The sequence below is a fragment of the Athene noctua genome, chromosome 21 (genome assembly GCF_965140245.1).
Source record: "Athene noctua chromosome 21, bAthNoc1.hap1.1, whole genome shotgun sequence".
In the NCBI taxonomy this organism is placed as follows: domain Eukaryota; kingdom Metazoa; phylum Chordata; class Aves; order Strigiformes; family Strigidae; genus Athene; species Athene noctua.
The window spans coordinates 5,086,129-5,366,721 of record NC_134057.1 but is presented as its reverse complement, the minus strand read 5'-3'; the positions used below and the strand labels follow the sequence as shown (position 1 = coordinate 5,366,721).

The 280,593-nt window shown below is 48.9% G+C and overlaps 7 protein-coding genes across 8 annotated transcripts; 4 read left to right on the top strand and 3 right to left on the bottom strand.

Annotated features, from left to right (window-relative positions):
- The first annotated feature begins 48,570 nt into the window (after window positions 1-48,570).
- Window positions 48,571-141,083, top strand: COL13A1 (collagen type XIII alpha 1 chain). Its single transcript, XM_074924327.1, has 43 exons — window positions 48,571-49,403; window positions 57,017-57,086; window positions 76,884-76,891; window positions 82,105-82,140; window positions 82,751-82,777; window positions 84,545-84,595; window positions 88,327-88,362; window positions 89,863-89,889; window positions 90,997-91,023; window positions 92,092-92,118; window positions 92,227-92,253; window positions 92,541-92,567; window positions 96,494-96,559; window positions 100,184-100,300; window positions 100,794-100,835; window positions 101,700-101,726; window positions 102,458-102,493; window positions 103,815-103,877; window positions 104,504-104,530; window positions 110,171-110,203; window positions 110,994-111,020; window positions 111,661-111,723; window positions 113,695-113,748; window positions 114,792-114,878; window positions 115,591-115,644; window positions 115,840-115,884; window positions 116,524-116,592; window positions 117,161-117,184; window positions 118,226-118,279; window positions 118,809-118,853; window positions 119,175-119,327; window positions 120,150-120,248; window positions 120,866-120,919; window positions 121,742-121,783; window positions 122,298-122,324; window positions 124,121-124,201; window positions 126,741-126,776; window positions 129,270-129,323; window positions 129,638-129,691; window positions 130,438-130,473; window positions 134,650-134,736; window positions 139,699-139,737; window positions 140,693-141,083. The coding sequence occupies exons 1-43, from the start codon at window positions 49,101-49,103 to the stop codon at window positions 140,693-140,695; spliced, it is 2,364 nt and encodes a 787-aa protein (XP_074780428.1). The 5' UTR covers window positions 48,571-49,100; the 3' UTR covers window positions 140,696-141,083.
- A 17,303-nt stretch (window positions 141,084-158,386) lies between these two features.
- On the top strand, window positions 158,387-185,802 carry MACROH2A2 (macroH2A.2 histone). The gene is made up of 9 exons (XM_074924250.1): window positions 158,387-158,474; window positions 164,641-164,873; window positions 172,806-172,912; window positions 174,316-174,513; window positions 176,457-176,567; window positions 178,310-178,409; window positions 179,320-179,409; window positions 181,444-181,618; window positions 185,128-185,802. Exons 2-9 carry the CDS (start codon window positions 164,702-164,704, stop codon window positions 185,291-185,293), a joined length of 1,119 nt encoding a protein of 372 aa, XP_074780351.1. The 5' UTR covers window positions 158,387-158,474; window positions 164,641-164,701; the 3' UTR covers window positions 185,294-185,802.
- A 442-nt stretch (window positions 185,803-186,244) lies between these two features.
- Window positions 186,245-192,649, bottom strand: AIFM2 (AIF family member 2). The gene is made up of 8 exons (XM_074924420.1): window positions 192,379-192,649; window positions 191,366-191,481; window positions 189,827-189,946; window positions 189,321-189,413; window positions 188,893-189,001; window positions 188,527-188,679; window positions 187,545-187,745; window positions 186,245-186,678 (listed from the first exon to the last, which is right to left on the bottom strand). The coding sequence occupies exons 1-8, from the start codon at window positions 192,551-192,553 to the stop codon at window positions 186,524-186,526; spliced, it is 1,122 nt and encodes a 373-aa protein (XP_074780521.1). The 5' UTR covers window positions 192,554-192,649; the 3' UTR covers window positions 186,245-186,523.
- A 9,268-nt stretch (window positions 192,650-201,917) lies between these two features.
- Window positions 201,918-211,320, bottom strand: CHST3 (carbohydrate sulfotransferase 3). Its single transcript, XM_074924262.1, has 3 exons — window positions 211,196-211,320; window positions 204,387-204,624; window positions 201,918-204,236 (listed from the first exon to the last, which is right to left on the bottom strand). Exons 2-3 carry the CDS (start codon window positions 204,521-204,523, stop codon window positions 203,006-203,008), a joined length of 1,368 nt encoding a protein of 455 aa, XP_074780363.1. The 5' UTR covers window positions 204,524-204,624; window positions 211,196-211,320; the 3' UTR covers window positions 201,918-203,005.
- A 15,209-nt stretch (window positions 211,321-226,529) lies between these two features.
- On the top strand, window positions 226,530-251,156 carry LOC141969072 (prosaposin). 2 transcript variants are annotated; one of them, XM_074924475.1, is made up of 15 exons: window positions 226,530-226,640; window positions 237,184-237,317; window positions 238,351-238,425; window positions 239,090-239,215; window positions 239,473-239,673; window positions 240,596-240,739; window positions 241,267-241,323; window positions 242,462-242,470; window positions 244,106-244,219; window positions 245,127-245,222; window positions 245,424-245,610; window positions 245,764-245,915; window positions 247,503-247,583; window positions 248,116-248,223; window positions 248,805-251,156. In XM_074924475.1, the coding sequence occupies exons 1-15, from the start codon at window positions 226,598-226,600 to the stop codon at window positions 248,838-248,840; spliced, it is 1,563 nt and encodes a 520-aa protein (XP_074780576.1). In that variant the 5' UTR covers window positions 226,530-226,597; the 3' UTR covers window positions 248,841-251,156. The 2 variants fall into 2 exon arrangements, with proteins under 2 accessions (XP_074780576.1, XP_074780575.1); XM_074924474.1 differs by lacking the exon at window positions 242,462-242,470 and having other exon boundaries at window positions 239,473-239,667.
- An 844-nt stretch (window positions 251,157-252,000) lies between these two features.
- LOC141969019 (prosaposin-like) lies at window positions 252,001-259,714 on the top strand. Its single transcript, XM_074924359.1, has 15 exons — window positions 252,001-252,061; window positions 256,009-256,133; window positions 256,432-256,509; window positions 256,612-256,737; window positions 256,944-257,138; window positions 257,459-257,602; window positions 257,769-257,825; window positions 258,068-258,076; window positions 258,192-258,299; window positions 258,512-258,598; window positions 258,704-258,887; window positions 258,970-259,139; window positions 259,223-259,303; window positions 259,481-259,588; window positions 259,679-259,714. The coding sequence occupies exons 1-15, from the start codon at window positions 252,001-252,003 to the stop codon at window positions 259,712-259,714; spliced, it is 1,569 nt and encodes a 522-aa protein (XP_074780460.1).
- A 1,640-nt stretch (window positions 259,715-261,354) lies between these two features.
- On the bottom strand, window positions 261,355-273,453 carry CDH23 (cadherin related 23). Its single transcript, XM_074924219.1, has 25 exons — window positions 273,359-273,453; window positions 273,125-273,238; window positions 272,436-272,894; window positions 271,441-271,557; window positions 270,671-270,895; window positions 270,418-270,587; window positions 270,002-270,139; window positions 269,727-269,846; window positions 269,105-269,282; window positions 268,103-268,314; window positions 267,373-267,567; window positions 266,944-267,054; window positions 266,630-266,759; window positions 266,189-266,452; window positions 265,918-266,079; window positions 265,567-265,823; window positions 265,188-265,285; window positions 264,968-265,088; window positions 264,709-264,788; window positions 264,338-264,378; window positions 263,959-264,019; window positions 263,392-263,521; window positions 263,187-263,309; window positions 262,894-263,007; window positions 261,355-261,929 (listed from the first exon to the last, which is right to left on the bottom strand). Exons 3-25 carry the CDS (start codon window positions 272,872-272,874, stop codon window positions 261,603-261,605), a joined length of 3,813 nt encoding a protein of 1,270 aa, XP_074780320.1. The 5' UTR covers window positions 272,875-272,894; window positions 273,125-273,238; window positions 273,359-273,453; the 3' UTR covers window positions 261,355-261,602.
- Between the last annotated feature and the right edge of the window lie 7,140 nt (window positions 273,454-280,593).

The following is a 280,593-nucleotide window of genomic DNA, read 5'->3' as shown; positions in this document are numbered from 1 at the left end:
TGAGCTGTTTGTGTGCGTTTGATCCTGTCTCGGTCAATGAACTGTCCCGGAGAGAGGAGCTGGAGGTGCCCAGTGCGCCCGGGACAAGGGAGCGAGGGCACCATGGTGCCAGTGCTGACAAGCAGGGCGAGCGGGTCTCACTTTCTACTTGAGCTTTATTGGAGATCTGCCCTTTCTGCTCCCTCCTGAGACCCACTCATTCATGCAGCGCCCCACTGCTTGGTCTATTCATTGCTTTGAGAAGCAATACCCACACTGCTGGAGAAGCACAGGCCATGGGGCAAGGTTGAGGACTAGGAAAAGGCAGTGTGTGCCTATCTCTGTGTGTACTGTTGTAGTCCTGAACGTGATCTATCTGCGTCGTAGATCAGATAGGCAGAATGAAAGACCTAATAGTATTCCTCCCCCTTCCCCCCTTTCTGGCTGAATTGTGTATTGTTTTCATACTCTAACAGTCTGCAAGTGCTCCAAGGCCTCTGTGTGTGGCCACAGGCAAAACACCGTGATTATTTAAGTGATAAAATCATTTAATATTTTCCCTGCTAGTCCAGCTCCACTCTGATATCTCCCTAGAGGAGATACCACCTTGCCCTACCTATCTGCATGCCCTGTGGGACTGAGGAGGAAAACACCACACTCAGTCTGCAAAAAGAGCATTTTTTGCAAAAAAAAAAATACCAAAGGGAGTTCAGGGTCTATATGGGCAAGAAGAGGGGCAAGAAGAGCCTGAGAGCCCTGTGAAGAGCAGGTATGACAAAAGTCTCCAAAGATGTCAATACAGCTGTGTTTTCAGAAAGTGGTCACTTTAGTGGATTTTACAGCATTGCAGATTCTTTTCTCTGGAGGTTTAGGATGCTTCTGGTCTTCCAGCCGTGGGGCTGTGGGGTGGAGGGGTGTGTGTGAGGGGGAGGGCGGGCGGATTTACTACCTCTGGAGAACTAGTGACTTCTTTAGGGGCTTGAATGCATTTTTTTTTTCTTTGCCTTCACATTATTAGGTTAATCATTGCTTGAACTGGTTGCTATGGTTTTGGCAAACCCATGGAAACTTGATAATGAAGACTGAAAGACTCCTTTTCCATTTATCTTTTCTCTATGTTTAGTGCATGATGGTCTCATTTCTCTTGACGGGGCTGTCCCAGAGCCAGTGCCCAGCCTTTATAACCACGGCTGCTGTAATGGCCTCCGGACTTTTTGATGTGGAAGAAACAGGTGGCCACTGGGACTGCGACTGTTTCAGAGGCGCAGGCTTGTGTTCTTGCAGGCAATGGGTTGAAAACAAACTTATCCCGGGCGCTGCCAGGTTTGGTCGCTGAAATGCCATGCAAAGTGGACTCAACTTTCATTTTGGCAGCCAGGGGAGACCCCCTTGCTACAAACTGATATTTTCATGCCCCCAACACTCAGTTTTAGGTTTCTTTCTGTTTACACAAGAAGATTTTTGAAGACGTGATATTATCCTCTATTACAGAAATAAGGAGGCTTTAGATCTGTCTCCTCCTGGACCTTCCTTCTCCTCCATAGCTGCATTTTACTGCTGAACTCTGGCTGTAGGGATATTCAGCAAACTCTGGCCATGCCTCTGAAATGGACTCTCCTGCAACTGCCTCACCAATTCTCTGCTCTGCTCAAGGTTAAAATGGGGGACTGAGGATAACAAACAGTTGAAAATGGAGCCTGTAAATTATTTGCATGTCTCAGAGAGGCCAGGCTCATTGCCAGGGCCAGGGAAGGGGAAACACCGGGGTACTTTCCTCAGCAACAGGCTCGCCCCCCTCCTCCTTGCTCCTGGCCGGCTCCCTCGTGTCTGAAGGCTGGCGAGAAAATGAAGGTGATTCCCATAATCCCAGGGCAATTCCTTTGACCTCAGGCCTCCGCTCTGTGCTCTAAATACAGCTTTAAGTGACTCGCCTCCTGCCCTCTCACATTGTCTGCCTCTGACATTGCAGTCAGGTTTTCTGGCGGAGGAGGCAGCCGGGGCTGCAAACCACTGCCTGCCTCCTCCATGCTGCTGGGAATCAGTGGGGGCTCCTGCAAGCAGACCAGACCCTCTCGCCTCTTCCAACGTGCCTTGAGGTGTGCTGGTGCTCCCCAGAGGTGCTCCTGCACCGGGCTGTGGCAGGATGCTTGGCTGCGACTGCACGCCTGTCCTCCCGCACCGCCCGCACGTTTCGGTGTAGCCGTGCTCGCCGGCAGAGAAAAGGCGAAGAATCGGGATTCTTTCACATGGTCAGCCCTCAAAAGTCTGCCTTTCGCCCCCTCCTCCCAGCTATAATGACAATCCAAAGAGTTCCTGATAGGGTTTTAAAAGATGCTTATTCATTCACTGTCCACCAAGCATGAAAATCCAGCTCATTTGTTCATTTGTTGCCATTCTTCGCCCAAACGACCCCACAGGGGCTGAAGCCTGTTGCCGAAAACTTGTCACTCACACTTTTAACTTCTTTTTGTTGTACTTCTCTTTATTTCATTCTTCTGGGTCCCCACCTCCGCCACCACCCCACCCTCTCCTCCGGTCACAAAGGCAAGTCTGGGAAGCTCTTTAAAGCTGCAGTGCCCCCTTTTAAAAATCAATACAAAAAAAGCAATAGCTGAAAGGAGATCCCAAGTTTGTGTAAGGAAGGGGGAAACTCCATCCCGTCTGTGCATCCCAGACAGGGATGGTGGGAGGGGGGGGACGGCGTCGGGTGCCAGTGCCCCCAAGCCGCCTTTGAGCCCCGCCTGGGGCTCATGTTGTGCCCTCCCCAAAAGAGTTAGGCCTTCTGCATCAAAGGAGATGTAACCTGAGGGTTTAAGGGGCTTTTAAGGAGAGGGCAAAAGCATCAAGCAAGCGTTGAGCTCCCCAAGGAGCAGCCGCTGGTGTGGCCTCTCTGTCCGCAGTGTCCTCTCCTCCGCTCAGAGGCTTTGCAGCACGACTGACGTGGCAGCGCCGCTTTCTAACGAGACCGACCCGGTTCACATCATCCCTTTGGAGCTGGGGGCTTCATAGTGCGGAAGAAAGGGATAAATCAATGTGTATCTGTATTTTGAATAGGGCTAGACGGCGCTGACTAACTGAGCAGGTCCTATCTGCTTGTGAATCCCAGTCCCTGGCTGGCAAGTTCTCAGTGTGGACTATTTAGTGATGCTCTCCCTCCCTGGAGGAGGAGTGTGGTAACATCCACGGCATCTTTCTTCATTTCTGGACACACTGTGTCCTTGGGTGTGTTTTATGGCAAAAGCTTGGTGTTGGCTTTTCTCAGGTCATCCTGCCTCCCTGGTTATTCTCTGGCCTGGGATGTCCCTAGAAAACCCATGCTGGGGCAAGCAGGAGGAGGGAGTTTTTCCACCAGGTGCTTGCTGGCCCCTCTGCAGCTCCGTGCACCCTCATAGTGGTCCTCACTGGGGCACGGGTGACGGCAGGGTGATGGGGATGAGGCATTTGGGACCACCTCAGCCACCTCACCATCATCACTGGGGCTCCTGCCCTGGTCAAAGCATGGGGCTTCCCTCCCTGAGGGGCACACACAGGTTTTGTGCCTAACGGTCCCCACAGACATTTCTGATCGTGTTTAACCCTTGCAGCCAGGAATTGTGCAGCTGCAGTCATGAAGAATCGCTGCCTTTTGTTTTCATTTCAGCCAGAGCTGTGAGGCTTTACTTCATTTTCCTAGAGCCTCAGATGTGATCTTTGCCTGGACTTTGTGCAGGTCTGCCTGGAGCGAGCCCTGGCATGAGGAATCACATCTCCACCTTCACCCTGAAGACTGTGGGTGAAATGTGGGCTCCTCGCCCAGGCTCAGCTTGTTATTTCAGATAGCAATTGCAGGGAAATTATCTTCCTACCCTGTGTACACAAATGGAACTTGTTTCCTCTGTTCCTCAGAGCACCACATCCCTGAGTCTTCAGTACCCAAATTTCAGTGGAAAATGCTGCCACCAATATACCCAGGTATAAAGGCACCTGCCTGCCCACAGTCCCCTCTCCAGGGCAGGGGCCATGGCAGGAGCTAAAGAGAAAAAGAACCCTGTCACCTCTCAGGTACCAATCCATCATCCCTAGACCCTGGGCACCAGTGGCCCAAGTCCTCCCACTCCCTCCCTGGGCAGGTTGTTTCAGCCACCGAGACCTCACGCTCGCGGGACAGGGAGAAGATTAATGGGGCAGGTGCTGGTGCCCGGAGCCGGCCCTTGCCCTGATAAGGTGGGAGCTGAGATAGCGCTGGGTCAATACTCAGCGGTGGCCACCTGGAGCTGCGGCTGGAGCCACCTGAGGGGCTCCAGGGAGGAGAGGACACAGGGGGTCCTTCCCCTGGCGCAGCCCAGCTGCGTCCCATGGGAGACCCTGCCGCAGCCCCCTGTGCTGTGCTGGCGGGGACCCCCTGCTTCTGGCCTGACCCCCAGCCTCCCCCCCCGGCCATCTGCTCCCCCTGCCCACTCCCGCCCATCAGCTTTCACCACGCAGCCCGGCTTCAGGGGCAAAGCCAAGGTTTCAGCCTCCCCCACCGTTAATAATTCCCAAGGGAGCACAGCGTTCCCATTTATCACCCTTCCTTTAAAACCCAGCTGTTATTTATGTGTGTGCCCCCCTTTGCCTTTCCCAGCACGCTGCCATGTCCTCGCTGCATCCCGCGGAGCTCCGGCGTCCCTCCCTGCATGTGGGCAGGAGGGGGTTTTGCACACGTGGGGGTCCCACCATCAGCCCCCCCTGCCCTGCTTTAGGCACCAGAGCTTGGAGATGAACAGTACCACTGGCTGCACGTGTTAAAACTGTGAAAGGGCACCTGTTGATGGAAAAAATGCAACCCAGGGTTAGCCTAAACCTTTTGTGGTTTGAAAAAGCTCCTCTAGTAATAAACCCTGATGTACTTCATCTTCAGCTGCTCCTGGAATTGGGTTTTGTTGAATACTTGGTGGTGGGTGGATGCCCTGGAAGGAATCTGACAAATGTTACTATTTTCTTTCAGGAGCAGCACGCTTCTGGCTGTATGTTATTTATCCCCTATGCCCTCAGACTCTGTAGCTGGGAGATGCCCCTTCCCTGCCCGGCTCACTTTGGACCACTTTAGCTTTGTCTCAGTGACCTGGGAGACCTATGGATGGGATCCTGACAGTGCAAATAGCAACTGTCTTTCTAACTACGTTTTTTGCGTGCACTTCAGCAGCGTTACCATCCTGCAGTTTGGCCTTTGCAGTATCACAAGACGGCTTTTTTGGAGGGTTTTCTTGTTTTCCCATGGTCTGTCCCTGCTCTGCCGCAGGATGCTGCGCCGTCCTGGCTGCCCCGCGCCGGGCTGCACGGCCGATTAGGGACCCCTTTTGTCACCTAATTGGATTTTTCTCCCCTTGTTAGCCCGCAATGAAAATGTCATGGGTGGCAGGGAGGTGCCCATTCATCTCGAATTAAATTCGATCGCCTCTTGGGCGAGTCGCGCCGCTATTCACCTCGCGGCAGGCAGCTGCCGCTTGCAGGGGGATGCAACTGGGGGTTCTGAGCCTGCAGCCGCTTTGGGGCCGGCTGTGATGCCGGGGACAGGGGAAAATACCCAGGCTTGGACAAACACGAGGGCTGGGGTCCGCGCAGCCCTCGGCTTCTCTCTCTGGGTGGTCCCCATACCTTGCTGGGGGATTTCTGGCCGCAGCCGGCGTGTGGGTCGTGCATGGCGGTGCGTTGCCAGGAGGTGGTGCTGGGATCCCGCGCCCTTGGCCTTGGCAGGACACGGGCCAGGATGCTGGGAGCAGGCACGCTCATTTTTCCAGGGAGCCGTTGGTTGTGGGGGGCTGTGAGGAGAGGGGGGGTGTGTGTGTGATGCTGGGTCATGGTTGGCAAGGCAGAAGCCCTCTGCAAGGTCCCGATGGAATACCAGGGAGCCACAGATCAGGCTGGAAAGGACCCTTTGCTGGCACCAGCACATCGGGGAAGTCACAGAAAAGGACAGAACACAACTTATGCCTAAAAAGCAATATTTTGGGAGGTTTTTGGTCCCTTGCTGCTCTGATGTGGCCCGCACCTGTCCGTCAATGCCCAAACTGCAGTGGCAGGGGCAGGGGGGATCCCTGGGCACACCATGCTGCAGCCAGCAGGGGTTAGAGAGGCGAGTTTTTGTGTGCTCTGGGCTGTGGCAGAGTGTTTCATAAATGGCAATTAAAGACCTGTCAGCCCTGTAAATGCAGCCACAGAGGGGCAGCTCAGCTATAAAATCAGGGTTCAGGTCAGGTCTTCTTGGCCACAAGGCACCGGGACCAAGAAAGTGATATAGAGGTGGTGGGAAAGGGGCTCTGCCATGGGGTGGGAATGAGCTGAGCCCTCAGGCCGGCCAGCGGTGAGCCCAGATACGTAGGTGCTACGTAGTTGCCAATATGTGTTGAAATAAGAAAGATCAGGGTTTTTTTGAATACACCATATGACTAGAGAAGGTGAACTTATTTTGCAGCAAACAATGGCGTTGATAACTTTTTCCGTTCTTCGCTTTCCTGCGAGTAAACATCTATTCTTACTTTTATAAAAGCATTCAGTGGCCAGGATTGTTTCTGTCCTGACTGGATGCCTCCCAGCCGGGAAAGAGCCTTCCTGTTGCCTGCCCAAATGCCTCCTCAGTGATCTGCTAAAGCCCAGGGCAGCTTTGCCTCTCCCTGACCGTGCTTGCACCCGAAAACCTCCCTAACCTAAACTTAGCAAAAAGCAGAAGAAAGAGCTCTGGGGCTCCCCAGGGAAAATTAATGATCTGTAAACAGACGGATATTCTGAAAATGTTTTTTTTCTTGCTCTCCTCCCCTCTCTGCTGTTGACATATATATTTGGAGAGATGCTTGGAAAAATGTGGCCCTGGGCATAGGGTCCCTGGGGGAGCTTTTGGAGTTTGCAGGGGTTCACCAGTGCTACAAGCAGGCAACAGGCAGGGAGGAGGTAGAGGAGGAGGGGATCCATGGGAGCATCGGGAAGGGAAGGCCATTAATTTCCTTACTCAAATGGCTTCTGCCAAGGCTGCCTGGAAACTGGGGTCCTCAAAATCCGCCCTATGGGAAAGCAAAGCCAAGTCACCCGGGTGAGCTCCCCGCTGCCTTGGCCCACAACCCGATTCCGTCAGTGGTTGAGCTGTGAAGCCGGGGCTCCTGCTCCAAGATATTTTTATTGCCTGGGAACCGGGTTGAGGAAAGGTGTGGCCTGGTCTTTTTTTTAGTTCCTTCCCCCCCGCGCCCCTTTATTTGTCTGCATCCAGGAAAACACAGGGGATGGCTTATGTTTTGGAGCAGCGCGATGGGCTCTGCTCTGCAGACGTCTCCATCCAATTCACATGGCCACAGAGACGCTGCTCGTCATCCTCTTTCCCCAAAAATGTTATTTTTTTCACATCCCCTGGTGGTGTTAAAAATGAATGCATCTGGTTGCCCTAGACCAGAAGGTGGGGGAACCCTGGGGAGGCCCGGGGGGGGCCATGCTTCCTGGCTCCCTGCAGGAAGGAGCTGCTGCTGGCAGCCTAAAAAAAGGCTGGTGCGTCACGGCCAGCGGTTTCTTGGCACACGCTGGGAAACCCCGAATATGCTACGGGACAATACATCAAGAGGGTGAAGGAAAACAATAATATCTCAGGAAGTAGCCTGGGATACTGGCAGGGGAGAAGCCTGATTTAGTCCGTTTCCTGGCCTGAAGGTCTGGCTGTCCTGGCTGTACCTGTCACTGGAGGGGCTGAGTCAGACCGTCCGCAGTTCCCTGAACACTTCTTAAGTTAGTTATTTGCTAGTTATTTATTATTTCAGCAAGTTGCTCAGTTTTTGAACTTGCACTATTCCCAAGCAGCCTGTCTTAGGCAGAAATGAGCTCTGCTACTGGTGAGGGGGGAAAACCTGGAGGAGGCATCTGAGGGGGGAAAAATATGTATTTCTTATAGCACAGGCCAAATTTGCCTCCCGTGGCCACTCGCTCTAGCTGGCTCTCTGGTGATGCTGTCACCTCTCCCTCCACCTCTCCTGGCTTTGGCACGGAGACTCCGGTGGCAGGGCAGTGTGTCTGGCCCCTCTGTTGCCGGCATCTCTCCTGCTCGCTGCTCATCCCCAGCTCTCACCTCTCGTTGTCACACCCAAACCCCTGGCCCTGGTAAGGCCATGGCGACAACCTGGCTTTTCTGTAGAAGCAGGGCTTTGCAAAAAGCAAATTAAAAATACAAGTGGGCGAGAGGGGAGGGGGTTACGCTGCCTTCCCCACTGCTCCCTCTGTACTTTTCACCCCGGTGAGGTCAACCCCATAAAACACAGATGGGGGATCCCTGTGGCTTCTTGATTACTGTTGGTGTAACCCCTCGCAGGAAAATCTCACCGGTAGAAAGGGAGTTTGGCAAGGTCTGAAGAGGGGTCAGAGAACAGCATCTATAGGGGTTTTTGCTATAGGGCACTTTGGAATAAAGCACTGTTTCCACCCTTGGATCCCTGCACTCCTCTGGGATACACCAGCACAGCCCTGCTCTGTAGGACACCTTGGAGGGGCATCTGCCAGGTAGGGCTTAGCCCAGCATTTTCATATTTCTAGAGGACAGATTGTTTTCCCAAATCTTTACATATTAAAAAAAAAGAGTTAAAAAATTAAGATTTAAAAAAAAAAAAATCTTGACGATGGAGCCCGGCTCTCCAGGGCCAAACCACATGGTCTCCACCAGAGCAACCTGGGATGGGTTCCCAACATGTTCATCTCTCCAGGCAGGGTTTTAAAGCCTTTATTGTTTGGAAGGAAGAAATAGGTAAGACAGGGGTACTTCAGCCAATAATGCACAGCAAGACACTTTTGATCTAGTATTTGTATTAAAATAGAAGTTAAAGAACCCTTCCTCAACACATTACTCTTTATATGGCTTTCTTGACTTTGTTAACTCCAGTCAGCATTCCTAAGTAGCTTTTTTTTTTCTGATTTTTCAGCAGAAAACTGTTTTCACCTGGACTAAATGGCTCTCTGCTCCTGCTCTGTGGGAGTCTGGGGGCTTGTAAAGGCTCCGGCAAGCCAGTGGGCTGGGTTTCAGGACTGAGCAGCCCATGGCAGGCTGCACAATCCTCTGCCAAGGGCTCCCCACTACACCTCCACTTTGAGTGTGCTCAGAGGGGTTTTGCCATGTCCCCAGAGGCCAAGAAACGCTTATCGTCCAGACAGAGACTTTTTTTGCCCTGCTGAGATGGGATGAAATGTCCTTTCCTGTGGGGGGGATGCACCCAGAGAGGCCCCATGCATTCCAGTAATTCCCCCCAATTACTTTAATTTCCCTCCCCACCCTTTTTCTGTAACTGTGCTGTTTGTGATGATAAAAGGTATTTTAACTCTCAAAGAAAAAAACAGACCCTGGAAATCAAAGTATCTTTTTAGAGCTTCTCGGAATCGGAGTGGCTGGGGGCTAATAAAATCCCAAGTTACGAAGTGCCACGGAGGCTGAAACCCTCCTGCTTGTCCTACAACGAGGGCGAAACAGGGACCCATTCATCGCGGGGCCATCTCCTACGGAAAAGCCGAGAGGGGAACCCAGTGATATATGTGGCTCTGGTGGAAAGGCAAGGAACAGGCTGGGCTTTGTCGGAGGTGCCGCAGCCCAGGCTGGGTGGAGAGGCAGCTTTGGTGATGCTGGGATGTGCCGGACCTGGCTGGGACCAGGTTTTGGATCTGCTGAACTGGTGGCAGCCGAGGGAAGAGCTGGCGGCCCCGCAGCGGTGCCAGGGCTTCCTGTGGCAGGAAGAGTGGCCCGAGCAGTCGCTTTCCCTGTGCTTCAGGACTCAGCTTGTACCCAAGATGAGCTTTATTTGCCTGACAGGGCAAATAAAGAGGCTTTTTACCCTGAGTCCCTGCCCTACAGTTACTGCAACAGGCTCAACCTGCCAGTGAATATTCTGCGGTGCAAAGATAAGTTTTGGTCTGTTTTGAGGATGGGCAGAGGAAAGCTGTAGGCATCAGTCCTGCACTGGATTTAATTGCCTGGTGGGCTGGATGCAGGATTAACCAGGGCACAGTGACATATAGTGCAATGAATACGCACAGTACAGGGGCAGACAGCACTGTGAGCCCCTTAAGGGCAAACTCCGGCCGGGACAGGACCCCTGGATAAGTTATTAGTTGCATCTGCTTGTGTTGAGCTCTGACGGCACTAATTGGCCTCACCATACCCAAGGGATGGCTCTATTTAAGCCTAGCCTGGGGTTGTTGTGGCTTCCCTGCCTCTGGCTTGGTGTAGTGGAGTGTGAGTATGGGGAGAGAACTGAGCAGTCCCTCACTCCTGCTCCATGGAGGCAGGTCAGCTGCTGTGCCGAAGGACTGTTCCATGAGGTCCCTCTGTCTCCTACAACTCACCTGCTTTGAAGGTTAAAGCCCCTTCCTAGGTCCTTGTCAGCCACCTGGCAGAGGAGCAGCTTTTTGGTGAGAAGAGGATGGGTGGGGAAAAACTATTGTGGGTCAGTGGAGGAGAGGGTTTCGTCCAGCAAGTGCATTTTTGGGAATGGCAGGCCATGCCTGATGTGAGGCCTGTGGTGTGGGGGAGCGGGCAGGTGGGATGTGTTGGCTGGATCTTCCTCTTCCTACTCCTGGCTGTGGCTGTGCAGGCAAGCCTCTGGGGTGAGGATGTGAGGTCTGGGCTTGAAGCAGGATGGCTTCACCTCTGCTGGCCCTGCTCAAGTAAGGATGTAGTGTGGGGAGGGGGGGAAATGCTCATTTCTCTTCCTCTCCCCAGCCCTGGTTTGAGCCTCTCCTCTCTGCTTGGCAGAGGGCCTGCCTGCCCCTTGCACCCAAAGGAGCACGTGTAGGTTGTGTGTCTGGCTGCGGCACCTTGTAGCCTGAAATGGATGAAGGTTCCTGGGGAGCATTCTGTGGGGCGAAGAGCTGGGTGCCCAGGCTGGGCAGCCCTTTTCCAACCTGATCTGCTGTGCGACTGCATTTTCACCATGGTCAGTGGAGATGGGAAAGCTCTCCTGGAGAGTGGGTAGGGACCCCAGGTGTTCCCCTTGGAGAAGCAGTATTGCCGATTCACCGTTTGGCTGGTGACATCCAGGTTTCCTTCTGTGTTTTCTGCCATCTGCATAAACACCCAGGAGAGGTTTCCAGCAGCTCATCCCTCTGTTCCCAGTGCGCTCCTGCGGGCCTTGCCTCATGGGCAAGGAGCTGTGCTTTGGAGGCAGGACGTAGAGGTAAACTAAGGTAACAACTTGTCAGTTGGGTTGAAATGGTGATCCTTAAGTTGCTAAATTACTGTGGCTTATGATATCCCACTTAATGCAGGAGATTTACAGTGCATCACTTTATATAACTGTCTTTCCAGAGACTTCCCCATCCACCCCTCCTCAGAGCCAGGCAGTGCATATATGGGAATGGATTTGCTTGGGAAAAATGTTTTGTTCTGTTGAGAGCCCCAGGGGCTATATTTTTTAAAAATTATTTTAGGACATGATATTTTTCCGATATTCTGTCTTTGGTTTTCTAGAAATTTGGCATCAGCCAAAGAACATTGCCTGGCCACGCTTTGCAAGGCTGAGCATGCCTCTCCTGGCACAGGGCTGCTTTCTACGGTGTAGATGATGCTGGACAAATCTGTCGAGCAGAAGGTGCCAGAGGAGGAATTAACCTTTAAAACACACACAATTCGCAGGCAAAATATTCCTCCCTAATGCAGCGCTTGGGATCTGGGTAAATGACAATAGCAGAGCAGCGGGGCTGTGTGGGATGCATGGCCGGCCTGTCCTGCCTGTAGCAATGGTCCAGCCAACGCAGGCAGGGCTGGGGAGCTGCTGGCAGCCACTGAGGAAATGCTGGGAGTTTTTAAAAACCATTATATTGGCCAGTGTGTCTCTGGTTTCCCGATGGGTCTGATGTGTTCCCCTATGGCTGAGCTGGATGTAAGGATTTCATGAACAAAAAGTTGGATTTATGTGGTGTGTTGTTCCCCCCCCTACTTATTGCATTAAAAAATAAATTATTTTGGTAGCTAGTGGGGAACCCTGCCTGGCTGAGCAGGAGTTGCTCTGCGATGTGCCCACCACCAGCAAAACCTATCTGGCAGAAAGGGTTGGGGGAAAAATTAAAGCTGTTAAAACACACATGTACAAAACACCACCTTGCAGATGAGCTCAGCTCCTGCCAGACAGGCAGTGCCCATCAGGAACTGCAACTCGAGTGGCATTTGGGTCTGGTGACAAGGGCGGGAATCCGGGAGCCGCTCTCGTGAGAGGCCGCGGGGCAGGTGCAGAGGAGAAGCACCATATGTTAAACAGCCCCGAGGAAGCTTTCAAGCCTCCGTTGTAAAAATCTCCCGTCTTTCTCCCTGTATTTAATGCATCTTTGTATGGACACTAATTCCTCAAGTATCCACGCCAGGGTTGACTTTTAGTATGTTTGTCCAGGCAGGCTGCCAGCGAGCAGTTCCTACAAGGCTCCCAAGCTCGGTCATTTGTTAACGCTGCAGTAAATCACAGTGGCTCTTTGGGCAACGTTTTTCTTGACAAAACGGCGGAGAGGGGAAAAAGAGAGAAGAGACCACAACAAAATGCAAAAGGCTTATTTAAGCCAGAGAAGAGTAACTAACCTGAATGAAGCAGATGGGGGACAATGAGGGAAGACTCCAGCTCTGTGCCCTCTGCTCCCCCCCATCTCCCCTATTCATCAGTGGGCAATAACTGAAAGGGGAAAAAGCATGAGGTTGGTACTTTTGGCTGAGGAATGTGATGAGGGAAGCCTAGCCAGCCAGGTCAGTCATGGAGAAACCTGTTGAGATGCAAAGGTCTCAGGGGGAAGTGACTGAGCTGGAGCTTTGGTAACGGAGGGATTATAACCCTAAAATCCCTTGTATCAAGCTCCTTTGGTTACTCTTATCTCCCTGCTGTATTTTGGGGGAGGATGTGTGACACAGCCCCTTTAGCAGCTGGGTTTTGGGTGGGACGATGGTTTCAGGTGGGAATAGCTCACTTAGTGTTATTGAATGGGGAGCTCTCACCCCAAAGCAGCCACCTCTGTGGCAGCATCTCCATCCCAGTGTGGGCTGCATCCCATTCTGGTGCTGCAGCCCCTCTCCCCACGCCTCCCCCCAGTCCCGCTGCAGTGTAAGTATTTATTTATCCCTGCCAGCCTTCTGTCTTCTCTCTTTTCCCCAGCTTATTTATGGCTATTGCCTTTCAGCTCCTGGCCACTGCAGCCTGAACTTGGCCATTATGCGCAGCTCGTTGTGGAGGCCATCAATCTGCGGGGCCAGCACGCAGCCTGATGGACTTCCCTCATCATCATCAATTTTCCCTGCTGTGCCGGTGCATCCCTTTGGATCTGGGGCAGCTGCACATGTGCCACTTGTGGCCTCCCCGCTCCCACTCTGGACACCCCCCTCATCCTCACAGAAGCCTTTTGTCCCGGGATGCCCACAGGCATCAGGTGGGTCTGCTTGGTGCAGATGTCCAGGTGAGGCTTTGGGTAGCTTCAAAGAGGTGATTGGAGTGCACTGCATGGAAAAAAATCATGCTATTTTCTCTAAATAAGCACTATGGAGTCCTGCTTAGCTAGCCTGACATTTAAGCAAATTCTCGATATAAATTTGTCAGGAAAGTTGCTCCTATTCTATATCTTGGGTGCAGGCAGAGGTGGGCTTTGCTGCCTTTGCAGATTGATGCCTTCGAAGTGGCTGCAAAGCTGAAGCTGCTGTATTTCTTGCCCTCGGAAGGACTCCCAGGGTGTTTTGCCCATCGCACCACGTGTGGGTGCTGTTGAAGCATCGTGCCCTGACGTGGGAGGTGGCAGCTCTTTAACAACAAACAGCAAAACTACCCCCTGCCCAGTTTCCGAGGGGTGTCGGGGAGGATTGCGTGGGTACCACTGGCTGCGGGGATGTGTTTTGGAGGAGAGGCGAGAGACACTGCTGAGCTCTCCCTGCCTGGCGCCAGCAACGCGATAGCTCTTGGACTGTGGCAGTTTCTGGGAGGTGCAAATCCCCCAGAGGAATGGCTCAGGCTGCTGGGAGTTGACACCCAGCTTGGCTGTGCCATGTGCCCCGCAGGGCTATGGAGCATTGGGGTGTCTAATGCCTTCCTGAATTGTCCCAGCCACCCATTCCTGCTTGTTAGGAGCTGGAAAGCAGATGGAAACTTGAAGGTTATTCTCAGAGTCTGGATGGTTTTGTTCTGATTAACCCAGAATAATTCAGACCTTGAAATAAGGCACTGTTCAATTAAAAAAAAAAAAAAAAAATCAGGAAAGCTGCTCCAGCCAGGCTGTGATTGGCACCCCACAGTTTGCTGGGTGCACTTGTCCAGGGCTGAGGGATGCTTTTCATGGCTGGACATTGATTCAAACTGGTGCAGGACCAAGGGCAGCTTTGCTCTGCGTGGGAGCAGTGTTCCTATGGGACGTGCTGCCGCCCCCTCTCTCTACTAGGGAGTGGAGGCTGCGGCTTTTGGGGGAGCCAGCGAGGTGTCTGGGGTCGTTTGCCAGATGGATCAAAGTTGCCGGAGCTAATGCAATGTGGGGCTGGCTGCTGATCAGACAGAAGCATTGCAGAAGCTTAATTTCATCAGGAGCGCTCGTCGAAGCCCCTGGTGTCCTGTGGATGCTGGGAGCAGCTCCTGGGATGCTGACCCCTGCCCGCAGCCAGTTTGAGTGCATTATCGTGGTTCTGCTGCTGCTTTGCAGTGGGTGACACTGGACTGTCACCCTCTGACCCGTGTGGGGAGGTGTGAAAGCCCAGGCTGAGTCTCGCTCAGCTGCTTCAAGTTGCTGCCTCATTTCAAAATCCTCGGGTGGCCACGGTGGCCTGGCTGAGGGGCTGAGCAGCCGGTGGCATGCCTCTCCTTCCCGCTGGTATTTTTAGGAGTGGCATTTAGACTTGGCAAAGGTACAAGCAGCCAGAAAATGTGTGGCATTTCCTCTTCCTGACAGGCAATCTGGGGAGGCTGGATGATGTCTGTGGTCCTGCTGTGCTGGCTGTCCAGAGGTGACTGGTATGAAAAGCAAGGGCACTGAATTAATGTCACTCCCCTATCCTGCTGCCCAAGGAGGCACTGGCGTTTGGTGAGGGTCAGTGCTTGTGGGTCTGGCCAAAATGGGGTGGCAGGGTGTTCCATGGTACCTGCCATGCCTCTTCCCCTGGAAGTGATGCTTAGTCCCAGTGTGGGGTATTGTACCAAATCACCAAAATGTCACTGTTTTGCACAAGGAGCTTTTCCAGGGGGCAACTTTAGCTGCTGGCTACTATGAAGAGTTTTTTTTGCTCTTGGTCTGGTATGAGCTGGGAACTCAGAGCTTGAGCCAGCTTCATGCCCCCCATTGTGCCCAACATCTGATGCCGTTGCAGCCTGGCCACCCGCGGGCTCCTCTGCCCAATGCATTTGCCATGAGCAGAAAAATGTGACCTGCTGCCTTGCCCTTACCCATCTCCCCTCCTCTTCTTCCTTTCTCCTCTCTCCCTTCACCTGGAAAAAAAATCCAGTGTTGGAGACCCATCTGGAGAAGTCTTTTAGGAGGGGAAGTCCATAAATTTCCCTCTGGCTCCTCGACCTTTGGTTTCCTGGGGGAGGTGTGCGGAGGGAGAGGAAGCGTTTTCCCCATGGCAGTGACACGGAGGATGAGGGTCTCCCCTTGCTGAGCCAGATGTTATATAGATCTGAAAATCTGGGCTGGTGGTGGGGAAAGGTGCCCAGAGCTTCGCCTTGAAGTCAAGGAGAAAGATGCTGGCAAGTGGGTTACAAAAGGTTTGCTCTGTCCTGCTGGGGACAGTACTGAGGGAAACAGAAACCCCCCAGCTTTGACCACGTACCCTGGCACGTGTGGTGGAGGTGAACCTGATCTCAGTATTTCCATTTGGTATGTTCTGAAGTGAATTGTTGTTCTTCAAAGCAATGTAAAAATCGGAAGTGATATTCTCTGGAGCCTGGTGGGGAGGAAACCTGTGGTCTTTTATCAGCCCAGGCTGTGCTGGCTGTCGCAGCAGCCTGTCCCACAGCACATGCGTTTGGGTTTCAGCGCAGACGCTCCCCGTGGCGTACCTGAGGCTGAACAATACCCGCTTTCTTCCCCAGGAGCAGAGTGGGGCTGCCCTGCCTTTCCGAAGGGGAGATTTATGAGGTGCTCGACTGCAGGGGACACTGACACCGATTGCCTATGCTCCTCCCCAGCTTGGGAAGAAAGAGAAGGAAAAGGGTTCACGTTCAGTAAAGGCTGAATAGCAATTGTCACAGTGGCACCTGGCTTTACCCCAGTCTGGGGTAATACAGTACGGTGCAGCACTGGGTAATGTCTCAACACATAAAAGATGGGTTTCAAAGCTAAACTCAGCTTTGATTTCTAGTAATGAAGTGTTAATGCTGGATCAGTTAACCCAAGCCTTCCTGTCTCCTTCCTGAGAAAACCAGGCACATCCTAAGGCAAGCTGCATCCATCAGCTCTGACTGAGATCTGCTGCTCTGCTCGCTGCTGCCCCAGGCCAGGAGGGCTCGAGGCACTGGGGTATTGTGTTGCTAATCCTAATATCACCTTCCACCTGTTTTAAGGAAAAGTGAGGAATACTTCCATCTGTGAACCTGAAGCCATTGCACGGCGCTCCCCTGATGCTCTATGTGGCTGGACACGGCTGAGAGGTGTCCCCAAACACAGCCTGAGTAGTGGCACCTCTGACCTGCTTGGTGAGGATACTTTGTTCTTGCTGCAGCTGGCTTGAGGCTATAATGCTACCAGTGTCTTCCTGCTGTCCCCTAATCATGCCTTGGGAAAGTCTGAGTCAGGTTCATCTCTGCTTAGATGGTGACACCCTGCCTGGGGTGAGGGCAATGAACCACCCACCCCAGGCCATGCTGCTTTTTCAGTTTGCTGGAGGATACTGTGGCTCTGCTCCAGGTTGTAAAGGGAGATTTCTTTGCTGATCCCCCAAGGAAAGGTGCCAACCAGCCTACTCCTAAGGAAGATGATGGGGACTTTTCAGAGGATCTCAAGTGGGCAGAGCCTGATCTGTGTCCAAAAGAGTTGCTTTTCTCTGAAGAACACATCCCCACCTTCCCATGGAGGACTTATAGATGCACCCCAGCAAATCCTCCCTGCAAGTGCAAGCTGAGAAACAAGGTAAGAGGCACAGTCCAAGCCCAACAAACACCACAAATGACCTTTCTGCAGTCCCGTAGTTACATATCCCGCTCTGGGCACCTTTGGGAGAGCAGCCCCTGTTAAGGCTGCACTCCTGGGGTGGCAGCTGAAGGGCAGTGGTGATTTATTTGCTGAAGTGGCCACAAAGGGCTCCCTGGGGCACATGGGGGTGTATCCAGCTGGCTGTGCCCCCTCTGAACGGCTGCATAGGCTGAAGAGAGGTGTCTTTATCAGAGGAATTGCCTGTGAGAGTTTAACAGTCTTTACTGTGCATTGGTGTGTGTCCTCCTCCAGGACTGATTTAATCCATGACTTTGGCACTCTGCTGCTGCACTGTCCTCCCGCATGTGTGTGTCCATGCTGGTGTATATAACAGCTCAAGGCTCAGGGGGACATTGCTGGCCACTGTTTTGTAGACAACTCTGCACCTGTTTCTCCCCAGTGGTTTAAAGCATAATAAAAGGATATAAATACTGCAGTGACGCTCACATGGGCCAGCTCACAGCTCACGGGTGGCGTGCAGCCCGCTGCGGGGCCATCAGCTGTGCCTTGGCGGGCGCCGCTGTTCAGGAAAGGCAATTTGAACCCCTCGGTCTTGCAGTATCAGGGAGAGATGGCTAAGTTGTTTTTTTTTTTTTTTTTTAGGGAAAAATAATCCACCTGTTTGACAGATGTGTTTATGAAAGCATGTATCGGTGCCAGAGAGAGGCTCTGAGGAATGCGTTATCTCTGTGTGCACCTATGGAAGTGGCAGGTTGTGTTTTGGGCAGCTGTGCAGTAGTCATGGGGTGCTGCAGATGAAAGGAGACCTAGGGAGTTGCAGTGATTTCCCCCTCAGCCTCCCGACAGTGATAGGATCCCAGTGGAGAGGAGCCATCCTGCACCATTTCCTTCTGTCAAAGGCTTTGATTTTGCAATCGGGAGGTGGAGAAAGCAGCCCTGGTGCCCACGTGCTGCCCATGCTGGTTAAGTTACCGGGAAGGAGTGTGCTCCTGCTCACGGGAAGCCTGTGCTGAAATCAAGTGTGGCCCCAGCCCTCATCCCCCTGGACCCCACCTGCTCTCTGCACCACAAGCCTGTAATCCTGTTTTCTGACATCACCCTCGGTCATCAGGGTGACAGATATGACATCAGGGGCAGTGGGGATTAGGCCATCCCGGGAGCAGCAGGTGCCGGTGGCCGCAGGTCCCCTCTGGCATGTGTCCTGGCAGCCCCTGCATGCTCTGGCCACTCTCCAGGGAAGGAGCCTCTTTCCAGGAGATGGCAGCAGCTTTTCGGAGCTGGGACCATGTTTCCAGTCTGTTTCTGAGGACCGGCAGCTGGGAGGCAGGAGGAATAATGGGGACAGAAGACCCGGCTGGGTGAAAGGGAGAGGGTGCTTGGGGAGCTGCAGCAGTGGCTGCTGTGACAGCAGGCACCTGGGCTGATGGCAAGCCTGTTGCCAGTGATGCTCCTGGGGGTGTAACATGTCCTTTCAAGGCTTCCCCATCTCACCGGAGACATCACTAAAGTTTGCAGTTTTTTTTTTTTTACAGCCTGAAGTGCTTTCTGCCTGAGCTGGACCTTTTTATGATATGACTTTGCTTCTGATTTTTGTGCACATAAAGAATTTGGACACTTTACGGGGCAGCAATTTTTTGTGCAGTGGAAAGTGCCACCTGAGAGCTCCTTCCTTACAGGCCCTTAAGGCACATAAGAACCTTCATAAAGGTGTAAGTAGGAGTGGAGGGATGAATACACTGATCTTGCCAAGCTGCCATGCGAATGTTAAAGGAGGAGGAGGGTTATAATTTCTTCTAGCTGTCAAAAAACATGTCGACAGGAGAGCTGAGAGACCCCAGGAATGCTGGGAGGGTGGAACTGGAGCTTTGCTCACAAACTATCCCAGAGGTGGGAGAGGGAGCCAGTTGTGGGACATCCTGCTTTGGAGAGCTCCACAAACCCAGGATTTGGGCAAATTGGGCTGGTGAGAAGAGCAGAAAGGTAAAACTGCTGCACGAACAAACTTACCCCAAATTCCAGGGAAAACATTAAAAAGAGAATAGCATAAATAGCGTAAGGATTGCATTTTACAGTGATTTCTTTTTAGCTTCTGGTGCCGCCAAGGAATCTGTTTGCTGCAAGCAGAAGGTAATACTTGCTTTCTTCATTCCTATGACCCCTTCTGGGCCAAAGGAGCAATGTTTTAAGAAACAGTGTGGCACTCAAAGCTTCACCAGTGCTTTGAATTAATTTGAAGTAATTGAGTGAATGCCCCATCCAACCCCCCCAGGCGCACACAAAGCCTCTGAGGCTGCCCCAGAACCTTCCTGTACAAGGCAAAGGGATTTCAGGAAAGCAAATGGAAAATGCTTTAGAAATTGGTCACAGTGGCTGGAGTTTGCTGTCACTGGACTCCTCCTGGCAGGAGGAATTTTCTTGTCCCTGGGATGGATGTAGCCTCAGCTAAATAAGGAGCTCTCATACATGGACAACAACTCAGCTGTGTTTCAGGGTGGAGGGCGGTCTGAGATGGCTTATAACAGCACTGTGGTCTTCACAGGCTCTTGTGGAGGTGAGTTTTACTCAGTCTTGAAGCCTCTACAGCCTGATTTTAAGCTCACTTGCCATGTATATAATGCAGCCAAGCCATCCCTGCCCATGAAAATTGTGTCCCTTCTGCAAAAAGGTTGGTGCCTACAAGTAGTCGCTGGGACATAGCCTACAAAACCCAGTTGTGGGACTTTGCTGAATGCTAGGGTGTCCACAGGCTATTGCTCTCCCCAAACCTCCTGTGAGGTGCCCACTCTTCCTGTGTCCATCCCTGCCACTGCAGTGGGGTTGTGCACCTCTGGCACCCCATTGCCCTCCCTTTACCTGGGCTGGAGAGCTTGGCTTTGCCTTGTTCCTGCCTGCTCCCTGCTTTGACTGTTTTGCTTTTGCTTTTCTGTCACAAGCAGGTGCCAACAGCCCCTTTGCTTCCCATGGCTGCTCTCCTCTTCCTCCTCTGTCACCACCGGTTGAATGTGCAATAAGACCCAGGGAGGGAGGGCTCCCCCAGCCCCAGCTGACACTTTCTGGCCTTGTGGCTTTTTAAGCAGCTCCAGAGACAGCTGAAGGCTCCCTGGGCTGCAGAGACATGCACTGCTCATAAAAAAACCCCTGTCAGTCCTGCTGCCTGGGTGCCTGTCTGCTGTCCTGTCTCTGGACTGGGGGAAAGTGGGGATTAACAGAAGGCTGGTTCCCAGCAGGGTGCCCAGAGCATCCCTGCTGGATGCACCATGGTCCTTCCCTGGGACAGATCCCCATGTGAAGTTAGGTTCCTGTACCACTGTGGGCCTGCTCTGTGGGGAGATGGTCTTACCAGCACTGCTCAGGGGCCAAAATCCTCTTGCAGCTGCTGGACCATCCTTTCTGGCCTTGTTTTACAGCTTTTGTCACACCCCAGAGGTGGTCCAGGAGGAGGTGTGGTCCTGAGCCCCCCTCCCCTCAGACACATGCTTAGGTGGAGGGTCAAGAGCTCCTTAGATTTGCTTTTGTATCAGAGATCTAGGTTTACACCAGGACAAGGAGGGCTTGTGGTGCTACCCGTGGTGGCTTTTGGAAAGACCCAGGGGGAGAGGAGTTCTTCCATTCTTTCTGCTCTACATCTGTGTGGGGAGATGGTTTAATGGGAAACTTTCTCTAGACTGTCTTACAGTCAGTGAATGTTGTTTGCTTTTTGGAAGTCCCTGCAGATGTGAACAGAATAAGCCTCAAAAGCTGACTGAGAGGGACACAAAGGGAGGTAGGTGCTACGTGTATTCATGGGTCACTCACTGCTGTTCTGGTGCTCTTGATGTCTTACAAGCTCAAAGGCTTTGGGATCGTGGCTTTTGTGTGTGCACATGCAATTGTTTAATTGCTCTCTGCCTCTGTTTTCCCTTTTGTAAAATGAGGATAATAATATGGAAATTCTTTTAAAAGGCTTTGAGATTTAAGCCTATATAAGCAGGGACTGCTACTGTTCGTTGTGGTGAATCTGATTCAATGCCCTGCATTAGGTACCCACTTGTGCAGCAGGAGGTGAAGGTAATGGTTTGGATCTTGGGACCATCAGCAAATCCTTATGCCTTTGATAAGATGACTAAAGCCCTGCCTTTTAACCAAACAGTGCAATCTGTGTGCCTTACAATGTTTCTTTTTAAAAAACAGTTAAGCAAGTGGGAAGAGAGCAGCCTCCCAAGTGGTGGCAGGGGTGCAGTGGGGCTGCCAGGAGACAGTTTGCAAAGCGAGGGGAGATAAGACGCCAAGTGACAGCCGCTAGTGAGCGGCTTCCAGAGGGCAGGGTATAAATAGACAACAAAGAGATTTGGTGTCAGAGTAATGCTCGCACCTTCCTGCTGCCCAGCCTGGCAGGCGCGAGCGGAGAAATGCAGCTGGGGAGCTGCTCCGAGCTGGTGAATTCTGCCCCAGGAGTTAAGCGTGTATTGATAACATAATGACAAGATAAGGAATTTATCAGCCTGTTATGGACCTCTGTCCATCCACTTGCTCTGTGGTGCTGACTGCCCATAGCAGCTGGCACTTGGATGGACCTAATATCTGCTAACTCCCCAGCCAGAACCTGGAGCCGCTGGCTCCTGCTTTGATTGTCCAGACTTCTACACAAGGCTGTTGCTGTCCTAAAAAGGTGCCCTGCTTGTCCAGGTTCTATCCCTGGTAATTTAGGGTGTCATCTGCCATGTGCTGCCCCAGGTCTGGTCTTATCCAGCCCCAGCTGCTCTTCCTGCAGGGTGCCTGGGCTCTCCCTGGGGGGCTGCCTCATCCTCCCACCCACTGGTCATGCTGGGCACACTCGCCTGGGCTTTTCCTGCCCTGTGTTCCCCCTCCCCGGCTGGGCTGTGATTTCCCCCTGAGGTGCCGTTGTCCCTAGATGCTCCATTTCTACCCCATTTCCCACCTCTTCTTAGAGTGGGAACAAAACCCTCAGCCTAAAAGTGGTATGGACACGATGGGTTGTTTTGCAAAAAAGTTGTTTTGCCACAGCAGCACCAACACTACAGGAGTACTGTTTCTTAAAATACTAAGGGTGGTGCATCAGTAGGCAGTAAGTCTTCTCCAAGCTGGCTGACTATTTTCAAAACCACTGTAATTTTCATAGCATTCCCCGTGGCAGCACTTTGCTGCTGCCTTTCAGGCAGCTTTGTGCCTTTTGGGGTCTGGGTTTACTTCATAGTTTGCTGCTGGGGTTGGCAGGTTTCAGCTCCCATGATGTGCACGTCCTGCCCGGAGTAGCTTGCATGGATGCTGCAAAGCACCACCACAGAGACTTCAAGGACTTGGCGAAAATGGTGTGAAAAGAACAGATTTAGGCTTGGGAAGGAAAATGAGTGGAAAAGACCCATCTCAAAACCCTGTGTAATGAAAAATCAGCCCAGCCTGCAAGAATAAGAAAATCTGGGTTTGTATATACCAGTGTAAATCCACGCTGGCTTTCTCCGTGGCACAGTATGGGGAGATGGGGGCATGTGTGGGGCTGCTGGGGCTTATGGTGAGCTCAGCCGTGAGGATGCTGCGGGCTGCAGTGCTAGGGAGGGACAGACGGGCCGACAGCGGTATTCGGGCCCAGGAGCACAAAGCAGGGCTGCTCCCCTGTCTGTCGGTCATGTGAAATTCCTGGGATACGGAGGGTCTTTTGTGTGGGGATCAGCTGTCAGCTGGCTGCCTATTTTTAGGGTGTCAGATCCCCTGCTATTCGAGGGGAAGGCTGATGGTGAGAGAGGTGTGTGGGGACACTTGTGCATGCCTCTGGGCAGACCTCACCTGCACTCCTGCACCTCAGGTAGTGTTTTCTACTGTCATTTAGACTGCTCCATGTCTGGATGTAAGTGCACAATGGAGTAGAGACTCAGTATTTATGCATGGTTGTCAGCTGGTGGGTTTGGCCAGCTTCTTGAAGAAATGAAGTGGGATATGATAGCAGTGCTTCTGTGCATGGGCCTCTGATGTGTCCTCCTCGCTGGGCAGCTTCAGCCTGAGCTAAGGGCAGGGAGGGAGAAATCCCCAGAAGTTTTACATTTACTCAGGGTTTGGGAAAATACGTGGCCTCACAAAAAGGTTAAAAACAAAAAGACATCTTTCTGTATTCTGCTTGAGGGGAAGGCTGTGTGTCAGCACAGCTTGTATCAGACACTGGAGAGTCCAAGCCAGATGTCTGAGGACGTAGTAAATGGGGTTTCATAAATTCCACTGCTCCACAGCTGTGTACGACGACACATTATCTTCCTGTGCCAGTGGCTCTGTTCTGCGTAGATGGACTTGTTCTTTTATGACCAGGTGTATGGAAGTGCATCCATGTGTACAAATACAGCTTTTTGGGGTTTGTTCATTTGTTTCCAGGTGTGACCTGAAAGCCTTGCTTAAATGTAGCCAGAGACAAGTAATTCATTGAGCAAAACTAGACTTTGAATAATTTTTCTTTTTTAGCTAACGTATAACATAAAGATGTGTTTTCCACTGACTCAGCTCATGGATTCATCATCCACACTGGTGATTCTGAGGGAGAGGAAAAGAGCTCATAGCTGTTCTTTTTAATAAGAGAGCCTTGCAAATGTCCTGACTGAGAAACCGTCTCTGCCAGAAGCATGCACACTTTCTTTACATGTGCTAAACTGCTTGAGGTGCAGCTGAATTTCTTTAAACAAAAGGCATTTGTTTAAAAACATTTTGACAAAAGTGTTTCGAATGGATTTTTTTTTTTTTCCATAGGAAGCAAACACTTATGGAAGTGTCTTTACCTGAAGGTGGGGTTTTCAGTTACATGAAATTTAAATGTACATGTTCACTTCTTCTCTAGTTTTCTTACAAAAATGTTTGGTTTTATGTTTTTTCATTAAAAAAAAAATCCTTCTTTTCTTTTTTGTCCTCTTTCCAGTATAGATTAAACAGAGAAAACAAATACAAAGAAAAACCCTGCCACAATTCACCTGCCTCTCAAACTTGTTGCTGAACATTTTGAAGGCCCTTTCCTGTGGAAGCCTGCTTTCTTCTTCACCCAGCCCTGACTAGAAATTAGTATTCCTGAAAAGGATTTCCTAGCAAGGGAGACAATTGCCATGTGTCCTAAAGCTTCTCAAAAAATACACAACCAAAGGTCTGGGCTGATCAGGGTGTAAATGTACAGCAATGTGCTATAGTGCTGTGGTTTGGAGAGCTGCTTGGTGCGACTCAGAGTAAAGGCAAGGAAGACTGCAATTGCTTTCATTTGCTAATTCCATCCATTGCCTATCAAGGCTGGAAAAATAACAAAGTAAGAAATCCTTTGCTTTCGGGGTGCAGTAATTTCTGCAGCAAGCAAGCCCTTGGTTTGTACCTGTCTTAATGGACTGCTTATCAAAGGAGTGAGGAACGCCTGGGATGCTGGGGTGATGTCTTGATTGCCAAAGCCCTGTGGGATACAGCCCCCGGCTCTGGGTGCAGTGCCTGCTGTCAGCGCTCTGCAGTGTTACGTCACATCATGGAAATCCTCCGGATTTGTGGAATGATGGAGGGGTTTTGCTCTCTGAAAACTGCGCTGTGAGACTTTTGTGCTTATACGTGTACCTGCTCCTGGCTGGTGAGAGCGGCACTGATGGTGCATTGTCCCAGAGGCTCCTGAGCACCAGTGGAGCGGCCTCGACCTCCTGTTGCTTTTATTTTCTTGCTGGTTTCTGCCCCAAGACTGGAATAACCATGTGTATGGACAAGTCTGGAAAGAGAAAGCAGACTCTGCACCTAAAACCTCTCCTGCATTGAGCCAAGAGCTCCTGGCACACATGTTCTCAGGGCAACTTCTGCAAGAAACGGGACCACCTGGGTGCCCCTTCCAAGCACATGCAGGTTAGCAGTAAAGTGCAGAGTGCTTCAGCAGCCTGACCTATGGGGATGTGATGGTCCTCGATTGCAGACCCTCTCTGAATAATGCCAGCAATTGAAAACAATAACAGGGGGAAACTAGAACTTCAGGATGGCAACTGCTCCTCTTTAAAAAAAGAAAACACCCAAAAACCCAACAAAAAAAAGCCCCAAAACCCCAGCCTTGATCTGGGCAAAGGAACAGTGAGGGCTTGCCAGCACCAGTGGCTTGCAGCAGAGTTTTAGTGTTCACAGAGCAGTGGCCAGACTGTTACGTTTTTGACTCTAAATGAGGTTAATGGAAGTTACATGTACTCAAATCCCCGTGCGCTACTTTGAAAATGCAGGAGCTAACAGTGGTTATTTATTGATTTCATTTTGTCCCTCTGGCTTGTGTGGGAGGTTGAAAGTAAGAGAGCAGCCGCCTGTGTTCGTATGTGTATGAGAGGGAGAGGGAGAAAGTGTGTATGTGGATACAGAGAGTGTGAGGTTGGCATGTTAGGAAGTTTGCAATCCCCAAATTTGGGGATTTTTCCAAGCACCAGTTCAGACAGTCCACAGGGGGTCCTGCCTCTACGTGCCCCTCCGTCCTCAACCATGCCGCCGTCCTGGGCAGCTTGCTCTGCTTCGCCTGCAAGCTGCCCAGGGTTGCAAAAATTGGCAGGGCAAGGAGGAGCAGAGAGCCACTGGGTAAGTTCACTCCACAGGGACACTGGGTCAAAAACCCAGGGAAAAAGTAAACTTGAGTCAACATAAAAGGTTGATTTAAAAACAACAAAAAAAATTTTTCCCCCCTCTTTCTAGTTTTTCAGAATTGCAGCCCATAAAACTTGGCAGTTCCTCAGGATGGAGGAGGGTGACTTCTGGTTTACATGCAGCAGTCAGTACCCAAGCATGCCCGAAACATCTGTCATCGGTGGAAATGAGCATCGCTCTGGCAAGACTCTTCTTTCTTTGCAGTAAAGAACAAGCAAATTTGCTTATTTGTGGTTAATGCTTGTTCCAGATGGCCAGAAATAATACATGACACACAGCCCCACTGTTGCCCAAACTATTGAAGCGCTGTGGAACATGTTTGCAGCACAAAGACAAGCTGGGGAGATTGTTTAACTTACTGGTCTCCAGTTTGGAGCGATTCCTTCAGCCACAATATAAATGCAGCCTCCCAGCAAGACTAAACTTTCTCATAGAAGAAAGCAAAATTTGCAGAGAAGAGCTGTGCTCCTCCACTCTTGCCAGCATTTACCATCAAAGGGGATACAGACTGTCCACTTGCCACCACAGACCATGTTTTGCCTCTTGTGTTGATGCTGTGAAGAGGTGGCTTGTATTCACTTTGTACGTTATACCTATATGCCACATATATATGGGAATTTTTGCATGGGGTAGATGCTTTTGGTAAAGTTTGGCCACCTGTGCTGCTGCTAAAACTCATGGGAATGAGGAGGACTTCCCATCTCGGCGCCTCAATGTTGGTTTGATTTACCACTCCCCTTGTTAATTCAAGGTGGTTTTTGTTTTTTGCCGTGAAGACAAAGTACTAACCTGTCAAAAATCTTTCTCTGTGAATTTTATAGAACTGGAGTAGAGGTCTCCAGAGAATAAAGTCTGCCTTCCTGGTCTTCAGTTTGCCTGGCAGACCTGTTATGACGTGAAAGACCTTTTCCCGTGTTGTGAACCACCTTTCTGGAAGCGGTGATGTGGTGTGAATAGTCTCAGCCAGCATGTGGGGATCAGGGGGGATCTAGATGTGCACCCGTAACGCCCACCTCGCTATGGAAACGGGACAGTGGCTTTTCTGGACCGTGTGTCCGAGTCTTCTCTCTTCTGACTTGGAAAAAGAGAGGTGGGATGTTTAGAAAGGGGCTGGGAGGAGAGAGAAAGGGACAAAGATAAATATCATCAGTGTGTTATGCCTGAGAGTGACAGACACATATGATAAACCCCTGACACCCAAGCATCTGTAAAATACAATTATTCTCTCAAGTGTCCTTAAATGAAGAAGCATTTTCCTAGTCAAGCCCTATCCTTCATGCCCTGACAGCTTCCAGAAACCTGTTTCCCACATCGCCTCACGTGCAGCACCCTTGCAGGCAAAGGGTTACTTGCTTAGATGCAGCTCTGCCTAATTAAGACTAACATCATCTTTCCCTGCAGTGAGACTTGTTCTTTGAGAATTTATCACTTGGGAGCATGACCCTGAAATAACTGCCTGGGCTGGACTTGGGACCCTGCGCATTAACCCTTTGCTCCAGCCTGGCCTCTGGGACCTGCTTCCTTTTGCTCCCAGCTGAGCCCTGTGCTGTGATCCAGGAGACTGCTAGCAGTGAGCTGCAGCCAGGATGTCTCAGATGTGCTTTCAGGTTGGAGTAAAAATGAGGCGAAGCCTCCATGTGTCTTATGGTTTTGACCCCAAACAATACACTGAAGGCATAAATTAGGAGTTGGCTCAGGCTCACTTGAAGCTCAGCCCAGGTTTGCTTGAAATGAAGCCTAATTTCTCCTGAAAGCAAAGCTGAGTAGGAGAGGAGTGCTGGGTCAGGGAGGGGGTGCTCGGCAGGTCACAGCAGCCCAAAAAGCTGCAGCTTATCAGCTCATGGCAATGATCAGCCCACAAAAGCAGGACTGCCCTATACAGAGCTGGGCACATGATGGGCAAAGATGCCTTTGTCAGGTTGGAGTGAACTGGGGATCGGTAGCAGCGAGGATCCTGGCTGCCCGTGGATCTGAACGCAGGCACCTAAACGTATTCCCTGGGAAAATCTTTATTTCCCCTATTGTTGCCTTTCCATACAGGTGCTGTGTGTCCTGGCCAGTGCCTGCACCAGCTTCTTTATTTTTTGTGCTTCTCAAGGTAATTCTCATCCTCAGCAGTGCTGTAGCAGGAGAGAGGCAGGGGGCCATGTGGACCCTCATTTCCCAGAAACTGAGAAGAAAAATAATGGAAGAAAACTTAGAGAGGGGCTTGCTACTCTCATAGTTAGCAGCTGGGCCCTAAAATGGGTTGTAATTTGGAGGGTCAGTCTGTATTTTCATAACAACAGCAAGCAGCCAAGCTGGGGAAAAGCTTGCAAGCTGAAAAATCAAGCAGAGCTGGTAAGTTGTCTTCTGTTGGCAGACTCATTTCCCAGGCTCCTATCAGGCTGGGGCTTTCAAGTGGAGGTAGAAGGAAATGCATGGGTGGGAGGGCACCCATAGGAACGGGGGAGCTTGGCTCATGCTGCTTCAGTGCAGGGAATGGGCAGCCAGTGCGGTGTGAAGGGTGCTAGTGGGATTGGGGGCTGCTGGGCGCCCAGGGCAGAGGGGCCCAACAGTGTCTTTTGGCAGCTCTCACCCCAGTAAAGCCCCTTCGAATTCTAGGCGAGCCGTTTCCACGGCCCGCTTTCTGCAGTAATTTTGGTTTTATTGCCTTGGGGAGAGGGTTCCTGCAAACAAGTGAAATGCAAGCAGGGGTGATAAAAGGTGCAAATTGAACTGGCCTCATGCAGTCCCAGGGAAGCAGCAGTGGATGAAGAGACTTCCCACTCTTTTACAGCTCTTTCCTCTTTGTAGTAAATTGGGCTTGAGGTGTTACTGCAAGGAAAACAATATTTTTTTGATGGCTCCATTACAGTTGTGACCATCCCCTGCAGAGCGCCCTATGGACTGGTGTTTTCTGTTCATTACACCTCCCTCCGCTAAGACCTGGTTTCCTGCTGGCAGTCTCATATTCTCCATCTTTGTTTTCTTTTATTTCCCTAAAAAAATAGGAAGGTAATTATTTTTTTCTTGCACCCTTGCTTATCTCCCAAATGGCACCTTCCTTACCAATGAAGAGGTGTAAAGGTGGAGTGGGCAGTAAGGTGCACTCCTGCTTTCACCACTTAGATGTGGCCTTTCCCCTTTTTTCTAGAGGAAAATTTTTGGAAAAGAGGGAGAGAAGGAAGGAGAGAATCCTCTACCCATCCCTGCCCAGGAGACCCAGGGTCGGATGCTGCACCACATCTCTGGCAGGATGGGATCTCTCCCCACTTGTCTTTGGCTTCTCTTCAGCTTGGGGTCCTAGCAGATGCTTTGCAGCCTTACCACAAATGTTTGGGAAGAGGAGCCAAAGTTAGGCTCTTCTGGCAGCATTTCCACAACAAATCCCTGGCTCCCAGGGAAGATGTATGTTATTAACCCAAGCTGAGTCCATGGGGGGTCCCCTGGTTGGTGCCATGGGCTGCTGCTGGGTGCTCACCTCCAGCTGGTGGTGAAACTGGGGAGAAGACAATGGCAGTGGCTCTGCCTCATCCTTGTCAGCTCTGGTTGTCCACGAAGAGCTGAAATCCTGGCTGTTCTGACAATCAGACAGAGTAGCAGGAGTTCCTCTCCCTTCAGGGCTGTCCGCTTTCCATTTAGTGGTCTTAAGGTCTGACTGTCTGTCCCCACTCGCTGTTTGTCTGACCTTCCCCAATTTGGCAGTTCTCTTTGATACTCCTCTTTGAAGGTCTGTTCTTCACCCTGATGGAGGGCTCCTGGTTTTGGAGGCAAGAATGTCCTTCCCAAGCCATGTCCAGGCTGCGAGGTCAACATTGAGACAACAGAGATGTGACTCAGCTCTTTCAGTACGTTTCCACATTCCCAAATGCTGTAGGAAATAAACAGTCAGTGGTTAATATCAATCGTAAGACATATAGAAGAAAATATTGTCCTAACAACATTAAATCTATGGTTTAAGTTGGTCAATGGCAGGAAATTTGGAATTAAGGACAGACGCTTGTCTCGCACTTCTCCATTTGCCTTGGGAAATAAAAATAATTCAGGCACAAGTCAATGAAATGGCACTGGAAATGCCATATTACTGCATTTCCTGGCTTTTATGGTGGGGAATGAAGAAGCAAGAATAAATGAGGTCTTTTGTGTCCTTCAGTTCAAAGTGATGGCAACAAAATCCATCCAGGTCTCTGGAGTCAACAGAGACTGAGACCAGTTTTACTCAGTTTTATCATTGTGTTGCGTAGCCAAGACACTGGAGAGGCTCTTCCTTTGGGGGCAATTATTTTTGTTCTTTTAGTTGAGCAGTTTATTGGGGTTTTTTGGTTCAGCTCCAATGGGACTACTTGGATGCCAGAGAACAGGTTCAGTCCAAAAACACCTCACATTTACTGAGGTACAGAGACTTTTGAAGGTTAGAAATATTTCCAAGTCAAAAATCAAAGCAAAGCTGTTGGAAGTCCATCACCTGCGGACACCGTCTGGGCGGAAGGTCTGAAACTCTTGCATTATGCCAATAGGTAAGTCGTGTGTTCCTACAATGTCACCTCCCGATGCTCTTGATGGCAAGAAGTGTTTGTTCAATGATCAGTTTCATGGATGTCCGTGGGACTGTTGCAGAACATGAACTGTGGGATAAGGGCTAAGAAAATCAACTGAATAACTGAAAGATTTTGCAGGCTTTAACTGTCAGGAGACAGTTAGTTATTTCTGGAAGAAGGTGCTGATCCAGAGTTGTTAAACAGTCCCATTGACAAAAAGATAACTTCTGTAGACTGGAAATGCCTTATATGTCTTCAGTTCAACAGCTAACCTGGGAGATTTCTATGAGCAGCCCAGTTCAGGGCATGTTTAAATTGGTTTCCAAAACCCAAAAGAGGGAAAAATCAGGTTTGAAAAGGATGGGTCCTTGGTGTTTTCTCCCTACGTGTCTCAGCATGGAGGAGCGGTAGTTAAAGACTGAACAGAGATAGACACAAATACCAGAAAGGCCTTCGGGCTGGAAATGTGGTGGGCCTGTTACATCGTTTGCTCTTTATCCTCTTTTTTGAAGAACAATCTGTGGACATTTGGAGATTATGCTGTTAGCTGAACAAACAAAAGAGATTAATGTTGGGCTGGTTTGTTCTTCCACCCTCCACCCGTCTTGGAATTCATTACTGCCCTGCCACTAACTGAAATAACATGGGGACCAGCCGCGCACAGCACTGCTTCCTCTGTCCTAATTTCCCCACAGCGGTGGATTTGTCCATGGAGACCACCATGTGCACACATACATGCACACAGGGGCAGAGGAAAGAAGGAGCCAGATTTCCCAAAACCAGGTTTTCTTCGAAGACATCTTGGTCACACCAGGATCCCAAAACACAGGGCTAGCATCCATCATAATTCCTTTTTACCAGAATCAAGAAGGGCCAAGGGATGTTAATTTTAGGTTTGCCTGTATGTATGCTTGCCTGTATGTATTTAAATGTCTGCACACGCACACATTCAAATGCACATATGTCTGTGGGAAAGGTCTGAGCCTGATCTTGTCTGAATTAGGGGCACAATGCCAGTTGAGTTATCTGAGTCTGCTACAGTCCTAAAAATGACCTTTCTGTGACCTGCTGTCCTTCCTGCCAGGGTCAATTAGAGGAGCTGGAGGAACCTTGAGGCTTCTCTGTTCTGCCACCACACATTGGAGGTACCAGCCTGAACAGGAGTAGATGATGGAAGAGTTGCTGTGCAACTCCAAATGCTGGGAAGGATGAAAGCAAACCTCTCTCCACCAAGAAGCAGCTGATTTCCTGCAAGTGCTACAGAGGATCCAGCCCATCTTAAACATCCCTCTGGATGTCCTATATGTGTTAAACCCACAACTGAATTTCAGTAGTATCTGCAGGCAGGGAGCACTCTGCCTTTGTGTGGGGTGGCAGATAGGATGTGACATTGGAACCTGTGGGTCTCCGGTGACATAAGTCCAGGCGGTGCATGGAGACACCTGTCTTCCTCTATGGAGACCAAGCAAGCTCCTACATGAACTGCACCACTCAGCAGTCCACCAGAACCCCAGGAAGATCCTCAATATGTGGATAATACACATTTTTTTTCATGTGTAACACCAACTTTCCTCTGCGCTGACCCTACCTGCAGCTGAACAGCATTGTGGTCAAGAAGGTGATGAGGTCCTGGAGACCAAAGCCAGCACCCAGCTCCCATGCTGGCATGCCGTGGGTGCATGTTACATCCCACTCCAGCGCTGGGGGCTGAGGTACGCTTCCTGCGCAGCTCACCAGTCGAGAAGATTTTAGTATGGGACTTGCAGGGGTCTGGGAATTTGGCTGCCCCTGGGCCATGGTGTCTGAAGCTTTGGTCCAAACAATTGGTGTGCATGCACTCTGTGGCCCCTTGGAAAATGCTGCTGGTGGAGCCAAATTCCTTCCTCCAACTTGCATGCAAACAAGCCACTAATTTCACCAGCAGTTGAATGTGCATATCTGAGGGCAAAATTTGGCCAGAAGCCTTTGGGCAGAAGTTTTAGCAGAACCACCCAGAAAAAAAAAAAAAAAAGGTGTGGGGGGGAATTGCAAGTGTCATTTTTTCAGAGAAAGAAGAGGGGGAGGGGAAAAATAGAAAATCAAAGCATTGAAAAGATTTCCACTAACAAAACTCTTCTGAGTTCTTTAAACAGCACAATGGCTATTGATGGATAAAAAATAAAACAGGACAGCATATCCTCTTGAATTTATTCTGGTCCCAGTGGACAGCCCCTGGCATTTTTTTTGGAAGAAACTCTTGAGTAAACATGTTGTCCAACGTGGAAAGACACATAGCATGTCATAAAAATAATTTGTAATACGTTCTGGGAGACACACCAATGCTGTCAGGGCTGGGGAGCTGCTTAGCTTCACTTTGATTTACAGATAAATACAGTGTGTCTGGGGCTCCCAGTTGCTGACTGCGTGGGCAAGCTCCCGATTACGTGCTGTGTTCTAACTCCAGGGGATTAATTGGGACCACCTGGAAGCATGGTAGCAAGAGCGACCTTCCTGATTGCACATGGTTGTAAGAGCTAAGGAGGAGATCTTGTGTAAAAAGGTGGGGCTCAGCTTCTCCCATCACGGGACTGGGGACCTAGAGTAACATGAAAGATAAGGGGGATGTTGCAAAATTAGGGTTTTCTGGATATTCCCACACAAGGTGCAGCTGTGAGTATTGAGCGTGGCTGTATCTGCCTGGTTTTGGACTGTGATGCATGCTTTAGCATTTTTGGTGTTTGTTTTTTTTTTTTCAGGCTATCAAGGTGAATAATCAGAGCAGGGGCCCAGTTGAGACATGCTGATATTTTCTATGATGGGATGAAACCTGTGTGAGGACATTTGTCCTTTGGGGCCATGCTGCAGCAAAATAAAAGTGGGCGTGGGGTAGCCTGGAAGGAGAAGGGATGGGGTTGTATGGAAATACCGTAGCAGCACGGTGATTACATTTTGGGCAATGCAGCAGTTCACACTGGTCCTGGAGATTTTATTACTCTGTTGGCTTCTGTGCACTGGTAACTCCTGCAGAATGTTTAGCTGGGTCTCTGATAGCTATTAATTACTGGGTTTTCCCTCTGAAAATGGCAGGCACCTTTCACAGTGCTGTTGTACTTCAATATCGGAGCTGGGACACGGCAGGCGTGTGTTTCAAGTGTAAATAAATGTTAGTTTTTGGTACAAGCTGGATTTGGGAGAAAAACTGGGGTTGTAGAAAGGAACAGGGCAGCCTGGAGGATATGCCATGGAAAATAGCTTTGTGCTGTTGGTTATTTTTTAATACGTCCCAGCAAGGATATGAAAAAAGTACAAGTGGATCTGCTGGAAGGGTTATAATATTGAAGAGAAAACCTCATGTCCTGCAGATGGAAAGAGAGGAAAAGAAGCTCAGTGTGTGTAGAACGGGGGTGAGGTGAAATTAGCTTGTAAGAGCTGCTTATAGGCAATATTTCACCACATTGTCTTACATTGTTCATGTGGCACAGGCCAGCACTGCCTGGGAACGTGATGGCATGAGCCCTTGCTCGTGAAGAGGAGCTGTTGAGATTTTGGCCAGGGCTCAGTTTCTGAACCAAGCTTCAAGCACTTGCAGCAGGTTTGGATCCGGATCTCCACCTTGCTGTGGTCTCTGATTCTTCCAGCTCTGATCTTCAGCCTGTGATTCCTGTCTCCTGTTCCCAGTTTTGGCTGGGGAGGTTAATCCCTGGCCCTGCAGCTTGCATGTGAGTGCACAGCAGTGGGGAACATGCAGTGCCTCTGTGCTTCCCTGGGCAGGAGTGTTGTTCTGAGGCCAGCACGGTGTTTGCTAAGGCTCGTTGTTTAGCTTCTACACTGCTATCTGCTGTGCTAATTCTAGGAGGGATTCTCCTTGTTTGATTTCATGCAAGAAAACACCCAAGTAAAGATAAGGACCTTCCTCAGCATCCAGAAGTGAACGGAGATCCCTGGGAGAGATGAGAGCTCACTGCAAGAAAGGGTGTATAAAGCCAAGACAGCATCACCTCCACCCCTTGCTGCTAGTGATGCCGTGGGCTCTACAGACCTAATGCAGGAGGCTGTTGACTGGGAGGAGGCATTTCAGGTGACACTTGAGGTTTCCAGGGCTTGGAAAGTGGTGTGTGAAAGTGCCCCATCACCCCCAAGACACCAAACCATCTTTACAATTGTGTCCTTTTGGCCATTGGTAGTGAAGGTAATTTTCACCCAGCTTGGCCATGCCTTGGGCAAAGACTGGTTTCTTTCTTTCGGCTCAAGCCAGCTGCCCACCAGCTTTGTTGCTGTTCCCAAATTGCTGAACTGAACAGGAGAGCAGTGAACTGGTGCTTAGCTATCCCCACTGTACTGCCCTGGCTTTAACAGCCCTTGATGGCTATAAACGACAGGGGACCAGGAGGATGCTGGTTTACAAAATGCAAGGAATAACTGAAGTGCTTCTACATGAAACTGCCATGGCCACAGCCATGGGGGCTGAAGGTCTGGGATTTGGGTTTGTTTTTTGTTGTTTTGGTTTGTTTTTTTTTTCCCCTGGCATTTTCATTTCTTGCAATTGGGCATCTTGGAGAGATTTGTCTGTGGGTTGCTATTCCAGACAGGTTTCTGCAAAGTTGCTCGACCTTTTATGAAGCTCCTCTGACCTCAGCCATGGGCACCCTCCTTGGCATGGTAGGCTGCACCTTAGCGCAGGAGCAGCCATGTGCAGGGCATGCTGGATGTGCAGACTTTGCAAGCAAGACCTGAGGTAACGGGGTGGGTGCTCACTGCCTGCCTTCACCATGGATGTCCTTAGCGTCATCCATGTGAAAAACAGCAATGACACCTTTCCTCCCCCTTTCCTCCTTTTATTTTTTCTTCCAAAAGGCTCAAAGACTATGTGCCTTCCGTGGGTCTCCTCTCTACCAGCTTACCTCCCTCCCTGCCCTCAATTGAAGACAGATGCCAGGAAATATTTCTGCTGTTTGGTTGAAGTGAAAACATATGGAGGCGGGGGGAAAGAAAGCGCAGCATTTACAACTTAATTACTGTCATCCCTGGCAACTTGGGTTGAGGTGGGGAGAGCGGTGTGTCAAGCATGCAGGCGCATGTGCTCATGGGGTCGCAAGCCCCTCGGAGATGGTGACTTTGGCCGGAGGCGAAACACCGCGGCCCTCGGGTGGTCCCTGTGAGGAAATGGTGGCTTCTCTTCGAGCGTGGGCACCGGTTTATCCCAGGTCTTCAGACCAAGGAGGTTGGGCAGGTCCCCTCTGTGTAGGTATGGGTGCCGCAGCAGGGCGGAGGGGTCTCCGTGAGGAGAGGTGGGAGCTGCCCCAGGCACTGCTGGTTCCAGACAGTTCCAGGGGATTCTAGTGACAGTGCACAGCCCCTCAGCCCTGCTGGTGTGATGCCTTGGGAGAAAATGCTGGAAAAAGGATAGGAATGAGGGGAAAAAGGTGAGGAACAGCCCTGTGAGCACTGGGGTGGGGAGTGTGTCAGGAGGAGGGGAATGCTGCAGGTGTCGGGGCAGTGACTTCCCTTCTGCCTGTGGAGATGCCATGGTGGGGCAGGTATCTGGGGTACACACTGGGGAAAGGGTTTTAATTTTGCCTTTGGTTCTCATTATCCAAATCTATTATAATTGGCAATGAACTAAATTAATTTTCCCCAAGTGGAGTCTTTTCTGCCCTTGAGTGGTGAGGGATCTACCACCCTTGTCTTCACCCATGAGTTTCTTCTTCCTATTTTCTCCATGTCCTGCTGAGGAGAGGAGTGAGAGCAGCTGGTGGGTGAGAGGCAGCTGGCCACTGTTGACACGCCATAGCGGGCTCTTGGGTCACATCATTTATATGAGGAAGAGGAGGAAACAAGCACAGAATGTGGGTTTCATCTGTGTGCTGTGGGTATAAGTGACAGACTTTGAGGTGTAGGCTCAAGCCCTGTGGATACTAGTTCAGGTTTCTGCATCCACACAAGGTTTTTAGTTTATTTTCTTCATTGAAAGTGAGTTACAGGAGGTGTTTGGGTGTGTTTTCAGTTTCAGAGCACTAGATACTTTGGTGACGAATGAACAGGTTTGGCGCTGAAGCTCTCATCTTTCTTTAATCATTTGGAAACACCACAGTGTGTTAATTTGCTGGGGCAAGAATGTGTTTTGACTAAAGGAGGAAGAAAAGTCACTTTGACACTTGCAACTGATAACGTATTTTGCGAGACAACCTGTTTTGATTATTTTTGACTATAGGACATTTGACAGACGTGCAAAATTAACTGAAGATAATGTAATTTTATTGCTATTGTGATGTGAATTGAGATGCAGCTATGCCAAGAAAGGTACCCCTCTGTCTGGTTTATTGTAGGATCACGTATAGTTTATGACTATGCAGATTATCTGGTTTAGGGCTAGAAGAGGGTACTGAAGACTACTTCTCTGGAACATTCATTGTGGTTTTGTCCCAGTGAGGCTTGGAGCATGAGGCAGCTTGTTAGGCTGCTTTGCTGTTAGCACAGCCCTAGCTTCTTACCAGCAACAGCATTTAACTGCTTCCTGTCTGCTCTTCCAAACACAGCTCCCCACAACCACCCTTGCATGGCTCTTTGGAAGGGCAGCCCCAAGAAATCAGCCAGATAAAGGTATTTATGGAATAAATTTCCTGAGGGAAGGAGGCTTTGATCCACAATGGTTGCTTCTTGGCATGGTAGGGCAGGAGTGGAAAAAGGTATCGGGCTGCTGCTGCAAACCTGGTCCTGTCTTCATGGAGGCAGAGCAAGGAGAGTGACCCAGTACCCTGTTGTGTGGCAGGCAACAGTGTGGCATTAACAGATAGATGAACGTGCGTGCTGCTGAGATCATACCATTCATACAAATTGCAGCCAATCAGTATAAATAGCAGGGGTACAAGGGGTATGAGCTCCAAGACAGGGCAGGATTTTTCAGTGCCTGTTGCCAGCAATGGTCTGCGAGGAACCTCGCTGCTGCTGAGCGATGCTGAGCCACGTCTGACTTAGACATAGCAGTGTGGCCAGCCAACATTTTTTGTCGAAAGACATAACTGTCTTATTTCGTTTTTCATTATTTCTTTCTGCATTTGGGCATTTTTTTTATCAAAAACATCACTGTTTTCTTTCCTTTTTCCAAAGGCACCAAACAAACAAATCTTTAAAGTGAAACAAGCCTGATTTTTCTTTTCCCTCAAGAAACTTGTTTTCCATCTTTTCTGAGACCAGTTCTTGCTAGTCCCTGCTGCTGGGCCTCCCGATTCTGTGCAAGGGGTGCATCAAACAGGGGCAGGGGGGAGTTATTTACAACCTGAGAGTGTTTGGGAGCAGTTTTGAGTTCACTGTGCTGCAGTTTTCCCCCTTTCCAAAATGCCAGTTTCTAGGGAGGAGGGAGGACTGCATGAGTTTGACTTGGATCCTGCTGTGTAACTCCCTGGTCCTCGAGACTTTTTTTTATCCAGTGGAGCAATAAGCATCAGCCCTGGAGCTCTCTTGCACACCTGCAGTTATTCCTCATAGCTTAACATGTCGGTCCTTATGCATACGTTATTTTTTCACGTTTGCTTTAGCACACGTCATTTGATTTACTCTGCAAAGGAGTCCAAGGACTTGGCCACAGCAGCACAGGAGTCAAAGGCAGAGCCTGCTGGGATGGTAACATCCCTTGTGAGGACGGCCAGGGAAACACTGCATGCCTGCAAATATCCCAAACAAACAGAGGGCAGTTTCAGAGAGATGTGGGCAGGAGAGTGAAAACAAAACAAACTACTCCTTTAAAATAATATACGGGCCTGGTCTTTGCTACTGTGGACTCTATGCAATTGTTTGGGCCCAAGCTGAAGTGGCTGTAAAGTGCAACCACTCAGATTTGATGGTGGTTTACACTTCTTTGCTAAATGTGTGTCCCTACAAGAGGTGCAGGAAAGTGGAGACTCAGGAGATGTGAGGGTACTGCTAGGTTATGTAGTAGAGACCTGGCAGCAGATCTGCCCGTCTGTGCTGTGTGCTGCTCAACACCTCCACTCTCCCACACAAGAACTGTGCCTGGCTGAGCCCCTCCATCCAGGCCAGCCACTGTGGTCCTGTTCTCGTGTAATGCAGTGCTCATTGCAAGGCCCATCAGGGCTGCGTCTACCCAGATGCTCTCAGCTGCACTGTTGGCTTTTAGGGGTGGGCTTCTCATTAAGTCTTTTAGGAGTGATCTTGCCCATCTGCAGCACAATTGACAATCTTCTGACCTTTCTTGCAAGCTCTGGCTGTTCACAGGCCATGGCCCCGAGGAAGCTTGTTTTTAACCTTTTCCCCAAAAAGCTCATTTTGGTCACATGAATGTTGCTAGGCAGATGAAACCCCCCAAAACATGAAGAAAATTAGGAAGGACGCAGAGGCATTGCAATGGAATGGTTCTTCTATCAGCATCAGACAAAGCATTAAGAATGAGGGAGGCTCACTCAGTGCTGTCCCTAAGGGCTTCTTGGGTCTCCCTCAGCATTGCTCATTGCCTTTCCCTGGATGATACACAGCACATGCCTCTTGGAGGTGTGGGATGAACATAAGCAGGCTTCTCAATGATGCCTGCGTGACAGGAGCCTTTCCAGACCAGGAGGAAGATGTGTTCATGGGCAGCATGGGATTCGGGACTTGCAAGGTAGGGGTTTGATAACTCCATCTTGAAACACTTTGTGGATGTTTATTAATTTTTTTTTTTTTCTGTGAACGATAATCCTGGTCAGCAGTTTATCTTGAAGAAATTTATAGAGTAGCCATGTTTCACTGAGGAGGAAAGGGATGAAGTCAAAGAATGAAAGGCCACCAAGCAGAAGAGTGGCAGAGGTGGGAAAAAGACCAAGTTGTCTATCCATCAGGCCATACAGCCCTAAAACTACATGACTTGCAACAGAAAGGCTAAAAGTGCAAAAAAGTGTCATGGGGACTGTGAGGAAACCACAAACCCCCTATCTGAGGCCATCTTATATGCAGGCTTACACCTGCCCCCGGTGCAGATGATGGGCACCTTCCAACCCTGTTTCTCTGTGGAGGAATACAAGCAAGAGGCCAGGCCCAGGCATTGCACTTGCCTGAGAGAGATGTAATTCATGCATTTCAGCCTCGACTGCTGTTTCCAGCAGGTCTCCAAGTTGAACACGTGGAACAGGACAGCTCAGAGACCTGCTCCCAGACATCTTTGGGGGCTGCCTCAAGGCAGTTGCCACCTCACCTTGCTAGCCCCCAACAAAGTAAATGACAGCTCCGGCTTGTTGCTGTCAATGGCAGCATTTTAACACCCTGTGGCTGTGAGCAATGTTAGTGTCCCATGGAGAACCTGTCACTGGCCAGGCCCTGGCTGTAACCTAAACCATGGTCAAACGGATCCTTGATTCTGCTCTGGCAGGAGACGAGAGGATCTTGTGCCATCCAAGTGTTTTCATGCAGGGCACTTGCTTGCTTAAAATTATTTTTGATTTGGGGTAGTGTTAAAGAGGTTGAGCAAACATAGCAGAGAGTCACCCTTAGAAAAGGCAACCTGAAAGGACTTTCCCAGAGAGACAAATCCCCAATCTGGCAGTTATAAAGCTGCTACAGCTGTCAGGATAGGCTTCTAGGAAAAACAACAGGACAGCGAGGCAGGGGTGACAGCTGAACTGGTACAGGTGATGGAAGGCGATGCTGCCTCACCGGGGACTGCAGTGACCATCAACCTCTCTTAGGCTGTATAAAAGCAAATTGTATGCCAGCGCATGCTTTGGACAAAGCTGATTTGGGAGCCGAGCACACCGGGATATCTGCTGGTGAGTGCAACTGGATTTTCCATCTGGAAGGCATGACTGTCTGGCCCAGAAGCCAATTTAAAGTACAAATTAGATCTGGCTGTTTGTCAAAGTCTCCTCCCTGAAAGGCAATAAGGACAGGGTAGTTATATAATATAAACCATTCTTGGTAATTTAGTGGTCTTGAAACAACAAACAAGCCAAGGGGGGAAAAAATGGTTTGCAGAAGAATTCAAAGCCAAAGGATTTGGGCTGAGGAATTCAGTCCATATGATCCGGCAGAGATGTGTGCTGCTATTCCTGTACGTCTTGAAAGGAAACTGCCACCAGATCCTCTGCTATTTTCTGTTCACAGGGCCCTACTGATAGGCGTGATATTTCAGCCTCCGCGCTAACCCCCGTGCTCCAAATATGCAGGGCCAGTTGTGTGCACGGCCACTGTTCCCCGCTGCCGAGCAGAGGCGCCGGTGGGAGGCAGGTCTCCTCTCACCGACACGCAGCAGAGCCCTCGAGAAAGGCAAACCTCTGCGGATGGCACAGGTTATGGTGGCTTTGCCCTGCTCCATCACAACATCCACTGACACGGGGACGGATGGGCATTTGCAAGGTGGGTGGTGGGCGGTGGTGCCTGCGAAGAGGGGCTCTTGTGCTCTCTCCCTGCCCACCTCTCACAAAGCAGAGAAGTGTTTTTTATTCACTGCATTGGTAGCAGCGTATGGCCAAAGAAAAAATAAGTTATTTTGAGCCTGAAGGACATGAACCACCATTACAGTCTAATGTCCTTAAAGGGAAATTGTAAGGGTGTGTTTACTACTTCTTAATATTGATCTAGTAAGTATATATACTTTACTCCCTGCTGTTTGTAATCAGCAACAGGCCTCTCAAATTTGAAGCAGGTACCAGTGTTCCAGTGTAGCTTCCAATTATTTTTATTCTCATGCATACAAAGTGGATAGCATTTATTAAGGAGAAAGAGGGGGAATGTTATAATGCATCAAGAGGCGGTTTCACATGCCTGTGGTAAAAATGGGGGGCCTGGATTCTCCACACAGATACTGAGTTTTGTGGCTGGAGGATCCAGCCCTCCCCTCTCCTCATCGTGATCTGTCACAACAGATTCCCTTTTTGTGAACTATCATAAATCTGGAGTGACTACACTGACGTCAAGCTGGTGTGAGACATAAGCGGCAAAGCCTGGGGAATCTAAAAAGAGCTATTTTCCATTGACTTTAATGAGTCTCAAGCGAGAGGAATTGGGCCCTTTCTCTTAAAACAAGTTGCTTTCTTGGCCTTCTACTTTGGACATGCCCCCTGGGTGCCCAGCTTGATGAGGATGCAGTGCCTCGATGGAATACTGCAGCCCTGGGTGTGCCCTGCGCATCTCATGTGAACTGGCCTTGCCAGGGGTGCCTCTGGGGTGGAAAAGCATCTTTCCATAGTCCCCTTGTGGTGCTGCTAAAAGGAGACAAGTCCCCAGTGGCAGCTAAAAACCCAACAAGCTGGATGAGACTTCATAGATGGCTGAGGATTTACTGATCGATCTGTCTTTAACAAGGCAGGTGAACCACCCTGCCAGGAGGATTTATGTCAGGTGCTGTGAAAGCAACAGTGGTGGGAAGGAAAACCCCGATGCAGGGAGCCATGCTGCTCTCCATCCAACCCCATTAATCTGCTCCCAGGGACGGGGGCTCACATCTCACATCCTTCCTGCTTTGCTGTGCTCTGCGTCCCGCTGGAGTGCAGGGATGAGCTGTGGGGAGCTGTGGCGTGGGAGGCAGAGGGCACGAGCGAGGGCTCTGCCCCGTGCAGGGGAAGCAGTGGCGTCGCAGAAGGACATTAGCAGTGCTCCTTGTCTCCGGGCTCTCCTCTGCGAGCAATTTCCAGGGAAATTGAACCCGACTCCGCTCCATTAGCCGCTAACCTCCCGGTCGCTGGGCCTGTCTTTTGCATTATGACGGAGTGGAGCCGCTTTGTGCGCTGCTGTCAGGGTCTGAACAAGCTTTGATAAAAGACCAAGTGCTGAAGCGAAAGGAAGTATTTACCAAAAGTTGTTTTCAATTTCCTGAGCTTGCTGTATCCATTCCCCTTCACTTCTGGACTCTGAAACAATCAGTCTTCTGGGGGAGCCTCTCTTCATTATTTTTTCCTCCTCCAGTGCAGTTGACACTTAGTCTGGGTTTCCCAGTCCTCCCAGCTCTGATTCACTAACTTCAAAGTCTGTAGAAGGCTGCTGAGAGTTCCCTGGCTGCTTGCGCAGGAACACCCTCCTGCCCCGGCGGCGTTTGGTTTCCCAGACAGTGTGACACAGCTCTGCCTGCCTCTGGGTAGACAGGTTTGGCCCCAGGATTTTGGGGTTTCCAGCTCACCTTATCGTGTGTTCACCCCACGTGTTTTTTGACGGGTTGCCTCAGGTTGCTGGCAGCCTGGGCACAAGCCTGATCTACACCTGCCAAAGGTGAAGAGAAAGGGTTTTCTTAGTGATGTGTATCTGTGTGTAAATAGGTAACGGAGGATGAACGGGAACTCTGTGCCTGGCAGAGGTGAGGGGGAGGCAGGGGGAGGGTGGGCTTTGGGGTGCATGGAATAGCCCAGCTGGGCAGCGAGGCTGAAGGCATTCAGCAGTAGCTTCTCACTAAACTATTTAATGGTAAATCCAAATGCAAATCAGTGCTCTGGCTTATCAGTCCCATGCGTGCCAATGCACCATGGCGAGCACCTCGGTGCATGAGTAACTAACTGAGCATGCAGTGCCTGAGCTTGGCCTTAATAAAGGGAGGTTTTCTGCTCAGCAAGGGGCCAAGGGGAGTTGCAGTGGGGAGCTGAGAAGCTTTTCCTCGCAGCCCCAGCCTTGTGCTGGAGAACATTGTGTTCCAGGAATAGCTCCCCTTGGAGCTGGCTCTCCTGGTTTCATGACTGAAAATCGCACCCTTTTTTTTTTTCCCACCTGTATGAGCAGATTTTAAGCATGCAGTCTGAGTGCCTCTTCGCTGCGACTAACTCTTTGCACTGCTCTAGCTGTGCTGAGAACTTTGTAGTGATGGTCTGCACCAGGGATTTCCCAGGGTCACTAAAATGACCAGTGTTTCCAAAGCAGCTTCCCTGGAATAGTCATATCTCAATTGTGAGCAAAACTCATCTCCCGCGGGCTGTTGTGTGAATTTTTAGGCTAGCAAGATATGGGGGAATAGTGCTTCAGGGGTGGAGCCTTTTTCTGTCTTATTTGTAGCAATATTGTTCTTAATTACATGTTCTTTCCCATCCAGGCTCTGCAAGAACAAAGATAACAGCAAAAATGAGGCTAGCCGAGATGACCATCTCCACAGACTCCAATGGCACTGAGCAACAACCCATTACAAATCAGCTCCAGACCAGGAGGAAGAAAACCCAACCAAACCACTGATGAAAAGAAGTGTAAAATTTCTCCCCACCCCAAACTTGGCTGTGAAATGATTCTGTTGGGGGGAAAAAAGTTCTTTCCTCCATGAAGAAGGGTGCTGAGCCTGTTTTGCTCAGAGCCATTTGCCTCATCTTCTGACCAAAACGTGAGAGGTTAGTTGAAAACGCAGGGTGCCTGGCACTCTCCTCCTGCAAAGCCTTTTCTCTGTGGGAGGTGAGGGAGAAGGGGTGGTTGGCCTTTAGGGAAGGTTGGCCCCAAACCGTGCAAACCCGCGTTTACTTCATCCTCCCTTGAAGGCTCTGACCCAACCTCTCCAGGAGCCGCTGGTGGCCGGCATCCCGCTCCTTCCCCTGGTGCAGCCCAGCATTGCTGAGTTGTCCCACAGCTCTGGGGACAGGTTCCCACCACTGTGGCTGCATGAAGCTGGTTTGGCTTTGATGGGAGGGAGGCAACAATGAGTTCGGATACTTTAGAGTTACAAAAATATAAAGCCCCAACCATATACTACTAGCTTCACTTCTTCCTTTCTGCCCTTGCTGTTGTGAAGGCTAGGGTTTTATATTGTGCAGTGAGTCCTTTTGTTTTGTAGGAGACCAAGTGATTGAAAACAGCCATGATATTACTGTGCACGGACAGTACATTTTTTCCATGTATTTTCATAACCCTTTTCCCAAAGGATCAAATGTGTCTTTATTCTATAACTCCACAATGGGTTAGAGCAGCTCCTCAGGCGGGAATTGTTCTGCTCCATAGGCTACTTACTACTTCCTATAAACAACTGCTGAATTAGGTAGGTAATACTCAATATTCCTGACCTGACCAGCAAAGTATTTGTAGCTGCATATTAGAGGACAGATGGGGCTGGAGATGTTGGAGGTGAACTTGGGGTTAAAGATGACAAAACACTGGTTGTGTTGGCTTTTTTTTTTAAATAAAAAGCAAGTGTATGTGTTTGGGTGCAACTGCATTTCCCTCAGAAGAAACCCAGGGAAGCCTTGATCTCAGACTTCTGTTGTAACTTAGGCATTTCTCGTACTGAAGCCAAAGTGTATCTAGTTGAGAATGGAGCTTCATCAATAATGTCATGGATTATATTTTTAAGTATGTGTGTACCTGCTTGCTTTTTGTGCATAGTAACACTATGTAATTCTATAAATTTTGTCTAAGCTTGAGCCATGGCATCGAGACTCCAAGTCAGAGCAGGACCCCTTAGTCCTTCACAGTCTTTGGGATGGAAGGTTTCCACTCTGCTTGCCCTTTGAGGAGAGGCTGCTTGGGCCAGATTGGGACACTGGTGGTGTCCCATGGGGACCCTAGACCTTGCCCACTCTGTGGGTCCCTGTGGCAGATGCTATCAAGCTGCCAGGGAGGCGACATTACCCTGCTATGAGCCCGGCAGTCTCTGAGACACAGAGCAAAAGAGGACTAGGTAGGTCCATGACCAGGAAAGGAAAAAAAAATCCAAAAATCTCTCCCCCCAAATATCCCATTTTTGTGAGAGCGCTCTGATCGTTCTTCACGAGCTCTGAAGCAAACATGAGTTTTTCTGTTCCCGCATTGCTGTTTCTCTCAGACAACCCCCCTGAGATGTCCTGCTCTTGCTGCCTTGCCCAGGAGGGACATGGCTGCACGGGCCTTGGCCCCTCGCAATGCTCCATCTGAGCAGCGTTTTGGAAAGGGATGGTCTGCAGACCCATGCACTTCCACTTGCATGAGTCCTTTTTTTTCCCCCCTCTTGTGTTTTTCCCCTCCTCCCTCCTCTCCTTTGCGCTCAGAAAACATCTGTTTCCAGATGTTGTTCTTGAGTCTAATAAATGCAGCGAAAGGCCTTGAGTTAATATATTTACAATAGCTGGAGATGTCGGCTGCTAGTTAATGGCTCGTTCGAGCACAACAAGACCCCCACATTTCCTGAGAGGAAAAAAAAAAAAAAAGAAGAACAGAAAGAAAAAGAGAAGTGGGGTGGGGTTTTTCTCCCTAGTGAATGGCCTGAAAAGGGGAAGTTCTCAGGCAGTTTTGGAGATTACTGGTGGGATCGAGTGCACAGCCATCTCCATGCAGTTGACTTCAACTTCCAGTTAGTGACAGGAAGGGCACTTTTTAAGCAAAGCCTTTAATAAAAAAAAAAAAAAAAGAGAAGGAAAGTAAGGAAGTCCTGCTGCTGTTGCCTACCCTTTTCTCAGCCAAATGAAGACCTGCTGTAGATACCTTGCTAGTTTGAACCATGCACATAGAAGCGAGGACCTCATCCGTGCCCAGCTCCTCCATTTCTGGGTTGTGGCGTGGAGTGGTTCATGCCCACAGTACCTACCTGGGGTCAAAGAAGGTTTATGGTCTCTTGCAATGAGACCACATTGTTCCCTGCGAGGAATCCCCACATATCGCTCCCCTTTGTGAGTGCTGTGTATCTGTTTCAGAGCAGCACTGGGCAACCTCTCTGTAAAACACTTTGCCCATGTACAAATGCCCTGAGAAGGACAAAGTGCCAGTACCAGCTACAGACTGACAAACCTGGAGGCTTGAATACCTGTAGGTAACCAGCTTGTCAGTTGACCCAGTGCCACGTGGTAGATGTGAAACACTTTCCTTCATTGCACAGAGGGGTTCAGCTGCTCTGGGAGGTATATATTGCTTTGTATTTGCTCCAAATTTCATTGCATGTTTGTGTTGAGGTCCATAACCACCTAGGAGGGCCTGTTAGAAGTGGTAGAAGTGTATGGTTACTGTCCTTGTAAGGAATTGCATCACCCTCCCTGGGGAGAGAGGGATATAGCCTCAAGCTTGGCTTATCGAGGGCAGTCTAGCTTGCTCAAAGAGCCACCAGTCAGTGCAATTGCTCCCTTTGATTGCAACTAAGCATCTGCTTCTACCTGACCAGTCTCAAGAGTCATGAACTTGCAGGAGGACTGGTTTCAGGTCAGCACCCACCTCCCCTGAGGCTGCTGAGAGAGCTGAAGGTTGGGTTGTGCTCAACTCAAGGAGCAATGAGATGAATCAACATGCCAGGGCCCATTTCTGGAGGCAGCTTGTTTGACAAGCAGTGCTGCAGGCTCGACATGCGCAGCTGGCTCAGGTTCATAGCTAAATTAGTCCATTTTTATTGGCACAGGATGACAGGGCTCCTTAATGCCTCATGGATAGAAAAATTACCCTCCTGCACATCTGCAGCTAAGGCTTCTGCATGAAACGCGGCTGAGCGTGGCTCCCCAGCCTGCAGCAGCTATGACATACCCCCCAAATGAACAGATCAGCTGGAGAGGGGCTGGCGGGGAGGCAGGAAAAGGCACTTACAGAGTCATTCAGGCGATGCTCGTGTCTGGACAGCAGGATCTCTATCACAAATCAGAGCGAAAGAGCAGAGAGCTCTCCCCAGCCAGTGTGGGGAAATGAAATGTAGACACCCAACAGATTTCCGTTTTCAGCTTAGAGGGCGCGTTTTTTGCGATTTTAGTGCTTGGGCTGGTATAAAGGGGAGAGAGAGAGTGAGACAGCCTTCAGTGAAACTATACGTAACACAGGCAGGTAGCTGCAGTCATCAGTAGTTCAACACCCATCTTTAGAGCTCTGTAGGATGCCCTGCATCCCAGTTGCCAGCTGTTATTTCTCCATGTAGATCTCTGCTTTCCAAACATTGTATCATCAGCCTCTAAGCATCTCCCCCTCATTTCTCTACTGTCTGCTTGTTTGTTGTGATAGCAGATGGCATCTTAGGTAACTCCATGGACCACGGTTTCTCTCTGGCAGAGCCACAGCCTCAAAGACTCCTTTTCCTTTTTCAGAGAAATAGGCTGCAAACATAGGCATAGCTGGAAGAGACTGAGCAAGGGGTAGGAGAGTGGAGCGGTTGCGCCTCCCAAACAAATAGACACCCTGCGTGTGCTGGGTCTGTGGGTTACACAGCACTGCCCTGTTTGTATGAGAAACTGTTGAAAGGCTGCAGCCATCAGAGGGGTGTTCTCCGTGCGTGGCGGAGCAGCAACGCGAATTTGAGCAGAGAGATGACAAGAAACCTGCTAAAAGAAATAAAGAAAGGATTTCCTGCCTCGCAGACGCTAAAACCCCATTTCGGGAAGTGAGTGGCTGTGAAAGGCATGAGGCCATTCAAAGAATTGGGGCTGTGTGCTACTGGGCCCTCCAAGGGTTTGTCTGATGGAGAAGAAACAGCTCGTGCTCACTTTAACCTGCTCCCAGAAGGTCTGTTTCTTCCAGCCCCCTGAAACAGAGACTGGGCGAGAGATGAATATGAGTTTTCTCTGCCAGTAATTTCCAGCACAGACTGCACGCAAAATCTTCATTTAAAACGTGTAAATGACAGCGAAAGAGCCACAAGGGAGCCAGATTTTAAGAGACCAATTTGCTGCCCGGTTTTTAGTGACTGTGCACCACAACGGGCCCCGTGCTGCTTCGCTGCTGTGAACGCTCAAGAAGGGGATTGAAGGATGGACAGACGGACAGTCAGGGGCTCAGCAGATCCTGCCTGTCACCTTGGAGGATAAAATATGTCATGCCTGGAAAAACTGGGAGAGGTGAGCCTCCCTTGCTCCTGAAGAACAGAGAGGCTTTGTTTCCCAGACGCGTGGCTCAGCGCGGCCCTACGGCACGTATTGGGGAGACTGTTCCCTGCCAAGGGGGTTTTCTGTTCAGCGCCCCATGTCCGGCAGGACGTGGAGGAGGTGACGGGAAGCTCTGCTTCACTAGAGGGCCTCAGCAGATTAATTCCTCTGAACGCCCTTGGTGCGCCCCAGGCTCAGCAGGTTGTACGTCCAAATCAAGCCCAAAATGTTCTCCCCTTGCGCTGCAACTTGCCCGCCTGGGGTGTTGCTTCCTGCTGCCCTTTGCTTGCTTTTTGCAGAGCCCTTATCAGCCAGCTCTTGTTTCCAGACCTTTCCCTCCGGTTCTTACCCTGCCTGGCTGCTCTCCTCAGAATAGTGGGGTCAAAATACCCCATCACTGGTGCCTCGGGACTGCCCTGGGGTCTGCGTGGGGGTCTCGATAGCCCATTTGCACCATCCTGTAAAATGCCCTTCGGCTGCGGGGAGGAAAGACAGAGGCAGGCTGGTGTGAGCCCAGCCTCTGCTTTACAATCTCTTTCCTGCCACTATAAATAACCTCGGTGAGAGTCACTTCAAAGGGAAGAGCTGGCGGTGGAGAGGTGGTTTGGGGACCAAGCGGGACAGGGGCGTCCCACTGCCCAATCCCACCCCGGCGCTTTGCATAAATAAATAAATCATGCAGCACAGGGAGAGGTGGGGAGAGAGGGCGAGCAGAGGAGGTTACTCTGGGAAGCCGCGCAGCTCGCTCATCCCAGCCCCGAGTTCGGAGGGAGTGTGTCATGTTACAGGGGAGCCACGATCAGCCAGAGCACAGCGTTGCCGGAGCAGCTGAGAATTACCTCTCTCTGATGGGGACTTTCATGTGCGAGCTCCTGGCCGGTCTGCGAAGGAACTGAAACTGGCAGCTTAGAAGGAAACAAACAAACAAACAAAAAAATCTACCAGCGAACCGAAAGACTGAAACACAGGAGGAAAAAAAAAAATCCTGATCAGTTTTTTTTTTCCCCCCTCCCACTGTTTGCTGCAGTTGGATCCTTTTTTTTCTGCACGCCTCTTATGTGTGTGTGGTTTGTTTTTATTTTTTAAAGATCCCCCCCCCTCCATCCACTTTTGTCATTATTGCTGTTATTTGTTATTTGCTGGCACTGGGATCCCCTTGGACGCTCTTTTTTCTATGCCTTCTGGATTGTGCTTCTCAGAGTAGGAGTGAGGCTTTATTTATTCTATTTATTTATTTATTGTTTCTCAGGACAGGGAGGGAATGTTGGAGGAGAAGAGTTGGAAAGGCGTCGGCGAAGCAGCTTTTGACAGGGGGTGCGTGGCTCCCCCCAGGACCAGCGACGGGGAGAGATGCTGCCGCCTCCCTCTCCTGCTGGGCTCGGGGCTGCCCGGCGTCTCCCTGCTCTCTCTGGTGCTGAGCCTCCTGCTGTACTTTCGGACCTCCGATCTGCAGTCCCGGGTGTCCCACTTGGAAGCAGACAGGCCCACACAGCTCCCTGCCTGGCTCTCAGCAGACCAAATGGAGACAGCTATTTTGGGAAGAGTTGACCAACTGCTTGATGAGGTCGGTGTCCTTTCATTTAGCATGTATAGTTTGCAGTGCTATAGATTTGAGGCATGTGCATGCTCACATAGTCCCATTATCTGTTTTTTTCCTCCCTTAAAAATGTATTTCTGCACAAGGGATGCTGCTAGGTTGGATTTCCCATGCCTTCAGGGCCCTCCCACCTCTCAAACCTGCCTGGCGTTTCTTCCCGCTGCCCCAGCCCACACTGTGCCTGAGCTCCGGCACTTTGCAAAGGGGGAAACCTCATCCCCGGTCCAGGCAGGGAGGGAAGAACCTGCAGCCCTCTCCGTTTGGTGACTGGTGACATTGCCTGCCAGAAGGGTTAGAGCTAGAGGTTAAACCTGGGAATTCACTGTGGGTTTGAGCCCTGAGAGAGGGACAGGCAAGGTGTGCCACAGCTGGCATGGCTACAGGAGGAGGTAACTGCAAACACACCAATGTCGTGATGGACTGGCTTTGCCGCTGTGCCAGCCCTGACCCCTTCCATGGCTCCTGGCTCAGGAAAATGAGACATACTGTCACTGCCAGGAGAGTTTCTGGTATTGCCAGAGCATCAGTACAGAGCATTTGTCTGCTGTGCCCACTTGAGCCTCATCCAAACTCCATTGGAGCCAGTGTACTCTTCCTCTGAGGATGAGGGAAAGCTGCTGCTGAAGAAGCCTGAGCTTCAACAGGTCAATAAAGTGGGCCCAAAAGTGCAGATTTTTGTTGCTGACACCTTTTATTTTGCTGTGCTGATGCTGCTGGGGGCTGCCTGGGCTTCTCTGCCCTGGGCAGGATGAGCATCCTACAGTATTCCTTGCCTCGTCGGGGCTTTGAAGTGGTTTTGACACGTGTCAGGGAGCAGATGGTGGCTCACGTCTCTGAACTCTCCCGGCAGGTCCACACTGACCTGTTCCCACAGCTCTAGGGGACGCCTGGGGCTGCTATTCAGGGCTGGGGCTGTTTTTACCCACCTCTCATTTTCTCTGTTTACTCCAGCCTTGGCTTGAGACAGGCTGGAGAGATCCTTGGGGCTGGCCCAAAAGCTGGTTTTGTGTTTGAAAAAATCTTAAGTGCTGCTTTTACTAAATGAGGTGAGGAGTGGGATGATCAGAGTGGTGGCTACTGGGACCTGCCTTGGGGCAATGCTGCCTGGCACCTGAGGACACCCCCACCCCAACTTTCTAGGAGCTGTGAAGATCTGTGGTGAGGAGTTTAAACCTACAGCTGACAGGCTTGGCTACTGTTCATGGGTCTCGTGGGAGTGGTCCCTGGATCAGCTGAGGTTTGCAGCCAAAAGCTGTGAACTTCGAGTTAGCAAACGCCGTAGGAGCTCGGGGATGAGGTTTTGAGTGGCCTCTTTGGATGAGGAATAAGGGGGAGACAGGGTCCATGGGGCAGTACCCCATAGAAAAAAAGCTTTTGGGGGAGGCAGAAGTGTTGCAAGTGGCTGGACCTGTGCCCTGCAGTTGCACCCTTGCACAGGGACTCCTTCCCTGCCACTGAGCAGAGGATCATGTGTAACGGTCCCCTTGACGCTGCTGGCACGAGTCTCCTGGGAAGTCACAGTTTATCTCTACCAAGTGATTTGAGACGTACCACAGGATGCCTCCTGGGACTGGTGCCCGGGGCCGGATGGCCCCCTGTGTCCTGCTGGCTCCGCTGGCTGCAGCACCTTTCCTCCTTTTAATAACCCAGCTTAGAGAGGAAATGGGGCTCTCGTGGTGGCCACATGCCCGGCAGCACCCCTGTTTTCTGAGCAGCCCCTAATGAGCCCCTTTGGGGTGGGCCCAGCCCCCCTCACAGCCAGTGCGGGGAGCAGCCATGGGACAGGAACCACTGCTTGGGGGGCCAGCACTTGCTCCCAGGTACCATCGGCGTTACCAGTTCCCTGCTGGGCCACAGCTTCAAAAATAGCTTGGAGAAAAGTGCCAGAGCCTGTGGAGGAGCAGAGATGCCTGGTCCAGGTCTCCTGTCCCTTTACACCTGGGAAGGTCTGCTGCCTGCGGGGGGAGAAGGGCTGTGCCTCCTGGGGAGCAGACCCTCTCCAACTCCGCTCCACACTGTAGCTAAGCTCCTCAAACAGCTACTTCAGACCTTCACAACTCAGCCAAAGGTACCGGTGTGGGCCAAGCAGCTCGAGGTGCAGGGTGGGGGTCTGCTGGTGGACAGATGGTGGGGTGGCATATGGGGCTTTTGCTTAAGAAAGAAAAACAAATCCCACTGGTCCTCATTTTCATTAGGTCTGAAGTGGGGCTAAGTTGGATGGGTGTCCCAGACTGTCTGTTGAGGGGCAAGAAGGATGGAGAAAAACAGGAAAGGTAAAGGGAAGCTGGGAAAGGATGGGAGAAGAAGAATGAAGAAAATGAGAGACTGGTCTGAGTATGAGCGTGAGGAGAACGTGACTGGGGGTAGAGGGGCTGTGGCCGGGATTGCTGTGATGGACATGACAGCGGGATATTCATTCCCCCCTGCTCAGACGCTCACTGCCTCTCACTGCCACATCCTCACGGTTTCCTGGTGTTTCAACCTTAATGGGTTTCACAGCTGCCAGCTCAGTGTTATCCATCACAGAATAAAATAGCAAAGCTTTAAAGAAACCCTGGCTTTGAAAAGAGCTGGTCTGAGCCAGGCAGGGAGGTGGGAGGTGCGGGGAGCCACGGGCATGGCAGCACATTTCTAGCTCTGGTGGCTGTGAAGATCCGTTGGAGGGATGTGAAGAAGTGAAGTCTGCAAGGGCTGATGGAGGAGCTCTGAGGTTATGCTCAAACCTGTAGTGCTCTGTGCTCCGACCTGGACTGTGCCACGTTTGTGCCTAGGCGTGCCCTCGAGGTTCCCAAGGGTCTGTGAGCAGCTGTGGGGACACTGTACGGATTGCACTGAAAAGGGCAAAATGCCAAGTCCTCTTAGGTGCCCTTCTTCCAGACAAGCAAAGGTAAAGCAAACTGGCAGGGAGAGGAGCTGGGTTGGTTTGTTTCAAATGTTAATTTAAAGCCAGATGGTGGGGATGTTTTCCTGGTGTTGGAGCCCAGTTTGGGAGCACCTGCAGCTGGCTGTGGCAGTGTTTCTGTTTTGGTTCAGGATGAGCAAAGAGAGGGCCACAGATGCTTTCCCAGAAGCAGCCTGTCCAGTGCTGCTTCACTTGTTATTGTGTAAACTTCTGCCTGGTGTCAGTGAATAGCAGAGGGGAATTTTTTGCGAGGCACAAATTGACTAAGTTTTCCCACAAAAACATCTGTGTGGAATGGGCCAGAAGCAGGTAGTTCAGGAAGAACTTTAGCTCCATGTAGGAATTCCTCTGCATTTAGGGGATATCATAAAATCGTATGAAGAGCACAAATAGACTCACTACTGGCATGTGCAGTAGAGACAAAGCTCTCCAAAGAAGAAAACAAGGTCCTTTCCCATGCTGGGTAACATTTGGTACCGTTTCATTTGCCAAAAGCTCATCAGGATGGAGAGCAGGATGGATTCAATGCTGCTGCTAGGAAAAAACCAGCATTTGTGTGCTTGTGGAAGTAGAAGTGTGTGTGTAACACAACAGCAGTTATCCTGGGGGATAGCCTGGGGGAAGATCAGCTGCCTCTCTGCGCTGTGATGAGTGCGTTCAGCCTCTCAGGGGCTTGTGCTGAAGGTATTTGTTGTGTCTTTAGTGATGCCGAAGGGATTCAGGGGCTGTGCCATGGATGGGGAAGGAGCATTGATCCTCACTGCTTTCCCAATAGGGTCATTTCCCTGGGACTCTTTCCTTACTTATGCAAGCAAAGAAGGGACACCTGAAAACTCCCTTTCCCTCCTGACCTAAAGCATTTTTTCCCTCCTTTGCTTCAGTGTCTCAAAGCACACTGCTCAGTTCTGCTTCCCAGGATCAGCAAGATTGCTCTAGGCATCCCCTGCCTTGATCTTTAGCTTAGTGTTTTCCACCCCAAAATAATGAGATTTTTTTTTTTCTTCCAGTTTCTCTGGTAGCTAAGCCCTATTTCCTTTCAACTGTTTGCAATCCTTGAATCTAGATGGTGTTATTTCCAAGCTTTTCGCTCCAGCTGGGAGGGCTCACTGCTTGCTTTGCTCTATGCCACACAGTCCTGCAATTCCAGGAGATGGACCTTTAAGAAAAAGCAGCGAAATTGAAGATAAAACAATAAGAGTTAACAAAACCACCCGCCCTTGAAATCCTCCTGATGGTTGTAATAGATTATCTATTTGAAACATGTTTCTTTTAGCTGTTGGAGATAGTGGTGGGAAATGATTTCACCTCCCTGCGTGACTGCAAACAACTACTTCTGTTAAAGAGCTATTAATCTGCCCCCTTTGAAGAAGTGCCCTCTCTTTCACCTAATCTCAAGTGCCCATCCAAAACAGACAGGCACTTGCAAGGTTTAGGAGGCCACAGCCATGGTCTTTCAATGTCAGAAGAGATCTTGCTTTCACTGCTCTGGCCACCCAAGCCAGCCCTGTCCTGTCATGCTAGTGGCGAGTGAAAACCCACAGGAAAAGCCCGTGCTGTCTCTATTGCCCACTCCAGCACGCCTTTCAGCCCGACCCTCCTGGCCTTGCCTTCTTGCAGTCAGAGGCTTTTTCCCTTTCCTCTGCACTCAGCCATGTGCAATAGCTCCCTAAATACACAGAGGTGCACAGTCCCCTCAGTCACTCAGTCCCCTCAGTCACTCAGTCACTCACCTGTGGCCCCAGTGCTGGCAAAAGGTTTTTCGGCCACTTTCATATGTACAGCGGAAGGCACAGCTGTTACGTCACCCGAAAACACGACAAGCGAGAGCATCAGGCTATGCTGACAAGCCAATCCTCTCTATGCGAAGGGCTTTCAGCACTTCTGCCAGGGCAAGAGGTAGCGTGTTGCGGCTCTGATGTTTCATGCTCTTGTCTCCCAGGTGCAAAAGCAAACCCAGAAAGGAGATCGCAAACACTAGATTCCCAGAGACCATGTTATTTTATTTTTGCTTACAGAATTCAACCTTGCCCTAAAATGGAGTGGTTTTCCATTGCCTGGGAATGAAAGTTTTCTCTTGGATAGGCCAGTTTTAGAGGGAAAGCTCTTTCTTTTTGCTGTCCTGAGCAAAGCTGGCTTCTTGTGTTGGACCAGGTGGTATTTTGCACGGTGGTAATGAGAGAACCAGAAAAGGCCAGGACTTCATTTCATTTCACCATCTCAACCCAAAGTTGAACTGAGGTCTCCAGAAGCCAAGGATTTTTTTCTCTTGCAGTCAATGTTTGTTTAATAGATTGTGCAGGAAACAGAACTACAGCGCTCTGAAATTCCTGGTAGGTTTTGCCTCCCACTGAAGGGGGGGAATCACACAGCATCACTGCCCTTTGCACTCCTTAGGGATGCGCAGAGCTCCTGGGCTCCAGGGAGGCACCGCAATGGCCAGCGATGGAGAAAATGCCAGCGAGTGCCCGATGGCTGCATGGTACCCGTACTTGGGGCTGTCCTCCCAGCCCTGCCCAGCAGCACCCGCGCCTCCCTCCCGAGGGGCCTCCGTCCTTGAGAAGGCTATTTCAGTTGTCCCAGGTGTTTCCAGTTCTCTGACCCTGCAGATAAAGTTGTGGAGAAATGCTATTGCTCCTGTTCCTCGCCCAGTCATGCTCAAATCCTGCTGGGTCATCACTTCCTTGATAAGTCCAGTTATGCTGCTCCTCTCCTTGTGAGCTGGCAGAACAACCCAGCCAAGGCTTCTTACAGCAAGCCCTAATTCTGCCTTCCCTCCCCACACCGTTGCCTCTTGGCCCCTGGGGTGCCTCTGCACTTGGTGGGACAGGGATCTGTTGCAGATTTCCTTGCAGATTTCTGCCCTAGAAAGGGCGCCGCTGCAGCCAGGGTGTTTGGACCCTTGCTGGTTAGGAAATGACTTTCTACTCCTGCCTGTGTGAACCATCACCCCTCCCTCCCCTGTGCTAAGCCCAACTCCCAAAGATGGGAACCCCACCCAAATGCAGCACTCTTGTGTTCAGACATTTTGTTTGGCACATGTGTAGATGGAAACAGGAACGCGTATGTCTACATACCAGTCTGAGTATCCAAATAAAGGCTCCGCTGTCCCATTTGTGCCCATGTTTGACCATTAGCACAAAGTGTTCAATGCCAGGCAGAGCTGCAGAGCAGAGCCGTGCCATCTGGGGGTGGCAGCTAGATGGGAACGTGCCCAAATGGAAAGATTCACATATCTATGCTTTTAAACTGAGAAGATAAAATGCTGTATGGGAACTGGCAATTCTCCTCATGTGAAACCCTCTCCTCACCCTGATATCAGATCAGCTCACTACCAAAACATTTCAGTCTACCATGCAAAAAAAACCCCTCTGAAAATATTCAATTTCTAGTCAGTCACAACAACTCTCACTGATTTTGACTTGCAGTAAGGAAGGTGGTCCTTTCAAAGTGAAAAATGGAAGTGTTCCAGCCAGTTCTGCCTTCCCTCATCCCAGGAAGAAATACGTTGCTTTATTATTTTCCTCTCTAAAAGAAATTCTCTCCAAACTGATGCCTTCTTGCAGAAAGGTGCTCACTTGTGAAAACTGAGTAATTTCTATATGATCCTGGGCACGGGCTTCTGTTGAGCCCAACATGAGGCTGTTTCTTTTGAAATGTTGGCCCCGGTTGTGAAGTAGGTCAGACAATAAGAAGAAGGTGCAACTGGGATGAACAGTTGGGCTTGAGGATTAGAAGGGAAGAAGGAGTGATGCCTTAGCACATGCACCCCGGCAGCTCAGTCTTCTCAAATAATCTCAAATCATTAACCAAGCACGGTTCACAGGCATTAATGAATAACTTATTTGGATTGATTTGCATTTTCTTCACTAAATCACAGTTATTTAAGTCTATGAGGGGTGGTGTAGATGCTGTCCCTAAAGTGCGTTTTGCTCAGGACATGGGTCAATTTTAATGACATTTCCAGTGTGGGAAGATGGGGTGGACTCTATTTCCCCTTTAAGAGATACAGAGATGGTGCCAGAGAGCAGGAGGCTGACACGCCAGCACCATTAGAAATCCAAACTCATTGGAAATGACCATTTGGACATAATTCCACCTTCAGGAAGCTCTTGATAGGTTTTGTCTTGTTCTGCGGTTAGAGAAAAATTAAGCTTCACAGCCTCTGAAGGTTTCAGGAAATGCTGTTGCTGTTTTCAGGCCACCTTCAGCTGCAGTTTTTCAGTGGGACCCTTCTGTCTGTCCTGGTGTCTTCATGATCATAAGGAGTCTGCCACAGAGGGGAAGAATACCTGCTTCAAATCTCCATTTTTCATCCACTGAGAGGGTCTTCTGAGAAACATGACTTTCTCATGAGGACTCAGTCACCTCTTTATTTGCCACTGCTGGCTCTTGATTTTGTAATGTCTGTCAGGAGGACCACATTTGGAGGCCATTACGAAACTCACTCAGCCTGCTTCCAATCAAACCCCACATTTCTAGTTAAAGACTATGAACTTTAATGTCTTTCTTCGTTCCCAAACTGTTTTGCTCAGTTTCTCCCATCTCTTCTCAAAATGTTCTGCTCTGTCTCTCCCATCTCTACTTGAGCAGCATCCCACAGTCCCACTTTTCTAAGAACTTGAGGCTTTGGTTTCAACGGTATTAATGAATCAATTTGGTCTTTTTCCTCCCTTCACAGAAATTAAAGTTCCACTTGCCGAGACACCGCGAAGTTCGAGAGACACACCAGCGATGCAACTGCCCGGCAGGTAGGAATCTGGGATGGCTAGCACTTTGGAAGGGCCCTTTTTGCCTACATCTTGTTGAAAGATTTTTTTAATATTGTGTGGTATATGAATACAAAGTTATGCGTACTTGTGTAATGGTGTGCAGAAAATCAATATGGAGACGTGTGTAACAAGTCAGGCACATGTGTAAATATTAGCTCTGCATGTGACAGAAACAGCAGAAACAGTGATAATCACCCAGGCAGTCATCTAGGTAGTCAATAAAGAGAGAAAGATACAGCTAGAGGGCAAATGTTCCCATTCATTTTAGACATCAATTTTGAAGTGGGCAGAATGGCTCTTGGGAGGTGCATCTTCCTTGACTTATTTGAGAAGGTTTGAGACATGCAGGCTAGACCCAACACCAAAGCTGAACAGCTAAATTTTGGTGAGCCAAAGTGCCTCTGGGGTGAGAAGATTTGAATTCCTTGGTGTTATACAACTATCCGAGGCATCTTGCAGAATACCAGCCTTCTGTTAGAAGCAGCCATTTATCAGGGGGTTGAATGAAGTGGTCACTCAAGGTCCCGCTCATATAACATACAGAAATATTATGGGATTGCTTAATTGCATTATGTTTTTAATCATGCTAATATCAAAAGGCTCTTTGAGACACATCTTCTGAAGTGGTTTCAATACAATAAGTGACAAATTGCTATGGAAAAAACATTTGTGAATGGCATTTCATTCCATTGCTATGAATCATTCAGCCTTCCTCATTGTCTTTTGATGCATTTGGCTGTGTAGAAAAAAATAGAGAAGTGCCAGCCACCACTCACACCCAGAGTCAAAGGTTTGGAAGAGTTTGAATCTGTGTATCCAAACTGAGTAACTGAAACACGTCTTGAAAAGAAAGAGGCAGAGAAAGTTATGTTTGGATGAGCATCTGAAAGTGGCATTTCCATTTTCTGTGGTTCTTCCTTTGGTTCTCTTTGGTGCCCAATGTGTGGGGTGTTTGACAGTGTCTGGTGGTACACATATCAAGGTGTGTTTAAGTATGGTCAACAGTGGGATAATGGTAAATGAAGGGGGCTGTCTATAGACCAATGTGTTTAGACCTGTTTACGGACGTAGGAGGTATAGTCTCTTGTCAGACTAAAATGGATTTGTAAAGAAGCGTCTTGTAAAAGAGGTAAAGCTATACAGGTTTATGAAAATGAACTATATGGAAAAGAACTAAAGTCCAGGATCCAGACTTGCAGAATGTTGGAAAATGCCTGATTTGACTAGTCCAGATCAGGACTGTTGGACTTTCTTTTTAGTCCCAGAAAGAAACATCAGGACCTATTTTGGTTTAATTTTAAAAGACAGTCTGAATGAAATGTCTTGTAAGTATCTCTTCTCCAATGATCAGATCACAACTGAGTTCAAGTGCGTTTAAATTTCAACCCTTTCCCTACAATGGGAACAAATCATAGCACTACTCCATTTTCAAGTTCCTGCCTAGTCTTGACATATAAATGCCATAAAACCACAGGAATGAATATCCTCCTGTTTTTTTCTGAGCCAGCTTGGAGAAGGAAACTTAGAACTTGAATGCAGAGCAGAGAAAAAAGAGATTCATTGATTTTTGAGGCCATCTGAATGTGACCCCCGACACCATGTATATGATAGATGAATTGCCCAAGTATTTCAGCATCAAGATCATAATACGTGGTTACAGATACCCACATCCCCAGTGAAGCCTCGGCAGCAGTCAGTGCTGGATTTCTCATAATGCTTAGGTACCTGCTCATTCCTAATCTCATAATATTTCTGAAGGACTGCTTTAATTCAGGAGAACAGTAATAAAAAATGTGTCATAAAAGTCCAGGCTTCCTTTTCTACCTGTCAAACTTGCTTGTCATTATCAAATATCCTACAGATACAGAAACTATTTGTAAAAATTTCCCTCACCCTGCCAGCTAATCTGTTGAGGGAAATGACGCTATGGTCCAAAGCTGATGTTGTGGCAGGTGAAGTCTTTGGGCAGAAATGAAGGGACCTTCAGCTAGCCATTGTCTCATCTCAGACCCTTTGCTCCAGGGTGTTTCCCTTTGGTGTCCAGACTGATGGAATGCTGGCCACCTGAAAGCACTGTCATGCTGTTTCAACATGGTCTCTTTTCCTTATCCCTAATGCTTTTTTTTTCCCTTGTGTTTAAAATGCCCTAAGGACCAGACAATGTGACCCTTGTGGGAGACCAAGGTATTCAGAAGCACTGAGAAGCATCAAGATGTTGCAAGACTTGGCGCATGCCCATTGCTTCTCAGTGGCCCGCTCCACTGCCTATAAACACATCATGTTTCTCACCAAAAATAAATGTTCATCAGAAATGGCATTTGAGTTAAACCCTAACTGTTAGCGTGTCAAAAAAGGGGAAAAAACCAAGCTAATTTGCTGACCTGTTCAGTATGGATGTGGAGGTCCTGGGCAGGGTCACCCATCGCCGTAGAAGAGCTTCAGGACAACAGGGGATTGTGAATGTAAATGGTTTGGAAAAGCTGGGAATAGGGGAACAAGAAGACTGTGAAGTGTGTGACTGTGCTGTGGCTATCTGAGCATGTGTGATAAGGACCATAGGAATGACATGGTCAGGAAAACAAGGCAGCTGTATTTATAACAAACAATCAGGAAATAAAAGTTTCCTTCAGCTGGGAAGCTGCTCATTCAGATTACTTGGACTAGGGCTGGGTGAGACTACCTGTGAGTGAGATGTTGTTCTTTGGCATTGTGTTTTTTGAGCTCAGAGGTCGCAACGGGCTTCTCCAGCAGTGTCTCAGTGGGGAGGACACAACCCCCAAGGTTAGCACAGCCTTCCTGGGTAATTAGACTCAGTTCCCTTTGTCTGGCTGATAACCTGTGTGATTCCTTCTGTTCCCACCATCTGCCAGACTGATTTGGGGGGCAGCTTCATACAGGTTGGGAAAAGGTCCTGAAGCCTCAATGGCAGCAATGACTGTACCCAGCTATTCACCACCCCCAGACCCTGCGCCATGCTGGGAGCCAGTGTGGACAGGGAGCTCAGCACATGTTTTGATCCGAGGTCATTGTGTGCTAGGATGAGACTTGGAGATCTCTTCTGGGACAGAGCAGATGCTGGTGAGACCACGGGTCTGATCTCTAGGACTGACCCTCCCTTCGTGACTTTTGATCAGATGAGGGGGATGTTTCTTTCCCATATGGGATGTGGATGTGGCTGAGAGCTTGGGAGAGCTACCTGAGGCTGGAGGATCCTTTCATGGCCAACCGACCTCCCTTGGTTTCTGCTATGTAGTAACAAAACGCTGCAAGGGAAAAGCATATTGTTTCAGGTTGACAGGGAAAACCCTAAGTTTTCCTGGTCTAATCCAGACCCAACTGAGGTCCAGACCCTGTCTGCCTGGACAGTCTCAAACAACCAGGGATTACCATCAAAACCCCTTCCCACAGCCTTCCTGGTGGAGGTGGGCGTGTGTGTATTTTATATACACAAGCTCTTTATTAGACCTTTCCCATCTTCCTCTCTTCTGCTCCTATTTTCACAGTCCCCACGTGGCTGCTTTTCACTCTGCTGGCTCTCTGCTCCAGTCTTCAATATCCCTTAAAAAAAAAAAAAAAAAGGATGCTGGCTCCTTTCCCTCTGCCCCTGCAATGCTTGTTTTGGTCTGGTTTCTCCTTAGGTAGGTTGGGAGCCCGCAGCACTGGAGGCGGTCAGCGAGTGAGCAGGGAATTGGCTCAGAGGGATGTGGAATGGCTTTTCCATCCCTGCCTGTGGCAGCACTCGGGGGCAGAGGAGGGAGCTGGGCTGCGGGAGGAGGCAGCTCTGGCTCGGTGGGCTGCTGGGGCCTGGGACTGGTGGTCAGAGGGAGATTGCACAGCCCTTCCACAAACCAGTGTGACTTTTTCTCTTACAGGAGCTTTGAGGCTGGTGTGGGGCAACTGCAAGGATTTTGGCATTGGCCAGGAGCTGGGGTCCTCTTGGCAGTGTCTTTGAGGCGTTGCAAGGGAATGTCCCATGGACATTTCTTCTCATGCAAAACCTCACCCACGTTCCCTGTCTGCAGTAGCCTGGGATGCAGGGAAAGCTGCTTGGCCGCTCTTTTCAGCTCCGACAGACCTTACAGAAATACCAATAGAAGCTGCCACAACTCAAAAATGTTGCTGCCATTTCCCTTCTTGCAGGGTGGCCCACGAGAGCAAAGGTGCAGCGGTAGCCCCAGTTGCACCCCGGGACTGTGGGCCACATGGTGTGCACATTTGGTCCAGGCATCCTGCTTGCACCCTTGGGTGCCCCCGTCCCGTGGCGGCTGGACCCCTCGGCACAGTGGCAGCTGCTGGAGGAGGGCAGCAAGAAACGGCGCGGGGCTGCAGCGGGGCTTTGGCTCCCACCCAGGATGTGTCACCCAGAGGTAGCAGGTCCAGCTGGCAGGAGGCAGCAGGATTTCCCACCTCCTGACCCCTGCCTGGCCCCACGGGCAGTCAGCAGAGGGAGGAAATATCAGTAAGGGCAGGACCTTGCTGGTGGAAGAGGAGGCGGTGGGGATGGCTGCAGCGGGGACAGGCGCCTGGGCAGCCCAGGCTGAGCCCCAGGCAGGATGTTGCATCCAAATGGATGCATCCATTTCTCCCTTGGGATACTTACCTCCTCCCCAGATGCCTCTGGGCAGGCAAGCCAAAAGAGGGTCAGTGCCCAAGTCATACCTGCTCACCCCTACCCCACACCCCAGCTAGGGTGTTCTGCCTCTTGCCAGGTTGTTTTCACAGCTTTCATGTTTTCTTGCTGTCATTTTTAATGCGATCCTTTTTCAGCTTGCTGGGACTTCTTGGACAGATCTGAGTGCTCCTGTGAGTTTAAAAACCTGAACACACTGGTGAGCCCTAGAGGTGGAGAAGGTGTTTGGGATCCCTGGCACGGGGCTGTGGAAGGGTCACCCTGGCTATTTAAATGCTGGCAGCCACGAGCCATGTCGGTGGCCCTGGCTCAGAGCCACGAGGAATGCGAGGTGGGAGTGTGCAATGAAACACCCATACCATGGCCCTGCTGTCAGGAGATGTGCACTGAACTAGTCGAAATGCTACGGTTTTGTGTTTGACCCCTTTTCAGGACGGTAAGTCAGCATGGTTTTATATGCTGACTATGCAAAAGGTGCTTTCTGCTTTAAAAGTTTCTAAATAAATGCAGCTTTTTGACACTAACCAAAGGATCAGAAAAAAGGACATTTGTCTCTGTCTCAAGCAGCCACTCCTTGCCAAAAGCTCTGAGCTTTCTAAAGTACTTTTTTTCCCTTGAATGCACTGGCAAAGCCCTTGTGGCCGGGCTGGCCGGAGAGCCGAGCTCCGGAGGGAGCAGTGCCTGGGCTGCCACGGACAGGCATCCGGCACCACCGCAGCCAGAGCAGCACGTTGCCGTGTCAGAAAATGTGATTTGCTGGCACAGCATCTCCACGGCACGGCACATCTGGAAGGAAAATTGCAGCATAATCATTGCTTAAATACTTCTCCTCCTTCTTTCCCCCATTATAAGAGATCTCCCTGGGAATTCTGTTATTCCCTGAAATTTAAATATGTTGTCCCCATCCACATTTTTTGAGCCCTCCAGAGTATACACACACTTCAGCCTCGAAGGTTGCTCATGCGCCCTGGCCTACTGGCTGTATTTTGGGCTGGGGTTTGTTTGGTTTAGACATACTGTTGTTTCATTTGTTTTGAAGATGCAAACCACACAATGAATTCCACGGATTCTGTGAGCAGTTATGAATAGATGGGGATGAACAGGAAAAAACAAACAAACAGTTTGTTTGGTCGCATAACTCTCTCTCTCTGAACACGTAGGCAGCTGTGCTCTTACACAACTGCCAGTAGCGGCTCGAGGGGTCACCCCCACCTTGGCTTTTGTCACCTGGAGGTTGCCACATCCATGGCTGAGGGATGGTAAGAGGGAGCAAGGATGCTCCTTATATGTCTAAGCATCAACTCATCCGGCTTAGTCTGCATTTGGGATTTAAACTGACTTTAATAAGGAGTATTTAATTGATTTTAATGAACCGGCTGTTGTTTCCACAGTGCAGACTAGGAGGGCTCACGTAAGCCATTGACACAGCTGTGAGCGCTGCCCAGGCTGAAAAATGGCTGGAGGGCTAGCACATCCTTATGGTGCTACCATGCTGATTGCGTCAGGAAGGCAAAAACCTCTGCCTTTCCCTCTTTATCCAAAATATGGTTAGAAACAGTCAATGCATTAAAAAGGGGAGGTGCTGAGGCACAACAATGGGCACAAGTGCTCTGCAGGAGGGTGGCCTGTTTATTTACACCCATCTGGTTGTTTGTATAACAACTTCTTGCCATGTTCGGGTCTGTCTCCTTCTCTCTTTATCCTTTTATGTGCTTTCTTATTTAAAAATTTTTATTTTAAGCTTTTTTATTTTAAACTGGTTGGAAGGTGGAGGGAAATTCCTCCGAATACATAGAATTACTGTGGGTCTTTTTCTCTGGAGGCTGAGTTCTCCCCAAAGGTGCAAACAGGTGAACATTTGTGTCCAGGTGTGCATGAGTCCTGGTGGCACAAGCATTATCTCTAATGATGCTTGTATATTATATCTCAAATGTTATATCCCAGCCCTGGATAAGCCATGGCTGTTCAGTATGACCATCCTCCACCCAAAACCAGGCATAAACTAACCTGTTCCCCAGACAAAGGGGTGTAGAGAAAGACATTGAGGATTAAATGAGTGGGAAAGAGATTTTGGAGGGAGGAATGGATGCGCAGCACTGCACAGGAGCAGATACCCACCGTGGCAGGTTCCAGCCTGAAGCACAGATTGACACAGGAGTAGAGAGTTGTGGCTGTGCTGATTTGTATCAGGTAACGGTCCCACTGTGACCTTTATCATCCCTGCTGGGCTGCATCCCGATAACAGGCCCAGTGGTGAATGGCACCCTGCACGTAGACTGGGGCCTGACAGGTTGCCTGTGGGGCGCCTGGGACACACGTCGAGGGCTGCAGCAGGGAACTTCTGCATATTTGACGGTTTTGCGTACAGATGTTTGGTAGAAGTGTTTACACCATTGCGTGCCTCTGCTTACAATGTATATGGTACATATGGGCATAAATCAGCGCCTTGACAAAGCAAGGCAAAAACATCCCAGCTGGCTGGGGAAACCCAAAGAGCACATTGCACTGCTACTGTACGGCGACGGCTTTGATTCAATGTGAGTGCGCTACCGGGGTGGAGGATTTTTCCCAGGCCTGGGCTGCGTGCACATGGCCGGGCTGGTTTGCGTCAGCTGCTGACGCACGTCCGGGCCCCGCGACGTGGGTCTCGCGTGTGCTGCCCATCCTGGCAGCTTTGCGGCGGCCGGAGGAATGAGGCCGAGTTGTACCGGCCGCCAGGCTCGATGGCGGGGCACGGTGCCTGGCAGCATCCAAGCCCCTTGCGCAAAGCGTGGGCACCCGCCAGCCGCCGAAGAGCACCAAAAATACCCAGGGTGGGCCAAGGGAGATGTTGCAGGCGCCAAGTGGCTCGCTCCAAAGCTGTTTGCAAGGGGACTTTGCTCCGGTGCTAATGTTAGCTGCCGCTGTGCTCTTGAAGGCAATGCGGAGGTAAAAAGCAGGCTGCTGGCCCAGCTGGTGGCAGGGATGGCTCCGTTTGTGTCCCTGTGGTGCGACAGAGAGGGGGGTTTTGCAGCGAGGCTGCAGAGGCCCAGGAGGACCCTTCTCTGGGGCGTCAGGTTTCGTTGTGGTGATACCCGATTCCCTCTTGGCTCTTCCGGGCATCCGCCCGCGCCTTTGCCCCGGCTGGTGGGTACCAAGGGCGAGGCTGATCCGTCGGTGCCCGAAGGGTGTCCCAGGGTGCGGATCAACAGGAAGAGCAGAGGGGTGGCTTTCCTCCCCCCGGATCGCCTTTCAGCCCCTGTGCCAGGCTGGGGCTGCAGGTACGGCTGATGGGACAGGGAGAGAGGCAGTGGTTTAAAAAGGAGAGGTTGCATCATGCGGGGCTGGGCAGCTTCGGGAGGCAGAAACCTCATCTGTTAAACACATACCACCCGCCCCCCCCCCCCCCCCCCCCGCCGGGGAACATTCAATCCTCTCTTTGATGGACGTCCAAGAAAATACTTCTTCCACATCCTAAACTTGTTAGCACCAGTTAATCATCTTAACCTTCTTCCCCTCCGAACACACACTCCAATGCGTTTCCCATTGCTGGCAGCCGTTAAAGATGCAGCAACACTTTTTGCGCCGGCCTTTGCAGGCAAGCATACAGCCATTAATTACTAAACATCCCGGCTGTCTCCCAGGTGGGAGAGAAGAAACCCACGTCTCATGCTGAAGCCACTTCGAAGTGTGACTGTCCAGTGAGTTGCTTTGAGGGTGGCTGCCCTTAGCACAGCTCTCTCCTTCCAGGAGCTGGACCAGGTCTCTGCCCCTCTTTGCACTGCCTCTTTGACATTCAGAAGCATTGTGAAATGTAAGCCCTGGAAAATATTTGCCCGCATTGGAGCAATGCTCCGACGCATCCCAGATTAATGCTGCAAAACACCAGCAGCCTGACAATTGGAGGGTTGGAGAGATGTGCTTATGTGCGGGGTCTGTGCCATGCAGCCAGTAAGGGGAGGGCGCTGTGGCATGGCACCTGTTAACTAGGCATCTCCCTTTCATTTATTCTGGCTGTTTCTTCCCCTTCCTATCTGGAAACCACCTTGCTGCCCATCGCATGCCTTTGCTGTGCTTCCCCCCAGGTAAGGTTGTGTTTCAGGAAAGGGAAAGGCGACTCCTTGAGGCATCCTCTGCAATGCCCATGGCTCCAGTGGGGCAGTGATGAGCCCTTTGATGCTCTCTGGCTCTTACACATATGGGTTTGGGAGGCAGCCTGCTCGCACAGCCTCCCTGAACCAATTCACGCCCTCGCTCCCCAAACCAGGTCTGGGTGATTCCTGCTCTGCTCGCCCATCCCGTTCCAAGCTGGCTGCTGAGACTTGGTGTCTGTTTCTTCCTCATGCGATGTCTTGGGCGAGCAGCATCACAGCCGGACTGTGCAAGCAGGAGGTAATTAAATCAGCATATTCCCCAGGGGGGGCGGCTGATTAACAGCACATTTTCCCCACGCTGGGGGGCTGAGACACACACGGACAGTATCAATCCATCGCTTGCCTCACTCCTCTCCCTTAGGATGTCTGTTTTTTTCTTTTTGCTTTTCTTTCTTTCCTTTCTTTCAAAGAGGAGATGAAGATTATATCAGCTGAACTGGAATCTGAACTGACAGGAGCTTTGTGCGAGGGACTTGTTTATTATGATTTGGTATTGCTCCGGGCAGCGTGTGCGCTACGCTGGGGACCACCCAGCAGTCCCATCCACGCCAGGCTCCCCTTGCTGTGTGGCTCAACCAGCAGCAGGTAGAGGACCTCAGGTCCGTGGGCCATGCTTTGCCTTTCGGAAGTGGTCTTCCCGAGGCCAAACTCAGTACTGGGATATGGTGGTGGGTGGACATGGCCAGATCCCAATGGCTGCTCTTTGCTTGTCCTCCTGCTCTATCATCAGCCGCTGCCGTCCAAGGGAGGAGATGTTGCTGGAGGCAACAGCAGCTGCTAGGAGTTGTGTATTGGCCTCATCCCTAACGGAGCTGAAGCACACAATGGGCTGGGATTTTTTTTTTCCCTTTTTTATTTAGTTTTTAAATATTAGCTCCTTATTAGATGGATTTTGGCAGTAAGGAGGGAGTATTTATGTCTCCCAAAACAGCAGCCATCGCCTACAGATTAACTCCCCTTAAACCTACTGTATACGAGTGCAATGCACATGAAAGAGGGGTTGAAACCCCAAAAGCACTACACATAGCTTATAGGTCTGTGGCACAGCCCTGGCCACAGAAAGGGAGCCACATCTCAGCCATCTTCTCACCAGGGAGCAATGTACCTGGCATTGACCTGTCCACACCCAGGGAGAAGCTGTGGTAGTGTGCAATGTGATTTAACGTGGGCTTAAAAAAAGAAGGAAAGGACAGAGGGGGAAAGTGTGGTTTTTTTGAAAGATACAGTGTTGTGTTTCTTAGTATACCTCTAATTAATATATGTGGTGATTTCTTGCTTATGGATGACCTGTGTGCTTGTAGCAAATGTTTTTGCTTCTGGGGAAACAGGAGATGTGGGTTATTGGGTGTGATTGTGAATATTTCTGTCCCTGAATTTCAAAGCCATCCCGGATAGAACCCTATGCTCTGCTATTGCATTAACCTGACTCTTAATGGGCAGGAGTCCTGGAGTTTCTTGGGACAGTGATGGGGAGTGGCTCTCAGGTCCTTTAGGAAGTAAAGCTGCAAACATGTGACTTCTGGATTGGGGGCTGGTGCAGGGCATGCACTGTCCCTGGCCCCATGTGGTTTGGCACACATTCAGCTATTGCCGCCTACTTCACATGGGTTTTTCCACGTGCCTTTCCCATGCAGCAGACTGCTGCAGTACTCAGCCCTCATTCCTCCTCTTTGCTCTTTTTTTTTTTTTTTTTTTTTTTCCTAGAACAGTGAGGGCTTGCTGTTTTGGTAGGACCTGGGTCTCTTTAGCAGTGGCTGAGCAGCCCCAACAATTTGTTGCCAGGCATGAATCCCTGCAGCTCATACACCCCATGTACTTTGGAGAAGATTCTCTCTAAATATAATGTCCTTTTCTCCTCATGCCCTCAGGGCCTTTCCTTTTGGCTGGGAGGAAGAGCTTCAGAGAAACTAGTTCCTAAACTTGGTTTTCCTCCAAGTTATTTTTTTCTCTGCTCTGGAGGGAGGGGAAAATACCTCTTTTCCATCTTAATTGCACTCTCTTTTTTTCTGGAGGTTATCATGGGATATCTCACTACCTTAAAAAATAATGACCTGTATGCTTAAATAATAAAGGTGGAGGTCCTGGCAGAGTTTAGCTAACTTGTTCATTGAGTCAGATTTGCCACAGTGAATAGATGAGAGGATACAGGTGCTTTCCAGACCATGCTCAACAGGGAGGCAGCAGTTGGTTGGGGTTATTTTTTGCCTTTCCAATCCGATGGCTCTCTCTCTAGTGTGTGTTGTGCAGAGCATCTGGTTTGGGCACTGGAGGCGACAGGGAAGGGATCTGCATGCTCAGTTCACTCTAGGTAAGGAAAGCCATGAATCCTTTTATCCCTGCTAGCCAACACGGGTTGTCTCCATATGTGCATGCTGCCCCAGCCTGGCTCCTACCAGACACAGCCCTGTGTGGGGGTAGCCAAGCAAAGCAAACCTCTCAGAGTTTGAGATGTGCTAAGAAAGCATCAGCTAGATTTAGATGAATACTCTCCTCTTCCTGTGCAATAAAACATGCTGAGCAAACCCACTTGGGCTCAGAAACCCCATCACAATTTCCTTTTAAAAGGACCAGCATTAGCCCTGCTCTCCTCCACATGCTCTGTTCGGAAACAAGGCAAGAGCATCAGGAAAGAGCCTGAAGGAAGAATTTATGGTGTCTCTAATTAGCCAGTTTGTTCCATCCTTGAAGAAGAGGATAACGAGCGACAGGGATGCATTGCTGGCCTCTGGAGGAAGGGCGCTTTGGCTAGGCTTATGTCCAACTGCTGATAGGGTAATTAGTGGTAACTGGGAGCTATCAATCATCTCGGGTGGAAAAATGTCTTAGTTAAAGGAAAGACCCTCCCAAACATTTTCATAACTCAAAAGGGTGTGAGACAGGGTCTGGAAGACAGTACTGGCAGTCTGTGAGGTATTTGAGGAAGGAGTCTATTAAAAGATAAATTAAACACAATGGTCTTTTGTTCCTCCTCGGGTAGGTGACAGAATTTGCTGTTATAAAAGTTGCAAAGTATTTTGGAAGGAGGAAGAAAAGAGTTAGCAGATGGAAATGCAGGAAGAATAACAAGAATTAGGGGGGAAAATTAACAGTGCAATAGATATTAAAATCAGCTGCTAATTGCAAATATGATACAGGAAGAAAATTAATCTATGCAGTTTGACAATTGAGTAAAATGTATCATTTGCATTTTAAGTGCATGATCAGAGAATTTATTTAAATAATTATTAGCTATAGTAAGTTCCAAATTTCTGCTTCTCCCAGACAACCACATTATGAGAGGGATTGTAATTTTCAAGAGGAAGTAAAAGTGCCATGGATTTTGTTTTCTGCTTTTCTCAGCCATGATTTACTTTGGCTAGTTTTTCCCTGTGGATCCTTCCTAATTCTACAGCTCTCTGAGGAATAGGACTTGTTCAGGGCCTGAGCGAGTGCTGAAGAAGCGGTCAGTGCCTTGATGGAGGAATGTCATGAATTCTCCTGAATAACCAGCTGCAGTTTTCAAACTGGTTTGGATCTCCAGAGCTTTCAGACATGGCCTTCTGTATTCTTGGCATGGAATATGATGTAGGGTCAGAGCTGTAGAGAGACTATCACACATATACTCTGCCAAGAGTAGGGTTTTGTTGGAGTGGTAGCTTGTTGCCTTGGCATGTGTGTCTTCAGACTGAGAGTTGCAAGGTGCTTGTGGGAATGTCCAGGAGTTTGAGGTGGAGCTGAAGAATTAGTAGGGTAGTGCCACTGGAGAGCAAGAGCTGGGGAAGAAGTTGAGGAGACTCTGCAGGCATGAGCTGCAATGGTCCCAGTGCAAAGGAGTTATAAGAAGGGATCAACTAAAGAAAATCATAAACACCTCAGAAAGCTGAAATTCAAGACAGAAGAGTAAAGCTGGAAGGATTTAAAACGAATGGGGATGCAACATGAAAATCTAAAAGTCTAGGGTGATGTGGGACTATCAAGGACACCAAGAAAATGCTGAAGAATTTCATTGTGAGGAGACCTTCCTCCTCACTGGAGCATGAAAGTCGGTCACACCAGACAGCAAGGACTTCTCAGAGAAGTGCTGCGAGAAATTCTCTGAGCCCTTGAGGTCTCATGGAGGACAAGAGACATTTCAGAAGATAAGGGCAAGGCAGAGGTGGTGACAGCGAGGAACTCAGTTTCCCTCTGTGATTAAGATCCTGTGGATAAGGTAAATAGACACCATGTCTTCTGCCTTCACCAAGTTGTCTGCCATTGACTCATGCGGCGAGCTGGAGAACAGGTTGCTATTTGAGTACTACACTTCAAGAGACAAACGGGCTGCTGAGGGGAAGCAATGAGAACGACCAGAGGTCCAAAAAACATGGCTTCTTCAGAGAGACTGGAAAATTAGGTTTTGTTTAGTCTAAAGTCAAGAGAAGACTGTGGGGAACAGGACAGCAGACTTCAAACACATTAAAGGTAACCGCAAAAATTAGAGAAATAAAAAAAGCTGTTCTTTGAGTTTTCTGTGCATCAGAGGTCATTTACTGACTTAAACAACAACACTGGAAATTTTGGGTAGTCTCTAAGATAATAAATATGGCCTTATGAGTCAGGGCATGGGTATTGCCTGGACCAGATGACTAAGGAAGAGTGTGGTGTCTTCATCCCCAAAGGCCAGCAACAGGTTAGAGAAATATTTGCCCAAATGGGCTAGGTAGAGACTTTTTTTCCTTTGGTTGCTTTGAAGATGTTCCCTCCTTGATTTTGTGTCCCTCTCATTTCCTAGGAATCCTTTAATCTCTGTTTGGTTTGCTCAGGGGAGGCAGAAGGGGAAGAGAAAGGGGATAGTCAAGAGCAGCGGTTTTCAGCTGGCAGTTTGCACGAGCCCGGGGGCACGCTGGCTCTTTGGCAGAAGGTGGTGGAGCAGAGTGAGCCTGCCACCATCCGCTTTCAATTTACCATCCAGGGGTCCACACCGCTACTGGAGAACCCCGAGGGGCCCTCCAGATCCGAAGCGTGAAAACCCACTGGGCAAGCAGACCCTGAGGGCCCTTCCCAGCCCTGTTTTCTCTGCTTCCTGTGGTGCTAAGTGCTTCAGCATGACAAGGACAAATGTGATTGTTTGCTGCTTGGAAAGATCTTGCTGACCCATGGATGCCTGCCCGAAACGAGCATTGTTCTGTCCTATGCTGACCATCCCACCATCTCTCCCCCAGCAGTGCTGGAGGTGCTGTGTTTGTCCCGGGTGCAGCCAGCACCATATGGGCCATCTGCTCTTGGCCCTTTCCTGCCCTTTGTTTTCACAAGGGGGTCTCCTGAATGTTTGTCAGAATATTCGTTTGTTTATTGCCGAGCCCTCACCTTTGAGCACTTTAATCTGCCTAACAGGCTCGCTGCGGTTATGCCAACAGCCCAGATTTTCCTCATCAGGTTCTTCTGGCTCTGGAGGCCAATTGGCTCCTGTTGTCCTTATAGACCTTTCCTGAAACAAGAGGATGCTTGAAGATGCAGTTGGAGTCTGTGGCTTAACTCCACTATTAGACCCTCTCCTTTATTTTTGAGACTATTGCTTAATCATGTTAATTTTTCTATGAGGCTCTGCCTTGTTGTTTGCTTTGGGCATGGCTTCCCATGGATTTCTCCTCTTGGTGCTGTGCTTGAGGCCTTCTCCTTGGCAGGGGCTGGTGGCGGTGGTGGTGCTCTGGGATGCTCAGAGTGCCTGAGCAGTGACTTTTATCCTCAACAGCTGCTGATATTAACTGCCGAGTCTCGGTGATGTCATGGGTTTGATTTCGGAGGCGAGCTTGAGTGACTGGCATAACCTGGTGCCTTAGCTTAGCGTTGGTCACATTTTTTGGCAGTAAAATCCTGATCGCCTTTTCGCCGTCCAACATTTTTGCGATCCTTTGAAGAACCTCTTGCTGCTCTGCAAGGGTGTAGTGGAGAGGAGGATGTTTTGGGGACAGAGGACCCTGGCCTTTGCAAGGGGCTCGTGCTCTCTGGAGGGAGTTACGCATTCAGTTTGTCTGCGATTTCTGACAATACCTGAAGCAAAATTTCTGGAGGGTGTGCTTTGGGTAATCACTGTTTAAAATTTTGCTTATTATTTTGAAGATTTCTTTTGTCTTTAATTTCGCCTACAACTTCTAATATTGAATTATGTCAATGCATGTGGCATTTGTGCCTTTTCATCTGCAGCTCTCGGAGTTAATGCTCCCTCCGCCTCCCCTCATATTATTTGTCCCCTGATGGAGGTAGGGAAGGTGTCTCTAAAAGACTGAGTACACTGGATCTGTTGTGTGAAAACTATAGCACAGCCATCCTTAAAAAAGGCCAAACCCACCATCTGGGCTCTGTGCACCCAACTGGGGTCTGTCTGCTCCAAAACGGGGTCATGCTGTGCTGAACACCAGTGGAGCCACGAACAAGGGGATCCCTGACACCCTGGGTAAGGTCGTGCTCGGGCTGCTGACATTTTAATCAGCATTTCATAACTAATTGCCTGGCCACAGCTATCTTGTTTTCAATTAACATCGTCCTGAATGTCAGGAAGTAACTGTATCTCTCTAACTCACTAAGGCTGCCTTCTGGGTCTGTGAAATGGCTGGATTTCTTCACAGGGATGGATTACATGTTTACATCTCCCCTTCTGCTGGAGTGTGTGGTGAGGATGACCCAAGGAAGCAACAATAACGTCTTTATGTTCCCTCTCTGTCCTCCTTGTTTTGTGTATGCTATAGAGCAGAAAAAAAAATCCCTCATATGTGAGCATTTGGAGAAGGCTGGAAGACACCCACATTGCGGACACTGGACTGCCTGAATGCAAGAAGATTGAGGAAAAAAAAATTAAGCAACAGCATTTGAGAGCCTTTTAAGAACAGACACTTTTCCAGACGTCAGGAAATGCCCTTAAATGGATGAGATTGTTTCAATGATCCTATCAGTCGAGAGAGCACTGCTGCCTCTGAAGCTGGAGGATATCTCTGCTATCAGCAGGGGCTCTCACACCACACTGACCCACTCTAATTCTGTCCAGCTTTTAAGATCTGATATTCTGGGACACGGGAGTTTCCAGATTAGGATAAATATGACTCACTTACAAAACTAAGCATCCCCTCTTCTGAGCCCAAAGAGGCTACAGTGTGGAGGGTGGCTTTTTATCTCTTTGTGTGTATGAGGGAAAAGGGGTCACTGCGGTTCTGCTTTTGATAATCACTGGTTGAACGGGCCATGGGGAAGGACAAGTGAGCAGAGGGCTCTGTGGCATGGTCCTGCTGTTCACCACAGGTGTGCCCTCTCTTTATATGCAATAGGGTGGACTCATCCTGTCTGCGGACCATGGCTGCTCATTTACTCACTTGGGCTGCAGGAAAGGCAGAGCTTCTTTAAGGAAAGTTTCTATCTGCATAAAAGGCAGAGCAGCTGAGAAGGGACAGTACAGATGGTGCTAATTTCCAGAGGCCATATGTTTGAAAGGACCCTGGGTACCCCTACAAGAATTCTTTGTTTTCTCAATATTCATTTTCAAAGGTGCTCTGGAGGTCTCCTCTTTGCAGGAGGCTGTTGCTTCCTCCCACTCGTCCACTCCTGACACGTTTGCTCCGTCCCCTCCTCCATCGCCCACTGCTTGACAAGCCCTGCAGCTGGATAAACAGTGATCGCAGTCGCTTACAGCCCTCCAGTGCCTTTCAGCAAGACACCAGCACAGAGAGATGCTTCCTGAGATGCTTGTCATGGGCAGATGGTCGTGCTGCAGCCTGTGTGTCTGCGTCAGTGTCGCTCTGGTCCTGGCAAGATCAGGTTCAAAACACACAGGATCTGGAGGTGCTAATTACAAATGTGGGCTCCCTATTCTGTGTAAGGCTAAGGAATTTGGTGATCTGGGAGCTCTGGGTCTGTTTGCTGTCTGAGCTTAGCTATGAAATGGGCTTAGAAATGTTCACAGTAGCTTTGATCCCTGCTCTGCTGCGTTGTTGTCCCTTCTCCGCTGGCTGATTATGGGAAGGGGGACTAGCTCATGTCCTAAGCAGCACTCATCCCAACAGAGCCTGCTGTAAACATGGGAGAGGAGGAACCCCCATAGCTGTGATTTGCACTTGTGGCTGTCAAGGTTGTTGGCTCTTGGTTGGTTGTGGAGCTCTTTGGAGCTCACCACCATCAGGACTTGGTCCACCTGGAGGCAGTCAGGCCTCCTTCTACACCACTGCCCCCATCTGTTTGGGACTGTAGGAGCTGGGGAGCTTGGGGGACAACACGCAGTGGTGTTGTGGTGACTGTGTTGCAGTTCACATTAGTTTCATAAAGGGTCCTGTGCAGCCCGGTCAACTTGTAGGTTTTCTCCCTTGGCTCACGGGATCACAGCATCCCTGACCAGGCCAGGGCAGCTCTGGAAGACCCCTGGCCAGGGGCAAGCCTGGTGCACTGCACGCAGCACAGCCGGTGCTGCCCAGGAGGGGCTGGCTCAGCCTGGCCACCAGTGGTTAGAGTGGTTGAGAGCAGAGGCATGAGGATCCCCTCCCTCCTTTGCCCGCTCTTTCCTCTAATGTGCGTTAAATTACATCTTGTTATATTAAAGACTGAGCCTCTTTAGAAGCTCTGCTCGGCCTTCTCATTAATCACCGTGACAGAACATGACAAATCCACTTTGCTGAAGCATTATTTCACTTTGTAGAATCCCCGGTGCTTTGCAACAGCTTATCCAGCAGCACCTCCTTCCTCCCTGCTGTCCTAGGGACATCTTCCCTCCTTCTCCTCCAGCCCATGCAAGACAATTTTTTTTTAGGAGTGACTACATCCGAGGGCTTTGCTTTCTCCTGGGTCACACGAACAGTCCTGGCATTTGAAGCCCAGTCCCTGGATGGTCTCTACCAATTGACTTATTGCAGCCAAGACCGTGTCCCTGCAGCTCACTGATGTGTGTTTACACAAGACTGTGCAGCCCCTCCTTTACATAACCATTAATTTTATAGAGGGCATATAACAAAGATGGGCCTCCAATATGTCTCCTGCCTTTGATCTGTGTGGGGTGCGTCGCCTGATGGGCCCAGAGCTGCCAGCATCGCTGATTTACTCTGTTCTGCGGACGTAGCTTCTGGAGCAAACAAAAGCTTATGTTTTCTCTCAGCGGTATTACAGTACCGTTATAGGCTGTGCTGATGTCTGGTCGTGTTCAATCTGGAAGGGCAGGAACGGCTAAAGGTTTGCTTGCCTTTAAATTTTTCTTTCGACATTAGCTAAACAGTTTGGTTCATGCAATCCATGAGTGCCCCAAACCCGCGCAGACGGGTAGGCGGGTTATTAAGGGTCTACAGAGTTGCTAATGGAAATAAAGTCCGTGTATTGGCAAGCTATAAGCATTGACCTTGTGACAGGGTGCTCACTCTGAAACAAAATCTCTCCAAAACAGTTCTCTCACAGAACTTTATTGTCATCCAAGCCAGACTCAGAAAACTCCTTTTCTTTTTTTTCTTTTTTTTTTTTCCTGGTTTGGCATGAATTAGGATTCCTGGCTCTCAGTACGACCTTGCCTTTGACAATCAACTTTCTGATCAGAAACCCTTTTGTTGTTTAGACTTGGCATACCAATAGGATAGTGACCTCAGCACCAACACCAGTGATGGGCAATTGCCAGACCAACCAAATCCAGGTCCCCCCTGAGCTCCTGCCCTAAATTTGGGTGGAGTTTTTTGAGTTGTTGAGCCTCCTGGAGGTGAATGTTGACCTTAGCTCTCTCTGTCAGTCACCATGAAGGTGCTAAACTTTTTTTTTATTTTAATCAAAAGGTACCCTTTAGAGGTAACGTGTTTTGATCAACCATGATGAAAGCTGTGCAATAGTCTAAGAGCAGCATTTGACAGTGCAATTTTAGGTCACCAAAACTTGATGGCCAAACTTTGCCGAAGTCCCCGGTATGAAAGAGTCACACTAAGTGAGAGGTTTCTAATGTGGAAAGTGTTTGTTCATCCAAAGTCTCCAGTTTCTTCTACGGACTTTCAGCCAGGGGCATTTTCAGGATGACGACGTATTCTGCAGGTGCTCACCCTGACATCCGCCTCCCGTGCAAAGAAGTGGTTGCTGCCTGTTATCTGTCAGCTCGCCTGTTATACTGCTTAGTTTTACTTCTTGGCACTTTACGTAAAGAAAAAAAAAAAAAAAAAAGAAAAACATAGTGTCTATAAAGTATGGAAAATGTAGAAACCCCTGACAGTTGTATGGTGTGTCTTGCTTCTCCCACAGAGAGGAAACCACAAAATAGTGAGTCCAGGGGTTTCTTTCCACACACACAATATCTGTCAGGATTTTGAGGAATTTTCTGGGAACTGATGAAAGAAATGTGTTCTTTAAGGCCTGATATATACTGTACAACTGTTCTGTACAAGGGATATGCAGTGCTCCACACTGGCAGGTTCCAAAAAGCTTTCAAAACTAAAAGAAACCCAAAGGATTTGAGGGAATTTCTTCCAAGAGGGCAGATTGGATCCTATGGGAACAGAGCCAGAAGCAAAGGGGAAGATGTGCTTGTACTAAAGGGAAAAGGTACCTGATGTGTTTAATAGCTGTAGTTTCCTTGTTAACCTTTTCATGCCTCTGCAAGATCGCTGGTGCTGGTGGAAAATGCTTTGGCATTTTAGCAGCGAAGGGGCTATTGCCTCCCCAGATTCAATTTTCTCAACCCCAAGGTGTGGGCAGGATGCGAGAGGGAGTCACACAAGTGATGAGTTGCCCGTGCTCAGTGATGTCATGCTCATGGAGGGGACCCCTGTGTGCCAAAGGACTAAAGATGAGTGTCACAGTGTCAAGAGCCTGACTTACATGGCCTTCCCAACACAGGCCTTTCAGAGCCTGCCCTGCACTCATGATGACTGTAAGCAGTGCTGTTAATTGTGGGGATACCTTAATTAATGAGCAGTGAGTTGTTGAAAGTGCATCAGCAAACGGGAGCAGCATCAGGATCAACCCTAAAAGATGGTACAATGTGTTTTTCTAGTCTTTCATTTTAGTATTTATTGAATTAAAACGTTTTTTTAAAATTTTTCTTCTCTCTTTCAGGTCCACCTGTAAGTACCAAATCTCTATGGTTTTAGAAGCTGTTGACAGAGTTTGCAGGGCATGAACTAGCAGTCTCCTGCCTGTGGTGTCTGCTGCGGTAGCCACCTTTGCAGTCCTGGCATCCTGGGATCTCCCAAACAGCAAGTACTGCGGGTGCTCAGGACCCGTATTGGGGTGGGATTGCCTTTGGCTGCATAGCAGCTTCCAAGGGTGAGATGGGGGGAGCGTGGGGATGGAGACATGGCAAAGGCGAGGGGTGCAGATACCTGTGTGTTACCAGTCGGCCCCACATACCCTGGAGGAATTGGCTGTGTGCACTTCACATGCGTTGGATGCCAGACTTGTTTGCGAAAAAGGGAAAGATAGATCATAAACACATGGCGGGAGCTGAGCTGTAGGGACTTGTTCCCTGCTACTCACCCAGGCTTGCTGAACGTGGGTCTTCACATATAGCTGCACAACTATCAATTTCAGAGGAAAAATTGTGTTGACAGCTTCCTTTTCAAATGTTAGCTAATGCAAAACCTCAGCACAGACGATTTAGGCTTCAGAAAAATAGCTAGGTTATTGCAGAAGTTTTCTTACAGCTATTAAGAGACTCACAGTGAACCAGAAGCAGCAATGCAAGGAATGAGGCCGTGTATCGACATCTCTCAGGATTATAAAGAAACGCTATATTGTCTCTAACACGGTCCTTCCAGAGGAAATGGTTTATACTCGTGTACAATAGGGTAACTATACTGGGTTTCTGTAAAGGAACATGAGAAGTTAAACATACGGTAGTCATCTTTTGTCTGTTCACACAAAAATGTCTTAAACAGTTTGCAGATGACGTTCTGAGGAGAAGTAGTTGCTGCACAACCTATTTTCCCCTTTCATCAAGTTGAAATGCTATAGACTGAACTCCCACAGATATACGAGCACAGCCCAGTTTAATGACAACAATCTTCCAAAAAGTTGCACCTTCCAGGCCAAAAGGTCTGAAAGCGTTTTACAGCTGGAAGCCCTGATCCACGCAAACTTTCAGTGATAGCTTATCCCAGGGGCTTTCAGGACTGGCCGCTGAAGTATTTCAGTGTTAGCTTTGGGTTATTGGGAGGAAAGCACTGCTCTGGAGGGGGCTGCAAGCGGAGTCCATCCAGGGCTGTCGCTGCCACCTCACCCTGAGCCAGAATATGTCAACACTAAAGGGATGGGGTGGGCACAAAATTGGTAGTAGTGTTGGTATTGCTATTACTGCCCTGAAATATTAGAGAGAAATGAATAGGTCAACGCAGACATCTCCTGGAGAGCCTTTGCAGTGTGAGGAAGACACACACTCCAGGCTTTCTCTGCAGCAATAAGAGTTAGAAACTTAATACCGTAATGAAAGATTGAAGCCTGGCAGAAACACACGGGACCACCAGAGAAGTGCTGACAATATATGCTACCGTATCCCGGCTTATTGCGACCCCTGAACCTGTCTCTGCACGTAGACTTTCAGGACATTGAGGAATGCTACAGCCAATGGAAATAACAAGAGGAAGTCGGGCAGACCGAGCATCGTTAGCCAAAGTGGAATTTGTCCTGGGCTAACAGCACCCTCATCTCATTCAGGACCTCTGGGGTTTCTGATTGCCTGGTGTGTGAGACTGGCTCAGGCACCGTGAGCAAAAGTTCACCGCTGAAGGGTCAAGGAGAATCCTCCATGTCACCATAGGAAATATTTCCCCCCGCGATATTTCTTGTGATTAAAAAACGCATGGAAACTCAACTTTATGAGCCACAGATCTGGGCTTCTGCCTGGCTGGTTGCCATACACATCATTCTAGATAGAGACCCCAAAGCACTGACAACTCCACATCTCTCTCCCAGATTTTTTTCCCGGCTTACAAAACACAATGTGCTGGGCAGCAGGATTTAGCCCCCGGTGCTGGTGTCGGCTTGAGTGTGGGGATGGGCAGAAATACTTATTAGAAATGCACCGAGCCCTGTTTGTACTCTAGGGCAACGAGGAGAAAAGCCAGGGGAAAGGATGAGCAACACTCCAGCAGCAAAAGGAGCCTTCATGCTCTCCTCTTGCCCAACAGATGTTCCCACCATTATTCTTGAACTCAGTGAAGGCTTTGGTGAAGGCAAGGGCAACCCGCAGTCATGTAAGGAATTTGGTGAGATTGGGACTAAACGGGGCAAAGGAAGGAAGGAAATGATGAAATCGTGCAATAGTCCTGAGATTCCCGGACTCTTTTGCCGTCTGGACCACATCCGAAGGAAAAGATCCTCTCATGGACGTTTTCTCTCCCATTTCTGAACATGCAACATTTCTGTGGCAACTGCAGCAATTCCATACATGAAAAAATAATATTTAGCAGATGGAAACTAAGGAAGAAAGTCAGAGCCCTGTAATTAGCTCGTTCTCCATGGACTTGCAGATACCTTCACAGCCCGTGTGGAGAGCTGTGGGTAGAGTCATGCCAAAAGGAGAGTAAACTTCACAAACAGATTAGGAAACCAAAGAAATCAGAGCTGATGGTCAAGGAGCTGTGGAGAGTCTCTTAACCATTCTGTTTCCTAAACCTTTACATGTGATTTCGTCTCTTTATCGAGCCCTCCCTTCAGAGTTTGAAGCTAACTTTGGCCGTTTCTGTGTATTTTATTTCAGGGCCTTACAGGAAGACCAGGGCTCCCGGTAAATATTTCATTCTTTTTTTCATTCCCTCATGCCCTCTGCCTGGCAGTACTTTGATCAGCAGGCCTCCAGGGTTTGTAAACTGGGAGAAGGTAGTGATCCCACATAGCAAACCTGATGTGGAATAGCATATTACAGACAGGACAATGGCTCATAACAGAACAGGGACCACAGGAGCTTTGTAGGGCCAAACTTCTGGATAACATAATCCCTATGAACCCTCCTGCATGTGGGAAACACACTACTTTTGAAGATAATTTTGTGAGCTTGAGTGTCTGGTTGAAGAGGTGCAGCATGCAGTATTCGTGCTGATGGGCCTTGCTAAGTTAAGCAGGATTTAAAAGGCCTCAGTCACTCTGGGATGAATTCAAGTCAATAATAACAGTAGCTGCATCTGAGATAGATAGTCATGAATGAGGGAGGAGTGTGGTTTTGGGGTTTCAGCTGCGTGCTTTCCTGGCGATGGCTCCCTGCTCCCCAGGCTGCTGCTCACCTGGAGACTGCAACAGTCGTAGCAGGCAGTTTCCTAATGAACAAAATGCAAACTGTGGTGCTGGCTCTCCTCCCGACTCAGGACAGAGGCTGCTTGTTGCCTTCCATGCTGCTCTAGCACCGAGGTGGGAGCTGCAGGCGGTTTTGCATGACCTTGTAACCAACCAATATGGTATCATCCACCCGTGAGTGCTCTTTCCTGGCTGCCTGTCACAGACAACCTTTCCTTATAAACATCTGGCATTTATTTGCTGTCGTACTGGGAGCTCCCCCTTCACTATTATTGCTTGGAGGTCTGTAATACTGCGCAGTCACATACCAGACACGGTGCCGTCATGTACCGCTCCAACACCAGGTACTTGCTGGAGACCTGACACAGCTCAGGCTCTTCCTGCTTGGGCACCAGCCACGACAGAGCCAGGAGAAACAAAATCAGCTTTTACCTCAAACCATGAGGGAGATCAGCTTGAGCTCAGCTCTGGAGGAAAACAGCATTTAGGGGACTAAAAGCACAGGAAAACTCAGCATTACGTTCTCCACCAGCCACAGAGTAATCCCAGGGCAAGATGCTGACACCAGGAATTTTGCTCGCAGCTGGCACACAGAGATAGGCAAATATTGGCAGGACTGAGCACCCACCTAAAACCCTAGAAGAAAGCAGTTTTGCGTAATACATCATCTACAAAATTTAAAATCAAGCAGCCGTTTAGCGTTTCATTCATCTGCAAGGGATGCTTTTGCAAAGTGTATATTGCTTTTCAATTTATCAAAACACGGGCTGCATGGAAAGGAATGTCCCCAACACTGAACGGCCCCCCAGCTCTGCAGAGGGAAGCAGCTGAACTTTCACCAGGTAACGATTTGATCCCAGGCTGTAATGTCTGAGTTTGGGATGTGTGGCCAAAGGAGCCTCTGCATACACCCGGCAAAACAGAGTTAAGTGCATTCCACTTCCAGAGATTTCAGACTACGTTCACAGACGTTGGGACTGAAGATGGTGGAAGGTACAAAGAGGTGGCACCAATGGGGCTGGTGTCTCCATCTGCAGAAACCAGAAGACCAGGTTCACGGCCAGGGACACACTGTTTTACATAAGGAAACCCCAAACATTGCTGGAAATAGAACTGAGAGATTATTATCATGTCATTTCTGCAAAATATAGAGGAAAAGTTATGTGACTGCTGAAGATGTAATCATCCAGTTCCTTTGCCAATCAGCTGCTGTCTTCCAAATCTGCACAGTTTTGGTGACCAGGAATGCAAAGGAAATTGATTTCTTTTTTTAATTTTTAATTGCATAGTTAAATTTAACTGTAAGAGGCAGAAAACTGTCTTGTAGGTAAGCGGCTGAAGAAAATTGCCACCCGTCTTGTGTTCATGTATTTACAAGGCTCTGTTCAGTGTTGTCTGGCCCAAAGTCATTCCCCAAACCACTGTTAGGATCGTTCACACCCTGCCAATGCACTGGAAAGTATCTCAAAGGGGTAGAGGACACTGAACACAGCTGCTCATATGTCTTCTTCCAGACGTGCTTTTTCCTGTGTCAGCTTGTTTTCCCACATTTTTCTTTTGCTTTTGGACAGGACCATATTTTCAAGTCTAAGAGAATCCTGTTTTAAAGTGATAACTCTATAAATAAATAGCTAACACACAGATGACTTTGGTAAAGAAAGAGAAAAATGTGACAGTTGGCTACTGCAGGAAGTCAGTTCCCAGGACCCGGATTTTATGAAGTGTTAGAAATTGGGATTATACTTTGTTAGGCTGAAAATTCTTGCCCTTCTTTTGCTGCCTAAATCGTCATATGTAATTTCTGTTGCGAGATGTGCTGGTTTGTTGGGTGCACAAGTGAACTGGTGTCTTACCCATGTTATTAAAGACGGGTTCAGGAAAGCGCAAACACACTTTCCTTTCTCTCTAACTTGACCTCTCCCTCTCTCAAAATCCCTGGAGACTTGCACTGCAGCATGAAGCCACGTCTGTGGCATAGCTCATTTGTGCTGTTTTATAACCTTACCCTTGGCCAGTTTCCAATTGCCTCTGATTTTGCCTTAATTGCCAGGGAGACAAAGGTGCGATGGGGATCCCTGGGCGGCCGGTAAGTTGAAACCTCTTGCATGTGCCTTGTCCTTTCCATCCTCTTCCAACCCCTAAGATTTTGGGGGGGCTTTCAGGATGATCCTTGGCAGGTGTCAGTGTGAGCAAAGCCGCTCTCCCTGAGCCCCACACCTGAGGGGCTCTCCTTGTCGCAGCAGGGTGGCCAGCCCTGCAAACTGTGTATGTGTTTCCATCCCCTCTGCCGTATTGCTCAGGCCTTCCTCTGGTTCAGCGTTCCCCCACACTGGGTGCCTCCTGCTGCCACCTCACGCGCCAGGTGGGCTTGCTAACCTTGGGCTTGCTAACAGCACCCCTGCCTGCCACGGGCAGCTGCCCTGTCCAGATAACCCTGCCCTGAACAAAGTGGGCCATCCCCTGCCTGGCTGAGCGCTGAATTTTGGAGCTGCTCTTTGCTCAGGCATCCCAGGGTGAGGATGGGGAAGAGGTCTGGGGCAGGAGTTGAGGCCACCCTACTCATCCCAGCCCCATAGCAAGGGTTTTGGGGTGGGGGAGCGTGCCCTTGCCGCTGACGCCTGTGTTGTTTGTGTCTTTCTCTCTCTCTCTCCCTTGCACCCTCTTGCATGTGGCTGCGACGGGTGCCACTGACCCAGGGACTAAAAGGGCAACCCGGAGAGAAGGTGAGTCAGCTCCTCCCAGCCCATAGCATCCCCAACTGTCCTCATCTAGGGCCAGCCCAAGCCCCCTGGTCACAGGCATGGCTGCTGCACCCAACTTTGGGCTTTCATGCCCCTGGGCTGCCCCCTCTGTCCCAGCAGTGTGAGTTTATCTCCCATGTTCCTTCCAGGCCACTCAGCCTCCAAAGATGCTGCATTTCTTATTTATGACAATTTGCTCACAGCCTAAGAGCCAGTGGGCCCACACAGCTGCCCTTGAGGCTTCCTGGGTTTTAACCATTGAGTTTCTTCTCCACTGGCAGCTCTGCTTGCCCTAATCAAACTGCAGCTCCCCTCCACCTCCCAGGTTAGCCCAATCCCTGGTACAAGCCATAGTGAGGAAGAAAATGGTGCGGCACACTCCTATTTCTGACATTGAGGGACGTCTTCTTCCTAAGGAAAACTGATGGTGTGGTTCAAGTCTATGGGATGCCATCTCACAAACTCTTTGCCATGCAGCAAATCGATGTTTTGTACCTGCAAAGATGTGGTAGTTTGCAAAGCATCCTCCTGCTGGCCCCCATGTTTTGAAGTGTTTGACACGACAGTGTAGTTCAGTGTTAGTGTATTTTCCCCAGAGCTGTGAGTACCTTCCACCTGTGAGAACAGTGAAATGGAGGTGTTTGGGGGGTGTGAATAGCTGAGCAACAACATGTAGAAACTAGGAAAGGGATGAATATTCACCTGATAGGGGGATCATCCGTGCTCTGCCATACAATGCCCATTTGCTCCTCTTCACAGGAGACAGAGAGAAAAACACAGCAAGGAAGGGTAAGGTAGTACAGAGATTCTCCTTCCTTGCTTTTGAGATACTGCTTGCTCATTGAAGCCAACCAACATTATCTAACAGACCAAGATTTCACCGCCTGAAGCCATCCTGCTTTTTCTCTGCGTGTCCTTGCACTTCTCTCTGGCCAAAGCTTTCAACACGAAGGGACAGCAGATAGATACAAACAAACAAGGGAAAACTCTTAATTGCCCATGCTTCCCCAAAGCCTGCATGAGAGTCCTTGGTCCTTGGCAGGCTCCAGCTTTGTTTTGCAGAGAGCTCTGCTTGCTCATGGGCTGCTTGGTTTATGGGATACTCCATCCCAAAGCTCCCCAGCCCTGGGCACTTCTGGAGCTGCCTCTCAGGAATATGCCATGTTTTCCAAAGACAGGGACGTGTCCTGCCCATCGCACGTCGTGGGTGGCTAGGATCTGGAGAGGCAGCTGTTTTCTTTTCCAGAAAGGACTTTACTGTTTTCATCCACATCCCAACTGAGTTTGAGAAGCACACAAGCAAGGCATTTCTGGAGGCAGCCAGTGAGCTGCCTGCAGCTCCCATTTCCCTGCAGCCCAGCACATCACTTTTTTTTTTGTTGTTTTTTTTTTTCCTTCAGGACACAGTCCTCCTGGACTCTCAGGAAAGAAACAGCAAAGTTTTCAGGCCATCTTTCACGCTTGTAATGGGGCAGAACCTCTGTTTTGCCAGAAAGTGTTTTATGTGTTTGTAGTGTTCCTTGCTGTGCAGCTTCCATTTTCTGTCACGTCTGAGTGGCTCCAAACAACATCTTTTCTCCCAAAGTGTGGGGCAAGAGCTGGGAGTGGCCAGAATGGCAGCTGCCCCATAAGCCCTGAAGGTCTCACACCTTGAACACCCTCATTTAACCCTGGTCTTGATGGGTATATAATTGTCCTTGTATTTTTCTCTCCTCCTCACCCCTTTTCCTCTCCCTTGTCTCTCTGCAGGGTGCTCCAGGAGAAGCGGGCATGTCTATCATTGGGCCTCGCGGTCCACCCGTAAGTGGCTTTTCTCTCTATTTTTTGACTGATGCAGGATGTGGGCAAGTCACAGGGAAAGACTTAGGAGGGGCAGTTAAGAAACACCACCAGCCGGAGAGAGCAAAAACCCTCTATAATGTGGTTCCCATGCTGAGCCAGGCTTGGTTTTATACTGCTATTATATACTATATATAATGAAATTACAGCTCAGACTCCAGAACAAATGAGGAAGCCTTCCCTGACAAAGAAACCATATTCATGTATTTAAAAGGAAGAAGCATATTTCCTTCTTGCAACAGGGCTGCTACCACTTTGGGAGAAAATACGCCCTTTGCCTGGCTGATCTCAGCCTTTGGCTTCATTAGCAGAGGGCAAACCCCCTGATTTTGCAGAAGAGTGGGATCAGAGCTAAGCTGGTGTCTAGGGAACTCACAAAAATGGGTAGTTCAGAGTTGTTCAGATGTCTTTGTTAAGAACACATAATCTTTGACAGCACAGTTACTGCTATCTGGAAAGTGTAGGCAGGACTTTCCACACTCTTCCAGCAAAAGTGTCCCTGCAAGATGCAACAAGTCAGGCAGACAAAGCTTTTTGCAAGGATAGGGTCATAAAAAAAGACCGACATGAAGGGTTGGAGCATTTATGTGCCCTAAACGATGGATGTTTCTTGCACTGTGGTTCAGCCATCAAGCCTCCGTTTTTGTGTGGATGCAGCCAGTTCTCTCCATCCCTGCACAGCCTTCACTGGAGATTTCCATGAAAAAAGACCCAGAGATTCAGTTCCCTCCCTCCCAGTGGGCTCTTCCGATTTTGATTAACCTGTGAAGAGCACCGTCCTTGACCTGCAGAGAGGATGGGCCGCCGGCAACTTTTGTTTCACAGCAAAGGTCAAGTGAGAGAGACCCAGGCAGTGTGAACACTTGGCTACATCTGGCTTTCCAATTAACTTTCCAAAAGCCCCCTGATAAGTGTTTCTAATAAGAAACACCTTTGCTGGTTCCCAGGCCCACCTGCCCGGCACGCTGGAGTTTGAGAAGTGACAGAATCAAAGCCCAGGGCACAGATGGGTCTCCCTAAGTGTTTTGTACCCAGTAGATGGTCCATGGCCACGTGGCCAGGTGAGGAGGAAGGGCTGGCAGATGTCTCCATGCCCAGCTCTGAGCGAGACCACCCTATTCCACAAACAGCAGATTTTGGAGGGTAAATGCCTTGTTGCTTTTGCTGTTTCTCACAAGCTGTAGCTCTCAGCATTCTGGATGGTGTGATTAAAGTAATTAGAGAGAAAAACTGGCAGTCCCTGTCACTGTAGGTTCTGCAGAGGCAGGCACCACTGTTTTCTTGAAGGGCACATGCCTGGTCTGCAGGACAATTTTTAATGTCTGCTTTGATTCTGCTGTTTTGCCTCATTGCTTTTGCTGCTGTTTGAGAAAGTGCGGAACATGTTGCACATCTAAAGCAGCAGAAAATTTAGATGGCAAATCGTATTTAAAATGGGCTTTTGCCTACACCAGTCAAAGCCCTGAGGTGCCAAGACTGGCACAGCTCCACAATTCCACCCCCAAAGTCTACTGTGAAGATGATCCAGTTTCCCGGGGAGCTGGTGATAGGTCAAAAGGATGGCTGAGCACTGAAGACAAACACGGAAACCCTGGCCAAGGGGCCACTCGGAAAGACGTGGGATGACAAATAGTTTCCAGATTTTTGTTTCGAGGTTAAAGTTTTCGCTCGAGCTCTGAGCTGCTTAACTTCTGGCCAGAGAGGGACAGTGCACCGATAGTGGCAGAAACAGACGGTCTCCATGATTTGGCAGCTCCCGGGATTACATACGTCATACAATCAACATTTTAAAAAGAAGACAAGGAAAAACAGCCACCCAACAAAAACAGTCTCTTGGAATAGCTTGCTGCTGAACTGTTGTTTTGGCCTGATACCGTGCAAATCACTCTGCTGTCCTCCAAGGAGAAAGGCAGCAGTCTGTAGTCTACAGAGGAAGCCAAATTGCACCATTTCCAGGTTTTCTCCCTAATTCTTTTTTTAGCACTTCTTGTCTGGGGAGGTGTCCAACAGGGAACCAAAATTAATGAATTGTGGCTAGGCTCTTCTTGATTCTTGCCTTTTCAGAAACCAGCAGTGGACAGATCCTTTAATTTATAGCCTATCTTCCCTCCTGGTCACTAGCCAACAGGACCAGGTGGTTTTATATGTATCTTGCAAAGCGAAGCTGACCAAGTTCAACTTTGCAGAACTGAAAAAACAGTGCAAATGTGATTAGGTCCTGTTAGCATTGTGTATAAAAACATAACTGTTCGGTGCAACATGAGGCATTTTGTGGTAGGGGCATCCCTCAGACTCTGGAAAGAAGTTATTTGGCCCCATCCTCTGAAGCGGTAAACCTTCACTGAGTCTCTCTGCAGACAGAGGGAGGCTGGAGGGGATGTAACCTGAAGGTGAGGGTTTTCCCTGCCAGTGTGACTGTGAGCTCTCTCCCAAGGGATTATCACTGTTTCACTGTGGCAAACCTCAGCCTTGCAGCCTGTCCCCTCCTTCCCCTCCCCTTCCCATGGCTCCACACAGGATCGCTCTGGTTAAGGCAGAGGTGCATTTCTTTCCAGAAGCAAACCCTTGTTTAAACCCAGCTCTTTCCTAGGAAACCTTTGTGGGACTCAAACAGTCCAGTCATAGTATCGCAAATTGCCTAAGAAAGCGTTTTATTCCCCAAAATGAAGCACAAAAGACCTGGGCTTTTTGGCATTGCAGCACAGCTTTCGGCAAAGGCAAGATGCTGTAGCGGTCACTCAATGAGCGTGGTGCAGGATTTAGCTCATCCTGCTGTTTCCATCTACATAGCTATGCTTCCAGATCTGCTGAAGTCTGGTCCATACTGCTTCCTGACTTGGCTCACACATTTTTTGGGAAATTGAGATTAAAAATCCTTAAGTAAAGTGATATCTTTATTGGATACCCACAAATCTAGGGTAACTGTGACCTAAGATGTCACAGGACCCAGAAACTGATGAACTATGAAAACTTGTCATTATTTTCTTTTTTTTAAGTGGGTGATGAAGAAGCTGACAAACACATCCCAAGCCAGTGTTTGCTGTACCTGATCCCAAACTGGTAGCCAACACTGGCTAGCCAGAAAGAGGCAGGGGAAAGGACTTGGTGCTCATGTTCCTCTCATCATGCTAACTCCTTTTTCTCTTAGCTCTCAGAGGAAAAAAACAGAAAAGAAAAAAAAAATCCTCTCTTCTCCAGAATTATTTGTGAGGAAAATGAATGTGCTGGGACATGAGATTAGGGGAGAAGGAGAAGAGGGATGGCTGTATTTAGACACCAGTGACCTGCAAGGTTTGTCTTGCACAGAGCAGCACCCTGCATTAAACACCTCTAGTTTATGGCAGCAAGAATTGCCATAAAATGAGCTCAGCCTCTGGAATATGCTCCAAAAGCCCAGTGTATGGGCTAGGGACACCCATTTAATTAATGCAGAAACTTCAAGGAAACTGCTTGCAATCCAAACTGGACCTGCTCCAGCATTTTCTTGGCCCTGTACAAATTGGAGTGGGGATGAGAGATTTCCCCTCCTTCCCAAGATGCTTTCCCCTTGGAGGGGAGTTGGGTCTTGGATAACTCTTCAGAGAGTTGCAGGATAAATGGGCAGAGGCTGAAGGAAAGTCTCTGTAGAGAGGACTTAGGGTCCATCAAAATCCAGTTTCTCTAAACTGTTGTCTCCGTTTCATTCTTCCCAGGGACAGCCTGGAACAAGAGGTTTTCCTGGATTCCCGGTAAGTGTAACTGCTAATTTATGAGGTACGGATGTGTGATGTTACTAGGAAGCCTCATTAGTGCTTGCTGTATCTCATCATTTCTGTCTGAAACCCAGGACCTGATCTGATATCACTGGAAAAAGTAATTTTTTCTTAATTTGTTCTCCTTTTTTTTTTTTTTTAATTTTAAATGATACTTAGGGGAAAAAAAAAACAAAACAACCCAAACCAACAACCAACCCACGCAGCTCCGAAAGGAAATTAATTTAAAAAAAAAACCCAAGTGTTAAAATAACAGAGTTGAAGCCAGATCTGTTCGGTAAAAGAAAACCATCATAAGAAATACCCCCAAACAAAGAAAATAACCCCTAGGCAGGTGAAATTCCAATCTTAATTGAGCCTTTAGGTGATATTGCCATAGCAGCAAGCGCCTATGATCCAAACAGGGCCCTGCGTGATGCAGGTCACCTGGGGACTGCGCTAGGCTGAAGACCCTGGTTATGCCAAAAGGAGACAACAAAAAGCATGCGGGGAGATTCTTCTCCAACACTGTCACAGATGGGCAAGAGAATGGAAAACAAGCCCAGGAGAGGACAAAGCAAATTTCATTTCAGTCCTACGGTTGCTGGCAGCACTCTCTGAAGCATTGAGGCTGCTGGAGAACTGAAACAGTTGCTATTTATTCTTATGAATTTATCCTGGATGACTAGGAAGCGAGCCTAAGGCAAACACAAACACCCCCCGCGTCCCTGCTCCCGCCAGGCATCTCAGCTGCTGCTGCAGGACACGCGATGTGCCAGAGCAGGTCTGTGGGGGAGACTCTCACGCCTGGAAAATGAGAGGAATTGGCAGCCTCCGAGCTGTCTGACCGGGCTCTGTGGCTCTGCCCTTTGTGAAAAGGGAGGCTGTGAGCTGCCCCTGGGCTGAGGAGAAGCAGATCTCTCCAGGCCTTTGTGGTCTTTGGCTTTCGGAGGAGCAGAAAACAAATCAGCCGAGCTCATGAGAAAGTGCCGGGTGGGACAGCGCTCTGCAGAGCCTGTTTCTCATCAAATAGTACCTTCAACATGCTGCCGAGCTTGCATGTCACCTCTTCCCTGGGACACTTTTATTATTCTATCATTTGCAAAAATTCCTCTTCCCCCAGAGGTGGGTGCCTTTTTAAATCAAAGTCTCGAGAAAACCACTGATTTTCAACTACAGAACGGTGCAAAATTTGAAATGCTGAGGCGTTTTTTTGCAAATTGCCCAGTAATCCTTCCTTCCTTCCCTTCTTGTGTCCAGCGTTGCTGTTGAAATGGGCTGACGGTGAGCAGGTCCCTGCAGAAGCAATCAGGAAGGTGGGCTGGTACCCAGTGGGCCAGGGACCTGCCCGGGCTCCACGGGAGGGCAGAGGGAGTCACCTCACCTCTGCGTCCTTTGCCCAGTCTGTGTAATCTTGTGATACACAGTGCTTGCTGGGGCAGACGGACAGACACCCCAGTGAAAGAATTTCTCATCGTTTCTCCTTTCTTATTTCAGGGCCCTATTGGCTTGGACGGCAAACCGGTAAGCAAAGAGCTTCTCTCAAGGCTTTCTGTCCTGCCCCCTGCTAGGTCTCGCTGTCCTGCCAGCCTGCATGTTATAGAGTGTGTTTTGAAGAGGATTATTTTGCAATGTCATGCACATGCATGGATTAAAAGAAAATTAGAAGGTTGGCAGGCAGGAGGATACCACAGATGCCTTGGGGGAGATGTAGGAGTCAAAAATTTAGGGAAGGCAGAGTGTGGCTGCTTCCTTTCTAGGCAAATCTATAAAATAGCACTTCACAAGTGCAACAGCCTGGCTGCTGCAGGGAAAGTCTTAGCAGGCACTCTCACCCTGAATCAGACAGACAGAGCAGGTCCCCTAGGCACCAGCCCTCTGCCTTAGACAGCTGACGGCTTCATCTGAGGTTGACCCTACAGCTTCTTTCTCTTCTCTACTGTGCTGCAAAGAGTTGCGGTTAAAGAGGAAAGGACCCTAAAAACCTCCATGCTGTCCTTAGAGCTTCATTGTGGTCAGCTGTGTAGTAGAGAGAGAGACCTGAGTTCTTCCCATCCTTCAGAGAGCTAGACACAAATGTAGCTACTTCCCTACGAACCCAACTGACACGGAACCCATAGCTCCAGGCAGCCACTGAGCCAAGTTCCCCACCACGCTTCCTCTAGCTGTGCTGTAATGGAGAAGGAGCTGGTAGCACATACCTCTGGCACCTGATTTCCTACAGCAGGACCCTGTTTTTCAGGAACATCGCCCTCAAGAGAAACCCAGCAGGGTCTCTCCTGTACTGCTCTGGGGAGGGACACATGAGCCCCAGCAAGGTGCAGCTGCACTCAGCTGAAGATGCTCTGCCAGCCTGAGGGGGGCTTAACCATATCCCAGCCATGCTCTGCAGAGCCTTTGCACCCCCTACTCATCCTCCAGAGCTTTGTTCTCAGTATTTTGGGTATCAGGTGTGTGATACATGTGCCCTGTTAGGTGTGTGAGCAAAGCTCCACATGCACAGTGTTGCATCTCCCTTGACAAGGTGTAGTAACTGCGGGTGCCTCCTGAAGCAGGGAGTAAATGGGTTAAGTCAACATCATCTAGAGATTGCAGTGACCGAAGCTGATGAATGTTTTCTTTCTTTTGCAGGGTCATCCTGGACAGAAGGGGGAGATGGTAAAAAAAATAAATGTTTGTCTGTGGGTGACGCGTTGATTTGAAATGACGTTGCCTCTCATCTGGAAATGAGCTTATAGGCAGGGTAGATGTTAGTTCAGCTAATGCACTAGCTGCGTCCCTAATTCTGTAACTTCATAATAGCAGTGCTGCAATGCACGACTGTAATTTTTACATTATGGCTATCAAATTCATCGTGTCACAACAGCAACTCTCTAGTTACTCATGGGATATGTTTTCCTTGCAGTTAGCAATTATGTTCTTTATATATATGCTGGGAGCTTACATTTTTCATGGTTGGCCTCATAGCAGAAGTAAAAGTCGATGGAAAGATTTCTGAAAACCCATCTGGCAGCTTTCAATTTATCTAACAACAACAACAAAAGCGTATTTTTTGTATTAAATGTTTCTCCCAGCCTCTTGAAAGTCTGTTTCATATGTGCATCACGCTTGAAAATGATAAACTTAGGCTGCACTTGATGGAAGCGCAAATGCGGTCTTGTTCCTCTTGACATCTCCGAATCCCCCCAGACATGAATATACCAAGCTAGCAGCTCTGTAGTCACCTTTGCTCACTGCAACACTGAATATTTTCTTCTGCTAATTCTGGTTTTTGAGTCTGAGTGTCAGTATAACCCTCTGGCAAGCACATGTTGAAGATCCCCCCTCCCTGCTCCTCGGCAGAGGGGTGAGCTGACATCCCCCTGTTGCACAATCCTAGCTCAGGCAGTTGCAGCCCAGGCTTCAGTCCTGGCTGCTTCTGGTTCGATCCCAGTGCCTCGACTGAGGAGACGCGCTGTCAACTGAGGTCCTGGGAACAATAAGGGTGTGTTTTCCTGATGATTTTTCCTCTCTCCTTTTAATAATTCCCCCCCGCGGTGCAGCCAGAACATGTGTGCATTTTCACTCCTCCAGAGTAACAAAGGGAACCCAGATCTCTCCTGGGAATTTTCTCCACAATTGTTTTTAAAAGCTGAGTTTCCACCTACTCCATAAGCTGAGAGTTTTTGTCTTCTTGTCACTGTAAATGGGAATCCGTCTCGCATTCACGACTGTGTTTCTTTAAAGGGTGCTGCAGGTCCCAGGGGACAACCCGTAAGTATCCCATCTCTTGCAATCCCACCTCTCCCCAATCCCTTTTCCCCTTGCATGCACTGAACTCCTTCATTTACTGAGGGCTTTTATATCACTTTTCTTTTGTAGGGACCCCCAGGACAAAAAGGAGAAAAGGTAATTTTAATGGGAGACGTGTTGAAAATTAAATCTAAAATGTGAGTGGGGAAGGGACTCGGTGGACTCAGTGCTGCTTGGTCTGACTTGGAGTGGCTGAGAAATCCAGCAAGAACAGAGGGCTCTGGGGATAGGGGACGGGAGGCAGGGTGTGCAGATTGGCATAACTGCACTGAATTCAATATAGTCACAATGATTTACACCTTCTGGATCTGACCCCGTGTGTCTATTTTGATCCTCTCTATCCGTAGTTTAAACTCTTTCCTTTTAATCCCTTTCTTTCACAGGGTCAGTGTGCAGAGTACCCGCACAGGGTAAGTGATTAGTGTTATTATCGGCTGTGCCGTGCCTTCCTGCATGTTAATCCTCCTTCGTTTGAATGGCTTTTTGTTGGAAATATAGATCATTTCATTAACAAGATGCGTCATTGGGGCCCTGAGGGCAGCACTTGGCTGATTGATGTGTTTCACAGAAAAGCAGCAGATAACGTTTTCCAGGAGGGATGTTGGTTCTCCGGTCTATTCCTGCCCACGGGGGTTGACCCTCAGATAAATGCTGTCACTGCTGCTTCCTGGAGACCCTCCCAGGCTCCTTGCTGGGATGGGGAAGGTCCGTGTCCTCACCCCAAAACCCTAGGGTTTCTGGAGGAGCAGAGGTCATCCTCTCACACCTTGTGCTGCTGCACCAGGTCTGACCTGCTTCCACAGCCTCCGCTGCAGTTGTGTGGCCGGGAGTTTGTGGGATTTGTGGGGAAACTCTATCATCCTTCCTCCCTTTTTCTTCTGCCTCAACAAGGGGAATTGTTGTGCTCCCTACCTGAAAGTAACCCTGACCAGCCCTGGCCACAGTGCTCTGGCTGGTCCCTGGTGAGCTGGCCCCTATGCTGGTCCCTCAGCCTGGTGGGCTTTCTGCCTGCAAAGAAGCAACAGAGAGGGAGGGTTGATGCCAGCAGCCATTTAATGAAAGCCAGGATGTTGCCCCACTTGCCTCTTCATCCTGGCCTGGCTGTCATGTACCACAGCCAAGAGCGGAGAAAGTACATCATGGGGTTTGAGGGGATTACAGTGGTAAAATTTAACCAGCTCTAAAAACAAACAGAGCGCTGAAAATCCAGTGGAAATGCATTGGAACGACATCATATGAAGTGGCTGGAATTTGTAATCTGGGTGTACAGGGAGACAGGCTTAAGGGCTTTCTGTTTATTTTTGACGGCCTCTGGACAATTAGCTGGGCTCTGGTCCCTGGCCCTGAGGAGCAGGGCCCTGGATGCTCTGAGCAGCAGAGGCAGGGGAGAGAGCTTGCCTGGCAGCAAGGGAGAAGGGGGCCGTAGGTATGTGCCAGTCCTGGTACAATAATAGCTGGTCAGCTGTGTTTATTTAGGCTAGTCGGCTCACTAGATTGTTATGTTAAAAAGAAGCTAACAACAATGTTCACCCCAGCGGTGTCCTGGGTTCCTGTTACAGCCCTTGGCTCCGACTGTCCTCAGTGCTCAAGGTGAAAAGCAGCGGCAGGACCCGCAGCAGCACTGGGAAATGGAGATGCAGATTGTGCATCACTGGGAGTAGCCTGGGCTCAGACCTGGAGGCAGAGGCACACTGGTTTGGTGGGCTGGGATTGTAGGCACCCCCAGGTGACACGCTGGAAAGGGTGGGGACAAAGCCTCACATCCCAGCAAAGCCTAGTGACATTCCTTGGCTCTTGTGGAGGTGCTTCTGGTCTCATGAGGCAGCAAGCTCAACATTTTAAAAAGTCCATCAGTCGTGCGAAGGCAGAGGCATACTCACGGGAAGGGTGACTGTCCTCAGATCAGCTTGAGGGTGGGCTGTCCTGAAGGATCTGGACACAGGCTGCAATTTCAGGAAGCTGAAGGCACAAATCAGCCAACAAAGGTGCAGTTCTCTCTCTTCCTCCCAAAACAAAACCAAGGATGAGCCTTGTAAAAATGCTACACATTTGACTGAATTGCAATTTGCTCTTGATTTACTGTTGACAGGGTCCTTTGTCAGATATTCTAGGTGACAAAATGAAAACCAACGTCCTGAAAAAACAGAGATGCTGTTTCAGTTTTGTTTTGTCTTTGTTTTCTTAGGAAGGAAATGTAAGGTTAGGATGTATGCCTTGGCTCTCCTTGTAGTTTCCTATTTTTTTCTGTATGACTCCGTGTGGCCTGCACTGCTGAGAGGGATAAGCCCAGGCGAGGGGCTACCCATTTGCTGTGAGCTGGCCGCTCAAGCTACTCCAAAGTGCCGCCCTGGGGAAGGGTTCTCAGCTCAGGGAAAGGGGGAACCAGCCATGCTCCGTCTGCTCTCAGAAATGTTGTGTGTCTAACTGACCCTATTTGTGTCATGTGTCTTCACTGTCCCCTAGGAATACCTAAGTACCACCCTTGCAGCCCTGCGCTCTAACCAGATCCTTACACTGAAGGTTTGTGGGTAATGATCTGACAGGATTCAGTTCTGATGCAAAGGCACGAGGATGCAGATCCAATATTGCATGCTGCCTTCTGAAAAAAAACTTGCTGTGGGACACAGAGGGGGCAGGGCAGGAGCTGAGTGGAAGAGGCTTCAGGTTTCTTCTGTGAACTCTCCCTCCCTTGTCTTGTCTTGCCTCTGTTTTCAGGAGTGTTTTTCTTGATTTTCCTCCTTATCCTTTCCAGCATCCTCACTCTGATCCCCTGTAAGCTGTATAAGATTCCAGACACGCTTTGGCACTTGAGGACCCAAGCAAAGCCAGCTCAGTTGGGTCTGGATCACTCGTGCAGACATGCTAGGCACACCTAGCGTGGGGGTGTGGGATTTACAGCATCCCATTGAGGAGATCAGCCCAGTCCCAAACGCTCTTTTGAGCTATGGGGCCAGTCTCCTGCACTGTCTTTTAGAAAGAGGAGGATTTCCTTCAGATAAAACCAGCCTGGCTGATTTTCCAGCAGCACTGCTTTTGTTGAGATAGCTTGTGGCTCTCTGGATCTGTACATTCGAACACGACTGCCTGATCACAGGGTGGTGATGCTGCAATATTGGGTTGCTGCTTCCCTTTGGAACAGGACTGGATCCTTGCTTTCACTGCAAACACGAAGAACAATGTTTAAAGGGATTAAAGTGCCCTGCTTGGATGTGTATGGTTACTATGGTGGGAGACCTGTGGGCACACCTCTCAGATCCGAGCGCACAGCTCACATGGGGAAATGTTGCACACAGGGGCACATTTTTGTGCCTGAGCACAGTAAGCCTCTTTCTCTTCTCCCTGTGTAAATCAAGAGCAGCTTCAACGGAAAACTGATAGGAACAGGAAAGTGGATCAGGCCAGAGGAGCATTCCTGGGCCTGGAGCCGGCATGGTGGGTGCCAGGGTGACAGCAGCAAGTGGAAACTGGATACAGCAGAAGGATGAACAAATGCTCCTGAGCTTTAGTGCATTTGATTTCTGTGTGTCCGGGTCAGCTTTGTGCCCTAAGGCAGCATTCCTGGCTATAAGCAGTCAGAGGGTGATGTTACTGTTAAACAGGGAAAAGCAAAGTACAGGCTCCCGAGGCAATACACTGCCCAGGGCTCAGGCACCGAGGCCTGGTCTTCTTCCTCGACCATGATGGTTGTGTCAGCCCAGCTAAATGAAACATGCCAGGACCTGTTCGCTGGCTCTGATGCCCGCTGCTGACTCCAGCTAGCCTCTCCCCACTCACTCCCTTTCACATCCCCAGGAAGGACGAGGCCTGGAGATACACTGTGTTTCTTGTCAGGGAAGATGGATAGAACTAGGAAACTGCACTTGGAAAACTTGGAGAAAATGGTCATTTTGATAGTTGCCTCAAATCTGACGATGAGAAATTAAGAGAAACAGTCCTGTCACGGGAGAGCTTAGCAGAGCCAGTGGGGAGGATGTCTTGCAGTAAATCCTGCCTGAGGAGATTGGCAGAGCTGAGTCAGAAAACCCCTGGGTAAGTTTTATTTCTAAGCAGAGAAAGCGGTAAAAGCTCTGTGCAGTGGGAGCACCGGGTTGGCGAGTGGCCACCCTGCACCCGCCAGGGCTGGCCCGTGGCAAGTCCCCCTGTGAGCAACCACGGCGCAGAGGAGCTCAGAGGTCTGCCGGCAGGTACCTGTGCTGCGCGGCGCTCACGGCGGGGTTTATTTTCACGGCAATCTCTCTGTTCCCCTCTTCTCTGTTCTCTCCCCTGGCTGCTCTCTGACTCTCGGTGCCCTAATGGCCTCCTTTGCCCCACGACCTTCTGGTTTGATCTTCTTCAGCTGTTGCCTCTCCTCAATTCAGTGCGGCTGGCTCCACCTCCGGTCATAAAGAGACGCACTTTCCAGGTAGACTTCTCCTCCTTGTTGCCTGTTTCTAAGTTTACCCTGATGCTTGCAATTAATCAGCTTGCTACCTGTCTTTCTTCCCCTACAGAGGGGTTTCCAAGAGGTTCAGGCAGAGCTGAGGGGACTTTCTTTGAAGCGAAGGAAATCTTTGATGTGATAATGTAGCTAAAGAGAAATGCAGCGAAGCCAGTTTTTTAAACTAAAAGAAATGGGCCATGAAACAGTTCTCAGGACTGTCAACAAGAAGTCTCCCACCTTAAGGAATCAGTTCCTGCATATTCAATCTCCAGAAGAGGTTAGAAACCTCTTGCTGAAATGCAGCTAATGTCTGTGAAATTTATCTGAGATGAATGAATAGGCAAATGCTTCTTCTAAGGGCTAGTCTGGCCTGAGACACTTGGGAAAATGTGTTTAAATAAGCTCTTATAATGGTTTCATTAAATCGCATTAAATCTTTGTGTAAACACATTTATTTTGGCTTCCAGGGCTATAATTCATGTTTAGTTTAGTTTATTTTGGGAATTAATTCATAAAATGAATTCTGGACGTATGAATAGTGAATAAGAGTGTCCATAGTCAGAGTTCATGTGGCTTTTAATGTGCCCACTTTAAGGTCCCTCATTCCATCAGTTGGGATTAACTTTCGCGTGTGGACAAACCGCTGTAATTACCCCGGTGAAGTGTGCTGGGGACTCTCTATTAGTGGCTGGGTTTTGTCACCTCGCTGCCTGTCTAGACAGTCAGATGCTAGCAGGGAACTGCAGTCTGCAATACAGGCCTTTACCACGAGGTGCCTGGTCCTTGACCAGCGCTGGCAAAATCCTGACCTTATTGCTTGAGCCTGTGGTCTCCATTCAGTTTCTATCGATTCAGTGTTCACACCACACAAAACCCCACGGCTTGCACTGGTTGCCCTTCAAAGTGACAGTCTGGAGAGCCAGGCCAAGGACTGACCTCTTGGGAAGGCTTTGAAAGCTGAAATTCGTATCCAGAATGAAGTGGGAAACTTGAATAGCTGCCCTGCGTCCTGTCGTCAGCCAGGGCTGCAAATTCCCTCTGTCCCCAGAGGCTAACTTCACCGGAGAATTTTGCCATGATTGGTTTTGCTGTTGCTGTGTTCATTCTCTAAGTACAGCAAAGTGTAATCCACTCCTACAGATCTGCCAGCACCAGGCAATTCCAGGAGCCCAGCACATGAATACTAAGAAAAAATGTGAGGCTGCAAAATAAATGTTAGCACCGGCGCCTGAAAGAGGAAAATGCTGCTGCTGCTCTAAGCACATCAGCAAGAGCGCTTTGCCCAATGCTTAGCAGAGACACGGGCTGCACTGAGACCTGTGTTAGGAGACTGAATAAGCATTGCATTGCTGGGGCACAATCAGGGTGGCTAACTAGTGTTTAAAAGAACTGAAAAATAGCTCCAGTCCACAGCTAAAAATATAGAATGACATCTGATGAAAATGACACCTGACCTCCAACTTACTGTATCCACTTACCGTCCAGTTATATCTGTGGGGGTCTTGTGCTGAATGCATTAATGAGACTATAATGATGTGGTAATAATGTTTAGCACGTTTGGAGATCTGCATGGATGGGCACTCACTTAGACAGAGCACGCTCTGTCCAAGGCAGCAACGCAAAGGTGATGTCAATGGGAGTTTGGGTGAGCCCCTTCCAGCCCCTCCCCATGCTGGGGCAGGGCTCCTGCTCTCCCCATCTCCCCAGCCCCTGCCAGGCTGCCAGCAGCAGTTCCCAGCACCACGCTGCATTTTAGTGCCCTAGATCTGGAGCATGGCCTGGGCTGACAGAGAGCACCTGAGGTGGGAATAGAGGAGGACGAGCCAAAGTGAGACAGGCAAAGTCCTCTTTGCCTTCCCATGGCGCACTCATGAGTGGGGGTGCTATAAGATGCAATGGGAAGGAAGTCTCTGAAGCTGGGCTGAGAGGTCAGGGCAAGAGGAAGTCTAGAAATACACTCCAGTGTTCTCCAAACCTCATATCTTCATTGGATCCAAATTCTTTCCCGAATTTAAAAGCCATGAGACCATTTACAGGATGGTTGAATAGCACTGAGTATGGAGAATAGGGAAGCTCAGGAAGGATCGTGTGTTCCCTTGCACGGGCCACAAGGTGAGCCAGGATCCACTTACAAAATTGGGAAAAGAGAGGACACCTTTCCTGCCTGGCCCAGCAGACTTCCCAGCATGGGCTGAGGGTCAGGCGACGAGGCGGCGGTTCTTTTAAGGAGAAGGGCTGTTGCTCTACACATCACTGAGCTTCCCATGAGCCTGGCCCGCGTGCTGGAAATTTTCTTTTAAATAGAGCTCATGGCAGAAGGGATGAAATTTGCCACTTATTACTTTCATTTATCATTCTAAATAAAGCAAACATCCCTGTATCTGCATGTTTTACTAAAGGCAGCCAGGATAAACAGCACTCTTGGTAGGAGCACATGCAGGGGACAGATTTAATGCATTCTCCTGCACATGCAAGTGCATGAGAGCAGACTTAGTTTTTACCCAGCAGCAGCGTATAAGGCTGTAGAGAGGATAAATGCAGCAGAGACCCAACTGCACACCCATTGATTTATAATTGAGAAACAACCATGTTTGATTTCTGGCTTCCTGTGGATTGACTAAGGAGAGTTTTTCAAACTTAAATTGAGTCACTACCAGTAGGATGTCGTGATATTTTATCTAGGGAGGAGGAATGGGAGGGGAGCCCATGAGACTAACAGCTTAGCGTGGGTGCCACGGTGCCTTAGGAGTTCGCTGGATTCATCAATTATAGATCAGCAGTCTGGTATTCGAATGTGGCGCTTCCAACCCACTGTCTCCTCAGCGCCGCTTGGTCCCAAGTCCAGGTCCTTTGGGCCAGATGACATTTCTGAGGCATGAGCCACAGCCACCAAATGGCTACTGAGGGGCCTGGGGAGGAACCGGCTGAAACGGCTTCATTTCAGAGAGCTTAAAATGGCAGGTGGCTCTGCACGCACTAGCTGCTTAAATCTTACAAAAACAGGCTCTGCCTGGTGTACATAGGCCTGTTTTGGGCGGGCTCCAGAAATGCCATGATGATCGTGTTATTTTCTCTTGGTTTTGCGGAGTTTCTACTTTTGGTCCTTGGCAAAACAGAGGGAGTGTTGCCCAACAATTATAGCACAGGCGAAAAACAGGCTGAGGTAAGACACTGTGGCTCTGCCTGGAAGCGCCAGTGTGGTCATAGGAGGCTTTGCTTCACATGTGACTGTCAAGTGTTTTGGAAAGCGTCCTGAGAAGCTCAGGAGATGTTGGTCCTTTACATACAAACTGTACTTGACTGACTCAATGAAGAAAAAGATCTCTTTAGACTGCTCAGTTATCTGTAGATCCCTTTCAAAGAGGGCTTTGACAAGGTGGCCTCAGACGTCTTTGCAAACCGTAGGGTGCTGGCTCCTGCTGCCTGGGCAGCCCAGCCATCCTCAGCAGGGCTCTCCCTCCCTCTTGGAAACCTCTCCTGGCACTAACCTGGGACTTGCTTCTACCTCTTCTGCTTCAGCCAGGCTAACCTGCCTTGGGCCCTTGGGGCGGTGGTGTGAAGGGTTTGCTCTGCCTGCCGATAACCCCTTGTTTTAACAAACCTCAGGGTGAACAAGGACAAGCGGGAATCCAAGGTCCCCCAGGGCCCCCTGGCCCACCAGGGCCCACTGGACCAGCTGGACCCGAAGGAACCCCAGGACATCCTGGGCCAATTGGGCCACCTGTAAGTCCAATTACAAAAAAAGCTTTCTGCTTCCTCTTTCCCTAGGGCACAGACAGTTTCCTCGGGCCTTTGTTGCCTCTTCTGAAGCCAAGATAGCCATGGGCAGGAGATTTGCAGGGGATGTGGATGTGTGGGGAAGTTCCCAGGAAGGGGGGGGTATGGGAGGGAAGGCAGAGGTGTTCACCCTAGCTGCTGCTATCTGGACACGCATGTGTGAGTGGGTGACATCAGGCCCGTTTCCTCCTCCTCAGCTTCTGCAGACGGCCACGGGGAGGAAGTAGCACACAGGGTGTAATTGTCCTGCTCACAGCAGAAACCTGACTGATAAGAATCCCTGTGACCTCTTTGAAGTCCTGCCCCCGTCCTGTGCTCAGGCTGGCAGCAAGCAGCCAAAGAGGGCAAAACCAGAAGCATCATTTACAATAATACCATTGCTAAATGGCAGGGGACAGGGCAGGAAATCCTGTTAATGTGCCTCTCTCCTTTGCAACAGGGCAGAGCGGGAGAACCTGGGAAGCCTGGCCGAGATGGAAAGGTGGGTACCAGAAACCAGCTCCATTCCTGGGAGCTACGGATAGAAACATAGCACGCTGGCCCTGCAGCGACTGCAGCGTGAAAGGAGGTTCCACCTCCAAGTGTTTTCAAGGCCTGCTAGCAGGACAAGCAAATCTTGTCCTCTGAGGCAAAAGCACCTCTCCACACATAATAGAGGGGTCGGGTGTCCTGCCAGTATCCTTACACTCTTTGAGCTCTGAGGAGCCAAGGGTGCGGTGACTAAACATTTGAACTGCCATAAGCAGGCAACATCAGGTGTGGTGTAGGCATCAGAGCATATCTCGAGTAGTTAGCTCCTTCCATCTGCTCACATCAGGAAGGCAGCTCCTGCCTGGATATTTTGTTTATTTATATTTACATACACACATATCTGGTATGCTTCATGGTTCATATCAGGTAAATTGTTTGGTTATTTCTCCTTTAAAAACACAAGTGGTTTGTTTGTTAATATATTCTCTCTGTTTAGCTTGTTAGAGGAAATGCCTGGTTTACTCCAGAGCTTCACAAATCATCTTGGAACAAGTTTCCCAAGCAAAGACAGAGAAACAGAAAAGATTCTGGAGCACAATGCATAAGGCAAAGCAGCTTTTTGGTCTTCAGATTCAGTGAGACCAGGCCTGGGGGGATGGAGCACTGTGGGCAGGAAATTATTTGGGTGTCTGTGTTAAGATAGTATTAATTTACATGAAGAGTAGATTGGGGATGTTTGAGCTCACCAGTGCAAAACATCTCTGTAAAGGGGGATTTCAAACCAAAGCAGTCAGCATCTCCCATCACACTGCGGTCCATGTAATGTTGTCTACATTTGCTGACTGCAGTGTCTGTTTTGATTTTGTCTCTACAGGGCTTACCTGGACCTCCTGGACCAAAGGTGAGACATCTCGCCTCACTTAGGGGTAGCAAGGTGGTAACGGAGGGGAATGCTCTTGGCAAGAAGAGATGTGTACGTTTTGATGGGTGGAGGAGAGGGAAAGGAGATTACATCTCATAGCTGAGAAAAATTTCTAACCCAGCTCAGTATAGCCTTTGGGGCCCAGCCCATGTGCTGACTCATGGGTTTTATCCACGTCTGAGTTGCATCTTGACTGAGCAAGGCACGCCTCATCAGCCCCTCTTGCAAAATTCTTTGCCACACACAGCTTTATTGGCTTCATCCATTCTCAAAGCATTTACCAGCACTTCAGGAACTGATTTTGCAATGCTATTGTTAACTCCGCCACATTTTCCCATTTATTCACTTGCCAAAGTGCGAGGAGTGGGGGGGATGTGGGGGTGTGGTTGTTGTTGTTTTTCAGCTGCAACCACCCACCCCCATTTGATTTTATTTGAGATATGCAGCCAGGGTGAGGAGCTAGGGACCGCAGAGCTGGGGCACAGAGCTGGCATGAGTTATCCATTGCGCCTTTCCTGCTAGGGCTCAGTCTAGTGCAGGGAACAGTGACCCACAGGTCTGAAGGGTCAGGAGCTCAGCGGAGTCACTCTGAGAAAAAGGTGAATTTTCCTCATGGAATGCCCTTCCATCCCAGCATCACCCCAGGAAAAAGCACAGGAATTTGTCCTCAGGCCAAGCCTCACTTTCTTTTGTCTTTCTGCCTTTTGCAGGGAGACCCTGGGATTCAGGGGTACCCTGGCAGAAAGGTAAGGAGGGGATCTCCAGTATTGTTAAACGAATTAAGTTGCACTGATGCCTTGTGGGATGACCGCTGCAAGTCTGTGGACTCCTCTGGAGTCTTCTGCTGAGCTCTGCTCCTGCCAGACACGGGGCTGTGACAGGCCTGCAGAACCCCTGCCATCAGCCACATGAGGAGAGACTGGACCCAGAGATATCTTTAACTCTCCTGTAGCTGTGGTACAGTCGTCTCCCTGTCTGTGTGCCTCTCTACGCCCACTTCCAGGCTGAAATCTACCTCTTGTGCATCCAGACCTGAACAGGAGGCTGGAAAGGGCCAAATTCCTGGCTATGTATTTCTCTCTGGAATACAGCAGGACAGAATCGATCCTGCTCCAGGTTAAAAGGCAGAAGCTGGCAATGCCTGAATGTCTTCAGCAGCAGCTAAGTAACAGCAGGGTTGTGAAGCCTAGAGGGTGTAATGAAGAGAGAGAGAGAGAGAGAGACAGAGCAAAGACCCAAAGGAAGATCAAAGGGAAGAGAGGGAATGAAGAGATACTGCTAAAGAGATGTCAGCTGCAGAAGAGGACGGCGAATGTTCCTAGCAGGCAGTGTCCTGTGTCCTGTGTTATCTCCACATTACTTTATGGGTGCTCTGTGAGCAAAACGGCAAGACCTGAGAGCTTTTTAATTAGTTCTGTATAAACCGAGAAGTTTTTGTTATGTCAGGAAGTGGAAATTATAGTCCCCGCGGACCACAGCCCACTCCTGCAGACAGACACAATTTATTGCCGCTTCTTCCAGTGAACCATCGGTTTTTCCATTAAGAGCCCATCCTGTTCTGAGTGCACTGGGCAGGCGGCTCTCAGCACGCAGGAGTGGTGAGGGGGTCCCTGCAATGACCTCACACTGAGGGCCTCTCCTACGAGCTCCTCTTACATGAAACAACTTGCCTGGCTAATTTACTTACCAAGCGAAGAGCCTCCACTGATCTTGGAGGAATGAGCCCGAGGTTGTGACCTTTCTCTGGCAAAGGTGGAAGGGATGGATGAAAGTAGGGGAGAAAATCCTCCCTGGTGTGTGGGTCAGGGGAAAAGGGAAAAGAGGGCAAAGAGTTGAACAAAGATGTGAGCTCTGATATGACATAGGATTGTGGGACCACTCCCTTCAGTTCATATGTTTTGCACTCTGATTATCTTTCTGGACACAGAATGGTGCTCCTCTCCCAGAGATACTCTGTGTGGGACATCCCTCTCACATCTCCAATGACTTTTCAGGCAGCCACAGGCTCCTTTTCTTGCTGCTTACTGTGTTTGCTTCTTCCTCCTTTTTCTTTCTTCTCTTCCCCAGGGTGAGGTGGGCGAGTCAGGCCTGCCCGGTGCGCATGGCCTCCCTGGAGCTACTGGCCCTAAGGTAACCCTTAAACTCAGAGTCAGTGGGGCCGTCTCCCAAGGGCAGATAAGTGGCACACAAGCCCAGAGACACACTAAAGGACTACAGAAGGTCAGGGACTGGAGGCAGTTCTCTAGAGCTTGATATAAACCATGTAAACAGAAAAATTTGCTCCTCTGTAAAGGGCCTGGGTGATTTTTGGCCGGAGCGATTCCCTGCTGTCCTGAACTGGGGCCAGGTTCAGCCCTGCATGTTAAAGAGTAAAATTTACCTGGCTTTTAGAGGCTTTTGCATTAAGGCTGGGAGAATGAGGATACTCTGGTCCAGGAAACGATTGGATGGTTCATCTACACCCAAAACATGTAGGAAAGCGTTAGTACAGTGACCTCCAGCACCTACTCCAGCGACGTAAACTGCCTTGCATTCCCAGGAAGGGGTGGGCTGCAGCCAGTGTTCAGGCTGCTGCCATGTTATGATCAGGAGCCATTTTTCTCTGGAGGCCTGAGGCTGCATTTAGCACATGCTCCCTCTTTCAGCTACTTTCTCTTTGGCCCTTATTGTTAGCACTACACTGCTTGCTCAATTTCTCTTTTATGTTCACTGCACCTCTCTGTTTCCTCTCTCTCTCTTTCTCCTTTGCTGGGCAGGGTGAAAAAGGGGATGCTGGCATAAAGGTAGGCATGAGAAATACGGGTTTCTAACACGGTAGATCATCTGGGAGATACCGCTCCTTGGGCTGATGGGTTGTAGGAGGAAGTTGGGTCTGAGGCAGCTCTGTGGGGTGTTTAATGGAGCACACATCTGTGCTCTGATTAACCACAGGCAGACACTCCAAGCTCAGGCAATAAAAGCAGCCTTTATCCATTTGGTGGAATTCGATTCTTACCAAAGGCATGTCTCTGACTATGAAGCTTGCTAATGATTTGTTACATCTCTCCATTTGATGGGCTAGGTTGGGGTTTCCTCATAAAATCTGGTTAGCTGACGCATCAAATCCTCTCAAACTCTGCAACTCAGGCTGAGGTTTGGCACCAGGCTTTTTTGTCTGTTTCTGGACACTTTTTACAGGCTCATATGGTCTATGCCCAGATGTTATCTATTTGACTGAAATTTACTGTACCCATATATTTAAAGTATATTTCTCAATGTAGACTATGCTTAAAACATTACAACATTGGCAAGTGTTCCTGACAGAGCACACTGTCATGCCATACATCTTAAACATCATGAGAAAAGACTGGTCCTGTAATATTTTGAAAGGCATTAGCAGTGACACATACATTTCAAGTATTTAGTATGTGGTATGCATCTCATTTATCGTGCAACATATACACTTTCTATATTTTTTCCATCTGGGTGGATTACTATTTGAAAGGATGAAAGGCCCCTTCAGAACTTAATGTGGATGTGTTGCATCAAGTTTAAAGAAATGTTCTTTGGGAATGCAGGCTCTGGGTTCATAGTTGAATAGAAGAGCAGCGACTGTCTTCCTACAAGAAAACTCCTCAGAAATACTGCGGTGCATGTAAAGTCCAAAGGTTCCCCCATGTCCATCTTCACATCAGTGTAATTCTGTCAAGCACAAAGGCGTTGCTTCTGGTTTGTGCCAGTGTAAATGAAAACAGAATTGCACCCAGAACTAATGTGTTTTGGGGCCTAGGAGTTTGTTTGCTGCTGTTCCAACAGCCAGGTGCAATCTCATTAAGCTGAACTGGAGGTCTGAAGTTAGAACATGGCCTGGGAGGGAGAAAAGCCTGGAAGGAGAAGTTGTGTTCCACTCCTGCTTATACTCCCATGTTTCCCTGCTAGCAGACACCTGCTCTGCTCGCACCCATGTACAAAGACCACTCAGCCCTTCACTGGGGCTCTGGCAAAGACTTGGGCTCCAAGTCTTCCAGTGATGCCTCAGGGTCATCCACAGGCGAGAGCCTTCCCTGTTCTGTGTTCAAGAGCAGTGACTCAAGGCGACCCTGGAGACACGCTCTCGCTACTTGGGCCCTTATTCATCCCACTTCATAAAGAGTGGAGATGAAACCTGCCGCGCTTTTTGTGGTACTAAATTGCAGCTCCAAAGGGGCACCTCCCCAGTCCCAAAGCGGCCTCTTCTTTCACACACAGACTTTCATTTGTTATTGTCAGGATCACTTTTCTCTCAACTCCCTTTCTTCTTTGCTCAGAGGAATTGAAAGGAAAGTGCAGAGGTACCCTTAAATCAGCAGCCAGACATCACCCAGTAGCAGCTCCTGAACATCCAACAGCACATGCATTTATTGTCTTTGGAAACTGCTTCTTGCTGTTGTCCTCCCACCTAGGAGGATTCTTTGGAAGGCTTTTAATGCTTCCACCTTTGGATGCAGTTACCTGGGCTAGATTTTACCTCCTCTTTGTTTTGGGGAGTCCCAGACAAACACTAGGGTACACAGTTTAACTGTAGTGACCAATTTTACATAGCATATCACCGCTTTTGCTGGCAGAGAAGAACACCTCAGGCCTGAAGAGGCTTGCTGGTTTCTCACCCACCCCTTGTTCACGTAATAACCTCTCCCCACCCAGTGACAGATGCTGCACAACATAGATTCTTTCTTAGCTATTTTCTTCTGTGGCCACCATATGTACTTTGATCATATTGAGACCTCTATCTGTGTCCTGTGAAGGTCATTAGACAACCAGTGAATGTGATCACCTGGGTCATTTGAATAAGCATTTGACTCACTGCCCCCCTGCTTAGCCATCACGTTCAGCTTTAATGACATTTTCTTTATTTATTTTTGAAAAGTCCTTAGGATGAGGCTTTTTCTCAGGCTCTGAGGAAAGAGCAATAAAAAAAATGCCCACAGCCTTGCTCAATAAGCCCCTCATAATCTGTCTTTCACAGCAAGGAGCAGAAAAGGAAGGGTCTCTGTTTTAATTGGCAGCCCATAGCCAGTACCACTAATGAGCTGATCAGCGTGGGGTGTGCTCTGTCATTGATTGGCACCCAGTGGGTGTAAAGCTGCTCACACCAGCTGTAGAGTGTGAGAGTCTCCTCTGTGTTAGAGAGGAGAGGCGTAGCATAACTTTTCCAAAGAGACTGAAGAGGTACTTCCTAAATGAGCATGAAGCTCAGGAGAGCTGGGAGGTGCTGCTGACTGCCTTCCTGGAGCCCGCTGGGGATTTGTGCTGGGCATTTGGCCTTTCATATCTGCCTTTGGTGATGATTCCTAGCTTCTGGCTTGGCTATACCACTCCAGTGCTGGTTTTGGTGGGTGGCTGCTGCCTGGCTATGGCACCCTGTACAGCCCAAAGGGCATCGGAGGACCACAAAGGGATGGGCCCAGTGGGTACTCACTGTGTTCCAATGGCTTTCAGATGCATAAGGGTTTAAAGATGTTCTGGAGAGTTGCTTTTCCTGCTTATTCTCTGGCTCTGGGGCTTCTTCCTGCTCTTTAATGGTGCAGTGTCATGTTTGTTGCTCCTGCTCTCTAATTAGCTCTAGTGCCTGTGTGATCCTGCCGGTGCTAGTGGGGGCTGGCAAGGGGGGTGAGGCTATCATCAGAAAATGCAGGGTGGGGTGGTTGCTCTGTAACTTGCCCCCTGCAAGGAGCTACCTGCCTCCCTCTCACTGGGATGTCTTTGCTTTTGCAGCGCTAAGTTATTAAACAGCTCTTCAGGCAGGCAGCTTTTTCCAGGAAAGTCTCTGGGATGGAGAATTACTTTCACATGGGGCAGCCTCTGAAAGCAGTGTGGGTGCCTCCCAGCAGAAAGCGTTGGTCTCCTCTGCTTGGTCTCACTTAAAAAAAACCCCAAAACCAAACCAAACAAACCAGGAGCGTGGTTGGGAGGGAAGGAGAGAGCGTGGTCCCCGCTTCTCCAGTACAAAGCATTCGTAATTTTTTTTTAATTCTTACAGCTGAAAATACCATAGTTAAGTATGCTGCATAGGGTGGGAGGGGCCCACACTGCCTAGATCATGTATGTTATGGTATTAGTATTTTACAAAATGTTTTACAAAACTCTTCATGCAATGCCACAGTTACAGAAAGTGCTTTTTAAAAAACATGTACATATATCCCTGCTGAACAGTCCTTCCAAGCAAGGACTAAACATCCAGAACAAAATAACAGAAGTATGCAGATTGTCTGAAGATGTTTTATTTTCCAGTTACCACCAGGCAAAATTCAGGCTGACAATACAAGGCAACCCTCAGATTCTCTGTCTCTCCAGCTATGTTTGTTCATCCTACAGTCACTGCAGACTGAGTGACTCCCTATGTCCTGCAGAATGCCACAGTGTGGGATGTGGTAGCAGGGTACAGAGACTGTCTTTGCTCCCAGTGTTGTCACTGTGGCTAGTGCTGCTGTGCACAGCAGGCTGGACAGGTACCACTGATGGGACTTGGCCCTGGCTAGGGCAGGCAGCTTGGTGAGAGCCAGGCTGGGAAATGGGCTGTGCCCCCTCTCACCCAGCGGGCTTCCTCACAGAGCCCTGGGAGGACTCATCTTGTGTCTCTTGCTCTCTTTCTCTGTGTTTCTTGCTCTGCTTCCAGGGGGAGAGAGGCATGCCAGGGCTGCCAGGAAGACATGGCACTAAGGTACCTTGTAAACAGCGGAGTGACGCTTTGTCTGCCTGATCTCACCCATACCACTCGACTGTCCCTGATGCGCAAGCATCACCTGGATTTGTGTGTGTGTCTGTTAGTCAGTGACTATCCTCAGGCTGAATTCTTTCTGCTTCTAAATTGCAAAATATAGGGCTTAATTTATGAAGGAAATGGTGGGAGAAGCAAATGGCATGCCCAGTCCGATGCTGTCTTGCAACATCAGGATCTTAATGCTTTATGCTAGTGAGAGCAGCCAATTGCTGATGTTTCTAGGGAATTGGTGTTTTGTAAATTGGGGGTCCCAAGTGATCACTGTGATGCGTGTTAGCCCACTGCCATCGGTGGGGTTATACAAGTGTGAACCCAGACTACTGCAGCGATGAAATCAGGGTCAGTGTGTGAGCAAGCCTGCATGTGTGTGCATTGCAGTTTTAGGATGAATCCTAGAAAATAACACCATCTGCATTCACTGCCATTTAAAGGCCAAAGAGTGAGGAACAGGCATCTCGACTGCACTGTGAAAGACTAACGCGAGCCACTTGCTGCATGTAATCCCTTTCATGACTCTAGCCTGTATTCACTAAAACCTGCTGACCCTGAGACGATCTGGAATGCTTTTTTTCCCCGTTTATTGCATAGAATCCCTGATCTCCATCTTCTGTCCTTGTGTTTTTTAGCTTTGTCCCTGATTTCTGTTTCAGAAAGCTGAGAGGTATGATCCTGCTGCTCTCTGGCTCCCCACTCCTCCTTGTTTGAACTTTTCCAAGCTCTTTTCACTTTGAACTTGGCTCCCAGTCCTCCTCTCTGCCTCATGTGCTACATCCCAACCCCTCTCATTTCCCACCTTCTAACACTACTTCACCTCCTCCCCTCTCCTCAGACCCTCCTCCCCTCTCCTCAGACCTTTGTTATCCCTCATATTTGCTTTTGTAACTGGACTTTTTCACCAGGACCTAACTAATACTAACACAGGGCATATAGAGATTTCAGAGCAAAGGGTTGATAGGGAAGACCTGCTTTTTGCATCAGTGCTGTCGAGGGAAATGTGACTGTCCCTGTGGGAGCAGCTGCCTCCTGGGGTTTCGAAGCACCTGTCTCGGATTGCAGGGCAGGCTGGACTCCGTGGTCTCGTGGTGGCTTGCTCTGCACTGCAGAATGACGCCTGAATCGCAGTGCTTGGAAGTCTTTTTTTTTTTTTTTCCCCTAAGGTGGCTGGCTTCAGAGCTCTCCTGAAAACATTTTCTTGCAGGGTTTGTCTTCTGTGATAAAAAAAACCAATGAGGGGAAATAGCAAGACCAAGGCTCTGGGGTACGAGCTGGCCTTTTTCAGGAGGCTTGAGCTGATGTACCTGGGATCAAGCTCTGAACTGGGTGTTTGATCCTCAGTTTGTCTTTACATTCCTCAGTTATTTGATGGTGTTCTGCTTGCTGGCCTTTGCTTCACCTGCAGGACTAAAACTGGGGGGGTGGAAATCTGGTTGTCTTGACCGGGTTGTGCTCATGATGTCTGCCTTTGGAGGAGCTTTCTGGAAAGCGGAGCCACTGCCGTAGGTGAACAACCTGCACAGGGAAGGAGGATGCGTGCTTTGTGGTGTTACAGCATCACTTCTGAGTTCTGGAAAGGAAAAGATGTGGATTTTGCCTTTTTAGTTCTACATGGGTGATACTATTTTGTTTTTAGAAGTTTGTGTCCGATTCATTTCAAAGATGTTCCTGTCTTTCCTCTTTCTGCCAGGGCGCTCCTGGGATGGCCACCGCAGGGGTGAAGGTCAGTTTTACACTACACTGCAGTGGCTTAAGCAGGGCACGCTTAAGAGCAAGGGCTGGAGTTAGGAGAGCGCAAGGCACAGGAAAATGGTCGAACAGCTCCCACTAAAGGGGAATATCAGAACTGCCGTTGCTTCTGGCAGTTGCTCCAGCAGCACCCCTGCTCCTCCGCACTCTCTGGGCAGAGAGGTCGGTGAACTCGTGATACTCCACAGCAGTGTCGGGATGGCAACAGAGCAAAGGGCCAGATGCAGATTTAGGGGGCTAGAAGTTACTCTGGGGATCCAAGATGCGCAATGAGACAATGACCTGTTGTCCTGATACCCTCCAACTGCTGGGGAAAAAACCAGAAATAAAGAACCTATCTCCAGGGCTGGTGGGGAGAGTTTTGCTCCTTGATGCCACATTGATCCCGTATCAACACAGCCTCCTCCCAGTCCCAGCTGCAGCCTCAGCCTTGCTCTGCTCCTGTGCAAATTTCTTAATGCCAGCGGATGAGTCTTGTTTTATTACACTCTCTTGTATCTGATAAACCTTCTCTTGAAGTGCTGCAAGGTGGCTACTCAGTTTTATAAAAGCCACTTGTCTGAGGCTTGCTGGTTTCTTACAGCAGCCTAGGAAATAAAATAAGCTCCGGGCACAAATACGCATTTAAATCATCCTCATGCCCTTATTTACAAGCCCAAGGCCTCCATAGATGAATGTTCTTTCCTCCACTCTGATAGCTCTAGGAGGATTTGTACTCTCTCCTCCTGGTTTTTCACTTTATTTTCTTGTCTCTTCCCCACCAGGGCGAGCCCGGGACTCCAGGAGAAAAGGTACTCTCAGGAGGCTTTATTCTGGAGCCTGCACTTCTGGTGTGTTTGTTTATTTCTTTTCATCTCCTGGAGCAGCTGAGTGAACTGAAGAATGGCTTTGTAATTCCCAGTGCCCAAATCCAGACCTTAATGGCACCTGCCAGTGTACAAAATGGTAGTAGCATACAGTGATGCCAAGTGAGAGGGAGCACACTACAGATTCCCTCCCTCCTGCTCACGCCTTTGTTGATGGGAATACCCTGCAGCCACCTTCCCCCTTTCCTCCCTACTCCACAAAACATGCACAGCACACTTTGCTTAGCAAGTATGTTCCCTCTCCCCCTTCCCTTGTCCCTTCTGCTTCCCAGTACTTCAGTGTCTACCAGAAGCCTTCCCCTGTTACTGCAGTAACTGCAGGGTTGTTCTTCTGTCATGAACCGCGTGCACTGCCCTGCAGTCTTCCTTGACTCAGTGTAGCGTGACCTGGTCTGAGTTCCTGTGGTGGGCACGGTACAAAAATACCCCATCACTCTCCATCCCTAAGCAGCCGGCTTGGTTTCTGAGCAGCTGGCTCCTCTTGTTTGAGGCTCACTGGGTTATGTTACAGCATGCGACAGCCATATAACAGACACGTTCTCTGTCTCTTTTCTTCCCCACAAAGGGAGATCCTGGAGTCCCAGGGAGGATGGGGCCCCCAGGTTTGCCAGGGAAGAGGGGGCAGCGGGTAGGACATTGTGTGTTTGGGCTTGGTGTCCTAGCAGTGCTGTGCTGTGTTCCCTGCGAGCGGGAGCTGGCGGGAGCCTGCTTTGTTGTGGCATTGTCGTGCTTGCAGGGGATTATGTGTCCTTTTCTGGCTCTTGCCCCCTTGGTGAAGTGTGTTTGCGTGTTCCTGCTTGCAGGAGGTGGGGGGGCTGGTGGCAGGCAGGGCAGCATGAGATGCCTGGGATGCAGTTTTGTTCTGGGAACAGTTAAGGACAGTCCTGCATCTTTTGACTCCAGAAATAACACCCTAAACAGAGATTCAGTAATCTGACCTTCCTCCTCAAGAAATCTGCTTCTTTACATCATTGTTCAGGCAGCACAGGATGTTTTCAGTAGCTCTTATAGGCATGGGTATTGAAAACTAGTCCTTAGATGAAAAGGCAGAATCAGGGATTCACAGAGGCCTGGGACAGGATTAGAGATTATATCCTTACAAAAACCCCAAAGGCCAAACCTTTTCTTTGGGTACAAGGTCCTGCAAATGTTTTCTTTCTTTCCAGGGAGGGAAGCATTAATTTACAGCAGCAATGTGCATGATCTGGCAGGGGAGAAGAGCCTTACAGGTGGCTGGAGGCCAAATTACCTTGGAGAAAGGGGTCACTGCACTCTAGAATTGCCAAAAGGAAAAAAAAAAAAGAATATTGCTGCTAGTCAATTATTTTCCACGGAGCCAACAGTGCATGTCTGTTCCTGGAGCGTTGGTGCAACCCCCCTGCATGTCAGATGTGTGTCCTTGAGCTCTGACGAGACTGGCGTGCAGCACCAGCCTCTGCAGGCAACAGCATGGCACCGAGAGGAACTCTGCTAGCCTTGCTGATCTGGTGTGCTGCTGTTGTGGAGAGAGCTAGGCACCAGCTGGGGAAAAGAGGCTTTGAATTGTTATTTGTAATCTGTCCAAGTTGTTAAGTCTTGGAGCTGTGAGTACTGCAGGTTAAGAACACACGTTTTTCTGATGATGCATTTGAAACATCTCTTCATGGTAATCTCTGAAAACACTCTCTGTCCTGGCAAAATGCAGACTCCTGAATAGAACACTGCAGCTGGATGGAATGGGCTAAATAGAAGTTAACCTCAACATAAAGACCACTAATTGAGCTCCGATATTCAAAAGATGGCCCAGATGTTATGGTGAACTAAGCAAAGTCACTTCTCCAAGTGAATTCTGGATGCCCTGCATTGCTCACTGTGCTGGGGCATCCTCCGTAGCCCATGCTGCCTCACACAGCTCAGCCCGCAGGCCTTGCTCTCCAGGCATTGTTGTACACCATCGTCTTTGCCATTTTTGCCACTCCTGTTTTCACTGCTTTTCAAGGCCAGTATGTGTCACAGAGCTTGGCTGCTAACTGACACTGCTTTTTTTTTAAGAGCATGGTGAGACTGGGATTTGGAGTTAGGGAACAGGAGCAGGAAATGCCTCTTGGGGGGAGGTGTGGGAATGTTGGTTGTGAGATCTTTGCCAAAGCAAAGTAATTCACAGTGTAATGGGGAGGTGTGAAAACTGGGATGGACTCAAGCAGTGGACAGTTTCTGTGAAAAGAGCCAAACTCTGCCAGAGCACGAAAAAAGTCCTGCACTCCAAATAATATTCTCCCTGGGCAACAACTTCTCTGGGTATATGGAATGGGGAGAGCCTGTGCTGAAGGACTGACAGGAAAAAGGGTTTAGCAGACCAGAGTGATGAGGAAGATGCACGGGGAGGGGGGGGGTGGGGGGTGGGGATTCTGGAGGGAAATGGCAATGATGTGCAGAGGAAGTCAAAAGGACAGGAGACAGTGTTCATTGGCCTGAGCAGGTACTGCTGGAGGATGACTAAAATCAAATCCCCTGGGGAAGAGAAGGAGGGTTTGAAATCAGGAGCAGCTCATCCTTTGGCTGCTCGTCTAGGATGGAAAGCCTGCAGCGTCAGCTTTAACCATGTCTGTTTTGCCCACAGGGTGAGAAGGGACGAGCTGGTGACCCTGGGCTTCCTGGACTCCCTGGCACGAAGGTGTTTATATTCTTTATTTTGGAGGGGGGGAGGGATCTCATCCCCTTTCCTTCCTCTCTCCTCCCACAGCTCATGCCTTCTTAGGTTGCTGTCACAGCAGAGTTCTGCAGAGCTCAGCTGGGTGTCAGCCCCAGCCAGGCGTCACACAAAGGATGGATTTTTGTGAGGAACTGCACGCCTTCACGCAGTGAGGGGGAGGCTGTGGTCCTGGGAACGTGGCAACGGAATCCTGTTCTGGTAGTTTCCCTTTGAAAGCATGACCTCAGAAGTAACGTGGCATTTCAGCCTTCCTCCTGCTCCAAGATCCATGTGTGAGGAGCAGATGGGTGTTTTGGGAGCTGCACTGCCGTGCTCCGAGTTGGAAGAGTAGCCTTGTGCTCGGAGAGACTGAGGGCAGGTCAGCTAAAGCTAAACTCTGAAACTGTGACTTTTTCCCTGCGCTCTGAGATGTGGATAGAAATCAGACCTCTCAAGTCAGGCTTTCACAGGGTGCTTTTGCTTTGGAAAAGGGGCCAGTGCACTGAATGACAGTGGCCATTTCAGGAAAGGATGAGGGTGTAACGGCAACTTGGTGCAAGCAAAGCTTTCCTTGTATCTGCTCTGTGCAAAGGATGTGGTCTGCAGGGCTGACTATCTGGCTGATGACTCTCTAGAGGGAGACATACCAAAAAAGCCATCATCAGGTGGTTTTATCAGCTCAATTTCAAGGGTAGAAGAAAATGGTTGTGTTCAAACTGGAGCCTGGGTAATGAGGCAGCTTTATATGTCCCTGGTGAATGGCCGAGCAGCAGCACTGCAGCCAGAGGGATGATGATAGCTGTGACTGCTGGCAGGGCTCGAGGTGGAGCCTGCACGCGGAGCTACGTTGGCCTGGTCCCTGAGCTGCTGGTGGCTCTGGAGCAGTGAGGTTTTTGGGCTAGCGAGAGGCCAGGTGATGCACCTTGTCTTGAGCCCTGTCTCTCTCAGTCAACAGTGTGGCAAGTGGAATTACAGAGATGGAGAGACTGAACTGTGACACATGGCTTGTTCTTCCTTGTAAACAGGGAGAGAAGGGAAATGCTGAGAATGCTCTGGCAGGAGGTAAAGGAGAACCTGGCCCTCCAGGTCTGCCCGGACCCCCTGGACCAAAGGTCAGTGGTTTTTCCTCCAGTGCATTGTGTGCTGTGAGGGATTGTGCCCAGCACAAGGTGTGTAGGAAGGTGCAAAGGTAGCATTCATCTGTGCCCACCTCTGAATACCTGCCCAAGGGATATCAGGTTCTGCAGGGTGTTTTAATTTTGTTGTTTTAAATGCTGAAGGTGAGAGAATTTGTAAACTGTGCTTCTGGGAGGAAAATACCCTCCTTGTGTTCAAAAAACTCCCCTCTAAACTCTGTGAGAAACCAGTCACTCAGAATCAATGACAGCCTCTAGACCCTGTGGTACCCAAGGCAGGGTGGGGATGGGGAGACAGGATGGAAGCCCTCCAAGTCTCCTCTCCCCTTCCTCTTCTACCTCCTCAAGGAGCAGCAGCAGTAAAATCCTGCTCCTTGGCAAAGGACACCATGAACACTTAAATTTGAAGTCCTGTCTCAGATGTACTGGGAACAGCCCTCCTGTGCACTTCCTTTGGATCTGAATTGGGTGCTTGCCTTCATGCTGAATACTCCCTCTGCACTGGGTGGAAGAGAAGGGTACCTGGTGTGAAGTCACACCAGGAGATTAGGGTTACCTGACGAGATGCAGGCACGGCAGGGGTACTTGGCTGGTGCAGTTCTTCCTCCTGGAAATGCAAAGCCGTCGGTGGAGTCATGCCTCCTCCACACAATACAAACTCATCCCTTTCCCTTTCTTCTTCACTCAGGGAGAAGCTGGTGACGTTGGCCGGCCTGGTGCTGCAGGGTCACGGGGGGAAAAGGTACAGAGTGCTTCTGCACAGCCCTGCTCCAGGTTCAGTAGCTGCAAATTTGTTCCTCCGTGTACAAAACTTAGCTAAAAGGAGCATTTTAAAACTGAGATGTCTGGTCCCAGATGGTTTCAGAGAATAACAATTCCTGGAGTCTGAGCAAGCGAAGGGATGGGCTTTGCTAACAGCATGTTCTTCTTGTTACAGGGGGAACCTGGTTCGCCAGGAGACCAGGGACCCACGGGCCCAAGGGTAGGTGTCCCTCCACTAACACTTGAAGAGTTTTAGCCCTTCAGAGGAGTCTAAGGATAGTGAGACCAGACTGACAGTCTAGATTGGGCCTCTGCTTTCTTGACAGATGTTCTCACTGTCACTAAAAGCCCTTATAGCTGGGCAATGGCTAAGTTTGAGACAGGCCATTTCTCTGCGCCATACCCTCATCAAAAGACACCCCCACCTTAGGGGAAAAAAGTCTTCCAAGCCACCTCAGGGTAAATGCTCACTCATTTGTGGGAGAGGTGGGTTTCTAGATCCCATTCTGAACTCAGGCCCTTGACATATTAGCAAAGGGCAGCAGGAGAGTGTTTGGTGTGTGCCTGAGTCTGACAAACAGTCAGACAGTCCAGTACCTGGGTTCTGGCCTCAGCTTCACCGCTTACCAGACCTGCCAGCTTTGATGCTCATGGCATGGTGATCTGGGCTTGTCTGACTACACTTCTGTAGTGTTTCCTCTATAAAATGTGCTTTCAAGAGCTTTGTTCGACAAATGAAAAACTGCAGGTGCATGAAACCGACCCCTCCAAGAGCCCTTTTCCAGGGTGACCCACAGCTCTGAGTACCCCATGGGAAGGGCAATCCCCAAGCCCTGGCTAAAGAGCTGGTATTTTGCAGGGCCCCAAAGGAGAGCCTGGGAAGGATGAAATGATGGACTACGATGGTAACATCAGTGAAGCTCTCCAGGTGAGCGACTGCCTTCCTGTCCCATGAGGTGACTGCTGGGTGCTTTACTGTTTCCCAGGGGACGCAGAAAACTGGGAACAATGTACATTTGCTTCCTCAGCAGTAGCAGCAAAAGGAAGTACTTGTATGTTCCATACGCCCCTCCAGCCCACAGCTCACTGCATACAGTGTTTTGGTAAATACTTGTGCGCCTTGTTTAGTTGATATATTAACACTGGTGGATGTAGAGGTCATGCGAATCCCCTCAGGAGTGGCCCATGACTTGGGGTAGATGGTGAATAAACAGACTGCAAAGCTTCCTCAGAAGTGTGCACTGATGGTCTGCGGTGAGCGAACAGCTGTGCCCAGCTCCGGGTTAGCTTGACTTCTACTTGAAAAAAGGGGAAATTGTAGAATAACAGCTACATGAGACAAAACTCATTTGTTTTTTCACATTTGTTCATTTTGTAGGCTCTTTGGTCATTTGGGTCAGTGTTACATTAGCGGAGAACAAAAGACCTCCACGAAAAAGCTTAGTTTTCCAATGGCTGTTTTCCTTTTCTGATTTTTTTTTTTAACTTTTTTCTAGGAAATACGAACTTTGGCCCTGATGGTGAGTTCCTAGCTTTTCTATGCGGTTTTAAGCAAGTAGCTGTAAGTCCATCCTAAGCAGATGGCCTGACAATTTAAGTGCAGCTAAAACATTTGGCCTTTGCTGTTGGGAGCTAAAGTTGTGGCAGCTGACAGCTGAAGGAAGAGCTCATCTTGCCTTATGATCTTGGGACATGAATTCTAATCAGGCCCTTTATCTCTCTGCTTTAAGAGGTAGTACATGTTACTCAGAACAGGGAGTGCTCCAGAGGGACAGGGAAGAACAAGGGGGGTTGACCAAAGCAGATAAAAAGGAGGCCTTGAGTGCCTTGCATGAAAGCTTATACTGGCAGTCTGCAGTGGATGCTTTCTGGGGGGAGGACATATTTTCACCTTTGATAACTTGACAGAACAGTCCTGTACAAAATTTATCATTTAAACCAGCAGTGACTACAAGCCCTTTGAAGACAAAGAGAGGCAAAGTAATTATTTTGAGCCAAAATAAGGGAGAAAGTGTCCCTGTATTTTGCTTCTCAGGACAAGAAACCTGGTTAGGACAAAAGACGGATTTTTAAAATGCAGTATGACAGGGCAGCACGGGTGTAAGTAGCCAAACTGCTCCCTAGGTCTCCTTAAAGTGGTAACTGCCAAGACTGATCAGGAAACCTGCTCAAAATACTAGAGCCATTTAGCTCTGCTTAATCTGTGCTTGGGCTCTAAGTTGTACAGTGGTTCCTATGATCTCTATTCTAAAAATATACTTTTGTAGATAGGAACGGAGAACATTGTTAAGTTCATCTCAGTTTCAAGAGCAGATGGCTGTGGTGATTTTTGTTTTCTACCATGAAAATGTAAAGAAATACATACATATCTCCAACTCCCTTTGGACTGGTCTGCTGCTCACTCGGGACTCTCCATTGCTTGGGTTCCCAAGCAAATACAGTTTTAGTCCCTGGGAAAATTCCCCTACGATTTCCCCTTAAATTCAGAAGATATGTTTGATTTCAAAACACAAAAATAAAAGCCCTGTTGATAATCTGAAAATGAGTTTTTCTTTATTTAGGGCCCCCCAGGACTTCCGGGTGTGGCTGGACCTCCAGGGCCACCAGGACAGAAGGTATTCGCTCAGTTCAGCACTTGCAGAGCTAAGGGAAACACAGGAGCCATCCAGGCAGAATTCTCCCCCCCAACCCTCCCCAGTGCTCCTTTTGTCCCTGTCCAGCACTATCAGACTGTCCTGCTGGCCTCTACCACTCCTCCTCATACACAATATTCTGAAAATCTCTTTTCTCACAATGATAATGCCTTATCTGAACGATGAAAGATCCTTTCTACTTGCCCTCCCCTTCAGGAAGCAGCTTGTGGGAACTGATCTCTGTGCGGGGATTGTGTTGGTTGGGGACTATGTTATAGCACCGGGGCTGTGGACTATCAGTCAGGATAAACAAGGCTGGTGAAGTTCTTAGGCAGTCACACAATGTATTGTTTCAACAGAGGTTTCCATGCTTTTTTTCTTCTGTGACTATTAGTTACCAGAGTCCCTGCAGCCTATTTCTGTAATGCCCACACTTCATCATTGCAGTGCCACTCAGAAGGAGTCAAAACAACTGCTTTCAAACTGCCAAAGTCACAATTCTGTGTTTCAGGGTGAAATTGGCTTGCCAGGTCCTCCAGGCCATGATGGAGAAAAGGTAAGACATGGTACCTCTGTGGATGGCTCTTTCCTTTGGTGGTCTTAGTATGTTCCATCTCTGTCACTGACATTGCACAGTTGCTTTTCCCACAGGGGAAGAAAGTACTTTGCTTCACAAAAATGAGCATTAACGGCTTATCAAAGTCCTAACTTATAAGGAGTGGCTGAGGTGGCATGGCAAACCTACTTTGTCCTGCCCGTGACTCCTCAAAGGTGTGAGAGGATGAGCAGTGAAAGAGGCTTTGGGCCAGGGAGTTGCTCTGCAAGAGTAACCTTACTCTTACCTGTAAATGTTTCACTTTGTGTGGATTTCTTTCAGGGACCACGTGGCAAGCCTGGAGAAATGGGCCCCCCTGGCCCTCATGGACTACCAGGAAAGGATGGACCACCTGGAATAAAGGGAGAGCCAGGCCATATCGGGGTCACAGGACAGAAGGGAGATAAAGGAGAGCCAGGACAAGCTGGCTCACCGGTGAGTAAATGGAAGCCTCTTGGAGCACTGCTGGGTATCCAGGTTATGGAGCAAGGCCCTGGGACTTCTTGGATACCTCAGAGCCCCTGCGAGGTGGGTGCTAGAGGAACCTGGCTGCTGCTGTATGCAGTGTGCCAATACAGAAGCGAGATCTTGGCCCCCTGGCAGATGTGTTGTCCATCTTGCTGGCGTGGCTGTCCCCAGCCACCTGCCCTGCTCTCTGGGCACCGTGTCACTTCCTCAGCTTGCTGCTCAGTGTTTTGCTTAAACTGAAACACCGCTGTAAGCAAGCAGGCCTGACTGACCAGCACACATGCCCTCCTAGGAGGGCAACTGCATGGGGTAACCCCCTACATCCCTGCCACTAACTGGAACAGAGTGCCCACTCTCCCAGCTTCAGTCTGTCTCAATTTCTGTATCCCCAGCAGTAGCCGAGAGGGTTTTATGCAATGAGTTTCTGCCTCTCTACAAGATTACTAGGATAAAGCTCTTGCTGTCACAACAGCTGGCTATTGGGGAGTGCTTTCTAGCATGGACTCCAGCAAACTGCATAACCGTGAGCAGAACTTGGAGGCAGGAAAGCAGTACCATATCCCACTCTGGGGACTGGCACATCCACAATGACAGGAGGATGTTCAGGCGTGTGCCTGTCTGGTTTCAATACTAGCAAAGTTCTGCATTTCCCTGAGCACCTAATGGTTGTCTGGAGTTTTCAGTGTGTTTTGGGAATGACCAGAGTCAGCCTCAGCTCTTACAATGATGTCTCATATGTCTGCGTGACATAGCCTTGCAAAAAATCCACAAATATTTCTTGATCCGTAGGGTCTTGATGGCCCCACTGGAGAGAAGGGCGAACGAGGTGACCAAGGGATGCCAGGACCGTCAGGATTGCCAGGTCCCATTGGACTTCCAGGATTGACAGTAAGAGTGAAAAAGATAGGCTGCTCTTTCCTGCTTGGCAAAGAGAAAACAGCATAGAGCAACACACAAAGGGTTCCTTTCTCAAAGTGCTGAGTGTCTTGGGAGCCCCAGTTAGGTGTTGAGGTGTCATTGAATGTCCATCAGGTCTCCAGCAGCAGGCAGGGGCCACCTGGGCATCTGCTCCTCTTGCTGTTGGGTGGTTCTGGCTCTGGCAGCTGCCTGCAGAGCCTGCGTGGCTAAGTCAGCTGGGATGCTTAGTTTGCTGGCAGCATGACACCGTTGTCAACCTGCTTGCCATGCTCCCTCCCTTAGAGGCTGTAGTGCAGCAGAGAGCCATCAGGCTGCTGTTGGGGAAAGGCAAAGCAAAGTCCTGTGGCACTCCCCTCGCACAGCCATGAGATAGCGCTCCTGGGGGCCTCCCTTTGTGTAGGGTGTCTCCTCTGGAAGCAGAGGTGCAGGAGAGCCACAGGCGAGCTCTTTGTGAAGTACATGGTACGTTCCCACTCCTCCATTGGGGAACTGCTGCTTGCCGGAATGTGGGTGGTTAACAGATAGTTTCTGATGGAGAGAGACTTCAGAGTGCAGCTGTTGGTGACAGGGTCTGTTGTTGTGTGCAGGGAGAGAAGGGTGAGCCTGGGGAGCGTGGAGACAAAGGAAGTCTGGGAGAATCGGTAGGTCACCTTTCTCATGTTCCTTCTGCAATCTCAGCGGTAGGGGAGGGAAGATTTGGCAGCAGTCCTTGCTGAAAACCTGCACATCCCACCCTCTTATGACAACACCCTTCACTGAGGACAGCAGACTTCATCTTGCGAGGCTGAACTGCCAGCCACCTCTGGTTCCCGATGCCCTACTTCTCCCTTACACAAGAAGAGTCTAGCTCACGACAAGCACTCAATAATGAATGCCTAGGGAAGAATTAGAAGGTCAGGGAAAGCATAACAAATATTTTCCTTGGCATTTGTGGTGAAGGGATTTCCTGAACAATACTTGCATGTATCTATATATATTTTTTTTTTCAGTAGATTCTGGGTTCTTGAATTTGTCCATTCTCTCCTCAAAGCTCACCTCTAGCTTCTGTAGTTCCCTGCAGGAGGGAGTCCCACAGGCTATCAACACACTCCTCTCTCTGTGTGGAGCCAGCCACCTTCTTTCCCGTCTTTTGAAACAGCTGCTAGCTGTTGACCTTGTGCCTCCTTACAGGAACAGTGGTAGAGTAGTGGAATTGGACCCTTGTCTGGAAAAACCTCACTGCTTTCCCTCCTCCTGAATATCTGCATCTGCTGCATAACCCTCCCCAGAGTCCTGCTGCTGCTTCTCAGTCACTCTGTCCTGGATTGCTGCTGCTTCCTAATGCAGTCCTTAGGGGAAGTCCAGTTTTCCAAGCCTGGTAGAGCTCTGCTGCACCCTGTGCCCTGCCTCCCCTCTGAGCAGTTCCCCTTCACCTGCTGAGGACAGCAGATTAGGACACTGACTTCTCTTGCATTGCTTTCTAGATATCTGGCCCCCCTGGACCCCAAGGCCCGCCAGGACCTCCAGTAAGTATTCAGCGATTCACCTGAGGAGCAAGGCACTGGGAATGAGGATAGAGCGGGAAGTGGCTGAGGAGGGTTCTGGGCAGAGAAAACAGCCAGAAACACTTCAGCATTGAAACAGGAACATGCTTAGTATCACCTCCAAAACCACCCCCCAGGGTAGGTCAGAGCTATGATGGGCTGGGTAGGTAAAGAGAGAAGGTTATGTTAGTCTGAGATGAAAGGGAAGACAGCAGCAAGATGGGATGGATGGGATTAAAGGGATCAGCTGCAGAAATGGTCTTAATAGCAAGCCTGGCCCACTGCCAGGTTGTTCTTGGCGAGAGCCTCCTCATTACGAGATGAAAACAGTACATGAAGTGCCCTTTACACAAATAAAGAGGCCTTCGGGCTAAGCATTTGTGCCCTCAGTGTGACAGAAAGTGAAAGCTCTATACTGCATGCTGAACTGTGATACCTGGATTTTAAAGCACATCCTTAAACATTACTCATACCTTGTCTCTCAACCCAAACACAGGGTCTTCAGGGCCTCCCAGGACCGAAGGTAAGGCTGCAAAACATTGCATCCTGAAATCTTGCTGGAGTTGTCCCAGGTGCAAGAATTCTCTCCAGTAACAACTTCCTAGCTTTCAAATGTTACTTCCATCTTGGTAAGAGGACAAATCCTTCTGGATATTTCCTTGAAGGAAATGGATTAGCAGCTCTCACTTTAGGACCCAGAAAACTGATCATTCTCTCCGGTTTTCATGCAAAGAAGTGGGAAGTCACTGGCCCTTGGAAATCTTCCCATGAGAACTTAGTTGAAATCTGTCTGAAGGGTGAAGGTCTGTACAGCAGGATGGGCAGCCTGTCATACAATCCTAAGTAACTGAGCTCTAGCTTAAAATTAGCCAGGTTCTATACCCTGTAAATTCTGCTGTAACGCCACTCAGGAACTTCACTGTTCTTGGTGATAAGAAGCTTTCTAATCTCCATCTAAATGGAGACTGGTTTGCCTGCCATAAAACAGTACGTAGATGAAAAAATATTTGAGTGGAAATGTTCAAGGAGAGCTGCGTTTTTCCTCTGGCATTCTTGGCAAAGATTGGAAAATGTGGAAAGTGTCTTAATTCTTCTGGTTATGCTTAGAATTTGGCTGCCAGCACTATCTGGGTGCTAAAGGGGATGGTGTGTTTATCGTGATTCATCTTTTCTCCAGGTGTTGATTACAGATACAGTTATCTGCCTTGCTTGTCTGTAACTCACTAGGCACTGCTATCAAGTGTCTGGGAAATTTCCATAAAATGCAGTTTCTTTAGGGTATGTGCCAAACAAATGCAGGTGAGAGTCTGGCACAGCACAGACTGGATTCTGGGCAGAGGGAGTACCACACCACTTTCTCCTTGAACAGAGGATCTGTGTAGGCTTAATTACCAGGTGCAATGGGATGTCCTGTGTGTGGAAGGTTTTGTTCCATCTTTGCAAACTGTAATAAGTCTTTTTGTAGTGGGGAGGAAGAGCATTTTATATCCTTTGCAGTCATGTCAGAAATGAGTAGCTCCTCCAGGTATGCGCCTAAGCCAAATAGTGCTGTATGGCAGTGATGCGTGGCTGTATGGAAACTGGAGTGCTGTAGAGTGAGCCAGCAGTGTGGTGTCTTATAATTCCAAAAGAGTACAGCAAGCAGGCTTACTGTTTCTGTCCAAACTCTGTTCTCCTGACACTTTTGTTTCAAAATGCAACCAAGATAATGTTTTAAAATGCCTTATGATCAGGAGTGGGGAGGAAAAAAGCTGTGGGTCACATTTTGGATCTAGGAAAAATGAATATTTTGTTTAATATTGCTTTGTAGTTAATAATACAGAAATTAAAAAATACAGTTGGAAAAGGAATGATGAAATTATTTTCCCCCAAATTTTGAAACTGATGCTTTTGCATTTACAAAAGTCTTTCCAAAAAATATTTCAGTGTGATTTTTCTTCAAAGCTTATAGACACCTGCCGTTCGCTTCCAGTGAATCCACATCTTAAAATGTAAGACCACCCTACCAGATAACTTCTGGTTATTCACATTTACCTGACACTCCCTGCAATAGCGGGGAGAGCAACACAGAAGTGAGCTCAGCTTTGACCGTCTTTACACACCGAGCCTGAGTTTCCTCTTGCTGCCACTGACTCACAGCAGGTGCTCACACAGGGTCATTTGACTGATACTGGTTTTCTTCAGACAGGGCTGAGAAGCAGGCTAAAGCATTTCTGCCTCTTGTGTTCTCCCTGCTGCTTCGGCGCTCTCTGCAGGGAGGCATGTTCGTTAGTAAGTGCTGTTACAGTGGGTTTATTTTCTGTTCCATCCTTCCTTTAGGGGGAAGCAGGGATTGATGGAATGAAAGGAGAGAAGGGTGCCCAGGGTGAAAAAGGAGACAGAGGGCCACTGGGATTACCCGTAAGTATCCAGGAAGCAAGCAGCACTTTATGAGCCAAACTCATATCAGCTGTAAAAAGATCCCTCAATAGGAGACACACGCAGGGATTTGATATGGAAAGTCAAAGAATGAGATGATCTATAAATAACTGTGCCTTTGCTTTTTAAACTTAAAGCCTCAATTTCTGTACAGGACCTTCCTCTTTTAGATCTGTTAAATAGATCAGTGATCACTTTCATTCTTCCCGTTTCTGGCGGGACTGGGAAAAACAAACAGTAGCTTTCCTGTGGGTTCTTTGCACTTCAGGGCAGTGGGGCAAGACCAGAAACAGAAGCCAAAAAGACATGGAAAAGGAAACACCTTCCCAGCCGTTTGTCACCTGGGCCAAGCTTTGTACAAAAGCTCGGTGGTTCTGAGTGCATCCGGCTTCTTCACCAGCCAGAACTTTCCTGTCACTTCTGCCATGGAATCAATGTTTCTCCTGGCACGGTAGAGGCGTGCTGTGGTCCCTGCTGTACAGGAACTCAGTCACATTAGACTAGTGTTAGGTCACATTAGACTAGTGTTAGTGCGCTGCTTAACTTAGCAAGGAGGAATTGTGGCAGAATTATAAAGAAGGTACAGGAGCTTTAGATATGAACTTGAAGACTTTGTGAAGCTCTTGGCTCACATTTGCTAAAAGCCTCTTCACCCATGGTCTGAGCTGACAGCTGATAACTAGTTAGTGGTAACTTAGTCCCACCCTGTTGCTCTGCCAGCCCCCAAATTCTCTCTCCATAAAAAGCAGTGGTGGCAGAGCACACCCTCTTCCTTTGCTGAAACTACTGCCTGGAAACAAGCACTGCAAAGCGCATCTTGTGTACTGTGTGACTTTGTCAGCCTGTGTTCGACCACCCAGATCCCTTGTCCCTGACTTTGCCTGAAATGTGCATGTCTTTGTTTGTAAAATGTTTTCCTCTTTTTAGTTGTGCTATATAGCAGTTACCTTCTAGGCCTGGATGCATCTCATCTAACTTTAGGCACTCAAGTGACCTCCTCATGAGTGTATTCACTGTGCTCCATGCAGAGCCAGTGGGGAGAAAGCAATACTTTCAAAAGGTTCAGATGCAAAGGATTATGCCTCAGGGAAGCAGTGAGAAGCAAAAAAAGCAAAAAACGCAGTCCCCATTTTGCCTTGAGAAATGCAAATGGAAGCTTTCTGTGTAAAGGGTTATCCTCTCAAGTCTGTGGACAGAAGGAGGAGGTTCTTGCGACAGCCTGAGCAGAAAGTACCCCAGCAATTATCCTGCCAAGCTCACCAGTGTAGCAGGGAACGTGCTAGCTGGTTCTCCTACAGCAGTGACCCCCGTGAGAAGCCAGGGTCACTTGGCTTTTTGCATCACTTTTCCTGAGCTGCAGAGTGGGGAAGACTGGCTTGGAAGTGTCCTCTTAGAAATGTTTTGGTTTGGAGCAACAGTATCAGCTGGCCAGCTAGGGAGCACAATTACTGAGCTGTTAGTAAGAACAGAGAGAGATTGTGGACCTTGTATCCTCCTCAAGCTACTTCAGTCTCTTCCTAAGTTTTCCATGCCTGATCCAGGGTGTTTTCAGCCTGTCAAACTAAATGCAGTGTCAAAGAGGTACTGAAATATTTCAAAGACAGACTCTGTAAAATCCCTCTGCTGGATCTGCTGCCTTTTCATGTGTGACCTAGGGCTTGACATCCTGCCAGAATTTCAGCACGTTTCAGCACTGATTGTCTGCAGTAGCCTTGGGCTTCTCTGTATGGCCAAGCTGAGGAATTTGTCATACTCAAGCAGAGGAAGACTCAGTATTTAGTATTTATATTTTACCAAAGATTTCTCTCCTGAGCACCATCAGAGACAAGACACTGGGCTAGATGGGCCTTAGGCAGAACCACTGTTAGGTCTTATGGATGAGGAAATTCAGGGCAAGAGCCAAGCAGACAGAAAAGTGCCACTTAATCTCAATCTGGTATAAATCTGCACTGGTGACACAGGAAGATGAGCCACCTGTTTTATAAGCCTCCAAACAACTGGATGTGGAGTGGAGCAAGCCTGCAGCTGACTACGTGTGTACCGACAGGACCTGAGTTTCTTGGTAGGAACTTGAACGGCTGATGGCTCTGCACTCCCTGTAAATGCCTCTGTGACCATAGGCCTCTGAGCCCCTGAGCCTCGTGTCTCATCTGTGTTGCCCAGCCTGCCACAAAAACGAGGCAGGTTTCAACTCTGCTGTCACATTGTCCTTTTCATCACCTGTCACAGAACAACTTCTTCCTCGGGGGTTTTCTTGGTGGCACTGAGAGGGAAGTTTGCATTCTCAAGGGGATCTGAAAGTTGCAGGTCAACATTATATGTACTCAGTGTTTCTATGTTTTTGTTGGTTTGCTTGTAAGTACCATCACCTGTCCTTGAGATCTTAATTTTTGTTTATTGCAAGCATATGTTTGTCTCAAGTCACTGCTTCACTCACCTCTCCCCTCCCTTCTCCTTTCCCCCTCACCCTCCTCCCCTCTCCTCTTGCCTTGTTTTTGTTAACCCTCCCCCATCTGTTCAGGGTGCTTCAGGTTTAGACGGCAGGCCTGGACCACCGGTGAGTTCCATTTCTCCGTTACCCTACGTTCCTCCTTCCCAGTATCGTGATTTGTCTTGTCTCTTCCGCCACAGTCTCGTTTACACCAGGAATAACCTTCTTTTCTCCAAAGCAGGCTTGGGAGGGGGGGTTAAACTTAGACTGAGAAGTGATGTCACATGCCTGTCTTTTTTGATGCTGCGATCCTGGGATCACAGCCTACTTGTTCCTTTTTATCCAATAACAAGATGAACGAAACCTCTGCATGGTTCCGCAATGCTCTGCTCTCCTGTCCTCTTTATTGTGAGGGGTCTCCATCCTGTCGTTCTCTGTTCTCCGAGGTAGCCTTGCTAAGCGCCTTTTCATGACAGTAGCTCTTTGGTTTTGTTTAGGCTTGACAATGCCAGTGTGTTTTGTCCTGTAAAAAGCTTTGTGTGTTGTTTTCACACACGGCACTTAAGGCTGCGTTGCCATGGGTTGCAGGCATCTCTCCATAGAGGAGAGATAAGCATCTCACCAGGAGAGGTTGCATCTAAAAGACCTTCTGCAGGCAGGACTAGCCCTTCAGCTCTCAGCAGCAGAATGCCGTGCAACTTCCACACATGTTTTCCTTAGTCCCAGATACCTGGGGGTGGGGGCAGTGGGGTGGGGTCGGGTCCAGTCTATACATCTGAGAGGTAGCGACATCTCATAGTGGAGCAGGAAGATGCAAGAGTCCCACCTCTTGTTGCTAACTCACTGTGAGACATGAAGGCATGCTCCTTGTGCCTAAGCTGCTTAGTCTCTCAAATTCAGAATGAGACGAGTGATGCTAACCTGGTTATGCAAACCATTCTGCTATTCTTGGGTAACAGCTGTTAAATAGGGGCCAAATATTTTTAATTCCTCTTGGGTAATCACACATCATCCATGTACAATCCATTTGGCTATTTAAAAAGGAAAAACAATTTCTCCTCCTTAGCATAACTGGAAAAAATTCAGCTGCTCTGTAACTTCTGAACTGAATCTGAATGGCAGCTTAGACGCTAACTTGTTTTGGGAAATTGTAGATTTAATTTTATAAATGTGCAGGTGAGATCTCAGTGTATTTCATGGCACGAAATGATGCATATGTGCAGGCAATTAAGATTTCCATGATGTGAACTCCTGTGCATGAATCTGAGGAGAGCCTGGTTTTTCTCAGTTCCTTCACTGCGTTGAAGTTGTGTGCTGCATGGACTACTTTTCCACTTATATTCTGCGGATCTTAACTTGTCTGAAAAGCTCTCCTGATCCACATGAGTCATCCTGCGCACATCAGAGGGGTTATTTTAGTGAATCAGGATTGAAAGCTCACATTAAAAAGTGCAAGACTCTTCCTTAAGGCTGTTTGTTAGAAAAAGACTTCCCTGTTCCAGAAGCTTCCTCCTTTGGTCCTCCTAGAGGGCAGGTAGTGGGCCTCAAAAGTATCCCTTCATCGAGGCTCCGTGAAGGAGTTGTAGATCAATACCCAAACGGTTAGCAAAGTTCTTGCCAACCTGTAAGTATGTGATGTAGGGTTAGGAAGGTAAACACCTATATAACCTCTAAACTATATTTTTACGTAGGTGTACTACAAATTTAAAGGCTGTACTTTATCTGAACTGCAGAATGTGGTCTGGGAGAGCTGCAAGAGACCCTCCCATCAGGGGATACTCCACAACAAGTTTGAGGAGTCTATACAGAGTTGAAAGTGCCTGAATCATTTTCTTAGCCAGAAGGACTATTGCCTAGCTGCTGTATTGCCCACGTTAAAGATAAGCTTTGGTTGGGCTGATTTTCCAAAGCCCAAGCAAGTCTCAGCAGCACTGGGAAGTGCGTTTGGTACGCTGGTGGGAGACAGCCCCTGTGTCACAGGGGTAGCAGAAAGACTGGGTTTTCCTGTCAGCTGATTGAGAGCCTGGTGGAGCAACGTAAATGGCAAAAAGGGAACCGAGGGACTGGGACTGAATGATACTCCTCTCAGTTTGCATCTGTGTATGTGTGCATCTGCGTTCATCTCTGCAGCATGGTGTCTTTCAACTTGCATGACTGACTGGCTGCCTGCCACCAAGTAACCAAATCTTTCGTTTTTGCTCAACTCAACTGACTCCAGGGGGGGAAAAGAAAATAAGAAATAAAGAAAAATGCTTATCATGTATCTAAATGGCCTTTATTCTGCTACAGCTTTCAGCCTTGTCTGACATAAACTAGAGAGAAAAAATTATTCTCCTGTGGAACTGTAGAAATGCCTGTTGTAATAATTGTCACAAGATAGCTTCAAAATTAAAAATAAGGCTCTGTAAAATGTTGCTGGTGTGATTGAACACTGCCTAATAACAGCTACTTCAAATCCATCGCCACCAACACTGAAAGCTGTAGTGGTGCTAGATGCCTTCCACCACCAGACTGTCCTTCCCAGCTGTGCTTTTTCCTAAAGGAGCAGCAGTGTCTCCTGGCTTTAATGAGGCCCTAGGATAAAAATGTCCTGATGTGTTTCCCTTCCTACAACTACAGGGCACTCCAGGACCAATTGGGGTTTCGGGACCAGCAGGACCAAAAGGTGAAAGGGTGAGTTTGCTTCAGAACTGGTCAATGCTCTGTAGTTTCTTTGAAGATACCACAACTTCTCTGGGATAGAGAAGGTCTAGAGTTTTTCTAAAGCTGGAACTACTCTCTCTTTGCGTGTGTAAGACCCTCAGCTGGACCTCTTTGATTTTTGAGTATCTCATCTTTGGGGTTTTTAGGTGGTTTGAAGCACATGCTTTACTTTTTTTTTTTTTTTTTTTTTTTTTTTCCCTGTAGTGCTGCTGTAGCCACTGCTGTGCTGCCTGTTTGTACTGAATAGGAATGTAACAATTTCTTCTCTTTTGTCTCCATTTCAGGGCAGTAAAGGAGATCCTGGAGTTGTAGGACCAATGGGGCCAGCAGGGCTTCCTGTAAGTATGGGAGCGCTAGGGATCTCCAGTGCCTGTGTCCTTGCTGTGGCTGATAGCTTAAGATGCCACTGTGATACAGCATGTGTGATTTCAGCTAGGTTAGGTGGTAAAGAACCAACTCGTGTACGCTGTGGGAGCAGGAGAAAGAGCTCGGTAGCTTCAGAGCAATGATTCAGAATGAGTTCGATGAAGCTGAAGGGAAACTGTTAATTCACCTTGGTCCTCAAACTACCAAAAGAAGCTGCATGGGACTCCCAGAATACATATCTCAGTCCAAAACACTGCTCTGAGCACGTCTGCCCTGTTTAAACTTTCCACGGCTTGGGTGCCTGCCTTCCACCTGTCACTGCAGTGACAAAAGCTGCCTCCAGTGAGGCACTCCACTGTTTGGGATTACTTTTTGCAAAAATGGGGCCGGTGTTGGAACTCTAGTTTTATGTAATCATGGAGCTGCTTCGTTGTTTAACACAGAAAAGAAACTTTGCTGTTTTTTTCCGGGACTGCATTCTCTAAACTAGATTGTTTTTTATCTGACGAACCCTTAGAGTAGTCGTAGTGGTGTTACAACCCTGGATGGCCTAATGGGGGTGAAGAGGAGGCTGTCTGCTGGAAAAGCTTTGGTTCATTAGAAGCGATTGATACAAATGGCAAAAACAAACTCCTGGGCATACATTCTTCTTTTTGAGTGGGAATACAACGGGGCCTACTTGTTTTAAAATATTTATTTTTGCGTTGATGTATTTCAGGGTTTACAAGGTCTACCTGGTGACAAAGGAATCCGGGTAAGTTACCAGGCAAATTTCTTGTATTTAGTTACTAATGCCTTCACAAAGTGATAGACTGGTTAACTCCTGAGCAACCTCAAGTAGCTAGCATGTAATTCTGTCTGCTAGACCTTCATATAAGTGACTTTACAAACTTGTACTTTAGAAGGTGATACCTGTAGCTCGTATTATCACCCTGGGACATTGTGATACATCTATCTGAAAGCTGTAACAGGGATTTTCTAACGTGTTCCTTGTTGTCATAGCTCTGTTCTCACTGAAGCACGGGACTTCATGTGTAGTAGAGTTAGGCCAACGTGGCATGCTTTAGGAAATCCTGCTTATCTATTTACTGATGTGTGCAGGGATTCACATGAGGGTTAACTGAGGTGGAGCCAACAAATCTTATTACATTACTTCTAAATTCCCCCTGAAGCATGAAAAAAGAAAAAAAAAAAAAAGTTGCCCTCTAGCAAATGACCCTCCAGAGCATTTGGAAGATGGAAATTTGGATAAGTTAAATTAAATTTGCCTACCTTAAAGGGTCAGGCATGAAGTCTCCACAGGCATTGTCCTGAATGAATGTGATGGTGAAGAGTTGGGTCAAAAGCAGTAAATGTGAATGGCTGCTTTTCTCTCATACCACCTGTGTTATAGAAAGATAAACATTACTAAAAAGTGCATGTTGAGCAGCAGCTTGCTTTTACCTCAGGTTTTCCACAACATAAGGAATTTCTTGCCTGTTAAGGCTCTGAATCTTTTTGATAAAACCAGTTGAGAACTATAGTTGAATATAATTTATATTTAGAAATATAAATTACTTCTGTATTAGAGTCTTTGTAAGATTACAGTCATATAAATATGTCAAGCAGTTCAATGTGGTACACATGTGTATGTCTTTATGCATGCACTCATAAATACACCTTCTCTTCATAAGACTCTGGTATCACCTAAGTTTATGTGAAAATGTAAAGTTTTATAGTGCATGCGCCCGTGCGGTGATTTCATTATATGAATTTGCTTCTGATACATAGTGAGTGTTCTCTGTCCTTTATCTGCAAAGTATTTCTGACCTAACTCTGCACAGAATGGGCAATTTTGGAAAGCAGTAGCCAACTGGCATCTTAAACTAGGGGAGAAAGGTCCAAGTTTCATGGGAGCTCCAAGGTTCTCCCCTTTTTTAATCATTGCATTTCTGGCTTTGCTTCTTAACTTCCTTTTCATTAAGATTCCTTTTGTTTTGTTTGCATTGCTTCTAAAAAAAAATAACTTTAACATAACTCCTAGACTTTTTCAGTTGGCTTTTAAACTGGGTATTTTACTTAAAATAAGGATATTTCAGTAGCTGGAGACAGGATTTCTCTGAGCTCTTGCAAAAACTGGGAGAAGCTGAACCTCCTAGTAGAGTATGAGTTGTGAAGCGTAAGTGGGAAGATTTGCTGGCCCCTTGAAGCACGCATGCACTTTGCCTCACTGCAACCAATATTTTGAAAAAGTGTGAGAAACCTGAGATGGTAAATGGGCAAGTCTTTACAGGTGGGATCCTAGAAAATGTCCCTTTTCCCACTGAATCTTTGTACAGGGGCTTCCCCTCACTCCTGCCTCTCTTCAAAAATTGTGAACAGGTTACTAGTACTTACAGGAGTTAAACAATACAGTTTTGGTGAGGCCCCTTTATACAGCTGTTATGTCTGAATACCTCCATCCCTTTGAAGTCATTAGAGACATCTGACAAGTACCACCTGGCAGAACTGCACTCGGTGCTGGCTCCCCAGGATTTGCTCTGCAGCCCGGTATCCCCAGCTGAGCGCTAGGTCTCCCCTACATTGGGACATATGGCTTCTGGGTCAGAACCTCAGAAGCGTGAAACAGTCTCTCCCAACTGCTGGCAAAACTGTGGTGACAATCAGCCAGGAGACTTCAAAACAAACAAGAAGCAAGCTGTGAAGTGAAAAAGAGAAGGCAACGCTCCACTCGTGACCTGTTCCACACGGGGCTGGGATACAACACCCACCTCTTTGGAAGTGGGAGATGTATTCATTTGAAACACACCTCTCTTTCTCTTAGACAGCAGCAGTATGCATAGCACTTTGATATGAAGATTGTCAGTGTTGAGCTCATTATACATGAGGATCCACTTTGTTAAGCTCCCAAATAACTTGCCCAAATCCTCTCTGTTACTTTAGGCAGAGCAGTGCTTTTTAAGTCCCAGAAACGCTCCTGCTGCCCTTTGTTGGGATCAGCATAGCTGGGCCTGGACACAGGCAGAGACAGTATGTGGCACTGGGTAGCCATGGGAACAGATGGCCTTCTGAGTAACCCAGCTGAAAAAGTGCAAACCCTCAACTTGTGCTACCTACCAAGCTGATATCCTCACGGTTATTTTAATGCCTGTGTTTTTTTTCTTGTGTGTTTGTGCGTCTTCCTCGCTCCTACAGGTCCACCTTTGTCCCCTTTATCCCTTCCTCCTCTTCCGCCTTTCTTCCTGGTTCCTTCCTCCTTCCTCCAGAGCAACCCATGCCGCATTTTCCTGGATTATCCTCTCTGTTCCAGTGCTTGGTTCTGGGTGACTTTTCCGCATTGCCTCTCCTCTCGCATCCATTTCTCTTGCCAGCTTTGGGTTTAACTTATTTTTTGTTTGTTTTTGTTAAAGAAGAAACAGCAACCTGTGCTGTCTGTTTTTATCCCTTAATTCCTTTAACCCTTCCCACAAAGATCCTAAATGTATTCCCTGTGCAGCAGCCCCTTTCCCTGTTTTATGCTCAGCAGCTTTGAGAATTTCCTCTGTTATACAGAAAGATTTGGTACAGATGCAACTGTCAAGTGCTTATGCTATGCCCTGCCTTGGCTGACCTACTATGGGTGGGATGTATCCTCCCTTAGTGAGGAGGGGCATCTGGGCATTCCCTCAGCCCCTTTTGTGGCTGGCTTTCATTAACATAACACTGCTTTTCCACAAGACAGCAAGCCTCCTCTTTGGTTATGATTTTTAAATTTGTTTCCCTTCTGCCCTGGCTCTGGTGTAACTCAACCTGGAGCCTGCAGAGAAATTGTAATATCAAACCATTGTAAGAATTGTACCTTCCTGGGATATGGTCTGTGCTGCCAAACATGAGGGCCAGGGACTGATCGCTGCCCTGTGGCAGTGCTGCTTAGGACTAACAGGTTTTTCTGGCGGAGCACTACTCAGAGCATCCCAAAGGGCAAGCAGGCTGCTGGGGCCGAGTACTGCCTCCATACTCTGGCTCTTTCCTGTTTTGTTTTCCTGCACCCCGGTGCACAAACTGCTGTAAGACTCAGGCAAGCACACTTGTTCAAAGTAAAGCTTTGCTGCTCTGGGATATGGACGTAATTATACATCTTAAAAAATAAAAATAAAAAAACCCCAACAACAACACCCCCTCCCCCCAAAAAAATCCACAGAAAAAACCCTACAGCTCTTAAGGAAAAGCTAGCAATCCTGGTGGCAAACAGTGTTCATTAATCAGTTTAAGGGAAAGCTTCTAAAACCGCTCCCATGAACGTGAGTTTCTTTAAGAATGAGAAATCAGAGTGGTAAGAAAAGTACAATCAACACAGGGCACCTGTGCCAGCAGTGCCTTCCTCCGTCGGCAGGAAAGTCTGCTCGGGGTCTGCCACAGACCCTGACACCGGAGGGACCGGGCATCCAGGTGCTGCCCCGGAGCTCTGGGGGCAGAGGAGGGGCCCTCCCCGGCAGCTGGAGATGGAGGTGAGGTGGCACGCTGCTGGCCTGAGGAGCGTTTGTTTGCCCATCCTGTGTGTCTAGGGTCAGCCAGTCCTCAGAAGGTGCCTCTCGCTCTGAGTTGTACTGCTCTCCATGTCTAGGAAGCCCAGAGCAGTATCTCCCGGTGACGGTACCGATGGAGGAGGAGGAGTGCTCCGCTGGCTGACCACAGGCCTGTCCAGAAAGCTCAGAGGCCTTGTCACCCCTTTGAAGCAGAGCCCTTACAGTCTCTCAGGGTGGGATTTTACCAATGGCCAATGTGATTATGCAGCTAAGTAACAGCAGCTCCACAGTTGTTTTTCACTTAACATCTCAAAGGGAGATTTCTTTTAAAATGTTTCCTAAATGTTTATCCTTTTTTTTTAAACTATCGCTGACATTTGTTTGAAATGGATGATCCTAAAGCTTTTGTGTGTTCTTTTTCTCTTGGACTAAACTATTATTTACAGGGGGAGAGGGGCAAGAAAGGCTCTAGAGGGTCTAAAGGGGATAAGGGAGACCAAGGAGCGCCTGGATTAGATGCACCCTGTCCGTTGGTATGTTCTGTTTCATCACATGTATTGTTTTAAGATTTGTTGATGGGGAAGAAAGAAGGAAATCATAACATAAATAATGGTCTTGCAAAAGAACACCACTCGGATAAAGCCCAGCCTGGTTCCCACTGCAGTCCATGGCAAAGCTGCTTTCTTCAGCGGGGAACCACTGATCTTCTGAGCAATCAGGCTGTTGAGTGACCATGGTTATATTCCTTCCTCTTCCGGAACTCACAAAGGTTTGGGGTACATGGGGGTGCCCCATGTGCTGGGAGCCCAGGGCTTTCTCCCTTGTGGATAGAGCCCTGTGTTTCCTTTGCTGTTAGTTATGGCTCTTCTCTGGAGATGTTTAACGTCATCATGTCTACGTACAGCAAAGCCTGAATGCTGTTTTTCTTGCCTTGGAATAACAGCCAGCTGATGTGATCACCTGGGAGTGACACAGGGCACTCAAGCTGCATTACCCAGAGGGAAAGTAAATCTCAGTTATTTTAAATGGCCTATGTTTCTGTCAAAATATATCGTCTATAAATCTTGACAAATTAATAAATATAGGGATATGTATACACTTTCATCTAAACTCATATGCTGCAGCAAATACTGCCAAAAATCTGTAGTACTGTCATAAATCCCAGGAGTACTTGTGGATCACGCAGCTAGAAATCCAGCTGCTAGTGAGGATAGGAAGAATGGATGATTTCGGAACAGAGGAAACACCATTCCCAGCCTCTCAGATTTAACTCACAGAAGTATCTCCTGACTCGTAGATTATAGAAAACAGAAAAAACTGCGACTACTGATCATGCAGGCAAAACTAAAACTGAAGACAGCGGCCATCTGTGTTGTGGGTATGCAGCAGCGTGTCCTGCGACAGTCCCAGTGGGGGACTCGGCCTCTCCTCCCGTGACACGGAGGTGACTGGCATTAATTGAAATAACGATAGTGGTTGATTTCATAAACAGGGTCTCCGAGGTTTTAAAGGCGAGAAGGGTGAGCCGGGGTTACCTGGGCTGGACGGCCTGGATGCCCCATGCCCATTGGTATGGCGTACCTTCCCTTTCCTGCATGCTCATTTGCTTTCCGTATCTTGGTTGTTATTTTCCGATACCTCCGAATAGCTGCATGCCCTAGAAACACCTGGTAATTCCTTCCTTATCTATCTCCATCCTACTTCTTCACGCTGCTGTGGTCAGAAACAGGCCCTTGCCTTCACGCTGTGATTCACAGTTGCTGTCAGCATTACTTTGTGGCATGAGATAAAATGTAGTAGGAATGCGAATTTATTTCCAACTGCTTCAATTCCTCCTTTGCCTTCACTTTGAGAACTTTCAGTAGACTAACGTGTGAAGACCTGCCTCTGCACTGGCCTGGCTTTCTGGCAAGGAGCTGCAATGGTCATGTCCTTCATTAACTGTTTTTAAGTGCTTGTATGTGGCTAGCACAACCTGAAACTGCTCGGTATTCCCTCAGTCACCCTATACATTAAGATGACTGAAAAAAAATACTTAGCCCTTTAGCAAGCTGTCATGGTTTAACCCCAGCTGGCTATTAAGCATCACACAGCCACTTGCTCACTCTCAACCCCCCCTAGTGGTATGGGGAGAGAATCAGAAAAAAAAAAACCAAACCCCAGAGTAAAACTTGTGGGTTGAGGTAAAGACAGTTTAATAGGACAGAAAAGGAAAGGAAAATAATAAGAGAATATACAAAAAAGTGATGCAATTGTTCATCACTCGCTTGACTGATGCCCAGCCAGTCCCTGATCTGTGGTGTCCCCTGACCAACTCCTCCCAGTTCATATACTGGGCATGATGTCATACAGTATGGAATATCCGTTTGGCTGGTTTGGGTCAGCTGTCCTGGCTGTGTCCCCTCCTGGCTTCTTGTTCCCCCCCAGCCTCTGCTGGCTGGGCAGTGTGAGAAGCTGAAGAGTCCTTGACTTAGTATAAACACTCCTGAGCAACAACTAAACCATTGGCTTTCAACCACACATTGGTGTTTCAACACTGGTGTTACATTATTCTCGTCCTAAATCACACAGCACTATCCCAGCTACTAGGAAGAAAATTAAATTTATTCCATCTGAAACCAGTACACAAGCCCATGTGAAACATATTAACTGGACACTTATCTCCCTCAGTGCCTTATAGACAATTCCTATTTGTGACTCTCCACAGAAGTCAAAATGGTATCCAAAAAACTTGAATGTGAAATTGCCTTGTTCCCAATATCCATCTTACTCAAATATTAAATGATGATTATTGTATTAGTGCCTCATCTAACCCAACTATTGTAGGACAAAGGTATTCAGAAACACTTAACCTCAACTGATTTCTAAGTATCCCATTAAACATCTATTAATTCACTCTGAAATTTTCTGAAAATGCAGCATTCTGGTGAGGTATTTTTCTCCCTACAGCAGTCTAAACAGGTCCATAATATATGGAAACTTGTACTCCCCTGCCCTTCCAACCCCCATTTGGCATGATTAGGTTTGCCTGAGAATGGTCATTCCAAGCTTTATGCTCACTTAAAGGTGTTTGATGCCATTTACAAGGGATGGGTTATCAGTTCAACTAGTGGAAAAATGTGTCCCAGAGAAAAAAAAAAAAAAACACCAAACAAAACCCAACAAACAACCACATTTAGTTTGGAAGGTTTTCTTAGTTTCCTGAGGAAACTAGCCCTGAAATTGTCATTAAAAGCCTTAGTTATTTGACCTTTGTGAAGAGCTACCATTAGTCTTCCTTCCATCATTCCCTCCTTTGGGCGCTGCCACTCTCTCCTGCAGGTGGTGACTGTAATGGTGACCACTTGTAACATCTCAGTCACTGCTCTGTAAATTCTGGGTAATACAAATAAATATGTCTGCCAGTTCCACAGCTGAAATCATACCTGCCCAGAACAGTCCACAAAGGAGAAAAAAACATTGAGCCATGTGCTTTGCCTCCCACTGATAACAGCCAGGTTTCAATGGAGTAAGTTTTAGCTGAATAAAACACCTGATTGCAGAGGCACAAGGATTCTACCAGTGCCCTGGTAGACTATCTTTCTTTTTTTGTCTCTGCTCTCAGTTATGATTCACCCCACATGGCCATGTTAGAAGGTACACTTCTTTTCATGCCTATTTTTGCTATGGGAAACTTGCCAGAAGATCTGGTGAAATACAGATCCCATTATTTATTTTTTATATATAGTGCTCTGGCATGCAAGCTAGCTTGGGAACGTGAATAAGCATGTTTTTTGATCCAACTAGGTTAAAAGCTTAGCATCCAGCTGACACATCCATGTGTGTAACTTATGGAGGCCGTGAACTAATGCTTTACAAATCTGAGCTATGTGGAAAGAGATACTTGGTACTAATCGGCATGTCGCATTTCCGTTCTCGGCAAATTCACCTGCAACAAACACTTCCTTGTGACCCTGGTCTTCCTTTGATCCCAAAGCTGTAACTCTCTGGCCTCCCATTCCTTCATACACCTAACTTCCCTTCTCCTGCAATGCACTACACCAGTCATTCCTACCACCACCAGTGTACCAATGGGAACGTCACCATTTACCCAGTAATTAACCCATAACTCAGTATTTCCATATAGTGGGAGGGAGGGGGAAGAAATATCACAAGGAGACCACAGGCTAAAATATTCATTCCGAAAGCAATATGGTTGTAGCATCGTGGCAACGTTCATTTCACCATTCCCTTGGAAGTGCATCTCCTTTAAATAGTTTATTTCTCAATATATTACTGTGCATTTGCTGTTCTGTTTGGGTTTTTTTTTCCTTTCCCCATCTCTAATGGGATGACACGCACTGCAGATTTCTCATGCAGTACTTGAAGAAGTGAGAACTGAGTCATTTGAATGAAGAAATGTGCCTGCATCCTGCATTGTCCAAGTTCACGCTCTGCTCTTGAGCTTTCCTGGGGAATAGCAACAGCCCGTGAACCTGACACACACTCATGGCAGAAGTCTTTGATTTCTTGTGTCAGAGGTGTAGCTCCGTACATCTGAGTTAAGGTGCTCTCGAGCAGGAGATGATCATTGACATAATTTCCTATTTTCTCACATCAAGTAGGGCTGTGCTGAGATGAAATTAATGGTAGTAATTCACAAAAGCATTTCCCAACCATGTAGTTTCAGTCTTTTAGTAGCATAGCCCTTAAAGTACCCAACCTTCTTCAACATCAAAAAAATAATTAAAAAAAAAAAAAAAAAAATCACAGGCCCACCTTGGGACATGTAGCCCAAGACTTCAAGGCTGCAGAAGTGCCAGGGGATTTTTGCAGGAATCTCCCTGACTTTACTGAGGCAAAAGCCCCCTCTCAGAGAATCATCTGAGACATCCTCAACCAGCACAGGCTCTGCCCAGCTGCTTGCCTTCCTCATTTCCCCGGAGCAGTATCTTCTCAGAGGCAAGAGGGGACAGCGGGGCAATCTCTCACATGATAAAGCAAACCCTTTAACAGAAAGGAAATGGAGTTTTTTTCCCAGACTCCCCTCAGGACCCAAGGTTAGTGCTGCCTCTCAGGTTTGCTTATAACCTCAGTGTTACGGAGCCAAGCCTGAGGATGTGGACCAGCCATCTCGCCCTTATCACTGCCAACTCCCTGCGGTGTTTTTCTGGCTGAACGGGACCTCCTGTGTTCCCTCCATCCTTCAGGGAAGCCTGGCTAAGCACCTTCCTCAGTGAGGAATGAGATCCAGCCTGTAGACCTGGTGTACATAAGTTCCTGTGTAGCCTGCAGGCAGCCCCCCTCTTCAGCCCCACCCTCGGTTCAAGCTACACTGGTAATGTCAGCCAAAAGTCCAGGTCACTCCAAAGGGGTGAGGAATATCTTTCAGACTATTCCTCTAGCCCTGGTTCAGACTGTTTGTTGCAGCTCTAATAGTTAACCCACGTCTTCTTTCCTCAATCTCTGCACTGTCTTCTGTGTCCTAAACTGCTATTTCATCCGTCTTATTTCAGGGGGAAGATGGTCTTCCAGTTCAAGGCTGCTGGAATAAGGTAAAATAATCCTGGAAATGTTGTGACTGTGACGAGCTGGCAGTGCTACAGGTCTTGCTGACGTTCTTGAATGAGTCTGGCTAAGAGCAAAAGAGGTGTGGAGGCATGCATGGGATTTTCAGGACCATACCCCTGAGAAGCAGCAAGTGAAACTCACCCATGTTTGTACACTGCTGTTTAGTTTTATAGGCTAAAAGCGAGAGAATTGTATTTGTGGCCTGTGAGCTGCCTGGCCTTGAAGTGTTCTAACAGTTGCACAAAAATTAGATTTCCATCTAGTCAACTCTGTCACCAGCGACTGGGAGCTGGCACACCCCAGGTGACCTGGGCGGACTAGGGGGGCTGGTGGGATCAGGGCAGAGGTTCGTGCCTTGTCTCCAGCAGCGTAAAGGAGCTGCAGCTCGGTGTCCCCGCACGCCCCGCCGGGCTCTCGGCACCAGCCCTGCAGTGCTCCCGCTGAGGGGGGCCCGGCAGCCGGGCTTGGGGCAGACCCCGCTCCCAGGGAGTGGGCTTGTTCGCTCGATTCTGGGTCAGCGCTGAAAGGGGGGTGTACGTAGCTCTCCCCTCCACTCTCCCTTCGTTTGATGGTTCAGCTGCTGTGGGAGGCTCCTCCTGATGCTCCCGCAGACCCCTCTGCCACTCCTCAGGGTCTAGCCCACCTTCAGTACCTGCTGAGTGCGCTAACGCCAAGTACTCAAGCCATGGTCATAGGAAGAAAGCGGAGGTAGAGAGTCAGCCCGGATTGAACCTCCCACCCTCGCTGCCCAGGGAAGCGAAAAGAATCTCTGCTGAGATCCAGCACCATTTCTTTTCCTCCTGGAGATGCCAGAGCCATCTCCCCTAACGCTGTCCCACTGTCCATCCACCCCACGAAAGGGTCCTTCCCCCCTGCTGAGCTGTCACTAACAACTGTTAGTGAATTGTCACTAACACCCGTTTATGTTTTCTTTTGCAGTGATGATTCTAACCCTGGACTGGCCTGTGTGTGTTACTGTACATAGAATATTTATTTTTATACAGTGTTCTTTTCTGAAATTCTGAAAGTTATGCATTTTTACAAATTATCAAAAAGCTGCATATTTTTTGTACAGAAAATACTAGATCTCCCTTCTTCCCTGTTTGTCAGTTCTCTGTATAATTCTGTGTCTGCATTATGCTTGTTTTGTCATGGAGTACAGCTGTAATATTTACATGATATTTGTGCACACATGATGAATATAAGAACTTAATAAATTATTGCATTAAAAGTGCCCAAAGGAACTGCCCTGTATAGATTTAAAGGTCTTTTCATTTTCCAAGCTGGAATCATTCAAGAATATTTCAAAATATTGTGTATTTTTATTAAAGTGAAATATGAACAATTTTGTTGTGGCTAAATTAAGGTGTTGCTGAAAAACCTCATAGTAGCCGCTCTACACCGGGAATGTAGAGATTCCATGATTAATAATTACCAAACAAAGTCTGTTTCTTGATCAGATTCAGACAGCCAAGCGCAGCCTCCCACCAGCCCCTCTAGAGGCTGCTCCTTGGCTGTGCAGGAACGGTAACACCTTCTCCAGGAGCTGTGGAGTTAGCATGTACAAAGATATTTTAGCCTCTGGATAAAATAGAGCACCTCCCATGAGCTGGAAATAATAAAAAATAAAAATAAAATAGAGCACCTCCTATGAGCTGGAATAGCCCACATGACAACGAGCCCTGGCTGGCAAGAAATTCTAACATCTTTCTAAATTGTAGGCCTGCAAGTAGCTTAATTAAAGCCTCATTTAAAATTAAGCATATGGCGGAATACCTTGATGATATCCTAATGAATGTTTATTAGAGAAATCAATCCACATGGCTTTTTAAAATGTTAAGCAAATGTCGTGTGCAAATTTGCAAAGCATGTCATTATAATTTACACATGTACATCTTAATTATCCTTCTTGACCTACCTTCGTTAATGCCTCAAGTCTAAACTACCCATCAAGAAAAATTACACTATCAAACTAAAGTGAACATCACAATGTGCTTTTCTTAGAAAATGAGCAAAGGAGTGAAAGCCTAAATCTATTCCCTCAAAGACATCCTCTTCCCTCGGTCCTTCACGTAAGGGGGACAGACAGTTTGCAACCCAGAAGTTTCAGGGGGATGGAGAGAAGCTATTGGTACTTAAAATCCCAGCAGAGAAGCACAAGTGGTAATTCATTAGTTAGACTGATCCACTGAAGTCCTGCTCTTTGCGTAATGTTGCTGCTACAAAAGGAGTGGAGCACCCTCTCCCACAGCGTCCCGGGACAGTCTCTACCCCGGCGTGCTGTACGTGTGGATCACGGGCTGCTTTCACAACAGCTGCTGGCTACAGCTGTGCCACCTGAGGTGGTCCCCACCACCGCAGCCACCTCCTATACTCAGCTATTCAGCCCCCATACTCAACAATTCATCTGTTTACAAGCCATTAAATGGTTATTTTTCCCAACTGCTTCCATACGGCCTCTCAGCACCGTCAGAGTAAAACAATGGAGTCAGAGATGTGCCCCTTGTATGCAGAGGAAAAGGCCCGCCAGGCACTGCCCAAGGAACTGAGCCCAGCCCCTGACTGTTGCAATCCAATTGTCACCTCACCCTTTCAGAAATTTATTGAACTACATCTAAAAACCAGTGAGGTTTCTACCGCTCTGTGTCCCTTGCCTCCCCGACCTGCAGGCTGTTCCCAACTCAGATCACTCTCGCCCTTAGGAAACCCCTTACAACTTTCAACCTAAACTAACTCCTGATTATTTACAGCCATTTCTTCTCATGTTAACGTTGTCCTTTGGATTAAACTTTTCCACGCATTCTTTTTTTTCATGAGATGCTCGTGGTACTGGAGCTGAAATGGCACAGAAGAAAAATGAACTGCAGAGCAGCAAGGGATTCTTGTTTGTTTTCTCAGTAATATATCTCATTAATAGAAGACCCAGCTCCGTGTTGTAAGGCTTTGCAGCTGTGAAGCTTAGCTAATTGGAACGGCATTTATTTAAGCTAACTCCACACAACTCTGGTGTTTTAATTACACACCTGTTAAACATAATAAAGACTCAGTGAGGGTCTTTAGTAGGTTTTGGAAGGTTATAGTAGCAGCAGCAGTGAACTTCTACTCTGGTTTTGTAGCATTTGGCCCCCAATGTAGGGAGCTTGAATGCTTCAGCCCATTCTGAAAATGCTAGCTCTAATCCTCTAAAACTTACAGATCCCTAGAAGAACCTGCCAATGCCTCCTGTTCCCTTCGCTGTCTGCAGTGCCTTTTTGGTTTGTAACTGTTATTTGTGGTTGCACTGCATGGGATTGTCTTTGCTTGAGTTTGCCTGATCTAAAAGCAAACAAAGCACGCGGCTGTTGTCTTGATGAAGCTACTGAAAGATAAAGGCATCTCGAGATAACGCTGTATCTGTTTTATTTCTTTGGCTGTTTTTTGACCGATGTATTTGTAAGAAAGCAAGCTTTTGCCTGAGGCACAGGGGACCTTGAAATGCAATTGCCAGAACTCTTGAAAGTACCTGACTTGTGTCAGCAAAGAGGCAGGGGAGGAGGGGAAGTCTGAGCAAAAGCGGTTTGATTGCCTTTACTTCCAGCTTTGCCCCAACATAACTGGTTTGGTATCAGTGGAGATGCTCCTGCCTTACACCAGTGCAAACCAAGGAGACACTGGTGCCACAATTTCCATAGAGTCAGATATTTTCTGTCAGCAGAACAGACACACACACACACAGAGTGTGTCAACACATGCCCTTGTCCTTGTTACCTTATTCTTCTTCATTATCTCAGATCATTCTGTCTGTAGCGTTGGTTTGGCTTCAAATTAGCTGCTGGATGCTGAAGGTGCTTACTGTGGGCAGTGGAGTTCCTGACCTCCTGAGACTTGTTTACCTTCCTTTGGCATAGCCATAAAAAGCGGAACTTAATTCGGCAAAAAGCATTTAAAAACCTTTCTAAGAATAGTATTCTGGAGGAGAGTTTACTGACTTGAAAATTTGTTTACCGTCTACTTTTTACTGCAAACCAGCAGCTCCTTTTGCATCCTAGCAAAAGGGGTTGATAGACTTCAGCTGTGAAGAAAACTCAGCTTAGACCTGGTTCTCAAGGTCACTGATGTAGTTAATTCCCACAGATTTCTCTAGGAAGTGGGCACCTAATGGCACACCTAAAGGCTTTTGTGAGCTCAGCTGGTGACTCTGAATGCTGACAGACGGTGCCTAGTGTGGGGGGGTATTTTGGCGATCCTACGGTGTCTCTCTAAGCTTTGCCTCTGTTGGGCCTTGAGTCCTGAGTGTCTGGTGCAGCCAGGAAAACCCAGCACCTCCCGCAGCACACATACAGAGAGAGGGAAAGGACCTGAGGTTACGTGCAGCAGTTGCACTAAAGTATAGAAGTTGAAAGACAACTGATCTAGCAATGGGGGAAAACTACGTGTGAGATAACCGTTCACCTGTCACAAAGGTCAGAAAAAGGTGACAAACATTCCCCGTGGCTGTTGCAGACCACAGCCTGGGTTTTTGAACTGAAGTAGATCAGGTAACTGTTTGAGATTGCTGTTCCTACAGCCACTGATATTGATCCAATCTTATCAACCACTGGGGATAAACCAGAGGTGGTGAATCGGTGAACCTGGGGGGTCAGCCGCTCTTCCCAAACATAAGTGCCTTGCATTTCAAGAAAAACCCAAAGGGCAGAAGCTGGGTTTACACCACCCTGAATCTGACAGTTTAGTTTCAGGGTGCACCCCTACTGAAAGCTGTAGCTGCGTGGTTGTCGCTGTGGATGACTGTTAATTCTGCCTGGCCGTTGTCATGTAAAACCGTTTGTCTGCCACTTCAAGGGTCAAACTCCTTGGCTGATAGCCAAAAAATGAGACAAGACTGAGGGTGGAGAAGCTTGAGAATTGACAGCAGAATGAAAGGAGAAGGAAGGACCTTCCTGAAGATTTGCTGGAGATGTTTTGTAAGTTCCCTCCCTGGAGCTTGGGAAGAATTCTTCAACTGCACACCAGGAACCGGTGCCCAGATGCTGCCTGCCGGGGCTGCAGGAGCTCGGCGTGCCAACGCTTTCTGCTTTGCTGTCTGTCTTCTCCCAGAGGCCAGTGGCAGGGTCTGAAAATGACACCATTTATAGTCTTTTTCTTTGGTCATTTTCACTTCATTCTACTATTGCGGTCAGACTCTTCAGATGAAGGATTAGGCTCATTTTCCAGCAGCTGCTGTATAAATGAGTACAAGACATAGGCAATATTTCTGCGGGGGGGGAATGCTTTGATTCAAGAAAGAAATCCTTCTTGAACAATTATCTTAAGAAAAATCAGTGAAATCCCCCCATGTTCAGTCCAGAGTGCTGCTCAGAGAGGTCATGATAAAACTTTTTGCTACCGTTTCTGGTTACCAGATGACAAACTTTCACCTGTATCGTTGATGATTCCATCTTTAACCTTTTCATCACAAACTTTCTTCTCCTGTTAAATCATAAAGAAATGATGCGGTTTTTGCCAAAAATTGAAAACTATGCTGGATTTCGAAGGCATGAAATATCTTGTCAGAGGAGGAAAACACGGAGTGCCGAAAAAAATCTGGTTTCACTGAATAATTCCTCTGCTTTCTGTACTTCTGCTTTGGTCTCCACCATGCACACTGGATGTATTTTGACTGGAGCCCTCCAGAAATATTATTCTGCTGGCCCATTACCTCTCAAGAGATGTACTTCCAGGTGGGAAATAAGGATCATGAGGGTTAAATTCTACTGTTACATGTTTTAATACACTCACTGAAGGGAAATAAAGATTTAGGAAAGTGCTGAGGGGTGCAGAGGACGTTTTCCAGCTGTTGGAAGGGCAGAATATACAACTCTGGGTGCTTTGCACCAACTGCCATGCAAATCTGGCATCCCTTACTCAGTTCCTCTTGCTGAAGGTTAAATTCTGTTCACATATAAACTATAGCGTCTTTCCACCACAGCTCTTGCAATTTATTTAAAACCCCTAAAATTTATTAAGTGCATATCTTATGAACATGACTCATAACATTTCTACTTCATTGAGTGCACTGGGAATCCCATTCACCCAAGCACTAAAACACATATTTAACTTTGAGCATGTGATTCCCGTTGGCCCAAATGATGCTATTTGCATATTTAAGTACTCTGGTGAATCAGGGCCATTATTATTAGAGTTAATGAATGTGATATTATCTAAATCATTAGGCAGAACTAAATGATAAGTAATTCACATTACAGTTCAGAGAGAAAGCACTGATTTCAAGTTCAAAGTGATGTCTTTTAAATCAGAGCAAGTCCCAGAAAGGCAATAACCTTCATTCAAACACCCTCTGCCAACTCGGCTGGAATAATCCTGACCTTCTGATAAGGGAGCGTGTACCCCGCCCCCATCTCCTCTCACCAATGCAGGGCAAGTCTACTGTTAAAATAATTCCAGGATTACAAAGATCAGGAGAAAAAAAGTTCTACTTTCTGTTTCATCTGAAGAATTGCAGGTTTTTTTCTTAAGACTTCCGACAGATTTATTCAGTCAATAGAATAGCAGGGGAATAAACTGTTTCAGTTAGGAGCCAGACTGATGAAAGGGTTAATTTATTTTATTTGTATTTTTTATTTTTACTTTTCTGTGGGGGGGAGGAGGGGAGAACCTGACCAGAACTGCAGGCGGTAGGTGTGCTTTTTCTTCTTCTTTTTTAATGAAAACTATTATATATATAGTTTGATAATGTTACTTTTACTTTTCTTTTTATTAATGATTTTTTGGGGGCGATTTGTTTGCTCTTTTCTCTTGTGTTTTCTTTTAGGTATACTTTTACTGGGCTTTTGGAATAAGTTTGTAAAAATTCCTCACCCAAAATGTCCTAAGGACATTCCGATCATGGTTTTTCTCCCTAAGTTCAGTAATAAAACGGTGCTCTCCGTAGGCAAAACAGTTGTTAGTGGGAATAAACATATCCACACAGGCCACGCCTAGGGACCAGGTACCAGTGACCTCTCCCAGACAAAATGGTCTCTTCAAAACTCTCCATTTACATTTACAAAATTCAAAAGGGCTATGTTAGGGACCAGTTGATTGAAAATGGTCTCTTCTGATCTTAGGTGGTCTGTCGTAAACCAATTAGTCTGGCAAGAGTTGCTGCGTCCTCTTCAGTAGCGTTCTACAGCCCGAAATCTGGGGCTTAGCTAGAAAGCTCTGAAATAGCAATTAAATGAAACATGTTTTCTTGAAAACAGCAAGCTGTTGGTAGTTACCTACTAAAGTACTGTTGTCTCTTGATGTTGCTTTCCCTCCTCTAAATCCAGCAATGCATTCAAGTTCAAGCTTATCTTCAGGCTTTGCTTCACACTGAACCTACATGCAAATGCTTTGCGGAATGAGGGTCTCTCTTTCTTGTACACTTCATTTTTTCCCCTTCCCATTTTTGTCCCTATTGCTTCCAGATGTCTTCATCCCGGAGTGGTTGCTTTCTTCTCTGCGTTTTCAGAAAATCTGTTGGTCACATTTTGATCATTTTTTCACTCACTTTTATTACCTGTCTTTCCTGTTATACTTCCTCCCCTCTTGTACTCCTTCATTGTCAAACATTTGCCATGATGTTTGCATCAGATCAAAAACATGAATTAAGATGGTAGATGTTTTTTGATAGTTTTGGGAGTTGACTATAAATCTTCTATTGATTTAAATGCTAGGCAGAAAGACCATTTTAGCTTTATAGCTTTCTTATGATTTTGTTTGCTTGCTCAAGTTATTTAATAAATTTGTTCTTTTTTTAAACAAACTCAGAATTAGTCAGAATATTGGAGATTTTTTATTTAAAGAAAAACCTGCTAAACATTTTTTTTTTTTTTTCCTGCAAAACATGACTTTGAACTGCTGTCACAGAGTTTAGTAGGTTGGACATATTAATAGTAGGTATGAGAAGGACTGGTTGTGAAACTTGTGGAGCAGAACTTGTATTTTTGCTTTCCATTGCACGCCGTTTGTCAGTCCATTGTCTCTGGTGGGGGGTTGCTGGGAGTGTGAAATTCCATTTTGTGATAATTCCATTGTTTTCTCATAGTAACGTTTCAAAATATTGCTTCAGTAAATCTTCCCTTCTGCACTCCTGCAAAGATTTGCTTTTACCCTGATGCTGCGCACCACCAGCAGTGCCACAGACCGAGCAGTTTCACCCTTTTGGGGAGCCCTCCCGAGGAAGTGTGCTACCTCGGAGGTGCACGTGGACCACGGGTCTGCGACGGCCCCGGAGGCAGAGGTACCCCAGAGAGCGGGAGGGAGGGAGGTGGAGCAGAAGTGGCAAACAAGGCACCGCAGCAGAGGCCTCCCGTGGCCTCATCTAGGCTGCTTCTCAGCTGCAGCACGCACTTAGCCTACATCATTCTGTCCACTTCTCTAACCGAAGAAGATTACTCTATTAATCTTTTTTGTCCCTTGCCATTTTAAATTTAAAGATGGGGTAAACTTGGGCAGAACACTGTCATTGTCATTTTTCCCCCTACCCTGGCAAAAGGACGACTGAGAGCATCCCTTTGATGCAGGGTGGAATGGCCTGACTCCACAACATTCCCATAGTTTTTAATGATGCAAAATTGACTCCAGATGTTGAACAGCACAGTAACAGGAGGGAGTTTCTGATTTATGGGGAAAGCCTGCAGATGTCATGGGCTCTTCAGTGGTACAGCTCGCAGGGTTTGAGTTACAGGCCATACCTATGTTACTGCTCAGTGCACTATGAGAAGAGTAGGTCTCAAGAACAAAACTGGTCCTGCCAAGGAACTGTCTTGTCTCAGGAGGCTTAATTTTTGTCTGCTCTGGGCTGGCACAGCGGGCAGTGAATGACTAACCCCTGCCATCAGTGGTTTGGACACAAGGCGTGCTGCTGGAGCTCAATTTCTGGTTCAGTTTCCTCTAGAGGGAATGCAGTTTGTATATTCAGAGACTGTTTTGTGCTGTGAGCTGAAGCACAGCGCGTGGGCATGATCAGAGATTTGCTTTAAAGGTAACTTTGGTGTGATGCAGCGTGCCAGGCTACAGCCTGCGACCGCTCCGGAGCGCGTCTGCGGGGCACCGCGCCCTGCGTGGGGAGGGATTGCGAGGTGGGTGGGAGAGACCCCATCTGTGCTGCTGATCGAGGTGCCAATTAAACTCAGATACCAGAGTGAAAAGAGCAGCCTGAGTTTACTGTTAATAATCAAAGGATATAACTAAGTATTACAGAAAATAACCAGTAGGAAAACACAGAATAATACACTTAATTATTACTACATACAGTTAAGCACGGCAATGCACCTAATCATTACTACGTGATGGGGAGAATAGTGATTAAGAAAGATCCCTCTCCACTTGCAAGCGTTACCATCATCCAGACCCACAGTCGCGGGGCAGCCCCGGTTGCAGCGAGGATTTGGGGAACCTTTCCCTGCGAGTGGGAAGTCCACAGGGTGCATCCACCCACAGCTGAGGCTTCCAAAGTCGCTGCAAGTGGGTCCAGCCTTACAGACCAAAAACCAGCAAGTCAGAGTAACTTTCTGCTCAAAACATCTGGTTTCATCCTCCTGTTGGATTCCACCCAAAGCCTGGCCAGGGCTCGGGGGGGGAGACCAAGGGAGTTTCTAACGAGGCCGAACACTTGGGTTCTCAGCCCTGAACAGGCTGAACAAGGGAAGTTGGGTACATTCTCTCAGTGTTTCATCCTCACTGCTGATTATATTCTGTCTAAGCTACATCTTCCACTAGTGAGCATACATATTTCGTTAATGATCGGATACTAATAATGCTAATGGTAATACAGATTTTACTAATTAACAGATATTAATAATAGACAATGTTTAGTCATGCGGTTCATCTAGAGGTCAGCTTTGTTTCAGGGCCTATTATTCCGGCCCTAGCACAACACCATCCAGGTGAGTTTGCTCGGCCAAGAAAGCTGTATGGTGTCAAGTAGATACCCCGTTAGCATTTGGAAAACTCAGCAACTGAAAACCGCCTCCCTGATGTACTTCCCCACACTTGGAATGCTTGCGTCATTGACGCTGCCCCTGTTTCTCATCTTTATATAATTTGGACAACAAATTCTTTGATACTGGGACACTTTTCTGTCAAAGATCTGCTCATCAGCCAGTATCAGTCAAACGTTATTGACCTAATCCCTGCAGGAGAATGATTTCTGAAGCAATGTGTTGTTGTTATATATTTTTTTCCTTGAATTTTACAAGAGAGATTTTACTTTTTTTTTTTTTTTTTTCCTTTGGTGGCATAGAATGTACAATATTTAATATGCCTGTAGTAAAGTGATGAGTTATGAGTAGATCCTGACAGGGCATTGTTTCTGTGCACCTCTTATAACAGTGATTGACTGAGACATTTAAATCTGAATACACTTTTTACACTTTTTTTATACTGAACTTTTCAGCCTGTATATTAAATATCCAATGTTATTTGGCATTCATTAATGTAAGTGCTGTAATATACTTTCGTGTTACCAGTAATTATTACTGTCGTTGTGTTGATTCTAAGACATTATTTCAACTCCTTTTGACACAGTTTAGCTAGTGGAATTTTTTGGCTTTGAAGAAAATTCCACACTAAAAAATTGCTAAAATGAAGAGAACAAAGGGCTGGTTTTTTCCTCCAATCTTTTCAACCTCAGTAGTAGCTTCTTCAGCCAAAATGAGCATTTGCTTTTTCTTTTCCACTTTTTTTTCCTTGGTAATATGATAACTATTTGCTTTGTCTTTTAATCCTGGATATTCTGAATTCCATGTTGACCATTTCTAGCAGTATTTTAGAAAAGCAGAGATAGCTGTGCCATAAGGAGTTACTGATTGTAACAGAATTGAAATATCGTAGTTATTTTGTTTTCTTTATAAATATTTTTTCCACTATTAAGTTTTTATGCAAATCTTTTCTCAGTGTGATAAAAATTGAAAAGATAGTAAAGGATTAAACACTTAACATGTATGGGGAAAGGGATTCAGTTAAACGATTTCCATCTGTATGAATGAAAAATAGCTTACAAATTTTTATGTCAGAACAAAACCTGTGCCTCAGTTTCCTATTTCCTGTGCCCATTAGCTAATCCAGTGATTTCAATGAAACCAAACCTGTCCTTGAAACCAGGGGTACACTTGAAAAACTTGTTGAATTGCAGCTCAGCCGTAAATAAAGTTTAGTTTTGTAAAAGTAAGCTGCTGCTTAATTATAGTGCCTTTAAAGCATTTCTACCTTCTTGTAAAAGTTGGAAATTTTCTATGTTTAATCACCAAGTATGGCTTTATCAGATAAAGAAAATAGTGCTGATGTTATTTGGAGGTGCTGGTTTATATTATGATGAAAACTGCTATACAGGAGCTGTATATTGCTATTTTAAATACCTTAGCCTATTCGCTACATCATTATGAGAACAAAGATGAGAGATTCCAGGAGGAAGTTAATTTAGGAGATGGACTTTTGGAAAACCAAAGGAGGGCTAAAAAAACCAGGCAAGAGGTAAGGAAAAATGTCTTGGGTGACACCATGCTTAAAGTGTCATCCCACCGTTTTCCAAGAGGAGTCTGATGAGCTCCCCGTGCCTTGTGTTGAAGCTGTACTCCTTTGTGTCGAGGTTTTTGTGAGGTTTCTATTTTAATTTGCGTGCCATGCATATTCCAGTACAATCTGCATTTGTTACATGTGATGTACATACTTCTACCTTTTATAAAAGTACCTGTTTTACTTACACATAGTTTGTGTCTTTTGTGAATGACAGCTGATGCAAATAATAAACCACAAATTCATTTACAGTTCGCCTTTCCATTTAGGGATTGTTTTTTAGGTTAATATCCTAAGGCAATCACGCCATCTGCCGTTTGCCAGTCAGCCCCAGTAACTAGGGAACTAGGTGGTGAATTTCAACCGGTTTGGCAGAGGGAGAGAAGTCTCAAAAATACTGTTATCACCAGCTCTGTGAAAATAGAGGGCTGGGTAGAGGACAGAGTCCTCCTTACTGCCTGTGCTAAGGGAAAGGCAGCAACATCAGCTGCGTGATATTGCTGGACACTGGGGAATCTGCACGGGAGAAAGACAGCCTGAACCCCCTCCCACTGCATGAACAGCCTTATCGAAACTCCTCCTAAGACTAAGAATTAATCGACCATAAAACACAAAGCTACACGAATTGTGGAACTGAGAGAGCGCGTGCAAACAGAGGGGACAGAGCCAAGACCGGAGGAAAGTAGAGACTGACTCATAGTTATGCCCATGCTGAAATGATCATCAGCTTTGTGTGTTGTCTTGTTTTTCTCAAAATTGAGAGAATCAATAACAAGGCAGACATCTATCTCAAAGTCCAGGAGTTGGCAGCTATTTGCTAAGGGACTCTACAGTAAAATGTTTGCTCGGTTTCTAAGAATCCCTGCTGATGTAGAAGAAAAAAACCCCAACAAATTAGATGATTGAACCTTTGGCAAATGGTTTGGGGACAGCATAATCTGTCCTGTTCACTTGGTTATGGCAAGGCATGGTAATAAGGGGGAAGGTGCCTTTGGCTTTGAATGCCACGCCAGCACTACAATCCACAGTGATACGTTCCCCTCATCTAACTTTAGGTATCCAAAAATTAGACATCTGCATTGGAGCAAGTTTTCCTTGGCTCCTTTTGTAGCCAAAGGGGAGAAATAGGCAGCTCCAGGAACATCCATCTCTCTCTCCTCGCTCTGCTTAGAGACTGCTATTTACTCCTCCTCTCCTGTACATCTGGGTTTGTTCTGGTGTTAGCCCCAAGGACACAGTGGTGATTCCTTGAAATGAAAGTGATTTGCTGAAAAACCTTTAGCTCTTGAGTTGCTAGACAGCAGAAGTGTGTGCCTCGCTCCTGACCTCCTCTGGGTATAGATACAATTAGCCTTGGATCACCAGGCAAAATCCTCAAGGATCTGGATGTTTAACAGTGACTGATGCATTGTGTTATATAGAAAAATTAATGCGTTTGGATGCTCCAAGTTGGAAAGGAGAATATGTTTGAAATGTATGATTTCTGTCATTCCTTAAGGCTTTAAGGTCACTTCTACTTTATAAAAATGATGGCTCCTGGATTTATATCATTGTACCCTGGGAGAGCAGTAGAATTTTGCACTTGTGTTATAAATGTATGTTTTGGAGGTTTACTGAGTGCTGCTTCAGACAAACATGAGACCCAAAGATTTCAGTACATCTTCATACATTTATAGGTCACAGTTTGAGATTTATTTTTTTTTTCCCCTAAGGGCTCTGTAGTTAGCAGGGAAAAAACAGTTATGTTAACAACGTAAACTGACGGTTTTATATCAAACTGAGGAACAATTATGAAAGCAAATGGTGCTGTCCTGTCCTGTGAAGTTTCTCTGAAAAGAACTTGGAGCTTAATGGTCCCATCCAGGAAGACAATGTGCTTGTAACTGTCACCAAAGAGAGGGAATGTGTATCACAGCTCCAAACTATACCAAAGACTGTAAATGCAAAGGGACAAACATCTTTACCAGCACAGGAAAAAAACGATCTGACATAACTACAAAAAGTCTCTTTGCAACATAGTGAGGATTATGATCTACTTTTGTACATGAGATGCCAATTTGCTAAGAAAGTATCCTGCAGTACAGATCTGGAGTGATCTGTAGATGAACGACTTGATGATCAAGTGGTGCAACAACACAGTGCTACCTCCAACATAGAAATGTAGTTCTACAATTGCTAAAACCAAAACATAATTGCATCACAAGTCCCCAGGCACCTCCTGGGATCTCTCACTTCTCCACTAAAACAACTGTGCTGTAGTAAAAGCACAAACATTTTGTTGCAAATACTTTGCTTCAAGAAATTCACTTGTGTTACAGATAGAGGCTTGTCTGCCTCTTAGATTGGCAGTGCTTGGTTATCATGTTAATCTGTGGCCAGATGCATCACTCACAAATATATCCCTTTGTCCATCCAGCTTTCCTCAAACTCAGAAAGTGGGATAGATTTTTTTTACTAGCTAATATCAAAGTTGCATTCCTTTCATTTGAAGCACAGAGCAACACGCCAAGAGAATCAGCTGCGTCCTTTCTCATTTTTCTTAGCCAGAAGTCCTAACCTTCAGAGAAGCCATTCCATATGTGTGATCACCACAACAATTTTCCCCCTACCTTACTCATTTCTAGCTATTATTTCTCAGCTGTGGGGAGGAATCATACACTGTATTCCTCAGTGGAACACAATGGTATTTTCTCGGTTTTGTTCCCTTATTCTTTCTTCTGTAATTCTGAAAGATATATTCATAAATCTCCATTTGTTAAAAAAACCACAACACACATGATTATTGTGAATAAATATGACTATTGTATTAAATTGTTATTTTTACTTATCTGGCTAAGAGATAATCGAGCCAAGACAATGATCTCTGCAGTCTGCATTGATGTGTTTAAGGATAAATAGTAAGGATTAAACCACTCCTTTTTAAATAACAAGGATGAAAACACTCTCTTAATTTTTTTAAGCTTATTAATAAACAGCATTTAATTTTTACAATCAGTTGGTGTTTGGGCAGGAAAGACCTCTTTCCTTGCTTACATGTTAGCTAATCTGTAACTTCTGAAGACATCCTAACCATCAGTCTACCCTAAACACCATGTCAGGACCTGACACACACAAAAATGTTTAATCCTGAAGTACATGGGACGATCTAATTTAAAAAATACTACCATAAGAGAGTACTCCAAAAAGTTAGGATTTAGCTTTTCTGTCTTCTTTAAGAAGAAAAGCTCACTGTACACAACCTGAAAGCATAATAACCCCATAAGCAGTATGGAGGGTGGAGGAGGGGTTAAAAAATGGCTCAAAGCCGGGGAGGGGGGGAAGTCATTACAGAAATATAGATTAAATGCAGAACTCGGTTATTATATCTGTTATCTACTGCCATAATATATACACACATCAGCTTTGATTGTATGGGGTTATCCTAGTGACATGACAACGCTTACACTGATTTGATAAAATTCCTGGGCTATACATGCCCATAAAATAGAGCTTTCGGAATACTTGACATTACTGTACTGCCAGGATGACCCTGGATGCCTGCCAGCCTGAGCAAGAGTGGGAAAGCCGTATCTCTTGGTTCTGAAGCTATGAAATATTCATTACAATGTTTGATATAACAGCTTCTGTCCAAAAGTGAGAGTGCCATAAACAGGCTGTTTTGCCAATAGCTGGAGAGTTAGGCAGTCAGCAGTCTATAAATGCTCCATCAATAGATATGTTGTTTATTTTGACAAAGTAACAGATTGTATTTGCACTCGGAAGTCAACTGGCAGATGGGCTTTGCACAACCTAGCGAGGGCAGACTCCGCTCCTGCTGATTGGGAAAGCTCTCTTTCAATCCAGCATTGCAAATTTTTGTATTGAGGAATGCCAGTTAGTGATAATTCCTCCCTGAACAACTAGATCTAAACGGCCAGAACATAAAGCTATTGTGGCCAAAAATCTTGGACTTTCAGTCATCTTCTGCATCACAGAGTTTGTGAAGATACCACCCTGCCAACTCCTCACCGCGTGGTTTATGTGACCTACTGCTTCATCACTGTTCCACTGCAGCCTTAGCGTTCAACAACAAACTCAGAGCTGGAGAGAAAACCCCTTGTACCTTAGCTGCTTGAAAAAGCAGGCAGCTACCGCAGAACAGTTTACATGTGGTAGCTCTCTGTTCAAATGCTGCCTTGCTCTGTTCTGTTATGCTCAAAAATGGTTTGTTCTCACGTCTCAGGGCAACTCAGAATCTTCCAGAAATACTTGAAGCAACATAAAACATACATATAATGCTGTTTACATAGATTTAAGTTAAGGATGAACTGTATCTGCTGGAGATATGGAGGTGAAATTTATAGTGGGATAGTTAAAAACCACAAAAGCAGGAAAAATGGCGTTAAAATTCAGACATCTATGGCTGACTTAAAAAAAGTAATTTAAGCCCCATGGTACACTATGCAGGTTTTTGACCACCTCCTCTCTCACACTTCTCCGAGCACTCCCACTTCCTTCAGTCTCCTACTGCGGGGAGGCTGCGTTAGTTTGTGAGCTGATGGCCATTCCTTAGCCATTGCAGGGGTAGCCAAGCATCCAGCTTTTCCCATGCTGGTGCTGCTCCCTGAACACAGACACTCTGCCCAGGCTGCAGCCCCCCAGCAGTAACATAAGCAATAGCAGAAACCAGCTGCAAAACAGGAGATCCCTTCTCTGACACCTGCTCTACTGCCAGCAGCACTGTGACTTGCTCAGGGGTGTACTGTTCTTACTGACCATGTGAAAACTGGTAGCAAGCTGGTGTGGGTGATCAAGAAGAAATTGAGGGAATTAGATTCTTATTTCGGGGAACATCAAAGCTGTATTAGGAGGCCGCAGCCCCGACTCACTGGACATGACGTTATACTATGAAAGGCAAATGTGAGGAGGAGCCCCACCCTTACATCAGGTTATTTCACCTGATCCGTCTGGAAGGCACAAACCTACGTGGTGGATGTGAAAAACACAAAATTAAAGCTGAAAAGATGCCTGCATGTAAGGAGATTGTTGTTTATAAACAGAAAAAACGTTTATGTAAACAGAATGAGTTGTCCTAATGTTGAAAGTTTGTCTCGCATAGAAGACATAATTTTTTCCTTTAAATACCTCCTACACGTTTGCGCTGTTATCACACAGCAACTATCTGATGTTAATCTGTAACAAACCGGGGATGTCTTCAAAAATTTGTGATACTTATCCTGTGTCATCTCAAATTATTTTTAATTACAAAGCTATGTACCATATGCATGACTGATAGGATTATTGGATGCAATTATTTGTATCTAGAAGCAGAAAAATGTAAATGCTCTTCCTCCTTTTTCACATGGGTTTTATTTACATTGTTGTTCATTTTTAAGCTTTGAAAATCTTCTTCATATTCCTCCTTACCCTCCCACTATGGTTCAATACACTTAGAATCCTACAGATATCTTTTTCCTTTGCCAAGTTCAAAGTCTCAACAGGGAAGATTGAAGTAAGAATTCCCCTTACATGTAAAATAATTCAAATTCATACGCATGAGTTTTTCTTCCATGGTTTCAAAGAATTTTGACCTCGCTTTCAAGAAGAAATGGGAAAGGGAATAGACTCCAAAGCCTTAATCCACAGAAATGCGTTAGATCTCTTACTCATCGAATGGCTTGCTCAAGAAGAGGAAAGGTATCTTGATTTCCATTTTAACGGCAGTCAAAATAGAGCCTTGGTTAGTGAAATGCTTCACCCGGGGTTGCTGAGCAGCTGAGAAAACCCTGAGTTCTCAACTCATGCCCGCTTTCTTTGGGAGATGGCGAGGTCCACATTGAGTACAACCTGAAGGAATACTTGATCACATTTTTCCTTACCAAATGCAAGTCTATACAGACACAAAAGTTTACTTTGGCAGAGTCAAAAACGAAGTCCAGGAAGATATGATTTTTTTTTTTTTTTTTTTTCCCCAGTGACAAAGGGAAAGCTGAAAGCACGATGGAGGCTTCTTTTTATCACTTGGTTCTGTTGTTCCCAGCCACCCTCCTAAAGTAACGTGGCACGCAAGATGGAGTGCTCTGGGTTAAACTGTATCTCCTACCGCGCTACAATCGCCCCCAAAGATCTTTCAGATGAAATCAGCACAGCGATGCAAAATGTTTGTACAGGAATGATATAAACCCAATTCCATGTAAAAATATCCCCGAGGTCAGTCTAAGTGGTGTAGCCCTGCACTGTTTTGTTTGCATCAGTCTTACGATCACGTATTTGGCGCTGCCAACAGACACACTGTGAGACTCGTAATACAATCGCTTAGTGCATATCTTAGAGCTCAAGCTCTCAAATCCGTGCAACTGTGGGGGAAAGAAAACATTCAGCTCTCATTTAGAAAGCAAGTTAAGTTTGCAGCCCTCGTGGCCGAGTTGAAAATCTTGCGAACGCCTTAAACGCTCCAATGCAACAAGACACAAAGAGCTGCCGGTACTCTTTGTTACAGCCGTCTTAAACCAGTTTGGGGATGCTGGAATATTTGGATTAGATGCACTCTACCAAGACGGGCAGGTCACCTCGCCTAAGGGATATAGGGATGGGCGGCTCCTTTCCTAACAAAAACCGGGCAGGGTGGGCGGAGGACCGCGCAAAACCCATCCTCGAGCGTTAGCCCAAGCTGGAACTCCCTTGAAACCTCTCCGGCTCCAAACTCCTTCATCCCGTGGGCAGGGATAAGGATGGGAAGCCGGGCTTTCTTCCTTTATGCTCCCGACTAATGCAAGCCCAGCGGCTCCTGGGGACTGGGGTCAGGGGAGCCCTTTCTCTCCCGAGCGTGGGGTGGGGAGGGATGGAAGAGGCGGGGAGGGGGTGCCTGTGGGAAGGCGGCAGCAGCAGCCCTGGGGCCCGGGCAAGGAGGAGCGGCGCGATGTCTGGGAGGGCGGCAGCGATAGGGGGGTTGTTGCAGGCCCGGGCTGCAGTGACTCCTCCTAGAGGCGGTATGTGGAGCAGGAGGAAACCCCTTCCACCCCCCTCAAGAGGAGCCGCCGCCATCGCCATTGAAACATACAATACGGGAAGAGAGCCGGCGGCTGAGGCGGAGCGAGGGCGCGGGCGGGGGAGCCAAAAAGGGAAGGGGGGGGAGGAGGGGGGGCGAGGAGAGGAGGAAAAGAGGGCGAGCAAAAGGAAAAAGAGGAAGGGAAGACAAGAAGGAGGCGGCGGCGGGCGCCGGCAGGTGAGGGGAGCGGCGGCGCGGGGGGCTCCGGGGCCGCGGCGAGGCCCGCTCCTCTCCTTCCCTCTCCCCGCTCCCGGCCGCCCGACCCACCTCCTGCTCCCGCCGCTGCTGCCTTTCTCCGCAGCCGCCCGGGGTCGGGGGAGGGATGGGGGGGCGCGGAGGAGGGAACCGGCCGTGGCCGCGGCGGGGGCAGCGCCGCGAGGGGAGGGGGCGCGGCTGTGGGGAGGGACGGTTGGGGCGCGAGGAGGCGGCGAGCGCGGAGCCGGCCCCGGGGGGCGGGTGGGGAATGGGGGGGGCGCGGGGCTTGCCCGGGGCCTGCGCGCGGGCCCTGCGCGCCTGCGGCTCTCGCTCGCCGCCTCCCTCTCCCCTCGCCCCGCAGCCAGGCGAAGCCGCGGCGCTTCCCGTTCCGGGGACGCGCCTGGCGGCGGCGGCCGCCACCCCTCGCCGGCGGCGGGCGAAGCCTCCGCGACTGCGGGAGCGAGCGCGCTGAGGGCAGGGCGGGGGGGAGCGTTTGCGCGGGAAAGCCGACGGCCACTCCCCCCCCTGCGCCGCGCCTCAGGGCGCCTGCGCGGCCGGCAGCGGAGCGCGCACGCGGCGCCGCCGCGCACCGCCCCCCTCTCCCACAGCCCCTTCCCCGTCGCTCACCGGCTGCCGGCCAATCAGCATGCTCCCTCAGAGCCCGGGCTCCGCTGGGACCGCCCCGCCGGCAGGTGGGGTCGGCGCGCTGACCAATCAGCTGCGGGCGCTGAGGGGGGGAGTGGGCGGGGCGCGCGTGTCCAGGCAACGGCGCGGCGTGCGCGGGGCGGGGCGGGGCCGCCAGCGGCCGGTAGCGGCCGCGCTCCTCAGCGGGAGGCCCGGCCCGGCCTCGGGTGGCCCCGGGGAGCCCGGTGGTGACGGGGCGAGCTCGGCAGCTCTCAGCAGGCTCAAAAGAAGGCTCGGGTTGAGTCGATGCCGAGGCGCAGCCCCTCTGCCGGCGAGCCGAGCCGTGCATGTCCTTGATGTCACTCTTCGCCTGCTGGTTTCAAGTTTTCTCAATATTTGGAAATGAAGACTCCTAGATGCCAAGCACACATGAACCATCCAGAAATGGTGTCCAAACGCATCTTTGTTGTATAAATTCGGTAGAAATGGTTTTGGTATAAAGTCTTGCAAAGGCCGGGGTGTTAATTCTGTGAGCAAGGACACCGAGGTCAGGCTCCAGCTATGCCTGAGCTTTTTCGCCTCTGAGCTTCTGGTGTAGCTCCCCGTGTAACATCCACTTCGGAACCTCTAGTTGTCTGAGGGAGGGCACTTGGCACACTCTGCTAAATTTTAGTCTGCCAAGTGACATAGCCATCTGTACATAAGGATAAGCTGCAATGACAGCTACTTGAATCTAACTGGGAATTTACCTAAGCATTGCTCAAATATTTAGTAATAATCAGTTGCTACTGTGTGGTTTTTATTTGGTGTAGCTGTTAGCTTGCCTCTGTCTTGTGTATGATCTGGGGTGCGAAGAGGAACAGCCAGAATTTACTTTTCTCCACCAGTGTTGCTACACTTTTGGTGCTATGTTGTGCAAGCTTTCTTTTCTTTTACTGTTTATGTGTTTGGGTTTGGTTTTTTTAAGAGAAAAATTTAGATATGATGTATTGTAGGCATTTCGTACCACATTGAACTTCCTGATGTGCATCCATGCTTTCTTGCCAGATTTTGATATGTTAATCTCTGAAATTGCTTCCTGGCCAGCTTTTCAATTCAGGCTCACTTGAAGACAGCCCCTGTCTGCTGATTTTTGCTTACTTTTCTAAAAATTATGTGTGTCCTTACTGCCTAAAAATGATGATGAGATTTTGTTCTTCTGAGTGTCCACGTAGGAAGGACTGGAAAGTGTTTTTAAGGCTGCTTTGAGAAAACTTGATCCATCAGGATGTGGTGTGGGATGCAAGTTGCCCAATGGTGACAGGAATGTCCCAGGGTGGTCCATTGTTCCAGTGTCCTTGTGCAGCAGTGATAACCATTGGGGTAGAAACAGGGTGGTGGTGTCTGTAGTGGAAGGACTGTCTGGAGAGTGGCAAGGAGGTAGAGCTCTTTTTCCAGCACGCAGAAGGAAAATATTGCTGGTTGTTTTGGGCTATAGAAGATTTAATTGACAGAGGAAGGCCCAGCTTGCAAAAGTCTATCCTATTTTCATAATATTGTAGAGAGCTCCGGGAGATCTGGTAGCTACTAAATCCCCCATAGCAACACAAGGATGTTGGAGTCATGGCAGAGTAGGAGTGTGCCATGACCAATTAAGGGATTGGAAAAATTAATTGCGTTAAATTGCCCAAGCCTCATGATGTCGTGGTAGCCAGATATAGATGCAGTTCTAACTCAGCGAGGACAGACTTCACATAAATGGCATGGCTGTGTTTTTTAATGGAGACTGTAGTTTATAAGGGCAAAGGTAGAGACGGTGAATCAGTGGGCAGTGAGGGCACTGATGTGGGTAGGCTCAAGCGCTTTTCAGCTGATAAGCCCTTGATGTTTAGCTGTATCACCCAAAGAGAACAGTTAGGACAGCAGTGCTCAACTTGTAGCTCTTCAGCTGTTGGCAGCTTTGGAGCAGTTTGAGAGAGTACATCACGAGCTGCGTCAGGGCTGAGCTGATGTGCATCCTCCAAGATAAACCAAACCCCAGCCTGGGGCTGGGGCGGCCTGAGCCAGCAGGACCCGAACCCCTGGGGCCTCACTGCAGAGCAGGCATAGCTCTTCTGTGTGAGAGAGCTTCGAGATCCCACAGGCTGACAGTCACCTGAGCCTGTGATCCATTCCCTTAGTGTGCACCCTCCAAGGGTGGATAGTTGGCAACCCCATCGTTATCACGTTTCTTTCTCCAGGTCCACAGGAATTGTTTTCTAGCAGATGTGACTAAGACATAGCTCTCTTTTCCTACCAAAAATCACCTTCCATAGAAGACAAGAAAATGCTGGTCCACGTCACTTCCAAAGAAGAGAGAGAGGCAGCGTTAGCAGAGTTTTGAAGCCTCTTTTCTATTTAGGCTCTCACAAAATTCCACAAACATACCTGATCTGTTACCTGCAGTGTATTTGGAAAAATATTTTGGGATTCCAAAGGTTGCCTTTGCAGCAGGGGAAAAAATGGCTGAGACTCGTGGTGAGAGAGAATGGAAAACTTAAGGGGTGAACAGAGATGGAAAGTTCAGTGAGACAACAGAAGAATGAGCCAGAAGTGATTAATTAAACAGAAATTTATATAATGCAACAGCATGCCCCAGAGCGGTGTGCTTAGTTACACAAATATGTTTTGATTTTCTATTACAGAGATCAAGTGCAACCACAGTATTTTCTGTGGATGTAAACTCATGAGGTTTGCTTTTTTTTCCCCCCATTGATTTATAGGCAATTGGGATTTGGTACTATAGGAGCAAATATGTGAGAGTTTAGCTTAATATGATTTTGATACATGGTTGATTGTAGTGTATTTTTTCAGCATGGCTCTCTGTAGGGATTTCGACTCAGGACTGAACTCTCAGGTGATGAAACTGTCCTACTGGTATTTCAGGAATCAGATCATAGCCTAGTGCATACATGGATTAAGTTCCACCTTAAAATGAGTTATTATTGCTTGTATTACTCATAAGAGAAGGCTGTTCCAGAAGTTCGCTCTTCTGATGGCGAGAAACCTAATTCCCAGCCTACGTTTATTCATTAATTTGAATGTCAGTTATCACGAACTGAAAAGGACACTTCATAAAGGTTAATCAGTAGCATAACGTGAAATTGCAAGTTTATAAAGGCTTTGTCACAAATTACAAATTTCATTGAGCAAGAGGGCTGGAGGAAAGGATCTCAAGAGATCCTCATCTTACCTCATCTTGTCCCGAGGCGGATCCAACGCCACCTGTGCCATTTCTGACATCTATCCTCTAACGGATTTAAAGTTCTTCTGGTGGGACGATTCTGCCACCTCCCCGTCTGACCGAGTCCAGTGCTCCGTTCTCCTCCCCGCTACACTTTGTAAAAGCTGCTCTTCTCCTGGCCCTTTTATAGAGAACCCTTCGCCCTTTACGTCTCTAAAGACCACGATCACGTCTCCCCTCTTCTTTTCTCCTTCCCTTTTTGCTTGTGTCAGGCATCTGATCGTTCTTACCGCCCTCCTGGACTCTGGTTGCTCTGTGTGCCTGAGGTGTGGTGTCTGCAGTCGGACAGAGCTCCTCAGCTCAGTGCTGGCTGGCCTCCGTGCTTAAACGCTTCAGAGCAAGGTTTGCCTTTCCCTAACCGCTCTTTTTTCCCCTCTCTGTAACCTGCTGGTTCTAATCAGCAGATCTGCATCCTAGCAATTGTTCCCTCTCCTACACAGCTGGTTACTCCTGCATCAGTGCAATCAATGCATTGCTTGGGAATTTTTCCCCACTTGTATCTGTTTGACGTGGCCGTTGCCTTTAATCCACACTCGCAAGTGGCAGTTTATGAGCTCTTTTACCACCACTCGTGATTCCAGGCTGGCAGTTTGCAGGGAACTCGGAGTGGGATGATGAGTAACATCAATTTTGAGGTATCTGCGTCTGATAGGTTTACTGGTTTAATCTTTCCCAACTTCTGTCATGCCCACATAATATATTGCACACAGAAAGAAAAAAATTATCTGGCTGATAGACAAGGACACGCCAGGGTTTTATAGATCACTGCAAACCCTGTGGTGATTTTATTTCCTTGATATCATGAAAGCAGTGTTCAAGTTAGGTTATCATAGAAACCGACCCTTGACTTTGGCTGTTCTGGATGAGCTGGTTTCTGTGAATGTCTGGCTTCACATGGGACAGGTGACACTCTTTGTACGTGCACTTGATTGGTAATAAGCAGGGTAAGAATGAAACACACATTTCTGTTCCCTCCTGGGATCAATATTGATAGTTCCCAAGGGCTGGAAGTGGTGTTGAACAATTTTGATTGTTTTTTTTTTGAAGGTTGTTTAAAATGCCAATTGTGATACAATTTAACAGCATCACCTAAAGCCATCATAATGTTTTCCCTCCTTTTGCTTCTTTGTTTCGCTGAGGTGAATGAATACTGGGAATTAAGTAGCTGTGCCTCCACTGACAGAAATATCATCTGTGGCAGACATGCTCCTCGTTTACTTCAGAGGAGTAATCAGGGTCATAATTAGGCCACCAGGGCACCTATCAAAATGGAGTTAAAAACAATTTTTGTAAACAGAGTTAAAACTTCCTCGTTATTTGATTGATGCTGAGAACTAGGGGTGTAACTATGACCATGTGCACACTCCGGAGTGGCTGACTCCAGGGTTTGTCATCCGTTTACCTGCAATCTCCCAGTTGACAGAAAAACAAGGAGAAAATGAGAGTTGTTTTCTTTGCTCCTATGTATAGACCAGATTGGCAGGAAAAAAACAAATCTTCAGGGAGCTTAACAGACAGAAAAATCTGGTAGCTAGTCTTTTTAAGATGAGAGATTAAAGACCTTCTCTTAGCTCGGTGGAGAAAGGCTTCTGGGGCTCCCAAAGAGCTGCTGTGAGGGTGATCTGGGAATTAGGAAAGCGGTGAAGCCTCTGAGCTGGCCCCCGGCGCTCAGTTCCTGAGGCCAGAGCAGCGCGAGGGGAGGCGCTTGAAGCATAGCTGCATGCCTGCTTCTCCTCTTCAGCCATGCATGTGAAATTCCTTGTATAAAAGACCTGTGAAGAAGCAGTGTGTTTGTAGGTAGGTTTTTCTCTTCTGTGCGAGCAGTATGACTTTACTTACAGGGGGCACCAGCATCTGGTTTTCACCTTGTTTAGTGCTGTTCATTATCCCAGTACTTCTCAGCTGTTTATAACTTGTTAAACTTAACAATCAGCATGGAGATCTTCCATGCTGTGTATGTCTGCCTTGGTGTGATTTGTTTGGGGGGGTTTTGTGCGGTTTTTTTAAAGATTAATTTTGATGTTTATACGTTTTATCTTATATTCTCCAAAGCACTTTTTCTATGATACTGCTACACCGACAGTGCAGTAGTCAAAAGAAAAGTTACAGCATATGTTCCAGTTACCCAACTTTTAATGAGTAATACCTCAACTTTCACAGGTTTTGAGAATGGGTTTGGATTTTTTCTTCTGGAAGAACAAGATAATGTATAAAGATGTTTCTCACATGCTGAATACCAATCGTGGGTTTTTTCTCTTTCAGCTTTTGGATTGGAGCAAGAGGTTAAGAATCACCAGCAAATTGAAAAGCACAAAGCTGCAAGATGTCGGGCCGAAGTGGGAAGAAGAAAATGTCCAAACTGTCACGCTCAAGTAGGGCAGGCGTTATTTTCCCTGTGGGGAGAATGATGCGCTACTTAAAGAAAGGAACGTACAAATACCGGATAGGTGTTGGAGCACCGGTTTACATGGCAGCCGTGATAGAGTACCTAGCAGGTAAACCAAGAACCTGATCCTGGAAGTGCTGGTCTCACACAGAAGCCAGGGATATCCATGGGACGGGATCCAAACGTGTTCAGCACTTCTGAAAATCAGGCTCTGCAAGTGTGAGATTTGCTGAAATTTGCTTTAAATGCTAAGGAAATTAATTTGCTTCTTGAAGAGGCTGAGGATGGAAATTTCCTCCTTTAGAGGCACCATGCTTGGTTGCTAGCTGGAAGGATTACTTTCTTATTGCTTTGCAGAGTGAGGAGTCACGTCCAGGTAGTTTCTGTCCAAGAGAAAGCTGATATAAATTAGGCCTTTGATAGACCTTTATGTGAATAACAGGAGAAAAAAGCAAACCCACCTTGTACATCTGTTGTGCTTTTTAAGTGAACAAATTGTTTTGCTGGCTGCATTTCTCCTTGCAGAACAGTGTCAAAGTGTTACAAAATACAGAGGTTGTTGATTTGTATTTTTAAATTCCTTTTGGCTTGCCTAAGTGTATAAAGGAACTGTTTCAGGGTTTAAATCTTCCCATATACCCTGAGTTTTCTCTTCCCTTCATTTCTGAAATTGGCCTCAGAGGAAGGGGCAGGTGTCACATGATGATACAATCTTCTGTGGTGTATTGTAATATTTCAGCCTGTCCTATGATCATATCTGCTCAGTTTCTTACTTAATTGTGGGAAATAACACCTTAGCAAATGGTTACGACGCCCGGTGCAGAGAGGATTCTGGTGCAGGTTACTTAGGTGTTACAGATCAAGACTGAGGTGCATTAGAGAATCTCTGAGGAGTCTCAAGCCTGGACGGAATTAGTTGAGTGGGTGGTGTTTCAGGACCATAGTTTATTGCCAAAGTGGCATGAAAGAAGCTTGCAATGGAATCTGGTTGTCCATATAACAGCATGTCAGTCTTTATCTAAACATTGCTGTCACACTGCTATCTTTTTCACACATGAAAGCCTGTTCTCACTACCAGACAATAAAAGCACTGTTTTCTTTCAAAGATGTGGAGAAAATCTGAAATAGTGATAATTTCACCATTAAAATTAAATTTCTGATGATGCCTAATAACATTACAGAAACTTCTGCATTTGTGATAATGAATTGCAGGATGAGAATCAATTTTTTTTTCTGAGGCTACTTCTGGAATTGGAGTGAAAAAGTATTGCTTATGTGGAAGGTATGTAAACAAAATGTTTAAGCTTGAATTTTTGTTCACCCCTAGCTCCAACAAGAGAGAAGTCCAGAAAAGGAACTGGTTTTAAAATAAAACGAAACACCACTGAAAAGAATCAAAATCCAAGATTGTGAACATCTTTCCCACTTGTTAGATTTTTTTTTTTTTTTTACTGTGTGAGAACAAACATTTATATTAAGATCATAGAGAAAGATCAGTTCTCTAAGTGAATTTTGAAGAAGATCTTTCACTTCATTAAGAACATATGTATACTCATACTTGCACTCTCTGGTTTTATACATTAAAAATGAAGTCTTGTCACTGCAGAAATCTTTCTCAGTGGAGCTGGTGCAGTTGTGCTGTACTGGGGAAGTCCATGACTTGCAGAGCATATTTAGCTGTCCGCACCATGGCGTGCTGCTCAGCAAGGATGCCTCAGAGCCTGCAGGGAGTTAGGGGGAAAGATGGAGACAGGATTTGTAGCTCCCCTGCTCAACCACAGTGATTTTTAACCTTGTTTTTGTTGGTACACCCCTGTGTGTAGGGGGCCTGAACAGGCCTCTTCATGAATGTCATAGATATGAATTTCTCTATAGCGAGGTGTGTTTGCTTTGTTTTATCATTGCTTGTGAATTGCTTAGAAGTCATCTACAGGCTTCTGGATGTCTTGAGTATTGCAAGGTGAAAACCACATTTACATGGGTTTTGGAAATTGCACTAACTTTTATAACTGAATAACGTGCTGCACAGTGACTCCACTGACCTTCAGTCTGGGGAGGAATACTTCTTTTCTTTTCCCACTCCACAGGGATCCATAGCAGTCAAAGGAGTTTCTAGGATAAACATTTGGAGATGCTTATTCTGAGCTGTGGCAATTATTACAAGGTGTAGTAATAAATTGTCAACAGCACATCTGGTATATGCAGCACTTCAGCAGTGCAGACTGAGTTATGGTCATCTTTTTATAACATAGAGTGCAGCACTGTTTACCTATTATCTGAACTAGAACAGTGTATATCTTGGCTCTGCTTCTGGCTAGTAAGTGCAGTTTAATTTAAATCATTAATATGGCAAGGGCAGATTATGTATGGGCCTACACTTTGTTTTAGAAAAAAAGAATGTGTAGTCAACTAGGCAAGAAAATTGCTAGATGTGTAGGCTGGGGGCCCACACAAATTGTAAGAGAATGTTATTTTAAGCTGCATGGTTCAGCAGAGAGAGAACCCCCTCTCGCCGCAACCCTTTATATATTGTAATAGAATGGAGTAATGTTTCTGAGCAAACACCTATTGCTTGTGGATAGTGGTCTTTCCAAACCAAATTTTCTGTGCTCTATCCAGAGTTTTGTTTGAAAAGATTACAAAGATGGATAGTTCAATTAAAAACCAGTGTTGCCACATCTAACCCTGCTGATCTAATTATTCTTAACATGTGTGTGTGAAGATAGTCTTTGGTTTTGGGAAGCCTTTAGAAACAAAATGTGTTTTTTCAAGGCTGTGGTCAAAGCGGGTATTATATATCAAGCTGGTAACATTTCTTAATGTTATCTGATACTTCCTATTACAAATTCCAATTTTCTCTCATGGACTTGCAACTATGAAATGGTGGCTACTCAGGCTGAAAGCTTGCATACAGGGGAACTGCTTCAGGCTAAATCTGGAAGGGTGAGAGTAAAGGAGTCTGGTTCTTAAACTGTTTCACAGAAGCGAGTTGAACCATGTTTTTTTTTGTGGAGTTAAAACATTCATGAGAACTTCTCTAAATGCCTGAGAGCTTCTTTGAGTGTGAGCAGAGACCTGATGTTTTACAGAAGGGGATGGGTGGTCTCTGCCATCAGGGATATCTGCTCTGTTTGGCCAAGCTGTAACTTTGAAAAATCACAGGTTGCTCATGCTCAGCAGAGACTTCTTTGATTTTAATAGCTAAAATTGCTGAAGACTTAGTCCTCACTGAGCATGCTACAGCCTCTCTCAGCACCAACCTGTGACAGGACTGCGCATGGGCGGTGGCTGAGCATGCTTCAGCCTGTGGCTACAGATGCTCAGGAGGACTTCCCCTCTCACTGCTGTCCCCAGCTGCTCCTGGTCACAGCACTGAGAGCGGGGAGTGGTTTTTGGTGGTCTCAGCAGTACTGGGCAGCACAGGGGAGGAAGCTTGCTGATTTGAAGGCAAAAGCTGCACAGAGGCAGGTGGCAAGAGGTCTGGGACTGAAATCAGGGAGTGCATGAATAGGAGCTGAAGAGAGGCTAATCCTACTTACTGTCCATGAGGTGGGAAGGGCAGGCTGGAATTTACTGGATAAGCAGACTGGGAGACTGGGAAGAGGTTTCACATTGGTCAGAGAAGGAGACTGGGAGCAGATCATAACATTCTGGGGAGCCACTGGTTATGGGAGAAGAATATTGATGGTGGAGACAGAGCTGGGGATGGATCTGCCTAGTGCAAATAAATGGCAAAGGGTGTTCAGAGATCCTGCAGGAAGCTGGAGAGTAAGGTGGAAAAATAGGGCATAGGCTAAGGATTGGATGGAAGGAGTGCTAATAATGAAGAACCCCTAGAAAGGAAGATTGAGCCTGAGTATTACTACAACTGAGAAGAGCAGCCAGGAGCCGTGGAGACTGTCCAGGAAAGGCAGCTGAGATAGAAGTCTCCGGTGTGGATTGCCAAGGAAAGGAGAATGGGCTATGGAGCTGGGAAAGCAAGTCCTGGCTGGGATAGGGCCAAGGTGGATGAGGCTAGAAGGGTCAAACGGGACCAGAACTGTCTGACTGCATTCATCCAGGGCCTGGCATGGACCAGTGACTCTCCTGTGAGCGATCAGCTGCGCACGTGCTCTGTTGGGGGCCTATATTTATGTTGCCCTGAAGCACTGAGCCTCTTGCCTAGCATCATCCAGATGGTGCATATACATCTTGGGCATCCTTATTGCCAGTTGCCATGTGATTCAGACTGCCTTTGGGCTTTGGTATGTGTTCTGTGTCCTGAGTTACTGGATCCCCATTTTTTCCCTTTGTATGCAAGATTGATTGTGGCTGCACCCCACAGCCATTAGCAATGCCAAATCTGTGCTTTGGCTTCTCAACTCCATTGTTAAAATGCCAGCAATCACTGCAGAGGATCTCATCTCATTAGCTGATGTGAAGATCTCATCAATGTTCTATGTCTTTTTTTTAATATAATCTCTCAGTGCTGTTTTATATTTTAGGCTTGAAAATAATATTGCAAAACATGCAGCTTAATTCATATCCAGAAGGTTGTGTTTGGTGGAACAGTGTTGGGCTCCACTGGCTTCACAGTTCAAACTCTGTGAAAAATTGACCTCAGTCTCATTGGTTTTATGGACTTTGAAACAGATAGCATGCCAGACTATGCTCTGAGTGTGCAGTCATTGTCTTCTAACTCAAACATCAACTGCATGTGTCCCATAATGCACCTTCCCAAAATGTAGGCCAAGAATACAGATTCCTCTTGATTAGGAAGCAGAAGACATGTGAATGGAGTGCTGGTCAGAGGAACTCATGGAAAATGTCAGTGGAAAAACGTATTCTCTAAATTAGGGCAGAACACAACACCAGCAAATCCTTCCTTCTTCAAAGCACATCAGCTGGCATCCTCTTCTGCCTGTTGTGCTCATCTGCTCTCAGGAGACAAATCGAGCTGATACTTTTCCACTTGCAAATGGAGGACCAAGGACTCCATCATCTGATATGTCTTTTCATATAGCATAACTTACCCCAAAGGGAAATGGAAAACAAGATAACCTGTCTGAAATCTTTCTGATTCTGCTATTAGTAGTTCTCGTCTGTCTTATCAGTCCAGCTGAGCACTTCACAAAAGCAGGCTGAGCTCAGCTGAACAAATAGCTTTGGCCTGGCTACAATACTTTCAGTTCCTAGACACTCCAAGTCTGTTGATCCATCAGCTAAAGAAACCTCTTTTTCCTGTATGTCACAGGATGAGAAGATGCAATCCCATTCAGGTCATAGCTTGGCTGCTGCTTGTGTCGGCTGGAAGACAGTTATGTTCTTCCCTGGTCCCGAGTGCTTATCAAACAGGAGGAAAGGCTCCTTTAAAAATCCTAGGTCTTGTGTAGAGTCAGTGGAGCGTTCTGGGCATTACTCTGTTGACCAGCATTCAATAATTGTCTGAGGCCAAGGTAAACTGTGGAGTCCATAAATGAGCTAGTTTGCTTGTAGCCATCTGCACTGAAAATGTCTGAATTTGAAGTTACACTTCCAGTGTAGAGACATCTTTGGGGATTTTGAATCTTGAGGGAAGCAAGATTATTTCAGATTTCACTTTAATTCTTAATGCCTGCTGCTGAGAGCACATAAAGTAAAACCAACTTACGTCTGAGAATATCAAGATGCCCGATTTCAAGAGAGCTTGTTATAGTATAGGACTTTATTATAGAACCTATATTCTCAGACTAGTCTTAGAGTTTGGGTAGCCTCAGCTGTCAAGATTATTTCTACTTGAAATGTAAAGCAGTTTCTTTAGGGATCTGTTATTGTCAGCAAGGGACGTCATAACTGAAGCCTTCAGATTTGATGTTGCATTTTGCAAGTGCCTTTTTATATTCTTGAGACTATGAGTCCCTGCCTTCCAGCATTAGAAAAATATGCATATAAGCAATCATTAGGAGGTGGTAAGGCAAGTATTTACCTACGCAAGTAATTGGCATCCTTTAAGTTATATGCATATTCCACAGTCTGCCATATATCATCTCTGCCTCGGATTCCCTTCTTCCCAGTGTCCTGTGGTAGATGGCTGGCATTTGAGTGTTCTGCCTTTTTTGCTCTTAATATTAGGCAGAGGACATTTGAGTGCACCATCAGGATGCTGCTGGCCAAAGGACCCAGAACCTGGGGGAGTGGGGTGAGCACACAGGTAGCAGGATGTGCCTGTTGTTGGCACATCTGAAAGAACTTCAGTTACCACGCAGGTAAGTCTGTGTTGCTTTTCTTTGGTTTTGTTTTAGTTTTCCCCGATGCAATTTTCCTCTGCTATCAGCACACATCTGCAAAACCCACTGGAGAAGTCTGGGTCTCTTTTCTTGCTTTATGCTGGTCTGCACAAGGGATGGCAATCTGTTCCTGCTGTCTGCTGCTGCATTAGCTCCACTGGCAGAGGTCTGGGAGTTGGGTCTGAAACTTCCAGCCCTGCAGCCCCCCGCAGGGGTGAATATAGCTGGATTATGCAGGGTCTCTTTTTAGTCTCCTTCTTTGAAGTCCAAATCAAACGCTCCAAAGTTAGGAAATGCCAGAGCTGAGATTGCTGGCCTCACTTTTAATGTAGGCCCAGTGTGTATTTGTAGTGTGTTATTATTTCTGATTGTTCAATCACATACTGCTTTTTCCTCATAGCACTGGCCTAGTTATTGCAACCATGGTTCTAATATTTCCTAATAAAATTTAAGTGCTTCTCTTCACAACTTTGATAATGTTTCTTGAAAGTGGTGCATGAATAATTGTGAAAATTTCCAACAGACACTGGCTGTCTCTTAAACAATTCACTGTGAACATGCACATAATTCTAAACAGTGGCTTTTACATCTCCATCATTCAATTAAGTATATATGCCATACAGCAGTGAAAACAGGATGACAAGTATGCACTTTTGTTATTCTAACTGAGTGAAAGTGAAAGCTTGTGTTTTTCCCATGAACTAAACTTCTTGTTGAAATCCTTTGGATTTTAGCCAGAGAACATTGTGTAGATTTCCACTAGACTTTTCATGAAAGTTCTTTTTATAAGTTACCATTCTTTACTTAGTTGATTAAAAGGAGTAAGATATCCTTAATGGGACACCGATGGTCTGTAGCTTTCCTTACCTCTGTTACTGACAGATGTAAATACAAAAAAAGAAACCAGAAGACAGGAACACTGTTTTAAAATAAAACAAGTTGTGAATATTATTTTTATGGTTATTTGAAGCAAAACATTCATTTCTCCTTCCTTCTCAGTGCTTCAGTAGAGTTCTTACATGATACTGGTTGCTACAGTGGAGATAAACTCAAAAAGACGTGTCTGTGTTTCCTCTATAACAATTAGAAGAACTTCAGTGACTTTAGTCACAGTATAAATGTTAATGCAAATTTAGAGAAACTACTTTTGAACAGACCTCTTCTTCCTGGAGATGTAGAAGGAACTTTCTACCAGTAGTTCATGCACTGAAGCTCTTATGTTGCCTCTGCTTGCCTCTTAAGTCAAACCTTTCATATCTTTTTCTGAAATGAAGCTTCTCACAGATTTTCAATGCCCTTTAATGCAGAATTGCAGCATCACCTGGCTAGTTTGTTGGCTTTCAAAAGTATTTCTTTAAATGCACCTCAGTCTTTGTCTTACCTGGTCCTGAGAATCCTTGCTGTACTGTCTGCACTAGGTTTGGGGTTTCATTGCATGCGTTTTATTGTTACAGGGTTACTGCTAAATTTTGGACTGTTGATGTGCATTTTTACAGGGTGTTTCTTGGATATTTGGAAGAGAATTCCGCCTTGAGACTCGTAAAGAAACTATGTGAAACAAGCTTAGCATATTTTCTGCTAGCTATCCTTTGGGGAATTCGGAAGGACAAATTATTTTATGTAAATTTACAAATACATTGCGTGTGGTTTGGTTTGCCTTTCTGTAGCAAAGACCATATAAATCAGGAAATGCCCCCCCAAAGGTAAATGGATGTTAAGAAGGAATGTAAAATGCCTATACAAGGTGTAAATAAGCTGCATTTTTGTTGCTTATTTTTATCTCAATGTGTTTACAGCTGAAATTCTAGAATTAGCGGGAAATGCAGCGCGAGACAACAAGAAAGGAAGAATTGCCCCCCGACACATCCTCCTGGCAGTTGCAAATGATGAGGAACTGAATCAGGTACCCACTCACATTTCAGTGTGAGAGTTACGCGTTGGGGCATGAATGAAGCTGTTGCCACGGAAGGTTAGAAAGAGTTTAGTCTGACACATGAATGAGAACACAATTATTAGAGTAGAAGAAGACAAGATTGTGCCCGCTTGAATAAAAACAAACAAAAAAGAAGGTTCTGAGATAGCTCATCTTCAATCCTCTGGATATAAATTTTGCTTCTTTTAGTAGCCTGTGTGTCTTGTTGAAGTGGGTAAACTTGATGCTTAATTTTGTCCTCAGGGACATCCAGTACTTAAAGAAAATGGGCCATATGGAAGACCTTTTTCCAAAAGCTGTAGAAATGTGTGTTTTCTATTATACTGGCTGTGAGGCCCAGCTTGGGTAGGGATCTGGCTCGCCCTCTGCTATTGCTGTCTCCAGAACTGCCTCCCCCTCCATATACCCACATCCCATTAGCACCCAGACTGTGGTTTGCAGTGCTCTGACTCTGAGGATCACTTGTGGGATCACTTCAGCTAAACTTGTTGAGTGAGAAGAGAGATCATGGCTCGGGCTGTGAATTGCAGCATTCAGGGGTGTTGGAAAGGTTCAGTCAGCATCAGAGGATCTCTTCTTGGTTGGCTCCATATGAAGATGTATGACATCATTCACACTTTGAAAGATTCCTGCACTTAATCTGACTGCTTTAAATAATGAAACTGTGGTGCCCGTGATGTCATCTAGCTCTGTTTCCAGTCAAGGGAACTGAAAAGTCAAAACAGAGGCCAGGAGGGAGGGAAAAGCATGGTAACACTACCAGTCCATTCCCTGCTCCGTGGCAGTGGTCAGCCCGTGGACTGGGAACTGGGTCTACTGTTGTCTGTTAGGAATTAGCCATACTTTGTCCTCCCTGTAGTATCACAGCCCATTCCTGTAGTTCACCTCTGCAAAGCAGGTTCCTGGGACTCAGACTTTCTTCCACTGAATCAGTTTCCCTGCCAGAGGGATCCGTGACCAGTCGTTCTTTGAGCAGAGCTGTGGTGCAATAATTTTTTTAAGTAGCCTGCAGGCACTTATTGTCTTTCCTTATCCTCATTCCCTGCTTGTGAGTCACCAAGGACAGATGCAGAAGGATCAGCACTGGAAGAGAAGAGTAATTGATGAGTACAGGAGCAAGTTCTCCAGGATGTGCTGGCTGACCTCACTGTCACCTGCCAGATTTCTTGTTATTGTGGATTTTCTCCCTTTGGTTTTGTTTTGTTAGGCTATTTTGTTTTGTTGGGGTTTTTTTTCCCATGATAAAGGAACAAGGTGCAATGGTTTAGGAAGGTGGACTCTACTTATGTATGTGTAATGTAGTTACTAAAAATACCCTGAGTACAGACTAAGAGAATCTGTCATGTGTTCCTTTATACTACTTTTCCTTGCAGTTGCTAAAAGGTGTGACTATTGCAAGTGGAGGTGTCCTGCCCAGAATTCAGCCAGAGCTTCTAGCCAAGAAACGGGGTGCCAAAGGCAAATCTGAGACCATCCTTTCCCCTACTCCTGAGAAGAAGGGAAGGAAATCCATGGTGAACAAGAAGAGTGGGAAGAAGGCAAAGTCTGCCAAGGCCCGGACACCCAAAAAGGTAAGCATGAGGCAGATGTGGGATGCCAGAGATGTGGGAGAGGGAGTGGATCAAAACCAACTAAGGTTATTAGGAGGAATAAATCAGCGCTCTACATTGTCTGTAACAAGAGGAAATGGGAGGTAGGAATTGATAACAGACACACCAGGGTTATTTTTTTCTCTAAACTTTAGAAATAAAGGCAAACACAGTATTTTTTAAGATAAACTTTCATAACAAAAACCTTTAAAACTTTGAGGGAAACTTTTCATATTTCTATGCCACCTTTGCAGTACTTTCTTGATAACTGTGTAGAATCTCTTTATCTCCACATTAACTGTGTGGCAGTGAACTCTAACTTTTAAAATAAAGGAAGCTGTACTTTAAAACGTTTTCTATTTGAGGGATGTCATGCCCTCAGCCTTGTGCAGTTATCAAATTGCTGTTAAAGATTTTTTCACCATGCAGAGAACTTGTCCTGACATCGTACATAATGTCACTTTGACAAGCTCTTTGTTTTATGAGTTGGTGTGCTGTTGATGATGGTTTTTAAAAGAGTCGAAAAAAGAATAAATGAATCAGAACTTGACCACTGCATCTTCCCTTGCAATTGCCCGTCTTCTGTCACCATCCAAAAGGGTAATGCAGTAAACCCAGATCAGTGCTCTTGGTTTGTCATTCCAGAGCATGTGTCTTAAAACACTGCTAAATTTTTGGTTGGGTAGAATTAAACAATATTAAGCTTTGACCTATGTTGGGGGAGGCAGCTGGTCTGCCAAACGCCTGACAGAGAGAGAACAGTTTGACCTTGACCAGCTTGTTGTGTACCCCTGAGCAGCTGGAAAAGTCTTGGAGGAGTTCTGTGTCAGCCTGAGAAAGGAACTGAAGATAAGGAGAAAGAAGAAAAATACTGTGTTTGTCAGATATCCAAACAGTGGGGGATTTTAAGAAAAGCAGCCAATAAAGTAACAAACAGCCATATAACCAGTGAGAATGATGTATGGATAAAAGGATAAAGTATATAAGATATGAGAGGAGCAATAAAGATGGTTATTCTGCTGCAAAAAAGTTGTGTCCGTCTCTACCGCGACAGAGCTAAGCTTTTTAAACTTGTGTTAAGCACATCTTTCTGGAGGCCTCTAAGCTTTCATGTATTTCCATAGCTGAGAATACACAGAAACAAGTTTTAAAAAGAAAACAGACTGGCTTAATAGGATGCCTCTGAGTACTGAGCTACCACCTTCCTTTGAACTGTGCACATGCAGAGTTTTGGACTTGTTAGGAAGAGTTAGCTTCTTGACATACCTTAAATCAAATGTTGAGAGATGTGAACATGCTCCTGCAGCCCTGGTAGGAACAGATTTCCTGCTCGTGGAGCTAGGCTGCATGAAGGAGTGTGTCCCACAAAGGGGATTTTGCATTCAGGCTTCAGCTATTAGTATTTAATTTTGTCCTTCTGACTGTTTGTCTGGAGGTGTGATGGCTTGCTCCTGTCAATATGAATTCAGATGTATGATTTATTAGCTGAGGCTTATGATTTTTTTTTTAATTATAAAGAGGTTTTTTCCTTCAGATTGGAGCATTTGACTGGGTTACTAAGTTACTAAGTTTGATTTAGTATGAGCTCTGCTCTGTGAGCAGCAAAAATAAACTAGCACACACCCACCCATAAATACAACCTTAATTGTTAGTAAAACTACAGATGGATGTGGGTGCCCTGACTCTTAATGTGACTACAAACGTATGTAATGCCTCAGATGAACCTCTGATGTTTTAGCATTATATAAACAGTGGAGACCTCTGTTGTTACATAATCTTTGGGAATGAAAAGGTTATGAATAATATATTGATCCAAGGAGATAATATTTCTAGTAACTGATCAAATCTATCCATTACTGAATGATGGTAAATGTTGATTTTTTTTTTTCCTTTGAGAGTTCTTGCTTTTTTCTCCCTCCAAATAGAATAAACAAAAGGACAACGAAAAAGAAGGAGCTTCAAATTCAACATCTGAAGATGGACCCGGGGATGGTTTCACTATCTTGTCCTCCAAGAGCCTCGTGCCAGGACAAAAGGTAATACAAAGTTATAGAGGATCGGGATCACAGCAGTAGAGCATAGCATAAATGGAAGGATGCTTTTGATCTAACACCAGTACAAAATCTTCTCTACGTTCTCCCCTAGTGGTTCCAAATTTAAGGCCAAAACTCGCTCAAGCCATGAGCGGGGTAGGAGGTCTCAAGAAATATGTCTACAGATAAAAGATTTCCAAGAGTAATGCTGGTCAGCCTCTCTTCTCTACAGACAGACATACTGATTCATTTCAGTATGTTCAGTCTGGGCTTGGCTGCCTTGTGCCTGGCATACTGCCAAACCAGGTTTAACCTTCTAGGCTATTTATTATTTATAAAAGAGTATTTCTGGGCCAGGTTCCAGGATCACCCAGAACTTCCACGTGTTGATTTGTGCCAGAAGCCTGGGTGCTCCATCTGAAAGTGGGCTGTCTGGCACGGCTCCCTCGCTGTTGGAGTTGAGGACCTCACCAGAGCTGCAGGGTGTGCCTGCTTCTCCATCTCAGCGCAGACTGTGACACCGTGCCTGGCCAGAATTACAAAACTGTCTCACCAAAATACCTGCATGTCCTTGGTGTCCAGTCATGTGTTTATCTTTTTTTTTTTTTTTTTTTTTTTAATTCCCCTGTACTCACCAAGAGGGAGAGATTTTTGCCTGCCTTAATTTCTGGACCCTTTGAATGACGCTAGAGTTCTTCTTACAGATTTAACTGTGGAGTTAGATCAAGATTTTTTTACTATTATTTTTTCAAATAGCAAGGGCATCTGGAAAAAGTGTTCTTCCTGAAGTGATGGTATACCCTGTTGTATGAAGCAGCTTAAGAGTTCAGCTTTAAGAGATAGCCTGATCCTATCTCTTGCTAAAGCAGTGATCTCGAATGTGCCAGACACATAATACGTCCAAAAGATTGCTAAAAGCATATAGATTATAGGCTGGGTAGATGAAACTTAAATCTCCTTTATTAGAGTTTGGTCATGTCCTAAGTTCCTCCAGAATCTGTTCAGCTTCTCACTTTCTTCTCTAAGATGGGCAGTGCTTATTGTTCTGTTTAGGACTTCAGTACTACAGTGTACTTTGGAAGAAGTGAGGAGTGCTGGGCACGTGTTCAGCAACTGTAAAATCTTTTAAAATATTTTAAGGGTTTCTGTCCTGTATTGCTGCTCAGAGTGATGAGGCTGTGAAATCTGGGGAGCAGCCTTTTTTGAGCACCTTTAAGACATCAAGTTTTGGCCAGTTCCTATATCCAGTTCCATGAGTGGGTAAAGCACTCTGTATTTTATTTATGCTAGGAACTGAAAGGGTAATTAATTACTTGGCTGGTGAAGCCTTTGTTGATCAGGATAGTGTTCAGCCCTTCTCAGCCCCTACAGTAGTTTACTGAGTGCAAGTGTTTCTACAGGAGAAAAGCTTTTTAATTTAAGTGGTTTTCTCTTTAAACAAAAGCATTTCCAAAGTCAGCTTTTCTCATCAAAGTGTGATGCTAGAACATTAATTTTCTAGCAGTAGCTTCCTCTGGAGCAAGCTCCCAAGCTGTAGGCGTATCACAAAATAATCTGAGAGGTCTACAAATTAATTAATTAAAAGCTAAAAATCAGAATCCGGCATATTGAACACAATAAAACTACTGATCTCTGGAAGACAGAATCCAGCCTTCTTTCGTTTTAGTTTTTTTGGTATGAAAATGTTTTTGCACTTGGACTACTATGCTAATTTTTTTTTCTATTCCCTCATTATTGTTTTACAGCTTTCTCTGACACAGAGTGACATCAGCCATATTGGCTCCATGAAAGTTGAAGGCATCGTTCACCCTACAACTGCTGAAATAGACCTCAAGGAGGAAATAGGTGAGGCTCTGCTACACACAGAAAAAACACATCTAGAGTTGGAACAGTAGCTGGTCTACTAGCTGCCTGCTGAGATCCCATCCTGTTTCATCTGAATCTTCCCCAGGCATAAAATATCACTTACAACACTTCTGAAAATCAGGCTGGATCTGACTAGGTATAACAGGCTAATCACTAATTTATCTTTTTTAATGATGCCTTACGACAATCAAAACACAGATAATTTGTTGAAGCACATGAGCAGCAAAGGTGTAAATAATAATTATTGCAGTCTTTGTTGGATTATTTTTACATTTGCCTTTGAAAATTTGTGACAAAAATTATATATTAATAATAACAGTTCTAATTATGCTTTTCATTGTAAGATTTTATGTACTTTAGAAATACTCATGTACAAAGCCATATACTGCTCCCGTGAAATAAGGAAATATTATTATTGCTGGTGTACAAATATGGAAATTGAAGCAAGAGGGAGGTAAAAAAGATAGGCAGTCAGTTGCATAGGACGGCACAGAATCTAGTGGCAGGCTTTTGAATCATTGTTTTATAGTCACTCGTCAAGACCTTCACTGGCATCCCAGCTGTGTAGGGTTTGTATGTTGAGTTGATTTTGGAGGCTGAAAATCTGAGTCCTGAAAATCCCACTCTTCACTATTGTAGCCGTAAGTCAGATAGCATTCTTACAGATAATTATTTTAAAGTCATTTCCAGTAATAAAATCTAGGGCTTCTCAAAACCAATAAAAAGTAAACTTTATCTGTGGCTGGATAGAGTGGTAAATGTAAACATCAGCTGCTGATGATAGAGGGAAACAGGATAATATGTGTACAGTGTTCTTTTAAATAATGTAGAGTTCTTTTTTTCACACTGATACTTTGAAGCCAAGACCTTTTGTTCTGTGTCCTTGCAGGCAAGGCATTAGAAAAGGCTGGAGGGAAAGAGTTTCTAGAAACAGTGAAAGAGCTTCGCAAATCTCAAGGACCTTTGGAAGTTGCTGAAGGTAAAAAGGATACTACTCTCTCTCGTGGAAACAGCTCATTTCATATCTCCTTTTCTCTGGATATTCCGATCTGTTCTTGATTATATGTGTTCCTTTGCTTATGGGATGTAAATGTTTCATTTTCGAAGCTGTTGCTGATACGAACAGCCTGCTTAGAGGAAAAAAAGGAAGAATAGGATATCTGTGTGCTATGCACATTCTGTCTTTGGGCTTCTAGGTGCCACCATAAATTACAAGCAGTCTGATTAATTTATTTTAGGCAGTTGCTGTCTGTGAGAGTCCAGAAACTAAGGAAAACTTGTGCTGCCACCTATGTGCCATCTTTCCCATCCTGTTTGTACTGCACTCCTTAGTAAGAATCAGAAACAGCTCCCAGTCTGAGTCTAAGAGGTATAAGAACAGTGATAGTTTATAAATTATTCTGCTTTATGCATAGTTGATGAACGGTATAATCCAAACAATTACCTTACTCTGAACACAAATAAAGATGTGATATGATCTTAAGAACTGGCATGCTTTATGGAAGAGCAGTTCCTGCTCTTCTCCCAGGCACTTACAGCTACATTATAGAAACGTAAATTACAGAAGAGCTCCCTTCAAATGTTTAACACGTCTGTAGCAGTGAATAGTTTGGGGTTTGAGGTTATGTCCTCCTTTGTCAACAAATTAAACCAATTCATAGGGTTTGAAGGTGGCTGGAGGGTGGATGGAGAGAAGTTACAATGTATCTTCTAGTGCCTTATTTGTCTTAGTATCTTAATACTCAAGGAAATAAATGCTTTAAACAATCTAGTTTTGGAAAATTCCTAAATGAATAGCCCAGTTTTATAATCTCAAATATCAGGGAAATTTTCAGACAAGGTATTTTGCTTCGTTTGTCCATTGAATCAAAAATATATACCATAACATCAAAGTAGACTACTTTTCTCTGTCAACATCATTACCTAACTAGAAAATAGACCCCTTTTATGCCATTAAGGCAGTCCCAGGAAAGAAGATAATCTTAGTTTAATAGACAGGAAAATGTATGCTCTCAAGCATTGTGTTGTGTTGCTGTGTTTGAAATGGCCCCTTCTACTAGTTTTGAGGCAAGTGATAACGAATGGTTGTTAATCACTGGAGGTCTACTGCAGACACTTGAACTCCAACCTAATGGGCTTGAATTCAAGTGCTGCTCACAGGATACCTGTGTTGTTTGCAGTCAATTTGCTCCCTATGGTTAAAAGCCTGATGTTTCTCTTCTGACTGAAATTTAAGTAGCACAGTGAAATATTAGACAAAATTCCTCCATGCCTGCAACTGAACTCCTCTGTGATGGTGGATAAGTGAATAAATCCAAGTTTTTCATCCTTGGGCGTTGACTGCACAGCTAATTTCAGGGTGTTTAACCTGAGATTCCTGGGACCCAGATTTCCAGAAGTGCTAATGGTCACAGCTGCAACAAAAGCAAACTGATGCCATGCTGTGGACTCTGCAGGTCCTAGAGAAATATTGTGCTTTCTGAAAAATTAATCTGATTCCTAATTGGCCATAACTAGTGGAGACTTTCAACAAACATCTTTGGTTTTTCATGTCATTTTCTGAAATTACCCAGCTGTGAAGTGGGTCCCTAACACTCTGGACCTGGAATGATGATGCAGGATACTTGTGCAAAGCATTCAGATAAGACTATGGCAGAACTGCAGAAATGTCTATTGGGGGATTAATGATACTGTGTTCAGTGCAAGGTTTTGATACTTTGCATAAAACAAATCCAGAGGCCATGCTGAATTAGAAAGCTATAAAATATTATTGAATAACTGTGTGTTAACCAAATGAGCCCCAGGCTCTTTGGTCTCCAAAGAAATAATAATTGATCACAAAAGTAATGATGAGACAGTCAGATTATGATTGCAAGTGAGCCATTGTGGCATATTTTAATTCCTGATGTATTTCTTTGGAGAGGTAATATAATTAAGAAAGTATGTTGGATTGAGAGGTCATTGCAGGGTGGTTTCTATTCAAAACTAAATGTTGTATTTTCGTTTGTGTTAGCTGCACTTACTCAGTCTAGCGGCCTAGCAGCAAAGTTTGTCATCCACTGTCACATCCCACAGTGGGGCTCAGACAAGTGCGAAGAGCAGCTTGAAGAGACTATAAAGAACTGCTTAACAGCCGCAGAAGACAAGAAGTTGAAGTCCGTGGCTTTCCCCCCGTTTCCCAGTGGCAGGTACGACTCTTTCTGCACAGGAGGATTCTGTACCGGGTGGCAATGGTATCATTAGCTGTCAGAGAGCTGCTGCTGTGATAGAGGTGCCCTCTGTTCTGTGCCATGAAGGGGGCTGACCCTGCCTTCAGAGAGGGCTGTGGCAGGTGCCATCTGACATTTAATCTGAGATTAAAGGAGCCCGAAGTGCAGTGCTTGCATGGAATGACCACAAAGCCTTTATATAGATAAATTAGCTCAGCCACAGGAAAGCTGAGTGGACTTGCTGTGTTTTCTATCGCTAGGCAGTAATATTCATTCTTCTACTATGGGCCTGCACCACCTCATTTTTTATATCTCTTCATTTTGCAGTGGGGAATTTTATTGAAACTACATTCATACTAATAAGATTATACCAGCCTAATGCTGAAGGCAAGTAACAGTGACACAACCTGAGCTAGGTAAATGTGGGGAGTTCACTTAAGTCATCTCAAGAATATATATTAAACAGACTAGTCACACAAACTGTTCTCTTTCAGAAGAAGATAAATGTTTCGCAAATATAGTTCTGCTTTAAAAAGGGAACTATGAAACCGACTGTGAAATTACACATTTCTTTCTCAATAACTAGCAAATAAAATATGCTTGACTAAGAAATCCAAAGTTGGGGTTTTTTAAAATTTTTTTTTCTTTTTTGAACCAACAGTTTGTTAATCTTGCTTGGTCTGTGATTGCAAGAAACCTTACACAAGCCCTTCTAACTGCAGAAATCATTCTTTTGTGTTGGATTTTGCATGCTTATGTTTAATTTGAAATGTAACTACTAATTTTTTTAGTAATGCCCAGAGAGTAGAGTACATTGTACAGTCCACTTGTGTTGGCCGGGTAAATGAAAAGTAAAACTGTGTCTTGATCAGTAAAATCACCACATGCCACTAAATACACAGGAAGTGAAAATGCCATTTTTACTCATCCATTTTCAAGATAAAATAATATTTTTACGGATCAGGACAAAAGAATAAATAGAGGAGCAGTGCAATTTTTAATTATTTTTTCTTCCTTTTTTGTTTATAGTGTACAGTCAAAGCAAAATATGATACATTTTTTTACCACTCTTTAAAAATAAAGTTCAGCTTTTGAAAATGAACCATAGCTTTTAATGCCAATAGAAATAGTCTCTATAGACCTCATATCTTCTATGAGCGTTATCTAAGAAAAACCCAATCTCGGCGCATTAGTCTTAGTGCAGATCCTTCTGCTGCTTAGTTCCATTTCACTCTCTGCTGCTCTTACTCTGTTTCCTGTTAGCAGGAGTAATTGTAAGTCTTACCAGGTGCTGCTGGTTTACACGTTATTTATCAAAGGACCTCAAAGTTGTCTAGAAGAAGGCAGAGTTTTCCAAATAAGACTTAATGGCTTTGCTGCCATTTTATCCCAACTGCACAAGAAATGCTGGCTTTGTTGGGTAGATCAGGAGTTACGCTGCATCGGTTCTGTGAATTTTTATTTTTCCTGTGTCCCATCTTAGGGACTGTTTACAGTAATTGGTATAATGTAGCGATAGATGGGATATCTCAATTGTGCCAGGGCTTTTCACCACTATGGTCTTTTCATTAAAAAGCAGAGAAATGCAGTTTAGATGAAATTACTTGTGCTGTGATGCAGATATAAATGAACTGGAAAACATTTTCAAAAAGTCCTTATCAATAGCTTGCTGTGAGAAAGGTGTATTAGAAGGGTTGCTGCAGATGCTGCCAGGACTAGAAGCAGGAAAAACTGTTTGCTAATAATCATTTGGATTAGAGTGAATAAGGATACAGCAGTTTCTGATGTCTAGTTTCCAAGTTCTTTTTTGGATGTTTTTTTATATAAATATGATAAGTAGTCTGAAATCACTAGCATGAAATTGAGTAAGAAGTGAATAATACTAAACTTAGAAAGGGAATAAAAACAAATGCACTTCACAGTGCTGTCAGAGGAGGAAAAAGAAAAAACCCTGCAAAAGCAGCTCTGGACGCTATTAAAAGAAATACTGTGATTTTTCAAGTGTAAGGCACTGGGATGGCTGATCTGTGTATTCTGATGTAGCCTCATCACTGAAGATCTTTTAAGGATAGGTTAGACAAACTTTTTTCAGAAGCAGACAAGTTCAATGTAATCCTGCCTCAGAGGAAGGACATGGATTAGGTTGTTCTGCCCAGGGTTTTTTGGCATGGATCTAACTTCCTCTGGAGCATTATCATGTAGTAGAATCTAAATAGGAGTCATTAAACTCAAGAGCAGCCAGCAGTTATGCCCAAAGACCCATCTGAAATCTCAGCTGGGTCTTACCTTCCGACAATTCAGTATGTCCCAGTAAAGGCTCATCCAAACTCTTCAAGGTAGGTGATTTCCTACAGGCTGGTGTCGCAAACGCTGCATCAGCACTCTTCAGTTTTGTGCAGAATCAGCAGAACTATTCCAAGCACTGTCAGGCAGCAGAGGAACTCCAGCAGAGAATTCAAGAGTGTTCCTCCCTCCAGATGTCAGTGGCAGACACACACACACGTATGGCTTCAGGAAGGGCTGCTTTCTAGGTCAGGGAATCTGTTTAGTGTTAGACAATGTGGAGACTGTCCCAAGCGTGAGCATAGTGCAAGGCAGAGTATTTCATGGGATAGGCATCAAGTTCAAGCTGTAGAACAGTTCTTGAAATTACGCCCAGTATCATAGCAGCCGTATTTTTATATAAACAGAGATGCAAAGCAGCTCTTCATTGTAGCTGTGCTCTTTGGGATGTGCTCTCAGCCAGTTCCCTTGTAGCAAGGAGATGAGGGCGGAGGAACTGCGCTGCAGCTGCATGGTTGTATGACTTGAAAAAGGTGTGTCAGAATGATTAAGATGGAAAAAATGCTGCTGCCAAGAAACTTGAATCTCAAGGATGTGAGCCAGGTGCCCCAAGAGATGTCAACACAGTTGAAAATTCATTTACTGTAAAGACTGGTAACTTTTAGCTTTTCAGATTGTAGGTTAGAGAATGTTACCATCAAAATTAATGCGTTTTGGCCTTAATTGGGCTTGGGGTTGTAATTTCAATTATTTTCACTGAAGTTTCAAGCAAAGTATTTGTAATGACGGAGTGAGGAAGTCAGCTAAGTAGTTGATCCAGTTTTGGTTTGTTTTGGTTTTTTTTTCTTTCAGTTTTCAACCAAAAAAATAATCTTCTCTCAAACTTTTTAGCCTGCCCAGCATGACATGGAAAAGTTTAATTCTAAGGGAGAGCATTAAAAACTTTGTGTGGTTATAAAAAATAGAAGCAAATGAAAACTGTAACTATGTCAGCAAGGAAACCAATACAGCAGCAGATGAATATTGCTATCAAAACCTTGGGGTTTGCTTCTGGGTTTTACACATTGCAAAGCTGCAACTGGCACTGTCTGAACAGCAGCCTGTCGTTGGTACAGCTATGGCTTGTTCCTTTCAGCATCATGTGAGCATATGCTTGCACAGGTGGCTGACACTCACTTGTTCTGTTTTCTTCCCCTACCACATAGAAACTGCTTCCCAAAACAGACGGCAGCCCAGGTGACTCTAAGAGCTATTTCCACCCATTTTGACGGCTCCAGCTCTTCGTCCTTGAAGAACATTTACTTTCTGCTCTTCGACAGTGAAAGTATTGGCATCTATGTGCAAGAAATGGCCAAGCTAGACACTAAGTAGCAATGGCAGCCAAATGAAACTTTATTTTTCAACAAACTTGAGTAGCATTAAAAGCATTAGAGGTGGGTTTTATTTTTTCAATGTGGTGAGGAGGGGGAGTGGTAGTAGTGTGATGTGTTGTGACTTGATGAAGAGCTGTGACTAGAGATGAGAGGGGTTTAGTCTGATTTCTTCATGCTATCAGCATCCTCTAGCCATTTATATCACCTTAAGCAATTGAGTTACCATCTCTTTTCAGGAGTTTGTTTAGTGTCCCTTGTTACTTTAGTTTAGAAGTTTTTAAAGAGTAACCTCATTTTAGATTTGTAGTGATAAATTTTTCACACACACACACACTTTAAAGAAAGCTCTTAAAAATGTTCAGCTCCCTTTTCCCCTCCCTTGAGGGTAGATGGTAAACTTCTGCCTCCAGCCCACAGAGAGAGGAAGAGGATTTTAGAAGTGATGCATGAGGAGCTTCTGTTTTGCTTTTAACTCATAATAATCTCTGTAATTACTGAGAATATTTCATGGTGATTTTGTTTGTTTTATAAGAAAAAAAGAAAAAGATGTGTCAAGTGTGGTTATTGTTATAAACCCTACTTTTGCTCTGGGAATTTCTCACCTATAAAGAGGAAGGAAAAAAGCAGCAGCACCTGTAATTAAGTGCTTGTGGTATAACACTTAGCACACAACTAACCAGCTCTTGTGGCTGAAGTACAGTGCTATAAGTGACATAATTAAAGCTGCTGTGGAGATGACACAAAGCTGCATTATATTCTGTTGAGTTCCAGGATTACCATAGCCTTTTCAAGGGTTTTGGCAAGCTTTCCCCAGGCAGTGCTCTCAGCCATTCTTCCTGCACACTGCAGAGCAGATTCCAGATCTGTAAGAGGCAGGTACTTTTTAGAACAGCAAGAGTAGAGAAAGCCAGAGAAAAACCACATAACAAACAAACCACAGAGATTTTGAAAACCACAGTGTTTATTGTTACAAGTCAAGGTAAACCAAATTTCTTGCTCAGAGCTATCTCAACAGGGAAGTAAAAGAAACATTCCTTCCCCTTTTTTTATCATTTGCAAAGTGCCTCCTTCCCCTTCACAGCAAGGCAGGGCACCCCTTTAATGCAGCGTGCTGGCAGGTGCCTTTAGGAGTGCTGCAGGAGACAGTATCAGTCTGTCCAAGCAATAAGAGCCCACCCTCGCCCTCTCCCAGTTGCTGTATTCTTGCTGGTTTGTTACTGATCCTCTCTTAAGAGGGCATTGTCTGTCCCATTGTCTTCCAGCTCTTGGAGACAAACAGGTCCCGGCTCTTAGCAATGGTCACCAAGAGACGTCCCACGTAGTAACCGTTCACCTGGCCTACGCCATCGTTCCTGCCCATTGAGAGCAGGAATGTTAGTGACCCTGGAAAGAAGATGTAAAGGCTTAAGTTAAGCAGTTTCGAAGCTAAGTATCAAACACTACTATGTGTAGGTGTTGCACTTCCTCCAAACTTCCCCTGCCTACCCCCAGCCCTCCTCATACCCACACGTACTGCTAAGCACAGGGCCCGTGTGCTGCATGACAAGAAAAGAAGCAGGCCCAAGGAGAACTCCTCACAGCTCTCTACCATCTGCTCTGCCTCTTTTGGTAATGAGATTGCTGAAGGACCGGGCTGTCTGTGTGTGTGGTGTAGAATGATTTCTCCCGAGAGGGACTCCAAGAGGTAGACAACAAAATTTTAAGTAGAAAAAAAAGTAAATAGACAGGGCAGCCATTAAAAACCAAACTGCTGTCCAGATATCCTCCATCCATGTGAAACAGCTTTCAACATCGTTATGGTAAGTATTTAGTTCAGTTGCGTATTAATGAGACCCATCACCTAGCTGGATTTCTGAGACTTGATTGTTCAGTTTGTGTTTGTTGTATAGTTTAAGAGGAGAAAAGAGGAGAAAGTCAAGATATCTCCTTGTTCCTAGGATTCAATGGGACAGTAAGCAATTTAAAGAAAAGGAAACAAGTCCGATGAATACCAGACACCCACGAGTAGATTTATCAAGAAAACATTAGAGAAGAAAGGACACATTGCATCTGTAGACTGACAGGCAGTTAATACTTTGGCAAGAGCTACGATAAAGCCTGAGCTATACACTTATCTAGGCAACACCAATTGTGAGTTCCTGCACCTCTAATCAGTGTCCCATCAAGTTCTGATGTGTACATGTTAAACAGTTGTTCCCTGCAGAAAAGCAGCCCAACAGCCAAGGCCAGGTGCTAGGAGAATACCTTACCTGGTTCGTAGGTTTTAAGAGGCTTGTGTGTCAGGCTGTTGATGATATTTGTCACGGCGACGTTGGCGTGGAGCCCAGCGTGGTAGGCCATCTTGGGTTCCTTCAGATCTGCACAGTCCCCAATGGCATAGATGTTCTCATAGCCTTCCAGCTGGAGGTGCTTGTTCACTTTCAGAGCACTGTTACTTGCCATTTTGTCCCCTGTTTTGCCAAACGGGAAGTTTTCAGAAGGAGATTCGTGTTGCTTGCTGTGACCTGAGACTCCAACATGCTGCTGATGTTATCAAACACGTAATTGACACAAAGCAAGAAGCTGGGTTTTCACCCTCTTTTCTACATGTTAGGGAAGAAATGCTTTCTGCCTTGCTGTAGTTAATTATTGCAGGCTCATGCAATGAGTCATCCTTCGATATTTCAGTAGAAACATCATGAGCTGGTGTACACACCCTGAGAAAGAGACTATAATGGTAATACAGCTCCATAGTTGTAGTGTCATAACTGACATTGAGCTGTGAGAGAACTCAGCCTGGAGATGTATCACTGGATAAACGGTCAGCTAGGTTAACATTAGTTATGTTAAACACCCTCTGCCGCTGATAGTCCGGTAAGAACGCCGAATGTGCTGAGCCTATTGCTCAGAACTCAGCAAGCTTAGATCTAGGATGAAATCCTGGCCTTAACAGCACCAGTTACCTTCAGCTTCTAGGTGTCACCTGCCTCATGCTGAACTAGGACACTAAGATTCCCTGGAGGTATTAGCAGAAGGAGCTGGAGAAGACTGTTGGCTACTTGATCTATGGTCTGCAAGCTTCCGAAGGTCACATTTCACAGTTCAGTATTTAATGTGATGTTACAGCATTTGTTCTGTCCTAGAATAACCACTGCAGGTTGTATAAGGTTAGTTCCTAACCTCACAGTACTCAAGTACAAGACATTGAAGAACTGTGTTGCTTCTCCTTGCCCAGAGTTTTTTCTGACTTACCAAATGCAGCAGCATATGCTGAAGAGTTAATCTTTATCCCTGTGCACAGGATCACCATGTCAGCAACCACTTCGGTGCCCTTTTCTGTCCTTACTACCATGTCCTTCTGGAACCGGTTTGGTGTGAGGTTTTGCATGTTGCTGACCCTTTCACCTGTTGTGACAGAGAGCCCTGGGTGACAAACCTTTCCTAGGCTGCCATTTCCAGCCAGCCCAGGTGTATCTAGAGAAACAGGAATCCAAGCGAGCCATGTTTAGTCAGAAAAGTCAGAAAGAGGGTGATAGCAAGATACGTTTTGGCTAAAGGAAGAGCAGCTTATAGAGCTTGAGAGTCTAGATCTTCATTAAGGCATCATTAAGTACGTACTTAATAGGAGGCGCACTCCTTTTCTGAGGAGAATCTTTTTCACCTCCTGACGGACGCTATCTAGCAGCTCCGCATCCGCTAGTGCAATTTTTGAGTGAATGAGGGTGACCTGTTGGGGACAAAACAGCAAACCAGGGGGACACAGGAATGGGACAGGACTCACCGCGTGCTGGGCAGGAGCAGCTATCATTAAGCTTCCTTTGACCCTGCTCCATGGCCAAGGGGAGTGAGCCAGTGCAAGGCATCTAGTGCTGATAACTGCTGGTGACAGGCTACAGGGCACTCGGAAGGGGAGGCAGCGGGCGTGAAGGCTGCCGTTGTGTGGAAACTCCTGATGTGCAGTGAGCTCAGATACCTCCAGCAGCACCATCACAGAAGAACAATCTCAGAAACAAGGATGAAGTTAATTGTAACTAATATGCTACTACCTCTTTGGCTGGGTACTCCGTTTTGATCTCTGCAGCCATCTCAACGCCAGCAGCACCACCTCCCACTACCAGGATGCGCTCAGATTTCTCAATCTTGAAGTACAGAAGAAACTCGTGTTACAAAAGAACTGTTAACATGCAGGAAGTCGGTACCTTCAGCCACTCCTTGAACAGACCTTTCCGAGATACAGCACTGGCCCAAGAGCAATAAACCACTTAGTTCATTAAGGGGAAACAAAAGCCCAAGAACCTCATGCGCTCTTCCTGTGTACACTGTCACACTGTTGAGCATTTCAGATGTCCCCTTGTGTGGACAGCTGATCATCCCTGGGGGCAGGTGGAGGCTAGACAAGCTAGCACATGCTCCTTGGCCTGGCCTGTCCCTGCAGGCCTTGGGCTCTCTTGTTCTTAGACACAGATGGCTCCAGATACCTATAGTGGTGTCTGGGATGAGGAAGCTGAACAAAGGCAGGCAATGCTTCCTGCGAAATAAGTTGATTCCTCACCTCCTTAACCATGTCTTCGTAGGCCTGGATGGCACTTTCCATGTCGATGACTTTGTTGAACTTCCCAGGGAATGGTCCATCACTGCCCGTTGCAAGAATGAGATGGGAGTAGTGAAGCTCCTGGGAGGGCAGAAGGTGGAACATGATGTTAGACCTCTGAAAAACAGAGCCTAGAACACAGTTGTTGCCTCCTAGGTACTATTCACTCATTCCCTCTCCTCCAGCCCTTGCTGATAACTCAGAAATACTTGCCACTGTCAGGAAGTGACTATAGGAAGAGACCTGGTCCAGGTGGCACCAAGTAACTGCCTTCTGTGTCTGAGAGAAGCACCATTCTTCAGGTGAGCTGAGAGCTTTGAAGAAATTACCATCAGTTTACAGGAAATAAACTGATCTTTATACCAGACACTGAGGCTGTCTCAGAGACTGACTTCTCTCCTTAACCCTCTTCTGAGCAGAGATGAGATTCTCTGGCTGAAAAGAGTTATCATTGCTGCTGCCCTTGTTTCTTCCTGCAGTTAGAAAAAGATCTGAGCTCCAGGGTTAATTGTTGAGCTTGAAATCCAGCTCTAAGCATAAAAGCTCATCTGAGCTCTAGAAGGGGTGTTGGTATTCTCTGCACAGCCACATCCTAACAGCTCTAGCCCACTTAGCTTGGCTAGAAGGGATGCTGCCATTGCATCCTTGGTGCACGCAGACAAAGATGGACACTGTTGCCAAGCTCTTTGGGATGATTAAACACTACAGTCTTCCCCCATGTTGTCTCTTGGATTTAGAGGAGATGGCTGGGGGCTCGCTTTTCTGTGGAGCAGCCCTCCATAGAACTAACCCCTTGGTTTAATTCCTTTCTACCTCCTAGCATTACAGGGCCAGTATTAAGCTTGAGCGTTTTGTGTATCTGCCCACGGGTGGCAAAAAGCTAGAGGAAAGCAGTCAGTGACTTCCCCGACGGCTTGGTCAGGGGCTTCAGCCAAGCTGAGGGTTACATCAGAGCAGAAACCCCGCTGTGTGTGTGAACCCTGAGCCCGGGTGCGTTGGGTGGGTCAGGCTTTGTGTGCTCAGCTGAGATACAGGAGATACAGAGGGGTTTGCCACAACGGAGTGGCATTCCCAGCTCTCATCCAACGAGGGCAAAGGTCCAGTTGGTTTATCCCAGAGCGTGATTCTGTCCTGCACACATCCACCCCCTCCTCTGGGAGATGAGAGTTACGCTCCTCTTCCTGCTCAGAGGCACATTTTCTGTAGGTGCCCTGTGGTCCTGCTCATCTTGCTCTTTTCCCCCCCACCCCCCCAGAGGACTCCAAGCACAGACAGCAGTCTGAAACACAAATGCTAAGTCACTTCTCTAACCAGACATCACCAGACAAAGCCAGCACTGCCTGGATTTGGAGCACTGCATTCTCACAATCATGATGTGGCTGAAGAAAAACCCTAAGGAGGAGAGATTTGCCAGACTCCTGCTGAAGGCTCCCTCCTCACATTACCAGGTGATCCTATAAGGCAGCCAAGTTGCTCATTGCAAGTTACTACATCACTCACCTCACCATCACTGAGCAAGACTCGTTGCCTCTCGGGGTCTATGTTGACAACCTTGCCTTGTCGGAAGCTGTCCCCAAAGGTGACAGAGTAGGAGATGAAAGTCTTCTTGGCAAATCCTGTGGTAAGAGGAGACAACAGGGAAGAGATCTCCCCCTGTGGAGGCTAACAAACCCCTTTTCCCTTCTCCCCTCATGCCACCCTGCTCAGACAAAAGCATTGTATGCACCTGGGACCACAGGCTGGGCCTCTGCTCTGCCCAGCAATGAGATGCAGGACCTTTGCCTCAGATTTGGTGACAAGATCAGCTCCTCAAGGTGACACCCTTACCTAGATTGCTTTGTCTCTGCTCCCCATGCAGAGTCCCCTGTACTGGTTTGCCAGTAAATACTCCACTGTGGTCCAGGGCATTTCAGGCAGGATGGCAGAGGCTTTTTATCATGTTATCTGCCTCTCAGACCAAGCTTTTTACATCCTTTTGATGCTTGTTTCCAGCCTTGAATGTGAGATTTTCCCCCTGAAGCCAGAGTGACTGGAGTAATGGGGTTAGTGCCGTCTCCCAAGTCAGATCCCAGAGAAGCTTGAGCAGCTCACCCGCAGGATTTTATCATCCAGCCTCACTGCTTGACATTTCAAGTGCCAGATACAGCAAAACATTCACTCACCCCTACCAGCTGCTGCTGGTTTTAGCTTAGTCACCTTCTAAACTCTTGAAATAAAATTTAAAAAAAAAAAAAAAAAAAAAAAAAGGACCATCTGAGTAGTTTTTACTCAGTTTTCCCAGCAGATGTGCAATTAGCTTAAAATAGACAGTCTGTGGGTCCTCCCAGAGCCAAGTATTTGTTTTCCAACCGGAAAACATCAGGTTTTTCACCATCGCTGGGGGGAGGAGGCACTTTCAGTGTTCCTTTCACCCGCCAGAGTACCTCCGAGCTGCTGCGGGGTGGCGGGGATAAGAGAGCTGACCCCCTGGGACCCACGCAGGGGAGGGTGGCAGAAAGCAGCGCAGCCCTTACCGCTCTCCACGGCGGCACGGAGGGCAGCGACGTTGTGATGGAAAGCATCTCTCCCATCCACCAGCACGAAGGGGATGGCCCAGGACTTGAGCAGGCTGGCGGCCGCCGTGCCTCCGAAACCTGCCCCCACCACCACCACCCGCACGGAATCGTCCACGGACACGCGGGATCCCATCGTGCGTCCCTGCCTGGGCGCTGGGCCCGGTGTCACCCCACCCCGGTGGTGAGGTGACAGGCGGCCTCCCCCAACGCAACACAACGCAACACAACGCAACGCAACGCAACAACGCCCGCCACCGCGCTCCGTCTGCGCAGCCGCCGCTCCCCGCCTCCACCCGCAGCGGGGCGAATCCTGTTTGCTGGCTGGGAATCTGGTGGCGGCCGTAAAGCTCCAGGGAGGAGCTGGGTTTGTTAAGGTCGAAGTCCAGGCTGCAGAGCATGGCTCTGCCGGGCAGGGAGGGCAGCGTGATCCCTGCCAGGGCGCTGCCCAGCTGAGCACCACACCCAGGACAGAACAAATCCCTTTCCACCCTCCTTACGCTTTGCTGATTAAGGATAACAATTAAACTCAGACGCCAGAGTGAAAAGAGTAGGTGTATTTTACTGGGGATAACTAAATAATGTAACAGAGTAACACAGAAAACATGCAGTAAGAAAAGGCAGAATAATGCACTTAAAGCAAAGAAATAGGAAAATACAGGGTAATGCACCTAATCATTACTACATGATGGGGAGAATAGTGATTAAGAAAGATCCCTCTCCACTTGCAAGTGTTACCATCATCCAGACCCACAGTCGCGGGGCAGCCCCGGTTGCAGCGAGGATTTGGGGAACCTTTCCCTGCGAGTGGGAAGTCCACAGGGTGCATCCACCCACAGCTGAGGCTTCCAAAGTCGCTGCAAGTGGGTCCAGCCTTACAGACCAAAAACCAGCAAGTCAGAGTAACTTTCTGCTCAAAACATCTGGTTTCATCCTCCTGTTGGATTCCACCCAAAGCCTGGCCAGGGCTCGGGGGGGGAGACCAAGGGAGTTTCTAACGAGGCCGAACACTTGGGTTCTCAGCCCTGAACAGGCTGAACAAGGGAAGTTGGGTACATTCTCTCAGTGTTTCATCCTCACTGCTGATTATATTCTGTCTAAGCTAGTGAGCATACATACTTGGTTAATGACTACATACTAAGCAGTTTCATCTCAGGTCGTGTCGTTCAGGCTTCAATACTTCAACGCTTTATCACTTTTTACATCAGCCCAGGTGGTTTGTTATAACCTAGCACAATACCACAACGGTTATAAGTTGTAAAATACACAGGATTCATCTATAGGTCAACTCTGACTTGGGCCTGCTGTCCAAGCCTTAGCACTTCACTTACGTACATCCTCCATGTGAGGAGGGGACTGTAGGGGTCTTAGAACCCAAGGGCTGTGTTTTAAGGGTGATGATTAAACACCCAGAATTGCCCCAGCTGAGCCTGCTGACCCTGGGGGTGGTAGCCGCAGCCTGGCAGCGAGTAGGGATGCAGTGCGAGGCAAGAGGCTCTGCTAATGCTGAGGATGTGCAGTCAGTCCTGCCAAACCCCAGCGTTAAGAAGACATGAGCTCATCTTTTAAAAAAAAAACAAACAACAACAAAACAACACAAAAACAAAAAAGGAGACGGGTTTGTTTTGTTTTGGAAAGTTCACAAACATCAGGCTTCGTCTGTCCACCTTGGCTTGTCCTCTGTCAGCTGTGCCTGTTGGTGAAACGCGTGTTGGTTCAGTGTCCCCTTTTGGGGGGCAGGCAGGAGCTGGCAGCAGAGGGGTGCCCTATTCCTGCCCTTGCTGGGGGAGTTCACGTTTCACAGCCCTCAGTGGCTGTGGCTTGGAGGGGCTGGGTGGGAAACCCACAGAGTGGCCAGGACTGCAGGCTGGGTGAGGAACACGGGCAGAGGATGGCCCGCTCCCTTCCCCAGGGGAAACAGCTCTTCTTGGAGAGGCAACTGAGGATGTATCTGCTCCGAGCGACAGTGGGAAAAGGAGCCCAGCGAGGGCTGTGCAAGTGGGACAAAGACAAGCATCACCGTGGTGGAGATAGTGGGATGTAAGGAGGAGCAGGGAAGGGCTGAGAAGGTAGGGGAGGCCCCTGGAGAAGGGGAGCAGGGAGCAGAGAAGGCGATTTACAGTAAAAAGGACATGCAGATCGTGTTCTTCTGCAGCACGGAAATTACCCCGAAGACTTTCGGCTCCTGTGGCATTCCAGATAAATATAGCTGCCGGCCGTGTGGATAAATATAGCTGCTGTGCACACTGCAGCGTTGTGAGCTGGCGGAGCTGCCCCCGCGCTCCCCTTCCCGTGATGGTTTGAAGGGTCCCTCTGCTCCTCAACCCTCCTTCAGCCAACGCCGGCACCGTGCCGAAACCCCCTTCCAGCAGGGTCCGAAAAAAATCCCCCCAACCTCGTGGGTGGGAGACAAGGCAGGAATTCACCTCTGCTCCAGGAAAGCGGGGCCTGGACTCAGCGTTGCCACCAGAGGGTGCAGCCGGCTCGGCCGTGGGGACATGGGACACATGGGACACGGGTGTCCAAGGCCAGCGTGTGTGTGGCGCTGTACACCCTCCCCGCCGTCCCAGGAAGGGCTTGGGGAGCAGGGAAGAGGGTGACAAGGGGTTGAAAGCAGGGGGGCATTTTTGCTCCGCACAGGGGGACTCTTCAGCCTGGAGGATCGCTGGGAGAGGAGGGATGGAACCGCCGACAGTAAAGCCGGGAGTGGCGGAAGGTCTGTGGTGGGAAAGCCCACGGCCTCAGCTGAGATAAGCCAAGGGCAGGTTTGGGCTTTTTGTTACACAGGACTTGGGTGGAGGATGCTAAAATTTTCAATTGGGGAAAAATAATTTTGATTAATCTGGGGAAGAGAAATCCTCCAGAGCTGCTAAACACAGAGGCCAGGAAGTCCAGAAGAGATGAAGGTCCAGAGGCTGGGAGGCATCCCCAGGGGAACTGCTCCAGGTTTGCTTCCTGCCCCCTCTCTCCTGGTACCTGCGTGGGCACGGGTCTGTGAGGAGGCTGCTGGAATAGCCTGGTGACGGCCGGCTTTGGGAAAGCACAATTCAATGCAAAAATTGGAAAAAACCCAAACCCATCTCCATTTCTAAGGGGGTGAACTCAGCAATCGAAACTTGATTAAAGCCCTTCCCTTAAATGACGTGGACAGGTTTGCTTCACACCCACTGTGTGTGAATCCATCCCCTTCCAGGCAGGGTTGTCCTTACCTGCATAACTCCCCTGGCATTTCATCCCACCGGAGCAAAGCTGGATCAAAGGCCCTCTCCTAGAAGATGGGGATGCTTGGGATTAATCTCCACTTTCCATGTACTCCTGCCCTCTCCCCCTTCCCTTGCACCTTTGTGCCCAGGTCTGGCTTTTACAGAGGCAGTTTTTGGCTTTTCATACCAGGTATTTGCATATATTTTACAGCACATACCCACTGCTGGGAGAAATCATTTACTCCAAGAGTACTCCCCTATTTTCCCCTATCATGTGATGTTTTCCCATGTGATATATTGCACCAGACCTGCCACAAAGAAAAAGATCCTGCTCCTGCCGTAGGAGCTGCTCACAAGGCAAATGTCTTCACCCTGCCTCTGAGACAAAGGCAAAGCTTTCCCAGGCACTGCCAGCGGTGGGTTTGGTTGTCCTTTGCTTGCCTTTGATTCAAGACAAAGTCACTGGTGAGGACAGCCCTCCGCAGCATTGCCCCCAGGCCATGAGGGCGATCATCAAGTGAATCAGGTTGTACACCAGAAAATCAGGGTGATCTTTCACAAAAAAAGGTAAAAAAACTTTGGGGCTTGTGAGTTGAAGATGCACCAACTAGCAAGACAAGGTCAGTGGCAAAAAGAGTGCCCAAAGCAAACAGGGTGGGTAAAAGGAGCCTTTATGAAAACCTCACATCCAACTCCAGGCAAACAGGAAAAAACTCTAAATGCTCAAGACTGTGGTCGGAGGGAGCCTTCTGCACGCAGGTGCGCGCTCAGCACTGGCAGATACGCTGTTTTGAGATTTCTCTGTCCGGCTGCAAGCAGGCAGCTGCAGTAAAAGCTGGTCAGCTTCAGAGAGGGCTTTGTCTGCTGCTGGTGATCCATACAGCGGAGGCACGTGGGGAGGCTGGGGGCAGCGATCAGCCTGCTTTGGCTTCTTCCAGGCTGCCTGACCTTTTCATCGCGCCTGCCCCGCGGCCCGCACGCTCCCGGCGGGGTGGCAGGGCTCCGGTGGGGAGGAGGGGGTGTAGAGAAGGGGCTCTGCGGGATGCTCCTGCCCCACCTCTGCAGTTCTGAAACGCCTCGCAGGCAGCGACACAGATACCCATCTCTGTGTCCTCCCCTCCTCAGGCTTGATCCAACACCAGCCAGAGCTAATAGACATCCCTCTGGGTATGATAAATCAAAGGATGGGTACAGCAGTGCTGCGTGGGAAAACCTTAGGATGGCACAAGTGCCCCTGCTCTGCACTCATCTGGACTCCCTGTGTAAGCCTGTGCCTCCTTGTCCTGCCCACCACGAACATCAGGGAGGGTTAGTCTCTTCAACTCTGCCGTAGCCCTCGACAGGCTGGAAGAGTGTTAACATCCCTCCCTTCACTCTGCTCTCCCTCCTGGGTCAGCTTGAAGGCCCCATCCCTCCTGGCCACATCTGAGCTGCTGGAGGGGTCCTCTTTGTCCCCCCACTGCCAAAGGAGACTTGTCCCAGCTGCGGCTCTTCCTGGCTGCAGCGCAGGAGGCAAAAACATCCCTCGCAAACACAAAATAAACAGATGATTCAGGACAATAAATGCCATCAAACTCGCTGCGGAGTAATCGCTCCCAAGGAGACTCTGTTCCTGTGCGTCTGGCTAGCAGCTACCTCTGCAAAACCCTATGGTTGTGCTCCTCTGTATCAGCACCCTCCTGCGCCACATTCCCTCTGCCCGCAGACGTCGCCTGCACATCGTCCTGCGACAGCCCCAGCAGCAGCAGCAGCGTCGCTGCAGCCCCCCAGCTACACAGCTCGAGGCTGCGCTTAGGGAAAGGGTATTTCTGTGTCCTCCAGGGCTGAGGGGAGGGATTGCTCTCTGCTAGATGAACCACATTGCCCATCCTTGGCACCTGCCTTGGGGCTCCCCGTTTTGCCCGGGTGATCTGATCACCCCACACAGCTCAGGGATCTCTGCTGCAGCCGGGGTGAAATCAGGTCAGCCCAGGGTAAAAATTTGCCTGGAAAAACCAATTCATACCAGTTTCTGGCTGCTTTTAAACATCAACACTGGTTATTTTATACCTTATAAGTAAAATTTACTTTTAGCAAAAACCAACAAGGTCCCGTTGTATTTATTCTCTCCCCAACAAACATCATTTTTCATTTCTAGTTTTTCAGTGACATCAGCTCGAGAAGACCAGCTGCTGGCTGCTTCCCATAAACCACAGCACCAAAGTTACCTTATTTTGGTCATCCTGGACCAGCCAGTCACGTGTATTTATAGGCAGTGCCTCTGTATGTGCCAGCCCATAAACTGGTCACAGATCCCACCTGGAAAAGGGATTCAGGAAAACTCCAAAGGAGAAATGCAATGGTCTCTGTGATTCAACTGGTCTTTGTATCCAGAAGAAGAGCTGTGGGGAGCTGGGGGCCCGCTCTGCCCTGGGCTGTGCCACCGTGCTCTCCGTGTTCCTGAGATTGAAGTGGCTCTGTGCCGAGGTGCTCCCCAGCTCCTCTCCCTCTGCACAACACAGCAAGGGCACAGTGAAAAATCTCACCTCCCACCTAACCCGCTGCCACACGTGGGATGAGTTTGCCAAGCTCAGCGTGCTCCGGCAGCCGGGTTCTTCTCACCTATCACCAGGCATCTACAAATGAGGGCCTCGAGAGGGTCCCCCCAGTGCAGGGTTTGGGGGACCGAAGTGTGGCCAGGCTCATGGCACAGGGTGAGCACGGGCAGAGCCAGGGCTCTCCTTCCCCTTGGAGAAAACCCCTGCTCTAACAGCTCCAGCAACTGCCTTTGGTTTTTGCATGGGACAAATCTTCCTCACCACTCCAGAGCCAAGCGTGCGGCGGCCATTAGGAATTTTATGGAAATTCCGTTTTGTGGGAATTTGTCCCTTGTTGTGCTGCGATCCACAGGCAGGTGCAAAGAGGAGCTTAATCAGCTTTACCCAGCTTAGCCGGCTGGCTGTAAGGATTGCAAAGACCTCTCTGTCAAGGCTCTGCTCCTGCAGCTGAGGAGCCCGTGGCTCGGCAGTGGGGTGGCACCTTTCTCTTTGCAGGGCAACACAGAGAGAGGTTTTGTGGCATTAATCCTTATGGGGTGGTAGAGAAGCAGAAAGTATGTCAGTGGTTGGGTTTTCCTCAAGAAAAGGAAAGGAGAGGGTTTGGGCAAGATCCTTTGCTCTTGGGGCAGGTTTTGAGAAAGAACAGCTTTTACTCCCAAATTGTGGGGAGTTTTCTCCCCCTGTCCCCCCAGGATTTCATTACAGTGAAAGCACAGCGTATAATAAAACTGTGTCCTTAAAAAAATCAGTCTCATAGACAGGCAGCCTTTGTCCAAAGGTGTAATTACAGGATAAATACGGGATGCAGACCAAGAAATGTGGTCTGGTCAGGCATGCAGTCTCTTAAAAAAACACAACAGAAAACAAGGCTGTCATTTAATGCTGAAATGTCCACGTGTGCTGCAGCCCCCAGTCCCTCGCTGGCCCGCGGGTCTCCCCGCTGACCCGGGGTTGGGGTGATGAGCCGTAGCCACGCACCAGCTCCCTCTGGGCACCGCACCGAGCCCCACACTGGGGCGAAGGGTGAGGGCGGATCTGCCCTCCAGCAGAAGCCGGCGGGGCTAGGTGAGGGTGCACGATTGCTTGGGCGGTGGGTTTCCCTCCAGCCCCGGTGCAGAAATCCCATCTGGTGGTGCTGCGAGGGGACACCGGGGATTAGCTCCTCCGATCCCATTAAATGGAGCTGGAGCGAGCGAGAAGAAGGGGGCGGGGGGTCAGGACAGCTGGTAGAGCAGCCACGACTTCTGGCATTTGGGACAAACCTCATGCCAAGCTGGAAAAAGACCTTTTTAAGCATTTCTGTGGGCCAGCCTGGCAGCTTGGCCTCATGGCCTGGCAGACATCCACCGTGCCAGCTGCTGGTAGCAGTTTGCCACCTCAGCCATGCGTTAAACAGCACGGTGTCTAAGGCGCCATTTCAGAGACCTGTCTGCCTCAACCACTCTCTTACTTGGTGGGCACCGGCATCTTCTGACTCAACGGCAAGCCCAGCAACACCAGTATGGCCCCAGTGAGCCCTGAGTGTCTCTATGAGGGAGACAGAGAAACAGCAGGGTGTACCTGCCGTCCAAAGTCAAGTCTGGATTAGACTGGCGGAGGGAAGCATTAACCAGAAAGATCCCATTTACAGGGAAACAGTGCATAATTTATGAAAGCTCTCAGTGGTGCTATATCATCTCATGTCACCTGCAATAACCCCAGGGAGGAGAAGCAGGCTTTGGCTGGTGGCCCAGTCCAATGTGACATGTGTCCCCTCGCTGCTCTGGGCCACTTGCAGAAAATGTCTCTCTGGTGACAACAAGCATCACCACAATGCGCCCGAATTCCCACCAACGTGTCAGGCTGAGCAGGTGAGCCCGGAGGCAGCGCAGCTGCAGGCACTGGCCCACTCAGGGCAGGTAACAGAAGGGGCAGGAGCAGCCTTGGGTTGGGGAAGCAATGCATGGGAGTGGGGGGGTTCTTTTTGTTTGCTTGGTTTAAGGCAAGCCTGAACCTTTTGGGAGCTGTTTTATTTCAGAAAGCTTGAATCCCTTGAAAAGGGGTTGGGTTTCTTTGGCATTGGTGTGGATGGAGGAAGGGTGAGGCTGCAGGTCGTCCCTATTTTTCTCCCCAAATCCATGCCTTTCCTCTTATAGGGAAGGAGCGGGACAAGGGCTGGCAGTGGCTGGGGCAGGGTGAGCAGGAGGTGCCCCTCCTGGGGAAACAAACCTCCCCCCAGGCATCACAGGGAGAATTCAGCTGCTTTAGTCGCAAAAGGAGCCACGTGTCCCTCCCTCATGGCTTCCCAATGCTCTGGAACAGCGTGGGAGTCCCGGCTGTGAGGGTTTAATGGGAGCAATTAGTCCCTGCGGAAATCTGCATGGGTCGGGGGCGCGTTTTCTTTCTGTCCTGTGACATTTTTGATGGGAAGCTGGAGGGTGTCCAGGAAGAAATGCTTGTGCTTAGCTAGAAATGACAGGCTGGAGCCAGCCGGGGCCGAGGCCATGCAGGCAGCACAGGTGAGAACGGGCAGTTGTCACCGTCCCCTCTGGCCTCAGCTCAGCCCTGTTCCCCCTACCCTCGCCGCTTGCTTTGTAGGTCCCTTTATTTGCCTGTGCTTCCCCTTAGCCCGTGCTTTGTCCAAGCCCTGAGGCTCCTCCGTGCAGGGTGGGACGGGAAGGGGCAGGGAACACCAGGCACCCCTCTGGTGTCCCCTTCCCAGCTCCGGCAGCCGAGCAGCTATTTACCCCTCCTGCTGTTCTGCAAACCAACAATTTAAACTTTATTTTGCTTTGCAAAGGCCGACCTGACGGGTACTTTTGCAGTAGCGCAGGAGAGGTGTTTGCCCAGGATCCAGCCGCGTTCCCCCTAGTGCTGACCCAGCTCGGTGGACTTTGCCTGGCGTGCAGCCGCGGGGTATCCAGCTGACCTCGGCGACCCCGCCGCTTTCCCGGCGGGAAGCCTCCAAACAAAACCCGATTCACTCGGCAAACCCCAGCCGCTTAGCGACGCCGAGAGCTGCCTGTGCGACAGGGAGGGGGCTGACGGCTCTCCGTCGTCTGCAAGCGAGGAGGGTATCGCCCACGCTGCTCAGTACAAAGAAAACCCCACTTTTGGACCCTCTCCCCAGCCAGTTGACGTCGAGCACCCTGAATTCACACCTTGAGGCCAGATGCTCCCCGGCGAGCGAGGCGGCCGTGCTCGGAAAACCTCCCCAGCCGGCGCAGGCGGGCGGGCGGCCGCCCAGGGCTCCGGCGTGGCTGCTCCCCGCCGACCGGCCCCGCACTCCTCAATGCTGCCTCTGTTCTCCCTCTTGGGTCAAAAACGCGGCTTTTGTGAGCTCGCCCCAGCCGCAGCTCGACGCCGGAGCCCCGGCGCGTTCCTCCCGGCCACCCTCCGCCGGCAGAAAGGCAGCCCAGCTGTGGCCAGCCGCCGCTGCTGCATGATTTTACTTATTTATTTTTGCTTTTGGCCAACAGCTCTGGCTGGGGAGAGGTGACATGGGGCTGCTGGCTGCTCCTGGGGGGCAGCGGGAACCCTTCAGGGCTCTCCCAGCACATCTCCAGCAGAGACAACTGCTACCCTTCACCAAAATGCCTGGCTTCTCCCTCGGGTGGCTGCCGTAACCCAAAATACACGGGGAGTAAAAGGATGTGCTGCAAAGCGAGCTAAAAATAGGCTTTTTAATTCATTATACGTGAAATGGAGGGGGCAGCTCAGTGCCAGGCTGTTGCCGGGTGAAATGTCTGCGTGTGGCAAACACCCTGAAACCCCCCGTGCCTCCACCAGGTATTGGTCACCCACCGATGCTGTCGGCAAGTATCTGGGGCTCTGGGGGGAGCCCCGGAATACCAAGGAGACAGGACATGAATACCAAGGAGACAGGAGATGTTTTGGACTCTGTGCTGTGGTATTTTTGTTTTTAATTAAATAAGTCCAACCATATTCTGGCAGGCGCCGAGGTGCCCAGTTGCTCCCAGTGGGGGGGGTGCAGCCCCGGCACTGGCCGAGCCCCACTGGGGATCTGGGGGGTTGTAGCCCGTCGGTCCCTGGGGGCTCTCCCAGGATCATACAGCAGGGCACGTGGTGGTCTCTGGCCAAAATCTGACCTCCGCCACTTCGGTTCTGGGTTTCTCTTTGTTTCTTTGCGGTATGTTGTGCTGCTCTGATTTTTGGGCTTAGCTCCTTGACCCACCTCCCCCTCTTTTTCATATAATAAATAAATAAATTCACCTGGCGAACCTGGTACACAAATACACAGGAACAAAAGGAGAAAAAAGCCCCAACAACTCCCCCTCCCCAAACCAACTTTGAAGAGCACCAAACCACAAAGTCACCTCATTTCATTGCAGCCCAAGTGCCGGCCAGGGCTTTATGGGCAACTCCTGCCCCGGCATGGCTCTGGAGTAGTTCCCAGTCCGTGCTGGTGTATGAAGGCACTAAACCAGTAAGGCCTCTGGGGCCTGGGTCCTTGCTGGCACCCCGGGGGTCTCATCCTTGCCTTGTCCTAGCTGGGCCAGGTGGCAATGAGGAGGTGCTTGGTCCTGTCACCCTCTTTCTTGCCCTCACCCTCCTCTTCCCTGGTGCAGCTGCCAAGCCGGGGAGGTGGCCCTGGGGCTGAACCCCCAGCTTTTTCCCAGTGCCTCCCGCCTTTGTTATTTCCCTGTTGCCAGAGAAACTGTGTAATTCAGGCTCTGTAGGACCCCGGGGCCAGCTCTGCCAGGATGCTCTGGCTTCCGGGGCTGCCAATTTCCACCTGGCAGCAGTGAAGAGCATCTCCAGGAGCAGAGACCCCCTGGCTCTTCCCCGGGCCGGCCGGGAGCACGGCCGCAGCCCCTCGTTCCCCCCTGCCGCCATCCCCCCACACTGTTACGTGACCCAGGAGGGCTGTGCCTCCTCCAGCAGGCTGAAGGAGCGGTTAGCCAGCGCGGCGGGGCTGCTGGCCAGCTTGTAGCCGAAGAGGCGCATGGCCGGGGCGCAGGCGTCCTGCACCACCTGCGCCAGCTTGAAGGGGATGCTGAACCGCCACTTCTCGAACTGCTCAGAAGAGTTTTTGCGGGTGGAGTAGACGCCGCTGCCATCGCGGGGTGCCTGCGTGTTTTTGCCGATCCACTCCTCCACTTGGCGGGTGAGGGGGAGCCCAGCGAAGCGGTACATCTCCTCCGCCTTCTGCAAGGGCGCCCGCGCCACGTCCTCGTAGCGTACCAGCATGTAACGACCCCGCAGCCAGCCCGGCCGCCGCAGCCCCAGCTCGGCCGACAGACGGATGCTCTCGCAGTTACCCCGCAGCCGCTGCACCTCCTCCTCATGGAGGGGAGCCTCCCCTTCGGATGCCCACTTCTTCCAGGTCTCGTACTTGCCGGAGAAGGCCACCATGCGGGAGGCCAGGACGGCCCGGGGGTCCCGCACCAGCTGGATAATGCGCACGTCCAGCCGAGGGTCCTCCACCAGCGGCTGCAGGAACTCCAGCTGCCGGATGCGCACCGTCTTCAGGGCCACGTGCTGCTTGCGCCGGCACGCCTCGGCGGCCAGGGTGATGTTGAGGGGGCCGCAGCGGCGGTTCTTGCAGTGGTACTTCTCGAAGACCTTCTTGGCGTTGGGCGTGCAGACGGGCTCCTCACAGAGCGAGCGGCTCGAGCCCCGCCGAAACATGAAGGGCGTCAGGTGGCCCTCAGGTGCCGGCAAGATAAAGCTCTCCAAGATGTAGAGGTCGCAGAGGAGGAGCTGCTTGAGGACATCCCGGTAGACCAAGGCTGAGCCCACCGCATTGGCTCCCCCCGGCTCAAATGTCACCGTCCTCTCGATGTGCCAGAGGGGCTCAAAGAGGTAGAAGATGCTGCCTTGCTGGTTGAAGAACTCCCCCACGAAGGAGGAGCCAGTGCGGGTGGTGGCCATCAGCAGGACATGCCGCCGCGGCCCAGGGTCCCCGTCACCCTCTAGCTGCAGGGTGATGTTGCGCAGGTGGGACCTCAGCTGGGAGAAGGCGGCATCCAGCTCTCGCAGCGAGGCCAGCGAGCCGTTCTCAGCCGGCGCCGGGCTGGCCTCCGTGCCGTTGGCCTCTGCCAGCGCCTGTGGGGACTGCTTCAGCTTGTCCGACACCCTGCAGGGAGACCCAGCCCAGCCTGGAGGAGAGCGGGACCACCCCTGCGTCCCGGCGGGGGGGTTCGGGGGGCTCCCGCTGCACAGAGCTTGGGATGTGGGGAAGAGAAAGGGTGAAAACCGTGGGGTGGCTTAGGTACCCGCTCCCTACCTGGAGATGAAGTTGTTCTCCTTCTCGATGATGACGAGGCCGACAACAAAGACCAGCAGGACGGCATACTTGCTCCTCATCTTCAGGCAGTGCAGCAGCTCCCGGAAATCCTGGGGCAAAGCACGTCGGATCTCCATGGCGGGGACACACACGTCCTTCCCGCCTGCTGGGGAGGTGTCCTGCGCTAGCTGCCCCCCGGCATCCTCTGCCCTGCCGGCCCTGCCTGGGGCAGCCCTGCCTGCGGGGAGAAGGAGGGTCAGCGTGGCAGTGGCTCTCTGCGGGCAGCGGGGAGCGGGCAGGGGTTAGAGGCTGACCCTTCCCATAAGGGACAATCAACAAGGTCTCGACAAGAGCAGTAAAAAGGGGCAAGCTCCTCCCTACACTTCCCATCCCACCAGTGAGGAGCAGCTGCCCAAAGCCCCCATCGGCTGCTCTCCCTCCTTCCCAAAATATATCTGCCCAACAGGACCCCTTGCTGTGCCTCCGCGGCCGCCCCTGCCAGCCCTGAAACCCAATCCCCACCGCCCCGCCAGCTGCCTGCTCCCCGCCAGCCAAAACCCTGCTGCTGGCAAGGGAGGCCCCCCCCGGATATGAGAGCAGCTCCTCACCCCAATCCATGGGGCATCGTGGCTCCCAGCCTCTGGAAAGAGCTACTCTGGGAAGGGTTGCCGGCTCCCCCGTAGGGCCCCGACGTGGGGCCGTGCAGCTTCCGCCTTCCCGTGGCACAGCAGTGGCAGCTGCTCAGCCACGAAAATGAAACCCAGAGAGTTTCCAGGAAGGATGGCAGGCCGGAAAAACGCTGCTGCTGCCACCCGTCCCACTCGGGGTGTAAAATGCTCCTGGGGGCTTTTTCCAAAAAGAAAACACCCCAAGTGATGGTGCAGCTCCTCAGTGGGGGATGTAAAACCCACTGGGAGACTCAGCATCCACCCGCCCAGCAGAACAGACCTCCCCCACAGCCCTCATCCTCCTCCCAGAGCCGACGAAATCGGGGTGATGGCAGGAGCTGCTCGGAGTTGAACCAAACCCACATCCCGGTTGGGATATAGTGGAGATTTTGGGGGCCAAAGCTGCTGTTTGGGACCCCGGGGCAGGTGCCCAGCATGTGTCACGTGCACGCTGACACGCGCAGGGTTTGCCAGCGCCCGCTACCTGGCGGCTGGTCCGCACGCCCGGCGGCTGCCTGGCCGCGTGGGTGATGCTGTTTGCTCATCCCGCTTTCTTGGCCAGACTTCCAGTGACTCAGGGGAAGTCTATTTAGCTTTGGTTTGGCTCCCGCCAGCATGACCCTGGCAACCTGTCCTGCCCCTGCTTTCAGGGGTGAAGGAGGAGGGGGAGCCCAGCAGAGCCTCGTCCTTTGGGGGGGCCCCCAGGGTTTTCTGGAGGGGAGATGCCCCGGCTGAACCGCGGTACCCGCAGCCTTCAGCAGGGTGTGGAGCGGGGAAGCCCTGCCAGGCATTGCATCATGCCCAAACCTCCTCTGTGCTGTCTGCAGCCAAAATGTGCATTTTTTGGTGTTGTTCGCTGTATGCTCCTCCCACTGGGAAGGAGGGAGCGGAGGCAGGAGGAGAGGGATGCACCCCACAGCCAGGGCAGCATCCCAGCCCCCTGGTCCCCAGCCCTCTTTGTGGGAGCACCAGGAGTTTCCCAGCTTGAGCAAACCACTCAGCTCCCAGGGCCTGGCTTTGAGCCACCCCCTTCCCAGCAGAAACTGCTAAAAAGAGACACCCACACCCCCAGGAAACCGGCACTTCACTGGGACACAGGGACCTCAGAGAGCCCCAGCGGCTCCCAAGGCCTCTTGTGGCAGCCCCTCAGTTCCCCCCTTCCCCCTGCAGCGAGTGGCACCAACATCCCCCCGCACGCATACATGTGGTTTTTTAACAGCCCTGTTAGTTTAGTTTGTCAGCACACTGCTCCCTGGGGACAGGCCAGCAGCTGGGGCAGGTGCCTTTTGCCACGCTGCTCCCCGTGTCCCCCCCTCCTCGGTCCCACTCGGTGCCCCTGTGACGACAGGACTTGTCGGAGTATTTGAGCAACTGAGAGAAAAAATAAAATATACAAAGCCCTCGGTGTGCAGCTGCATCTCTCAGCACCCAGCAGAGCCGCCAGCTTCGCTGCTGCAAAGGACTTTTGGGTTTGTGGCATCCCAGGGAGTGGCGGCAGCGGTCTGCATCCCTGCCCTCTCCTCCCTGGCGCAGGGGACTGTCCCCTCGCTGTCTGGAGCACACACACAGTGGGGGGGTGGCACCAATCGCTTGCTCAGACAAAATCCTTGGGCAAAGCTAGCCCAGGTTTTCACCCCTCTAATGCCCCCAGCTGACCAACGACATATGAGCCACAGACCAGGAATTATTCACCGGGATGACACAGAGAGCCGTTTCCAGCAGCGCTGGCAAAAGCCCTGATTCACAGGCCCGGAGCAGACATAATTCATTAAATAAACAGCCGGCTGCAAACGTCCCGAGCGGGACCCGCAGGGCAGCGGTGAGAGGCGCGGGGGCCTTTGCAGAGCTGAGCCATGGGGCTGGGGGACACACGGGGTGACCCGGTGAGGCTGGCTGGGGCTGCTCGGCATCCTAAAACTCTTCCTCGCTGGGGCCCACCCGGCGCAGCGCGGCCGGGGCAGTGAGCGAGCCACAAGCGTCCCTTTGTGAGCGGGAACAGAGGGGCTCTGTGCGCCCCGTGAGCTCCCCTCCGGCCGCCCGCCGGGGCTCCGCCAGGCCGGGGGGTGCGAGCAGAGCTGCCGGGGTGCTGCTACTGCCCTGGGGGGCACTGCCAACTGCCAGTCCCGCCGGTGCAAGCAGACGGAGGGACAGACGGACGGGTATCACCTCTGGCAACTGCAGGCAGCGGCCGGCTGATGCTCTCCTCTTACTCTGTACATCTCGAAGCAAGGCGGAATAATTTCCACGAGCACTAAACAGAGACGCCCCGGAAGGCGGCCCACGAGGCTTGGGGGAACTCCCCTGGCGCTGCTCCCTGCCTTTTCCTATCCCTCAGGCTGGAAATGCTTTTCATTTCAGCAGGGACTGCTACAATTCCCACTGTCGAGATGATAAAAGGCTTTGCGGATTTCCCGGCTGAGTCCAAGCCAACAAAGGGGCTTTTTCTTGTGGGTGGTGGCGGGGGTTTTGTTCCCATGCAAAGCTGCTCGGGTGGATATTTGCCACTACTAGCAAGTTAATTTAACCCTGCCACAGCACGAAGGAAGGACTCGGATAGTAACAGAGATGCCAAATTGTTCAAGTCTGCTGCAGCAAGCCAGCTCATCGAGTGGATGCTCCCACTGGTGGTGTAGGTGGGGTGAGAAGAGCAGCGTGGCCCCAGGGCAATGATGGCAAGGTCCGGTGGTGAGAGGAAGGAGGGAAGGGATGCTCTTATCGCTCTTCTGCAGGGCGTTTTGCAGGACTGCCTGCCTGGGAGAGTGAAGTTGGGGTTTTCTGCTCGGTTTTAGGAAAGGGAGGGTCTTTCACAAAGACTTGGGGCTTTCATCCCCCTCCTCTGGCTGCCCTGAACACCTACCGGGTGGGATCCAGGAAAGGAAAGACGCCTGCGGGCTGGCGGGGGAAGCCAGCTGGAGGTGCGACTGGATGAAGTCAGATTTTCCTCCGGTGACTCAACAGGCAACAACTGAGCTCTGGACGAGGAACGGCAGCAAAGCACCTACTTGCAAGTTCCCTCCCTGCCCAAGATCCCTCTGTCCATCCAGCCCCTGCCTGTGCCCCCCTGCATCCCTGCCTGGCTCCTGGAAGAAGGGAGCTGGTGGGGACCTGCAGCTGAGCTCGCTGTCCCCAGAGTAATTCCCTAAGAGATGCTTTGCTTAATCAGATTAAGAGCAGCACTGTGAGCCAGCAAAGGAACAACAAAGAGATAAGGCACAGGGGCGCCTATGTGCTCTCCCCACCGCTCTTCGTCTGCAACCTGGGAAAACAAAACAAAACAAAACAAAACAAAACACCCTGAGCTCCCTCTGTATTTACTCTATCAACTATTTCCGCTCCTGACTTCCTCCAGAGGCTGGCCTTGGGAAACACGCCACCGATGCTTCCCGCTTTGCTTTCATCTCCCAGCAATTTTGATCCTGCCCCTGGCTCTTCTGGCTCTTCTCCAAGGCATGACACAAGCACGGCACCACTTCGGTTTGCCCCCCGGCATAGCTAAGGAGGCTGCCTGGGCAGGTATTTTTTGCTTGAAAACATACGTATTCAAGCTAAAAAAGGGAAAAGAGCAAAAAAAAGTCACCTCCTACGATGTTTATAAAGTTGCCTAGAATAACCCCAAGTCTCGCCAAATTGAAGCCTGGAAACTGCCCATCGGAGGAGAAAGTTGGGAATGCAGAGTCCTGGATTGGGCAGGGTCAGGGCGCTGGCAGCAACCCCAGCCTGTCTGCTGCCGTGCAGAGAAACCCCGGTGTGAGCGGGGGACGTGTGCCCTGGGGAGGACGGGAAGGGAGACATGCTGTGCCCCTGGCTTGGGCAGCCCTGCAGGGGATCCTCCACTTGTTCGGTCCCTCAAGTTAATGCAGCAGCCGGGCTCGTTTCTCCTCCCTGTTCCATTCTCAGCTCTGCCCTTCAGTCCTTCAACCCACCTTGGCTTGGTCCACTGATCTCCTCCTAGCTGGGTACCCCGGGCAAAGCCCCCCCAGCAGCTGAATCATGCAGGTGAGGGCAGAGACGGGAGGTTACGCTCAGGAGCAGCAGCAGCGGGCATTGGTACAAACAAGCATCACTTAAACAACTTGTTCTTGTGCTCTCAAACTCCAGGTGGAAGAGGTTATCTTCTGTCCACTACTTATTATCCCCCTGAGGAGGCACACAGGTCTGGGATGACCCAGATGAGCTGTTCTTGCTCCTTGTGTCCCAAAAAGTGTTGCCCAGAAGGGATTTAGAGGCGGGTGTTGGGCACAGTAATGCCAGTGTCAGGACCAGCCCAGGCTTTGTGCCAGGACAGAGTCTCTTTGCTTTCCCTCACCTTGTCTGCTGCTGAAAGAGGGTTTTTCTTCAGACCCAGGAGAGAGGAGAGCTACTGCTGCTGCCTGAGTCCCTGCTGAATGTGACGGGACCTGCAGAGATGTCAGTGCTGGGCACGGGGGTGAAATGGTGCATCTGCAGGCGCGCCGGGCTGCGTTGCCCTGGTTTGATCCAGACTGGAGACCAGCTGAGCCGGCTAACAAGCCTCTAACCTCGAAACCAACTTGCTGGAAGCCACGGATGCTGGTGGGGTGGGTTTTGCAGCACCACCTGCAGCGAAGGTGTGCAACCAAACACAGTAACCTGCGGGGCAGCAAGGGGGTCTGGGAGAGCAGACCACCAAGATGGGCAAACTGGACTCACCCCCTGGCTCCGTTTGCTTGGTGCTGGTGGCACAATGCCGGCCGCTGTGCGGGCCATCGACCCCCAGCCGTGCTGGGAACCACAAAGGCCCGTCCCTGCTTCAATGGGCCCTTTCTCTGGGGCACAGAGCCCGTGGTCCCTCCCACCACCCCGTGCTCCTTCTCCCCACTGCTCCATGCCAGCCTGGAAGATCCTCCACAAACCTAGCCCCAAAACCTTGCTCTGTGCCCCACTCTGCTTCCTTCGTGACCTGAGACCGGTGTCTGTAGCCCTCCGGGGACCTCCGCAAGGCACTGGCGGTGAGAGACGGTCACCAGGGGAATAGTGAATCCCCACTGCCCTTGGGGAAATGCAGGCTGTGCCCCGTCCCGGCAGCGCGGGGAGACCAAGGGTGTGAAAATGAGTCCTATGCTGCAGCAACTCGGTGGATGTGGGAAAATCGCAGAGTGAAATCCCCGTCCTGGCGTGGTGTCGTAAATCGTTGGCTGTGGGGAAAAGGAGACACTTTCCCCCGGGGACTGAAGCCGGGTCCCGTGGTGCAAAGGCAGTGGGGTGTGGGTACCTCCCCCAAACGTGGCCGGGAGCGGCTGCTGAAATCCCTGCAGGGACTGAGTGGGGGCTCTGCCCGGGTGGCCCGTTCCCCCCCCAAAGTAGCCCCATGCCAGCCGGGTCCCGTCTGGACGCCTGGGGCCCGTGGGGTGCCGGTGAGATGGCCGTGCCCCAACTCCGGCGGAAAAGCCGCTGGCTCCTGGTGGCCAGGAGCCGGCTGAGGGCCGGATTGCCCCAGCGGCCCCGAGGCAGGAGGGGAAAGGGTGAGGACAACTTTCCAGTGCTCCATGGTAGGGGCTGACAGGCCGGATGATGCAACTCGGGATGGTTGGGCGAAAGTCTCCTTTTCTCGACCCAGACCCGCTTCGCTCCGGACGGACGCTCAGCGTCGTAGATGGAGAGCTCGCCCTTATTTTATTTCTTATTTTCTTCCTCTTTTTTTCGCCGAAGGGAAGCAAGACAGCGACCTGCTCGGGCGGTCCTGAGCCGAGAGGACTCTCCCGCCCAGGGAAGGCGCCGGGCCCCGGCCGGCGGGGGGGTGCATCGCCGGCGCTGCCCCGCTGCGGGAGCGGCCGGCCCGGGCCCCGCACGGAGACAAAGGAGCGGCCGCGGCCGGAGGGAGCACAAAGGAGCCGGCGGAGCCCGGGGCCGCCCCCGCGGGAGAGAACGCGGCCGCGGAGCCCCCAGCCTCCCCGGGCCCGGCTCCGCTCCCCCTGCCCCGGGGCGAGCCGGGGGGGGGTCGGGGCGGTGGCCCCTCCTCGCCCGCCCAACTTCCCGCAACTCCCCTCCGCGCCGGGAGAGAAAGGCCCGACCCCCGCCGCCATCCTCCCCCTCGCCCCGGGAGTCCCGCTCCCGGGGGTCCCGCTGCCCATCGCTCCCGGCCCCCGGCTGCGCCCCGGCCCCACCGGCCCCGGCTGCACGTACCCGGCGGCGGCCGCTCCGCGGGGCGAGCTCGCCTGGTCCTGCCGTGCGGGAGGAGGGAGGGCAGCGGGTCCCCTGCTTTTCTTCACGGCGCTGTCATCCTCCCTCCCTCCTTCCCTCCTTCCCTCCCTCCCCTCTTCCCTCCCTCCCTCCCTCCTTCCTTCCTTCCTTCCTCCCTCCCGGGGCGGCGGCGGGGGGAGCGGTCCCGGCGCCTGGACGCGGGTCCCGGGGCGGAGCCGGGCAGGGTCCCCGGGCCAGCCTCCCCGCTGCCTCCCCGCTGCCTGCTCCCTGCCTGCCCGCTGCCTGCTCCCTGCCTGCCCTCTGCCTGCCCTCTGCCTGCCCGCCGCCTCCCCGACGCGCCGGGGCTGGAAACCGGGAGTTGCCGGCCCCCCCGGGATCGCCCCGGACTGGAAGGGGCCGCCTGGGCGCTGGGAGAGAAATGGGGGGCGGGGAGCGCGCAGACACCCCACGAAAGTGTCCCACCGGGGCCACGGCGAGTCCCCCCCCGGGCACCGTGGGGCCATTCGGGCCACAGGCTGCTGTCCTGCCCAAAGCGGGGTCACACCAGGGTGCTCAGGGCTTTATCCTGCAGCCCCCCAAGGATGGAGCCGGCACAGCCTCTCCAGGCAGCCTGCTCGCTGCTCTGCGGGGCGAAAATGTTTCTCCTGATATCCACCCCAATCCTCTCCCGGCCCAGCTCTCACCCTCCCACCACATGAGGAACCTGGCTTCATCTTCTCCGTGGCCACCTCGCAGGCTCTGGCTCCCTCTCCTTATCCCCAGCCAAAACTGGCTCCAGGGTCAGCACCTTTCTCCCCAAATGTATACCAAACCCCGTTTTCACCCCGTCCAGGAGCTGTGGTCGGGTTTGCCCCAAGCGATGGCCATACACTGTGGTGTGCCATGCCGGTGAGCACACGCCCGTGTACCCGGGGAGGGCAGGGAGGGAGACCATCTTACTGGGAGCAGAGCATAAATTTTGGGGGACACTGGCTGTCACTGTCCCCGCAAGGCAGGCTTGGGGTCTGGAGCATTAAATCGCATAGAAACAGCTATTCTGGCTTATGCACAGAAATTCATACAGCTCCCTCGGAGCTCTGTAATGTTAGACACCGAGGAGCTGAAAGACATCTGGCTTTGCAAGCAGACAGAGATCTGAAAAACTAGTCCTCATAAAAAGTTTCAGCCCTCTTTTGCATTCTTGGCATAGTTTTTCTGCTACGCATATGGCATAGGCAAAAAAAAATGCAGGTTTTCTTGGCATTTGTGTGTGCTGACCTCCATAGCTCGTTAGTGGCTTCCCATTAGCGAAGGTAATGAGTACAGGTTTACACGCAGAGTGCCAGCACTGTGCTTGCAGCAGCAGTGGTGTGTGCAGACGTATACACATGTGTATTTGTATCTATGTAGAGATGTATATTAACACCGGGGTGTTGTGGACCTGCCTGGTGCTGCCTGGAGACACGTGGGGCTCATGGCACAGTTTGTATGCAAACATCAAGGCAGGAAAGCCTGAGTGTGATGTTTATGGCACAGCCTCCAGCTGTCCATACATCCTTCTGCTACTTTTTCCGGTTTTAGTGGGCATCCCACAGTCAGTACCTCCGCGATCTGGCTGAAGACAGGCACAGTAACTCTGGGACACCCCCACCGTGGCTGTGGCTCCCACAGCGTCACCAATGGAGCTGGGGCGAAGGGCAGCGTCTTGCAAACTCTGCCTGAATGAGGCAAAACCAGGGCTTGCAGGATCAGGCCTGTGTAGGCTGTCAGGTTAATCACGTCAAAAAGAGTGGGTAAGTCTGGCTGGCCACACACCGCAGGAGTTTCGTGGGGTTTTGAAACCTGGCAAAGCATTTTTATAAGCAACTCGTTTGTTATTTCGATCGAAACTGGGAATTCTGCCTCGGATTTTGTGAGCAGAAGAGATCCTGGTGAAAATACATCCCTAATATGTAAATAATTATGAGATGAGGGCAGAGCTGAGCCCCGGGGTTACTCCCTGCCTGCTCTGCACACAGGCAGAGCTCCACATGGGGATCACCTTCCCGCTTCATCAATAAGTAAAGCTGGCACAGGGAGGAACAAAGTGCTTTCTCTTCCCTGCAAACTGTCGAGAGGGAGGCAAGGGGAGAGGCAGGGAGTTGTGTTTCCTCTGCCCTTTGCTAGCTGCGGGGTCACATTCCCTTCATCACCCACTCCTCTTCCCCCGGGGATAACAGAGACTGTTCTCCTTGCTCTCCGTGTTGCACACGCGTGTGTACACACGCACACACGCCTGCCAAGGCAGGGGAGTGGTCCCCAGAAAGACATCAGGAGCAAGGAAAGGGGGACGTGTCGCTATAGCAACGAGGATGCTCTGGGGTTTCGGGGAATAAAGGCATCTGATGCTCATTTTCCACCCTCAGCCCAAGCTGATGATCTGGCAGCGACCAGGCTGGGCTGATTTAAAAAAGCCTCCGCTGGTCTTTGCTTTGTTAAAGCCAGGGCAGCGTCTGCTGAGAAATCTGCCTGCAGCTTAGATGTCACTAAATTCTGTCTCCATGTCCCTTCAAGCACTGTCCAGTGGCATCTGGCAGCAGGACATGGTGACGGGGCACCTGGAAATGCTCTGGAAGCTGCAGTGTAGCAACACCCAGTTCTCCTCCGCTTTGCTGCTTCCCACGGAGACACTTCAGGATTTTATTTCCCAGGAGGTCATGATGTAGCTTGGAAACGAGAGACAGCAGGTCGCCTGTTGTCCGAAGTTATGAGATGGAGAAGGTGCCGTGGCTTCCTTTCAAGGCTGAATCTGCAGGGACTCATTTCGGATTTATTTCTTGTGCCCCAGAAGGTTGGAAACCTGTTAGGCAACCTTTTTGCTGCTTTTTGTGGCCAGGTGCCCCTGCCATGGCGAGCTGCTTTTCAGCATGTTCCTTGGAGAGGTGACAGTGTGCAGCTGGGGAACGACCTGCCAGGCACAAAATGAGATTCACAAACACCCTACTTGCCTTTTGTGCAAGGGCCTTTTGCAAACACGGCGTGAGAAACAATATTCTCCAGGGGCTGAAGGGACTTGGGTGTGGTGGTTTCAGGGGACAAGTCTATACAGGCACCTGCAAATGGCAGGATTTCCCCCCCGGGGCCAGGGGGGCAGCTGCTGATGGGACCTGCTCCCGGCTGGGGCCGGGCTGGGGACCTCCTACAGCTGCATGAGCTGGCCTGGGAAACCAGGACCCATGTCTGAAGAAGGTCTCTGCTTCCTCCAGCCCCGTGGTTCCTCTAGCGAAAGGGATGGGGAACCTAAAACCGCACGGATGCTCGCACTGAACTGAAACGTGCAGGAGGGGTCCTAGAGCAGAGCCAAGCCAAGATCCGCCTCCAAAGAGGGATGAAGGTTCCCCTCAGTGCCAGGGTGTGGGTGTATCAGCAGAGCCAACCCAGAGCACTAAGGCTACCTGTGCCACGAGGGAAAAGCAGGCAACACCCAGCTGGATCCGAGGAAGAGCCCAGTTTTCCAGCTGAGTGCAGTGTGCCTACCCATAAACTACACCCGACCTCAAGAAAAGCACTCTCAGGTGCTTTAATGACAGCTCTAATGACTCTCCGACTGTGGGCTGATAAGAGGAAAGCATCAATGTGAAAATCCTTTTTTTCTTCCAAGGGCCAGATGCTATTTTCAACCAGCTATCCAACAGTCCTTGGACTTTTCCTCTTGGATAATCTTCCCACATAAACTTCCCAAGGGTGTTTTCATCCTCTTTGCCAAAGGTTACCAGAATGCAGACCTATTAGTTGAAACTTTCCCAGCTTTTTTTTTTTTTCCATTATTTTTTTAATGATCTTTCAACAACGAACCACAAACCCACTGGGGTGTCTCACCCTCTCTGTCGCTGACAGGTCCCAAGCCAGAGGCTGTAAAAAAAAAAAAAAAGAAGCCAAACTTTGAAACGAGGTGCTTTAAGAAGCATCCCTCAGGCAGCTGGGATGCCATTAACGGCTGCCTGCTGTTCCCTGCCCGCTGTCGCCTGCCTGCTGTCCCCTGTCCCCTGCCCGCTGTCCCCTGCCTGCTGTCCCCTGACCCCTATCCCCTGCCCGCTGCTCCTGTCCCCTGACCCCTTTTCCCTGCCCGCTGCTCCTGTCCCCTGCCCGCTGCCCGCTGTCCCCTGCCCGCTGCTCCTGTTCCCTGCCCGCTGCCCGCTGTCCCCTGCCCGCTGCCCGCTGCGGGCTCCTGGCGCCACCTGCCGGCCCCTCTCCTGCTCCTTTGCAAACTGGTTCCCAGTCTCCCGGCCGCAGCCCTTACTGGGAGCGGGTGCTGCCTCAGCGCCGGCTTTGGTTTGGGGACGGGGGAGGGTTTCCCCTTCTTAGGGAGCCGACCCCCGCCCCCCCCCGGCAAGCCGAGGCAGGGGGAAGTGACCTTGGACAAAACCCATATCTGCTTTTTCAGTTTCTCCTTCCTCCGCTTTTTTTCGGATGAAACAAAAAGCTTCCAGCTCCTGCCCACTCCCTGCCCAGCTCTTGCCTTCCCCCCGTTCCTCTCTTGGCATCTCTGCTGCCACCAGGAGCATCTCTTAATTTTACTGCCTCTCCTTCCTGGCAGAGCCCCACCTGGGGGGTGTTTCAGACCAGAGCGATGGACCCGACACCATGATGTACAGCCCAGGTACATCGGCTTTTGAGGGGAAATGGCCTGCTTTGCCATCGAACAAGAAAAAGCCAAGTGCCCACGAAGGACAGCAAGCCCAAACAGCAGCCCTGTCGGCAGGACCCAGGGGCTGGGGGAGATGATGGCCTCAAAGAGTGTGGAAAGGGCAAGCCGTAAAGCAGAAGCTGGAGGCTAGGCCAGGCTCACTAACAACATCTGGGCCTGGGGCTGTTAAAGAAACAAATTCTTTGCTGCAGGGGCAGCAGGCCAAGTTCTCTGTAAGGGAAACGGCAGCACGGTGCTCGCCATCCGGCACAAGGGTGCTTTCCCACGGGCGGCTATTCAGGCCATCCTCTGCTCAGCAAATGACCCGAGGAAGGAGTCGCTGCTGCCCGCAGCAAACTGATACTTGGCCAGTTTCTATCCCATGTCTGTGGCAGTGGCTGCTTTCTCGTGTTTGCTTTCCTAAATGTCCTCTGGAGGCAAACTGGTTCGTGCAGCCCCAGAGGGATTTTCAGCTGATCTTTTCTTCTGCCCCCCCCCCTGCCAGCAGGTATGCTTAAAACAAGCAGACATAATTAGGGTGTGACCTTGGTGGGAAACTCAGTGTGGAGAGCCAGTGTACTTTTGATTGACCTCTGCACATCCTTCCCTCGCTGCCTCCCGCAGCCCCCACACCCAACGTGTGCAAGATCTTCAAACAACCCCGCTCCACATTTTCTGTTCCCTTTTCAGTTCTGCTTCTCTAAAACTGCTGAGAGCGAAATAAAGAAGTTGGCTTGTTTCTAATCATCTCAAATACTTTACAAACCTGCAACGCAAAGATTCACTTTGACATGATGAGAGCAGCCAAGCCAGGGGGACATCTGGCAAGAAAAGAGGCTGACAACAAATAGGGACACCAGTAGAAAATGCCTCTCATGTCTCCATCCCGGGGACAGCCAGCAAGGCCAGTCTGCTGCTCTCCCAGGTGAGCAGGAAGCCTTGCACTTTCCAGTTTGGCTTTTAAAGTCTCTGGCACAGAGAAAAAAGGCAAGTGAGAAGAAATCAGGGATCACATGCAGACTGCAAGTGTGTTTGTACCAGTGTCATTGGCTTTGGAGCTGCACTGCTGCAAAAAAAATGTCACCAGGTGCCTGTCAGCATCTTAGTAAGGTCAGCAGCTTCCTCAGCCGGGTAAAATCTGGGTCTTCCTGCTCTCTACAAACACAGAAAACTCCCCATCTGAGCACCCCACTTTCCCAACACACTGTCAAGGTAGGGAGCTGTATTTAGGATCAACCAAATAAAGCTCCTTTTGCCTGATGTTCACATCTGGGGGACTGATCCAGACTCATAGCAGGCTTTCCTTTCTGACCAGCCTGTGTATGAAGAGAAACCCCCTGCAAAAAGGAGTTGATTGTGCTAAACGGCACCAGTTACCCACTCTGAGCCTTAGTGGGAGTCTGCAAAACCATGACTTGTTCTATTTTCTCCCCTCTGAAAGAAGGATGTGAGAACCACCTTTTACCGAGTACTCAGCACCGAGAAAGCCCCAGGGGTGACTCAGGTTTTTGGGTGCTCATCACCCAGTGTGTGCTGAGCTATTCAGCCATGTTGCCTGTTGGGTTTTGCTTTGCTCTGTGGTGGGTAGGTTACACCAGCCATGGGTGGTGTAATATGGAGGCACAAGCACACACTTTGGTGTGTGCCAGGGATGCTCTCTGCTGCAGGGTGTGGTTTTATCAAACAGTTCCCAAATGTTAATGAAACCTTTAAGAAACCTTAGGCTGGAAGATGGTCCTTAAGCTGAGTGCTCTCATTAGTGAGGTTTATTGATTACTTACCCTAATGTGTTATTTGTATCTCATCTTTTCTATTGACCTGCAACTTCATGATGTGCTTAAATCTACTTAAGACAGGGAAGAGAAGAGACCATTCTGTGCTCTCTTTCTGTCCCTGGCACATGATCCCTCTCCCTTCCTTTGTGTCACTTGCAGCAATGTGAGCCTGCAAACATCGCTTTTCCTTTGCAGGGTGAGTTTTTAGTTGGATGAGGAGCTGATCAGATCTACTCAGTGTCAGTCTGTTCCTGGACAGTGCAGTGACAGGGCCGCAAGGGCAACCAGGAGGGCAGCCCCTTCCAGCATCAGTTCAGGTAGATGCTTTCACTGTGGGCCCACAGAAACCTGATTTAGCCCTGTCCAGACAGACACACATTCATCCTACTCTGAAACACCTTTCAGGTTTGAGATTCCCCAGCCACTGGCTGAAGGACTGGAGCTTACTCTTGCACATGATGGCTGCTAGTTTGCTTGACTGCCAGTTTTTTTGGAGGGGGATGTTTTAATTCTTCCCAGAGCTCAGCCACTGTTTGCAGAAGGGCAGACGGTGGCTTCTGACAATCCCCTAGTAGTCACACTGTTGCCTTGTTGGTCTGCTTACAAAAGGAAGATAACACCTCTACCTGGAAACCTTGTCTGGCTCAGTGATAACCAAACTCTTGTTACTTAACACACAATAAGGGTACCAGGACCTTTGAAGCCTTGCTCAAAACAGGGAAGGGCCTTTCCAACGAAAAAGCTGAAAAAAATCACCAAAGCAGATAATTAACAGAGAACTAGTATCTGCCCAGAAGCCAGGGGACCTCAATGGGGTGTACATAGGGTCAGCCAAGTCCTGCAGCTGGACCTCTGGAAGATCCACCTCTAGGAAATGGCAGTGTTGCATCCTGGCAGCCTGCAAGGATGGGACATGCTTCTCCACCTTGGCAGCTCTGGATGCAGTGGGTCTCATCTGAAGGGTGTGTTGTGGAACCAGAGATGGTGTGTGACACAGGGCAGCAGGCTGGTGTAAAACTCGTAGGTCTTAGCGAGAAGGACCAGGTCCACCTTGGAGATCACCCGCTTTGTGTGGACGCCTGTAGGAGGAACCCCCATTACATGATGGTCTTTGAGCACAGCAAGAAAACAATGCAACCTGTTGGCAGGGAGGCTGTCATCAGATGGGCTGTTCAAAGCAAGCTAGGAAACGATTATGGGGAAACCCAGATGCTTTTGCTAGAAATCACTATAAATTCCACATATCTTCTGATTGCCCCAGGCAGCATCAGGAAAACCAAGTAAGAGCAAAATCTGTTTGCTTTCTAAGCTTCCCTGTGAAGTAGAAGCAGCTCAAACCTGATAATCCTCATTTTAATGGAAAAACAGTTTCCAAGTCTCTCAGGGTTAATTAACTCTCATTTGCAGATCTGTTAGCAAGGACAGAACATGGCTCTGAACCTTGTCCAACTAAAGGAGCACAGAGAGAGATCAGTTGCAGCTGAACAAAAAAATTACAACCTGAGGGGAAGCAGCTGTTGGGTAAGTTTTGAAGGGCAGCTGCAGGGTGGCCTAATGAAAGGAGCTGGAAATGGGGAGATTCTTTTTCATCAGGTTAGTGGCAGGCTCTGGAGAGGCCCTGGGTCAGCCTCTCTCTCTCTGTCCTTCCACAAGTGGTGGATTTGACCCTGTGTGCTAAGCCAGGAATGACATTTGCTGTTCTTTACAGAGTGGTTTCCTGCATTTTTCTCTGGGCTCAGCCATGCTTTTGTTCTGCAGCTGGCTGGATCACAGTGCCCAGGGTTGAGAGCTAACTCCTACGCCTCTGCCCTTCCCTGGGGAAGGATAAGGGGGGTTTTGTTTCTTCTCCGGTATTCACCGTGGCAAACAAAGCTCAGCAGAATGGTGAGTTTTGATCTAGCTGTTTCCTGGCTGTAGCTGAGCTTGTGTGGGTAAGTGATGCTGGCTTTTCTCAGGTCTGTGATTGACAAGTTGAGGGTTAAAATAAGCCCTTATTGAATCAGTTCATTTTTGGGAAGAGGTGAAGAGCAAGTCTTGAAGACATACAGTAGGTGATAATCATGGAAATTGTGATCACCATGGAAAATCAGGCTGCAGGCTGGCAATACTTCATTAGTCACAGCACTGCCCATGGAATCCATAAAACGTATCTATTGCCCTTTGTTTGCTGTTCTGAAGAGATGCTCAAATGCTTCCCCAGCTGCTGTTGGGCAAGTGGTGGGAGGGATATGAAAGGAGAGGTTGCTAGTAGGGAAAGGTGCTGCTGAATTCTCTTCTGAACTCCAAAGGAGTTGCACTGTATCTGTCTGCCCTACTTGTGCTGCAATCTGGCTGTTTGTTTTTTTTTTTCCCTGATGTGGAACATGCTTTTGCTTTATGAAACTGGAAGGTGAAGAAACAGTAAAAGAGGCTTGGGCAGTTTCATATGGGATCTCTCTGTCAGACTTGGAGCATGCAAGGGATGAACACTGCAGTGGGCAACTTGCTCCCAACCATCTAAACCTCAGACTTAGCTGGGACAATGGAAGAGGGAGATTGAGTCTCTGACTGTATTTTTAGCTTTTTGTACAAGAGGGCAGAGGGCAACTATTTAGATGCCCAAGGCTCTGGGTGTGGGCTGTGTGCTGCTGGTGACCCTAAGCCAATGAAAGACCTTACAGTGGAAGCCACAGTAGCTGGATTTGCCACTTCCCCCACTGTGTCCTTGTGACTTTGATTAATCCAAACTCATGCCAGTTTTGGCCAGTGGTTAGCTGCTGTTGCAAACTTCATTGAAAGCCATTGCCTGGCTTAAATGTCCTCGACCACAAGCGAGCAGCTGAGGCGAGATCACATGTGAAGAGGTGCTGCTTGATGCCTCTCGAGTCTGTGATCTAGAAAAGGGATTGCAGACTTTGCAACAGTATAGCCACTGGTGAGCAGGCAAGCAGCAGCCCCTATGTGATCCCTGCCTGCCTTTTGGGGCTGCTTGTTAAGATCTTGGGCTATACAATCTTCCCAATCTATTCCCACACTTTTCCCTACACAGCAGCTAACACCCTATTTGTTCATCCAAATTTTTGAGGACAGCTTACTTGGACATTTACTTCCAGTCCAAACTCTTCTGTTTTGTACCTTCTACCCCAAATAATATGTTCCCTTCAGTGCTTTCCCTTTTGCTTTGGATAATGAGGGAAAAGAAAGCAAGTATTTCAACAGTGGAGGAAACTGTATGAAGAAAGTCAGGGGGACGGGTGCTTTCTCGGTCTGGTTCCTTACAGGAGCCCTCGTAGCTTTTTGTCCCCTGCCAACTCCTATTTTCTTCTGCAAAGCCTATAATACTTTGTGCTTTTTCTTAAAGCCATGGCTCCCAGAGTCCCATGATTATCTAATCACTTCCGTGTGAGCTGAAACGAGTCAAAGCAGATTTTCCGTCTGCTGTGAAAGGGCTGGACTGAAATAGTCTGCACTGCTGAAAAAGCCTTTGGAGCTTCCAAATGTAATCCTTGAAAACCTGCAAAGCAGAGGAACTCAGCCCTGTATTTTGTAAAAGCTTTTTGGTTTTGGCAGGCAAGTTTTGCCCATTTCTGGCTGACAGTGCTAAAAGCAAGGGGGTGGCATTTGGAGCTGCTGGTGCTGTGTTGAGAGCCGAGATGAGCCCAAAGACAGTGGACAGGTAGAGGAGGAGGAGGTGGTGGAAGATGAGGATGGGGAATGTGTTTCCTTTTACCTTGGAGTGAATGCATGAAAAAGAAGAATATCGTTGCTCTGTGACACCTGAGCAAGCTCAGTTTTGCTCCATGAGGACATAAATATGTGGTAGTAACACTTGCTCTGCCCCAGGGCTCTGTGAAAGGAAGAGATTCTCCTCTCCACACCAAAAATGACAGTGAAAGAGAGACCCCATCGTACTCCCTGGGGTGCATGCAAACTCCCTGCAAGTGCTTCCTGTGGGAAGCTGACAGAGCTGTGGTCTTCAGTCGCGTGCCCCAATGCCACCCTGCTGATGCCCCAGCAGCCTGCCAGGGGATGCATGGCAGGAGTCAGCCAGGGCTGGGTGTGCTGATTTCTTCCTTTAGGCTTTGAAACTCCAAACTAAAAACTTGCTTACTTTTGCAATGCCGTCCTTTGAGAGGGCCCAGCTCTTAGAAATGGGCTGAGATAGTTTCTAAAAGGTTGGGATCTTTTTTTTTTTGATAGAGGTGATGCACTAAAAAGCACCTTCTGGGAAGTGGCTCTTCTGTGGGATAGATGAGCCTGTGAAGAGCTGGCTGCTCTACAAAATGGTGGTGAGCTTCAATGCAACAGCACAATGCGACTGAGGGAGGGGGAGCAGTGCTAGGCAGGAATAGGTAAGGGCACTCCTTTGTTACCCCTATCTTATACTGCAGAAATCCTAAAAAACATCAAGCCTGCTCCTCTTATTGGAGAGGACTGTAGCTCCCAGTAAGCAGCCTGAGTCACCTGCTTTGAATCCTTATAGACAAGCTAGGAAAGCAAAGGGGTAGTGCTTCCTGGGGGCTGCTGGGGAGCTTTTTCTCTGTTGTAGGGAACCAAAGGTGTCTTAAAATCATCCTCCTCTTTTGCTTATCAGACTTTTATTTTCTTGGTATTTGTTATGTGTTTTTAAATCCATTATTTGTTTTCCTTTATTTTCTTCCTGGGTAAACTAGATATGTATTTCTAATGTGCTGGGGGTTTTTTGAGGGGGGGAAGTAGGATTTACAGAAAATCATATGACTTATCCTTTCTAGTTATGAAAGGAAATTAAGCTGTTTCTCCTTCACAGGTTGTTGCAGAGGTTTGTCTGGCTGCTTTCTTACTACTTACAACCCTGAAAAGATGACACAATGAGAGCAGGAATAGGATTCTGCATCTTTGTGCATGGGCTCTATGAGGTGATGCTGCACTGTTGATTTAGGAGGAATCACCTGCTTTTCTGGCGACTCTGTTGTTGTTCCAGGTCTTGTTAGTGCTGGTCAGAAATCCTGGTTCATAAGGGCAAAGCATTTATGGCTGCTGACTCCTTGTGTTGATCTACTTGGTTTGAAGTAACAGTTGCCCTGGGATATGGTCTGCTTTGGAATAGGGGTCTAATCCCCAGTAAGTAGTACCTAAAATGCTGATGAAACATTAAAAACAAAATGCAGCTTGTAACTAAAATGTAGTATTTGTAAGAGCTGACAAAGGAAACACTGAAATGAGAATTAGCTGCAGTGATTGGAGGCTTTATGTTATGCTTTGCTTGGAAAATCCAGTGCACTCGATGTGACCCCTTTTGATAATTAAGTTGTGGCTGAGCTGAACGTGGGAAGGAGCGTGGCCAGTGATCATGCCAGTGTTAATTGAGAGCTCTGCTGTGGCATAGCTGCCAAAAGGGGATGGTCCTCAACTGCTTTCACCCCATGCTGCCGCAAGCGTTCAGACACCGAACTGAATTCAGGTGAAAAGCTGCCCTCGGAGAGGAACGGATCACTCCTGAAGCTGGATGGGTTGCCGGGCTGGGCAGAGCGCGTGGTTGTTTGTGACGATGTGAGGGGCTGAGAGGCTGGAGAAGTGCTGGGTTGCTGCTGTCTTGCTCCCGTGGCCCAGCTGCCTCATCTCATGGTGCTTTCTGGGCTGATTCAGGCCACTGATGCAGTAAAGAACCATCTGCTTCTGTGGATCGGGTTTTTTTGTTGTGCTAGCAAGCCTGGCACAGACGCTGATGAGCAATAGTGCCAGGAGAAGCGGGACACACTGCTGTCCCACCTGCCCTGTCCACTCCTGGTGTCATGGAACTGCAACTTTGCCCTCGGATGCATTCTCTGCAGCATCACCTTCCCATTTGGAAAAACGTTCCGATGCTTCCTGCTCCGAGAAGTACCTCAGAGTGGGAGCAGCCTGTTAGTGGTGAGAAAGGGGGTGTGTGGTGGGGAGACTGTCACTAGTCCAGCCAAGACTCACAAGCCAAACCATTTGGTGAGTCATGGGGAGGCTGCTCTTGCTTGGGCTGGAACAAACTTCAGATGTGTCCAAGGCTCTTCCTGAGGCTGCCAAGCTGTAATTTGTGGCTGTCTTTGCTTCCTCTCTGACAGCATGCTGCAGTCTGAGTGGAAATGTAAAACGGCCCAAAAGCTAGGCTGCTGCAGAGAACACTTCTATTTGTTTATTTAAATTTTTTTCCTTTTTTTTTTTTTTTTTTTTTTTTTTCTTCAATAAAAGCACTTCTCCTGCAGGGCTGGCTGCGGCAGGCTGCAAAACCAGAGCCTGCAGGGGCCTCTGGCTGGCCTCCTGAGATTGCCAAACAGAAATGCCTCACGTGCACCGTTTATGCAAAGCAGGGAGTTGGGCGTGAGGAGGGCGAGGCAATCGTGGAAGGAATTTATGTGCCGTAGGCACAACAAAACCAAGCATCAGTCTTTCTGGAGCCAGCCAGGCTCTGGTGCCAGCCCAGTCCAACTGGTTGACAGGGGAGGCAGCGCTCCTGGACGCCAGCTCCTGCAAAGTGAGTCATGTGTTTTGCTGCAAGAGAGTCCTTGGCTGCAGCTTTCCAGCCTGAGGGAGGAGAGAATCTTCCTACTCACCTTCTCCATGCAGAGCATGTGCCCAGAAAATGGGGCTAAAAATCAAATTTAGGCCGGGAAGGCCCCCTTCTCTCCCAGCCACATCACAGTGACTCAGCTGTATGTGACTACTGACAAGTCCTTCCTGGGAAGCCTCATCTGACACCTTATCTGAGAGGTTTATCTTCAGGAGAAACCCCAAATCTGAGCAGAATCTCAGCAAAAGAGGAAGGTGGTAGACAGACGGAAGTCTACTGCAGTTCGTGCCCTCAGTGCGCAGTCTCTCTTGATGCAGTTGGTCCTTCTATCTCTGAGCTGGACCTGGTCTCAACAGGCTGAGCTGCCCTCATGTTTCCCACTCTTGCGAACAATCCTGCTGTCAATAGCAGACGGTCAGTGCTTGAACTCTTGATGCGAGTTTATTTTTTTCTAATCCCCTTTTTAAGTGAGAAAACTAGCAGGCAGGATGGCTAAACCAGGAAAGAGATGTCATGGTGAAAATTTGTCAGGAAGCTGCTGGCTAGATATTATATGCTCTGTACTTGGGAGGAAAAAAAATGTTCCCAAATCAACTGGAATTGGAGAAGCTCTGAGGAAACCTGGGCCATTGCAGGCACTCTTGTTGCCCAAAATGAGAAAAGACTGGGGGTGGCATTTGCTATCTTGATGCTAGTCCCTCCTTACCCCTCTCCTTCAGTTTCCAGAAGAAAAAAAACACCCTGCCTGCTGAAATAGCTCTCCTGTTCCAGACAGTCTTATTTAATCCCCCTTTTAAATATTCTTCACAAAACTGGGATATTTTTGTGTTCCTAAGCTAGTAGCTGGCTGCTGGTTAGAAAGTCAAGATGCCTTGTCAACACTTTGTGTGCACTCCTGAGATAAGAGAGGCATGCTGAGCCCTGCCTAGGCAAGGTGGCTTTAGCACCAGAGTAAAGGTTGCTTGTTTAGTCTGGCCAAAATTGCTGTTGGGGGTGGCTTTCTGCCTGGCTGAGTCGGTCTGAGTGCTTCTGGCTCCAGTTTGGGAGTTACCCAAGAGCCCTGGCCCCTGATGGGAGGGGGATAGCAGGGGCTCGGGAGGCTCTAAATGAAGCTGTGCTGACTGGCAGGGGACAAAGGCCCTGACTGAGCACTCCTGCTATGTCTTGCAAAGAAGAGTGAGATAACAAGCCTCCCATGGTGGTGTGACTTTTAATTTTAAGATGATCTTCATAAGAAGAGGAGAAATGTGCATCACCCTGTTTGGTATAGGCTGACAAAGTGAAACAGATCCACTTCCTCTTAACCTTTATACTGAAAGTAAACCTTAAATGTTATCAAGTCTGGTCCTTGAAAAATGAACACGTAGGTAGGGATCGAACATGGTAACACCACATATGCCCTTAGATGAAGGGCAATACCTTGAAGATCCTCACGAACTGGGCAGGATAAGCCTCACAGATTGTGAGCAGTTCAGATGTGATGAGTCTTCCAGTTACAGTGAGGCTGCAGGGGATATCTGAGCAAGGCTGTAAGAAGCACCTAGCTTCTTGGGACCCTTCCTCCAGCAAAAGAAAGCCCTGAGTATGGGTTTAAAGGAAGAGGGAAGCTGGTCTAGCAGCTCTGTGCTGTCCTGGTGAGCCTGGCTTCTGCCTGCGAGGGACTAGCTCTGGCCCTCAGCTGAGCTGGTTTGGTTTGTTGATCCAGTAGGAAAACTGCTTTTTTTTTTTCCTCGGTTGGTTTGTTGTTCCAGTTGGCTGAATCAGTGCAAGGCATGTGGCAGGAGTAAGAGGCTGGGAGATACCAATTCAGGCTTTCTTAATCGTACTTTTAATTACTGTTCCTTTGGACCACAGATACCCAGCTGCTCAGTGACAAGGAGCAGGAGTCTGACAGGCACACCAAGGCAAAACAAGCACTAACCCACCTCCTAACCCTAGGCAGCCCGTGAGTGGGAAGCTCAGCTGTGGCATATCTTGCTGCTGTGCACCTCCATGAGATGCCACCCGCGAGAGCGATGGGGGGGGGGGGGGGGGCTATGGGGGCCCTCCGGCCCGGGGCTCTCCCACCGCCCCCGGGGCACTGCCTGTGGAGGGCCCCAGGCCGGCGCTGCGCAAACCGCCTTTTGCAGCTTGTAGGGTCTTTCCTCCGGCCAGGCAGCAGCGCCGTTTCAAGCGGCGGGGGCTCCCACCCCCTACCAGAGGAGCCCGGGGAACCAGGACCCCAGCAACACCCCCCGGCCGCCGCCATTTCGAGCGGCCTGAGGCGGCGGCGGCCGGCGCATGCGCGGGGTGTGGGGGGGTGAGGGCGTGAGACACGCGCCCCCTCCCCTGCGCATGCGCAGCAGCCGAGCGGCGCGGGGGGCGGTGCGGCGGACGCGCATGCGCAGTGTCGCCCGGCGTAGCCTTCATATAGGGGCGGGGGGGCGGCGGCGGCGCCGCATTGCAGACGGGCGCGGGGCACCATGACGCGGCGGCTCCTCTGCCTGCTCGGGCTCCTGGCGGCCGGTAAGCGGTCCCGCCGGCCCGGCCCACGCCTCCCGCTCACGCTTAGCCCCGGCGGTCTGGGGGTGGTGTTCCCTCGCTACTAAGGGCCTGCCCGGGCGGGAGCGGGCTGAGGGTGGTGGCGGGGGGGGGGCCGGGCCTAAAGCTGTTTCTCTTCTCTTCTCCCAGCAGGAGCTGCCGGGCCCGGCTGCCAAAAGCGCAGGGAGCGGAGGCAGCGATAAGGGAGGGTGGCGGGCGGGGAGGATCCTCCTGCCGGGGCCCCGGCGCTGGCGCAGTCCGGTGTGGGGCCTAACGGTCCCGCGGGGGGAGCGAGGGAGAGTTTCAAGGGCGCCTTCGGGGTGGCAGTGGTGGAAAAGCTGTGTTTGGGGTAGGGGGGAATCACCCAAGGACAGCGGTCAGGTAAACGCAGTGAGAAGTCCCGGGAGGAACCAGCCTTTCCTACTGCTGGTAGGAAATGACTTCTTGATGGCACTGTGGTAGCATCGGGTCAGTTTGTATCTGTATCTGACACTAATCGAACAACTATATCACCACATAGAGCCAAATAAGGACAATTGATTTTTCTGCCAGCATCTCTATCTTTGGCACTCCAGGGGTAGATGGGTGTTAATTCTATTTTAGGTGGCAAGAGGTAGCCTTTCTGTTGTGGTTTTTTAGCAGCCTCGTTTCGTTAGGGTCTCCTCCACATGGAAAATTCCACTAATGTTGCTGCTTGCTCACTTGTTATCTGTCGTTGCTGAGATGGAAGTGTTGGTGGGAGTAACTGATATTCTGCCATTAGCGTTAGGACTAGAGGTTAGAAAAGGTAATGCTTGCATTTTGTACTTTGCAGAAGCTAGACAGAGCTACAGATATGGGTCATAGACTGACTGGAGGGTCAGTACGCCTTCAGATTGTGGTATGGAATGGCTAGAAACCCCAGAGTTGGAGGTCTAGTACAGTGATGCACCAGATTTTTCAGAGAATTTTCCTTTAAATAAGACAATTTTAAACCTAGAGCTTATTTGCTTGTGAGTTTAATCTGCAACATTTGACGAGTCAACAAGAAAAAAAAGCCTGACTAGCTGTTTTAAAGCCATAGGAAGGAATAACCAGCTGGCAGCCTACAGTAAAATACACACCTGAGGTCTTGCATGCTTGTACACTAGTCTTGTACTTAAGTGGAGTTTTAATATACTGATATGTCCTCAATTTAATGGAGAATCTCAGACCTCTCAGGCTGGAAGCAAGCAAATATAATCTTTTACTCTGCATATTTATTTGCTTTAATAATATGACTTCTGTGCACTAAACTAACTGCAATCAATTATAATTTCTGTTGGGACTGTTTCCACTAAAATCATTGTAGTTTCTTGTGCTTTAAAGGTGAAAAGGACTTACCTTGAAGATTCCACCAGGTTTCCCATTAGTATATTTAGGGAAATTGTAATGAGAAACCAGTTCAGCAATGAGAGTTAGCTTGGCCTACCTGTTAAGGGCATGTGCATGCAGCTGAGCATAGCAGAAGACTTGTTAGGCCTGTTTTTCTTTAGGAAGTCACTGTTTTAACACAAATAAACACCTCTCTTTTTTTCATCAAGGTTCTGTTATGAATATTGACTCACCTACAGTAGCATGCAGATTTTTCTGAAGATTTTGCTGTGACAAACTGAAACACCGTTTTTGTCTGCTAAGCTAACTAATTAGCTGTATTAAAACCTAACCACCCTTGGCGTATTCTAATAGAGCTTCTTGGCAGGTTTACAGCATGGCTGGTAGGCCATGAGGTTTTTTGGTTGACCTACTTACAGTGCTCCTGTGCATCTTCCCTTTAAGGGAGACACGAAGAAATTACAACAGGGTGTACAGGACTCAGGATCTCTGGACTACTGATAAGTGCTTTGAGACCAGGAAAGGAGGAAGGCTGGGTGTGCAGCTAAAACAGACGTCAGTTTCTCTTGAGCTGAGGTGTTTTTTTTTTTTTTTTTCTTCTTGATAAAATAAAAGTTACACTGGGAATGGAAAGTAAAAAGTTTAAGGATGTTAGTATGTCACCCCTCTAAAATAGTAGACTTAATCTTATTTTCTTCCAAGATTTCAAACTAATGTACAATTCCTCTAGCAAACACTGGTCAGAACATCTGGGGACAGGAAAATTAAAGACTGCGTTAGTCTGACTTGAATTTTCTGGCGAATGTGAAAAAAAACCAGATAATTGAACACTGAACTGTGTTGTATAGTTTGCAGTCTTGGTCTTTTTGGGAATGTGGTTTCTAACAAAAAAGTTAGGTTGGCATAGCCCACTACTATAGATAAAGTTTGTCTAATTTGTATCTACAGAATGTGTCCCTGTTCCCTGTTTTCTTAGAGGAATAACAGGGAGTGCTGTGGGTTAGAGGCACCTTACAACCATCACACAACAAAGCGGTGCTTCGGTAGCGCACCAGTCATGTGGCTTGTGTAAACCTGCCCTTGCACAATCTCCTCCTTGTTTGTAGAAGAGGTATAAATAGAAAGAGTTGTTCTTGGTTGTGTCTGGAGGAGGTGCACAAGCTGTTCTGCCTGGTCATGGTCATGCTTGGTGAAATGCGCGATTGCATCTGCAGAGCTTCTGAAGTCTTATGTGGCCTTTTTATATTCTCAGTTTGTGCTATTCAGCATACCGCAGAGCAGCAGTTCTGGGAATCTCTGCAAAATGAGATGATGTAGGGGGTGGAACAAGGGAGTGGGAGCTTGTCAGCAGAACTAAACCGTGTCTTCATCAGGTGACGCTGATGTCAGTTGGGACTCTTCCGGAGGTTGGACTGTGCTGTTTCAGGGAGCGTTTTTCGTTATAACATGCAGGAAGATTTTTCCTTTGTATCTGTGGGGTAAGCAGGACCAGGTAGTGCTGGCTGCCAGCGGGGTTTTGCTTCAGTCTCATGTGCATCTAATTCCTCAAAGCAGGTTTGGGGCAGTGCCTTAGAACTACATGACAAAAAAAGGGTTTGTGTTTGTTTTTTCTTTAAGGATTTACTTGCAGTCTATTTTCTGTTTGGGTTTTTTTAATGTAGCAGCTTTTGTATGCAATTAATTTGCTACTATTAAGATATTGGAGTTCCTATTGCAAGTTAAAAGAGGTACTTCTGTGGTCTTTGAAGTGTGTGCATATATTTTGAGGCAATGTTTGTCTGTGTATTTGGTCACGGAGCAATGTTTAATTTCAGATATCAGTACTTTTCTTTCTCTTGGAGTGAGGAGTCTTACGTTTACACTGTTTAACCTGACTAGTTTTTAAACTTTGTTCTCTACTACTGTAAAAGTCTGCTTATAGAGAGATTTTCCTGAGGTTGCGGAGTAAATTAATCTTGCATTGAGATTTCAAGGCTTGTTTTTTCAAAATGTAACAGTTTAAAATCCTTTAACTATGTTCACGCTGGGATGCAAGCTATTGGTATGCAGAGATTAGGGGTTAACACTTTCTTCTTTCCTGCTGTCAGCTTTGTCATCACTGTACTCCTGGGTAGGTTACTCTTTCACCATGTGCACTACAGTTTCCCTTTTCAGGGCTCTCCCATCACTAACTGCTGTCCTTCCAGAAGCTGCTCTTTAAAATGTCCCTTTTCATCCCTCTGGCATACTTTCTCTGCTCAGCTGCTGGTGTCTGATGTCTTCCCTTTCCCTAAGGGAACTTCCTGTTAAGTTGTCTTCCATATCTGGCATTGATTCTGCATTAAACCACTTCTCTGGCAGCAGTGTGAAAAAGAGCTTTGCTCCTGAGACTGTTCTTCTGTTTCTTCCTGGTGGTGTCTTGAACTGCCCTTCTGTTGTCTGAAAAATTAGATGCCTCTGGACTTCACCTGTGCTTTGCTGGGACTGCAGTGTAACTTGTGGACAGGAACTTTGTCTTCTCTTACAGACATGGGTCTCTCCACAACTAGCAGACTTTTCTGTTCTTTGTGGTGCGAATATATTTGCCTGGTGAAAGGAGGATATTAAATACAGAATTTCTGCAGACTTACATAAAAAAACCCAACCAAAAACCCAAAACAAAACCAGAAGGAATGGAGATGGACAACAAGTGTGTTCAAAACATTTAAGTGTATTTCTACAGGGATCTGCTACAGGGAAAAATGCTCCTCATACCTTCTTGGGAATATCTTTACATACTGTATGGGACTGCTTACTCCTTGAACATCCAAGTATCTTTTCTAAATTCTGTCATAGAAGAATCTTGGGCAGGAATCAGGGCTTGCTTGGCAACCTGGTAGCAAGCTCTGGTCAGTGTGGAAATTATTTTCTTGCAATCTTTTTAGTAACTGGGTCTATTTACTGGGACAGTAGAGCTAATTTTACTGTCTTGGCTCATTCTGTTCTCTCCTGTCTTTATTGTGATTGATCGTACATGAACAAACTGCTTCTCCTACCAAGGTTGTCTTGAGGCGAGGGCAGCAAGGGAGCAGCTGAGGCCAGAACAATGTTTTACCGCAGAGGTAGCGTACCAAAGTGAGAATGTGTTCTTCACTTGAGGAAGACCCCAGTCAGGGTGTTAACTCAGAACTCATTTCTTGTGAATTGCACTAGTTACAAATTTTTTAAGCTTCCTGGACAGGAAAACTCTGCATTCAGCCAACACCTACAGTGCTGACAACAGCTAGCCAGATTTCATCAATTTCTTCCACAAGTTGTCTGTAATCTCTCAAATACTGCGTTCATTTTGCTGCCTTATTAATCCAGAGGCGTAGTAGGCCTTTGGCATGAGTTAGTGGTGTATGATGTGACTACAACTTTTGAAATGTTACTTAAGCTCACTAACTGACCAGAGAGCTTGCGGAGTGTTGAGCCCTTCAGATAACACCAGGTTGAGGTCACTCCCTGACTTGTTGACACTTCGTAAGATTTGGTGAAGGTAAGTTGATCCCTCTTGACTTCTTTAGCTTCAATATGCTTTGTTTTTGCAGTTCTCAAAAGAAATGGGGAAAAGACCGTAACTAACTGAGCACAGAATGGCAGAGACTGATGCATTCACTTGGTCTGTGGGCTGGTTTTGGGAGATTCAGAATGGTCTCTTTTTTTTTTAACCATTGCCAAGTGGGACAGCCTGAGAAAGAGCATCCCTCCTGATGAATATGTTAATATACTTGAAACAAATAATAACCCCGAGTTATCTTCCATGTTTGACTTCAACCCATTAAAGTGAACAGCAGCTCAGCACTTTGCTTTTCTTGACAGCTGCAGGTTAATTTGACTGTAAAAATGCTGCTTACACCAAGGTTTTCCTAGCCGTTTGGCTTGGAGAAGGTTTGAGTCTTCAAAGCTGAATTTCTTTGTGTTCTGGGCGATAGTTTTCTGGTTTATCCTCTGGCTCTTTAGGGGATCTGTCCTGGCCCACATAAAATCACTGTTCATAGAAACTTATATAAGGTGTGAACTTGTAAGCATGATCACGAGAGTCTCAGTAGATTCAGTACAGCTTTGGAGGGAATTGCTTGAGATATTTTTCTGAGAATCTCGGGAAGAAATTCAGGCTGACTCTTCCTGGAAGAAGAATAATAGAAATGCTTGAGGGAAGGGAAGGTTATTCTCAGGAAGGGTAATTACTGAACAATTTTCTAGTAGCTGTCCTTGCAGAATGCTAATCCAACCATTACAAGTTTCCTTTTAGGTTCCTGTTTCCTGAAGAGAAGTGAAGAACTGAACTGTGCTTTCACATACACATGGCTCTGTAAGCTTTCCGAGTAGAAAAGGGGATGTTGTCCGAGCGGACTGTTGCCTCTACTTCCCTAACTTCTGACTGTATGTTAGCATTTCTACTCCTGATGCCTAGTGTTGAGGAAGGAGGTGATAGCATTTGCTGCTTTGAAGAAGTGTCCGTGAGTAATGCACAGTTGCTGAAGTAAGTAGGAGAGAAGTGGGAGCGAGTTGTGGGTTTCTCTTTATCTTCACAGCCTTAAATTATTTGTTGAGAGAATTCCTGGCAGAGCCTCATGCGATGTGCAGTAGTTGTCACTTGTCAGGACTGTGTTACTGGTGTTCTGGCAGTGTTAGGTTGCTGGCCTGGGCCTCAAAGAAGAGATTTCTCCTTCTTTTTCTGCTGTTGCCCTTCAGCTTTTGGAGTATTTTGATTATGTTGTTGGGCTTCAGGCTGTGTTTCTGAGGCAACGCTTGTTCTGGGAGAAGACTTCTCTTGTCTGTCAGACAGGAGCATCAGAGAGGTCGGAGTGGGTATGAATCTCTCCTCTTTCTTTTTTTGTTTGTTTTCAAGAAGCTGCAAGTTTATGCAAAGATCCTAGGGTGCCTGTAGGCTGTCAGCTTGGCTAGAAGCCTGAAAACTGAAGTATTACACATCTGAAAGACATCCTCTTTGTACGTGGATTGCATTTTTACACCCCCTTCTCCTTCCTCCTCCATTTTCTTTTGCTGCTTAATTTAGGAAAAACTTGGTGGAGCAAAGGCCGTTGCCTCTGAAATTGAAGAAACCGCATCTCTGAAGTAGTTCAGAAGGGAGGAGACAGAGAAGAGGATGACTAAAGAAACACCCTGGCCTGCACAGATAAACTTGTTGGGCGCTGTAAAAATAGGGCTTGCAGAAACTTCAGGAAAGGGGGGCAGGTTTGGATGGGCATGATGCGTGACTGTTGAGAGGAAGGAGAAATCTATTTAAAAATGGATGACCTTAGATAAAGAGCAGTTTATAAAATAAAGGGATGCCAGAGAGAACGAAGAAGAAGAAACCATTTGGTTTGTCCGGCAAGTGTTAAGAGTTCTGTGAGGTAGCTGACAGTGTTTTGTGTTCTCTTGGGTTGCTGCTGTGCTGGGGGTGTGAAATACCACATTAAGGTGTCACTCTTCTTGCAGCAGAGGCTATTTTGAGGGAACAGGCGAGATAACTGTTAAGTCTCAAAACTGTTCCTTCTGTTGTGAAGCAGCACAAGGTCTTAACACACTTCACTGGCATATTTGCTTTTGTTGTAAGTTAACACCTGAGGAAAAATACTCTTTCATAATTAAACAGGAGAAAAAGCTAAGGGGAGAAAGTGGGAATAATGAAGGATTTTAGGGCTATTCTTCCCCGAGCTTGCAAGATCTGTATTAGCGAAGAGTTTTTTAGTTTTGTTTGCTTTTTCCAGGGCATTCAGAAAAGGAAAGTCTATACTGTTGCAATGAAGGTGCATCCTTTCGTATTAGACTTTGAGTTATGTAATAAAAATATTTCTGCATAATACAGAATAAACTAATGCAAGCTTAAATATATTGAAAATCACTATGGAAGATGGAAGAAAAGAAGCCATGCTTAGTGCATGTCATCTTTGTTCTGTAGCTGCTTTCTAAAATGTGCCAGCGATGTGTGGCCCTAGCAAACAAATTTGCCTAAATTTTTGACCAGAAAGATCTGTACTGAAAGCATCAAATGTAGAGTTTTCTTAGAAGGAAAGAACCCCCCCAGTGTCCTGTGTAACTGAAAAGACACTGCTGTTTCTCCATTTTCTGTTTTCTGTAGATAAATGTTCATCCTCATGGCATAGCTGATTCAGGTTTCCTGAATCTGTTGGCTTTTATGATGGAAAAGTTATGTAGGCAAATTAGCTTTTCATCTTGCTCTGGCATTGTGCAGGAGTGAGGACTTCAAATAATACCAGTGGGAAGATGTTTGGGGTGCTTACTTGCATCCTAAAACTAGTTGTCTGTGTTCAGTGGCTTATGAACAGTTTGATACTCTTCATTCTTCACTGTGCCTGCTGGTCTCCAGCTCTTCTGAGATTTTGTCTGTTGCAGATAGCATCAGTGTCCTTATTCTCAAATTCAAAGTGACTCTGTTCTCAGTGGCAGTCCTTTGAGCAGAATCTGAACAAAATACGGTTGTGTACGCCTCGTCCAAGAAATTGTTCTTTGCTCCTTCCAGACATGTGGGACATAATGCAGGGAAGCAGCACAATCAGGAGGCATCAAGTAGTTTAACATACTGTCAAAAACCAATCGAAATTTAAAGACTTTTTCTCTCTGAACAGAATTATGTGCAACCCGCACTCTGCTGACCTCAAGAGATCTCAGTAACCTGACAAAACCCTGCTGCCCTGCTGATACCCCTTGCTGTGTCAGAGCACTGGTGACTGACTCTGAGCATCTGTTTGATACAGAAACCATGCAGCAGGGAATTTGTTAAAGACGTACAGCCAAAAAAAGCTGATAAGTAAGCATAAATCAGGAGCATAGTATTTCTTTTGTCCTTGTAATGAGCAGGTCAGAGGCTGTGAGGCTATGAGGAAGACGGAACAAAACCAGCTGTTAGACATTCTGCTGAAGCTGGTATGGATGTGAAAAGTCATACAGAGAGAGGATCTTAAAGTAAAAATTAGTCAATCAAAAACTGAAAGTTCATTAAGAACTAGATCAAACCACTGCAAGTTACAGCATGAATTCCTCAGTTTCGGTTTTAAGTGGCTTCTTAGCTCAAAAGTTTGAGAAACTGCTTGGAATAACTATTGTAGTTTTACAGTTTAGTTTTTGCAGTTTTAGTATATGTTTCAAATGGGAGGGGGAGTGATTTTCTTTTGATTTACAGAACTAGAGGCATAGGTTAAAACCTATACTTGTAAATAGTTGAAAGCTCTTAATTCCACTGTTTAAACTCAAGGTCTAGCTTGACTTTAGCCCGAGCTTGACTCCACCTTGCAGAGTCTTCCTACCACTGTTCAATACCAGTATTTGAAAAGGAAGAATAACACTTTCCCCCGACCATGTGTGTTATTGTCACCCTGCCAGAGCTGACAGCATTGAGCTGACCAGTCTGACTTTGAAACTTACCTATTCTTGGTGCTTCTGGGTAGATAATGCTGTCATTTAGAATAGGTTGGCTGTAAACATTTTGCTCACTGTACATTAGAAACTTTGAATTCTTATTTGTATGGTCTTACAAGCAGTCCTAGTGTGCTGTCTCGCTGAAGAATAATATTCAATCTAGGCTTTTTGCTGGGGAGAGAAGGTGACAAAGTTCAAGCTCTTGTGTAGAAAATTAAGTATGCAAAGCACATTTTTCTTAAAATAAATGGGTCATTCCTTTGTAAAATCCAGTGTAAACAGGCTTTATAAATTAACAGCTGAGAAGGCTGCAGAATGCCACCTATAAAGCAGTGTTTATCTGGCTCTGATGTGTAGTGGCAGCATACCTAGAGGATGCACTGGTAATTCAGCTGTTGATTCTCTAATTGCTTAGAAGTAAGATGTGAGAAATGGAAAAGTGGTTGTGATTGTTCATCTGTCATAACCTTACCAGAAGCTTTGTAGGAATCAAATAACTGAATTCCTGCTTCTTGGTTGACAGTGTGATTTTACAGCATGTTGTGTGTAAACAGCATTGATGTGGAGATGATGACTCTGAAACAACACCTATACGGCTAAGACATCTGGGTTTTTTCTAAAACTTTGACAGCAGTGCCTTGTAGGCTTAGACCATGGCAGATTTCTTTGGAGCTTGTCTGCTGTAGGATTTTTAGGAGTTGTTTCTTCATAGGTTAGTGCAACATAGGAGATTGACAGCTGAAGAAACAGCCTACTGACAGATAGGATGACTTTCTAAAACTGGGGAGAAGTTGGGTGTCTGGACCAGACAGCACAATAAAAAAAAGTAAAAAATGCCCGGAAAGTCAGCTAGAAGGTGTGGTTGATTATCTTGTCCTGTTACTTTACTATTAGTGCAGATCTTTTACACTTCTCTAGGAAAGCTGTCCAGAAGTGGTGTTCTGTATTATACTTCAACACTTTATAGGTTGCAAGACAGTTCCACCTAGGGTAGGAGATGGTATCTAGACAAGGACTTAGTTTCTTTTTTAAAAATTATTTTTTCCTCACAAATTTTTCTGTATACAGTTGAAGAACTGATCAAGAGGAAACAAAGTAAATAGATTTAATGGGTTTAAAAGCTGCTTGACAGAACATGTCTCGCATTGTTTTCTGTCCCTCTTTTGCTTTGACTTTCTTGAAACTTTGTGATCAGTGTTTGGTCTGCACCTGCATGTAACAGTGTGTGTTGTGCCCTCTAATCCAGTTAGTTCCCTAGCTCTTGCAGTTGCTGTAGGAGAAAAGTGTGGGTCACCTGAGAGACAGAATGCAGACAGCAATTACAAGCGAGATGTGACTGCGAGTTGAGAGTTGAAGTGAGTGCAAGGACAGCAGGACAGGAGAAGAGGTGGGGTTGTAGCTTTGGGCATCAGCTGTCTGAAGTGTGGCTTTCTGCAGTGAGCAGTTTCTCTGTTTCAAGTCATCTGCATGCTAAGCAAAGTAGGGGGGTTGTTTCTGCCTTTTTTTTTTTTTTAAAAAGTAGATGATGGGGCAATGGACTGCTGAGGTTCTTGGGCATTTCAGTAGGGAAGTTCAACTGTTGATTTTCCTGGAGTTCTTTGGCTGGTTTTGGGACTCATTTTTGTTTCAGGTAGAAATTGCTGGATTGAAACATGCTTAACAATATTAGCAAATCTCAGTGGCCCAATAGAAGAACACTGTGGTTATAGCATAGAGAATTAACCTGCCTGCTTTGGAGTGGAAATCATTCAAATGTACAACTGTGAAAGAACAATTCTTTTTTTGGCAGCTGTGGCAAGCCCTGTTTTGTGGCAGAAGGACTGTGTGAAGGGCCCGGAGGTATGGTGTCAGAGTGTTCGGACAGCATCGCAGTGCGGAGCGGTGAAACACTGCCAGCAGAATGTCTGGAACAAGCCTACTGTAGTAAGTGTTGACTACTGAGATGTTTTCCCACGTGTAGTTGAGGTAGCTGGTTTCCCTATGCTGATGGAGATTTTCCAAGTCTCTGATCGGAGTTAAGTGCTACATCTGACTGAGCCTTGGTTACTGTGCCTTAATTTGGGTGCTAGATAAAGGTTGCTTTCCACTTCTCTGCCTTGCACAACTTGCCTGCTGACTTTTCCTGTGACCTGTTGCACAATCACCAAGCAATGTGTGGAATGGAGTTAGTGGATTTCAGACTCGTTCCTCTTTATTAAAACGACTCCTAATTCCTAGAGCCTTTTCTTATTCTTAACTTGACCAATGCCAGCCTCATAGGCTTATTACAAAAAAAAGCTATATGCTTCTTTAGGTCTTTCTCATAAGTTAATGTTCCACAGAAGGTGCAGCTATAGAAGCTATGGCAGTAAATAATGGTCCAAATGTAACGTTTAATGTGGCATTTGTACTAATTGTGAGTGCTGCTTTACTAGATGTAGCTGTACTTTGTGGCATTGTTTCACAATTTTGTAGGGAAAAAAGGCATTTTTCCTTACAGATGCATTCAGTCCACCTTTGCTGTATCTGCACTGAGATGTTTCAGTTTGTGGAAAAGCAGGGGAAGGGAGGAATGGCAGAATGGCAGAGCACAACTAAAATGAGTGAAGCTGCCTGAAAAGTTCTTAGATTTCTAGTAAGTGTGAATGCATTGAAGAGTAAGGTAAAAGGTTCAGGAGAAGGCTTCTTGGGGCAATATACTTTATACTTCAAGGGAGGTGGGACTAGGTGAAATGAGCAAGTGGTAGCATGCCTGCTTCTTCATGCCGTGTTGATTTACTGAAGAAACTGGAGCTGGACATGCTTGGAATAGTCTCACTCTTCATTTAAAAAGACCTCTTCCTTTCCTAGCTTCAGCCTGTATTTCTTCCCTAACTTCAATTCCAAATGTGATGCTTGTTCTTCATTTTGTTATTCACACACTACATTTACAGGTGCTTAATTCTGTCTCAGAGTAACTCTCTACCTCTTTCTCCAGAACAGTATTCCCTGTGACTTGTGTAAGGAACTTGTGACGGTAGCTGGCAGGGTTTTGAAGGATAATGGCACAGAGGTAAGCAGAGCTCCTGTCTTGCCCCAGGGCACCATCTGATTTCATTATCTTAACAAGATTACAAGGTGAGGGGGTGGAAGAGTAGTCTGCTGGTGTTTTCCCACCTTAAGCAGCAAATGTTGAGAAGGGTCAGAGTGCATAGGAAAAGGCTTTTAAACAGTCTCTTCTGGTTTAGAGATTAGCAAATTCTAGAGCCTCTCCCACTCTAAAACATCCCTGATTGACTGTAGGTGCCTCAGAAAAATGTTCTTGTGCCAGTGGGCCATTGATCTTAAAAGGTGAGATACTGCAGTCTCTAGCAGTAGATGATTACACCAAGTGGATTTTATTTTGGTTGTGGGCACTTTTTCCCTTTTGTGAACCTGGAGGTACTGTGCCAGCCCATAATTTCACTACTTCTTAAATGTATTTGTTCTGTGCTGGTGAGACTGGGGTGTGCAGGCCTTGCAGGCAGTATTTCATGTTCTCACTTTGGCAAAGTTCAGGACTGGGGAAAATAGACCTGTAATATAAAACCTCATTCTAGTTTTTCTTACCAACTGCCTGCACCTACTTGGGTCCAAGGGGCTTTTTTTAGTGTTTGTATTGTGTGGTTTGGGAATGGAAAGAGCATTTGAGGGAGAGATGTATTTTGATAGTCTATAGCCCACCTCATCTTTCATAGGATGAGATCCGTTCTTACTTGGAAAAGACGTGCGAGTTTCTTCCTGACCAAGAGCTGGTCTCTGAGTGCAAAGAAATTGTGGATTCCTACCTACCAGTTGTCATGGATATGATTAAAGAAGAGCTAGTAAGTAGATAACAGTTTGAAACTGTTGGGGTTAAAAATTGTGTTCCCATTGATGCCTGGAGTTCTACATAAAATTCTGCACGTGATCCTTGAATCCTGTATGGATTGCTGGTGTTGCAATTAGTGGCATAAATTTGAAGACTGCTTCTTTGCTGTGAATCATTTTCCCTTATGCTTCAGCTGAATGACATTCTACTCTGAACTTCATATGAAAGTGCTATCAGTGTAGAGCTTTATGTATGTCTTATCTCGCCTAGGATAAACCTGAAGTTGTATGTAGTGCCCTCTCACTGTGCCAGTCCCTTCAGAAGCACCTTGCAGCGATGAAACTTCAGAAACAACTCCAGTCCAATAAGATACCAGAGCTGGACTTCTCTGAGCTGGCGTCCCCGTTCATGGCTAATGTGCCTCTTCTCCTTTACCCTCAAGACAAACCCAAGCAGAAGCCCAAGGTAAGGGTGCAGTGCTATTCCAGCATGTCTGCTGTGTTTTGCTCCAGAGCTTCAGTGCTCCTTAGCGTAAGAATTTACTGATGATTCTTGGTAAGGGGTTCTTGTACAGGACACGAATTAAACTGGTGTGCTTCACCTGCATGACTGTCTCCTATTGAATTTGGTACTGCTGCATACAGACAACTACCTTTTTCCATCACCTGTGAGTTTAAAGTGAAGGTGATAGCTACAGCCCCTGTGCACCATATGTGTGATCTTGGATTAACAACTGCAGTCTATAAAGACAAGTCTTGTGCTGGGCCGTTCCTAGCCAGGACTGCAGTAGTCAAGCAGGTCTTACTGGAAACAATTTCTTCTGAGAGCGAGTTTGGCAGTAGGGTTCAAAAGAAGAATAATTCACATTCTGAGTAATCTGCTAGCTGTGCCCTTCAGGGGAAGCATTCCTCTCTGAATCCAGAGATGACAGACTGGATCAGAAAAGAATAAATAGTTGTCAAAGGGGAGTAGATGAGACAGTGAACTTGCGAGTAGAGACTGAATCTTGATAGCAAGTCTAGACATGAGAGTTAAAACAGTTGGGTGGGTGGAGAACAAGCTGCTGTAGGTGGGGCAGGTAAGATCTACCCCAAATTTAGCGACCTCCCTACTGTAGTCTGTAACAAAACCAACAGGTTTTGGAGATGGGATATCTTAACAGTTACCTCAGGTTTCAGAGTCAAGTAGGTACCTAATCTCCATCTAGCGGCTGGTGCACATACTGGCAGTAGCTTTTCTATTTGTATTAGCTCAGGCTTTTGAGTATTCTGTAGAGTGTTTATTAAGGTTTGTATATATTAAAGTAGTTTTTAAAACTTGGTAGCAACGGAAGCTTCTAAAACATGTTATGTGAAGATATGTCAGCTTAAGTTTTCTTCCACTCTTTGTCCAGGGAAGTGGGGAGGTATGCCAGGATTGCATTCAGCTAGTTACTGATGTTCAGGAAGCTGTGAGGACAAACTCGTCTTTTGTAAAGTCTTTGGTTGCTCATGCCAAGGAGGAGTGTGACCGTTTGGGACCTGGAATGTCTGATATGGTAAGCTGTTTTTTTGTTTGTTTAAAAAAAAACTATTTCATGTTTACATACAGGAACATATAAGTGCCTTAATCCTCTCAATGTAATCTCTATTTAATAAAACAAAGGCGAGTGTAACAAATACAATGGTAAAATAATTAACTTTCTAGTCAAGAAAGTTAGGTGGGGTGTTGTGTGTGGGTCTGGAGAAGAGGAAAGAGTCTCAAGATTGCTGCTAGGTCTTAAAGGCCTTTTTCATAAAAATGATCTGGCAGGGTAATGTGGTCATATCGATGGTGGGAGGGGGGGGAAGTGCTTTTGCCCTGAGAGGAAGAGAAAAGCGCTCATCAGATAAGCAGCTATGTGTGCAATGATTGTGTAACCTGAAATGCCTATCTTATATTTGGGACAAGCTCTGAAAGACAACAGAACAGTTATTAAGTAGGGCAGGTAAATCAATACCTTGAGATGTATTAGAAAATTCTGGATTAACTCTACAGCTTAAGTGGTTTGATATTTACAAGACTTTCTTTTCCCACTTCCCACAGTGCAAGAACTATATCTCCGAATATTCTGACTTGGCTATCCAAATGATGATGCACATGGTAAGATCAGTAGAATATAATATTTGCTCTTGGTTAATATTTCTGCTTTGTGTAGCTAACTTATTTGGGAACAGGAAACACTGCAGTAAAAGTCTGGGGAGAGCCCTTGCTCTATAAGTCTTGGTGTTAACACTTTGAACTTGGCATTTAATTGGGTAGTAACTTCAGTCTCGGAATGCTTTCTTTAGCACTTTACTTTTTTCACAACCACTTAGTGGTGCAAAAGGCACTCTAATCCTTTGAAACACAGGAGATGCATTACATTATGTTCCCTTATACTCTTTTATTTCAGTCCTGTACTTAGACTACTTCCCCCCTCCTCACCAAATACTAGGTTAAGCATATTAGAGGTGGTCTTCCTCGCTGTGTTGCAAAATTGGTTCAAGTGTTAAAGATAATGTCTGTCTGAAGCAAGACTAAATGTCCTTCTGGAATTGCCATCTTAAGACTCCTGCTCTCTGGGCTCTTGATAGGAGCCACAGAAAGTGAGTGGTACTGCACCAGCTCTGGTCTGCAGCAATATACAATATATTTTAGCTCTGACTACCACCATAGCATCTCTTTATCCAGAGATCTCAAAGCCTTAAAAAAAAAAAAAAAAAGCCTTTCCTTAAAGAATGCAGTGCCTAGATGCCACAAGTAACAAATTATAGGTGAATTTATGAATAGAGCTGTGGCTGACTTGAACCTGAGTTTGACAACACAGTGGCCTCTTTTTGTTTCCAGTTGCTAAAGGCTACTTAGAATCTCATACTGCTGCTTAAGCATTCGGGAGGAAGCAAACCTTTTTGCCAACAACAGTTTCTCACTTTAAGCATTGCAATGCGGTGTGTTGTTAATACCAGAAGTTGGAGTATGACCACGCCTTGCATCCGGCTGAGTGTTGTTCATGCTCTTTGGAGGTAGTCTTGCCAAGGATGCTTTAATAACTTCAAATGGATAACGCTGGTTAGCACTGGGCAATTAAATGTGAATTGCTGTAGCAATGCTAAAGCTCTTTGGGGTGGGGACCATGTCATATTCCATCACCTTCATGGAAAGAGTGTATGCAGTTCCAAGTGCTTGACTTTTTTTTTCTCTTAACTGTTATCTTTAATTTCTCCTTTCTTCCTCTGTCTCCAATCTCCCCTGTCAACAGAAGGATCAGGTAGGTGAGCAACTTGCCTGTGGTGATAGCCTGCTTGTAGTTTACTTCCTGCTCTTGAAGGGCTTGTAGTTCACTTCTTGCTCTGTTAGCTGTGTACATGTGTGATTGTACTCCATGTTGACAGATACAAGGGATATTTATGTGATTAAACCAGAGAAGGACTATAGACTTCTTCCAGTGGATCAATCCTACTTTCAGCTCCAGTTTGTGCTACTGAGATTTCAGCTTGATTATGCTTTGACCAGTGGAGCAGAAAATATGCTCACTTTCATACAAGAAGAATTAGATGTAGAAAAAGCGTGCTGGTGGCTCCTCACAGCTTCTGGTTTAAAGTCTGGCCTCAAAAGGGCTTAGTGAAGCTGTCCCTGGGTCTTTTATTGGTTAACCTTTAAATCTAGGACAACGCTATCGATGTTTGAAGTATATGAACTGAAAAGTAGATGTGGGAGGCTTTTAGGCTCCTGCTTCCTAGAGCTATCTGGGCTTTTAATTTAATCAGTCCTGGGAGACCTTGTGTCTGTCATCTCTCTGAGAGAACATGTTGTGTGCATGTGGGTGTTGCTGTCACATTAATATCTGGAAATGCTTCTTACAATGCATGAACCAAAGGGCTTGACTTAAAGGTACTGCCTGGAGTAGTCTGAAGGAGCACTGTATTTTTGAGATACTGCTTTTGCCTGTGCATGAGGTTGTGGCATGATGTATTAACTGTTGCATAAACCTCTGCTGTAAGAAGCTTGATGCCCTGGTGACAGGGTGGGGTATGATCTTCTAATTACCCATAGGACCAAAAGTAACTTTTTTTAAGCTTAAGTAAACTTCAGGTGGGAAAATTCAAGTTTTGTGTATTACTCTGTATGGCCTTTCTCACTTTGTGTGGATATGATGTGGCCTCCTTAGAGCATTTTGCCTCATGTCTGGCATTTCTGCATTTAGTAATGTATGTTTCTAAAAGCTTTGAGGAAGACTTAGCCTTTTTAAAGCCTTTGTTTCTTTTTGCTGTATTCCCTCTTACTGTGGAAAGAATACTTAAAATACAGTTACTGCAGATACTTGTAAAAAGGGTTAAGCTTAGGTTTTAACACGGTTAACTTTTGTTTCTTATAGGCTGTGTTCAGTAATGAGAGAATCTGTTTCTGTTTGCAAAATGTGATGTTACTGGCTGCTTTAAAGAAGGTAGTTTGTGGATGAGAAAAGGAGTTCTTTCTTCTAGGCATTTCTTTCAGCTTTTGGGTGAACTCTGTAGTCAGGATAATAAGCCTCTTCTGTGATTACTTCAAGCTTTCAGGGGAGGAGCTTTGCGGATGCAGGTCTAATGCGATGCTGGTGGCCTGTTTTGGTGCTGGTAGCTCTTAAGTCAACTCCTTTGAAGGGCTTGCATAGTGTATCAGCTCATGGTAAATGGGGTTTTAAAATGGATGTGGCCTAACCTCTTTTGTAAAGGAGCTGCTAAATTTCATCTGGTAGTTGTCATGCCTATAACTGTATGAAATGCTTTGGCAATACTTGAGGTAGAAGTAGTCAATGAAACTTCTAGTTGTGTTGGAGCCTTTTAAAACGTTGTGCCCGCTCACAGGCTCCATGGAAAGAAGAGTTTTCTAGACTTTTAAAAATTGCTTATACCTCTCTTTCCAGCAACCAAAGGACATCTGTGCCATGGTTGGGTTCTGTCCTTCTGTGAAATCTGTTCCTCTTCAGACCCTGGTGCCAGCTCAGGTGGTTCATGAAGTGAAAATGGAAACTGTGGAGGTAAGATGGACTTTGTACTGAACAGCTTTTTCATCTTTTTTGCTTTAGTGTAATGAACTAGGTGAAACAGAAAAATACGAGCTTTTATGCATAGAATAATCCAGGTCTGCCTGCGTATAAATTCCTGGCCTCCTCTTGTTTCTGACACTGATCTGTGAAGTAGGAGAGCTGACTCATTTGTAAGAATAGCAGAGCCTATGCTATACTGAAACTAAAGGGTAATACTTCAGGATTGAATGGGAACTCTTGTTCCAGCAGTGGAGTATAGCAGCCATTTAAATGACACCTCAAATGTTAGAGGGCAAATTGCTGGAATTTTGCTCTACGTTTGTGGTTTTGGTCCCTTTTAAAAATGGGACTGCACTCTGCATGTGCAGATGAGTGCTCAGTCAGAATGCTGAAGCTCTGAGTTTGAAGAATCACCTTTAGCTTCTCCTGGGCTGAGGGTTTTTTTGGAAAGTCTCTTTTGAGGACAGCTAACTTCTGATTAACAGGCTCCAAGCAATTTCCTCTCAAATCCCTCAGTTTCTAGGTTTATTTTGCAAATAGGAGAGTGCTCTCAATTCTAGTAAACTTTGTCCTCAATGTATTTCAAAAACCACTTTGTATTTCCCTCGACTCCAGTCACTGTGGGGCTGTTTATTTCTCTGTGTCTACTAAATTCAACTTTCCTCCTTATACAACCTGGGGATTGTAGTCTTAATTAGTCACACAAAATGGCCATTCAGAAAGGCTTTTTACTGAAACCTTGGAGGCTGGTTTTGGGTTCTGTGTGATCTTCTGAATTCAGCTCAAGTGTGCTGCAGCTGAATGTGAATGCTTGTTAGACTGATCTTTTAGGAACTGTCCCTGCCAAATGTGGTCAAGTGCTGATTCACTATTTTGTATATTTCTTTTGTGTACTCAGAAAGCCCCAGTTCAAGAGAAAACTTTTTCCTTGTGTGAAATATGTGAGACCATGGTGAAAGAAGTGACTGGCCTCTTGGAGAGCAACAAGACAGAGGTGTGTAAGTGGTGGAAATGGTACCTCTTCCTAGGCTTTGGCTAAAATGGGGCTGTATGGGAGGGGGAAGGAAAGTTAATTTTATTGTCTGTTATCATGAGAGTGAGATTCCCATCCTGGGTGAGAGGGAGTAAGAAAACATGTACCTTTGAATTGAGTCAGTTTTCTGTTCCTTGTTTGCCTCACTTCACTGTGCTTCAGGAGGAGATTGTGCATGAAATGGAGGTGGTCTGCTACCTGTTTCCAGCAAGTGTCAAAGACCAGTGTAAGGACTTCATAGATGTCTATGGCCAGGCTCTGATTGACATGCTCTTGGAGGCAACGAATCCTGAAGCTGTGTGTGTTATGCTGAAATGCTGTGCGACCAACAAGCCTCCACAGCAGCCAGGTTGGTAATGAGGAATCAGTGGTGTTGCAAAATGAGCTAGTTCACCTATGATTATCTCTTTTGAGGATGTGTCCTTTAGTACTTTGCTGATGCTGCCTCCTTTCTTCTATTTGGGGGAACTACCTAAGCACTGATATTTTTTTTTTTTCTTAGTTTTAGTGAAACCTGCAGGTGGCTTCTGTGATATCTGCAAGATGGTGGTAGCTTATGCGGACAAAGAACTAGAGAAAAATGCCACGACAGCTGAAATTGAAGCTTTACTGGAAAAAGTCTGTCACTTCCTGCCAGAGTCTGTCAGTGATCAGGTAAAGTGCTTGCGTAGGGGACAGGATAAAAAGCAATGGTCTTGTTGATGGTTGGGAACTGTCCTTGCTACTTTGTTGGGTTTACTTAGGTCCTACAGTGACAATTAAACTTACCTTATTTTCTGTGTGTTTTACCTGTCATCCTGACCACATGCTAATTTTAGATCCGTCTTGCAAGTGTCTCTACTTCTGCTATGAATGTCCAGGTACTCATAACAGAGATCTCTGTGTTTGGGTGACTGCCTTGGTCTTTGCCTGGAGACAAACTGTCCGCAGGTGCAGCTGGGTCTGGCTTGTGTTCAGCAATGTGATCCTTCCTAGGTTTCTCCCTTTGCTAGTTAGCAGTGAAGTGTAGCAGTTTCTCATGTGCATCAGAACAAAAAAAGAGGGAGAAGGCTTGATCCAAGGCAGCCAAATGACAACACAGGCCTTGCTGTGTGGCAGCCTGCCTTCTGCTCAGAACAATGCAGGTGGAGATGAACAGGACAAGACATCTTGCAGAGTATTTTTAAAAACAAGAGAGCAGCATCTCTTGGTGGTTTTTATAAGAATAGTCAGTCTTCCTCTGTGAGAGGCTGGAAGGAATTAGGGGTGCAGGGGCATTAGGTTTTTGCACTCCGCATCCTTGAGGGTTAGTAGTGTTTTGAATAAATAGTGATTTTTAAGGGCCTGAAATGGCTGGCTGGGTGGTTGTACTAATTTGCAGTCAGTAAAGGTTTGCCTGGAAATCCTCTGAGAACAGTGGGTGGGAACAGCTGAAGGGTTTTGAAGGGTTGTTTTTTTTCCCTCAACACTGATCCTGTTCAAGGGATTAACGAAGTAATTGGAAATAGGCTGGCATAAGTCAGTGCAACAGCAAAAAGCAACACCTGTTAGGCTACTGCTATCAAGATTTACCTGGAAATCTTATTAGATAGCTGCTGAGCATCAGCAAGTGGCAACTGCTTGTAAGTTTACTTAGGTGTACAATATACAGGCTTAAAGCAGCTATGAAACACTATTACTGGTGACTGCTGTGAGGCTGTTTAATAGCTGTGGTTTGCTTATTAATTGGTGCCGTTAGTCCCTGCAGAGAAGACTGGTATCTGGGTGTGCTTTGGAGGTGGCTTCCCCACTAGAGGGCTGGCTGCTGCCGATGAGAACTGCTCGTGCTGCTGCCTGGACCGAAGCGAATAGCAACTACTTGGGCTAAAAGTGCTCCAGAGTCATTCCTGCATTGCTGCCGTCCTGTTCAGGATGTTTGTCTCCAGCTTGTTCAGTGTGCTTTCCTCTTGAGACAGCAGTGATCTCCACGATTAGAGGCTAAGCTTTGCAAATCAGAGTGTGTCCTGCTTGGTTCTTTTTCCTTTTGACCCTTTTCTCATCATAACCTGACAGCTGCAAGCAGGTATGAACTAGTAAAAAATGAGGTAGTTGTGTGATTAGTGTGATGCTGAGTCCTTTTCTGTCTGCAGACCTCAAGCCTCTGCTTTATCAGTTTGGAGTGTATCTGGAGTGCTGTGTACAGGCCCACCTGCTGCAGACCAGATCTTCCTCTTCTTTCTAAAGCTTCAACAAGAGAATCTCTTAACCTGTGTTTTGTTACAGTGTGTTCAGTTTGTGGAACAGTATGAACCTGTGGTTGTGCAACTCCTGGCAGAGATGATGGATCCCACTTTTGTTTGCACCGTGAGTATTGCGTTTAGTTCTGTCACGCGCGGGCTCCAATGCGGTCCTGCCTACTCTTCTGTACGTCTCTCGGTGCCTAGTGTGCAGAAACTCTGCTGGAATAAAAATCAGCATGTTTAATGCTTGGAGCAAATGTGGTTGTGCAAGGCCTCGGGCTGACCGAATGGCCAGGTGTCTGACAGCCAGCCTTGTGCAAGGAAGGAGAGAAGAAAAGAGCTGCCAGTGGTTATCCACTGTTGAGGTTCAGTAGCAATGTGTAGTGCACCCTGAATGCTGTGAGAGGAAGTTAAATGACATTTTTGGAGAAAGCTCTTTCTCAAAACTTAATATGAAGCAGCAGTTGTGGTAACTTAATTCTTCCCTGTGTCAGGTTACTGCTTCATGTCTGCTCATTCAGCTGCAAGTGTAACCACAGCTGTCAGCTCCCCTGTCGCTTCCACACTCACTCAGGTGGAAGCTCAGATGTAAAGCTGGACTTGAGATCTCTTGGTGCAAACAGAAAGATGCTGATTCTGTGCTCTTCTTTTCACAGAAACTTGGAGTCTGTGGATCAGCTAAACAGCCTCTCCTGGGGGATGATGCTTGTGTGTGGGGTCCAGGCTACTGGTGTAAGAACATGGAGACTGCTGCTCAGTGCAACGTACGTAAAGCAGGGTTCTGCCTCAAGTTCCCTCTTGACCTTTGATAGCTCGTTATAAACTACTTTCCTGGTTTTTATACCACACTTTCAGGTGGATGAATTCCAGGTTTAGGAAGCAAAAGGATACTAGCTAGAGGTGCTTGAATTTGGTTAGAGGGTCTTCCATAGCCCTCAGCTTGCTTGAAGCAGACTGTTTCTGCTCCCTTACGTTCCTATCTCCCACCTGCCTGCCAACGTTGCAGAACCTATAGTGAGGTACAACGTGAGCTTTATATTTAGTCTGTGTTCCTGCAACCAGCAATACTGTGTCACGACCTCTCCTCAGGCTCTAAAAATTGGCTTCCAGCATTGATGTGGGCTGATGCTTTCTTTGCCAGGCCTTAATGGCTAAGGGTCATCAGCATTCTTTCCTGAAACTTCTGGGTGGGGACGATTCTAGTCCTTTCTGGAAGCATTTTAAGAAAAACAAATTTGCTCCCAAGATCTTGGTTCAAAATAAGGCATTGAATTGTATGTATAGATACACACTTGCTTGCAAACAGGTTTTTTTCCACTAACATACACTATTTCTTTCCCTTTAGGCTGTTGATCACTGCAAACGTCATGTGTGGAACTAGAAGAAGAATTTCCAGTTCTGAAAGTTTGCCATGGCTCTTAATGTGGGCCAAGGTTGGCGGAGAGCTGTATCTCAAATGTCCCTCCTCTCTGCCTCATTAACAATTTGACCTTCAAGTTCCTTTATTGTAACTCTTCTGTAGCAATGCTGCTGTTGAAGGATCAGATCTTCATTGTTGACTTAACAGAGATATTTCTGATTGTACAGTTTAACTCATTATGCTCCTAAAAATAGTCAGTGTGTTGTAGATTTTCTTAATTGATAGGCTGAAGTGGTTTTTAGGTGCTGGGAAGAATGGCAGAGAAGGTGAAATGAGACAACTATTATCTTTTAATTTAAAAAAAGAACAAGATAATGTCTAAACTTTCAAATGTCTTTCTGTAGTCAGCATTGGGAGGATTACATGCTTTGCATTTTTAACATCTGGCTGGAATATTAATTTTCTGTGTAACTGTAGGGGAACTCTAAGGGATAATGTTGAATCTGGGAATCCCTTCGGCTGGAATTTTCAAAGCTCTGCAGATGCAGAGGAGGGGACTTCGTGTGCCCAGATACCTTTCAAATTAACTGGTACCTAAAAAGATGCATTTGCATTCAAGTGACCATGTTTTTGCATTTGGGTGACCATGCTTACAGCTCATGGTGTTATCATAGCTAAGGAAACCCTCCCTCAGCCTTTGATCATGTCCTTTTTATTTCCTCAGACTACTTGGTCTGAGCATGGGTGTTCTACTGTCAAGCCCTTTACAGTGAGATTTCAGTCTTCTGAAGCATGCTGATGTCCTTAAGGAATGGCTCCCTTTTTTCTTCTTACCCTAGTTGCTCAATTCTGCTTAGTCTTGCAGCTTCCTACATGCAGCCAGGCAGGTGCCGAGGAGGTGGAGTGAGCTGGGTTGGTAGAAGATAGAGGGGAAAAAGTCATCAGGGGCTGTGCATATGTCAAAGTGAGTTCAGTGTAGAGGGCAGAATGCATGGAAAAATAATTTTTATTGTAAACTGCCGTTTGTTCCTTGATCTTTTTTTTTTTTCCTCGCGTGGCATATTTCAGTCATCTGAAACTTCAGAGGTGCTATGAGACTTGTGGGGAGTTTCTTGTTGCCACCACCCGTTCTCACTGACGCTCAAACCATTTGAGTAGTTTGAAGTATTTTTTTTTTTCCAGAGTTCCCATTTCTGTTGGGAAATGAGTCTGAGTAGCACGTGGAGGTGGCAGATGGTGAGAGCTCTGCAGTGGGTATTTGGCAGCTCTGCTGGTGTACCTGACAACCTGCCTTTCACGTCTCTGCAGCATCCCACTGAAACGGCCTGAACTTCTCAACAAAAAAGCCTTTCAGGGCAGGCTGCTGCCCTGGAAACAAGTCAGGCCCTTGAGGTTAGGGTCCTTGAGAACGAGAATCCTGCTTACGTTGCTCGAGACAGACCTTGCATCCCCTACCAGCATTTAGTGTGTAGTTCTGATCAAGTTAACCCCCAAAACGGAGGCACCAGAGTAGCTCTCAGGAGACCTTTGGGAAGGAGGAGCTGGGCAGAGGTGGAGCTTTGAAAATTCCAATCCTGTTCAGAAAGGTGCCGGCAACTGCTACTGTTCCTGTGATGTCTCGGGCGAGGCGGGAGCTCGAGTAACAACGCTTCAGCAGCAAGCAAAGTAATTTTCATACAGTTCAATGGAAAACCACTCAACTGCAGCTTTTTAGCTATTTACATGTACATACTAAATATCTGGGCACTGTTGACAGATAGCAATACCGGTTTGTCTTTCCTGTTTGCATTTGTACAGAACACTGAAGCACTCATGGCTTAAAAAAAGAAAAACAGTTTCTCCTAAAGATGTAAAGTACCTGCAGCTTTGTCTTGACAGGCTTGTGCAGTGGCTCCAGCAGTGTATCCCTGTTGGGGTAGGTAGGAAGGAAGTGGGCTCCCTTCAGCATTGCTGCCCTGGAGGTACAGGTTGTGTTACAGGCGTGTGGTCTGGTATTTGATTTTTTTTTTTTTAAACTGAATGGTGTTCTCTTAACATGAATTGGGGGGGGGGGGGGAGGTGGGAATGGATTGACACTTGGTCTTACAGGTTGGCAAGGTTTTAATTTTCTTGGGGTTTTAGTAGTGAAGGATTCATGCTGGCGAGCTGTCGGGCGAGGTGAACCAGGGGAAATCCTGTGCTAGCGCTGGGAAGTTTTCTCCCTTCCTGTGGACCGTGGCACCTGACCCGCTTGAGTTACGCTGGGGGGACACACGTGCAGTTGCTTTCTAAAGAACATTGTCTTGATTTTGCACAAAAGCTTCCTTAATGAACAATAAAAACTTCTGTAAACCATAAGTCTGTGTGTTTCATTTCCTGGTTGTGCGCTGGTTGCTGAAGGACCGTTCTAGCTTCCCCTTTGCTGCAGAGCCAGGAGAAGGCGACATTCTGGGACGTGCAGGGAATCTGGGACCGAACGGCAGGAATTGTAATTGCCTTGCAGCGTGCGTGTCCCATCAAGCCTTTGTTCTGCTGAGGGCTGTTGCAGGTCCGAGAGGCTTGTCAGGGATTGCCACCGCCGCGCTCTTCCCCGGACACACGCAATGCCTGAGGTGAGGCAACAGCCCGGTGTTGCAATTCCTGGGCCTTGCGCAGGCTGTGGGGAGTTCCTGCTGAAGCCGCTTGATATCCTGACTTGCATTTAATGTGGCTTTCCTTTTGTCTTCATTCTTTATTTTGAATAAAATAGATGTCTTTTAAATGCTCTAAGCAAACGCCTTGCCTCCTACTTACACCATTAATTCACCTGTCCTAAACACACTGGTCTTTAATACCCCTGCACTGGCCTTTTCTGTAAGGGATGATGTGCTGTTCAGTGAAGAGCAGGGAGGAGGACCATGTCCCAGGACAGGAGGACAGTTCTCCTTGGCTGTGCCCACCCCTTGCTGTCAGGAGTGGTGAGGATCCCATCAAGCAGCAGGTTCTGGGCGGGTTTTAACTTCCCAGGAATACCTGCCTGGCTTGGGTCCCTCCCTGCACTTGTAGGCTGGGGATGATTTTATAATCAAGGTGTAAGGAGAGGGGTGTGGTAATTGCCCTGCGTAGGTGTGGGTTCTCACTACTTCCAACCCCTCCACAATTCCTCAGACTGGGAGCAGCACAGAAGGAGGAACCAGCCGCTGAGGACTATCGTAGGAACGGCATGGAGAGCAAATGGAGGGGCTGGGTGCTGATCCTCGCTGTGTGCCTGGGCTCCTACCAAGGTAAGGCCAAGCCTGGGGGCAGGACTTGAGGAGAGCCCGGAAAACCCCTCTTGAACCCCAAAACTATTCCCAGTTCAAGTGTTTAAGCTCCATAGAGTGATTCCTCATCCCTGCATGTGCTGGGAGTTGGGCTGGAGGAGAGCTGGGGCAGGTGGCACCACCGGCTGCTTTACCTCTTGCCCAGCTGGATGTGAGCGTTGCAACTTCTGCCCTTAAACATGATCTCAGGGCAAAATGGGGTTTGGTCCCTCCCTTCTCCAGATAGCAGGGGTTCAGGTGTTTTGCTGGGGTATGGAAGGAGGGAGGCCGGTTGACGGGGTGTCTCAGCAGCCATGGGGGAGAGGGCTGCTTTGCCTGCTGCCCTTGGCCTTGGGGTCTGCCTGCGTACGTGTGATCTGGGCAAAAACACCTTGTTGTCCTTGCACGATGGAGTGACCATGGTGCTGTCTGAGCCTGCCCCTTTCTTTAGGGGCCTCATAGGAGGTGCAGGAGGCAGGAAGCCTCCTCTGCTGTGGCTTGCCCAGCTCCAGGTAAGGTGATGGGGTGCACTGCTGCTGCCCTGTGCACCTTTGGAGACCTCTCATCATTGGGACTTTGGGTATCTGTGAGCAAATCCTCCTGCAGATGAGCTTATGCTGCCATCCCCTAGGCACCCCCCCGATAAGAGTGAGGAAGTGATATTTGGCTCATTCCTCTACCCCTCCCCACCAAACAAGTTGGGAAGAGCCTGTTTCCACCCCCTGGTTCTTGCTCAAGGGGAAATTGCTTATTCCAGGGAAAATTTCTCTGGGGAGGCCACAGACCACTACTGCTGTAGGCAAAAAAAACCCCAAGAAATAATACTTTTAGAGGGGAGAACCCCTTTTTCACCCTAATTACCCCAGGCTCAGCCCATCTGACTCCTCCGACGTGACCTGTCCAGGCGCCGGCTTTGTGGTAGAAGAGTCGTGACTGCACAGGCTCAGCCTGGTGGTGGGGGGGACATGCCAAGGTGCTCCAGCCGGCAACAGGCAGAGCAGGAAAGTTCACCTACGCCTGGCACGTCCATCCTTGGGGTGATGCCTGCCCTGGAAGCTGGTGGCAATTCTTGTGGTGGTGGCTCGGCTGCCTGGCACAGTGTGGGTGGTGTGTCTGCTGGACCGGGGGCCACTGCAAGCCTTGGAGAAGGATTTTGATGCTGGGAAGAGCGTATGTTTTTTGCCATAACAAGGGGCGTGCGCCAGGCCAGGAACTGGGGCGCCGGGGCCCACGCCGCCACCTCCGGGGTTTACATCACAACCTGCTCGCCAGGCTCTGCCGGCTCGGCCGGCGTGCTGTGGGGCTGTGCGTAATGCCGGCACAGCCCTGCCAGATCTCCAGCACTGAGCTGGATCCCCCCTGAGCAAAGCCCACCCCACCCCCGGGGCCTGCCAGCTGGAGATAGGGCAGTCCTGGTTGGCCTGGGGCCACCACGGCGCTGTGGGAGCATCCCCACCTCGCCACGCACTCTGTGCTGGGGCTTTGCTGAAAATGGCATCGTCCAGTGTCCTGCTGCCTGGCTCCCCGTCAGCACAAGGTGGCTCCGGCACAGCTTTGAAATGTGGAGGAGAGCTTGCAGGGCACCAGCTGCCCTGGTTGCTTGCCCTGTGGCAATGCTTTCCACCTGGGGAAGCTCCCCTTTCTCTCAGCAGTTGGGTGTTATGATTAATATTAATTATTTTTGTGGCTCAGCACTTGTTGCCTGAGTTTCAGCTTGAGCAGAGCAGAGCTGAGCCACCATGAGCCAGAAGGGTGCAGGTCCAAACCACTGGGGTCTTTTAGACCAGCCAAACCCCACTATGCTGTTGCTGGCAGCTTCCTTAGGCTGCTGGTCCAGTCTCAAGCACGGGGCTGTGAGAGAAGCCTGTGTCCATGGATCAGGCAGGACCACCTCAGAAACAAGCTGTGGCGTTGTTGTCTCCCTTTTTTTGGTGCTGTCCCTTAACGCTTCCCCTGACTTGCCATTCCTGTTCGCCTGACGCTAGTGCCAGGGTTAAAAAAAATAAATATATCTATCTCAGCTGATGCAGTGACCGTGGCATCGCTCTGCTGGAGAGATGTGTGGGAAGCCGTGCATGGGAAACCGGGGGGACTCGCCCTGCCCCCGGGCTCGCTCCTGCCCTGGTGCTGCTGTCAGCCCGATGGGGTAATCGGGGCTGAAACACCACCCGGCACCCGCCGAGCTGCGCCAGCGCTTTTGGGAGCAGGTTGGGGGTGGGGGTGACCCTCGGTAGCCTCCTCCTCACAGCTCCCACCCCCAGGGACTTGCCAGGGTGGCCCTGGGCATCTCAAGCCACTGCCCCAACATGTCCTGTGGATGAGTTGAAGGCGTTGCCAAAATCTGGTATGCAGGAAAAGCAGCTTTGGGGAGAAACCTGATAAGGGCAGGGTGGTGGAAGGAGCAGTTTCTGTTTTCAGCTTTATTCCTGCTATCATATGGCCAGGGTCAGGTGGTAAAAGCTGGATAAAAATTCTCTGGGAGGGGTAGTTGTGCTTTGCTTAGAAATGCCAGCTGCAAGAGGCTGTGCGACAGAGCCTGCCTGTCCACGTGCTGCATCCCATGTGCACTCTGACTTTCTGGAGCACTTTCTGGCCTAAGCAGGGCAGCGAAGGGCTTGGGTCCTGCCAGCTCCCTGCCTCCTCCCCAGCTGCATCCTGGGTGGGCACAGCCCCAGCGGGAATAAACACTCGCCCCATTGTAAGTGAATCCAAGGTGGCAATTAAACCGCCGGCATTGCACCATGCCCCTGCACTGCCCAGGCAGCCGGGGCGGGTGATGCTGCCGCTGCCACCGTGCTGGGGATTTGCAGGCAGGAGAAAATGCTGTCGTTGGGAGGAAATGAAAAAAAAATCCACCCAAAACTGAGGTTGCTCAATCGTTGCCAGGAGACATGGCGTGGCTAACCAGTTGCTGCATGGGGCTGAGTACTGGCACCCCCCAGTTTGCTCATTTTGCAAGATTTATTGCAGTTTTTATAAGCAGCCACCTCCCCAGCCTGTTGAAGGTTTCTGCAAGGCTGAGGATGATCCCCCAGATTTGTTTTGTATTTGATGCTGGCCCAAAGCTGCTGCAACATCCTGTTGAAAAAGTTGGTGGCATGCAGTGACCCAGCAAAGCTGGTCTTTGCTGTGCTTAAAAAAACCATAGAATCACAGACAGGTTTGGGTTGGAAGAGACCTTAAAGACCATCCACTCCCAACCCCCTGTCACGGGCAGGGCCACCTTCCACTAGCCCAGGTTGCCCAAAGCCCCGTCCAACCTGGCCTTGAGCCCTGCCAGGGAGGGGGCAGCCACAGCTTCTCTGGGCAACCTGTGCCAGGGACTCATCCCCCTCACAGGGAAGAATTTCTTCCTCATATCTAATGTAAATCTGCCCTCTTTCAGTTTAAAACTGTTACCCCTCATCCTATCCCTACACCCCTGATCCAGAGTCCCTCCCCCCTTTCCTGCAGCCCCTTTCAGCCCTGGGGGGCCGCTCTAAGGTCTCCCCGCAGCCTTCTCTTCTCCAGCTGAACCCCCCAACTCTCTCAGCCTGTCCTCACAGGGGGGGCTCCAGCCCCCCCAGCATCTCCGTGGCCTCCTCTGGCCCCGCTCGAGCAGGTCCGTGTCCTTCTGCTGTTGGTGCCCCAGAGCTGGACCCAGCCCTGCAGGGGGGTCTCACAGAGCGGAGCAGAGGGGGAGAACCCCCCCCCCCTTGCCCTGCTGCCCACCCTGCTCTTGATGCAGCCCAGGAAAAAAATAATTTATAAAATCCAGCAATCACACCACCATTGCGAAAGTTGAGGGTGAATCACAGTGGGAGGGTGAGAAGCGTCACCCTCGGCTTGTGGGGCAGGGCTTGGGTCAGGATGCTGGTGGGGAGGTTGGTGTGGAGCAGGAGAGGGTCTATGGGTGCCCCAGGGGCTGACAGTCTCCCCCTCCCCTACAGCCGGGGCCAGCCCCCTCCACGAATGTGGCGAGCGGCCGGAGGACTGGTGCCGCGATGTGGCTACGGCGGCCAAGTGCGGGGCGCTGGAGCTTTGCCAGATCACCGTCTGGGACCAGGCCCTGGGGGTAACCGTGTCAGGAGGGGGGGATGTGGGGGCATGGGGGGATGTGCCCGTCCTGCCCCAAAATGGGGGGCTGGGGGGAGAATCCCAGCCTTGCCACCCTGACGCTGGGCACCCAGAGGAACATCCACTGTTGCTCTTGGGCAGCAATGTGTCCGCAGGGTGAGGAGCAAAAATGAGTGGGTACCCCGGGATATCCCCAAGTGCCCCTTGGAGGGGTGTTTTTGAGATAAAGGGTTGGGGTTTGGGGAGCAAGTGGGGGTCTAGGTGCCATGGCAGAATTCCCACACATCCACTTTCAGCAGAAGGGGATCCCGTGTCACCTGTGCCAGGTGGTGGTCTCCGTGGTGGGCAAGATCTTGCAGGACAACCGCACTGAGGTGGGTCATGGCCGGGGGGGGGGTGTGCGTGTGTGTGGCTGGTGTGTCCCCCCGCTCCACCATGGGGCCAGCCCAGCTCTGAGCTCTCCCCTTATCACCTAGGAAAAGCTGCGGCTCTTCTTGGATAAGAAATGCCAGTACCTGCCCTTCCAGGACTGGTCTGTCAAGTGCAAGAGGATGGTGGACACTGGCATCCTCATCCTCGTCCAGCTGGGCAAGCAAGTGCTGGTAACTGGCTGGGACGATCCCCTTGGATTTACATTTCTCCACGGTTTGGGATGTCTTGGGGGCTTGCAGGGCAAGGGAGGCTCTTGGAGCCTGGGACAAAAACCTTTGCAAGATGGAGATGGGGATGGAATTGACCCAGGGATGGGGGGGAGAGCAGGGTGATGGGGCAGATGAGGCCCCAAGCCCCCACCCCTCTGCTCCCCCAGTCGGACCCAAAGGTGGTGTGTGGGACCATCAGGCTGTGCCAGCCCCGAGAGAGCCCCACGGGGGCCCTGAAGTTTCAGAAGCCGTCGCCAGCCCCTGCAGGCCCCGCTCAGGACTTCGCTGACCTGGTTGCCCCCTTCATCGCCAACGTGCCCCTCCTGCTGAATCCCCAGGACCTGCCCCGTGGCGAGGCCCAGGTACCATGGCACAGGCGAGAATGCCATTGATGCTGCTTAAGGGTGAGAATCACCTAAGCATCACCTATCTGATAATAATTTTTTAAAATATTAAAAATACCACACAGCTGAAATGCCATCTGGTTAGGGATGTCACCAATTTGGGGCTGGGATATTGCAGGATGCAGGGGGGGGACCAGAGACATGCCAACCAAAAAGCTGCCCCAAATTACAACCAGAATTTAAATCCCAGCCCTGCAACTTAATGCAAACGCCAGGGGAGTTCAGTTTTATTTTGGGGAGGGGGATACTGATGTGTGCCTGCCCGTGTTGTCCTGCAGGAGAAGGAAGAGGTGTGCGGGGACTGCCTGCAGCTGGTGGCGGCCGTGCAGCTGGAGCTGGGGACCAACGCTGCCTTTGCCCAGGCGTTGGTGGCCCACGGCGAGCGGGCGTGCGAAGGCCTGGCACCCGACCTGGCACGCTGGGTAAGGGCTCCCACATCACTCTTGGGCTCCCTCCTCCTCCTCGAGGTGGCACCGGAGCATCTTTGGCAGCTGCCTGCTTTCAAGCAGCGCCCAGGGCAGGCTGACCGGCCGCAGACAGGGCGGTGGGGTGTCCTCGGGTGCTGACACCGTGTTTCCCCACACACAGTGCAAGCACTACCTGGCCAAGTACGTGGACGTGGCCACCCAGCTGCTCCAGTACATGGTAAGTGGGTCCTGGGCTGCTGAGGGAGGGGGGGTGCTGGCGGGGGGGCCGAGTGGCGAAGGGACATCATCAGTAAATGTGGGGCCCTGCTCTCTTTTTTTTTTTTTTTTTTTAATTAAACCCACTGCATTATGTTCCCACAAGCTTTTAAATATTTTCTCCCACTCTCTCTGGCTTGCAACTGCTGTAATTCTTTTTTATTTTCATTTTGTCTTGCTGTTTTCTGGCCCCTCCACCGGTAGCAGGCTGAGGTAAGTGAGACCCATGCCCTGATGGGCTGAAATCCCCCTCCATGGGAAGTGGGGGGGCACAGGCTCACCCTCCCGGGGGGGATGCCCACCCGATTCAGGTTGTCTCTCTCCCCAGGACCCCCAGGAGCTGTGTGGCCATCTGGGACTCTGCTCCTCCACCTCAGCACTGCCCCTCCACATGCTGCTCACAAAGAAGGTGACACAGGTCCTGAGCGTGCTGGGGGTAAGTGGGAGCAGCCCCCCCAACTCCGCTGTGCTCCTTAAAATCCAAACACTGGGAACGAGGAGCCTTATTTTGCTTTTTTTTTTTTTTCCTCAAGCGTCTCCATTTTTCCAAGGTGGGGAATGCCTTTTGTGGGGGTTGATGGCTGGGTGGGTGGGATGCGGGCAGCTCTGAGGGGGCTTGGCCTGTGTCCCACTGCCTTGTCCCAACAGGATGGGGAGGGCACCACGCCGCTGTGTGAGATGTGCCAGTTCGCTGTGAAGACGGCTGAGAGCCTCCTGGAGAACAATGTGACGGAGGTGAGTCCCGTGGCTGCGTTACAGGGATGGGAGGGACTGGGAAAGGGGCTCAAAATGGGCAGCAAGGAGCTGGGGTGTTTCAGTTTACCTGCTTTCTCCCGGCAGGAGCAACTGGTGAACGACATTGAGAAGGTGTGCTACATGCTGCCCCACGGAGTCATCGGGCAGTGCAAGGACTTCGTCGACTCCTACGGCAAAGCCGTGGTCATCATGCTGCTGGAGGCCACCGACCCGGCGGCCATCTGCACCATGCTGCACTGCTGCCCCCGGAGAGGGGACACCGCCCGAGGTCAGCTGGGGGGACCCGGGTGGGCACCCAGATACCGGGTGCTGGGTGGGGGGGTGCTAACGGCCCCCCTCATGTCCCCCAGGGGCTGCGGCGCTGGAGCAGCTGGCGGTGGGTGCGGGCGCCTTCTGCAATGTCTGCCAGATCGTCATCACCTACTTTGATAACGAGCTGCTGAAGAACGAGACGCTGTCGGAGCTGGGTGACATGCTGGAGAAGGGCTGCGAGCTGCTGCCCCCACCGCTCACCGGCAAGGTCAGCCAGGGTGGGGGAGCACCCAGGCCGGTGGGGACCCCCCCGACCCTCCCCATCGGGCTCACCCCCTCTCTCCTTCCCAGTGCGAGGCGCTCGTGGTGCAGTACGAGCCGGCGGCCGTGCGGCTCCTGGTGCAGATGATGGACCCCACCTTTGTCTGCACCGTAAGTGTCGCCGTGCCATGGGCGCTGCACCCGCTCCCGCCCCCGGGCAGGGCAGCCCGGACCAAGATGGGCATCTTTTATCCAAGCCTGGTGGGGTTGGGAGCGTGGAAGTGGGGTCAAAGGGTGCTCATGGGGGTTTTTTTCTTCCTTCTCCCACCCTTTTCCTTTGCAATGCAGAAAATAAGAGCCTGTGAATCACCCGAGGAGGATCTCCTGGGCTCGGACCCCTGTGCCTGGGGCCCGCACTACTGGTGCAAGAACATGGCCACGGCCGTCGAGTGCCACGTAAGTGTCAGCTGCATCCCCTGCCCTGGGTCTGCAGGGTGACGGGGGTCCCTGCTTCCCCCCTCCCATCCCTCCCTGCCTCTCCCACAGGCTGTCGAGCACTGCCGGCGTCACCTATGGAACTAGGAGCCACCTCCCCGGCCGGCCGGGCTTTGCCCTGCCGTTTTGGTTCAGGATCCCGGAGCCCCTCTCTTGGGATGTGCCTGCACCTGCGGACGGCGACAGCCGGAGTCCACCGGCCTCTCCACCCCGGCGGGGGCTGGGGGGTGCCCCAGCCGCCTCCACCACTTCCTTTTCCACCCCTGGGGCTTGGATTTCCAAATCAGGTTAAGGGACTCATTTCTCAGGACTGGGGATTCAACCTCGCTGCCTCTTCGGCCGACTGCAAAATCCCACCATCTCTCCCCATTCGCATCCTTCTCCTCACCCCACCCCACCCTGAACTGCTCGTAAAGCCAGATCCTGCGACGTGGATCCGTCCCCCTGGGCTGGATGGTTTCTGTTGCCCGAATGCCAGCACCCCAGTCCTGCCTGCTGGCAGTCTCACACCGCAGGTCTCTTTGGCTTCTGGCAAGCCCAGCTCTTTGCTGGTCCCTCTTCAAATTGGGGTGGCTTTTTTTTTTTTTTTTTATTTTCCCCCTGGTCACCAGTTAAAGAAACAAAGTGGATTAAATTTACCTGCAATGCCTGGCTTTGCATGACATTTGCAGTGTACTGATTTTGTGTCCGGCCGATTGCTGGAGATAGTTAGATGTATTTTAAGCATCCACTGAACAAAAATATGTGTGAGTTTAGGGGCAAAGATTTCCTTTCATGCACACATCCCTGCCTGGAGGGGTCCCATGCCAACCCAACCCTGAGTCAGTGGGGTGCTGGCTTGTCCCTTCCTGCCGCAGCAGGGGGGACGCTCGCAGTGCCCAGTCCTGAGTGTGCACGGGAGCATCTCACTGAAAATAAACTCTTCCCGTGAGCCCGGCTGGTTGTGTCCCTCCTCCTCCTGGGGTGCCAGGGGGCTGACAGCATGGCGAGAGGGGGAAAACCTGGAGGAGGTTTAATGCTTCCCCCAAGATCCAGGGCGCAGCAACAGCTGGGGCAGCGTCTAATGAAGCTGGTGGATTGAGGGGGTGAATTAAGGGAAAAAAGGGAGGTTTCTCTTCAAAAGGTGGTTTGAGTATGAGGAATCCAGCGTGGTGCAGTCGGGGAGGAAGGACGACAGACAGGTTACCCAAAGCCATAGACAGTGTATTTCTGAGTCCCGTAACAGACCGTGCCCGAAACTCTCCACAAGGTTACGATTGGAAACAAACCCCCCGAACAAACCCGAAAGCAAGAGAGAAGGGGAAAGAAAAGGGCAAGAAAAGACACGCACGAGCACTCCACATCCAGAAGCCCCAGTTATTGTCAGTCTCTCTCTTTGTCAATGTCGCAACATGTTTTGGTAAAGCCAGCAAAATGGAGAAATGTCTTTTTTTTTTTTTTTTTTTTTTTTTTTGGGTCTTTCCTTGCCGGAAAGGTGACATTAATGCCAAATGGGCTCGGCCTCTCCCCGTGCTGCCCCAGCCCTCCCCGTGCCCGTGATCAAGGTGTGATGGCTGCTTGTCCCCAGCCTGTGCCTGGGGACGCTGTGGTGGCACATCATCCGCACCTTCGCTGCACCTTCACCCCTGCCCAGCCTGGACTCATTGGATTCATTTAGCTTTTCTTTTTTTTTTTTTTTTTAAAAAAAACCCTTTTTTTTTTTTCATAAGAAAAATAAAAAAAATTTAATGTTTTCATGGATAAATGACAGGCGAGTAAAAGCATACCGGTCCTGAGAGCCCTTTCCCAGGGCCAAGCTCTCCAAGGCTGCCGGAGTGAACCGCACTGGTTGGCCTGGACTCCTTCTGCAGGGGAAGGGGGGCCAAGCACCGGTCTCCGGGTGCCCCCAGCCCCCACCACAGCCCCCCTGATCCATGCTTCATCCCTGCTGGCCCCGTCTTGCCTAGAGGAGCACCACCACCACCATCACCGCTCGTCATAACTCGGTGATCTCCAGAGGGCTCTCCATGATCACCTCCCGCATCTTGTGCAGGGGGGTGGACTTGGCCGACTCGGTGCGGGCGTTGTGGTCGCTGTAGCCCCCGCAGTCGGCGGTCAGAGTCTCCAGCGAGCGACCCAGCACCTTCTGGTCATCCTCGGGCAAGCTGTTGAGGTCGGAGGCGAGCAGCGTGCCCGTGCTGCCGTGCACCACGTGGATGCCGTCGGGACCTTTCAGCTCCACCGGCTGCTTGTGTCGGAAGCGGAGGCTGCCCTGGCTGGGGCTGCGCTCCTCCTCCTCCTCCTCCAGCTCCTTCTGGATCAGCTGCAAAAGGTCCATGGAGTGGTGGGGAATCACCACTGCAGTCAGAGCAGATCCTGGCTTCCCCACCTCCGAACCTCCTGCAGTGCTGGAGCCCAGCGGGAGGGACGGAAACCTCTTCTGAAGCAACCTCAGAGCACCGTGACGAAGATCACCAACACGAGTATGATCTCTGGCTGGATCACTCACTCATCAGGTGGCCACCCTGGGTCAGGCTGCCAGCTGGGTGGTGTGTCCCGCAGCAGCCCCCACAGTGGCCAAGAGAGGGTTTTGGACCCAGGTTGGGATTTGGGGTTGTATGAGGGTTGTGGTGCAGGAGTCAGACAAGGAAAGGAGTTGAGGAAAGGCTGAATGGGCTGGAGGGGGATAAGGACAAGAAGAGATGATGGGGCAGAAGGGCTGAAAGCTGTCTCCTGTCCCTCTGCTCTCCTCCACTCTGTCTGTCCCATGTTTTGCCTCCCATGAAGAGGGGGAAGGCTGCAGGAGGAGCTGCTTCTCCCCACACAAGCACTCCTGCATCAAAACCCTCTGACCCAGCCTTTTTGCCTCAAAAACCTGCTGGGTTAATAAGCTCAGAGGAGCAGAGGGGAGGGAAGATGTCCCCATGTGAGTGCAGGGATCTGCAGCTTCTTGGCCAGCCTTGGCAGAGAGACAGAGAGTTGATGGACAGAGACCACCCCACAAAGTGGGGGATCCTCCTCCAGGGTAGGAGACACCAAAGGAGAGGGTGCTGCTGATGCTCAGAGGAAACATGGGGGTCACGAGAGCTGATGCACTGTGGGGAACTGGCAGCCTCAGTGGAAAACCAGCATTTGGCTCATTTTGGCCAAGCAGAGAATGAGGGGAACCACTGGGTGACAGGGACCGCGGCCGTGGGGGGCGACCACAGCCTGCAGAGCTAGGAAGACACACTGCATCCCAGAGGGCACGGCAAGCATCTCCCCACGCCCATGCACACCCCATCTACCTCTGAGACCGAGGAGCGGTCCCCCTGACTGGAGGTGGCCTTATGCACCATCCGCTGGGCAAAGAGTTTTTTCAAGCGCATGTAATCATCCAGAACCACCTTCAAGAGAGAGCCCTGGGCGGAGGGGGAGAGATGGCAGGTTACCAAGGGATATGATTTGGTTGGCGGGAGGCTGGCCTTGTCCCAGAATTTTTCTGAGTGATATCACCCTCCAGCGCTGCAGCTGTGAACCTGGAAGCCATAGCGGTAGGAGAAGCCCCCCTCGGTGAAGGGTGCCCGCAGTCAGCACTCACCTTGATGGGTCCCTCCCGCATGATCTGCCCCAGCTTGGCAATGTTGTCGTACTCCTGGATGGCTGCCCGCAGGTAGCGGTCATCCTCGGGCTTGGCCGCGGAGGGCTCTCTCCCGAAGGTCCCCTGCGGGAGGAGAGAGCGGCTGAGGAGGCGGTGTGGGTGCTGGGCGTGGGGAGGAGGTGTCCTGGTGGGGGCTGTGTCTCACATGGGTGCGGGCAGGGCTGTTCCAGAGGTCGGTGATCTCGCTCAGGTTCTCTGGCAGGTCATCCTCGTGCTCTGCCTGTGCCGCCAGCTCCATGTTCCTGCAGAAGGGGTCCAGCCACACCGGGTTGGCCCTGCCCAGGGGAAGAGGAGCAGCCCTCAGTGCAAAGAGTGGCAGCATCCCTAATGCCATCCTGAGTCCGGATGCTGAGGTTGTGCTGCCTCCTCCTGACCCGTGCAGGCATGAATTTGTCTTCTCTGGATCCAGATGCGTGTCGACACCCGACCGTCATCTCTGCTTACTGCAAGCCTGGCCAGTATTGGCAGAGATGGATTCACAGGAGAAGGCACAAGGTCTTTGGACTTTAAAAGCTCACAAGACACGCATGCATCCCAGGGCCAGAGCCACGTCCCACACGGCATGCCCGGCCTCCTGCCTCCACAGAGCAGAGAGGCATTGCATGTCAACCTCCCGCACCTCCCTGGCTGCAAAACACGGGCGTCCCGCTCTCAGAAGCAGGCTGTGATCCTGTGAGGGGGCAAACCAAGGGGAAGGAAGAGGAGCACTCACCCATCAAAGGAGTACTTGTTGGTGTTCGGCATGTCCATGATGTCCATGAAGCCTCTGTTCCCTGAAAAAGGCAGAGGCAGGGGTTACAGGACGGGGGTTAGAGGGCAGCACATCAGCAAGCTGAGCAACCACGGGGAGACTCTTTGTTGGAGAGGGAAACTTGGCGACCAAAAAGGCACTGGTGGCGTGAGAAACATGCTGAATGCAGCTGATAATGTGGAACCTGGATGCTGAGAAAAGCCTCCCCATCATGCCTTGCTGGGCAGGATCACTTCTGATTTACGCCCCACTGACAGCCCCCGCGTCTCCCTGTGCACCCACCCCCCCCATGCTCTTCATGCACCCGGCATGCAGCTGGAAAACCCCAAACACTGCTCACCGGTGGAGCCAGCCACTATGGCTTTCAATTTCCGTTTGTGCCTGCAAAAGAAATACAGAGAATCAGGGAAGAAAATAAGGAAGATGCTCGAAAGGAGAGGGGGACACAGATCTGCAATAACCCTGCAAACAGCCCCTGTATCTATAAGGATGGTGTGTTTGGTGGGAGGGGCGCTGTCAGCATTAAACCCATTATATTCTGGAGGAAGAGGAGCAATTTCCGAATCCAGGCTGAGCCCCGCCGCAGAAGGTGTTGGGAAGCTGATGCCCTCCTTTGCTTGCTGGCACTGCCAGGACCAGGATCAGCCCTGCGGGTCCCCCTGGCCTGTGGAGACTCTGCAGCTCGTAGGGCAGAGCCTGGGCGTTACTCACACTGTCCGGTAGTACCAGTTCATGAGGATGAAGAGCATGGCAGCCAGGAAGAGCAGGACGGCCAGCACGATGATTGCCATCTAGGAGAGACAGAGGGGTGGTAGTGACCTCTGGCATGGAGCCAGCACTCGTGGTGGGCACCTGCATGAATTTATTTGGGTGAAACATGTCTCCAGGCCATGACAGGCCATGGAGGATGGGAAAAGACATCGTTCCACCTGTGAGCAGCAGTCATCTCCGGCCCCAGCTGGGCTGTTACCTGTAGAGCCGAGAGGTCATCTGGGGCCCGGGTGGTGATGGCGGGCTGCACATCCAGCACATTGTAGTTCCTGAAGAGGTTCCTCAGCTGCTCCTTGTTCTCGTCTATCATCTGAATCACCCTGGGAAGAGAAGGGTTGCTTGGGCATCTTGACATTAATGAAGCTCTGCGAGGACTCAACAGGCCAGGCGATGGGCTGTCTGATGGGCAGGTGACGTACCGCTCCACGTCCAGGATGCGGTTGGTCTCCCTGTTCACCACGTGGATCAGCAGCTCTGTCTGTGCGAAGTTCACTCGACCTTTCTTGTCAACATGGAACTGGGGAGACACAGCAAGGTCTGCAGTGTGGGAGAGGTTTCTCCTCCTGGGGCATCTCCTAAGTCTGCTCTGAGGTGTGCTTGTGTGGCAAGAAACACTCAAGCCTGGCATGGGGTTGGTCTGGACCCCGTCATTACACCCCAGCCTGGGGTGTATTCATCACCTTCAGAGCTCAGGGGTGTCTATGGTTTATACAGACAGCACACCCTCAAAGGAGACCTTCCAAGCAGCATGTGGAAGGTTATCCACCCCTCAAAACAACATCAAAGGTGGATGGTTACCTGCACGTCATCTGTGTTGACGATGGCACCTGTGATGTTGGAGAGTAGGCTGATGAACTCCTCCTCGAACTGCCTGACTTTGTCAGGGATCTCATTGATGATAATTTTGACCCGCTGATCATCCCGTAGGATGTAAATCCCCACAATGGCCGTGTCATTGTGGCCCACCAGGTCAGAGGCAATGATGTCCACCACGAAGTAGCCGGGGTTGTAGGCCGTGAAGAGGTCAAAGGTTCGCAGGATCCCATCAAAGGTTCCTGGAGGAAGGTCACAAGCCCAGGACTGGTGGCCCTGGCCACAGGGACATCTCTGGCCATGGCCCCATGCTCCTGTGACACGCAGGGTACGCACCGATGCTGAAGATGTTGGCCACCTCCTCAGAGTCGTTGGAGTGCTGCTTGATATAGCGGATGCCCAAAATGTTGTACAGGACCAGGCTGTTATTGCCCACATCGGCGTCCACTGCGACCACTCTGATCAGCTCTGATCCCACCTTGGCGTCAGTGGCAACCCCTTTGAGAGAGAGATGGGACACAGACCTGGGGCTGCCCCTTCATCCAACTGGATTTTCCCTGGAGCATCTCTGGCTCCTGGTGACCCTCCAGCCCCTGGCACCACCTACCTGCTGTGTACTCTGACTTGGTGAACCGGGGGGACTGGTCATTGATGTCATCCAGAAAGATCCGCACCTCCTGAAGGGTCAGATCCCTGCTGAGGTCCCAGGACTGTGTTCTGACTGCCCGCTGGCCCCGGGGAGGGGACCAGTTCCTCTGACTGGATGCTTTGACGATGATGGAGTAGTACGGCTCCTTCTCCCTGTCCAGGTCTCGCAAGACCTGCAGCTTCCCCTCTCGGCTCAGCTGGAAGTTGCCCTCCTCATTCCCAGCTGGGTGCAGAAAGGAGTGCCCAGTTAGTCCCTTTGGTCTCAGCATTTTTGGAATGCTACCTCACCCAGTGACCCGGGCAGAAAAGCAGCAAGGCGATGATGGGAGTGATGGAAGCCTTGGTGAGGGGTGTGTGAGGGAATGCAGAGCTGCCCATTCCCACCCTGCTTGGCACCCACCTGCTATGAAGTAGTAGACGATGGCGTTGGAACCCTCATCCGCATCCACTGCCCCAGTGACGTTCCCCACCACAGTGCCTGGCTGCGAGTGCTCAGGAACAGAGAGTGCCTGGTACTGGGGACTGTCCCTCTGCCAGAGATCCCGGGAGAAGGGAGAGTTATGAGTATTGAGGTGGCTTTAAATAAAAGCACACAGATCCCATTGTGCTCCCCACCATGGTGATGCCCAGCGGTGTATGCTCCATCACACGTTCTCGCTGGCATCCCTGTCCCTGCATCCCCTGTGTCCCGCTCCCTCCATCCCGGCGCCTTACGGGTGGCCTGAGGAAGACGGGCTCATTGTCATCGATATCATCGAGCGCGATCTGGAGGGGCTGCATGGTCTCGTAGGCTGGCTGGCCCTGGTCGCAGGCCACGATGATCAGCTGGGGAAAGAGGCAAAAGGGCCATCCTGGGCAAAGCCACACAGGCCAAGAGACATTTCCAAGGCAGGGACAGAGAGGACAGCTGCATGGCCGTGGATTTTTTTGGATTTAACACGGAACTGGGAGTTGGTCCACCAGGATGCAATTCCCCGATGGTATTTGATAACCACCCAGTTCCTGTTAAGGTGTGACATCTTCATGACCGTGGCAGCTGACCCCGTTCCCACCATATCACTTGCATCCCGCCAGCTGCACACCGGACCCGCAGTCTCAAGGACTGTCCCGGCCACCCCGCAGGTGCACTGCTGCCTGGCTCACATTGTACACCGCCTGCTTCTCCCGGTCCAGCCGCATGGCCGTCTGGATGAGCCCGCTGACCGAGTCGATGCTGAAATACTCCCAGTCTTTGTTCCCTGCCCCGGTTTTCAGCAGGTTGTAGAGCACCGCTCCGTTGAGGCCCTCGTCTTTGTCTGTGGCGTAGACCTCGTAGACGTTGGACCGCAGGGGGATCTCCTGCTTGCACATGTGCAGTCCCTCAGCCCCGTCGTTGCCCACGAGCCCCCTGCTCCCCCTGCCCCTCCAAACCCCCTTGTATCTGGGTCAGCAGGCTCCCGCTGCCCAAAACCCAACTAGGGGCTGGCAACGTGGAGCCATGATTCCTTTTGGCAGGGTGTCTGCTCCACGCACACGCTGGGGACTGGCTGAGCCAAGCCTGGCTTCCCAGAAAGGAGAAACATCTTAAATGTCAACATTTTGGCCCCTGTTTATAAACAGGCTCAGCAGGCAGCGACTGGCTGCTTCCTTATTTTGCACACTGCCAGGGTTTCTGTTCCCCAAGGCTGCCCCAGCATCCCCCTTGCACGTATGGAGAGGGCCTGTTGTTGACTGTCCAGTCCCATGACCCCAGCCCTCTTGATACATTTTAAATCAAGGTCTTGTTTCATCCCTGGTGGAGATGATGGAGAATGGATTTTGCCACTGGTAGTCAGGAGCCCTCCTGGGCACAGTCTCAGCGTGCCATGACCCCACTCCCTCTCGAGGGGTTTACCTCCTTGATGTGCAGGATGGTGCCATTGGGTGGGCGGACGAAGACAGGGCGATTGTCATTGATGTCGATGACATCCACGTGAAGCATAGTGGTCCCCCAGAGAGGGGGGTGTCCCTTGTCCGTGGCCACCACAGTCAGGTTGAACCTCTCATAGGACTTCAAGCGTCGCCGGGACGTGACGAGCCCAGAGTCTTTATTGATCTTGAAAGCCTCTGGGGGTAGAAAAACCACATCTCTGGCTCCTGACACTTGGCACCAGGCAAATTACAACTAGAAACCAGTATACTAACTGCAGCACACCCCTCACTGGTGGGAAATCCCTGTCGAGGGATGAAGCAGCAGAGATAGCTGCCTGACGCCAGAGCTGTGGACGGTCTTAGCATTTTCAGAGCATCCCTGCCTACTGCCGCATCCCTGCCACTGGGAAGTGCCACAGGCCCTGCTCCCAGGCCAGCCCTGGCTGTGTTTCACCCCTGCCCAGGCTAGCTACACTTGCCAGGCCAGGGCAGTAGTCAGAGGAAGGTCAGAGGGGCCCATGGGTCTCAGGAAAATGAACTATCTGCCATTCGTCTCTATGTTTATGGTGGATTTTGTTTGGTTCCCATTACTCCTCAGCATGCAGAGATATAGTGGACTTCAGGGGCTATCACTACCACCCACAACCTCCTAGCCCTACTTAGCTTTCCTCTAAAGTTTGCTCCAAGACACACCTGTGTACATAGAAAGTTCTGCTGGGGTGGGGGATACAAGAGGATAAGCCAAGGCTGGGCTGCAGGACAAAGGCAGGCAAAGCCGTAACATGCCACGCCAGAAGGAACTGGGAACAGTGGAGCAATAATGAAAGCTCCACGCTTTCAGTACTGCTCCTGCAAGTGCATTCACAATCCTGCTCCAAATCAGCCACAGGACATGGGATGTAGGCTTGGCCCCTACATCTCCTCCAATTGTTCCTCTTTATAACCCTCCTCGTTGGGGAGGAACTCCCCCACCGCCGGCACCTACCTGCTCCAGGGCCCTCAATGCTGTAGGTCACCACGCCGTTATCTCCTTCGTCCAGGTCAGTGGCCGTCATGGTGATCACCGATGTTCCTGCTGGCTCATTCTCATAGACGCTGGTGCTGAACTGGCTCTTGCTGAACTGAGGCCTGAAGTCGTTGATGTCCAGGACTGTGATCAGCACCTTGAACGAACCACAGCCGGCTGGGTGACATGAGGCTGGAGACAGCCAGGCAGCCCCTGGGGGCTGTACCTCTGCTGTGACCCGCAGCTTCACTGCAGGAGCGCGGTGCCCTTCCTGCTATTCGTTCAGCTCCGCTAGCTGAATTCCTGCCTTCAACAATGGGGCCTGCCACAGCCGGGGCACCCATTCACGCCAGAGCACTTGCAGACAATAGTGTCACCCTCCCCTGCCCCTCCTGTTCCGTCCCCTCCTACTGACGCACTGTCCCCATGGCACAAAGTCCCCTGCACCATCCACCCCACAGCCCCTGGGGTCATCTGCTCTTCCTTCTGCCTAATTCCTCCCCAAGCCACCAGCAAGCCCCATGGGGATGAAAGCCTGAGGTTTAACACCTTCTTGCTGGTGACCACCACACGAGGGGTGTTGGGAGGAGGAGAGCCCTACCTGCACAGAGTTCTCCCGACGGTTACTAGAGATGTCCCCAGGGTTGTCCCTGGCCACAGCAGTGAGTGTGTAGTGATCTTTCTTCTCTCGGTCCAGGGCTGACAGAATGTAGATGTCACCCTGTAGCACACAGAGACCTTCAGGTGGGCCTCGTCTGGCAGAGCTGGTACTCAAGAAGGGGCAGAAGGTGAGGTGTGGGAGCAAGGCACAAGGTGGGACCATCTCAGCCTCTCCTCGCTTTCTGCCCTCTGTTCCAGCCAAGGTTGGCTCCTTACCGTGTTGGGATTTATCCCAAACTTGCCCTCTCCATCCTGCAGGCTGTACTGGATTAGAGCAAAACGCCCAGAATCTGCATCTGTGGCCTGGACACTCAGGATGACTGTACCCAATGGCACGTCTTCAAAGACAGCTTTCTGCAAGCAAAGGGAGCAGGCAGGACCCATTGTTTCATCACCTGCTGGTTTAGCAGGCAGTAACCAAGGGTGTAGGGTGGCACCCAGGGGTGGGCAGAGCTGAACCCAGAACAAGATTTTCACACAGAGTACGTTGGTGGGCTGACCATCTTCATATGGTTCAAGCACAGACAGAGGGAAGAGAAGGCATCCCTGGAGAACCCCCAGCTCTGTGCCCATCCTCACCAGGCAGGCTCTGTCCAGCCCCACATGGACTTGAACGGGGGAGCCCAGCTCACCTGGTAGGATGGTTGGCTGAAAACAGGATTGTTGTCATTGATGTCCACTATCTGGAGGTATACAGGGATCTCAGCGGATCTGCGGGGAGAGCCGTTGTCCGAAGCTCGGACGGTGAAGTTCAGCCACTGCACCTCCTCATAGTCCACTGTCCTGTTGGCCACGACCTTCCCTAGAGGATGGCAGATCCTGAAATGAGAAGCCTGCCCCAGGCCACCGACCTGCCCCAGACTCCCATCTCCCCAGGCCACCGACCTGCTGACTGGTCTTCAAGGCAGGCATAGCCTTCCGGGGAGAGGTTCAGCAGCTCGTAGGTGATCTGCCCATTGGCACCTTTGTCTGGATCCACCGCTGAGATGGAGATGAGTGTGGTGCCCTGTGTAGCTCCCTCCAGAATCCTCTCGGTGAAATAGGTGACCCCGAAGGGGCGGAAGCGGGGCGTGTTGTCATTGACATCCAGGACATTGATGGTCAGCTTGGCTGTGGCCGTGATGGAGACCAGAGGGGATGAGACGAGGAAGATGACAAGTGAGAAAGAGAAGAGAAGAAAGGATGGGAGAAAAGAGGGTTGTAAAGATACCAGCATGAAACCCCAAGAAAGCCAACTAAATGGAGCTGGTTCATCAAGAGAAACAGCAATATTCAGCAAAGCTGCTATGTCCTGTGAACTGGCTGTGGGACAGTCTCACCCACTCCTGATCTGTGTGTGCTTTCTCACACGTGGGCCTGTGTTTACCAGGAGCAGGGTGGCAAGACATGATGGGGATGGTAATGAAGAAAAGGGTGTCTCCCGTGGTACAGTTATGGGTACACGGTCCTCTCCATCCCCACTGCAGCCCTGGGGTGTTCGGGTCATTCACTAAAGGAGGGCTCAGAAGAGAACCTGAACCTGATGAGATCTGGTCCAGGACTGCAGGAGAGCTGCTGGCTACCCAGAAGCTGCACTGGTGCTTGGGAAAGGCTGTGCCAGCCCCTGGCAGCTGCCAGCCCTGGGCCCACGCTCCCTGGGTAGAGCCCACGCTTACCGTTGGGCACGCTGACCGAGCGGTCGATGACTTCGCTGGCATTGTCATGGACGGAGATGGTGACCTCGTAGGTGGCCACCAGTTCCCGATTGAGGGGAGTTTTGATCTTCACAGCTCCTGGGAAGCCCAAAAAGATGGGGGTCACAGGCTGTGCCTGTGCCCCTGCCCCAAAGATCCTTGGCAGACCAGTCCGTACCAGCCGACTGCCTCACCCTCTGCTGCACTTGCTCTCCTGCCTCTCCCCAAAGGCTAAATGGGGAAAACACTTGATAGCTACAGGAGGAAACAACTTCTCTCACCCTGCTCTCCATCTCCTGCCTTCCTGCCTGCTCTGCCCTGCCCAGCTAACAGGTTCTCACACTGCCCCAGCCAGGGTAAGGGTTTGGGCTGTGTGGATGAGAGGGGTTTGGGAGCAACTGCTGCTGCTCCCCTGCACGACCCCATCCACCTTCGCTCAGCATCTGGGTGTCTTTAAGAGTCTTGTGCTGTATCCTTTCCAAGAAGGAAGTTTTTCTTTCCTGGATCAGCTCCGGGCTTCCAAAACAGATGCAGGCAGCTCCTGGCCCTCCTTCCCCGAGGACAGAGCCCACCATCTACCATGGAGTCCCCGCCTTCTCCCCAACGTGAGGGTGCCCAAGTCCAGTCTGCCAAGGCTGAGCAGCCCCCGGCCCACAGTGGGACTGCCTGTGATGGAGATGGGTGACATGGAGGGAGGCAACGGATGGCACAGAAAGAGAAACGAGCACACACACACAGACAAACCTGGTGGGCTAAGAGCCAGAAAGGAAAGAAAAGGGTTAGTTAAGTCAGTTGTCCAGGGTAGAGAGGACAGGGCAGGGTAAGACAGGGCAGCTGGAGGAGGACTGCGGGGAGGCAGGAGGGGTGCATCATCTACCCATGCCTTAGACACCTACCTCCAGGCAGAGAAGAAGAAGAAGAAGCAGAAGCGAAGAGAGGGGTCCGCGCTGCCCGCGCCGCCCATCCCGCTCTCCTACCTGTCCTAAAATCCACTGCAAATGCTCCCTGCTGTTCCGGCACCAGTGCATCCGTGTCGTCGCGAGCCACGATCTCCAGCAGGTAGTACTCCAGGCGAGGGTTGAGGTCCCGGTCGACGGCAGTCACCTCGGCCACCACGGTGCCAGGGGCGGCTGACTCGGGGACGCTGACTGTCTGGATGGGGTTGATGAACTCGGGCCGGCAGTCGTTGACGTCGTCGATGAAGAGGCTGACAGTGGCAGTGCCTGAGAGCGCTGGAGTGCCCTGGTCCACAGCCACCACTGTCAGCCGGTAGGCATCCCGCTCCTCCCGGTCGATGGTGATGTTGGCCACGCGGATCACCCCTGTAGCAGCGTCAATCAGGAACCTGTCCTGGCCACCACCCTCGATCCGGTAATCCAGCTGCTGGTTGAGGCCACTGTCGGCATCTGTGGCCATCACCTGGACAACAGAGAAGCCTGGAAAGGAGGGGACAGCTCTCTCAAGTGAGGGTTGGGGGGCAGCAGCAACAAGCCCCCAGTCCCAAGGTAAATACTGTTAAGGAATGTGGGCAGCCCCAATTCCAAAATTTTCCCTTCAACATCACCCTGCCAACCCTGACACTCGGACCTGGATCTTCACAGTCCCAGGGGGACACCCAGATCTCCCCATTGCCCTCCCTCACATCCAGTCCTGTCCCTCTCCTGACCTGGGGGGCTGTTTTCCCGCAGCCGCGCTGTGATGGATGCCGGCTGGAAGATGGGGCGGTTGTCATTGTCATCCAGGATGGTCACTGCCAGGCTGGCAGTGCTGTTCAGCCCCCCTATGTCACGAGCAACAAGGGTGAACTCCAGGCGAGGGTCCAGCAAAGCCTCTCGGTCTATCACACTACCAGGCTTCACTGAAACAACACCTAGAGATGGGGAAAAGCCCAGTCACATACCCCATGGCTGCCTGGTGGCCCCGGGCTGGGGACGGGCTGAGACACCCCACCTGTCCTGTTGTCGATAACAAATAGGTCCGGGGATGCCTCCAGGAGCTGGTAGGTCACCACAGCGTTGCTGCCCTGGTCACTGTCCAGAGCTAGGATGGGTCCGTTGAGCACTGTGACCAGAGTCCCTGGATGGGATGATAAGGGTTAGGGAGGGTGGCATCCCCCTGCAGAGCCCCCCCCATCCCCTTCCCGCCCTGGGGACACATGAGGGACAGCAATGAATGGATGGAGGAGGTGACAGAGTGGGGCCTCGCAGGGCACGAGGCAGTGGGGGGGCAGCTGCTGCAGCCTTGCAGACCGACTCACGAGGCCCAGGTGAGGCGGTGGGACGTCCGGCTAAAAACAAACAGACAGACACATCTGTCAGATGGGTGGCACCAGCACCCTGTCACTGAGGGCATCACCTGGAGGCACCCAAACCCTTTGCCTGGGATATCCCTCGATGGCAGGACAGGGAGGTACCTGAGGTCTTGAAGCAGGGAGCGATTTAAATGTCAGGAAGGCAAAAAAAAATAAAAATCTAGCTCTTTGGCTGGGAAATGTCTACCTGGGCAGGCTGTATTGTTTTATCTCTAACCCCTGGAGCAAAGTGGCTCCAGGTGCTGGTGATGGAGAGATGGCAGATGGCACCCCCTCCCCTGCAGGGACGTTGGGCAGGTTGGTGCCCTCAGGGCTGCCCCCAGGGCTCAGCTCAGGCCATGGGCACCCCTTGCTGTCTGCAATTGAATAATTCCCAAATGGGGCCGATTTATCGCAGGGTTGTGCCTGACCTGTGTCAGGAAGGGTTTCCATCAGCAGCATGGACCAAAGCTACAGTCTCCTCAAGACTGACCTCCCCTGGCAGTCGGCAGGAGCCCCTCATACTCAGCATCCTCGTCCCACTGACCTGCAGCCTTTCCCTGCTCAGCATCGTGTCTCCTCCATGACAGCCAGGAGACACCTCCCCTTGCCTGCCCCCAAAGGGAGTCTCCAGGAGCCATGAAAAGAAGGGAGACCTACCTGGGGGTGAATTCTCCATCACCTCAGCCTGATAGGAGCTCTGGGTGAAGAGGGGGCGGTTGTCATTCTCATCCGCTATGGAAATGACCAGCAGGTCAAAATCCTAAAGGAAAACAGGGACAAGAGGGTGATGACCGCAACGTCCTTTCCTTGAGCTCACCTCCTGCCTCTCCCACCGCCATCTTGGTGTTGGTCAAAGCTGGAGCCTTGTGCAACCATGATGCTGTGCTCCCTGGACCACCCTGGAGGGTCTGCAGTGACCCTCACCCTGGGACTGAGCATCCCTTCCCAGCCTGTACCCTGAAGGGTGATGTGTGGGACATCTTAGCAGGGCCTAAAGATGCTCCGCTGTCACTGTGATTGTCCAACTCTCCAGCTCAAGTTTGTTCCACCTTCCTTGACATCTACTGCTGTTGCATGGAGTCAATGTACAGTGTTGGACTTGCCCTAAATCCTACTGGTCCTGTTCTCTGCTGGGGAAGGTGTTGCAGCCCCCTCCTTATGACCCCCAGATGCTTTTGAGGGACAAGGCTGCTACTGGAAATGCTGTGGGAAAAGGCACTGCCTGGTTTTGGCCACAGCAGGAACCCCTTCTCCCACTCGCCCTGCCTCCTAGTCTCTGGAGGCCCCAGCAGTGTCTGTAATTACCCGCCTGGCATTGCGTATGTTCTCAGGGTTGTCCTTCACCGTGATGGTCAGCCTGTATTCTGCCACCCGCTCCCTGTCCAGTGGGCGGTTTACATAGACGATGCCGCTCTACCGAGAAAAAAGGGAGGAAATAGGTACAAGGGACATGAGTGAGTGGCACTACATCTGGGGCATCTCCTTACAGGGCAAGGATGCCAGATGGCACCCATGGGTGCCCAGGGAAAGCAGGGCTCTGGGGCCAGGGGTGCCCACCCTCCGTGTCCCGGCATCCCACCCCCCCAGGGGCATACGGTGCTGTTGATGTAAAAGGCATTCTCCGTGTTGCCCGCCGTTATGTCGAAGGTCAGGAGGGCATTCGGGCCCTTGTCTGCGTCCCGAGCGAGGACACGGGTGACGAAGCTGGACACAGGGGCGTTCTCGCTGAGGGTGAGGTTCATCGGGAGGTTGAGGAGCACAGGGTCATTGTCATTGATGTCCAGCACGCGGATGCCCACTAGGATCTGCCAGGGAGAGAAGTGGTGCAGGCATGTGGCACCTATTTCCATCCCTCCCATTATTTTTTTTCCCCTCCAGGCAAGGGATGGGCTTCCCCAGTCAGCCCACTACAGTCTGGGCGAGGAAAGCATCAAGGATGAGGGGAAGGAGGAGTAAGAGAGGAGCGTGAAGGCAGAACCAGGAGGAAGGAGCTGGGGATGGAGAATGGCAGCCCACAGCGCCCCATGCCACCCCAGGGGACTCACTGTAGAGCTGAGGGGGGGCACCCCCCGGTCACGGGCAGCGATGGTGAGGTTATAGAAGGGGATGTTCTCACGGTCCAGCTCAGCATCCTTCCGCACCCGCAGCTCCCCTTCCACTGGAGAGATCACAAACTCCCCTGCCAGAGACAGTGGGGCCCTGGCTCGCACCGTGCTGCTGTGAATGGCCCAGCTCCCCAGGGGAACGGCTTGGTTTGGAGCCAGGCACAGGCACTACGGCAGGTTTGAGGTCAAAACCATCCCCATTACTGCAGATATGGGAGGACTGTGGCTGCCAGGGACTATCCTGGGATGTACACCCAGGTACCAGCAGGAGCAGGGGATGGGTTGAGTGGTCGAAGAGGTGCTTATGCCCTTGCTGGGCCTTTCTGAAGATGCCAACAGCCCTCCAAGCACTTGCCCATGCCCCATGATGGCCAGAGCAGGGTGGGCTACATGGCATGGACTCCCTTCGAGCTGAGGTCTGTAGCCTGGAAAAGCTTTGCAGCGAGGTCAGCTGGGAGACGGGGCTGGGCTCTGCCTTCCAGATACCCTAAAGTCACAGAGGGACAGCCCTATGTGGTCATGGTTAGGGATGCCCATGGCTCCTCTGCCACCTGCTCCAGGACGCTGGTGGGGCTGGAGCTTCAGCTTCACCACAGGTTGCAGAGCAGCTCAGTCCCCAAATGCCCTGAAAACCCCATGGGGGTGAAGGGATGGAGCTGTGCGCTTGCAGCTCTCGGTTTCTTTCTGTGGTCTGTTTTTTGCCTTTTTAATTTTTTTGCCTTTGTGGTTTAGCAGATTTCTCCCCGCCCTTGCACAAGCTCCAGCCACCCCTTGGCGACGAAAAGGTTAAGTTTCCTGTTGCTCAAAACAGGATTTCCTGGTGTCGAAAGACTAAATTCGCAGAAGCGCTGGGAGGGAGGATGGCTTTTCTGAAACGCTCCTGCCCACACTCCCCGCAAGCCAGGTTCCTCCATGGGGCAGCCAGAAGGAGAGGTGATGCCCCCACGTCCCCGCTCACCCAGGGGGTCCCCGGCGATGATGCTGTACTCCACTTGCCCGCTGGGTCCTGAGTCGCCGTCGTGGGCCAGGAAGGTCCAGACACGCGGGCCGGGCTGCCCTTCCGTGACGTCGAAGGGACCCTCATAGGGCCGTGGGAAGGTGGGACAGTTGTCATTGATGTCGTTGAGGTTCACCAGCACCTGTGGTCAGGGTAAGAGGGTGGAAGGCAGTAAGAGGAGAGGGATGGAAGGGGAGACCAACCTGCTGGCCATGAGTGCGGGAAGTGATGGATGGATGACATTGTGAAATACTTCCCGTATTTCTGTCTTTGCTCTGTTCACCAAACATCCAGATAACAGTTCAGAGATTCAAACCGATCATGCCCATCCTACAGTAACTCCAGACACACACACATGGGGCCCTTTTCAACCTCTGAGCCACACGCCATGACGGAGAAGTCAATGTAAAAGCCAAATGTTTTCCACATTCACATCCTGAATCCCAAGCTGCATAGACAAGAACCACATACATGGGTTTAGCCACTAAAGCCATGAGTTTGGAGAGACCTGATCTCTGCAGACAGCTGCACACTTGCTCACTCCTTTTCCTCCACTGAGGGCTTCATTCCTAATGCTGAGTAAACTTTAAAAAACCTACAGCTTGTATCCTTATTCCAACACAAAACACCACCAATGCTGTTGGTGCATTTCCCTTCTTATGACACAGACTGGCTAGAGATCAATCCTACAGATCTCAAAATGGGTAAGTATCAACAATTTTAGAACAGAGTACACCATGGGGATCCAACAACCTTGAGTCTTACTTTTTAACTGAGTCACACTATGCAGAAGACATTTATAATATAATGCAGAGGGTTAGCCCTCAGAGAACTTGCACAGCAGAGAAACCCTGCCTGAGGAGAAGTCTCCAGTGGCTAATAAAAGGTTAAGATTTGGTCATACAGGTGGTTACAAGGAATCTATTGAAAATGAGGAGCCTTCTGACCTCCTGGATTAAAGGATAGTAAAATCCATCAGATGGACATTTGTTACTGGCTAAATCTAATCTTCACAGAACGGTAGTATATCTGAGTCTCTGCTCCATTTCCTAGCAGTGGAGAAAACAAACACTGGCACACCTTATCAGGGTGAAGGATTTCCCATCACTCGGGATCTTAAGTAATCACTAAAACTCCTCCTAAAAGCTACATTTTCAGACGGTGATGGCACAAACTCCCTGGGCTGAGTAGGGAGAGTGTTTTCTATCCCTTCAAGCTTTGGTACTTATTGCTGAAGGGGTTTCCAAATTCATGTCTCTGCTTGAGCCAAGAGCAGGGAAAACTCTGCCTTTGCCTGCAGCACGCCAGCAGCCGCTGCCTTCCCTGCTGGCAGTTAAACCCCAGGTCTCGAGGTTTCCGCTGCACTTTTCCTGGGCCAGAAGGCATCTCTAGCAATATCAGATGTACACATCTGAAGTCTTCCCATCTGCCCAAGTGTGCAGCACAGTGCTGCCAGGCTTGCAGGGACAGATTTTTTTATCCATGGAAATCTCCCACACTGGTATCTCCCTTTCAGTTTCTCTCTTTTCCTTTCCCTAAGACAAGAACTTATCTCCTTTTGGGGGACTACAGAATCCTTGGCTCAATATCTGAGTCCAGAACAGGGAGCGACGGCAGAAGATCTAACTGATCTCTTTCACTTACAGACCCCAAAATCAGCCTGGTCATGGACAACATCCACCATACAACGTGTCAAATTTTGGTTTCGGTCACAAAAATAATCTGTGTTATTCTACTTCTGCAAAGCATTTGCTTTGGAGTTGATAGTCTGCCCTCCCCCCACTTTGAGCAGTGCACTGAGTTCTGGTCACCACAGTCCAGGAGAAATCGAAGAGGTATAGAGAGAAGCAATAAAAATGACTACAGGCTTTAAATAACATCTGTATGAAGAAAGAAAAAGGAATTTTAAAAGCAGATAAATAATCTGAAAAGATAAAGCAGAAATTAATGCTTTTAGCAGTGCTTTACTATCTATTGTCCCTTCAAGCAATAAGAACCAAGAGGACATCTAAAGCTAATACAATGCAACTTAAAAGCAATTGCAGGAATTTCTTGTTCGTGTCTTCGCAGCATCAAATAATTGGGCTAATTAACCCACAATGTCCCTGGTTTGCCCTCCCTGCGAGGGAGCGGGGGGGGGACAGCAACTGGACAAAGTGGCTGCTGGTGGAAAAAGCAACTGGTGACCACTGCAAAGATGTGAAACTGCTCTCATGAGGGGGAACTCCTCAACCCTGAAGAGGCTGCCAGTGTCACCACCCCGTCAGCAGCTCCCTACCGTGGCAGTCGATGTCAGCCGGCGTGAGATGATGGGGCACTGGTCAGTGGCGGTGACGATCAAGGTGTAACGCCCGTGGCTGATCTCATAGTCCAGCTCCTTCACAGTGCGGATCTGTCCCTGTAAGGTGAGGGGAGAGTGGTCAGGAGTGAAGGGAGTGGGACAGGGACATGTCCGGGATGGGGCCAGCATCCTTACTGACCGTGGCACTGTCGATGTGGAAAGTACCCAAAATATTGCCTTCGGTGATGGCATACGCAACCGTGCCGTTGGGTCCCTCATCCCGGTCCAGAGCCTGCACGGTGATGAGGGTGGCATTGAGGGTGTCAGGACCTTCGTCGAGGGTCACCTCATACAGCTGCTGCCGGAAAGTGGGAGCATTGTCGTTCTCGTCCAGGATGGTGACATACACTGTGGTGGTGGCCTGCAGGACATGGGGACGTTGTGTTAAGCACCACAGAGGGATTTGCTCTGCAACTGCTGGAGCTGGCTGGAGAAGGCCTGACCTGTCAAGGTCAATGACCAGCCTGGGCTCAACCTTGCCAAGAAATACAAGCGGGACACAGAGCTCAAAATTAAATGAGCCGTGGCTGCAGACACATCTCCAGGTAACGGTTGGGTACAGAGATAAAAGTACAGAGATTAAATCACATGCTTGTTCCCAACAAAGCATGTCTCTGTGGGATCCCTCTCATTTTCATCCAGTTCTTACCACTGCTGGTAATACCAGAGAGCAGCCCCTGGCAGAGAGAAAGCCAGAGGCTGAACCCCATCGTGCCTTGCTGCCTTTGGACAAGGCACGTGTGAGTCTTCACCTTGACATTGGGGTCACCTTGGTTGCTATTACAGGGGGGTGGCAATGTGGTAGGATGAAAAATACCTGGAGGTGATGCTGCCACGGCTCAGGGGAGGAACAAAAATAAGCATTTTGGACAACTGGCCTGACCTCCTGTGGGTCCCACCACCTCTATACTGACCACAGTTTCACTCCGGGCCAGACTCAGCCTGTCCTGACCCTCTTCCAGCTGTATCTGACCCTGCACAGGCCCTTGGGTGTCTTTACTGGAGGCTGTTTTCTGGGTGTGTCACCATGGGGGCACACCTGGGGACAGGGAGGCAACAAGAACATGCCACCCTGCCTAAGGGCTCAACTCAGAGGTGGGGGTGTCGGATGATAAACCATTTTCTTGGAGTCTCTGGACTTTGTGCCTACACCTTCACCCAGCAACCAGTTTATTCCAGCCAGACAAGGGTTACATTTTTGATGTGATGATCACAAACGTGTTGTTTGCTGTAAAAACCACAAAGCCACAGTGTAATTATCTACTTTTCTATTCCACTGCATGCTCCAGGTTCAGAGCAGGTTAGCAGCAAAGTTTTCTGCAGTTTGCAAACCTCCAGGCTCCACTTCCCAGGGAACACCGTTTTGAATCGAGGTGGCCCTCAGCCGCAGCTGGAGATT

Bases quoted from the DNA above. Each gene is read 5' to 3' on its own strand.
- LOC141969019 (XM_074924359.1), top strand. From the start codon at position 252,001: ATGGAGAGCAAATGGAGGGGCTGGGTGCTGATCCTCGCTGTGTGCCTG. The intron at 258,599-258,703 runs GTGAGTCCCGTG...TTCTCCCGGCAG, and splicing joins TGGAGAACAATGTGACGGAG to GAGCAACTGGTGAACGACAT. The intron at 259,589-259,678 runs GTAAGTGTCAGC...CCTCTCCCACAG, and splicing joins CCACGGCCGTCGAGTGCCAC to GCTGTCGAGCACTGCCGGCG.
- LOC141969072 (XM_074924475.1), top strand. From the start codon at position 226,598: ATGACGCGGCGGCTCCTCTGCCTGCTCGGGCTCCTGGCGGCCG. The intron at 238,426-239,089 runs GTAAGCAGAGCT...CATCTTTCATAG, and splicing joins TGAAGGATAATGGCACAGAG to GATGAGATCCGTTCTTACTT. The intron at 245,916-247,502 runs GTAAAGTGCTTG...GTTTTGTTACAG, and splicing joins CAGAGTCTGTCAGTGATCAG to TGTGTTCAGTTTGTGGAACA.
- COL13A1 (XM_074924327.1), top strand. From the start codon at position 49,101: ATGTTGGAGGAGAAGAGTTGGAAAGGCGTCGGCGAAGCAGCTTTTGAC. The intron at 118,280-118,808 runs GTATTCGCTCAG...TCTGTGTTTCAG, and splicing joins CAGGGCCACCAGGACAGAAG to GGTGAAATTGGCTTGCCAGG. The intron at 129,324-129,637 runs GTGAGTTTGCTT...TCTCCATTTCAG, and splicing joins CAGGACCAAAAGGTGAAAGG to GGCAGTAAAGGAGATCCTGG.
- MACROH2A2 (XM_074924250.1), top strand. From the start codon at position 164,702: ATGTCGGGCCGAAGTGGGAAGAAGAAAATGTCCAAACTGTCACGCTCA. The intron at 174,514-176,456 runs GTAAGCATGAGG...CCCTCCAAATAG, and splicing joins AGGCCCGGACACCCAAAAAG to AATAAACAAAAGGACAACGA. The intron at 181,619-185,127 runs GTACGACTCTTT...CCTACCACATAG, and splicing joins CCCCCGTTTCCCAGTGGCAG to AAACTGCTTCCCAAAACAGA.
- AIFM2 (XM_074924420.1), bottom strand. From the start codon at position 192,553: ATGGGATCCCGCGTGTCCGTGGACGATTCCGTGCGGGTGGTGGTGGTG. The intron at 191,482-192,378 runs GTAAGGGCTGCG...CTCTTACCACAG, and splicing joins CCGTGCCGCCGTGGAGAGCG to GATTTGCCAAGAAGACTTTC. The intron at 187,746-188,526 runs GTAAGTCAGAAA...TTGGCAAAACAG, and splicing joins AGCATATGCTGCTGCATTTG to GGGACAAAATGGCAAGTAAC.
- CDH23 (XM_074924219.1), bottom strand. From the start codon at position 272,874: ATGGCCACAGATGCCGACAGTGGCCTCAACCAGCAGCTGGATTACCGG. The intron at 266,080-266,188 runs GTAGGTGGTGCC...TCTCTCTCAAAG, and splicing joins CAAGTCAGAGTACACAGCAG to GGGTTGCCACTGACGCCAAG. The intron at 265,089-265,187 runs GTACGTCACCTG...TTCTCTTCCCAG, and splicing joins CGCATCCTGGACGTGGAGCG to GGTGATTCAGATGATAGACG.
- CHST3 (XM_074924262.1), bottom strand. From the start codon at position 204,523: ATGGAGATCCGACGTGCTTTGCCCCAGGATTTCCGGGAGCTGCTGCAC. The intron at 204,237-204,386 runs GTAGGGAGCGGG...GTCTCCCTGCAG, and splicing joins GAGAACAACTTCATCTCCAG to GGTGTCGGACAAGCTGAAGC.